The following is a 288,358-nucleotide window of genomic DNA, read 5'->3' on the forward strand; positions in this document are numbered from 1 at the left end:
GGTTGAGTTATGAATCAAGGACCTCCACCGCTGTCTGTCTGTCCACCATTCTTCTCCTTTTTTAAGTACCTCTTCTGGCTTTCCTCCCCTCTTCTCTATGCACTCCCACACTAAATATGGCCATCTCTTTCGGGGTCTTTCTTATGGACTCTTTCATGTTAACTTCTCAGAAAAAGCTTTTTTGGCACTCTCTCTTCTCTCATTCTCATCATATGCCCATACCACCTTAGCTTGTTGTTTCTATCCTGTCTAGAAGTTTCAAGATTCCTGTCCTTTTCCTTCTCTCTTCATTTCTAATTCTATCCTTTTCGGTCTTGCCCTCAATACATCTTAGGAATTTCATCTCCACTGCCTATATTCTACTCTACTCTCATTTTGTTGTAGTCCATGATCCAGCTGCATAGGTTAGTATCAAGGGCGCCCATACCCAGGGGCAAGGTGGGGCCCCGGCCCCCCTCTAGCTCTCAGGGAAAGGCAAAAATCTAGGGTAGTCATGTGTTTTTCTTTCAAGAAAATGATTTAAAAGTCAGTAATACGTAAAAGGGTAGTACCGTCCACCTCCAACATGCAGGGGATACCATTCTACCGCAGAATACTAATCGGCATTTATCTTCCAAAATATTAAAATTACTACGTACCCCCAGGTCTGGGCCCCCTCTAGAAACTGTCATATGGGCGCCCATGGTTAGTATGGGTTCAATCAATCAATCAATCAATCAATAAATCAATCAATCAATCAATCAATCAATCAATCAATCAGTCAATCAATCAATCAGTACTGATCTGCATTTAGGGCAGTCGCCCAGATGGCAGATTCCCTATCTGTTGTTTTCCTAGCCTTTTCTTAAATGACTGCAAATAAATTGGAAATTTATTGAACATCTCCCTTGGTAAGTTATTCTAATCCCTAACTCCCCTTCCTATAAACAAATATTTGCCCAAATTTGTCCTCTTCAATTCCAACTTTCATAATAGGTTGAATATAATACTTTCTTACATTTCTTCGGGACATCTTGGTTCCACAAAATACCCCTTACACTCTGGTAGAAGCCGTTTGCTTGTTGTATTCTTTTCCCAGTTTCCTCGGTTATCTTTCCATCTTCTGTGATCACACTTCCCAAGTACCGGTACTTGAAACTTTTAACCACTTCCAGAATTTTACCATTCAGTTTTATCTTTCCTCTTTCTTCCTTCCTTCCTTCCTTCCTTCCCCTTGTCATCATTATTGTTTTACTTTTCTCTGTGCTTACTTTCATCCCAAATTTTTCTACCTCTTGATTCCATACATCTACTTGTTTTTGCACTTATATTTCATCCTCACCCCATATCACTATATCATCTGCAAACAACATGGCTTTTGTTGCCTGTCTTCCCAATCTCTGTTTAATGTTCTTATGAATTTCATCAATGACTGTGATGAATAGTATGGGGGATAGTATACTTCCCTGATGGAGAACATTTTGTTTTTTCTATACTAGTCTTGACTCTACTAACACAATTTTTGTACATAGCTTTTATCGTTTGCACTTCCACTCTGTTAACTTGTTTTTTCCTTAATGTGTCCCACTCCAACTGTCTGGGCACACTGTCATATACTTTCCCAATGTCAATAAATGTCACCACTATGTCTTTTCCAAATGCCCATCTTTTCTCCATCATATGTCTTAATCTAAAGTTCAGGTCAAACGTTGAACTGTCTTTCCTAAAACCAAACTGTTCTTCTTACATTTCTCCTTCTAGCTTCCTCCTCATACTTCCAATACTCTCCCAAATATCTTAGCTACATGGGCAGTAAGGATGATCCCTCCGTAGTTATTACATTCCTTTTTATCACCTTTTTTAAATATAATAATTAAATAATTAAATCCTTTCCCCACTCTTCTAGGATCTTTTTCTTCCTCCAGATTATTCTAAATAATCTATAGCCCTACTGATCCTGCTGCTTTTATCATTTCCGTAGTTACCTCATCCACTCCTCTTCTTTACCCTGTTCATCTTTTGTATGGCTTCCTCTATTTCTAATATCAATATCTCCTTTTCTTGTCTTCTTCATTCCCCCATTGTTTCATCTTGCTCCTTTTTATCTACCCGTTCACTGTATTTAATATTTAGCAATTCTGAGAAGTATTCTTCCCATCTTTTTAGTATGTCATCTCTTTAAGTCAATATCTACCCTGTTAAAGTTTTTACAAATTTTGTATCATTCCTATTTCATAAACTATTCTTCACCAAACTGCACAAAACCTTTTTACTTCCCTTTATATCCTACTGTAAAGTTTCTATGAAACTTTCCCAGCTCTTCTGTTTCTCTTCTTGTCCTACTTTCTTACATACCGTTTTTGGATTCTTTATATTTCTGCCCATTCTCTGTACTATTGCTGCCTATTACTATTAGACATAAAACAGAGTATACAATGACAATATATGCACTTATATAGTGAGAGAATTTGTCCATCCAGTTAATAGCATCTGGAGTCAGCATTAGAAAGTCCTTCAGATCACCTGAGTATGACATAATACTACACTGCTGCACAATGTGTTGGATGGTGTGGGGAGTCGCTCCACAAACACAAGATAGATCAGAAATTTTGTTCCATTCTTAGAGGAAGTCATTACAAACTCCATGGTTTCTACAAATCCTGCTGGCACGTTTCCACGTACATTGAGGCATATCAAAACCAGCTGGTTTAACTTGGGTATGTCTGGTGGTGTACGTTGGATCCATTTTTCTTCCCAACGATCATTTATAGTGAAGCCCGTATTGAAAAGTTCAACAGCAGATTTTATTACTGGATGTCTGGATTTTAATCTGCCAGATACTGCACTTGGAATGTATTCATGAATTGGAAGTCAGAGTGATCCAATATTTTTTTTATATTCATGTAACGAAGCATCCTGTCTTCTCAGTGCAGGATGAATGTGACTTAAAGTTGGAAACCAAAATGTTGGCGTAGGTTTTAGACAACCTGTGATTGTACACATTGTAGTATTGAGCTGGATGTCGAGTTTGCTGGCAGGGGATGACTGTTGCTCACGTCCGTAGGAATTACCTCCTCAATACCCTACACATGTCCCGTGAGTGGTGCTAAGTGAGCGACAATAATTCATTGGTGGCCAAACTATCAACAGTTGTTGATCTCCTGGCCATAATGCACATGGATGTCTTAGGTGCTTTCCTAGGATTGTGTATCTGAACTCTGTGAACTGATTCCCTAGGTGAAAACTCATCCTTCATACCTGTGTGCTTAAATTATCAATACAGACTATGAAGCTGATTAGATTATAGTCCCTATCTACATATTTTATTCATTCCTGATATAGGTTATACTTTCTAAATCATTTACTGTATCACTTAAGTTTTGGCCATTAGGATTTGCAGCCTCCCTCATTTTCTTAATTAGTTTCCTGAGAACATTCTTCTAGATATTCTATTAAGAAGATTACCAAATTTAGAGAATGCTTTTTTGTTAAGGTGTAGCCCATCTTTTCCAAAATATCAACTGTTCACGAGGAAGACTTCTATAAAAATGAGGGTTTCACATTAAGAATGCTTTACTGTTAGAGCTGTAGTGGTACGTTAATTCATCACCAGATGGCTTGCTGTACGCTGGCACAGCATTAGTATTCCAAGAGGGAACTGATGACAACATTAAGCTCCAATTAAGATGTTCTATGTTTAGTTCTCTGTGAAACATAAAGAGTTTCACCTTGTTTTCTTGACATGGCATAAGCTCAAAAGCCCATATCATGTCTAAAAATGGAAAACTGCCTTTTGACCATAAGGAGACTAAGATGCAAAGAGGTTATTATTGACTGTGTAATGAAATCAACCAATCTTTTAACCCTTTCGCACTCAACGCGCCGATCTATCGGCGCGAGAGGTTATGGCGAAAACGCTCACGGCGCCGATACATCGGCTCTGTCTTATTTACGGATTTTGGTCATTTGCGTAGCTGTTAAATCATAACAGTTGATCGTGACGGTACATTAAAGCGTTGAATTTGCGTTTAACTCAACAGATATATCCACCAGCCCTACAGAATATTTTTATTTTCGACAAATGAAATCTGTTGACCGTGAATGTTAATGTTGTGGGGTTATTTGAAGTTGTTATTGCGTGGATCTGTTTTGATTGGCTTATGAATACAACAAGTTGATCTTGCTATGAGTTTTGTTTATAGTTTATTTCGTTTCTTTGTTATATCGTGTGTTCGATGTACTTCGTAAACTACAATTTTACTCCTTTTCATAACTCCGTTGTTGCACGTGCTTGCGTCATCTTTTTATAGTAATGGCTAGGCCATATTCAAGGACGAATGAGGCCGATATCCTTGAATTTTCAGATGATTTAGACAGTAATAATAACCTTCTTTTGCCGAAAGTGATTCCCGTTATGTGGGAAGTGACACGGTCGTAACTGCTCACCGTGCATCGGACCGCGAGGACCTGACGTCGATGACCGTTACATGTACACTGAATAACTTTGTGCAATGCTTCATGAATGAATTGCAGCACACACATCATATTGATATCAAATTATTCAGAATGAAATGTTCTTTCATTCACGTCTAAGAGTAAAGAAGGAAGGCGCAACAATGTCTAATTCTTCTGTCATTGAAAACAATAATTTATTTTTTTAAATTTATTTTCGAAATTTAATAATTGTTTTGGGCTTAACCAAAACAATACGTCCAAGGTATATTCATTTCTGAAATGCTCATAGTTTCCTGTATTAGTGTGATTAATTTTATTTTAATGTGTGTTAAACTCTTTACGTGTTGAATTTTTGTAATTTTCTTTGGAAAATCACAAGAATTAGTCTGAGTGTCTTCGAGCAAACACCTGCATATAGGCTGAGTGCCAAAGGGTTAAACTGTGCCCAAAATTCAGAGAAAAGTAATAGTGATGAAGAAGAAAATGACGCCCAATTCACAGAAAATATGTGAACCAGTTGAGAAGATTGCCCTTTAAAGTATTAGAATGCATCACAGTGCAAATAGAAATAAGATTTAAATATGTCTAGGATCTTCAGTTTATTGAACTTGCTAACAAAATGAAATTTGTATATTACACTCTGCCAATGACCTTCCCACACTTAATTTTTGAAAGTTCCGTGAACAAATTTCCATGCTTTATGAAAGATAAACTTCAAGGAGAACTTATGTTTATATAGACCTACAGTAGCAAGGATAAACAGTTGCCACCCAAAGACCTCTTCAGATTTTTAATCATCAATGGATTAAAGGAGTGACTGTGAAATTACTTTACATATTAAGTATTCCAGCAACAACAGCTTCATGCGAAAGGAGTATGAGCACATAGAAACATGTATAAACCTATCTCCAAAACTCTATGATGAATACGAGACTGTCAAATTGTGGAGCCTAAAAGCAAAAGGCACAATCTCCACTCTAGCAAATTTTACAGCAGAGCCAAAAGAAAATGTGAGGTTGGAAACATCTTGGTATATAGCTAATTTTTTTTCTGTTGTTCCTAAGGATAATATGAGAAAATATACAAGGAATTAGGGACATATGTTTATTTTTTAATTAGTTACAGGTTATAATTGTTTGGAGATTGCTGGATTTGCCACCAAAAGTTGGATTTTGCTGTTTTTGCTACTAAAATTGCTTTTATTTTTAAAACACCAACCCTGTTTAATTTTAAAAAATTAGAAACATTTTAGGCTAGATTGTATGTTAGCATTGCCATATAAAATAAGGAATGAATTATGGTAATAAGAAACTACACATTGAATATTTACAAGCATTAAATTTAATGTTACATCATAAAAATACACTCAAAATTTGAGGAAAATTTGTATACAAAGCTCTCTGAAACAAAGGTTATTAAAACAAATTTAAGAACACTTAAACTTTAAAACTACAAAGTTGCCCTTGTAAGCTTCTCTTTTTCAAACAGTTCTGTCCTACACTATTGTTTCTGGTGATTTTTCTGTTGGCTCACATTCGGGTTCTAGTTCCTCTCAAAGGTCTTCTTGGCCATCACACTTTGCAAAAAGATCTTTATAATACCCAATTTGAGCCAAAGTATATCCCAAGCAGCCTTTTCACATCTGAGATTTTTACTCCTTTTACCAGGCTTGGCAATCCTGATGGAATTAAAGGAGGGTGGAAGTCTGAGATTGAAAATTTATCTTTTGTGACACATTTGAACTTATTTAGGCTACTTCATGGTAGTGAAAATGTTCACCTTTGATTACCACCTGTTTTTTGTTTAACTGTGATCTTCAAAGAAAAAACTTTTTTGTTGGTGTAAATTTGTAAATTCAAAACCCTGTAGGCCTCACTCTGCCAATCTTGAACACAACAATCAACCTCCACTTTTACTACAGTTGCAAACTGTGAAATAACCTCCACATACTGTTCAGGGTTCTCAATTTGCTGTATGGATTTGAACTGCTTCTCACAGTAGCCAAAAATATGGTCGGTGGCATGAATGAATGCCCACATATCGGAAGTATTATTTTAACATCTTTCAGATTTGGTGGGGCATCCAAAAGCCATCTGGAACACATTGCAAGAATGATCTGGTTTTCATTTTGGTCCCCGCATCCATCTGCAAACAGCCTCAGTTTGGTTTTGCCGGTTAAATCTGTGTTTTTCAAAAAGTGGTGGAGACATGATGCTATTTTACTCAAGCCTTTCTTGTGAACATCTTCATTCTATAAATAGCTTGTGCAGTTACCTTTCGTTAGCTGATCCCTAGAGGTACCTTTCACAAACGTGAGGTCGTACAGTTAAAGCTCCCGTCTATAGTAAACTTCCTGGTCTGGCAATTTAGGAACTGGTAAATTTTTCTGTCAGTCAAATGAGATATTTATAACAGAAGGGTCATCTTCTTTTAAATCATCATAAAAAGCCTTAGCCCTTTTTTGTGTATTGCTCTTTGAACTAAAAAAGTCTTGTTTCTTCTCTGGGTTCTTTTCCAATTTCATTCTTTAAGTTCTATGCATGTGGAAAACATATCCAATCTTGGACTGCCCTAGCCAATGTTAAAGTTACGATTAAAAACAAATCTAAAGTAACTCTCTTTCACCATTAAATTTTCCTCAACACTGTCATTATACATTTTGTGTAATTTTGCTATACTGAACTCTCCTGTTAAGTACTTAGGGCCTCTCCTCGATCGACAGTAGTGTGCATCATTGCAGGTCAAAGAGGATATAAATTGAATTACTGACTCCTTTTTGTTGAACTTTATTGATACACAATCTTCCCTCTAGTTTCTTCTGGGAGAGATCCACTCTTCTGAAATTTCTTTGTGACGAATTCAACTCATGCTCTTGTTATTTGAAGTATACCTGAAAAGGCCTCTTGACATACAGGAACCATTTTATTTTCTTCATTTCTCCTTTTTTTAAATGCTATTTGTTCGGGATGTCGACCTAGGAAGATCTTTTGCCCCTACTTGCACCATATGTGAGGAACCTGCATGTATTTTGTAAATAGCGGAAGTGTAAAGTGTAAGGAAAGGAACATTAAGAACGACACAAACACCCAGGGATATTAATCATTTACAATTAAAAACCCCTGACCTGGCCGGGATTCGAACCCGGGGCCTTTGGTTGACAGGCGGACGTGTTATCCCCTACACCACGGGGCCGGACTCATTTTTCCTTAAAAAGAACTTTGTTTGAAAAACTTTTGGATAATTTGTACCTGTTTTGGGCCTTGTTCTTAGTAGGTACTTCCTTAGTTTTAGTGTAAGTTATTTCAAAAGAAAATGATTTTGGAATTGTCTGTCTTTGTTCTTACAAAAGAGATCATGAAACTCTAAACACTGTTTCATAGTCATCACGCTACACCTAAAACTTTCTGTGTGGTGGCCACATGGAGGGTGTGTCGGTCTGTTGTCCTTGTATCTGAAATAAAAGAATTTAAGAAACATTAGCCTGAGAAATTAAACAACAGATAGGGAATCTGCCACTTGGGCGACTGCCCTAAATGCAGATCAGTACTGATTGATTGATTGATTGATTGATTGATTGATTGATTGATTGATCGATTGATTGATTGATTGATTGATTGATTGATTGATTGATTGATTGATTGATTGATTGATTGATTGATTGATTGATTGATTGATTGATTGATTGATTGATTGAAGTATACCGTACACTACAGAGCATACAGTGTTACCAATATCTCAATTTCCCCCCAAAAAATTGAGATTGTGACTTTCGCTTTTAGGCTGCACAATTCGTCGATGTTAGCCACTGAGAAAAGCATTGTTAAAATGCTGACTAGGGAGCAGGAGTTTGTTTCCAGAGTGACTGATGCCTTCACAAACAAGTAGCCTATAGAGTGAACTTTTATAATGACAGTGTCTTGGCATTTTTGTGTGTTTTGTGTAATATATTGGCATTTTTCTTTCTGCCTCCCGACTATTTAAGCTGTTGTCTAGACTATTGTTAGCAACCATTGTTGTCGTTTGGCTTATCAATATGTCAACATGTGTTGGAAATTGTATACCTATGTACTCGTGTACCTGCATAAAGTGTAAGTGAAAACTGTAGGCTATGTATATGTACGGGCGTCTCTATATAGACGCGACCCCCGCATTTTTATAACCTAACTTCATTATATTTATGTTTCTTTGGTAATATTAAAATTTATATATACATGACTACGGTAATTTAATTTGAAGACGTCAAGAATTTAATGCAAATTATGCACATAATGCACTGGCTGTTGCAGGATTTTGAATGATCAGTACCGGTACCTGTACTCATTTTTATCCCCACCTCCCAGTTTTGACTTGCCAGGGATGCCGAATACTGTACAGTTAATTACTGTATTAAGTCCGTCGGAGGATACTTTAATATACTTTATTTATTCAGTGGTGATGATTAGAGGGGTGAGGGGGCCTACATTTTTATTCTAGTGTAACCGCCTGAAACTATGAATTAGAGGCATTATTAAAAAGCCATTTGTACAACTCCTATTGTCCTATCAGCTAATTCGTTCCTTTATTTCCGTTAATTATTTACAAACGCGGGTATTTTTTCTTGTCTGTAATTTTTTTTTGCCCCCACTTCTAATCCCCAAAGAGTGCTTGCTTCTGGCCTGACAGGGATGCAGCTGAGGACGGATGAGAATGCACATGTTTTGTTACTGAATCACCAACAAAAAAGGTAAGAAGCTCGCAACAAAGATTCATCTTACCTTCAGAAACGTGGAAAGGGGCGAGAGAGTAAACTCAGTTTTAGTTACTTTTCAGCATCAAATGTTGGTGAAGCTGCTAACAGTCAGAAGCTCAGAAGAAAGAAGCAAACAATAACAAAACGAAGAGGGACAGTTTCTGTCAGTTTGTAAACAGGCTTCAGCTGAGTGAAAATGTGCTCATTTGATGTAATGAGATCAGAGTTTTCTGTAAGTATTAAAAGAGAATTAATTGTAAATTCTGTATTTACTTTGGTCCAAGAAATACTTGAGAATTATATTTTAATAAATACCGGTATTAAAAAAAAAAAAGAACGGTGTGTTAAGCTCATAAGAACTGTAATTATTATTACGTTAATTTTGTCATTTTATCTCGGTTGTTAATTACGGCTTTAACGACCTATTTATAACCTAAACCCTGCCATCAATAATCGAAACCTGTCATTCATTGCTGTCGCAGGAGGAAAGGGATAGTCAATATTGAGGTTATGTTGAATGCTCGTATATTGTTGAATGTATCAAGAAAGGTTCGGTGTGCTTCACGAAGAGGTCTTTTGTTTTTCGTGTTATTTAGTTAGCTTATGGTAAAAATTAAGAGGAAGAAAATATACGACGAAAACAACGAATAACTTACAAAACAGAATAAAAATAAAACGAAAAACTCAATGCAGAAATGGAGGGGGATATGTAGAGTATAATACAGAGAAGAAAAAGAAATATACAACAATGGAAATGAGGAAAGATATTGTACATAAATTAATTGATGAAGAACATGAACTGAACTAGAATGTCCAGTTGTCCACTGAATAGTTGATGGTGTCAGAATGTCGTTGACTGTCCCGGAGATGGCTCTTTGTGAGTATCTGATGAAGATGATGATGATGATGGAATTTTTCTCTGCAATCGCAGCTTGGAAAAGGCTGTAGGCCCCAAGAATGCATCACAGTGTCACGTCTTCCATGCCCAGTACGCATTCTGTGCAGTGCGACTGCTGCACTCCACAGAGAATGAAATCCGGGCAGGGTTTACATAGGGTCGGAGATCGGTGTCTGTTCGTCAGGGGCCTTTGCAGTCCATTCTTCACTCCAGGTTCACAGTCCAGAGCAATTTTCTTTGGTCAGATTTTAAGCCAGCAGCAGAAGAGGACATCTGGGTTTCATTTGGATTAACGCGGTTCTATGGATATTTTGGTGAATCGAAAATGATTTGTTGGCCTGTATTTTATGTGCTTCTCTGAGAAAATTGTTCATGCAGCGTAGGCTTGATGGAAGGATGTAGCTAAAGACTGGAAGCCAGGTCAGTGGGGTTGCTTTTATAACATAGCTGATTAGGTTATCCTTATTTTCTGCATTGTCTGATTCAGGACGGTGTCACTTTTCTTGGTGTGGATGCTGTTCAGCCAGGAGTTGTATTCAGCTGTTATATACTCCAGACTTAGCTTGGAAGTGTATAAACTAGACACTGAGGATCCCTATGTGCTGCCGGCGAGACTCTTGAGTCTTTAGTTGATGAGTACCATATTGACTTTGAATAATAAAATAATTACTCCTTTAAATTGAATATTATATGTTTTCCACCATTCAGTACTTAAAAGATATAAATACATGTAAGCGTGTTGGCTGCCATTTGGTGTAAGTCTAAAACTTCCCTTTTTTAATTCTTGACTTTGTCCAGTACAAGAATCGGACCAAATCACAATATGTTTTATAGCTGGTTTTGAAGACAACACCTTCTTGAAGTGAATCAGCAAGGATGACACATTCTCCTGAGAGCCCCAAGATGCTATAATTTCATCCCAGCAATAGAAATATCCCATTTTGCTTTTCATGTCATGAATACCAAAATTATAAACATATAGGTTTCTTTTGTAGCAAGGATCACTGACTGTCAGTACCGCTATTGCGAATGGAAGGGCCTTCTGAAGATCTATAGATATCACGTACATTTCAGGAGAATTGGAAAAATCTCGCTTCATACATTCATGGGCTTTCCTTAAATGTAGCTCACCGGGCGAGTTGGTCGTGCGGTTAGAGGCGCGCGGCTGTGAGCTTGCATCAGGGAGATAGTGGGTTCAAATTCCACTGTCGGCAGCCCTGAAGATGGTTTTCCGTGGTTTCCCATTTTCACACCAGGCAAATGCTGGGGCTACCTTAATTAACGCCATGGCCGCTTCCTTCCAACTCCTAGGCCTTTGCTACCCCATCGTTGCTATAAGACCTATCTGTGCCTGTGTGACGTAAAACCACTAGCAAAAAAAAATGTAGTTCACGGTTTGTCTCCAGCGTCACTTTTTTCTTCCACTGTGAGAGTTGTATCCATTTTCTTGATTTTATAAGTGTCACAATGTTACACATCTTTTTCTCGGTTTAAGGAAGTGTAAGTTGAACTTAGCATTAAATACATCTCGTAGTAACTTTCCTTCACAAACTCCTTATTTTCCTTAAGGCATGCTTCTTGGTACAAATCACACATCTTTCTAGTATTTAAGGTGAGTCAAGTACCGCTACTTCATGTTTTCATTATCATGTCGGGTTTAGTGTGATTCAGTGACAGAAAAACTGTTCATGTAGGCCTACTGTTCAATGATAGCTATTTCGTCTGGATCCATCCTACTTGGATTAGGCTTCTGCCCTCTGAAAACCCTGCCAGGAGCTCACCTTCTCTGTAACTCTTCAAAGCTCGCGTCAATCTCCCATCACTCACTGAAAATATGTGAAGGAAATATTGTTTGCATGTTTCAGCAAGCCTTCAGCCCACATTCAGGTAAAATTTGTTGACAGTATTATTAGGCAGACTACTGCCATCATGAGTGCGGTGTCTTGCAACAGATACAGCCTGAACAAACCCACAGAGATAAGCATTTTGTTTACTAAAGTCCCCCATTTTCCAACACATTCCAAACAATGCCTTTCGTTCATCTTCTGTAAGCTTGTGAAAACACCCGTTACGGCACGTGCAGTCCATATTACAAAACATTTTGGATGGTTGAGTCAACCTGAACGATCCTTGTATGATTTGCCAGTGTTGTGGAACATTTTTTTGACCTTACGTTGAACTCCTTTAACATTTATAACCTTTCTTGTCTGTCAAACTGCTGCACTCCGATCCATATTTTTACGGACTTTAACACACACACACACACCTTGTTTATCTTAAGTCATGAACAATACTCAACTTATATGAATGTTTCGTATTGAACAGAACGCAGAGCACATAGGTAAGCAAGGTTATCAGGCGGCGACAGCAGACCTGACCGGCACGAGTACTTGGATGTACACAACTTGACTGCCGATGCACTCCTCACTTTCCTTTAGTGTAATAACATTCAGTGTTCTCTGTAAGTGTACTATTGAATTTGGACTCGCAACACTCACAACACATGATGAGATATCGGTGTGGAGAGAATGCTGCTGTGCTCCACGCGCTCAGCTGACCGGAGTTGTTAGCGACGGCGTAATCTATACCCTCTTACTAAAGTTCACGTAGAAATGAGACATTTTGGAGAAACAATGACTTCTTCCCTATTTTTAAGGAAACTAGAACCACATGTCTACTATCGTGGTAAAAAGTATAGGGACCAGAGTTTATATGTTAATAAAAAGTTTATCCTTTGTTCCACATAGACACAAGCTACACAGAAATTTAGCTTATTCTACGTTTAATGATGTGTAATTAAAAGTAATAAACTTCATTGTTAGGTTCCATATTGAGTTGAGACTATGCTTAAAGTAAATACATAATTTTAATATTCCACCTTCTCAATACTAAAAAAATCATTTAATGTTTTTACTAGTACCTTTTAACGTCATTGTAATGTTTTTGTATTTAATATTCCACCTTCTCAATACTAAAAAAATCATCTAATGTTTTTACTAGTACCTTTTAACGTCATTGTAATGTTTTTGTAAAAACATTAAATGATTTTTTTAGTATTGAGAAGGTGGAATATTAAAATTTTGTATTTACTTTAAGCATAATGATGTGTAGGAGAAATTTTTATCATACCCAGTTAAAATTTTAACGCAGGTTGAACGATAAAAATGTGCCGGTAATTTTCCATTTCCAACGGAGCGCTCACTTTGAAAATTCATAACTTTAAAATTATTGATCTAATCGTTACCAAACTTGAATAGTTCTTTAAGGAACTTATTGTTGATCTGTATACGAAGTTTTAATTCATCTGATGAGTGAAAAAAGTTATTGTAAATTTTGTGAAACAACATTTTCTCATTACTGGGTGATAATAGCGTAAACAATTTGGCTTGTTATGAAGCTCATGAGAATGTCAGGCTAAAATTAAAACTGCTTTTTTTTACTTGCATTTTATATTGATTTATATTTAACTGATCGAACCCGGGACCTTTGTGTCTGAAAACCGAAAAATTCGAGAAAACACTGTTTTCAACCTTTACAGTATTGAATTACACGTGCGCGACAAGATATCGCTGTGGAGAGTATGCTACTGTGCTCCACACGCTCAGCTGACTGGAGTTGTTAGCGACGGCATTATCTGTACCCTCTTACTAAAGTTCACGTAGAAATGAGACATTTTGCAGAAACAGTGACTTCTTCCTTATTTCTAAGGAAACTAAGTTTCCAAATAATTCTGCAAAGTACACTGATGCATTAATCACTAACGAAACTAAGAGGTCCTTCTCATAAGCTGGAACTTATGGCAAAATACGAGATATACTTTGTAATTCCATCATTGATATATCGAGCACTAGTCCAATAAAGATTTTAAACAACTGACGAAATAGCAAACATATGCTTATCGTACAGCAGGGAACGCCCAGTATGTTCAACCTGGCAACGTCGCTAGGGATTCCAGGGCCAAGTGCATTGTTCTCGCTGACCGGTAGGCTGCTTTCTTCCCACACAACCACCCAATTAAATATAAATCAATATAAAATCAACAATTGCATGCAGGCAAAAAGCAGTTTTAATTTTTTCTGCTAGTGGCGTATTGACACAGATAGATCTTATAGCGACGATGGGATAGGAAAGGCCTAGGAGTTGGAAGGAAGCGGCCTTAGCCTTAATTAAGGTACAGCCCCAGCATTTGCCTGGTGTGAAAATGGGGAAACCACGGAAAACCATCTTCAGGGCTGCCGACAGTAGGATTCGAACCCACTATTTCCCAGATGCAAGCTCACAGAGTTTTAATTTTAGCCTGATATTCTCATGAGCTTCATAACAAGCCGAATTCTTTATGGCTGTGATCACCCAGTAATGAGACAATGTTGTCTCACAAAATTTACAACTTTTTTAACAGATATACAGATCAACAATAAGTTACTGTAAGATCTATTAAAGTTTGGTAACGATCAGGTCAATACTTTTTACGTTATGAATTTTCAAAGTGAATGCTCCATTGGAAGTGGAAAAAATACTGGCACCTTTTGTTGTTCAACCTGTGTTAAAATTTTAACTGGGTACAATAAAAACTTCTACTACACATAATTAAATGTAGAATAAAATAAATTTAGGTGTAGCTTGTTTCTATGTGGGACTAAGGATAAACGTTTTATTATGTATAAACTCGACTAGACTACAGACAAAAATCAACAAACAGGGAAGAGGAAGAGTGATTCCAGAAGCAAAAAGAAAATTACGTTCAGAAAAAAAGAAACAGTATTGGGCTGACAAAAAGAAGAAAAACCTCCATAAACCTGACTAAGAAGTCTGTTGGCTAAAAAATAAAATAAACTTGAGTAACTAAACTTTTTTCCACGTCAGTAGTAATGGTAAGTAGTGCAAGTCCATTTTTTCAATTTTTTTGAAATTTCACCAGTTGGCAGTCAACCCACCCATATACTAGAACATGTTTCAGTCTATTTGACCTCCTTCACCTATAGCTGTAATAAGAGAATGTAGGCCTGTCATCTGTCTGACTCCATGGCTTAGTGGTTGGCATCCTGGCCTTTGGTTGAAAGGGTCCCAGCTTCGATTCACAGGTTGAGGATTTTAACAATCATTGGTTAATTCCTCTGTCTCGGGGGTTGGGTATGTGCTATCTTCATATTAGAATTCATCTTCCTAACAGACACGTAAATCGCCTGTAGGGCGTCAACTGAAAAGACCTGCACCAGGCCTCTGGAGGCCATACGCCGTATTGCTGTCAACTTGTATTTCCTTATCATTGCATTTTCTGTTTTCCGCTCATCATTCCACCCATACCACTGAATACAAATTTTAACCAGAAAGTGTCTTTCATCTCCGTTCATGTTAATGTACCATTAAAGGCAGAAACACACTACTGTCACCTCACGTGAGTTCACTTTCTTTTTCTTTTTTTTTCTATTTGCTTTATGTCGCACCGACACAGATATGTCTTATGGCGACGATGGGATAGGAAAGACCTAGGAAGACCTTTATTCCACGGAACATCATCATTTTGTCTCACCGGCATTTCACACCGATGTCTTCACATCACAATCGATGCTACAGAAGTCAACTAAAAGAATAAGCGGAAGTCTCAACCCGCAACATTTTTCCTAATTAGCAATTACCCACTATTAACTGTCACCATTGTTGCCGTTCAAACACACGGATTACCCATGAATCTCCAGCCACACTGACCAGTCTCCATCCCGATCTCGGCGCTGCAACAGGAAAATTTTCAGTTTGATGCCTAAAAAACCTCATACGGCTATGAAATTTTCCCTACCCCCGGTGATTTTTAACTAAAATAAACTACTCTACATATTTCTGAAATGTCAATGCTATTTCCTTCTTCCAACCTCTAAAACATCAGGACGCACTTGGTACTAAAAAAATTTTTTTTTTATCCTCTTGTGTAAATATGTATTTAATTGTAAATTCTCAACTATTCAATTAGATAATGTAATTACTAATAGTTACCAACCATTGACATTAGTTTTTATTTACAAACATTTACGCTGAATGTTAAATGTAAATATTTTTTTAAACTTTTTCTCAACTGTTCAATAGAACAATGTAAATACTGTATAGTTACCAACCTTTGACATCAATTGTAGGTTAAAAACATTGACGCCAAACACTACACCTTTTCTCCCTTAATTGTTATAATGTAAATATTTTTAACTTTTTATTATCATATGATTGCGTCAACTGTTTCTCCAGAGCACCACTGCAGAACTCTACTATGTTATTTTTAGGCATTGGTGCTGACCTTTCATCTATAAACCTACATGTTCAACCATCACTTTTGTGCAACTATTTCCCATACTTAATTTTTGTATGTTGTTAATAATATGTATTAATTGGTACATGTCTACTACTAACCAGTTACCTGATTTTTTACCTTGAGGTGATATTTTGACTGATGATGCCCTCAATGAAGGGCGAAACATGTCTCAAGTGGAATCTACAATAAATTCCTAAATTATAAAATTAATATGTATTGAATAGGTGAAAAAAACAAACCTTTTAACATCCTACAAGACCTAGGAAGTCGAAGGAAGCGGCCGTGGCCTTAATTAAGGTACAGCCCCGGCATTTGCCTGGTGTGAAAATGGGAAACCACGGATAACCGTATTCAGGGATGCTGACAGTGGGGCTCGAACCCACTATCTCCCGATTACTGGATACTGCCCGCACTTAAGCGACTACAGCTATCGAGCTCGGTATGTGAGTTCACGGGTTGTCGTTGGCCACTACTCATTTCTGAGAATACGTTTTTCTCCTGCAATTCTTCTGAAAGTCTGTTGGCTCTGTGGATATGTCACTGATGACTGATCAAGTTAATCTTCACATGAAACGTGCAGCCACACAGGTCACATCTAAAGGTAGGTGGAGGACGCGGTTGGATCTGACGTAGTTTCCGCTTTTCATGGATTTCAAGTTCTTGTTGGTGACGTGCCTGCACAAATAGTGAGATACCTTCTGCAGTAGCTTTGCGCCAAAGAACACGGTTTTGTGCAATTGTTGCCCAACATTTATGTTGGTGCTATTCATAGTCTTCTTAAGCTGGTCTTTATAACGTTTCAAAGGAGTACTTCGAGGTCTTTTGCCATGACCAATTTCACCGTAGAGAAGTTGTTTAGGCAGTCTTATCATTCATATGCTGGATGTGACCAACCCATCTAAGCCGATGAGTGATGATGAGGGCTTCTATGCTGTTCATATGCACCTTGTCAAAAACTGCCACATTGCTTATCTAGTTGCAATCTAACCTGTCCAGAAAGATGTGCTATACCTTTTTCACACTGTAGAGTGACCACACTGCACAATTTTCTGCTGTAGCACATATCTGGTGACGTGAGACGTGAATAGAAGCAGTTTCTTTTAGTGATATGGAAGAAATATTAATTAAATTGGTGTGGATACATGAGAATCTCTGTGATATAGGTTCACTTAACTATAGAAACCAGTAAATGCAGCATGAGGCATAGGATGAATTAGGAAAGGAAAGTTCACAGGTGACCACTAAAATGAAGTAATAAAATCATTTTAATTGGCAGTCAGCGTCAGAATCCAATGAAGTGGTTGTACTATTTTAACTTGCAGTCAGACGAAGCATAAGCATGAGGACAGTGTGTTTACTGTCTTCACGTCATATGCAGTGACATCGTCAAACTCCCCTCCATGCGACTTGGCTCAGCGTGAGTTCACATAAGGTGACAGTAGTGTGGTCCTGCCTGTACTAAATGTCGTCGTGCTCTTTATGTTATAAGTTCACAAATTTGCTTGATGCGCTCCTCCATTGGTTAAACTAAACAATTCTCCTCAATATGTTTGCAGACCAATAATTAATATGCACACCTTGGAGTGTTTAGTCATCAGTTGATAATCATCTTTGGAAGTAAGGTATGTGACTAGAAAGAAGAGAACATCGTCATGCGTGGCACACTCCACCAGTCTTGGTCGTGGGAGGTTGTATATCATTGCCCTTATGTCTAGCTTGCTCTGTCTGTCTGTCTGTCTGTCTGTCTGTCTGTCTGTCTGTCTGTCTGTCTGTCTGTCTGTCTGTCTGTCTGTCTGTCTGTCTGTCTGTCTGTCTGTCTGTCTGTCTGTCTGTCTGTCTGTCTGTCTGTCTGTCTGTCTGTCTGTCTGTCTGTCTGTCTGTCTGTCTGTCTGTCTGTCTGTCTGTCTGTCTGTCTGTCTGTCTGTCTGTACTTCAGGTCAAATTACTACAGATTCTTCCTCTTTATTAACTTGCAATTAATTTGTGATCCAGTCTACCTTTAATGTTTATCTTTAAAATCACATTTCAGACACTTGCTTCTTTCTTTCTTTCTTTCTTTCTTTCTTTCTTTCTTTCTTTCTTTCTTTCTGCACCAATTAGGCTATTCCCCTTGTTTCACCTCCATGTAATGCAATGCTTCACAAATATCTTTTTAGTATATCTGGGGTGAATATGGTTTTTTTTCCTTCTTCAGTGGAGTAGGCTGTTCTTCTTGAATGTGCTGAATCAGGTCCCCTTAACATTAGTTATCTGTCTGGTGTACTCGTCTCTATATTCTGTGAAATAGAATAGCTTCTGAGGGTTTCCTATACCCATCCATTCCAGTCTATGTGATCTATTTTTTATATCCTTAATCCTTACTCTTCATCTGGTGCCCCTTTCTCCAGGTATTTGAATACAGTATTGTTGCCACATCTTTCCATTTTAATAGCCTCTCCTTAAACTGCATCCTTCTCTGAGTGGGGGCCGTACAATAACTCTGACGGTATCCCCTGCCTGTCATAAGAGGCGACTGGGATCGTGGGTTGGTGACCACGGGGCTTTTAACTGAGTTGTAGCATTGCTTCCACTTGCTTGTGCCAGGCTCCTCACTTTCATCAATCCTATCCTACCTCCCGTGGTCAACTATTGTTCTTTTCTGACCCCAACGCTATTAGGTATTGAGGCCTAGGGAGTCTTTCATTATCACGCTTTTTGTGGCCTTCGTCATTCTCAGGCCGATACCTTCGTTTTTCAAAGTGTTGGACCCCTTCCATTTTTTCTCTCCGATTAGTGTTATATAGAGAATGGTTGCCTAGTTAAAATAATAATCACCACCACCTTGATCTGATCGTTTATCCAATTTTTTCCTTAGTTTTCTCTACTAAGTTACATGTTCTGTACACTTCTTCAAAGAAGGGATAAACCTTCATGGATATTGTTTCTCTTAGGCGTCTTTGAAAACTGTCAAAGTACCAATCCTGGGACATAAAACTAATTCTGGTAACTTTCTTTTTTAACAATGACCTTTTAAAAAGCCAGTATATAGATTAGAGCAGATGTAGGATGCAGCAAGTAGGCTATGTAGAAATGAAAAGGTTAGCACAGGATAGGGTGGGATGGAGGGCTGCATCAAACCAGTCTATGGACTGATGACTCAAACAACAACAACAACAACAACATGATGTTTTCCAGAGCTCTTTGGTAAAGAAGTAGCTACCTTAAATCAAGGTTTTAAAAGAAGAAATTTATAATCTTTCTTGTCTATTTACAGGAAACAGTGAGACAGTGTTATGAACGGAAGAATATAGATGGACTCCAGAAAAAATATGAATCCTTCAAAGCAAGGTATGTTGACAATAGTTGTGAAAGAATCCATTTAGCTTTCATTTTTTCTTTCATATCTACTACTCCACGTTAAAAGCCGTTTCACTCTTTTTTTTTTTTTTTGATAGTGTTTTGTGTGATATTCGGATAAGGGGAGAAAATGAGGAAGAAATAGTAGGTTATAAAGTGTTCTTAACAGGTGTTAAAGGGCGGGGGTGGGGGGCAGTGTGTGTGGTAGGGCTCTTCATCAGGAATACTGTTGCATGCTACATTAGTTTCTGTTAAGCATGTAACTGAGCAAATGATGTGGGTAATTTTGGCAGTACGAGGGTTTAGGACGAGAATTGTCTTGCTGTATTCACTACATCAGTGTGCAGATATGGATGAAGTTCACAAGTTTTATGAAGCACTGAGTGACATAGTAATCTCACTCAACATTAAGGATAGGATAATGCTAATGGACGATATCAATGCAAGAATTGGAATGAGAAGCGTGTACTGGATTTCTGTGCTAATGTGGGATTAGCAGTTATGAATACATTCTTCAAGCATAAGGCTGTACTATACATGAGAACATTGGGGCCTCCAGATCCATAATAGTGTTACAGAAATGTTGCAAACTTTGGACTGGGAAGACTTGGGAGTAAGGAGACAAGATGCTTGACTAAGTGGTATGTTCTGAGTTGTTTGTGGAAAGATGGCATGGAATGACATTAGACAAATAAGCTTGAATGGAGCTTTTAAAAGCAGGAAAGATCGTAATATGAAAATAATGTTGGAATTCCAGAGGACAGATTGGGGCAAATATTCATTATAGTAGGGGTTCAGAAATCCCAGGTGTCAGGTCGCCGCAGCGACTGTGTCTTTGCTACTGGCACCTAAGTTTTGGTCCCCAAATTTTTTCCCTCCTTTTTTTTTATTTTTTAAAAATACTTTCTTCTCCTACCCATCAATCTGCAACAAAAGCCCCATGTCATATGACGTGATGTCACTCAACAAGCTTAAAACCACTCCACAATCTTCTCAAAAATAAATAACTGCAAGACCAAGGAGAATGTACCGGTATATGCTGGGCTGAGTGGCTCAGGTGGTTGAGGTGTTGGCCTTCTGATCCCAACTTGGCATTGTCGATCCTGGCTCATCTGGTGGTATTTGAAGGTGCTCCAATACGTCAGCCTCGTGTCGGTAGATTTACTGGCACGTAAAAGAATTCCTGCAGGACTAAATTCTGGCACCTTGGCATCTCTGAAAACCGTAAAAGTAGTTAGTGGGACATAAAGCCAATAACGTTATTATCATTATTGAGAATGTATATATCACTGCACGGGGTCATTGACGTATATCCATGATCGAGAACAAACTGTAGTGGACAGTCGATGTGCGTAACTCAGTTGGCCCTTATCTGTTACAGCAACAGAGCCTATGGTGGAAACACTGAGAACTAATTACTTTATAGTCACATGTAGTCAAAAGTACAATGAATCTGTGTTACATTTTAGTGGTTCTACGTGTATCCTTTGTTATTAATATTCAAGATTTAATAAATGCAGATGAGAAAAAGTAATACTGAGGTCAACACTAAGTAGCGCACCTCTATTATTTATACGTGTCAGGTTGGTGGGATTCTTACTGGCTCCTAAACTTTTGGGCAGGCTCCTCAATTCAGAGAAAATTTCTGCACCCCTGATTTATAGGATGAGGAGAAAGGGATTGGTATAATTTATCAAGGGAAATGTTCAAATAATTTCAAAGTTCTTAGAAGATATTGAAGAAAAGACTAGGTAAACAGTTGATAGGGAATCTGCCACCTGGGCAGCAGCCCTAAATGCAGACATTGATTGATTGAAATAGAACTGAAGAATATGAGAAGGTATTTGGGGAAGATTTGGAAGCTAATTGGAATGGGAAGCGTTTACTGGATTTCTGTGCTAGTGTGGGATTAGCAGTTACGAATGCATTCTTCAAGCATGAGACTGTTCACCACATCCACTATACATGGGGGTATCAGAACACCAGATCCAATATAGACTATATCATAACTAGCTTGAAATTCAGGAAATATGTTCGGAATGTGCATGTATTCTGGGGCTTTTAGAGGATACAGACCACTATCTGATCTGCATTGAATTAGGTGACAGTAAGCCTAGAATAGAGAAAGTGAAATTTTTCTGCAGACAAATAAGGGTGGAGAATTGCCAGGACACGGAAATTAGACAGAGGTACATGAATATGATTAGTGAAAAGTTGCACACGATAGACAGTAAGCAGGTTCAGGATATAGAAAGAAAATGGGTGGCATACGGGGATGCTGTAGTAAAACCAGCAAGAGAATGCCCAGGAACAGCTGTGTGTGTGTCAAAATGGTGAAAAAAATCTTGATGGGATAATGAAATGAAATGTCGTATGGCTTTTAGTGCCGGGATATCCCAGGACGGGTTCAGCTCGCCAGGTGCAGGTCTTTCTATTTGACGCCTGTAGGCGACCTGCGCGTCGTGATGAGGATGAAATGATGATGAAGACAACACATACATCCAGCCCCCGTGCCATTGGAATTAACCAGTTAAGGTTAAAATCCCCGACCCGGCCGGGAATCGAACCCAGGACCCTCTGAACCGAAGGCCAGTACGCTGACCGTTCAGCCAACGAGTCGGACGATGGGATAATGAAATGAGGGTAGCTTTAAAACATAAAATGAAGGCGTATAAAAAATGCCTCCAAACAAGATCTGTTGCAGATAAGAAATTGTACGTAAGTAAAAGAAACAGAGTGAAACAATAATTGTAGAATCAGAAAAGAGAAGGCATGGGAAAATTTCGGTTCTAATCTGGAAAGGCTTGGTCAAGTGGTAGGGAAATCTTTCTGGACAGTAATAAAGAATCTTAAAAAGGGAGGGAAAAATTAAATGAATAATGTTTATGGTAAATCAGGTGAACTTGTAGTAGATCCCAGGGAATCACTAGACAGATGAAAGGAATATTCTGAAACTCTTAACATGAAATCTTTATGTGGAAATCATGAACAACAGAGTTCATGGGGAGGTGAACAATGATAGGAGTGAAATTACATTTGAGAAAAAAAAAATATATAGATTAACCACCTAATCAATGTTTCAGCTTTTGGAGCCATCATGTCCACTTTTGTTTGAAATAATCTTTTTAGATTATAATATTGTGTATTAATTAGGTGGTGATACAGATGTTGATTCCCTAAATGCAGACATTGATTAATTGAAATAGAACTGAAGAATATGAGAAGGTATTTGGGGAAGATTTGGAAGCTAATTGGAATGGGAAGCGTTTACTGGATTTCTGTGCTAGTGTGGGATTAGCAGTTACGAATGCATTCTTCAAGCATGAGACTGTTCACCACATCCACTATACATGGGGGTATCGGAGCACCAGATCCAATATAGACTGTATCATAACTAGCCCCCGTGTGGGCCGATGGCTCCAAGTGGCTTACACAGTGGCCTCCACGGTATGAACTAGCCATGCGTCTTGATGGGTATGCCAAGTACCAACTGATGAGCCCAACTTAGCACATGGGGGTGAAATGCTGGCAGGCAGGAATGAGTTGGCTGGAAAATTTGTAATGTCCAATAATGGACCATTTATATTTGTATTGATTAGGTGGTTAATCTACTTATATTTTTTCTCAAGTTATATAGTCAATATGGACCGATATGAGCATGATTACTTGTAGTGAAATTACACTAAAGGAAATGGAAAGGGTGGTAAATAAACTGTATTGTCATAAAACAACAGAAATAGATTGTACCTGAAATGGTAAAGTAGATAGGTAAGCCAGGGATGAAATGGCTTCATTGAGTAATAAAAGGAGCATGTTATGTTAGTAAGGTACCTTCTGATTCATTTGGAGGGAAATGCAGTAAACAGTTTGGCCTATGCTGACAACTTGGTTTTAATGGCAGACTGTGCAGTGATTATTATATGAAAATAAACATTTCCAAGACTTAAGTGATGCCAGGCTTGGAGGGTAACAAAAATAGAAGGAGAGCAAAGCAGCGATGGTTAGACTCAGTTTCTAATTATTTAAAGAAAAGAGGTACAGAGCTAGATACAAATAGAGAATTGTGGAAAGGCATAACAGTGTATAATGATCTATGCGTGTATACTTCACTGTCAAACTCTTATTAGCTTGTTTTGGAGCCTTTGTGTTGCTGAAAATGTGTACGCTCAAAGTGAGAACTGAAACTAAACTGACTATAGTTGCCCGAGGTGTAACCTTGTGGTGATTTTTTTTTTTACTTTCATGAATAATCGGTGATATTCAGTAGGCTGGTCTCAACTGTAGCCAGTAAGACTCCTGCTCACTCAACTGATGAGAATGAGAATACACCACATTGTGATTGCCAGTTGTAACCTCACACAAGGTCACTTCTTGGATGCTTTATACTTTTTCTTTGTAAGAGATACAATACTTTATAATATTCTAGCAGGCACATACAATTTTAGCTGAGATTATTATTTTTTAAATGGGAAGACCATCAGACAATCCAATGGTCTGTAATTTGTTAAGAAGGAAGCGTACTTTCCAGTGTCAACTCAGTTAAATGTAACTTAAAAGCTTTTTAGTCTGTTGAACACACACATTTCACTTTTCAAACACCTCGCATTGTATGCTGGAGTGGAGACAAAGCAAGACTTCATTGAGATAAGTTCCAAATTTCAAATTCCTAGGTGGTTGGACAGAAGTAAACATTGATTAGTGAAGATGTTCTTTTAAGAACAAAACATGTCATGAAGAATACACCCACGGCATCCGCTGCCTGTCGTAAGAGGTGACTAAAAGGGGCCCAAGGAGCTCTCAACTTGGGAGCGTGGGTTGGCGACCACAGGGCCCTTAGCTGGGATCTGGCATTGCTTCCACTTACTTGTGCCAGGCTCCTCACTTTCATCTATCCTGTCCGACCTCCCTTGGTCAACTCTTGTTCTTTTCCCACCCCGATAGTATTAGAGCATTCGAGCCCTGGGGAGTCTTTCATTTTCACGCCCTTCATGGCCCTTGCCTTTCTTCGTCCGTTACTTCATTTTTTGAAGTGACGGATCCCTTCTTATTTCTTCCTTTTTCTCAGTCTACCCCCCTGGGGGTGGGGGATGCAGACGAAGGATACACCTACGGTATCCCCTGCCTGTCGTGAGAGGCGACTAAAAGGGGCGACCAAGGGATGATTGTATTAGAACGATGGAACTACTTTTGATTAGTACCATCACGCGGGGAACACCATGGGTTGCCTGTAGAGATCGGGCCAAGTAGGAAGACATCTGGGAGCGCATGCGCACTTTGGACTATCTCGCGTAGCGTATCCCCTCCTAACAGAGCTCCTGCTACAAGGACAGTTCAGTGCATAAGTTAACACTCAGCTGCCGCGCTCTCCTTTCTAATTTCCCGTTGAGTAGTAACTGTGGTTAGCGGTAGTGTACGTTAGGCCTATCTGTAACAGTATGGAAGGCGTTAAAAGTAGCCTGCATCGTATGGTGCTAAAGAGTCAGACTCGTGCAGCAATCTTGAACATTATAGAGTATAGATTTTATGGAAAGGGAAGCAATGGAAGAAAAGTTCGTGATAGATTGTAAAAAAAAGTGCAGGAAAGAGTAGCAGCAGCTATTGGAGTGTCAGAAAGTTCTTTGGTACGGATTAAGAGCGAAAAACGAAAGAATTAGGAAAACCTATGGATAGTAGTGTTTGAAACACCAAACAAAAACCGAATGCGCACAAAGAATATTACTGGATTGGACGACTTTGACGAAGGTGCCGTACGTTTTATTGTTAGCAATTTTTATTTAGATGAAAAATGTTTACCTACAGTTTCAAAAATTCGTGCAAAGTTAGGTAAAGACTTAAAGTTCAAAGGATCCAATACTAGTGTCAAGCGAATTCTTCGATCATTAGGATATCATCAGAAAAAACTAACACTAACAAGCGCATCCTAATGGAAAAACATGACGTTAAATACAAAAGATTTGTTTATTTAAAAAATACCCAGTATCGGGTGGAGGGTAGTTGTACATGCTGGCGGTGAAATGGGTTTCATCGAGAACTGTCTGCTAATCTGGAAGTCTGGCAGCAAGAGTGGCGACTACCACGATGACATGAATAGAGACTTTTTTTTAAAAGTGAATGAAAGATAACTTCCACCTCGCAGTGTTCTCGTAATTGACTACTCGTCATATCACAACAAGGAAGTAGATCGTACTCCAACCTCCAGCTCACGTAAAGTGACGATGATCTCCTGCCTAGTGAATAGGAACATTCCACACCGTGAGACGATATACCAACACGAGCTTTATGGGCTTATCAAATTGCACAAGCCGGCACACAAAACCTACGTCCTAGATGAACAGTACGGACACTCGGTAATTCGACTGCCCCCATATCACCCTGAATTAAACAGTACTGAAATAATGTGGGCAAAAGTGAAGAACTGGGTAGCTTCTCACAACGTCACCTTCACTATTGACGACGTAGAGAAACTCACTAGACAGAAATTTGCGTCAATATCCGCCGAAGACTGGAACATAAGCGATGGGGAACATTTTGAAGACATTATGGAGTCCTTTGCGATCCAGCTGGGAGCCGACGACACGTCATCCGGTGAGGACGACAGAAGTGATGACGGAGGACTCAGCGAAATTGAAGAGATGTAGTGGACATAATAAAACAAGAATGTGCTCATTTTGTGAATAATTATAGTGTCATTATTTTATTACTTATTATTTATAGTGCCATTTAAGTTATCTTCGTGTACATACGTTGTTACTCAGCATATGTAGACCCTTTATGGTGTTTCCTTTTATGAATTATATTTTGTTTCTGTACCTGAGAACAATTATATAATTATGTCATATCGTTAAGTCACATTCATAGTCTAACACTGCTTTCTCGCCTTAAAGCAAAAGTACTTTTATTATTATTATTATTATTATTATGATTATTATTATTATTATTATTATTATTATTATTATTTATTAATCTTCTTACCCTCCAGGGTCGATTTTTCCCTCGGACTCAGCGAGGGATCCCACCTCTACCGCCTCAAGGGTAGTGTCCTGAAGCGTGAGACATTAGGTCGGGGGATACAATTGGGGAGAATGACCAGTACCTCGCCCAGGCGGCCTCACCTGCTATGCTTAACAGGGGCCTTGGTGGGGGATTGGAAGATTGGAAGGGATAGACAATGAAAAGGGAAGGAAGCAGCCGTGGCCTTAAGTTAGGTACCATCCCGGCATTTGCCTGGAGGAGAAGTGGGAAACCATGAAAAACCACTTCCAGGATGGCTGAGGTGGGAATCGAACTCACCTCTACTCAGTTGACCTCCCGAGGCTGAGTGGACCCCGTTCCAGCCCTCGTACCACTTTTCAAATTTCGTGGCCGAGCCGAGAATCGAACCCGAGCCTCCGGGGGTGGCAGCTAATCACGCTAACCACTACACCACAGAGGCGGACATTCTTCTTCTTATTATCATTATTATTATTATTATTATTTCGTTTCACCCTCTTTGGACTATGTTGAATCAATTCCTTCTCTGTGTGTTGTTCTTTTCTTAGTTTAGTTTAGTTTAGTTTATTGCCTTTCTTATATGGCGGGGCTCAGGCTATGAAGCCTGCTATTATGCCAAACCATATTATACAACAGCTTTATAGAATCATTTTTACATGTATTTCTAAAAATCACTAAAAGTAATTTACTTAACCTCTAAAATTTCTATCCTTATTGATAATTAAGAGCTAATTATTAAATTTTACGTTGGTGAAATCTACTTTTTACATATTTGAATACCACATTAAACATTTCCTTTTAAATAGCCCAGTATTTCTTCATTCTTTCTGATCTTCGTTTCTTCTCGTCTTCCAAGACAAATAGATTTGGCTTTTAATGTAGATTTGTTTTGAAGCGTTATGTTTTCTTCTTTAGTTATTACTTTAGCTGTTCGACCGAATAGTGAATTTTCTGTAGTTTTTAATTCTACCATGTCTTTTTCAGTTTCAGTTTTGGGTTACGGAAGAAGTCAAGATCTGTTCGGTTAATTATAGAGTTCATTCTGAGGAGAAGATGACCGTAAAAGTTTATCCTCCTTCTTCTCATAGTTTCTGAGGGTTTTTCAATTTTCTTGTAGCTTATTATTATTATTATTATTATTATTATTATTATTATTATTATTATTATTATTATTATTATTATTATTATTATTATCGAGTTATTTTACATGACGTGGCTCAGGTTATGAAGCCTGGTGTTATAGCAAACCATATTCTACACTGTACATCTACAGCGTCGTAAAGTTAATTTTACATCAAATTATAATTTAAAAATAAGGACTACGCAAATTGATACATGGAAACGATTTTGACAGCTACTGTAATAAGAGGTTAAATTATGTTCTAACTCCTTCAATGTATCTGTCATCTGTAACACTTCTAAATGCATTAATTTCGGCTAGGTATGTCTGTAATTTACAGCCGGAAGGGAATTCCACTAACTGAAAATCTGCGGAGTGTTACATGTCAGTTATAACAAATATTTCGGGTCAACTGTACGTCGCCACAACACTCAGCGAGAAGGGGAAGTCAGCGTTCTCGCTCCCACGGCTCTGCTTTCTCACTCGCACACTTCCCCTCACCGGATGTCTTCCTAGCTGGCCCGATCTCTACTTGCGAGTAGTACCATTATTTTAGGTACGAAATAGGTTTGTGCTTAGTAGCAGCAGAGAGTGGGTCAGTGTGGGTTTCCAGCACCCGTGAGTTGTACCCTTGTGAGCAACACCACGGGTCTGGGCGTTGCCTCTGATTAATACTACTATATGAGCGGCACTGTGGCTCTGCGTTGCCTGTGCTTAGTACCCACTATGTGAGGAACACCACAGGAATACCTGCGCCTGTGATTAGTACACCTAGGTGAGGAACAACCATCGGTTTGCGTTGCCTATGTGTGGCGTCATTATGTGAGAAACACCATAGGTCTGCATTACCTGTATGACGTCCAATACTTGTGAGTAGTACGATCAAATGTGGAACATCGTGAGTCTACGCTACTTTTGATTAGTACCCCAACAAGACAAATACCATGGTTCTCCTTTACTAGCGATAAGTGCCATTATGCGGGGCCATTGACCTGTATTTTGGACCCCTTTAGACAACAAGCATCCTCGATTCAGGATTGTGCTTTAGAAGTGGTCTCTTGGTCAGTAATACTATTTTTATGGTAGTTTTTGGGTAGGATCCACTGATTGTTACATGAAATAAATTTCATCGTAAAGTCCGTATTGTCGTACATATACTTTAAGGTTAAGTCAATATTCCACCTTTACAATACCATAAGTTTATTGTTTATTTATTTAAACAACATTATTAAATAATACGGGATATGTTTCGTCTAACTTGTAGACATCATCAGCCGTTTTGCCGACGCACCTGATTGCTGCATATCAACGGCACACTCAAGAAGAATTTTAACAAGAAGCTTTACGATATAAAAGGTAATAGATTATAATAAGCTTTACGATATCGTTCTCATGTGTGTGAATTTAAGTTTTTTCGTCAACAGGTTTTGAATGTTTGTACTTGGAACAATCTGGAACATCCTCGCTGTTTTGATTGGCGTGTTCGACAACTGATTTATTTTATTGTGTTTGTTCTGTCCTTGTCCTTTTTTAAGCTTTTTCTTGAATATCTTACGGCTGATGATGTCTACAAGTTAGACGAAACATGTCCCGTATTATTTAATAATGTTTAAATAAATAAACAATAAACTTATGGTATTGTAAAGGTGGAATATGGACTTAACCTTAAAGTCCACTGATTGTTTTAAATTCATATCCATCCATTCATTCATGCCATTTTTTATTTTGGTCAGTGGATGATTTAAAACATTTCATTTCGTACCATCAGGGGCCGATGACCTAGATGTTAGGCCCCTTAAAACAACAAGCATCATTATCATCATCTTTGTTTAATAGTGTGTATTTTTATTCCTTTGGTGTTTACAGCTTTACAGCTATGTTATAGTGTAATATTTATATTGACTTGTGTGTTCGACAGACTGAAAAGCTTTTAAGTTACAATGGTTGATAAATCGAGAAATGGATAATTGTGGTTCTACTGCAGTTTTGTAAAGGCATAAGGCAGTACATAAGAGTTACAGTGATGTTTTTAAATAATGTTAATTTTTATATGCACATGAAGTAGACATAACTTTTTTGACAAATAATATTGAAGGACATTTTAAATTAGGGGTAGTAAAACATGAAAATAAGCAAAATTGCCACCACATTACAAAATTGTAATCTTATTTTATTAATTAACTTAATAATTTTAATGTTTACCAGTAATTGTATAACTAGCTAGCTTCCAGTAAATTGGTAACAGTGGAATAAGATTCCCCCAATGTAAATTACATTCTAGCAAAATAAAATTAACAGAAATCTTACCTCATATTGCTTGTAGAGGAGAGATATATTCATAATTAATGCCAGGGACCCACCAACCCACCCAGAGTAGTATACAATAAACTTTTATAACCTAATGTCATTACCGAACTCGATAGCTGCAGTCGCTTAAGTGCGGCCAGTATCCAGTAATCGGGATATAGTGGGTTCGAACCCCACTGTCGGCAGCCCTGAAGATGGTTTTCTGTGGTTCCCCATTTTCACATCAGGCAAATGCTGGGGCTGTACCTTAATTAAGGCCATGGCCGCTTCCTTCCCATTTCTAGGCCTTTCCTATCCCATCATCGCCATAAGACATATCTGTGTCAGTGCGACGTAAAGCAAATAGCAAAACAAAAATACAAACCTAATGTCATTAATCACGCACAATCGTTCATACTTCCTGCAGTTTGATCAAATTTCATGCAAGTCCTCCACGACTACCAGAGGGAAACAGGACTAGATTTCATTGCCAGTTACTGCTCTGTATGTGTGGTTGGGGGAAATTACTAGTCAGGACATGTGCGGATCAGTAAAGAAAAGCTCCCCCCTCCTTTGCAACCATTTGTGGCAAGTAAGAAAGCTGATGTGTATGCTGCAGGTGGAACATCTAAGAATTAGCAACAAAAGACAATAATTTTCTGGCAATATACATGCGGTGAAGGTGGTTCATCTAACAACCAGTGTGAGGAACCGTTATTCGACCTGTACCAATACATTTTCAGTCTGTTTTTTCAATACAGAATTCTGATATCTTTTGAATTCATTATACCACTTTACTCAGCAGTAATGTGCAAATGTGATGAAATAAAATATTTGTGCCTTAAGCAAATACGGAATTAGTATTTTCAATTAATTCATATTACCTGTTGACTAATTATTTTTAATTTGTGTTCTAGTGACATTGACAAGCGATCAGCTCTTGACCAGGTTATGCGAGATTATCTTCTTCAGCTTTTGTCTGAACCAACCAATAATGTCTTGTGCTGGGAAGTATTTGTCACATTCTGTATCCAGGCTTGCCGCAAAGATATGTGCACACCTACCATGCCAGTTGTTCTTCTTGGTGATGTGTTTGATGCACTCACACTTGACCAGTGTGAAAAATTATTTGCATTTGTGGAGAAAGGAGTCAACGTATGGAAAGAAGATCTGTTTTTCAGTGCTTGCAAGAATAACTTACTCCGGATGTGCAATGGTTAGTTCATCTAATTTTAAATTCACGTGGACTATTGTATAATAATTATATTAGGACTGTTGTATTAATTTTATGCTTAAAGTCATGTAAACTTTCATGTTAAAACCTATGATAATAGCTGATTCTGATTATGGAAATAAATGAAAAATGAAAATGTTAGTGAAGGTGATCATATTAGGTTATTGTATGATGAATTTTATTTATGACTGCTTCAAAATATATTAGATTTGGTCAGTTGCAGGTTGAGACCTGTTGTGTTTTCACAGATTTTAGATATACTGCTATGTTTGTACAGGGAGTTTGTGAGATCGCTAGCTTACTTTGTTTACATGCTGTTACAAGAATTTTGATATATCTGATTGGGTGAAAAGAGAGGGGCAATTTTATGAATTTATATGGCTAACATTGGTTTGAATATTAATACTGAGAAGTTTAAAAGAATGCACATGCGCTTCAGGAGGACAGTGATAAAAGTATTTTTGAAAATGTGTGGATTTTTTTTAAATAGAATATAGCCACAAAGTTCTGTGTGAAATATTGCAATGGCATGATCACCACCACCATCAAATGATTACTGCTTAGAGACTCTTTAAATATTTCTGTGTAGTAGCCAACCAATTGATGATTTGACAACTTTAACACATCTAGTCATTTGATAATGGCTAGTATACAAAGTACTCACAGTTTCCTAGTGATGTAATGTGTTGTTGTTGTTGTTGTTTACATACATGATTGAGTTCATTTTTATTTGCATTTTTTTCATTCTGAGGAAGATGCCATCATCAACTGCATAGTTCTTTATTGCAAACAAGTTCAACTGTTCGAATCTTCAAGTTTATTTTGATCATTATATTAAAACTAGGGCAGATATTCATTTATAGGAAGAGGAATTAGGAATTGGAATAATTTATCAATGGAAATATTCAATAAATTTCCAGTTCTTTGAAATCATTTAAGAAAAGGTGAAGAGGTAAACAATTGACCAGGAATCTGCCGTCTGGGTGACAGCCCTAATTGCAGATTGATTGATTGATTGATTGATTGATTGATTGATTGATTGATTGATTGATTGATTGATTGATTTCTGGGGATTTTCTTCCTTCCTGGTAACATTCACATATTTTCAATCACTCTGTGGTATGAAAGCTGTAACTTTTGTTGGAAGAAAAACAATAAAGAAATTGTCTTGTTTCAGTTCAAGTGCATTGCAGTGTGCCTTGCAGTTATCAATTAACAACCAACATTTGCTATTTTTAGGCATAAGTACATAATTTGTAGAAAGTGTGGGGAAAAACGGTGTTCTGAAATATTCTTGTCCCACCGGGAATTTGACTGTTAAGCGTAGCTACTGTACTGATAAATGTCATATAAAGTAGGATCCAAAAGTTTGGGGACTGTGCACCCAGTAAACTACAAGCAACTGAGCAAGTGGCTGCATAGTTCGAGTCGTATAGCTATCCGCTTGTATTTTTGGAAAATAGTGTGTTTGAACACCATTGTCGCTAGTCCTGAATATGGTTTTTCCATGCTTTTCCATTTTCATACCAGGGCTATACCTTAATTAAGGCTACTGTTATTTCCTCCCCCCCAATCATAGCCCTTTCCTATCCCATCATCGCCATAAGACTTACCTGTGTTGGTGCGATGTAAAGCGGGTTGTAAAAAAACTACAAGTTAAATTTTTGTCTGAAATGCATTCTCCCAATCCCTTCTCTCCTTAATGGGAACGGTTTCCCCCATGGATAATGAAATAGGAATGCTCACAGGTTTTCATCATCATCATCATCATCATCATCATCATCTTGCACAGCTTGCAGTCACTGGCCGGGTCTGTTTAGAACATTAGCCTCACTATCATCTTTTGTCTTCTCACCATCTCTCTATCATCACTTTGATCCAGTCCTCCCCTTTTCTTCATCTGCTCCTCCACTCCTTTCAGTCATCAGCCTCTTGGTCTTCTACCTTCCATACCAATGTTGTGCATCTTCCTGGGAATCCTCTTCTCCATTCTCATCACGTGCCCATAACATCCTAGCCTTGATTCTTCTATCTTATCCTGCAATGGTTTCACTTGCACTTCTCATTTCTTAACCAGGTCAAGTGTGTTGTGTATGAATGGCTCAGGGGTAGTAGGGAGAGTAAGCTGTTAATGGTAATAGGTTTATCTTTTCTGTACCTGCAGTGTGTACACAGCAGAGCTTCATGCTATCTTGGAAGGTCTGCTGTACACGCTGTCCAATGGACGTCAGCATTACTTTGTGTTCGCTGACTCCTTGACCCATTGCAGTCTGTCGACACGTGCATCCTGCATTACTCCCCTGGTGCAATATATCCACGATCTGCTGGCTGGACTGTGGGAAATAAACACCAGAATGACATTTGTATGACTTCCAAGCCACATAGGTATGGTGGGAAATGAGTTAGCTGACCAGGCTGCCAAGGAGGCGGTCACATGCCCCATTGCCTTATAAGGTTTGTGCCTGGGATATACGTCCTTAGCTGAGACGTGTTAATGTCCCACTGGGAGGAAGAGTGGCAGGCCGCCCCTCTTTCCAATAAGCTGAGAACGTTTAAAGGAACAATCTGCGTCATAGTTAAAACATCCAAGTACCCTTTCTTTCTTTCTTTCTTTCTTTCTTTCTTTCTTTCTTTCTTTCTTTTATTCATTCATTCTAGGAGGTGACGAGCAGTCGGTAGACCTCTTCATCTGTTTCATGAGGGATAGTGGCCTATTTTATCGTTTTATTGTAATTATTTGTTTATAACTTTTCTTTTATTGTGAAATGCACTTTTATTCTTTTGACTGTTTTATCTCATTTTTGTTTTTTTCAGTATGTTTTTAGCTTTTAAGTTTGTTTGTTTCAGTATGTTTTTAGCTTTTAAGTTGAGTAATATGCATGATTTTACTTTTAAGGCAGTGCTTATTTATTTATTTATTTATTTATTTATTTATTTATTCTCAGATCTTACCTTTCTTTCTTCATCTGAAATCACCTGTCCCATTCTCCATCTGTTTATCTTGGTTTGTAGTTTGGTTTGTTTTTCTGTGAGTTTCTTTATTTTGTTAGTTTTGTTTTCTAAATCTTCTTCTGATGATGATGATGTTATTGGCTTTACGTCCCATTAACTACTTTTACGGTTTTTAGAGATGCCGAGGTGCCAGAATTTAGTCCCACAGGAGTTCTTTTATGTACCAGTAAATCTACCGACACTACGCTGACGTATTTGAGCACCTTCAAATTCCACCAGACTGAGCCAGGATCGAACCTGCCAAGTTGGGGTCAGAAGGCCAGTGCCTCAACCGTCTGAGTCACTCAGCCCGGCTTAAATCTTGTATTTTAATTTCTAGTTTCCTCATATCTTCCTTGATTTCTGTAATCCATCTAATGTTGCTCTTATTGTTCCATAATTTTTCTATAATTTTTCTGATGATACTGTTTTCTGATGTCCTAAAGAATGAGATTTGTTTCTTCCTAATTATGCTAATTACTGGTTCTATTTCCTTGTAGACTGTTTCATTAGAAGCTAGTCTCCGTTGTTCATTTTCTTGGTAGTTTTTTGTTTATGCATGTTCTGATTATTCTACTTTCAATCTTGAGTATACTGTCTATTTCTGCAGTGTTTAGTTGACTGGGTGAGTTGGCCATGTGGTTAGGGGCACGCAGCTGTGAACTTGCATCCGGGAGATAGTGGGTTCGAATCCCACTGGCAGCCCTGAAGATGGTTTTCTGTGGAATACCATTTTCACACCAGGCAAATGCTGGGGCTGTACCTTAATTGAGGCCATGGCCGCTTCCTTCCCACTCTTAGCCCTTTCCTATCCCATCAGTGCCATAAGACCTGTCTGTGTCGGTGCAACGTAAAGCCACAAGCAAAAAAAAATAATAAAAAAATGTTTAGTTGTTTTGAAAATAGTTTCACTTACATACAGTATCTTATTTCGGGTTGTGTAAGTGTGTTATAATGTTTTAATTTTGGGGTTATTGAGAGGCCTTTTTTATTGTATGGGCTCTTATTGATATATTGTGCTCCGGTCAGTTTATGCCATGTCTGCTTTTTGTTGAAGTTCATTGTTGTTATTTCTCATAAATATTTAAATTTGTCAACGATTTTCACTTCGTGTTCTTCTATTGTGATTTTATTTATGAGTGGTGGGTCATTTAACATTATTTCTGTCTTTTCAAAGGATATTTTGAGGCTGATTTTCTGCCCTATTTGCCATGGTGATTTAACTTGTTGTCGAGCTTCCTGAACGTTGTTGGACAGGGGTGCAAGGTCATCAGCGAATCCCAGACAGTTTAAACTTATGTTGTCTTTGGATCTTCCTATTTTTATGTTCTTTGGGTTATCCTTGTACTATTCTGTACAGTTGAACAGTGGTGATCACAGGTAATCTCCGTGTCGTAAACCTGTTTTTATGAGGAATGACTCGGAAAATTCCCTTTGGAACTTGACATAAGATTTTGTGTTGACTAAGGTGAGTTATATTTGATTAATTTTGTGTGGTGTCTGAAATTTGTTAATATTTTCAATATTGAAGATCTATGGACACGGTTTTATGCCTTCTTGAAGTCTACAAAGGTTATTGCAAGAGGCTTGTTTTGTTTCGTATAATATGTCATGGCTAATTTTAAAGTGATGATCTGTTCTGTGCTGCCAAGGTCTGAAGCCTCCCTGGTATTCACCTAATTCTCACTCTAGCCATGTGTATGGAGGTCTGAACTGTGTCACTGACATATTTCCACATTTGTGCAAAAACTATCTTCTCCACAGGCCTTGTACTTCATAACTCCTTTGGTGCTTCTTCCACCTCTTGGGCTGTTGGGGGGGTTTGTGTGTTCAGGTATGGTCTTTATTGGGGTACTAATAATAATATGTTTATTTAGCCAATGCCCATAGATAAACTCACATACATTAAAAGATAAAAATGTAAAATTTTCAATTAGGCAGTTGTCAGTTGGTAATCACTATTCTCGTTCAAGCAGAATTTCTTAAGCGCCATACGGCACTTCTTAGAAGAGCATGTGGTAACGATTGCATGACCTTCCACACTAAGAGCATATACAGTCTTCACATGGTTCATGAAATAGGTCAGTATGACAGACTTTGAAGTGAAAGCCATGAATCACGAACCTTGTTATGAGGTGCTTCCTTCCAGTCATTTGTCAGCATTGCATCTGTACTGTAGAATTCAATCCATATGTCTTTCTTTTTCCTCTGGTGTTCGGTAACTATTTCTTCATAGACTGGGGTGGATGGCAGTCCGAACTGTAGACGAAGATCTTCCATGGGCATTGTTTCACTGCACAACTTGTAGCTCAATGTGGATGGGGAGAATTTAAAGACACCAAGGACTCGCTTCATGGGTGTGGCCTTTATTTTCTCGATGTCCTTCAAGTTTGATTTTGTGAGGCATTCCCAAATTAACTGTAACCCCATATGTTGCAACGGGTATGACCTTGGACTGAAATAATTTATCACTGTTCGAAGCAAAATCTTTCTGATATGTCTGATATAATTTATTGCAATCAGAGCTGCAGCCGCTCTTTCTCTGATGTGTAGCAAGTGTTCTTCCTTGTGTTTGGAGAGTGATTCCCAGATATTTAAATGTGCTCACATTATGTAGTGATTGTTGACCTAAATATACAGGGTTATTTACCTAACGTGTTACACGGAAATAACTTCTAAACCGTTATAAGATATCGGCATTCTGTTTTCATATTCTTAAATGGTATCCAGGATCTCGTAAAATAACGTGCTACTTAGTCTCATGAGGTGATTAATACCCGAGATATTGATACTAACTCCATATTTTATAATAGAATGGCACAAATTCATACACCTGGCCTAAAAGCTTAACTGCATATAAGTTCAAGTATTTTCAAAATCGGACAGTTACGTTTTGAGATATAAGAACAGCATGCGCGGTTTTGCATGCCGCATCTGACGGCGTGAAGCCGGGCAGGGACATATTGACGCGCAAGTAGTTTCCTGGGAGTGAGTTCAGCCACAGAACGGATACCAGGCATGTACTGTAAACATAATGTGATGTACCGTAACATACCCTGGGTGTGCAACGTTATTGTATAACTGGCAAACACACAACGGGGAAGGGAGATTAAAGTTGTTCTGCTTTATTTTGTTTTGACATCCATGTGTAATAGGTTGAGCTCAGTTTAGCGTCTTTCCCCACGGATGGGAATGGGAAGGATTTGGAAACGACGTCGGCCGTGGCCTATCCCAGAGGTGTTGAAAATGGGACACCATGAAAATCACTTTCAGGTTGGGCGAGGCAGGACTTGAACCTGCGCTCTCCCGAATGCACACTACTACAGTCGCGCTTGAGCTTCGCGGAGATTAATGCGTGTAAAATAAATAAATAAATAATAGTGTTGCTGTCATCTCACCATGATCAGCTCTGAACATCCCACATAATAAGTCGAGCTGTTTGTCTCCTAATGTCTAACCTATTCCAACTCAAATAATCCAGCATTGGTAATACTGCTCCTTCGCCTGAAATAACCCAGCACAAAACGATGTGCGCTTTGTACTACACACACACACACACACACACACACACAAGCAAATGGGGCTACATGACCACGCTGTCAAAGCCCGGAAATGAAATAACAACAAACAGCCACTCTTCTCCACAGCCTGTCGAGTTTCTTAATCACGTGTAGCGGCTAGCATTCATAGCTGTCGCCGCGGTGGTCCGGGTTCAATTCCCGGCTCTGGTAAGCAATTTAATTCTGGTTGGAGGGCTGGAACGGGGTACACTCAGCCTCGTAAGGCAAAACGGGTTCGATACCCATCTCAGCTATCCTGGAAATGTTTCCGCGGTTTCCCACCGCCTCCGTCCCAATTCCTCACCGGAATTACAAACAAAGTACAGTACTACAGACACCACAATAACACAGGTTATCAGACACATTCTAACAGACATACAGCGCGCGCACACACACACACACACACACACCTAAGCACATGGGGCTACAGGACCACGATGTCCAAGGCCCGGAAATGAAATGACAACAACTAATCTCTGTACCCCTTCGAGTGTCTTAATCACGTACGTCTGGAGAGGAACCTGAATAATAAGATGCATTACTGGAAGTACAACCGTATAAGCATTACTGTTCTGGAGCAAACTTAGTGTTTTAAAATGTGGATGTTGTCATGCAATCGCTACTTTTTTTTTTTTTTTGCTAGACATAGATAGATCTTATGGCGACGATGGGATAGGAAAGGCCTAGGAGTTGGAAGGAAGCTGCTGTGGCCTTAATTAAGGTACAGCCCCAGCATTTATCTGGTGTGAAAATGGGAAACCACGGAAAACCATCTTCAGGGCTGCCGACAGTGAGATAGCTTTCGTTATGTTCCTTTCAAGGCAAAGTACTTACTTTATTCCTTTTCAACACATCAACCCTACCTGTCCTGCCATGAGTTCGCCTGTCATACACACTTTGCAAACCCATCACATGTGTACGAGGTGCTTACATGCCTGGTATCCATTCTGAGGCTGAACTCACTCCCAGGAAACTGCTTGCGTGTCAATGTGTCCTTGCCCGACTTCACGCCGTCAGATGCTGCATGCAAAATCGTGCATGCTGTTTTTATTTATATCTCAAAAAGTAATGGTCTGATTTTGAAAATACTTGCATATTTGAACTTGTACGTAGTTGAACTTTTAGACCAGCTGTATGAATTTGTGCCATTCCATTTAAAAATATGGAGTTAATGTCAATATCTCAGTTAGTAATCACCCCATGAGACTAAATAGCACGTTATTTTACAAGCCCCTGGGTACCATTTACAAATATGAAAACAGAATGCCGATATCTTTAATCGTTTAGAAGTTATTTCTGTGTAACATGTTAGGTGAATAACCCTGTATAACATCCTCTGGTGCTTGTCTTCCTCCTTTCTTGAAGGTCATTTTCACCGTCTTCAGACTGTTGAGTTGAAGATCATTGCCATGGGCCCAGTCTACCAGGTGATCGAATGCTTTTTGTAAAGAAGTGTCCGATGTGGAAGCTAAGGCCATATCATCCACGTACAGGTATACCTTTATGTGTTCTGTCTTTGTTGCCTGTATCATGTCGTATGTAACAATATTAAATAGAAGGGTGCTTAGCAGGTCCCCTTGTAGGATGCGTCATCTGGTCGATCATGTTGAAAACAGTGAGTGCATCGTCAACCTCAGTGTAGTTTCTTGATAGGATATTTTTCACTAGTTATGTAAAGGATTTCTCCACTTGTACGATTTGTTCAAGTTTTATTACTTTCGTTCTGTTGATTGTGCCGATTGCTTTGGTGTAGTCAACAAAGGTAATGTGTAGCTTCCTTCTTGGATGTCGAAGAGCTTCATGTATGTAATTTTGTACATTCTACTGCTTAGATTGCCAATCGACATTTCGTAAAATCGAACTGTTCTTCTGGAAGGCTATCAGTTTCCTGATCATGATTTTTATCAGGGTTTTAAGCAATGCACATTCCAAAGCTATGCCTCTAGGAGTCAGAATTACTCAGATCCCCTCTTCCCTTCTACAGTGTTTTAACTCTTGAAATCCTCCACTTGTTTGGAATTTTCTCCTGCTGGAGACATTCATCGAACAGTTCAGTCCATAGATATTCGTTGAGGATCAAATCATGCCTACAGGCTTTATTGGGTTTCAGTGTTGCATTTACTTCCAGTATCTCTTCTTGAGGGAATGACTCGATGATTCTCACATTTTCTTGGCTGACTTGCAGGGTCTTGTGTCTTTAGATTGTAACACTTTACTGAAGTGATTATGCCATATCTCCATAGGAATGTCTCTCGGGAAGGTTGGATTTCTCGGCTTTAAGACTTTGAAGGGGCTGGTCTTAGCTTCTTCCACTAGCTTGGCTGCTGTTTCCTCAAAGTACTTCTTCTTTGTTTCTCTGATCAGCGCTTTTTAACTTTGTCTTTTCCAGAAATATTCATACAGGAAGGCCTCACAAAGTGACGATAACATGATGTGCAATGATTGAATCATTATTTGCCTCGACTGATAGTGGCCTGCGTTAAACCAAGACTTGGCTTTTCTGCTGAATGTCTGTATTATTGTCGTAGCGCTGATTATAATGTCTTCTAGTTCATGTGAAGCAGTGTCAGTGTATCCACCATGTATGTGCTGTATTGCTTTTGTTATCTGGAGGGTAGCTTCCTCAATCATACATACATCCAGTGCTTTGGTCCGCTTTGTGGTATGAGATGGGGTAATACTACTTTGCTGTATAGTAAACTTTGTCACTACAGGCAGATGCTTCCTGGCAATATTCTTCAACATTCTGTGTGATAATATTTGAGAATACTAAATCAATTATACCACTTCCATTGTGACGGATGTATATCTTGGCTGTGCAAGAGTTAATCAGGCTTAAACCTTCCCTTTCCAGGAATCCAAGGACTGCCTCTGTCTTACTGTTGTCAGTATAGATTCTACAATATTAATGTCTCCATCGAGTATAACCAGTTCCTATTGTCCTACCTTATTGAGTTCTATAATAGTAATGTCTCCATCGAGTATAATCAGTTCCTATTGTCCTACCTTGTTGAGTTCAGGCGCTAATGGTATCGATAATGTCTTCCTCTCTATACAACGGCTGAAAATACATACATATGATCGAACACAGAATTGTTTCAGCCACTATTATCTCTGTTGTCTTGTATTCCACAGTGAACAGAAGAAATCTTGGATTCAGCTGGCAGGTGATTCCACCTGATGGTCTGCCTTTTAGTCCCTGTAAAGCAAGAATGTGGATGTTGTAGAAACCTTCAAAATTCCATTCCTTTGTGAGGAAGGTTTCTGTTAGGAATACAATGTCATTGTCTCTGAGTTCGTCGATTGGAGACACGCGTAGAGCATTAACTGCACCTTCCATATTCCCTGTCATTGTTTTGGTATTCACTGTTATAGATTCCTCCAGCAAGTTGTATCTTTGCATCCTAGTATCTCCGAAAAAGATATTGTCGGGCGATGATTCGTCTCTGCCAAAATTGCTATGATTTTTCCCTGTCTGGCTTCGAAGGGGACACACGCTTTGAAAGCTTTGTTCTCACCTGCTGTGGTCAGCTCCTCACATTCTATCTTCCCTTCGACTCCATTTTCCTTCAAATGTTCAACCAGAGTATCTGTATCTACTGATCGATGTACGCAGCCTACATACAGCCACGCCTTTTTATCTCCATCTCTGAACTTGCTATTCTCAAGTATTTTGGACCCATGATGGTGTATGTTCCTTTGGGATGCCTCCTTTTCTTTTCATAGACTTCCCACTCTCCTTGTTCCTCGGAGCTATTCACCTTGTGGTGTTTTATCCACAGTCCTTTTTTCTGTATTTGTACTTGTCTTCTCAGGTTTTGATTCCACAGACACGTTTCCCTTTTGAACTGATACCAAATCATTCTCCTTGGTCATTTTCTTTTGAGCTTGTTGGGGTACTGCAGCGGAGCCAGTCCTTGTTTGAAAATTGATATCTGCCCCTTGAGTTCTCTGTTCTTCACAGTTTAAAAGTTTATTGAACAGTTTCGTCATGATTTTGGTGTGTTCTTGTTACTGTGTGTCAATTTTACATCCTCACTTTTCAGCATTAATGTAGGGGGATCACATTTTTATAGTTGTCTTCCAAAAATTCTGTAATGTTCTCTAGAATTGGTTTTGTGGTAATTATATTCTGTTGAGTTGATGAGATCTTTCTGAGATTCTCTGTTTGCTGATAATTTGGATGATTTTTTCCTGATGTTTTTTAGGTTGATGGCATTTTTTGTTTCTTGTTTTTGTTCTGTGGGTTTGAAATTTCAACCATGCCTGGTGTCTTTTTTCACGAATTGTATCACATTCGGACGTCCACGGAAAGATTGAAAGACAGTTAGAAGAGGAGCAGTGTGACTTTATAAATGGCAGTTCAGTGGTGATCCCATCTTTAATATGAGGCAGTTGATGGAAAAAAAACCTATCTAGATATGACATTTCTCAATATATTTAAGGCATATGGTAATTTACCCAGGAAAAAGGCATGGAAAACAGTGCTAAGAAAGGATTGCAAACAAACTATAAAAATTCTACATGCCATGTATGGTAAATGTTTTGGCTGTTTCTAAACCCAAGTTGGGAGGATGGAATGATTTAGGCCTAGGGATGTTACTGGGCTAAGGCAGAAAAGAATGCTGTAAACACTATTATTTATAATGGTAATAGACACTACCAACAATCACAGAAACACGCAATAGTAATTACGTTCCTTTGCATAGGGTGATGCTATTTACAGATTCTCTTGATGTGCCGGTTTTCTTAAAACTTTTCATCATATTTCTACCAAAGTCATGCATTACACTCTGAAACACTAAACCTTTTTTGCAGTCTGTGCATTATTAGTATGTTTTTCCTAGCATAAAACCTGCAATTTGAAGTTTAGATCATAACCACTCTCTGTTTTGTTTAAGCCTTTAGGGTCCAGTTAATTTCCTGTCTCCATCTTAGACATTCCAATTTTACATTAGGCAAGTAAAGGGAAGTAAATACTCCCATAAGTAGAATGCTGAATTTACATTAAAAATATGAACTGCACATTTCTTTATTCTCCATCATGTTAACAAAATTAATGGCAAGATTTTGTGAACGTGTTGTACTTCCGGATGCATTTGTTTTAGTGCAGTCCTGGGTTCCCTAGACAGATCTCACAATAAAATGATGTCTCAGTTCTGCCTCCTTTCACTCTCCTGTCGGGACATAGGGCACAGTCCTTAGATTTTTGGCTTCATGAGCATCTGTGATACATAGCTACCTATTCAGACGAAATTCTGGGCCACAGCTGCTCCATTGGCTGCATTTATGGGTATTTTGTTTTGTAACGTCCCCCATAAGCCCCATGATAACCAGATCCCTGAAAGACTTGTGACTCACTTCAGGCTTATTTTCTGCCTTTTTCCTGCATATTATATAGTTGAAATCTGTTCACTAAAGCTATCGGCTTCTTTCCTGTATTAGGACACATGTATTCCAGAGCATTGTTGTGACAGTACTTTGAAAAACCGTAGTCGCCTTCTTCATTCATCGCCCGCTACATCACTGTTTGTGTCTCAATTTCCTCCTCTTCACTCAAAAATTTCTTCTCAGATTTGGAGACACTAATTTCACTTTCAGAATAGTCAACAAATCAACATCAGTATCGCCACTGTCACACAACCTTCCGTAAATAACATCAGGTTCCATGCTGCCATGTTGGTAACACATATAAACACAACAGCGAGGAACTATCTCCAAAGAAAAAGCAACTCATTTAAAACAAATTAACACTATGCGCCCGCCGGTAGTAATATTACTACCTCGTGGCATGCGCCTGAGTGCCGCTGTTAGTAATACTACTACCACGATTTTGAAATTCAGCCACTCGAAAGCTATTCACGTTATCGAATTAGTTGTTGCTTTGACGTGTTGTCAATTTCCTTTACTATCGTTAGGTGGTGTTGTCGATCAATAGTGATTGGTGGTGCAACTTAGGGACGATGTTTCGTAGCCACGTGCGCTCAGTTAGATCTTACGTAATTGCTGACATACGTATTCCACGCTCGCTCCGGTTAGATAAGCTCAAATTTATGTGCGTGTATTCTAATGATAGGTTATATGACTCCACAGATTTAGAATGAAAGTGTAGTGAGGCAACAGCCTGCAATCATCTCTCAAGTAGTCGATTTATTCTGTATAATTATGACCATATGTGGGACTGTTAGACTAAAGCAGCTGGCACCGTGATGCCAAATCGGAAAGGAATGCCAAAATCAGAGTTCGCAAAAAAAAATGAAAAAGGGTGAAAAAATGTCATTGCAGAAAGAACACCTTCTAGCAATAAAGTGGCGAGATGTTCGAGACGTGTATATGCTGAGCACTGCACATGATGACATGATTGAAGTACCTGCAGCAAGAGTGAGCCATGAGAAATCCAAACCATCAGAAGTAGTAGGCTATAACAAATTCAATATTGGTGTTGATAAGTCCGACCAATTGTTGGCATATTATGCATTCACAAGGAAATCGATCAAGGTGTGGAAAAAATTATTCTTCCATCTGTTTGATCTTGCCATAGGGAATGCCTATATACTGTACCGTAAGGCTTCTTCACAAAAACTTCCCCTTTCAAAATTTTGTGAACGTTTAGCGGATGATTTGGTGAGTAGTGTTGGGGCCGAAATTACTGAAAAATCACAAGCATCGACTGCGCAAAGGCTGGTAGGTAGAGATCATTTTACAGACAGAATGCCTGCAGTAGGGGCGAAGAAGGAAGGACACGCGCAAGGTTTGCTACGACAAGTCCAAACATAACACCGGTCGTGCTGTGAAGAAAATGACAACCATATATTGTCGTAAATGTGACGTAGGTCTTTGCAAAGGAGAATGTTTTGAGTGTTACCATACCAAAGCTAGGTATAGCGAATAACAATGTGTAATTCTGTTATTCAGTGACTAAAAGCTATCAAACTTTTCTAGTGAATTAGAAGTTCAAGCCCGTGAACAAGGATATCAAAGTGGACCAATATTGTAGCCTAAGTTTCTTTCCAATCCTGCAGGTAAGCATTTTTTATTTGATTTCATGGGATAGCCCACTCATTGTACAATACGTATATAAATTTGTTAATTTATAATGCGAAAACTGACAGAACTGTGATTTTGTTCTGAGAATCTAAATTACGCCGGCACTGGGTAGGGACGCCATCTGGAAACGTCCGGGCTCATAGTGTTAACAGTAGATGGCAGCACAGAACAGAGAATTGCCGAGGTTAAATATTGCTTAAAGCTCAGTGCCATTTTTGCTTCAACATATGAAATATATAACCTTAAAGCTGTGTCAGGGTCCGACATAGGACAGAAACGAAAAATTACCGAAGTCCGACATTGGACCCCAAACGGTTAATTGAAGAAAAAAAATACACTTTTTTTTTCCCCACGCAAGATATGCCACAACTGGAATAGTGACCAAAACTGAATGCATTAACCCTCCAAGTGCTGATGGTTTCACTCTTAAGTGCTGAGCATTCTTAAGGCAGCATGCAGATACATTTTAAAAACATTTTAATAAATACAAATTTGTAACTACAAATGGCATATTATATATCAACTTGTTCAGGAAGAATTAGAGAATAAGATAATAGTAGGGTGTTTTACTTACAAGTATCCAATAAAAGTATAATGGATGATTAGTCATACTATTTTTTTAAAATTTAAAATTCCATATTTCATGTTGGTAACAAGCACTACATTATCTGAAATTAAATTCCAAGATATACAAAATGTGCCAAATTTCATTACACGCGTGATGATGTATAATAATAGAAACTTCAATGAATAATTAAAAAGTCACAGGTAAAAAGACTAAGAGAGAGTCTGTTGTGGTGGGCCATTAGGTCTAGATGTGCCTGGTAGGGTTCGCACGTTTGGATTCTCTGCATCACTACTTGACGCATCACTATAGTCACGGGTATCTAAATTAGGGTCATATTCTTCCCCACTTCCAGAAGAAAAGTCGTCTAATGATAAATCATCAGGAAAATCTTCTACATTACCAATGTCGTCTTCACTTTCATCACTCCCAAGCTCCTCCAATGCTTCCCTAATTGCACTAGAACCACTTAGTTCACTCATGTTTATATTATAATAATCACTAAATAGAATAAACCAATTAAAATTGAGTAAATTAGCCACACAATAATCACAAATCGGCTAGCAAACAATAACCTTCAAACGCGCGAAGCAACAGCGCAGTTTGAGCAGACGTAAACCAGGACCAGTTCACAGCTTACTGCTTTATTTCCCCAACCAAAGACCAACTTGCACTTCCTACCAGATAGAGAATTTCATTTTGCAGTGAGAATATTCCTAAAATCGATTGTTATACCGATTTTAGGAGTTGTTATATCAATTTTATGAATCATTTCACTGCGAGACGATAGCAGTTCAGCTGGGATCCGAATCATCTCGTAGTGAGACGATAGCACTCGAGGGTTAACATAATAACGCCAACCTAAGCAACAATAGACCGCAAGCTACAAATTTAAAAATTTGTCTAAGCTTGAGGAATTTCAGTTTCTTTTGGTCTTAAACTCAGCTGCGATTTGTGTGGAAACTTCTGCCGCACAGGCCAGTAAAGCTGGTGGTGAATTGAGATGAAATTATATGCCATGTTTTTATGGCCAGATGCCCTTCTTGTTGCCAACCTCAGTTTAGAAGCTACTGAAGATAAAATGAATGATGCTAAATTAAATAGGGTAAGGAGGTGAAAGGAATCGTCTGTGGCTTATGAATAGGAACTCTCCCAGTATTTTTCTGGAAGTGAAAATGGGAAACCACAGAAAACCATTCTCAGGGCAGCCAATAGTGGGTTCCAACCCATTCATCTCCCAAACGCAGAGCTTGGCTCCATAGCCATAGCGCGTTAACACACATGGCCACTTCACTGTTATTTTTTAGTAAATACGGGATATGATTTGAATTCTTATCAAGTTCTTTTTAATTATATGGTATGAAAATCTAAAATTTTATGTATAAGATATTTGGATAAATAGGTGTGGCACTTCTTTTTGTAGTAACAAATAGTTTCATTATTTCACTATATATGTTAAAAATTTTCTATGTTAAAAATTTTAATCATGTATTTGTGCAAATGTTTTTCTGTCACCATAAACTCGCATGGTTTTATTTTTTCAGACCTGTTGAGAAGGCTATCTCGGTCCCAGAACACGGTCTTTTGTGGAAGGATTTTACTTTTCTTGGCTAAATTTTTTCCATTTTCAGAACGATCTGGTAAGAATTAAATTTACATAATTATCTCAATTGTAAATTTGTTTAGCTGTAGCTATTAAGTAAGAAGTAATCAGGAAAATTTGGTAGAATATCTATGTTGTCATTATGTAGGTGTAAGATGGGTGTTGCCTGACATGCACATTATACTGTAATGGGAATATGAGGTGTCTTGAGGGTGAATGTAATGCCAATGTAAAATGTAAGGTAGGCTATGTTGATTCGTTTCATGTAATACTGTTGGATCTTCCATTTCACAGTTCATTCCTGGATATTATCCTGGACCCCTTACATGATATTCCAACTGTAAATATTGGAATAGGTGTTGATAACTCTGGAGAAGTGTAGTTTGGCACAGTGATTAAAAAGTGAAAACTCTCCCTCTCCACCATAGGCATCCTAGTTTAACCACTTGAGTGCCATGCACTGATCATTTCAGCTTTCACTCCTCATGCAAAAGGTACCAGATTTCCTAGTGTTTAAAGGCTTCTGCTATTCTGGGTGTTTCATTCTGCTAGAAAGCTGATGTTTCTAGCTTGTGTAAGATACGTATAGTTTTCTCCTTGTAAATCTTTGATGTGGAGGGAGAGAGTTTATAATCATGACATTGACAAGCTCTGAGGCTCTTATTCAACCAACATCAGTTACTTTTATCTTAGATTTCCAAAACTCGAATAATGTCATTATCTCGAATAACGTTCACTTCTGTATTCACCACAGAATTTATTATACTGGTTTACCAAAACGAAGTTTTTGTTTCAATCTGAATTTGAACCTTTCATTTTTCATACTGACACACGGAAAACAAGTGACTACGTGCTGCCACCACTATCGAAATATAAACAAGTTTTTAATCACATTTGGGGTTTGCAAATAATTTGTAATAAATTATGTCTGCCATTGAGCAGAAATGAAGAAAGAAGCCTAAATGAGAAGTTCCTAATTCCTTTACTAACTTTAAAAATATATTAAACTGCATTTAAATGAAAAAATATGAAAATTAATATTCATTAAATAAAATACACAATCGTCGGACCTTGTACTCACACTTACTTCTTACCTGCTTACTTACACATACGTTATTTGATGGGCGCCAGCTACCACTCAGTGCAGCAATAATAGAATGAGAATCTTGACTATCTCTAGGGTGTGGGGTAATAAGCTTACTTTTGACAACATGCCATATAAGTTCTGGGAAAAGGAGATTGGCGTTCGGTTTCCCCATTTTATTTGAGGTTATCTAATTCTGTCATTGAATAATACTGTGAATTCATTTGATCGAACAAAATATATTCTTTAAATTGTATAGAAAAATAGTAAGTCTTGCTGTGATAAAACAGAAGAGAATATGAAATTATGACACTGCAACTGAAAGAAACTAGGCATGAATTTGAATTCTTCTTGACCGGACATTTAACAGTTTTACACAAAATATATCCCTCACTGGTTCACTTGACTGTACCTTCAACACTTTGAGTGTAATTACGACGTATTCCTTTAATCTGGTGTTTACTGTAGATGTGTCATGCCTAATTTGGTGATGTATCCATATGACTGCTTCTTCTCCATATCATGTGACTTCTTGGTAAGTTAGCACAGTGTGACTTCATTGCAAGTGTCTCCTTCTATGACTCCATCACTGTTCACCATCCACTTTACTTCTTCTCATTTCACATTCCGTTTAACTAATGACTCCCGTTGACTGACTGAGGCCACTCCATCTCGTTCAGTAAATGACCAACTATGGCCTCTCCTTCCAATAGAATAATGACTGACGCTACAAGATACAGCCACCTTTTATAGACGTTGGTTGACGCACCTACGTAATCTCCAGAAATAACTATGATCTACTCCCCACCTTGCGACAAATATTACCTACAATGGTGAAATAGCCCGGGGTGGCCTGGGTTACTCAAAGAAACTGAGCTCAGTGCTAAATAAGCATGATGACATAGCCATGACTTAGCAATGACTCTGCATTTACTCCAGCAGTATTGCACAATGTAGCAATGTCATATCCACATCTGATATACAGCAGCTCTTTACTGTACATGTTTTTAGTGTTAAATTACACACACGTATATATGCATACATTTAACTACAATCACACAAGCAACAAGCATTGCAAAATCAAATTGAATAATGATTATAATACAATAATTGTAATCTCACAGATATAATAATAATGATACAATAATAATAATAATAATAATAATAATAATAATAATAATAATAATAATAATAATAATAATAATAATATCACAGATGAAATAATTAATAATAATAAAAATACAGATATAATCTTGTAACGGGATTTGAACCGTTACATAATATGACTCCAAGAAAATGAACTGTTATTGAATTTGGTGGCAGAAAGCATTAACATCATAGAGAATAAGAAAACAAATTATAACCTACACATAGTATATTTCACTCAAAAAATAAGGCGATGTTCCTTAATTCTTCATTAAAAGGTCATTCAGTCATGTACCATACAAGATACAGTAGAAGTCTGTTATAGCGAGAATTCATAACGGCGGGACATTTACTCGCTACAGCGGATTGTCGTTATATCATTTTTTTGTAAAAGTTGAGGAAAAAACCCACACACAGCAATCTGTTGTTCAAAACTTGCATTTTCGTAGATTTCCATGCTACGACTTACTCATAAGCTATTTTTCTAATTCCAAGACGTGAACACATGTGTTCAATTTCATTCTGAAAAATTTAAGTAGTATCACTTCAGTGGCTTCTGTGGCACACGTATCAGTTTTCTTATTGAAACAGTCACCTGACCTAACCTAACCTCATATGTATCGCTATAAATTACTCAGGAATAGCCTTCCTGAAATTTAACCAGATGCGAGAAAATACGGTGAAATCTCATAGTACATTCCTCATTAAGACTATTTCTTGCTTAGCACTTTGTAAATTCGAAGTCCCGATTCACGTCATATGTTTCAATAGATTTAATGCGATGTGAATAATTTTCATTATTATTGCCAAGTACAATCACATTTTTCCCAGCCTTGAAATTGTTCTTTGTCATCCCTTGTGAAAGGAATGTGATTTCCAACACAGATTAGAGCCCTCGCCACAGGAGCCACTTCAGGGAAAGTTATGCAAAATGGCCTTGAATTCCGGAAATCTAGAGAGTAAATTATAGCTTCGGGAAGCAAGCCGTTAGCCTAAGGAAAGTTCAGTTTTGCTTTCCGGTTTTCATTGATATTGCTGACGGTTTGTGTTTGTGTTTCACATTCCATTCTGAAGTTAGAAATTTATTCTGTTTTGAGTGACACATTGAAGGGTAGCAAATATTTGTTGCGTAATAGACTATGTAAGGATTAGGAACATAATTCTGTGAATTTGACTAGCGTGGTGCATATTTGTCTTGTGATAGCCCCTTTATAGATACTGAAAAAGTCGTGAAATAGCTTACTAATGAAGACAAAATCCAGGAAGTGGACAGGCATCTGCATCTTTCAACTGTGACGCGTATGTTGAAACTTGCACCTTCGAGTTTCGACTTGCGTCGATCGAAGTGTTGTTGCATTCAAGATGACGGTCAAAGTCATTTCCCTTGCACATGGCCGAGTTTAACCTCCAAATTCATGGTCAATGTCAAGCTGACATTTGTTTTAGAAAGTGTGTGATCTGTAATAACGTGGTGATACTTTTATGGGGGGCCACTGCAAACATTTTTGTGTGTGTTGTCAGATGTTTTGCACACCTTTTAATACACTATTTTCATTTTTTCAAGCCCCAGTGGAAAGGGTTTTCATATCTGTTCTCTCATCTTTTTCACGCCTTTTAATACTCTCATCGCATCTTTAGAATTGGTACATAGCCTATATCTTTCACTGTACCCGTGCATACACGACATAAAATGCACGCATGTCAGAAAAAAACATAGCAAGTGTTTACATATTTGTGTTGGACAGTTTTTATTTGTGTATTCAGTAGTACATTTTCTCGCTTAACACATTATCTTTCCTTGTCCCCTGCAGAAATGCCTAACAAGATTTTACTGAATAAACTAACCTCCGAAATCAGTCATCCACTCTGCGCCGTATTTTAAGGTGTATCACATTCTTGCTTTAATTTCAGTACATAGTTTTAAAATTAAGCGATCCTTTACTTCAGCCTTTATTTCTAACGAGTTAACTACTGCTATCGGCCATGTTATTTAACATTTATTACAGAAATATGTTCTGTTTCATTTCGAATTGTGCTTATAGAACACCAGTCGATAAGTATTACTCCGATATAGCCTTTGAGCTGCAATGTCGACGAGACTGTTCGCTAGTGCACATAGCGAAAAATTTATACCGAAGACGATCAATCACGTTTAATATAATTGCTAGAATGCATAAATATTGAGAATGGAAAAAATTATGTACGCTTAATCGCTCGTAATAACGGATGCATCAGTGATAGGGTTTTCACTGTAACAGAAGGATAATACAGTTTGATATAGGAATTTTCGAGAGACAGAAATAAGCTGTCGTTATAGCGGAGTTCTCGCTGTATGCCATACTCGCTATAGTGGTTTTCTACTGTATAAGCTGTAATTCATCTTAGGCCTACCTATGTGTTGGGAATTCCAGGTTATGTTTGTTCATGGATAACGCTGACAGTGTCGAAGCTTTAGATAACCTAAAGTGTGTTTCAAAATCAGTGTCATCGTAGTCCTCAAAGTATGTAGCTCATTCTTTTTATCCACCTAGGCTGTTTTATTGCATAATCTTGCTTCTATTCCTTGTTGCAGTAATTTTCTCTTTCAGTTAAACATTCCAGCTATCTGTAAGATGCCATCTAAAAGGGCTATTATCGTAGATTTCCTGTGTTACCAACCAACCTTTTACCATTAAAATTTTAAACCGAGATAATACCCGTTATCCGAGATAAAGTTTTTGGTGAATACACATGTAACTGTTCTCAGTTTTCTAAGCTTTAAACCACAATAAAAGCTTTTACTCATGTTGGTGAATACGGGCTTGAGTTGTTGACAACATGGCAGGTTGTATTAGAGAGGATCTTATCCCCATTGTGGATGATGATGAACCGATCACCTATTTAGCGAAAAATGATGCAGTAGAGAATGATGATCTAGATCCCAGAAGTGATTGTGACAGTGATGTGATACCAAATACCCTGTAGGTGAGGGAGTACCATTCTGGTCCTAGTACATCTGATGTTCACTTAACTGCCAAATATCTCTCAAAATATGACTACAGTCTAAAATGTGTAAATAACAATAATTATAGAAAGTCTTATTTCCAGGTATTTATATCTGATGCATTTTAACCATAGAAGGGCTAGTAATGAAGATATTCATGCATTTATATTTTTATTACTGTGTCCATCGCCAGTGTGAAATGTGGACAAAATCAGCTTGTTCCAGTGATTATTTTTTCACATGAGCAGTGCAAGGAAACTTAATCTCTTCTGTTGCACACCCAATTAATTAATGGGCGATATGCTTGCCCATAACATGACCACCTTAGAAATTCTCATTTCGCGTGTATAGTAATCTTTTTGAAAAATACTTTCCAGGGTTCTTACCAGATGGCAGGAAGGTTTCCAGCTGCATTCATGAATTGTTTGGCCTAATATACACTTTATCTCTCTCCTTTACATACATTCTCTGACTAGCTGCTGAGTTAAACAGAATAGACAAGCGCGAAATGGAAGGTATGTTTGTCTGAAGGCAAAATAAGGGGCTACATTGAAGATAATTCTCTAAGTTATAATATTGTTTCTAACAATAGTGATAAGATAAAGATTCGAATGATTCTTCAGATGACCTCCTTCGTACTTTGAGTGAAAGCGAAGAAGATACTATGTTGGAAACAATGGTGATGGTAGGAGATACAGAACTTACATTTGTGTAGAAAAAATGTAAGCCTGGAAATACTGCACAATCTACGAAGCGTGTTTTATAAGTAAGGGCCACTTGAAAATAACTACGCAACCTAAGACGTTTTTCAAACACCGCATTTATTTGCAGATTCTACATACTTTACTCTATTTTTCAACATAGCTGTCAAGTTTGTTTGAACACTTATCATGCCTTACAACTAAGTTTTGAGTACCCCCTTCATAGAAACACTCTGCCTGCTCCAATAACCAAGAGTTGATCTTGCGCTGGGACAGAGTCTGTTGGCCTTCACCTTTACAGCGAGTGTGTGTGCCTCCATTAAGTGCTCTGTTGCTTCGATTCGGGCGTGATATGCGAAACCCGTTTCGTCTTCCGTTACAATCTGACTCAACATGTCATCACCTTCTTTGGCATAATGAGTCAAAAACGTCATTGAACACTCAAATCTTATGTTTTTATGGTCCTCCATTAGGAGTTTAGGGACCCAACGGGAGCACAGTCTCCTAAAGTTTAGGTTTTCAGAAACAATTTTGTAAAACACTGACACAGACACATCAGGAAAGGCATTTGAGAGAGCTGTTATTGTGAAGCATCTGTCCTCATTAATCTTCACTTCAACTGAAGCCACCAAATCGTCTGTGATAAGAGATGGGCGACTGGAGCGGGCCTCATTACAGACGTTGTCACAGCCATCTTTGAAGTCTCGTACCCACTTGCGCACTTTCCCTTCACTCATGGCATTAGTACCATACACTTCGCATATCTGTTGGATTTCTTCCTGTGCATTTCCTGAGTCTCTTCTTAATACTCTAATAATTTTCTCCTCGGTAGCACGCTACATCTTGATTTAATACCAATATAAATGGTCCGTTATTGGACATTATAAATTTTCCAGCTAACTCATTCCTGGTTGCCAGCGTTTCACCCCCGTTTGCTAGGTTGTGCTCATCAGTTGGTACCTAGCACACCTACCAAGACGCATGGCTAGTGCATACTGTGGAAGCCACTGTGTAGGCTACTTGGAGCCACCGGCAATGCCAGTGCACTTGAGACTTTGTCTCATTACCAAAAATTGATGCCTACTTGGCCATCAGATGATATAGATGTTGATTTGGCGAATGATACCAGCGATATGCTCGGCGGCCACTTCTTCTCAGTGTGTATCATTTGTTCATACCTGCCAACCCTTTCGATTTACCCAGAAACTTTCTGTTTTTTAACTTGTCATCCGATTTTCTGATTTATTTTTAATTCTTCCTATTTTTGAGCAATATAACCTCCAGTATGGTAAATACTCTCTTCCCCTAGGATAAAGGATAAATTCTTATGTGATTGTGTAATTTACACAACCACATTTTCGAGCATATGTATTTGACGCTTTATTTCGCGAGTGTATCATCCATCGCCTTTGGATGTCGTGTTTCCTGCTCGCTACAGCAGCACGTGTGCTTTACGGTTGGGGATTCGGGACGGCAATCGTCCTATACAAGCGAGAGAGGCTAGCCCGCGCTAACGACTCAGTTAATCGGGATGAAAGAATGAGTTTCTTATTGTGTGGTTCGCGCACTATTAACAGCGTTTCTGTGCGTAATTTTATTGGAGTTGTAGGCCATATGTTGTTTCTAGCGGTTCTGTGCTTTTCCCCGTGTTAAAGTTGTATGTTAATTATGTATGAGACATACTGATCTGTTTTGTATGTGGTAGTTTTGCGTATTTCAGTGCATTTTTGTTCATTCTTACTTCATAATTTTTATGAGTTGAATGTATTTCAAGGGAGTTGTGTCGGTGACAGTTTCTGGTATTTTTTCTTCACGTTATGGTCAAAAAACATAACAAACCTTACCTCAAAGTTTTCAGAGATACCTATAAAATTTAATTTCCGTTTCATTTTACACTCTAATAAAGGAAACCATTGTGTGTTTTGTTTGCGTATGTTGGTGTGATATAAATACAGTGGAACCTCGATATCTTGAATCACCTCGGGAGATAAATTTTATTTCGAGTTATCGAAATTTTGAGATATAGAGAATACCATTTTTGAACGTGTATAGCACTTAATTGAATCATATGTATCTATGGTCTTTTACTGAATACATTATTTTTAAATACCAAACCCTATGGCGCAACAGCCTTGGAAGGCCTTGACCTACCAAGCGACCGCTGCTCAGCTCGAAGGCTTACAGATTACGAGGTGTCGTGTGGTCAGCACGACGGATCCTCTTGGCCGTTATTCTTGGCTTTCTAGACCGGGGCCGCCATCTCACTGTCAGATGGCTCCTCAATTGTAATCACTTAGGCTGAGTGGACCTCGACCCAGCCCTCAGATCCAGGTAAAAATCCCTGGCCTGGCTGGGAATCGAACCCGGGGCCTCCGGGTAAGAAGCAGGCGCACCCCTACACCACGGGGCCGGCACACATTATTTTTAACAGCACTTAAAAGTATACAAAGAAACTCTATTTTACAGCATCATTTTAATTATAACACTTATTATAGTAAATTTTTAGGAGACAGGATACAGTACATCCATTAGTGATACAAGAATCATAGCTCCGTTAACACCTTTGGAAAAAATCCATTAGTCTCTTCTGTTTGTGGCTAACCTTTCCTCCCTTCACGTTGAAACTTCTCGTCGATACCACGCAGCCAAGTTTCGTAAATGGAGCTTGTCATCCGTGACCGGTAATTGACACCCAAGAAACAGTGAGGCTTTGCCGATTTTCCAATCACTAGAAGTTTGAGTTTTTCGGTTCCCGTCATATTAGTTCTCAGCTTCACTGTAACCCTTTCTTTACTTGTTAACTGTTCCTCACAAACCACAAATGTAGATTCATGATGGGTCTTCTTACTGTGTAACTTGTGTTGTAAGATATTTAGTTGGGTTCCATGTTCAAATGTGTGGTTTTTAGTGTGTTGCAGTTTGTTTAACATAACCTCGCTGTTGCATTGCGGGGATAGGTGGTGAATTAGCTCTGTTATATTGACATATAACTTCCACTAAATATTGTCAATATCACCAGTATTCTCTTTCGTCCATTTTGACACTATTTGATCGACGGAGACTTAGTTACGACCGCTTAAGACTTCAAATTCCAGGCACCGACCTAGCGTTTCGAAACTACTCACCTCAACTTTTTGTTTATAAGAATCAAGGGGAGAGGGAGAAATATATATAGGTAATTTTCACCAGCAATAACAGAAGCACTTTCAAATCACTACATTAATCTTCGAAATCAGCAACACTAAATCTAATAACAAGGAAGTTACATTCTAATCGTCACTAATGCATATCACATATCGAAAAAAACACGTTATCAGTCTACAAAAGGTTCATACACCGTACAGAATAAGTAATTCCCTCACATGGGGCTCACTCTTTTCGCTCATCGGGCGAGTCAGACAAGTTTTGTACGTGTATACACGTTAAAATAGCTCTATTTCTTGTCCCGTTGGCGCGAATAAAATGTAGTTTTCTGTCAAACTGTTCGATGGGCTGAGATCCTTGTCCAACTTCCGTAATTGAATTTCTGCTCATCTTGGTTGCATATAGGTTGAGTAGTTATTCGTTATGGAACAACGATTCTCATCTCACCTTCACTTCTGTAAAAAGGAAAAGTATCATTTTATGGCATCTTGATGACACTGTTTACGTCTGAAACGCTGATTTTATCTATAAATATCACTTATTTATCAGAGCAACACTCTCGCAGTATCCGTAGGGGCCGCCATTGAAAACATTATAACATTATTTATAATTACGTGTTTTAAGTGTATCTATAATTATGTGCTTTATTTTTAAGTATTATGTTGCAATTGCTTTATAACTTTATAACTCCATCCATAGTTTTCTAGGCATGCGGATAATCTGGCTTGTCTAAATTACTACAGAATCATTGAAAATGGCTTGGTATTTTTTAGTCAGAATTTCAGAAAATGGCTTGGTACTAAGAGGGCTAAGAACTCATCAATGTTTTGGGTACACATAGGTTGAGTAGCTATTCGCTATGGATTGATGGAAGGAAGAATAAAATGAAGAGAAGCCAATTTGTCACCCAACCCATATGCATCCAGATGAGGGGAAATTATATTGATGATATAAATATCTGGCCCCTTGCCTGAATGGTCATTGTAGTGGCCTTCAGTTCAGATGGTTCTGGGTCTAATTCCTAGCTTTTTTGTAATAGACAATCCACAATTATGGAAAGTATAAATAAATAAATATGGTTTGGCTATGTGAAAAGTATGAGTGCCAAAAGGACTGCAAGCAGGGAATATGAAAGAGAAGTGGAAAAAAAAAAAAAAAAGACTGTGAACAGACCCAGAGAAAATTGGATCAATCTAGTAATGCAAGATGTTGAGGAGAGGGAGAACAAGATTGGGAGGTGGTTACGAGAGAAGATTAGTTCATGGAGGGGCTCATATACTACACCTGGGCAACTAGAGTTGATCAACTATGATGAGTGTTAATTCCTGTAGCTTGGGGATTTGTTTTTGTGTTCATTGTAATACACATCTCTTCATCTACTGTACACCCAAAACACCACACTACCCACCACTACAGAAACACGCATTAGTAAATACATCCCTCTACATAGGGTTGGTGTCGGAAATGGCATGGTATTCGGCCATAGAACTTGGCTAAATGCACACAAAGTGCAGACTCCAAGAAATAGTTGATGATAAATAAATCAGAGATCTGTTAAGGATACAATGCAAACATATATTGAAGAATAGGAGATTACAAAGATATTGCTTCATTTCTTAAAATTTGTCCGTTTTATGCTTTTCCTTTGTGGCCTAATAAGGTTTTGTTACTGCTGTAACATGATATGAGAGCGCAATGTTCATAGCCTGGTTCTGGCACTGACTGGAACCAGTTCCTCAGTTTTTGTAGGCAAACCATTAGAAATTAGAGTTGCATTTGCCCACACTTACAAGCCTTGATTATAGTATGAAAACGAATGAATCATTCCATTACAAAATTGTTCCCATAGGGGATAATTATATAGGGAAGTTGAATCCTGCTACCCTGACTGATTACTGATGGCCTCTCGTGAGAGATTCAATTGATAGGAATAAATGACCAGCCAAGCAAAACACTTAGTGTAAGTCTCCCTTTGAAAGAACTTGAAAAGATTTTTGTTCAAGCACTGACTGTAGAAATGTTAATGTCAGAATTTATTATATGTATGCATCTCCACCCTGTAGCTCTGTTTCCTGATATAGGGTCAGAGATGATGTGAGAAATTATGCTCTTTTTATTTTTTATATTTTATTTTTTATGCCTCTGTGCCCTTCTTGATGCAAACCTCAGTTGAGGAGCTGATGAAGATGAGATGAATGGTGGTGAATGAAATTGGGTAATGAAGTGGAAAGAATCAGCTGCAGCCTGTCCCTGCATTTGCCTTAAAGTAAACATGGGAAACCATTGAAACCCATTCTCAGGACAGCTGACAGTGGGGTTTGAACCCACCTGTTTCTCGAATGCAGAGCTTAGGTCAGTAGCCATGGGGCATTAACATGCTCGGCCGCTCTGTTTGGTATTTTAATCATTTTTTTACATTTTATGTTATTTTACTGAGCACACATCTCTGAAACTGAAACTGTTCTCATTAAGGTTAATAGTATGTTTTGGCTTCACCAATTCTTCTGGGCATGTAGTAATTTTCTTATCCACTGCAGTTGTTGTTTGGTGATTTAAATTTTCATTTTATTAATGGCAAATTATATTTCTTTTAGGTCTAAATATTGTTAGTGAATTCAACTTGGACAACCTGACTGAGTTTGGTGGTGATGGTGCTGCAGATTTAAAAGATATCATCACTGAGCATGATGAAAGTAATGAAGAGGAGTTAAAACCAGACTCAAAGTAAGCACTTACGTAAAATATGAAACATGATAGTTCTATACCTATTCTTGTGGTAGGATGGATTTGTTTATACTTTCTTGGAGTTAATATTGATTTCATACTGCTTATCCTGTATCTTAGACTTGAAGGTTAAATTTATTGAGAGGATTTCAAATTTCTACCACTGATGTGTAAATTAGGTGTTAATTAACTCTTAACCCCTGCTGAGTGGATTTAAATTTTGCTTGTAAGTGAAATAGATTTTTTGTTAAAAAATTTGCAGTACTATAACATCTGTGAACATTTCAAAATGTATGTAGTAAATTGTAAATAAGTCATTTGCATCTCTAGCACAACACACCATATCTAGCTCAAATTAATAAATACAAGGTTTTTTTTTTCTTTAATGCTGGCTTTGGTTCGATTATTGGTTCTCCATCAATGATTATGATTTAAAGCTGTAGTTGTATAAAATAATTCTTTTGCCTACAAATATGCTCAGTTATATAAAAACATCCTTTTCATTTGCATGTGTTTTATTATTGGCATTTACTCCCCACATAAACACTATAGGCCAAAATTCTGAGGAAAGTGTTATTATTATTCTCTGGCACTCTTCAGTAATTCTCAACTAGGCAACAAATCCATATATATATAGTCTAGTCATAAATACTGTCACAATCTTTTGGCTTGGAATGTAGAACTGGTTTTCCAGGTAGCAAACAACCCTTAGTTCTGACCAGTGGCTTTCTAGTTTCTACAGCATGGCTTTATTCGGAAGAATTGGCTTCTGCTACACATACATCAACTGGGAATATCAGAGACCATGTCCAGAAACTATATGGGAATAGATTATCACTGTTTGGACTCTACAGTTGGGAAAGAAACTAATTTTAAAAATTTTTTAAAAAATAGACGAGACCTCGAATGTCCTCGATGCATGGCTGATGAGATGGCAGTGAAAATGATGTTATCTAGAATGGCGACATGCCGGTAGCAGGGAAGATGGCGGCACAAGATGATAATTGAAATGAAAGCAGTGATTAGGTTTACTCAAGTTTACTGTGTGGTAGGCCTACTGCTCAACTGACAGACAAATGACTAGCCATTAAGTTCTTTTGTATCAATATTGCATAATATGATAATACGAGAAGCTTATCCCTTTATTCTATGAAGTTGAATATACAGAGAGACGAATCTTTGTAGCGACTTTTTATGACCGTATGCCCTTCCTGGTATCAGCCTAATCAGAGGAATTAATGAGATGAAATGAATGACGTGATCTGAATAACTAAAACTAATTATAAGTTTATTTACTTTATATGTACGCCTAAAAGTCATGTTCGCCATTTATTGTCTTTTTTTACATTTAGAAATACTGCCTTCCAATGAAAATAGCCAGTATAACTCAAATACATTCATAAGTTTTTTAAAGAATTGTGTAGAATGTTTGCATGTATACTTTATAGCCTAGAAGCCGTGTGACCGAGCGAGTTGGCCATGCAGTTAGGAGTGTGCAGCTGTGAGCTCGCATCCGGGAGATAGTGGGTTCGAACCCCACTGTCGGCAGCCCTGAAACTGGTTTTCCGTGGCTTCCCATTTTCACACCAGGTAAATGCTGGGGCTGTACCTTAATTAAGGCCACAGCCGCTTCCTTCCCATTCCTAGGCCTTTCCTGTCCCATCGTCGCCATAAGACCTATCTGTGTCGGTGCGACGTAAAGCAACTAGCAAAGAAAACAAAGAAGCCATGTGTTCACTGCACAGAATTTGACGTATTGCATATTGACCCCCCACCCTTACTTTTTCGGCTATAAAATTGGAAAGAAAAGGGGGGTCTAATACGCGAGTAAATATGGTAACTGTGAACACCTACTATAACAAGAATACCTTGATCAGTGCAAAACTTAGACAGTAATCTGACTGGAAGCCTTATATGGAGCTAAATGTTTGACCCTGACAAAAATAGGATTGGTCAAAAAGTTGGAAATGGTAGAGAGAAAAATTCTGAGGATGAGACTGGGACCCCTAAGAACAGATGGTGGATCATACAGAAAAAAAGGAAACCAAAAATTGTACCTCAGGACCTCAAGACACTATCTGGAAGAGGAGAGCCATGTTCTTTGGACACATCCTTTCTTGCAATTTGCTTTACGTCACACGGACACAGATAGGTCTTATGGCGACAGTTGGACACATCTATAGAATGGGCCTGGCAAAACTAACCAACTATGTAGTAAAAGTTTTGAGACCAGGAAAACTACAGTGCCCTGGCATTAGGAAGGAGGTCATGAAAGGAATGGGAATACAAGAAACGGAAGTCAGCAACAGGGAAGCTTAAAAGTTGTGAATCACGAACACCAAGAGTTTCTAGAAGAAAGATGCTGGAGCCAAGCACCGTGGACAGAATTGAGGAGGAGATTGCAGTGAAAGAATGAAGGAGTACTTGATGAAGATCAAAGCCCAGAGATAGCTGAAATCAAGTTAAAATGGTCCATGGCCGAAATAAAAAAGAAGAAATTGCTAACTGACAAGCCCACTGCCACACTGCAGCAGAACGCTGGTAATTTTACGATTGAAAAGGGCCAAAGAACTTAAATATATTATTTGCAATAGAAAATGGAAAAGGGAAATTATTCCATTATTTCTCTGTGCTCCGATTGGTCAGTTCCATTTGCTACCGGAACTGGGGAGTTATTTTACAAAAATTATTTACGAACAATCCACATTTAAATCTGCATAACCGGGCGAGTTGGCCGTGCGCGTAGAGGCGCGTGGTTGTGAGCTTGCATCCGGGAGATAGTAGGTTCGAATCCCACTATCGGCAGCCCTGAAGATGGTTTTCCGTGGTTTCCCATTTTCACACCAGGCAAATGCTGGGGCTGTACCTTAATTAAGGCCACGGCCGCTTCCTTCCAACTCCTAGGCCTTTCCTATCCCATCGTCGCCATAAGACCTATCTGTGTCGGTGCGACGTAAAGCCCCTAACAAAAAAAAAAATCTGCATACATCTGTGTTCATTAATGTTTTAAACCTGTTTCAGGCATTCATTTGAAAATTGATTGACTAATGGTGGACTGTGAGCAGTTCAGTTTAGTTTATTGTTATGTTTGACTGCTGTGTTTACAATTAGATGATGATTCAGGAAAGGTTGAAAGTGGTGCAGGCCAATTTGTGACTGGATTACTGATAACTAGACAGCGGAACTTTAGATTCTAAAGAGTGGCATTTTATGTGCCTAAAATGAGTTATTATACAGCTCTAAATAGTTCTGTTAAATGTAAAATAGGCACTAATAATTTGCTAAAAAAATGACATGATATATAAAGGTACCACATTTATTTAACCCTTTACTGTTTCTAACATTCCAGAGCGCTAGAGTTTTATGATTCACCTGCTGCGCTGACCACTCCAAAACGGTTGTCATACACGTGGTCATTAGAAGTGTGTTGACAGAAATGTTGAAGGGTCTCGTGAAATCACACTGCACTCCCATGACTCGGCAAGCTCTCAGTACTTAGTTGACAGTCTTTCTTGTATGTATTTCTCAAGCAGACCTAGTTTATAAACATTGTATTTCGGTTAGAGATTATTTATGTTGGAGTTCACACTATATCGTCTACTTACCACAGAAGTGTGGAAAGGTTTGAAAGAATGCAAAATTGGAGATACTTTAGAAATGAGTGGATATAGTGAACCTTGTAGTACAGGTTCAGAATAATATTCTGATAACTGCAGTAGTGATAATGATTCAGAGAATCAAAATCGTGAACAAATATTGTGTAAAGCCCGAGGGACAGGGCTACAGAGAAATATGACAGTCCCAATTACAGAGAAACTCTATATGTGGTTCGAGCTTTGTATAACATTTCATATATGACAAGACTTTTTATTTATTTGGGAATCTTACGGTTCTAAGTCGAACTCAATACTTTCAAAGTTCTAAATTGAGTGAAAAGAATTATGTTGTGTTAAGTGTCGTTCTAATCGTGACTTCAAGATTTTGAAATTGTGATTATTTGAAGTTTTCTCCAGATACTTTTAGGGACATCATAAGTCCCATATTAAGAGTGTTTTTATGTGCATTGATATAATGATGATATATTTATTTATGATTGCCTGTTCTCAATATTTGTCTGAAGATGATGCTCACTACCGTCAAAACTAGTTCCAAGTAAATGTTTAGTTTAATATTAGAATTGAAAAGGTGGATTTTTAATTTTACTTACCTATTATCCTCAATACAGACTTAAAAATGAAATTATTAAATTTAAATAAAGACAGATTGTCGCATGATTCTCTTCCTGTGGGTTATGTCTTCATGCCATATGTACAGTCCATCACAGAGAGGATTAGCAATATTCTCCGAAGGCACACTATCAAGATAAATTTTAATCCTACATATTTTCATAGGCACTTGTTTATAATTTGTCAAAAATTCTATTGGTCTAAACTGTGCTAGAATATTCAAAATTTATTCTTCCTTTGGATTTGTTCATGTTAGTCAAAGATGAAGGCAGGTAACAGCAAGGGTAAGGAACATTGCAGATACTTAAATCTTTGCCATCCAGAGAAGTCTGCTCTGGCAGGGCATGCCATACGTAATGATCATCAAATCATTTTTAACCCGCAAGTGGTTGCTATATGAGATTTTCTCTCACATTATTTTGTATTGTGAGTTTACTTCTCAGCGATGCAAGGGAGGGGACTGTTCCCTCTTCTAGCTGAGTTTATAACTCTTGAGTAAGACGATTCGCATTTGAAGGGTAAGCATCCTCTCCTCTAGTCAGAACAAAGATTCATACAAGTTCGTGCGCCCTGTGTGAGAGGTTCTCTCATCGCGCGACCAATGGCGTTGGTGTTATGTTGAAGTCGAGAGGGGAAACTTTCTCCTGTCGTAGGCGTTAGTATTTGACTTAAGTCGTGCGTGTAACGTATCTATTTGCAATTACTGATAAACGAGTCTTCAAAAATTTTTGAGTCAAGGAAGAATGCTGGGAAATAAACACTGTTACAACTCCAGCCAACTCAAATGTTAGAGAGGAGACTATTGTACTTTATTCTTGCTTTTGTATTGCGACTGTCAGAAAGTTATATATTAATAACAATGTTATTGGTTTTACGTCCCAATAACTACTTTTTATGGTTTTTGCAGATGCCGCGGTGCCAAAATTTTGTCTCACAAGAGTTCTTTTATATGGAGAAAATCTACGGCTGACGTATCTGAGCACCTTCGAATGCCACCGGACTGGGCGAGGATCGAACATGCCAACTAGGGCTCAGAGAGCCAGCGCCTTAACCGTCTGAGTCATTCAACCCGGCACTCTTGTGAATATTACGTACTTACATGTGACTGAACTAATGATTAATTTCCATTAAGGAGTAATTTGTTTCTGTAATATATGGATAATAATTTTTTAAATCTAAACTATATAATGCAGTCTTTATGTCTCATTTCCGTAATTCGTTTCACTCTTACACCCTGCAAAGTTATAGAAGATATATATATTTTAAATGAAGTTTAATGTGAGAGAGAGTCTCACGTGCGACCACTCGCGTCCTAATGAAACATCTGTCATTTGTTAGGAGAAATGTCTTACACAAAGAAACATCCCGGTAATTTTAACAAAGAGGACGGTTCTATATTGAGTAAATCTTAGCAGCTCTCCACAGTTAAATATTTAGCATTATTTCTCCGTGATTCTGGAGGCCCTGGAATAAACTACAGTTCTGACAAGGTCTTTTTATCTTGAGTCTGTGTACTATGTACCAGTGGTAGATTTCATTGCCATTGCTATGAAGATGATCTTGGTTGCAAGATTGAAAGGCGTCGATACAATATCCCCAACACACCATTACGTCATTTAGAGGTCGTAAAGTTATATTTTTTTAAGGAAACATCTTTCTGATTGTTTATGAGTGGCAGTAAATGACATAATTTATTATTTTGAAACACTGTAAGATGTGAGGACGGTTAAATTTAGGCTTATTTATTCTATGTTTGTGCATTTCTTTCCTGAATGATGAATATGCTCTTTGTACTTCTCTTCCCTTTCAGGTTTTTCTCCCCTAGATAGGTACTATACATGTTGCATTACCTAGGTACACAGTGACTCAACCCACAATCACATTTTCACCAGGGCTGCAATATAGCATTGCCATTCTTTATGTATTAGCATGTTAACAAAAAACTGTATCCTGTGAGAAAATTTCATAACAAGCAATGAATCGTCATGTGTTCAACCAATTAGAACACTTCTTCCGTATTTAATCATGATTCTGATCAGTAAAAATTAGATTATGATATGATGTACATAAGTATGTTTTTGCTTTATAATTGAATAATCATGGGAATATGCTGACAAATACATTTTCATTCCTTGTTCCAGGTTTAAAATTGACTACAACTTGTATTGCAAATTTTGGGCTCTACAGGACTTCTTCCGTAATCCTAATCAGTGCTACAATAAAGTTCACTGGAAAACATTCTCTGCCGTAAGTTTTTAGTGTATAATTTCCATTTGTTTGTTATGTTATGTGTTCAGTACTGCACCGCGCATTCAATTGAATTCGCCGACATCTAACGTGTCACGTTGAACGATCAATTAAATGCGCCGGTTGCTACTCATATTGAAGTCGAATAAATGAGCGTTCACAAATTTGCAACGACACATTATTTCTTAATATGTATCTGCAGCTTGATCTATCTTCCCTAACCATGAAATAAAATAAATGTTCTTTCAGTGGCATATCTTTTGATTACGACGATATTCTCGACCTCACATTTCGTTATTGAAGTCAAATAAGTTACTAATCCGCTGCACGATACCTCCCAGGGGATAGTATTATATAAAAGATTTTTTTTTTTTACGTGGGGTCCACTGAATTACCATATATCCTCCTATCTAGCTCGTCAGCCTAATCATTTCCGCATAAATGTAATTAAGAATGTTGATAACTCAATCCTTAAGTTCATCCACTCATCATCTTGCAGTAACTCTCCTTAAAATAATCCCCTAATCTAATGAAATGAAATAGCAACTGAATTAATTTAAATTCCTAACTACCAGTTTATTCATAATTATGATAATTACTGGAATGAATTATAATTCAATAACATACTCATTTATGTACGTCGCATTCTCATTTTTTAAAGAACAAAAAATATAAAAACATAACGTACTTAATATTATCCATGAATAAAATCAAGTCTTTGCCTCGAGAAAAGAAAATGTTATAATCAAAAAATAGAAGTATTAATGTAATGAAAAATCGTAGAATGTTCTCATCTGTCGTATTACATAGCAATGATGTCGAATATCTTGGGTATTCATAATGAAAATCAATGTCAATATGATTATCATTGACAATGTCCAAAATAAAATCAATAATAAAAATATCAGGAATGATAATATAAATAAATGTTAATATCAGAAATGCCTATTTTCATCCTTCTCAAGTCATTAATTTTGTCTTATTTCCACAGATTATTATTTGTAACGAGTGCAAGATAAGTAAGTTCCTCTCATTATAGCTTTCAATGACTATTCTACAACGTATAAACAAAAAAAAATTTATTAATCAGTTCTTTCTGTCATTTAACAAAATACATCCATGATATATTTTGGAAAAATATATGTGAGTTGGCTATTATACCATAATTATATCCATAAGCAGGCCTAACATCCATCAGTGTCATATTCTCTTTCAAATATAGTCAACTAATCGCAAGATTTTCAAGGAATATCGTCGATGATAATTATTTACCCGATACTGGTATTAATTCAAATTATGAAGATGCTCCTTCCAATAAATTGTGACTTCGACATAAATCAGGTAGGACTATACATAATATGAGAAATTCTCTTAGGAAATACTCAGTTTTAACTTTAATATCACTATTTAGGAATAATCTCTGGATGACCGTACACCAATAATAACCTGCAAATCAAATAATTATGTGTTACCACACGTACGACACATTTAACCCAACATCAAACGCTACTATTTAATTCATGTCGCAATTACCACGACTGTAACCTATCATCAGCATATTGTCGCGTAAATACGATCAATCATTCGTATGTGTATATATATATATCTTCCATCGCATTTGCATCATAAATAACATAACTCCACACTAAATTCATCATTAAACATATTCAACATAACATACACGACCTTAGTCTCATTATTCCGTCGTATAGCTATTCCCACATTCATATAAGAACATCAATCATTCCTAACAAAGTAGCGTAATAACAACAAATTCCACTACCATTTTATAATAATGCTTTATGGATTAAATTATCAATTAACACAAGCAATTATTCTATACCTGTAAAAAAAAAGTATATTAATGCATCAGGCTCATATTTACTCGCATTTGGTGACGTTTCAACGTTGAAACACGTTATACTGTTCTAGAGAATGCTTTTTTTTTTTTCCGCATAATAGTTGGATTGTATCACATTACGAGGAGCACATTCCTTCAATATTAAGTCGAAGTATCGTTGCAAAGCTCTGCATAAATGAAAATAAACATCCCTACATATGAATGTGAACTCAAATAACCGATAACTACCTAAATCCTTGCCTTTAAGACAATTATATGAGTTCTTTTGCGAAGATCCTGCATATTGAACGTATATCTCGAAGACTTAAACGTTAACCTTATTATGATTACATTTTAAGATATCAATACACTGAATTTTAATCAAAATATGGGTAATTTAAATAGATAAACTGCAGGGAACTTAACTTATCACTGCCCTCATCACTGGACTGGGTTGGCTCCCATCTGGTTCTTCCTTGGTCTACGGCATCTCGTTCACGGCTGCGTCATCAGTGGGCGATGGTTACCGGGCTCGGCCGTGTAGAATCAGCTGGATGGTGTCCGCCAGTCGCTAATCCCATTCTTTCGGCTTAGTTGGTCATGTTAATGCCGTAGCCTACATGCGATAAAAAATACATATTGGAGCATAATATTAGTTCCACAGTCTAGTTGTGAAATGTTTTAGCTTGTTTCTACTTTCTGGCAATTTGTTCTTCAGAAAAAAATGATATTATTTTCAATTATATTGTCTTTGCAATGCTTTAAATGGTCTCTAATTTGACGTAGATCTGATTTGAGTTGGTGAAGTCTGATTTCTTTCTGAGAAGAGTAGTACTTCATACTACGCTTGTGAATCTTGTTGTTTATTCGAGTCTAGGCATAATATCTTGATATTCTTAATTCTTCATACAAATAATCACCAAATATTCCCTTGAAAACAATCTTTCTCTTCTTCTCGTCTTGATCCTTGCGTATATGTTCGTTCTGAATGCTCGTCGTTTTTGTTTTTTTTTTTTTTTTTTTTTTTTTTTTTTTTTTTTTTTTTTTTTTTTTTTTTTTTTTTTTTTAGTGATTGTTCACTAGCTGGTCTAACAATAATAAAAATCTACCTTTTCTTCTTAGTCACGGCCACGTTGATCCGTTAGGTCTGATTGTCTTGTTTCCAAATCGTGGCTTACTTAAATCGTTATGTCTGAATTTCTCTCTACATATTCACGGCTTATTTGATTCCGTATGCCTGTATTATTTTAATACATTCTTTTACTACGTAATCTTTGATATTTTATCATGATGCATGGCAAAATGTTGGTTTTATTGCGATGCATGGAAAATGATAGTGTTGTAACATCTCGTTTTGACGTAATCAGGCAATGAAACGGTACAGTACTTATTTACTTGCATTTTCCCACTAGATTTGAAAATATGTGAATTTTACAACATCTTGAATTGGTGTTCTGCTCATTGATGCTCATTGTGCTGGGTTATAAATAATCATTGTCAATATTGCAATATACGCAATCAGTATCTCAAAACACAACCTCTATATAGTCGCATGTTATTTTGTTTACCTGATCTGATATTATATAGCCTCTTGTTCTGATCATTAAACTATTTTGTGGAAATCAAATTCTTTGTGCCACTCACAATTTGGAAACTGATACATCGTTTATCATCTAGAGTTCTTTTGAATGCATACGATGCCATTTTAAAAATCTCTGTACACCTTCTTCTTTCTGACCTTTTCCTAATTACCAGGGGTTGTTATTTTGCATTATTTTTATTAATTATTTCAGTTAATTTTGATACACGCTAACTTGGTCATTTTTAAGCCCCACCCACCTTTTAGTAGCAGCCATGTTTGTTTTCACACGGCCAGGCTGAGTGATTTGGACGGTTGAAGCGTTGGCCTTCTCACCCCAACTTGGCAGGTTTGATCCTGGCTCAGTCTGGTGGTATTTGAAGGTGCTCAAATACGTCGACCTCGTGTCGGTAGATTTACTGGCACGTAAAAGAACTCCTGCGGGATTAAATTCTGGCACCTTGGCATCTCCAAAAACTGTAAAAGTAGTTAGTGGGATATAAAGCAAATAATATTATGATTGTTTTCGCACTCATGTGCAGCTATAAATTAAAGAGATTTTGCTGCTTCTTTTACCCCTCCTCCTTTTTAGACTGTAAATAGATCATGCTCAAGCGCGCGCGCGCACACACAGGCGAAATATACAGTGTTCAGTAATATATGTGGGTGTGTGCGTATTCTTACCTGTTCGGAGAGCTATCACTGCCGTCTGTAGTCTCCTTAGGTAAGCCATCCGCATTTGGACTCTTTAGGGCATAGACTAACAACACTAAGTCGGGAATGAGAGCACATTCAATTTGATTTAAACCACCATTACCGTCTTGCTGTAGACAGAGGCATGCTATAGCATACTGTTCCTATGTAACCACTTGTTTAGAGAGATGAGTCATTTAATATCCGTACCGGTATAGCAATTGTCTGGGAAGTGTAATCAGAAAGGTGATATAATTGCTCCCAGTCAGAACAACCATAGTCTGCTAGGTTAATACATGGTGTGCAGAATGAGATAGAATAGACAAGTTTTGTTGTATCTTGTCTCTAATCGATTGGAAACAAAAACGATGCGATTATCATCCATATCCTTCTGGCAGGTAGCCAATACTTCTCTAGTTTTTCTCTTGAAGATTTCCCACTTCTCTTCAGAAGTACAGAAAGGAGCATTCTCCTCATAAAAACCAAGTGCAAATTGTCCAGCACTGCTTTCATGGATATTAATACAGAGAGTTGTTTGAGGACACAAAACCATGTCTTATCTCGAGCACAGTCAGATGTAAACTGAGAAGATTTTCCATCTAGGGCAATATAACCGCCTCGCTAGTTAGATTATTATTTGTATTATTTCTAACAGTATGATAGTGAATAAAAAACTCTGTAGAGTGATGCATTTGGGAGAATAGTCTGACTTGTTTCCAATTCTGCTCGAAAATCAATTGCTGATGTTTGAATTGCTGTTATCGATCACGGTAATAGGTTCTTTAGTATAAAAATCACCGTGATTCAGATAGGGAAGACCGGCATTGAAAGCACTCTCTAGCTGATGAAAAATAAAAATCCACAGCCTGTTTCCAGTCATATGACCAGGTCAGGAATGGAATGAATTAAGCCCCCATCTAGCGGCAAGGATAGGAATTGTGCCGGCTGCCAAAGCCTATCGCACTCCTCTGGGGCAATGATTAATGACTGACAGATGAAATGAAATTATATTGGAGACTGTTGCTGGAATTAAATATGACAGAGAAAACTGGAGTACACGGAGAAAAACCTGTCCCGCCTCCGCTTTGTCCAGCACAAATCTCACATGGAGTGACTGAGATTTGAACGAACCCAGCGGTGAGAGGCTGGTACACTGCCATCTGAGCCACGGAGGCTGCTTCTTTAGCTGGTAATCAAACTTTATAAAGTTATCACATGGCTCTGATAATGACTTTTGGCATAGTTGCTCTTAACATCGTTGTAGGAGAAATAGTCGTCATTTAAATAGGGACTTTTTTTTTTTAAACAGTGGTCAATTTCATACTTCTTGCTGGTGATTATTTTCCCATCAGTTTGAAATTTAGAAAGACCAACATGCAGTTTCTCCATTTGCAGTGATGTGTTTCACTTTCAAAGATTTTGGTTTGAGGGAATTAATGGGTATTCATATATTTCCCTTGAACGAAACAATATAGAGAGCACATTATTTCTTTTAATTGTTTTCAGTATTTGAACCCATTCTTCATCCGAAGAGAAATAGTTGGCATCTGCCAATAAATTACATCAACCAAATTTTAGGTGTATCATGGCACGCCCCCTCACACAAGTGATATCAAAATGGTGTCCGGCTAGTGACACCATTGGGTAAGCGTATCACAACAAGGAAGCAACAAAATCAAAATGCTACCAAAAAAACAGAATAAAATTTAAAATAAATGTGGAAGATGAATATTTAACACAAGGGACCCATTTCCCAAGGAACAAAATGGTGGGATCAACAAGGAGCCAGAACAAGCATCTACAAGAAAATCTTGTACACCCTTTTCAAAAAAATATACTATAATTAATTCAAAAGTTACTACAAACTATTACATCTTTAGCAGCAAATAACTGGATGAAATAAATTAATTTTGTCTAATTAGAAAAAAATGTTAAGTTTCAAGTGAATGAAAATAAATACATAGGGCTAAGTAATATACCAGGTATACAATTTTTTTTTAAGAGGAAGATAATTTTGGTTAAATTTAGTGCTTTGTAAATAAGAATAAATAATTTATAAATTCTAAGGTGAGGTTTTTAACAATAAATATACTATCTCTTAATATAAATAAATAAATAAATAAATAAATAAATAAGTAAATAAATAAATAAATAACTGATTTAGGTAAATAGTACAAAGTTTAAGAAAATATATTTTTTTTAGAACGAAATACAAGCCCTAGCGACCTAACTAATAAAGGAGCTCTTTGAATAAACCTAATGTCATTTTACATGATATCTACACTTAAAATAAATAAATTGTCTAAGGACCATTCTTAATGGAGGGTTCACTACACCGAACGCGTAGGAGAAAATGCAAAACATGTCGCACGAATCAATCACTAAGACATCTCTGACGAAAAATATCAGTCACATAGCATATCCCAGAAATAGAACCAAATAGCATAGTAAAATTAAGCACCACCAATACAAAACCACGAACAGAAAGAAACGAGAAGTCATCGTTCATATGGCGTACACTTCAAGAGAGAACCGGTCAGGTAATACAAAATGTTAGTAATCACATACTCAAATACACACTCGTAAGAGAGCAACAACAACAAAGAGATCCGTACACCACGGCAACCAGAGGCAGACTCTACATGCGATAAGATAATAATAATAATAATAATAATAACAACAATACAACAGTAACATAACGACCAGGAAGAGATAAGAACAGATAATCAACAATGGCAGACAGGCACAGATCGAGGAGATAAGCCGACACAACAAAGCAAGAATGATGACGCAAACGAATTAAAGCCCTCCATTAACAATGTCCTTACGTTCTACAGAAACACTACTCGTAAAATGAATAATACAGAAATTTACTGTCGCCAAATAGCCCAAAATATAACCATCAACTTTAAATTATTATTATTATTGTTACCGTGTTTTGGTGGTAGTTATGCATGAAAGAAGGTGCTGGGTGGTGAAGGGGTCTCAAGCTACTAAAGTGAAATTAATTTTAAAATTTAACAAGGTTATATTTTCTTTTCAAAATTAGGTAACAACAAATAGAACAGGTACTTAGTAGCCGAAACACGATTGACAAATACATTTACATAGGTACCCCATTTGGGGCTTCAAAAAGTCAGAAACATAATTCTTGAGCCATGAGCCCAACCTTACAATGAACACCATACAACAAAGGGGCCGAAAACCCCCAAACATGCCAGAAACACCGGCTTCCAATTACATCCAAAAGCCTCCTTGAGGCAGAAACACAATTTTCAAAAGGGCAACTTCCCCTCAAAATACAAGCCTATCATAGGCCACTCCGAACTCCACCTTTAAGCCGTCCTCAAAGGACATATACACAGGAGCAAAATACCCAATCTACTGAGGTCTGTTAAATGACAAGAAAGTTAATACATGACCTCTAAAATCACAATTTGAGAGGAGGCGAACTTGCACTCCTAATACACTTTGTCTTTAAGACCTATTTTGGCTCTAAGGCCACTGATGCAAGGGCTAATCCCATACTACAGAGGTGACTTAAGAAACTACTAACTTACATTACTGAAGAATAGGTTGCGAAAAATAAGTTCACCTCAAACAATGTGAGTGGGAGCTCGAGAGGGTTAACACTCTCTATCCCAGTATGTCGCTTTACAAGAGAATAGAAGAAAAGAGAAGTTACATTTTAGGAAAAGGTTACATAGGGGAACGCTTAGAACCTGCCCCGAAAGTTAAACTGCTGAGCTGGCAAAGAAAAAATTTATTAATCGGCCATTACCTTATTGTTGACCGCTGCCGAGGAAAGAGGCGCTTCCAGCCTCCTGCTATGTACTTAATACACTGAAAGATGGAACAGAAGTGGCCCGGAGACCCTAAAATCAGCAGTTTAAATACTCTCGCAGAAAGTTCTAGGCGTTAGGGGAAAAAAAACACCCTCCCACAAAGATTTTATTGGGTAGGACCCCGCAACAGATTCAAGTTGGGGAAAGATACACCAGATTGGTCAGAAATTAATTGAAAAAATTCGTGATTGGATACATTCAAAACAAGGGGAAGAAAGGGGTAAATATTGCCAACTTAAACAATGACAGAAAGAAATTTAACAAAGAACAAACTCCTGAAATTAAATTTTCTCCAACAAAATAGTTCTTTGACTCCGCACTAGGGTGCACTATTGTTGATCTTCCGTAGTGTCCTCTAGAAGAGAAAGTTCACACTTCTTAATACAAGCAAGACAAAAGTACGTCGAAAATGACACAGTTCACAAACTCAAAAATTTCCAGGTAGTGACATCTTCTGAGAAATTTGGAAATTAAGACCGTAGATAAAGTTCAGACTTCCTCCAGAAGAGGAGTTTCAACTGGCGCAACTTTTAAATAAACGGTGTGGAGGTGTACCGCCCGGTACAATTATTATTATTATTTGGGAAAATAAGTGTCAACAGAGATTGCTCGGTGCACAATTCAAAATGTTCCCTTACAGAGGAGAAACAAACCCGTAAAAAAAATAATGAAAATAAATAGAACAAGATGTCACAATAAAATATAACGTCACACACTGGCAGAATTTACAAGTACAGGCAGCAATAATTCATATTAAAACACTAGCATGAAGAGAACGTCACTAGAAACACACACACAAAGTTAGCAGAAATGAAATAAATAATATGAAAAATAAAACGGGAAAAGACCAAAACACACCGCGGGTTTAACGGACGTCACAAAGCACACGCGACGGCTCCAAAATACAAGAGCACATGACAAACATGAACGGACCAAAATTACGTCTCATAAACAATTATGAATGCAAACAAAATTTAGAAAAAAACATATTCACAATAAAGAGAGGCGGTACTTATGGAAATGAAGAAAATTACATACCAAATAATCCATAATGAATTGAGCAACCGAAGAATCACTATCAGCCAGCAGACAACACTACACTTTAAAACAAATACCTCACCATATTCATCTTATACACTAATTCTATATACATTATTTACAATTCCCAATCCCTGAAAGGGATACAGAATGTTTTGCACCCAATGCCTAAACTAGGCATGTTCAGTACGCCAGCTGGCATGAGAGAGCCAGTTATCCGCGTCATGCTGCAGCGAGTTCAAATAACAGACAACCAGCCAGTCGTTTGCAGAATGCAGAGCGTTTGGCGCACAGCCTACAGTTCAGAGAGCCAGGCACTATCTGTCTAACAGCGTTCAAACTCACCACAAGTTCCACAGCACAAGCATAGATGGCGTTAACGTACACATTTTAGGCAGTAGAATATACTATGATACCAATATAGGAGTGTAAAATCATCATCATCATCATCATCATCATCATCAAATAAACCCTTGCTTCACGTCAGCATTATTTCCATTATCTGTTTGCACATGCTTGGTGTAGTGTCTGCTTTTAGCATAAATTCTACTTAAAGCATCTTTCACTTCACACCCTCGTTTGTACTCTTCATTGGAACCGCCCATGCAGGCTGGGTCATCAGTAATTAGGCCATCCAAACCTTTTGTAATTACATCCCTTCACAGGTAGTTTCTTTCTAGCCTAAGCATGAAGTTTGCATGCTATTGCTTTTCATACCTTCATCTTGACTGCAATACTTTATACTTTGTTAAAAACCTCTTAGTATGTATATTCCTTGTATTATTAACTATTACCATAATAACATCTCATTTCACTTGTTATTCTTTAAAATAACATTTTCTTAGGATTTCGCCAAAAGTGATCTTTGCTCCAATACGGTGATGATGACCCCTAGATGGGTCGAAACTAGTACCGTGTAATTTATAATTTTGTGAATATATTTTAGTATTGAAAAGGTGGAAACGTTTACGTTGTTATTATTATTACTTATATATTATTGCAATTCCAGTGCAGCATTGCCCTGTTTTAGGCAATTATGCCATCTTCTCGCAACTCTTCCTCGATAGAAATGATTTTGTTTTTAAGCATGTTGTGTCCTGCTGTTGTTGAAGACTTTAACGGTTTTAATCTCTTCACTAATTCATTAGGGTCATCCCAAAATGTGTACTCAACAGGCAGATTGCTGTTGAGTTTTGTAACTATCCTAGAACCAAGTGGTTTTTCCATGTCATGCCACATGTTTTCACCCTTTTAATGGTCAAAAACATCGGTCCTATGATCGACATATTTATGTCCATGATGTGACTTTTCTATGCTGTTGTCTGTGAGCATTTGTTGATTGTAAAATATTTTTGTGGACTTGTAAGGAAAGGCTTTAAATATTAGTTTGTAGAGGCCATGAGTTCCCTTAAACATCTGTCCTTGCCGCAAAACTTCACCTTAGTGACTCCATCATTTCCACTGCATCGAACACCATAAGACAATTCTAACAGTCTGCTAGCAGCATGTGGAGAACTATAAATATACAAATATTCATCAACATTATAGTATTTAAATGTGTACTGTTGATTATTATTATCATTACTTTACTCCCCCTACAATTCTTCTTCTCGTTCTCATTTACTCACCTCAGCAGACTCTTTCAATAGGTGTGGCCTATTGCAATCTCTACTACTATGAACTATTGCCTCTATGTCTCCAGCCATTTCTTCAGCACTCCTTTCTTCTACTTTGTCTTCCTCTACCCCTTCCACCTCCTACTTCTTACCTGGATGCATGGCAATAGTAGGTTTCCCTTCTTTTTTCCTATTTCTCACCATAGTAGTGGTAGTGGTGGTAATAGAAATGTGTTCTTCAGCTGTAGCAAAAATAGCCTTCAAAGGTGAAGTTATAGGTTTAAATGTACACTGAAAACAATCTCTTCCACTCATTTGTCCTTTTTCAGTGAATTGTACTTCTCTCACATTCTTAATTGCCTGTAAAAGCATTTATTTCCCATCTGTTTCATTTTGAATGTGTGCCCCAGGTAGAATGCATAATGCATCTTCGCACTCTAGAAGCAGATCACACAGATCTTCTTCTGCTTTCAGCTGCTTGTTAAATGCCTGCTCTTTAAGTGGGTTGTTTTAGAATGGCTTGCTTCTCTTTACGCTATTCATTAAACGCACCGTTCCGTAGCACTCTATCAGCTGACTTATTGTCTTCCATGATCATTCGTTTTATTTCTATCATCTCTCTTAGGTTTTCACATTCGCTTCCTTAGCTCTAAGGGTTAAGAAGTTGCGGTCAAAGGCATGCTGCAAGAGGTTTGAATCCTGTGAACCATGGAAGCGAATATTATTTTCTTTATTAAAATAATGATGGACAGCTCGACCATCTAGCTACCATCCATTGTTTTAATACCCCTTCCCCGGCCAGCCCAGCCCAGGCCCGCAGGCACGCCCATTCCATGTAGCGAGAACTAGAGCATGCTGCTGCCACCATCTTACGAAGAACTACCCCCTCCCCCACTCCTCCTACTGCTGTCTTGCAGACAAACATAGATCTCTGGGCACGTGCAATACTAGCAGCATGCGACACTAGCGATAGCCGGCACCTTCTTCCAGAACTACCACCAAGTTTCCAGCTCTCAAGTTTAACAGTGACTGGATTTTGTGTCCCAGTTCCCACAATTTTCATGTTGACTAGAATTTGTGTCCATTTCCCACAAGTTTCTTGTTCACTAGATTTTGTGTCCCATTTCCCACAAGTTTCATATTGACTAGATTTTGTATTCCATTTCCCACAAGTTTTACAGTGATTCAATTTTTTAACCCATTTTTATTGTTGCCTTGTATAGATACAGCTTCAGTTACTAGTTATTTGTACTGACATATATCTATGGTTATAGTCATGTGGAAGACTTTCTTGACCCTTTGAGATATTTTACCTTGTTCTATATTTCTTATAATCCAGTTCAGTAAAATAATGCTTCTTCCAATCAAAAAATAATTTTAATTTATTAATAATTATTTTCTCTTGTTAATTTCTAGCATGCTTGTAATGTCCTCTTGGCATTTAAGAGTTTCAAACTGGAAGACCTTCAAGGCAAAGAAAGCCGGAGCAGGAAGCTCACGCCACATCAGCAAGCGCAGCATCATTATTTTGCCAAGTTCCTGACTAACCAGAAGTTACTTGAATTGCAACTCAGTGATTCTAATTTCAGACGATACGTATTACTACAGTTCCTAATTGTATTCCAGTACTTGAATTATCCAGTCAAATTTAAGGCGTAAGTTTTATTTACTGAAACAGTACTATATTTACATAAATATTGCCCAAACACATTTTGCTAATTTTTAAGGTCAGTATTTCTGTTTTACAAGGCAAATATCTAGAGAGAGAGAGAGAGTGAGTGAGTGTGTGTGTTTTTTAAAAGGGGGATTATGTCTGTTAATTCTTCAACCTGGAAGCTGGTTTGATCCTCATAAAGCAGCCCTAAAGGTGTGATAATAGGGAAACATTAAAAAAAAAAAAAAAAAATACCATAATGAGGCGTACAAGGAGAGATGAGGAATGAGGTAGTTTACCATTGCTTTCCTTTCTCAGCCAGAAAATGCTATTACAACATGACCAGCTCTATGAGTAGAACCTTTCATAACATCCAGATACACTCAGCACCACCCGTACCTCAGCAGTTACTGTATTACACAGCCCTAAGTGAAACTTGAGACCTCAGTGGAAGCTACAATTTGCTCTAGCAAATCTGTATACATATTTTTGACACTTATAGATCTTAAAACAAAGCCTCCATGGCTCAGGCAGCAGCACATCGGCCTCTCACCTCTGGGTTCTGTGGTTCAAATCCCGGTCACTCCATGTGAGATTTGTGCTGGACAAAGCGGAGGCGGGGCAGGTTTTTCTCTGGGTACTCCAGTTTTACCTGTCATCTTTCATTCCAGCAACACTCTCCAATATCATTTCATTTCATCCGTCAGTCATTAATCATTGCCCCAAAGGAGTGCGACAGGCTTCGGCAGCCAGCACAATTCCTGTCCTCGGCGCTAGATGGGGGCTTCATTCATTCCATTCCTGACCCGGTCAAATGACTGGAAACAGGCTGTGGATTTTCATTTCATAGATCTTAAAACACTTTATTATAATATCTGAGATTCAGAACATTACCATACTAGAGCAAGTTCAGAGAACCAACGATAATCTACAGTGTACTCTATTTATCTGTGAAATCCCTGCCCCCATATAAGAACTTCATCCTGTTTATGTTGGGGTAACTTTTATTAATTGCCATTTCTGTATTTGCAGTATCATATGTGGCTGTTTATTCAGCAAGTATACATTAGTGTTTCAGCATTAAACCCCGGAAAGATCTTCATTGGGTAATCATATAAATGGGATTGTAAATAAAGGGTACAGATCTCTGCACATGGTTATGAGGGTGTTTAGGGGTTGTAGTAAGGATGTAAAGAAGAGGGCATATAAGTCTCTGGTAAGACCCCAACTAGAGTATGGTTCCAGTGTATGGGACCCTCACCAGGATTACCTGATTCAAGAACTGGAAAAAATCCTAAGAAAAGCAGCTCGATTTGTTCTGGGTGATTTCCGACAAAAGAGTAGCGTTAAAAAAATGTTGCAAAGTTTGGGCTGGGTAGAATTGAGAGAAAGAAGGAGAGCTGCTCGACTAAGTGGTATGTTACATGTTATAATTCTCATATTTTGGTCCGTATTGAATTGTACAATAAAGTCAAAGAAATATTAATGTTTATTTTAAGTGGTATGTTCCGAACTGTCAGCGGAGAGATGGTGTGGAATGACATTAGTAGACGAATAAGTTTGAGTGGCGTTTATAAAAGTAGGAAAGATCACAATATGAAGATAAAGTTTGAATTCAAGAGGACAAACTGGGGCAAATATTCATTTATAGGAAGGGGAGTTAGGGATTGGAATAACTTACCAAGGGAGATGTTCAATAAATTTCCAATTTCTTTGAAATCATTTAGGAAAAGGCTAGAAAAACAACAGATAGGGAATCTGCCACCTGGGCAACTGCCCTAAATGCAGATCAGTATTGATTGATTGATTGATTGATTGATTGATTGATTGATTGATTATATGTAAAAACATCAATGATTGTTCAGTATTTGTATAATAGGCAAAATTAAAGTTTAAAAGGTGACTGGCAAGTTGGGTATGTGAAAACAAAATTTGCCGTTGCATAGGTTATACATAGAGGCAAAATATTTTGGTTTTGCAGTATATTTTGAAAAATGTTAGTTTTAAAAGGTGAAAAATTTTATGTTATCGGTGTTGTTAATTAATTAATTGAATGACAAGCATTTGTACGTATTAAGTGTAATCTGTGATGGTAACATACATATTATGTGGATGTTTCAAGCTTACTCTAATAATTTAATGACAAACTTGGCAAGTAGCAGATGAATTGTGGAATATGGAGAGTGAGCCTTCTACCTCCATAATTTTTATACACCATTTGGAGATGAAGATGTTTTGCACTTCAATAATCTTTGCTTCCTCCTCAGCCATATCTTTCAGGAACTTCACTTGTGAGTTTTCTTCTCCCAGTTTTTCAAAGAACTTTTATCCTGAAGATATTCATTGATATACAAAGCAGATTGAAACCATGTATTCCATCCTGTTACACTTGGAATTGCGAACAACTTCACCTTATCTGAATTATCCCCATTCTTCTTTCTGAGAAATTATGAATACATGCGTCATAATTTTCTTGTATTTTGGAAGCTCACTTTCACTTCAAATACAAGAATGTTCAGTTCATGTAATTCACTTGGAGAAAAAAATGCAATATTATTTCACTTTATGGACCCAACATTGAATGTGTCAGAAAGCTTCATTAACTAACCCCTGTAGAATGTTTGCAGATTTGGTATCTTGCACTGTCTGTTACCTATCCACTCACCGTGTCAAAATCAACACCGTACCTATGTAATGTGTCAACAATGGTTCTTGAACACAAAGCAGCATTGTAGGCTCAGGTGATTTTAGGATTAGGATTATTATTATTATTATTATTATTATTATTATTATTATTATTATTATTATTATTACTATTATTATTATTATTATTATTATTATTATTAACATTTGTAAATTGCACATAATTTTTGGTACATGTTTCATTCTTAATGTAGGACTTCTTCAGCCACAATAATTGATACATGTTGAAGAAAAATGTTTAAAACATCAGACATTACAGATAAAAAATTTCATACTACTTATTCATTACACTAAAAATCGTCTACATAAAATAATCTTCCGAGACTAAATTGTCCCAATAAAACATTGATTAGATGAATGAAACATCAACAGTCCATTAATTGAAGTGTCTACTATAAGCTGTTGCGAATCATTGGATGTTCTTCTGTTGAGGCTCACTAGAAACTTCTAAAACCTTTCATCCAAATTTAAAATGTAGAAATAACTGCCAGCACAGAACAACGTAAATATTACATAGATAAAAATAGTATTAATCATAAGAGAAATGCCATGTTGTCCTACAGATCTGTCTACTATTAACACTGTGGTGTGACAGCAGTCTGACTCAATCCATTCAGGAACTACTGAAGGGGGCTCAATAGATCTGAGAGTTGCATAAGTTGCATAACCACGTAACAGTACGTACTTTGCTGATGTGATTCAGGTGTCTTGGTAAATGGGACATATTGTCTCAGAATCTACTGTACTTTATGGCATTATTCCAAACTTTTGTTGAAGTGTATATTTGTGAAATATTTTGCAAGTAAGAAATATCTAAAAACTGTTTACTCAATTACAGTTGATATCACAAATGCAGATGATGATAATTTTTGTTGTCTCCTTTTGTAAATTTGTTCTATAAATTGTCAATATTCTATGGGATGATGTGCTTGCGTCTTACTCAGAGAATTGCCCTCACCTACCCAGTTCAATTTCAGACCAGTCTGAGGATTTTTATTCTGCACTGAGGATGGAATAGGATTTATTCAGCTTAGTGAGATCAACTGAGAAGCTCTCTGTTACAAGAGGCAGCAGACCCGATCACAAAACTTTAACATTGCAAGACTAAACGTTTGAAAAAAATCATCACCATGTGTGCGAATTACAGAAACCAATACAGATAATCTTAAAGTTCTTTCACATACAGAAAATGTTTAAAAAATCATACTAAAATGTTATCACTAGAGCCCGGATTTCCATACACTGTTTGTTTGTTCAGTCTTCAGCCCTAAGGCTGGTTGGATCCTCAACAGCTCTGCCATTAGCTGTCATAGATGGCCTAGGCATCACTGAAGAGGCGTACTAGGGAAATGAGGAGTGAGGTAGTTTCCCGTTGCTTTCCTCACCAAGCCAGAAGTTGCTATTACATATCAGTCTGCCAAGCCCACTGAAATGCATGCACCAACCGACCCTACGAGCAACATTTTCACACCATTCATAGCAGGGACTGGCTGCAGAAGGAATGGCATTACTAGCATCGCTCATACCTCAGTCACTTTCATACAGTCAAAGCCAAGGATAAGACAGAGACAGATCAATGAAAGTAACAAAATTGCTCTAGCCTATACCAGAAGACATAGTGCACTGTAAACACTAGGTCCTGCCAGCAAAGGCACTTCCATACACTATCAAATCTTAAAATATGTATGCATTCCTGCACTATCATGTGGCAAAATATGCACCATCAAAATTCAGTTCCTTTTGAAACTTTGTACAACTACCATAATTTCTCCAAACTGTCTTAATTGAAGCTCATCTGTTTATCTGTCAGCACATTCTTAAGCGCAGAAAATGATCTTTCTACGTCACAAGAAGTGACAGGTGCATTCTTAAATGAACACATTTGGGACAAAGTGAGTCAAATGGTATGTCTCTTGTGTTTTCACCAGAATGCATCTTTTATATGCTTGATGAATTCAGAATAAGGATTTCAACGGATCACTTTGTTCAACCTATCTCTAGCTCCTGTAGCTACTTCTCTGTGCAATGATTGCAGACATGTTTGAATGTTCTCAATAACTGGTAACGATTGCCTGCTGCGATAATAAAGACTTGTGATGAGTGAGAGTTCCAGGTAGGAAATTCCAGGACAACAACGGAAGAAGGTTCTGTGCAAAACCAGGGTTTATAAGTCACTATCTCATTAATGGGGTGTCACAGAAGTATGATACAAGTTTTGTTTTGTTCATCTAACGTAGGCAAAAAAATGAGCTGTCAACGAGTAATGCACAATTTATGGTTCAATTTATAGCAGTGTATAACTGGGTCACCTTATTCCTAAGAATTACAGAGATCGACGTGGAGCCTTCCGGCTTACGTCAATGTTTACTCAAGCGACAGATAAGAAAGTGCTTGGTTAATTGGATTATAGAACCTCTATCATATGTACTAACTTTGGTTGTCTCACAGGATGCTAGGAATACATTATCTCCGTCTCTCAGTAATAGACATACTGTATAATGTGGAAAAATGGTCCCTAATTCTGCAAACCAACATTCATAAAAGGCACTATCATCATGTTAACATTGTATATGCGTCAAAGTCAGAAGAAAAGTCACATTATGCAATATAAACATCCAAATATTTGCTATTAAATCCAAAATCTGCATTATGCATGAATTCTCTCCTAAAAAGACGTGCAGAGAAAAAGAACGGTTATTTGTGTGAATCGTTAAGCCATAAAACAAATATTTGCAAAGTTTGAGAACTGTAACCAGCTTATTTAAAAACATGCATTTGCGTGGAAATCCAGGCTCTAGTTATCACATTAACCATATGGCACTCCAATATCTGCAGATCATTTGGCTATGCAGCTGTCATTTTGGGGAGCCTAAGTCCATAATGAACTGTGTATGCCACGTTTTTTCATTGTCATAGACTAGAACGGATCATTTTGTTATCCTACAGGGAAAATCATGAACTAAAACCAGAACAGGCTGAATGGGTGAGAGAAACTACAGAGATGGTGTATCAGCTACTAGCTGAGACTCCACCAGATGGGCCAGCATTTGTACAGGCTGTTAAGCATATATTGAAGGTAAGTCAAATTTGTTTTGAACTTGATTTAGTCAAAACCGAATCTGGTGATTGGGGTAATTGTATGCCACCACTTCTTCAATTCCTCTAGCCAACATTGTGATGACAAACATTTTTTTTCCACCACCGAGACTCAAATTGGCAACCACAATATCAGACCATAAAACCCAGATGTTCCAACGGTCATGGTCACAATGCGGGCTTTTATTGAATGTCTCTTCAAATAATCTGTTAGAATAGTGTAGTTAAGCTATTCAGGTGAAAGGTCATGTTAACCAACCTTTTAGAACTGAATATTTACTGAGTGGGGTTAGGGTTCTGGAATGAGTAGCTGAAGTTTGCCTTTCCAATATAAAGTGACCCTTCAGGACCAAGCAGTAGTTATAGCAACTTCATTTGTAAATGATGGTGTTGAAGTGAATCCAGGATTTGCAGCAGATAGTGAAATCCTGGTAGTCAAACCAACAATGATAGTAAAGTAGTTAACTTACCATAAAAACTTGAAAATGACACTGCATGATATACTGGAAATGGTTCCATGATGGTTGTACAGAACTGTGCAGTATGAGAGCACTCTCCACTTCTGTCAGTCTAGGTATAATTGCTCCCTTTGGACTTCAGCACCATTCCCTTCCTGTTCCTTCCAGGTCCTATTTTGTTTGAATGATCCTTCTCTTTCTTGGTTAGCCTCAAGGTCTTTTTGCTTCCAGATCTTTCTCAAGCCATTCTTGTGCTACTCTCTTTACGTGTCCTAATCATTTTGTCCTTGATATAGGATGTACTGGTAATTGAAGAGGTCCCTCGAATAATGTTGTAAGCATACTTTGATGGAATAATGTTGTACATGCAAATGAGTTCTAACATGGAAATAAAGCATTTTCAGACCCATGTCCGTATAACATACTTTCTTCTTCTAAATGCGAGGAATATGTCCAAAAAGTTTGACCCTTTATGTTACTCCCTGTATTTTGAAGATTATGACATGACAGGTTGTTTCATAATTTTACAATTTATTTTACTCTAGTGTTTATAGTTTTCAGTATAAATATTTAACAAAGCTATACAAATACACATTTTTTTCCAAAATTTCCCTTCCTAAACTTCAGGTACAGGGTTTGCAGTATTCACTGACTGGGATTATTTGTGTAACTTATGTACAGTATTTTCTCACATAATTAACACATTTTTTAGCAAAAAAATACAGGAATTCAGGTGTACAAAATTTTTATTTACAGTTTATTTACATTTAAAAGATTCATCAAATATACACAAAATTGGTTCAGTTCATTGGCATTTATCATCATTTGGCATAAAATTATAGCATGAGTTTTGTTCTGAGCAGTTAAATAGCGTACATCAGGTGAGCTGGACACACGGTTTTGAAATACAGACACTGGAAAATATTCTTCCCATCACGAGCTAATAATATGACCTGAAGCTAAATACATATGAATGAAAACTACAATCATATTAGTAAAATTTATACCGGCAGAAAGGAAAAAAAAGTCTTACTTCTCGTAGGCTTCCATCTTCAATGTTGTTGCCAGCACTGCAGGAAGAATTATTGCTGCTGCTATCACTGCTCATATCTCTCCGCAAGAAGTCATCTCTTTTTCTTGAAACTCTTTTCAATCACCTTCGAGGAAATCTTGTCCTAAATGCACAATATCCACTTTCCAAATGAGTTCCACAGGTGGTTTCCGAATTTTGCCTGATGGAGTAAGTTTGTACACACTTTCTGCCATTCAGCACTGATGGAGTTTTTGCACATTGTCCTTGAATGGATTATTTATCAAGACATCCAGCGGTTGAAGTCCAAATGTCAATTCGCCAGGAATCAGTGCCAAATGGGTTTTTATAGTTTTCAGTATTTTCTTAGTGTCTTCCATCAGGTGGCCACAAAAAGTGTCTCAATAGGAAGAGGACTGGAAATCAAAGGACAGATCATCTCTATTTCCCCAAACTGTTCATATCCGGTCTTGTATGAGTGACATGTCCGTCCATTCTTTTCTTGGATACGAATAAGGATCCTTCACCGAAATTTTACTTTCGGCATTGTTTTGTTTCAGAACAATGTAGGATGTAAGCTTTCTGCCATAACTGTTACTGCAAGCATTGCTGTACATCATTGTTTATCATTTCCTGTAATGTAGAATAACACTTGATGTCCCTTTCTTGTCAATTTTTTTTTTACTTTATGGCATATTGAAACTGAGTGATGTCTGATCTGTGTTTCTTATTTGGGGAAAGCCAATATTCCTTCATTTTCCACTTCCCAATCACAAAGTGATGAAAATCAATGACTTTTTGTGCAGAAAAGGCCCTTTTCTCACAAATAATTTGGTGGCCCAAAAAGTGGCAAATTTCTGGAAGTGAAGGATAATCTGCAAAAATATGTGATTTTATCACGTAATGATGGATATGCCATTTCTTGCGAATTGTACATTTTAAAGGCTAAGAAATAGCTGCAGCACGTGGGATCACTGTCTTAGATTTTAAGGTTACCGAGGCTGAATGATTAACTTTATAGTTTACAAGACTTGTTGGCTGCTTGAATTGCAGTTTTCTGTTTCCAGCAGTAGCACACGTTGCACTCGGACACTGAATACTTGCGGCCCACTGCTTTATTCTTGTGTTTCGGTATAACTGATTACTGTGAGTTTGTGTGTTGTAGTATTACTAGAATACTTTCTCATGGAGGATTAACAAACAGTTTTGAGATTACAGAACATGCGTGTAGGTACCCTAAAATGCTCTCATATTATATGTTCGTACCAGACAGAAATAGAGCATTGCTAATCAGGTCTGCTCTGATTCATTCACCGAACTAGTCCAGTGGTACTCCCTAACAGATGATAACAGAAGCTTGGTATTTGTTAAGCCAAATTTTGCTATAGGAAGGCTGCTGCTCAACATCTTCATTTTGAAACTCATCCAGAACTCTCAGTGTATCATTGAAAATGTGGATGACCAGGCAAGTTGGCCATGCGGCTGTGAGCTTGCATCCGGGAAATAGTGGGTTCGAGTCCCACTGTCGGCAGCCCTGAAGATGGTTTTCCGTAGTTTCCCATTTTCACATCAGGCAAATGCTGGGGCTGTACCTTAATTAAGGCCATGGCCACTTCCTTCCAACTCCTAGGCCTTTCCTATCCCATCATCGCCATAAGACCTATCTGTGTTGGCGCGACGTAAAACCACTAGCAAAAAAAAAAAAGAAGAAGAAGAAAAGAAAGAAAATGTGGATGCATCAAATACACTACATTTTATTTTCCCCACTTCGTCAAAAAAATATTGGAATGTGTAAATTATGCAAGAAAATACGGTATTTTGTAGCAACTGATACACAGAGATTTGCTTTCCCGTAAATCACTGTACTAGACTTCTAATTCAACTCCATTTGTGCTTAACTTGCCCCAAGTCATTTAACGCTTCTTTAAGAAAAGTACAATATTTCATTCTTTGCTTACATTCATAGTGTTGATGTTCACATGAATCTACTGGAATTTCATAATAGTGAAGTTTCACTGTTTAATAGGTATAAAATAGTAAAGAAACCTATGTGGTAGTTGGAAATGCCTGAAGGAGAACCATAATTAGTTGATGTTGGTTCCATTTAAATTAGATATTTTGAAAGAATTATTGTTTACTATCAAATTAGGTAGTGGTTATGCCAATAATATTCAATAATATTTGAAAAATCCTGTTAAATTGTACAATATTTATTTATACTATTACTAGAGAGAAGAGCATTGGAATGCATGGAAGAATGATGGATGCCCAGAGTTTCAAAAGCCTGCCCATATACAGGAAGAAAATACAGAAGAAACTGGGGAGAAGAGGAAAGCTCCACCTCGACCCCGCCGTGCCAAAAAGAGACTTGGAGATTTGATGAAAGATGCTGCTGCCCACAACAGATTTAATATGGGAAAGTAAGTTCATGTGAATAAATTGTTGCAGAGATGTTTAGCCCTTTATAATCTGAGCAGTTTTACTTCCAGTTTATGTTTCGTTGATGCCAGATTGTATCTTTTGTCTGTAGCAACTATGCTGTTTAACTATCTTGCTCCTTGTACTGTACACAGCTTTGCTCTTATTTTTATTGTGTTATTTCAAGATTTTTTCACTAATCCAATAATTCAAAAAATTGCTTTCATATTGAATGCGTGGATCTACATGGTTGAGCTGAACAATTTTGCTAGAAAGGAAACAGTTCTATTCATAGCATTCTTGATTTTACAGATAACTTGTAGTGCCTTCATGTTATTTTATAAATTGAGATCTCACATTATTAGATACACCACTGTTATAGAAATGAGTATTCCAATTTCATTCCAAGTTTTGCATCACTGTTTTTTGTATAAATACGCCAGAACGTACAGTCTTATCAGCAAAGAATGTCCGACTCGTTGGCTGAATGGTCAGCGTACTGGCCTTCGGTTCAGAGGGTCCCGGATTCGATTCCCGGCCGGGTGAGGGATTTTAACCTTCATTGGTTTATTATTATTATTATTATTATTATTATTATTATTATTATTATTATTATTATTATTATTAGTCAAATCCCATTCACACCCCCAACCATGAAGTAGATGTAGTGGCAATTAGTAGTAAATAAGTTGTAGTAAATAAGAGCTTTGCAGGAGTAGTGAAGATTAAAAAGGAGGACAATCCTATTTACGGGGTATGAACCCATTAGCTTATATTTAGCTTACCTTTTTGTTAGGATAGACAATATATCTAGGTGTATGAAGCACGAAAGTTTTTGATACTTTAGGGAATAGTTTAAATCTATTAAATATAATAGAGGTAAATAATTACATGATTTACTCTATCACAGTAATCCTTTTTATCAAGCACTTCATTTTTATGTACGAATGATAAGGATTGGTGCAAAAATAGTTAAGTGTTGTTGTTGTTGTTGTTTTTATTATTATTATTATTATTATTATTATTATTATTATTATTATTATTATTATTATTATTATTATTATTATTATTATACATGGTTTTGCAACATTTTCTTTAGGGGAATAAGAGAATTTTTTCATGTGTTACTATACAGGATTTAGTTTAAGTGGTGCTGTATATCATTACAAAGCTGAGGAAAACAGGAAGGGAGAATAAAATTTTACAAATATACATGGATGGAATCATATGTAAGTGGTAGAAATAAAGGTGAACAGTGTAGGCCTGACAATGATATTGAGTGCTCAAAACTCAAAGGAACTTAGTCTGCAACTGAAAAGGAGATTCAGGAGGACTTTGTAATGCTTTTTTTGAAGTTCAGCAGCAACAACAAGTTATTCATGTATCGTAACACTAAATTTAATTTCAAAACAGTAGAAACAATGCAGAAGCTGAAAATCTGAGAGTACTGGCAGGATGTGTGAGATCTATGCTATCAATTTCCAGTAATGATCCATTTTATTGGGAAAACTCTTGACTATACTCAGGACTATTTGGTATAGAAACAGTATACGTCAAAACAAAGATGCTGATTTCTCCCAGTCCTTGAAGCAACATTCATGATTGTGCACTAGAGAAACTATTTCAGAGGGTTTTAATGAGTGGGAAATCATTAATCATGAATAACTGGTATATTCTCCCAGCCAAGGACATTATTCCCCCTTGCAAATTATTTGGTTATGCATCCGTTTAGTGTTTCAATGATTTGAGTCATGCCGGCTAACAAATAGCTGAACGTGAAAATTCTGTCTCTCATCAAGATTGCTTGTTAAAATTGAACTGACTGGAGAGTGAGGAGGCATTCACTACCCTGGTACATTATAATAAGAACATCTACCAGGCACTCATTTCAAGGATGTGGTGGGATTAATTGATCTGCTCTGTTTACATTTGGACAAGAACCTCATAGAACGAGTTTCTTCTATAAGCTATGTATCGTGGGGCAACTCATTCTAAAAATGTCTTAAGAGGTAGAAAGCCCTTAACTTTCTGGAGAATAAGATCTTCTTAGCAGGATTTTTAATAGCAAGAACATAGATGTTAATCGTTTTGATTTTGACTTGATCCAAGAGATCAGCGTTGGTTTTTAATATGCACTTTTAAAGTGTTTCCTCAACATTAAGGACAAACATAACAGCTATTAATGCAATTTAGACACATTTTTTTTTACATTTTTAACTATTTGTGTTTTTAGAACCGTTAGTACAGAACAGAAAGCAAGACTTAGATGGTTTGGACATGTAAAAAGAATGGGAAAGGAACGGGTAGCAAGAAGGGAATTAGAAAGAGAATGGAAAGAGACCAGTTGGAAGACCAAGAAGAAGGTGAATGGATCAGATTTGGAAGGACATTAGAAAAGCTGGATTGGATGTGGCGGAAGTAAGGAAAAGTGGAAGGACAGAAAGGAGTGGAGGAGGCCTTTTAACCACACCCGGGCGACTGGAGTGGGACATTGATGGTGGTGGTGGTGGTGGTGGTGGTGGTGGTGGTGGTGATGATGATGATGATGATGATGATGATGATGATGATGATGCTTTTTAGTGTAAGTTAGGTTAATGCATCGTAGAATATGAGGAATTTTGGTTTATGATGTCAAATTTGCAGATGAAGAGACTGGCCATCTCTCGAAACATGTACAAATAATAATTGTGTAAACTAACAAGTTTATAATGAATATTGACAGGGCAGACCTAACATCTGCCCATGGCATTTTTGCATGGATACGTCCTGGCGTGCTGCTCCTAAAAGCAGGCCTTACTAGTGCTGGACAGCTTTAGAGGTCACCTTGGTGATGCTGTGAAACAAGAGCTCAGAGTTATTAATACTGATTTTGTTGTGATTCTGGGTGGTCTAACATCAATCTTGCAACCTTTGGATGTGTCAGTGAGCAAGCCATTTAAAGATCCTTTGCAGCGAAAGTATTCTGACTGAATTACTGCTGGAAACCATGAAAACTGGTATTTGCCCGATGGTAAGCTGAAGCATCCATTGCTCTAGCTCATCTGTCAGTGGATCTTTCAGACTTGGGGTAACATATCAGAAGTGATTGTATCCAAGAACTTCATGAAAACTGGGATTTCCAGTTCACTTGACGGCACTGAAGATGATGCTATAGGAACTGATGGAAGTGGGTATGATTGAGAGAGTGACATGGTTGTGTTTTTTATACTGAACAATATTGGTACTGTACGATTATATTAGCGTTTGCTCCCAACGTTTTAGAACTTGGACAATCCGGTCCTCTGCAAGTGATACAGGTCGGTATATTATGAATGGAATACAAACTAACTAACAGCCTCATTGTACAGTTTGTCTTTCTTTGCATTTTGTAAGTTTGTAAATAAAATCTTTTGAGTTTATCCAATGAAAATATTTTGTGAGATGAGTTCCACAATACATGCAACATTACTCATTTCAAACAGTATTGATTGCTTTTTTGTGTTTTGACAATGCCATATTAGTAGCATGTGACTGCCGTGTAAATGTGTTGCGTACTACCAGCTCTGCCAAGGGATACGTTCATGCTCGCAGTGGTGTGGTGACATCAGACAATGCACTTCCCCTCCCTGCCAGTCTTGCTGACATTGTGATGCTTGACGTAATGAATTAAATATTTATTGCAACCAGTGGCCATATAGAAACATAAGAATTAGAGTGCTTTATTATTGTTTTAAAAGGCACATGGTAACTTGCTTCAAGGAATAGAACAAATACAGGCTGGATGTTATAAAATTGCAGTTAATATTTCCACAGCACATAATGTATAAAGCAACAGCAGTACCGTCTGCTCCCAGACTGGCATCATCGTATGTAATTAAACCCCATTAAATTCCATCACAGCCTTCAGTGAAGTTGTATTGAAATCACTTTATATAACTATGTTTTTGCACAATATTTGCCATATTTGACGGTGGATGTACTGGCCTCAGCCCCTGTTACTGGCAATAGTGTGTCATCTCTTTGTTAGTATAATAATAGTTTAAGGGCTACAGCATGTTCCCAAGTCTTTTAAAAATGTTGTCACCAGGCGAGTTAGCCGTGCGGTTAGGGGCGCGTGGCTGTGAGCTTGCATCCGGGAGATAGTGGGTTTAAATCCCACTGTCGGTAGCCCTGAAGATGGTTTTCCGTGGTTTCTCATTTTCACACCAGGCAAATGCTGTGGCTGTACCTTAATTAAGGCCACGGCTGCTTCCTTTCAACTCTTAGGCCTTTCCTATCCCATCATCACCATAAGACCTATCTGTGTCGGTGCGACGTAAAGCCACTAGCAAAAAAAAAAAAACTGAAAATTTTTGACTCAGTAGCCACAGCCCCAATTTTTGGGACCTTGACATTGTCATAAAAAGTGCAGCTGATATGCAAGTAAATACGATAGAAACTAATGCCATTGTACTTTCGTTCTAGTAATAATAGAGCAAAAACTAATATTTTGTATCCCTTATCACTGCATTGTTCTTAGGTTTCCTTTTTAGACCTCAAGATTACTGAATAAGAATACTGAATTTGTTCCACACATGAGTAGTTAGAATTTGCCTATCTCTTGAGGATCTTTCAGGTATTAATTATTCTATTTTCCATCTGTCTTATCTTGCTCTTTAATTTTTTTATTCACTCTTTGTTCCTCTAGTAAACCAAAGTTCACAGATCTTCATAAAATGGTAGTCATTTGTATTTTCCATTTTTTTGTCACATATATGTGGGTATTTTGGAATATATTCTAATAAATATGATAAGTTATATATGTCATTACTTGCTTCTCTCTTTTTAGTGTTGAGCTAACAAAATTGTGGAATCTCTGTCCTGACAATCTTGAAGCATGCAAATCTAAGGAGCGAGACTTCCTTCCCTCACTGGAAGCATACTTTGAGGAGGCTATTGAGCAGACTGATCCAAATGCTATGGTTGAAGAAGAATATAAGTATGCATTGACTTCATTGATAGTTATGTGTACAATGTGAGTAGTTTGGAAATTTTCATGTCTCTTTTAATTCTCAGGCGTGTTAATGATGGCAACTTTGGGTGGCGAGCTCTTAGGTTATTAGCAAGGAGAAGTCCACACTTCTTTACTCACAGCAATAATCCCATCAATAAGCTACCAGAGTACTTAGAGACAATGATTAAGAAGATTGCTAAAGACAGACCTGTAAGTATTGTATTGTTATTCTCTATTATCAAGGGTCCCAAAACAAGAAATCACATTTATTATGAATGTAGTTCAGTAGTTCATAACTTCGGTTTAATGGCAATTATGGTTTCTTTTCTTGACTATACATTAGAACCTCATTAATCCAGACCCCATTAAGTCCGGGCTTTGCTTAATCCGAACAACCGTTTAATAATAATTCATAAATACAATTCCAGTATAAAGCTGCTCTGAAACGGACGAACATGAGCAGGATGAAGCAGGTGATATTATTAACCCTAAACCAAAACTTAGTGGAAAATAAAAACCCTCTAATCATTGCCATTAAATGTGTTGAAGATAACAACAATGAAAACATATCTGCTTATTATGAACTTTTGAGGCATCTGCTAAGTTAATTATTAGAGAAATAATTAATGTCAAAGGAAGTCAACAAAAGATCAGAAGTTTCTTCAAACCAATAAGTGTGGTCAATGAAGGTGTGCCTTGATTGCCATGTTCTAATTCTGTACTGCACTAGTTATTCTGTATTTTGTAGGGCCAGATACTGTATTGCATTATTATTGATTTAAGCCCACTAAGGAGCGCTGATGACTAGTTCTTCCTCGATGCTCTTCTTTGTTCCCAATATCTATTGAACCCTGCTGATAATTTCTCCTTTCTCTCCTGTGAAAGGGGCTTCCGACTTCTAGGGACTCTTAGGTGGTGGGGTCCAAGACTGTACTATAGCACAAAATTTGGAACGATCTTGTATATCAGTGTCTGAAATCCCAGCCGAATCCTAGTCTTCTGTACTTCATTAAGCCACAAGTTTCCAATCTTGTAGCTTTTAACCAAAGAGAAGATCTTCTTGGTGAGCCTGTAGCTGTCCATTCGTTGTAGGTGTCCGTAGAACTTAAGCCTCCTACGTCGCAATCTGGTATTGGCTGATTCTAACTGTTGATACAGCTCAGAGTTCGATTTAAGTCTGTAGGTTCCATCTGGGAGCAATCTCGGTCCATGAATTTTCCTGAGGATACGTCTTTCAGCTTTCTCTAGATCATCCATGGTGCCTTTTTTGTTCATCAGGAGGGTCTCTGAGGCATACAAAAACTGTGGTCTGACAACAGTTTTGTAATGGCAGATTTTAGCATTTTCCGAAATGCACCTGTTATTATAATGGTTGTGGGATAGTTGGTATGCTGCATTGAGTTCGTTACATCTTTCTAAGATGGATGTACCTTCTCTACCATTGGGGTGGACCCATTCACCAAGATAGCGGAAGTGATTGACTCTCCCAATCGTTCCATATATGATCGTCAAGGGCAGATTTCCGGGATGCCAAGTCTCAAACTGCTTGGTTTTGTCGTATGATATCTGTAATCCTGCCTTCACCGGTGTCTAGTGCAGGGCTTCGATAGCAATGACAGCATCCTTAGAGTTGTTGGTTAGGATTGCAATGTCATCTGTGAATGCTAGGCACCAGATCTCAATCTTTCGGGTCCCGGTTCCAATGGCTACTGGTTTGATTTCTAGACTCCTCAGTGTACATTCCCAGTTCTTGATGACTTTATCAAGCACTAAATTAAACAGAATGGGTGAGAGGCCATCACCCTGTCGTACTCCAGTTTTTATCTTGAAACTCTGAGATAGTTCTCCTCTGAACTTCACCTTAGATGTTGTATCCATAAGAGTCTGTTGGATGAGGGTGCGTGTGTTGTAATCGACACCTCGTTCTTGCTGTACGGAGAAGAGTATCTGGCGGTCGATGGAATCATAAGCTTTTTTTAGTCGATGAAAACCACAGCGATGTTCATACTCCTTACTTGTTTTAGTCGGAGAATGGTTTTTAGGTTGAAGATCTGCTCGGTACAGGACCGTCCACGCCAAAAACCTCCTTGATATTCACCCATCATTCCATCACATTGGCTTTCCACATTGTCCAGTAAAATCCTTGATAGCACTTTGTATACTACTGACAGCAGAGTTATCTCTCGGTAGTTGTTGACATTACTACGGTCACCTTTCTTACGTAAAGGGTGTATTATAGCTGATTTCCAGTCATCAGGGATCCTGCCAGTCTCCCAGCAATTGACCAAGATGTGGTGTATAGCCTCTGCGATCTTATTTCCACCTGCTTTTAGAGCTTCCGCAATGAAGCCATCTTCTCCGGGTGCCTTGCAGTTCTTAAGATGTCCGATGGCATTAGCAACTTGCTGCATTGTTGGTGGGTTAGATGGGAGGTGTATCTCTTGAGGATCTTCAACAGGTAATCTTTCTGTGGGCTCTTCGCAATTGAGCAACTGCAAGTTCCATGTTCCGGCAGTTACAGGTAACCAACTCCCCGGCTGTATTCTTAAAGTGGAGGCATTGTGGTTTATACCCCGAGAGTTCCTCTTTGAAGGCCCGATAAAAGTTTCTGGTGTTGTACATTTTGAATTCTTCATCCAACTTCTCCATTCTTGACCGATCGTAAGATCTTTTCACACGTCTGATGGTCTTACTCGACAGTTTCCGCATCATTCTGAAATTCTCCCAGTCTTCCTTTCATTTAATCGAGTACCATTTCGTCCAGGCTGCGGCGCGCTCATCAGCTGCAAGATCGCATTCAGTATCTGACTGGCTAAGATCTACTTTTGTCACCATACCTAAAAAGGCTAGTGCATCACAATGTGATGATTATCGTATGATCAGCCTAATGTCCCATGTGCTAAAGGTATTTCTGCATATCATCCACACTCAAATCTACCTCAAATGCGAACGCCAAGTTGGACATACTCACTTTGGCTTTAGGAATGGACTGGGTACTCATGAGGCTCTTTCCTCCTTGAATGTTTTGACCCAGAGATGCCTAGATATGAATGTAGATGTGCACGCTTGTTCCATCGACTACCGAAAAGCTTTTGATTGCGTATCTCATGCAAAACATGTTGAGATTTTAAAATCTACTGGTGTAGATGTTGGTGATCTTCATATCATTACCCATCTGTACTGGAATCAAACGGCAGAGGTCAAAATAAAAGGAACTACTATTGAGGACATAACTATACGAAGAGGTGTCGGCCAGGGATGTGGCCTGTCCCCACTCCTTTTCAACATCTACTCTGAAGCTGTGTTCAGAGAGGCTATAGAAGATGTTAATCTAGGTATCAAGATCAATGACTATGTCATTAATAACATCTGATTTGCTGATGACACGATTGTGTTAGCCAGCAACCCTAGTGATCTTCAAATCATTATAAACAACATTGTGAGGACCAGTGAAACCTACGGTTTATCCTTGAATAACAAGACCAAGCTGATTGTATTCTCGAAAACACCAAAACAGGCTTCCCTTTACATCAACAACAACATCATCCAACAAGTATCTTCCATCAAATATCTTGGAACTCTAGTGAACCAGCATTGTGATTCAAAATGTGAAATCTTATCCAAGATTGGACAAGCAAAAAATATGTTCAATACTATGAGGACCTTATTCACCAGCCGAGAACTCAACCTCCAGCTCAGAGTTCGAATGCTACGTTGTTATGTCTTTCCTGTCCTTCTGTATGGTTTCGAAGGGTGGACGCTTAGCCCTTTATTGGAGAAGCAGATTGAATCTTTTGAAATGTACTTATACAGAAGAATACTGCAAATATCTTGAACAAGAAGAAAGAGCTTCTCATAACCATCAAGGGCACCTCGCTACCTCGGGCACATCATGAGAGGTGAACGATACGAACTTCTCCGACTGATCATTCAAGGGAAGATTGATGGGAAAAGATCTGTGGGAAGACGGAGAATTTCCTGGCTGAAAGACTTGCGGCGGTGGTATGGACATACGTCGATAGAAATCTTCCGTCTGTCGTTTCGCGTGTAATCATAATCAAAAGATTCACAATTAAGTATTTAATTTATTTTCCACCTAGTCGATACAATGATTGCTTAAGGCAATTTTTAATGGTCAAAAGTGGTACATGTTTCGTATATCATCAACATCTTCAGCCACATAACACTGTTTAGATGAAAAATATATAACATTGACAAAGTAATGCTTTAGAGGAAGTGTCCTTAAAATTAACATAAGATTGACAAGATTAAAACAATCTTATGTTAATTTTAAGGACACTTCCTCTAAAGCATTACTTTGTCAATGTTATATATTTTTCATCTAAACAGTGTTATGTGGCTGAAGATGTTGATAATATACGAAACATGTACCACTTTTGACCATTAAAAATTGCCTTAAGCAATCATTGTATCGACTAGGTGGAAAATAAATTAAATACTTAATTGTGAATCTATTGAAGTGCGATACGGACCATGAAGCTGATTTTATGTAATAATAATAATCATAATCAGTTGGATCGCCAACCTTCGGAGAGAGACGGCGTCATAAGAAGAAGAAGAAGCCAGCAATTATTTAGGGTGCCTCTTACATGGGGAACAGACGCCCTTACAGCCGCCCCTGATATGGGAAATAGACGCTGCTGATGGCAAGCATACTCATATTATTCCCTGAGTACTAGGCTGCCTCTTCCGCAATCTCCACCATTCAGAAGTCCATCTTCTCTGCTGTAGATTCCGTTGAAGGCTTCACTCACAACCCTGAGCTGGGACCTTTACCAGATGCTACACACTGGGTCAGTGCAGGGCTACCTCTGAATAGGGTCCCTACCTGCATTATATCTTGTATACTAAATAACCTCCGTATTTCTTAAATTTAATATTCTGTACTGTACACGTTCTTTTTATTGAACACTGTGTTTAAAAATGTACCTTGGCTCATTTCATAAGTTATTTTGTTTAATCCAGACTTTCATAAATTCGGACAACCAAGAGCCTCAGTCCGGATTAATGAGGTTCTATTGTACATTCAGAAAATGTTCTATATAATTCTGCTTCCACTGCTTTTGTGTAGCAGTACGGCGAATGATAAAGGTGACCGAGGAGTATAAGTTCAAATTTATAGTTCACATATTGGACTGCTTTTCAGACCATTAGAAACTGCCTCAACAAAGTAGTATTGAGATGTTGGTCATAATCTTCTCAATTGTTCTACTGAAATAAGACCATTCTCTATCCTTTACAGGATCTACATTACTCCAACATGAATTTACAGATAAAAAAAGCTTAGTATTTATTAGATGAGAGGAAAATTAGGGTATACAGTATTTATTACATGAGAGGAAAATTAGGGTATACACACAAAATGGTACAATCATAGGATAGGAACCCCAGAGAATAGAGTTGGAGGCTCGCCTCAGCGTGATGTTCAATCAGCTTGCATTTAGGGCTGCTGCCCAGGTGGCAGATTCCCTATCAACTGTTTACCTAGTCTTTTCTTCAATATCTTCTAAGAACTTTGAAATTATTTGAACATTCCCCTTGATAAATTATACCAATCCTTTTCTCCTCGTCCTATAAATCAGGGGTGCAGAAATTTTCTCTGAATTGAGGAGCCTGCCCAAAAGTTTAGGAGCCAGTAAGAATCCCACCAACCTCACAAATATAAATAATAGAGTTGGGCTACTTAGTGTTGAGCTCGGTATTACTTTTTCTCATCTGCATTTATTAAATCCTGAATATTAATAACAAAGGATACACGTAGAACCACTAAAATGTTACACAGATTCATTGTACTTTTGACTACATGTGACTATAAAGTAATTAGTTCTCAGTGTTTCCACCATAGGCTCTGTTGCTGTAATAGATAAGGGCCAACTGAGTTATGCACGTCGACTATCCACTGCAGTTTTTTCTTGTATATACGTCAATGACCCCATGCAGATATATATATATTCTCAATAATGATAATAATGTTATTGACTTTACGTCCCACTAACTACTTTTACGGTTCTCGGAGATGCCAAGGTGCTGGAATTTAGTCCCGCGGAAATTCTTTTACGTTCCAGTAAATCTACCGACACGAGGCTGACTTATTTGAGCACCTTCGAATACCACCAGATGAGCCAGGATCAAGCATGCCATGTTGGGATCAGAAGGCCAACAATGTTCTTTTGTTGTTACTTCATGAAAGTGCTGATGCAGGCTGCTGCTCTTTGTTGTTAGTTCACAAGAGTACTGATAGGAACATCATTATTTGCCACTAGCTGTTGAAGGAAATGCATGTTTTTAGTGGGAGGGGGCTGACACGTGTGAATTTGTGCATGTCCTGCCTAGTGAAAAAACCGAGCGAATAGCTGTGTCATTAGGGTCACGTAGCTATTGGCTTAAGGACCCTATTGTTTGACTTTTTCTCTGTCCAACTAATTTTCAGCATCATCCTCTATATCCACATTTCCATTGCTTCCAGGCGTTTTATATCCTGTTTTGCTAAGACCCATGTTTCGTAACCATACAACAAAATACTCCACACAAACATTTTGGCAAATTCTTTCCTAATTTGAATGTTAATGTTCCTGCTTGTCAGAAGCTTTTTCTTGTTGCTGAAGGCTTGTTTAGCTAGAGCAATCCTCCTCCTGATTTCTGTGGTGCACCTGTTGTTCTGAGTGATAATGCTTCCCAAGTAGCAAAATTGACTTACTTTTCATACAGTTTCATCACCAATCTTAATGTTTATTGGTACTTCCTCAGTTAATTTCTTGACAACTAATACTTTTGTTTTCGAGGTGTTCAGTTTCAATTTTGATTCTTGTAGGTTTGATGTTAAAATCTTGTAGCATTTTACTTATTTCCCTGTCTGAATCTGCAATTAATGCAATGTCATCGGCAAACCTTATACAGTGGATTTCTTGTCCGTTAATTTTAATTCCTTTGGCTTTTGCTTAAATTTTGATATGGCCTCCTCAATGAACATGTTGAACAAAAATGGATATAGCGCACAATCTTATCTCACCTCCCTTCTAATGGATGCTGTCTTAATATTACCATTGATTTCTATTGTTGTGCTTTGATTTTTGTACAGGAATAAAATGAGTCTTCTGTCCCTCCAGTCCTGTCCTATATTCTTCATGTTCCTAAAGAGTTGTTTCCAGTTTACTTTGTCGAAGGCTTTCTCTGTATCCACAAACGCAGTGTATGTTTTCCTGTTAACACTCAGTCTTCTTTCTAGAATAGTTCATAATGCTAGAAGAGCTTCTCTTGTTCCCTTCCCTGTTGTAAAACCAAACTGATCCTGTGGTGTATCTTGTTCAATTTTCTTTTTAATTCTGTTCTTAATTACATTAAGCAGTATTCTGGATGCATGCGATAGCAGTGTTAGTGTTCTATAGTTGGAACAGTCAGTAGCATTTCCTTTCTTTGATAAGGTAACTGTCCTACTTTTAGTAAAGTCACCAATGTTGTTTCATTCTTTCTACTATTCCCTTGAGAAGTTCTGCTGGTATGTCTCCCGGTCCAGTTGCTTTCTTGTCCTTTAATTGTTTTAGTACTAAGTCAAATTCTTCCCATGTGATTATTGGGCTTATATTGTCTTCTTTCACCATCTGTTCAGGTTCAGAATAGTCTGGAATTCCCATTACTTCTTCATCTCCGCACAGGTCTTCAAGATATTCCTTCCAGCGTTCTGCAATATCTTCACTATCAATATGTAGTTCCCAGTTCTTATCCTTTATAACTGAACTTCTTGTTTTGGGTTTATATTGGAGTGATTTGATCATGCCATATGCTCTATCTGTTCTTCCTCCTATTATATCATTCTCTAGAGTCTGCATAATTTCCTTCATCCATACTTCTTTTGCCTCCCTACATTTTGTCACCATGAGATTGTTTTTCTGTACTGATCTTGGCATAATGCTGTGTTTATCTTCTTATACTTGTTTCGTTTCTGAATGAGGTCTAATATCTCTTCAGTAATCTATGGTTTTCTTGACTCTAATCGTCTATTCCCTAAAGTTCTATGTGCTATCTTAAGAGGTTCCTTGTTTCATCATTTTCCAGTCCATCTCCCAATTATTAGATTCCAAGAGTACAGTTGTATCCTCTGCATATTTCTGTTTAATTTGTTCGTTTTGCTGTCTGTTTAAATCCCATCTGACTTTCTTCCTTCTGATTATCTTTTTCAAATCTGAAATTGCACTTTGCCATCAAATGTGTGTGATCACTGTCCACTTAAGCGCCAGAGTAGCTGTGGCTTGATTTGATCTGATTTGAGCTCTATACCTAGCTTTAACTAATACCAAATCAATTTGGTATCTTTGCATGTCTCCGGGACTTTGCCAGGTATATCGTCTTCTCAGATGCACTTCAAACATGGCATTAGTTATTACCATATCACACTGTTCACAAAAATCTAGTAGCCTTCCACCTTGACTGTTTCTCTTTCCCAGCCCAAATTTCCCTATTTCCATTGTGTCTGGTTTTGAGCCAACCACAGCAATGAAATCTCCCATAATCATCAGATTTTCCTTGTCATAGTTTTAGTAGCTCATCAAGACACTCATACAGCTCTTCAACCTCATGTTCATAACTGTTTGATGTTGGAAAGTACACTTGTATAATGGTCATATCCCTAGGTTTTGCTTTGATTTTCACCATCAGTATTCTGTCATTTACATGATAGGTGTTCTCAATATTTTTTGCCCAGTTCTTCGCAAGGATTAGTCCCACACCGTATTGACCAGGTATTGTTCCTCCGCTATAGATGATCCTAAATGCATCACTAATGAAATCACCGTTTCCTTGCCATCGTGTTACACAAACTCCTAAAATATCAATATCATTAACTTCTATCACTCTCCTTTACCTCTTCTAACTTCCCGCGTGTCATTAGTGTTCTGACATTCCAAGTTGTGATTCTCGTTTGTTTTTCCTGTCCTCTGCAAGGATTTCGCTGAGTGACGACCTGAAAAGCCTTGCAAGTCTGTTTTCCCCTGCTGGATCGTGAGTTCCGATGTTCATGATCAGTAATCATTTGCTCAAGTAGAGACGATTGCATGGTTGCAATGTATATGTCACAACATATTATAATACACTGTGTCTTTAACTATTGTAACGCCCATATTGTCAAGAAATAATAAATAAACATGTTCTTCTTAGGAAGCTATTTCGCTACAGAGGTTGGCGATCCAGTAGATTATGATAACATGCAAAGCAGTGGCTCAAAAAATTTCAATAGAACTTCATCCATACCAGCGACACAAGTCTTTAATTTATTAAATGTTTAACAATTAATTTATTGATTTATTTATTCTTGATTTATTTTTTTCTCAATAAATTAATTGTTAAACATTTAATTTTTTTTTTTTTTTCAATACAGTCAAAATGAAAATAGTCACTTGTAACAAGTCTTTAAGCCAGAAATTTCTCTGTCTCCCTACAGATCATTGTCCTTCAGTTTTGCCCTCAATGATAAGTTGGAGAAATTCATATTGATCACCTCTCATGATGTGCCTGATGTACCTGAGCTTTCGCTCCTTGAATCGTTATTAGAAGCTCATTTTTCTTATTTAACAAGTTGAGGACTTCCTCATTGGTCTTCCTTTCTAACCAGAATATTTGAAGCATTCTTCTGTACAAGTACAGTAGAAGTCCGTTATAGCGAGAATTCACAACGGCGAAAAATTTACTCGCTATAACGGATTGTCGTTATATCCGATTTTTGTATAAAATTAAACGTAAGGAACTTCATCTTATTTCTCCGTATTGAACTGAGATCACAATTAATTAAAGTCTATCAGGTTCCACCTTTTCAATACTAATACAATGTTGTTGGATGATATTTACAACATTATTTATTACAGTACATGTTTCGGTGCTCTATTATGTCACCATCATCAGCTGATTTAGAAAATGTGAAAAAAACTTGGCGATCTAAATATTAAACAAAATATTGTCATACTTAACTCATACATATACATATTTACATACAACAGAATATTTATTGGTTAAATCCTAAACATCTATTATGCTATATTAAATATCCCTAATATGTAACAAGAGAATTCTTGTAAGTCATAAATATAAAATTTTTCTCATCTGGTTGATGAGTTGTCTTCACATTCCTTAATGTCTGTAATTCTATGCTCTCGTACTGTCTAATTAGAATGCGCACTTAAAATTGAGGAATTAAAATTGCATGCAGTCTATTTGATGTTAAAATGTTCATTTCATTTGTATATTAGCTGCTTTTGTTGGATAAAATTCATTATATATAATATAATTGTTGAAAATTGAGCCGTCTTCTTATATTTATTAAGTACTAAAACTTCGTATTTTTATTGCTTTTTGCGTGGTTGGAACTGTAATTAATTTGTCCTACAGTTGTTAGGCGGACTTATCTTCTCAGTTCAATGGGAACCCTCTACAGCTGTGTACTTCGCGTGACGGCTACAGTTGTATTAGTATTGAAAAGGTGGAACCTGATAGACTTTAATTAATTGTGATTTTGTATAAAAATCGGAAAACCCTTCATGCACTTTAAAATCGGTATGAAACGGCAATCCGTTTGTTGAAAACTTGCATTTTCGCAGATGATATCCACATTACGGCTTACTTGTTTGTTATTTTTCGTCATCCGATACTATGTGAAAATGTATGTTTAATTTCATTCTGAAAAAAATATAGTTCCGTATTTCTCCGAATCCAAGATGAACCCCACTTTTTCCTTCAAAAAATTTTAATCAGGCTCAAAAAGAAGTTTGTAAAATCATACAGGCCTACGCATTTTTAGACTATTTTTAGACGCCGAACATTGACTTGCGTCACGCCGTTTTTTTTTTTTTTTTTTTTTTGCGGCTGCACAATTATTTTTTATTTCCGCGGGTTAAAGGACCATTAACTTAACATTGGCATCATAATATCGAAGAGAACTCGTTGATAATTTTCCGGCAATACCTATTCCATGCGTCTCTACAATACAATGATCCATCGGGAAATTATTCTTGCTGTCTATAAAACTGTTACTTTTATGCAGCGTCAGATATAACCGGCTACCGCTACACGCACGTCTCGCTTGTCGGGTGCGGCCACATTCAACGGCTAGCGATGTATAGGCCTAATCGTGAACGTTGAAAGTCAACGAACAAGTTTATTGCGCCACGGTATGGCCAACCGCCCTTGCGTTTTTCATGCTCATACCTCACAATTTCATCATCGACTTCTTTAAAGCATCCTTGTTGCGGACCACTAAATGCATTTTTGTACAGTACGCATTTTTTTGGCTGTTTGTCTTCACGCTAACTCCAAATATTGGCTTTAGTTAGGCCTATTCCGTATTTTCTTGCCGCTGCACAATTTTTCAACATTTCCGGGTGTTTAATAAACATTAACTTAAAATTGGCACCATAATATCGACTAGAACCCGTTGAAAATTTGCCGGCAATACCTTTTCCACGTATCTTTACAATACGACTATCCATCACGAAAATATTCCTGCTCTCTATAAACCTTAATTTTACTAAGCGTCAAGTATAATAGACGTGTTATGACTCTGCCACTGAGTAGACATGGTTTTTTCTAAGAATTCGAAGGGTCGCATATTTTGATGCCATTCTGCAGATTTGAGAAACACACAGGCACTGTACACTGTACAACCGGTAGCGATGTGTAGTAAAGAGGCGGTCGTTTATTGTCAATGAGTTCTGTGCGCGTGTGAAAAGAAGCAGCGTGGTTACCGCGGTAGTTGTCAGTGGTATCCATTAACTTACTGTTAGGCCGCGAATGCAACAACCCTTGAGTTTTCGTATGAGATTCTGAGGGGAAAAAGTCTTGGATTCGGAGAAATACGGTATCACTCCAGAGATTTCTGTGGCAAACACCTCAGCTTTCTTCTTCAAACAGCGTCACCTAACCTAACCGTGTATGTAGTCTATCATGAAAACATATTTGAAACGCATGTAGAGAAATAACCTCCTTGCGAAAAATTTATATGTAAATAGCCGTAACTAGACGCGAGTTAAGAACTGCTATTGGCCACGTTATTTATGCATTTATTACGAAAACGTGTTATACTCTTTCATTTCGAATTTTCTTTAGAGAACAGCAGTCGATGGGTATTACTAATCAACTCCATCGTCTTTGAATGTTAACAAGAGAGCTCGCAAATGCACAAAGGGAGAAAACTATACCGTACCGAAGATGATCGATCGCATTTTGTTGCAAACGTTTGTTTTCTTATTCAAACAGCGTCGCGTATCCTCACTTTACCGTACTATACGTATGATGAAAACACACTTCAAGCGCCGGTAGAGAAATTATACCTTTCTCATTATACCTTTTCATAATAGCCTTTCCGTAAAATAACCAGACGCGACAAAATACAAACTAACCTATGAAATCAATTAAGCACTCTGCCATATCTTGAGGTGTATCCCATTCTTACTTAATTGCAGTATTTAGACTCAAAATTAAACGGTCATTTAGTCAGCCTTCATTTTTAACGACTTAACAACCGTTATTGGACACGTCATTTACTCATTTATTACGAAAATATGTTCTCTTTCATTTCGAATTTTCTTTACGGAGCAGCTGTCGACGGATATTACTAATCGACTCCAACATCGCCCTCGAATGTCGACGAGAGAAATCGCTAGTGCACATAGCGAGGAAACGATGCCGAAAGTAATCGATCGCATGCAATATCATCGCTGGGGTGAATAAATATCAGTAACGGAAAAAATCGCGCGCGCTTAATCGCTCGTAATAACGGATGCGCCACTGATAGGGTTCTCGCTGTAACCGAAGGACGCTACACAGTTTAATATAGGAATTTTGAAGGGACAGAAAAGAGTCGTCGCTATAACGGAGTTCTCGTTATATGCCGTACTCGCTATAGCAGACTTCTACTGTACATTTCAAAGGCTTCATTCCGCCTCTCCAGCAAAGGGCTGAGCATCCAGCCTTCAAATCCATACAGAAGGGCAGGGAAAACATAGCATCACAGCATCTGAACTCAGAGCTGAAGGTTGCAATCTTTACTGGTGAATAGGACCCTCATACTGTTGAACAAATTTTTGGTTGCCTAATCCTGGATAAGATTTCATTCTTGGGATTGCAGTGCTCAGTCACTGTAGTCCCAAGATATTTGAAGGATGACACTTGCTGAAAAATTGTGTTGTTGATGTGCAGGGAGGCCTGCTTAGGTGTTTTTGAAAATACGATCAACTTGGTCTTGCTAGCATTCATGAATAGACTAAATGCTGCACTGGTCCTTACAATGTTATTAATGATAATTTGAAGATCAGCAATGTTATTGGCTAATACAACTATATCATCAGCAAAGCAGATGTTATTAATGACTTTGCCATTTATTCTGTTGCCTAGGTTAGCATCCTCGACTACTTCTCTGAACACGTCCTCAGAGTAGATATTAAAAAGGGAGGGTGAGGGGGGTGTGGGCAGGACATAGCCCTGCCACGCGCCTTTACGTATAGCTATGTCCACAGTTGTGTCTCCCTCTATTTTGACCTCTGCTGTTTGGTTCCACTAGATCTGAGTGATGATATATAGATCACCAGCATCAACCCTGGTAGTTTTTAAAATCTCAGCAAGTTTTGCATGGGATATGCAATCAAAAGCTTTTTGGTAGTCAAAGAAGCATGCGTACACATCGACATTCATATCATCTCTGAGTCAAAGCAGTATGTTCTTTAGGACACTCCATTGTGATTCTATATGGATTGCTCCTGAGTTGTTTACTGCACTCATCCATTCTTCAAGCTTCAAGGTTGGAAGTTTAGAAATGGAAATGGAATTGACAAGTCTCTGGCTACAGTTAAAAATGGAAATGGAATTGACAAGTCTCTGGCTAAAGTATGATGGTAATGCTGATGTCTGTGCAAGTGTTAGATCAGAGAACAAAACCCAATTTGGAACAATAACTATTTTAACAATGAATGGGAAGGAAAATGAATTAATTGATCTAATGGAGAGACAAAAACTTGACATCCTGTGATTAAGTGAAGTAGAATGAAATGAAGAAACTACGAAAGGAGTACACTTTGTACTGGATGGGTAACAGTAAAGAGAAAAGAAATAGAGTGGGATTTATAGTGAATCAGAATGTTGAACCAATAGCTGAAGTTGTGTATGTACAGTAAATGCTAGTTGCTTTACTTTACGTCGCACCAACACAGATAGGTCTTATGGCGACGATGGGACAGGAAAGGGCTAGGAGTGGGAAGGAAGCGACCGTGGCCTTAAGTAAGGTACAGCCCCAGCATTTGCCTGGTGTGAAAATGGGAAATCACGGAAAACCATTTTCAGGGCTGCCGACAGTGGAGTTCGAACCTACTATCTCCCGAATACTGGATACTGGCCGCACTTAAGCGACTGCAGCTATCAAGCTCGTAGTATGTAAATGAAAGAATTATAATTATAATAATCCACATACATATGAACAAGGAACTACTGAAGATAGTACAGGTGTATGCATTAGACAGGATGTAGTGTGGAAGAAAAAGAAGATTTCCTCAATAAACTGGAAACACATATTGTTGGAGATGGGATCATGATAATGGGAGATCTGAATGCCCATGTGGGAACTGATAGAATAGGATATGAGAATGTTTTGGGCCTACATTGGTATGGTGATAGAAATGAAGATGGAGAGAAACTGTTGGACTTTCATATCAGAAATAACCTGATAATAAAGAACACAGGGTTTATAAAGACAAATAGCCATAAGATCAGCCGATATAGTTGGGATGAGACAGTAAGGAACACTCCTCGATTTTATAATAACAGACCGAGAATGGGGAAGATACATCATGAATTCGAAGATAATCCCCAGTGAAAGTATGGAAAGTGATCATAGATTATTAATTGTGGAATTAAAACAAGTAAACATCCCTAAAATTGTACTGAAGAAGAAACCAAAGATCAGGATTTGGGAATTGGAAGAGGAGGATAAAAGAATGGCATTCCAAGATTGTATAAAAAGGGAGTTGCATAACATGGAAATACGAAGTGAAGAAGAAGAGTGGGACAGTTTAAGACAGGCATTTGTGAAAGCAGCAATTGGGGTATGTGGGAAAACAAAAGCAAAGGTTATGGAAAGGAACAAGGAAATCATCATCTTATTTTAGGATTTGGAAAAAGCTTATTATGGCAGTTAAGAGAAAATGTGTATGGGAATGCCTACAGAAAAGTAATGTACCAAAATCATTAATTAAAAATGTTGTCATTAATGCTTTCACGGCCCATACTTATAGACATGATAGTGTATAGGTTTTTGGGCTTATGCCATGTCAAGAAAATAAGGTGAAATTCTTAACGTTTCGCAGAGAACTGTGCTCTGTGTCCTGAGAAGAAATCTTGACTGTCCACGAGAAAGGCTTCTTAAACAATGACAACTTTGAATTTGGACGTACCAGGCGAGTTGGCCGTGCGCGTAGAGGCGCGCGGCTGTTAGCTTTTATCCGGGAGATAGTAGGTTCGAATCCCACTATCGGCAGCCCTGAAGATGGTTTTCTGTAGTTTCCCATTTTCACACCTGGCAAATGCTGGGGCTGTACCTTAATTAAGGCCACGGCCGCTTCCTTCTGACTCCTAGGCCTTTCCTATCCAATCGTCGCCATAAGACCTATCTGTGTCGGTGCGACGTAAAGCCCCTAGCAAAAAAAAAAAAAAAAGAATTTGGACGTTATAATAGAAGTGGAAATGGTACGTTCATTCGCCACCAGATGGCCCCCAGGACGTGGCACAATGCTAGCGTTCGAAGCGGAAGCTGCCCAAACCATCACAGTCTGACTAAGTGGTTCACATAATGTGTTTACGTAACATATGACAGGTGTAAGACATAGACATAAGCCTGGAATGAAACATCTGGCGACGAGGAACGTATGAATTTGGAAAACACCGAGATGAAATAACAATAGTAAAGGGACAGGGAAGGGAACGGGAACTACCTATGAAAATTCTTAATGGCTGGCAACCTGGTATTACTTAATTGATAGCCGGTGTCCCTGTTGAAATTGTTAGGATTTCTACGTATTTCAACAGCTTCCCGTATAATCCTGGACCTTTAGTGTCTAGTGTGGGTAAGAGCTCAAGCATCTGGTAGGATGACATCATGACCCGACGATAGAGCTTGCTCAGCTATTGCCGATTTGTCAGGTTGGTTGAGACGAATATTACGTTCACATTCTTTGATACGGGTACCAATGGACCGGCATGTTTGGTTGATGTATACTTTACCGCACGTGCAGGGAATTTCGTATACCCCAGGATGTGAAAGTGGGGACAATTTTTCCTTGGTTTTACTCAGACTGTGAGCAATTTTAGTGGCGGTGCCAAACATGGTTTTTATATTGTGTTTGCGGAGGACCTTGGCAATTCAATCTGTGGTGTTGTGAATGTAAGGCAAGTAGGCAGTTCTCTTCACTTCTTCCTTGTGTGAGCTTTGGTTGGTCATTTCTCTGGGATGTAGGGCTCTATGAATCTGCACATCGCTGTAACCATTACCCTTGAACGCGACTTTGAGCATGTCCATCTCCATCTGGATATGTGATGGCTCACAAATGCGTCTCGCCCTCTTGGCGAGTGTTGTGAGAATGCCTTGTTTTTGTGCTGGATGGTAGTGAGAATCTGCATGAAGATAGCCTACCCACACAAATCATTGTCTATTCTTGCTAGGCATTTGACATGGTTTTCACAAATGAAGAAATGGTTGACATGTTATTACTTTACAGAGAATGTCACCAAAATGGCACACAAGCAGCACAACTGTGTGCACAGTTGTACCCTAATAGACGTCACCCAATCCATCCTACCTTCACTAATATTGTTAGAAAACTTTTGCACGACAGGAGGCCATTGCAGTAAATCCTCATGCTAGTTCTCATGAAATGGAAAGACAGATTGGAATCCCTCGAACAAGCATGCTGCGCATTCTTCACAGGCATTTGGAATACTGCCAGTGGGTTCTGCAGCAAGGCCATGACATTATGCGTAGGGTACTGTTTACCAATGAAGCCACGTTGACAAACCATGGGAACGTCAACTTACACAATATGCATTACTGGGCAACAGAAAACCCACCTTGGCTTCTTCAGGTAGGACATCGTCAGTGGAGCATCAATACATGGTGTGGTATTGTAGGACAAGACATCATTGGCCCATATTTCATTGATGACACTCTTACCGGGCAAAAGTACAGGCAGTTTTGAGACGTACCTTACCTGTACTAACGGAAGAACTACCTCTGAATTTGCATGAAATATTGTGGTTGAATGATAAGAATTTCATTTGGTCCATATTGAACTGAGATTACAATTAAAATAAAAAATATATTGTGGTTCCACCTATTCAATACAAGAAAACTTATTAATGCAATGTTACATTATAAGTCAATCACAATTGGGACCGGTTTCGACCTCTAGTCAGGGTCATCTTCAACCTGTCGTTCAAAATGTACAAGGTAAGAATTCACTGTCAAATAAGAAGAGTGCGTAGAAAACAAAATTTTCTCAACTGACGACAGTTCAAAATCGTATAAAAAAGATGCACTAGGTATTCAAAGGTCTTTTAAATTTTTCAAAAGGTGCAAGGTAAAAATTCACTAGCAAATAAAAGACGTAGAAAATATAAACTTTTTCACAAGACGAAATTCAATATCACATAAAAAGTGCACGGGTATTCAAAGGTCTTATAAATTTGGATGTGGAGATACATAATTATCTCGATGTTGGATCTTGTAGTTTAAGAAACAAATAGCTGGTTGTTATTGTTTTTTATTTTAATTGTAAATAATGTGGTATCAGCATGATGGATGTCCTATGCATAATGACTAAACCAGCAATTCCAAAATCTATGGATAGGACGAGGCAGTCCTGTTCAGAGATTTCCAGTGCAATCACCGGACCTCACCCCATTAGATTTTTTTTCTTTCGGGACATGTGAAAAATGTGGTGTATCAGCAGGTTCCAACAACAATGGACAACATCAAAGACTGTATTACTGCTGCATGTGCTGCAATAACATCAGAAACACTGACAGCAGTGAGTCGATCAGTGTTGGAGCGTGCACAGGAGTGTTGCCATGTAAATGGTGATTTCTTCTAACATGCTTTGTAGGGTTTCTGCTGTGAGAAGTCTGGTTGCATACCGGCGTACGTGTTTGTGTGTTTCTGGGAAGTTTGTTGGTTTTGTATGTACTACTGTACAAACATACGTTTATGTCGTGTGCAAAATTTCAATTGTAATGTACTAATGATACTCCCAGGTGGCGGATTGGGGGTCCTAACTGGCTTGCCGGTGGACTTGAGGGAAATAAAATACCTCTCGCGGACCAAACACACTACCTCCTGTGGGTGGGGGAGGCAGACGAATAATACACCCATGGTATCCCCTGCCTGTCGTGAGAGGCGATTAAAAGGGGCGACCAAGGTATGATTGTATTAGAACTGTGAAACTACTTGTGATTAGTACCACCATGCGGAGAACACCAAGGGTCGCTTTTACTTGCGCGTAGTACCACTATATTAGGTACCAAACAGGTTTGCGATTAGTAGCACACAGGAGCACCATGCGGTCGGCTTTTGCAGTACCTGTGATTATTACCACCATATGAGCCGGACCATGGGATGACAGCTACTATGGTTCTGCCTTGCCTATGATTAGTACCCACTGTATGAGGAACACCACGGGATAGGGGAAGGTCCCTGTGGTTAGTACTCTTATGTGATGAACACCATAGGGTTGCGTTGCCTGTAAATGGCGTCGCAGTGTGAGAATATGTCGAATTTCATAACCTGTGAGTAGTACCATAATGTGTGGAATACCGCGAGTCTCTGCTACTTTTGATTAGTACCGCAACATGACAAATACCATGGTTCTACTTTCCTAGGGATAAGTACCGTTATGAGGGGCCGATAACTTGGGTTTTGGACCCCCTTTAGACTACAAGTATCCTCGATTTAGTATTATGCTCTAGCGGCAGTCCCTTGGTCAGTAATCCTATTGTTCTTCCGTCAGTTTCTATGAATGTAAGGTATTGCGAGTGGCATCCACTGATTGTTTTAAATTCATATCCATCCATTCATTCTTCGTCCTCATGTTTTGAATTCTGGTCAGTGAAGAATTTTGGGCTTTTAATTTGTCATTCCATTTCGTCTCATTTCGTACCATTAGGGGCCGATGACCTCGATGTTAGGCCCCTTTAAACAACAAGCATCATCATCAATTAAAAATGTTCAGTAACATGCCCTGTACTTGTCATGTAACATTAGGTAATTGACATACAACTATGTACAGTACCGGGCGAGTTGGCCGTGCGCGTAGAGGCGCGCGGCTGTGAGCTTGCATCCGGGAGATAGTAGGTTCGAATCCCACTATCGGCAGCTCTGAAGATGGTTTTCCGTGGTTTCCCATTTTCACACCAGGCAAATGCTGGGGCTATACCTTAATTAAGGCCACGGCCGCTTCCTTCCAACTCCTAGGCCTTTCCTATCCCATCATCACCATAAGACCTATCTGTGTCGGTGCGACGTAAAGCCCCTAGCAAAAAAAAAAAAAAAAAAACTATGTACAGTAAACCATCATTTTTCCCCTCTGCTAGATCCTTGGTCAACCATTGGTTATGTAATACCCCGACCGGTGATATTCAATTTAATTACCGTTATGTCCATTCTAGTACTGTACAATAGTAGATATCAACAGAACATGAACAAGTAAACCATTTCTTTATTTTCCATCTTGTGGGACTGGAAATCAGTATTATTTCAAGCCTTCTTCATAACAGTGCAAATAACATTAAATACAGTGCTTGTCCATTGTAGTATGTCAATCAGATCGCAATTAAGAGGAGCATGAGGTTTGCGCTTGAGTCTCGGGATGTAATTGACCTATTGCGATGAAACAAACGTCATTCCTTATGTGATTTTTCATGTTAACAATTGCACAAGAAATAATACAGGGTGTCCATTAAGAAAACTTACGTTTATGTTGAAAGTCGTATTTTCTTACATTTTTGACTGGCTCATAGTATTTACTTTAATTAGCCCCTTCCCAGCCTTCATACCCGTGAAGTCATTTTTCAATATCTCTTATTGTTCCAGATATATTTGAGGTGAAAATTTTAAGAGGGCCACTCTGTATATCATAATATCTGAAGAGTTTGTTTCCATGGCTAAATGGTTAGCATGCTGGCCTTTGGTCACAGGGGTCCTGGATCCGATTCCCGACAGGGTCAGGAATTTTAGCCGTAATTTGTTCATTTTGCTAGCACGGGGGACTGGGTGTATGTATAGTCTTCATCATCATTTCATCCTCATCACGACGCACAGGTCGCCTATGGGTGTCTAATCAAAATATCTGGCAAGCCGAACTTGTCCTTGGACAGTCCCGGCACTAAAAGCCGCACGCCATTTCATTTCATATCTGAGGGATCAGAATACCATTTTCTTTAAGAATCCATGTCTATTTGACATACATGTTTATGTTTGTGTATTTTTATTAGTCATTACAGAACAGTGAAGAAATGAAAATAGAAGTATTGGAGGCAGAGATGCAGACAACAAAAGATGAGGAGGAGGAAGATGAACTTCTGAAAGGAGAGGAGAGGGATGAACGAAGTGTTCAAGAATATGAAGAGGAAACTGGTCATGCTCCAGAAAAAACTACTTCACTTACAAATGACCAGTTAGTAGCTGTTTCAGTCCTGGTAGCTGAGAACTGGAAGAAATTGGCTGCTAAGTTGGGTTTCCAGCCTGATGAGGTATGTAGTTCAAAATTAAAGTATATCTAGTTACACATAAAGAGTATCTGGCTGGGACTGGACATTTTATATCTAAAATTGAGGATAACCCAAACTGTTGACAACACTTTTGTAACATACTCCTGAAAAAATTCATATCTGATGACTGTATTCAATTTCTATATACTTCTTTCTGACAGGCCAGTCTCAACTGTAACATATCATAACAAGTGTAGTTAAATGACTTGTACATAATTTCTTTAGCCTTCATAGGTACACCTTTGTTCCATAGTACAGGGTCTTTTCTTTGTCTTGCTCCGTGTGTCAGGGGAACACGCACGGAAGGTGATAGTGCGTCCGAGTGACTCATTTGCCGAGAGATATATTTCTTCATGACCGGCTAAGATGATCTAATACAGTACGGTAGCGATAATCATTGCTTCACAACAAAAGTTAAGTTCAACATCTGTCGATCTGTGGTATTGGTAGCGTGTTCAATGTGTTCGTTTTAAAATAGTGTTGTTTCTGTAGGAATACTAATCGTGTGTTTAACGAGTGATGTATACAGTAGAACAGCGTGTATTCATTGTGTTGTGCTATGCGAAGCATTCTTCTTATACAGAATGCCGCTTACGATTCATTCGCAAATTTTCTGGCTCCCTCCCTCCCCATAGGAGTATGGTAAGTAAATTAGTAAAGAAGTTCCGCACCACCAGGTCCATTCTTAACAAATCACGCAGGAGATGTGAACGTTTTAACAGAGGAAAAGCTTGACAAAAGAGGAGCTCTCTTGGAAAGAACTTCAACAAAATCCCTGTCGCATATCGCCGTACAAGCTAATGTGCCATTATCTTCTGCCCATAAAGCAACAAAACTGCTAAAAGCAAAACCATACAAACCCACCCCTGCCCAATATTTAAGAGGACCTGACAGTTTCGCTAGAATTCGTGGTTGCTTCAGTCAGTTCATGACGGGTATGTTGACCCAGAACTTTTATTTTATAGCGATGAAGCATGGCTACACTTAAGTGGCTATGTAAATAGTCAAAACAATCGCTACTTATGTGCAGAAAATCCCCACCAGCTGCATGTCCGTCCATTTCATGATGTAAGGATAGGAGTTTGGGGCGCAATAAGTGCTCGCAGAACTATGGGGCCTATATTTTTCCATGAAACAATAAATGCTGATCAATATATAGACCTCATTCTCAGACCATTCTTTCAAGAGCTGACTGAAGAAGAAAGGAGTAATGGTTACTTTATGCAAGATAATGCGAGAGCACACACTGCTAATCGATCTATGGAGGTAATACAGAAAGTTTTTGAAGATCGTGTGGTTAATTATCCCCTAGATCTCCTGATTTAAATCCCTGTGATTATTACCTGTTGGGATACTGAAGGGAAAAGTGTATGTGAACAACCTTCACACAAAAGAAGGACTACAAGAGAACATTACACGGGCTGAGATTCGCCAAGTGTCTGCAAACCTATTTACGAGATGTGAGGCATGTTTGACAGCTGAGGGACAACATTTTGAACATCAAATGTAATGCCAGGTAGGTTTTAGACTAATAGTTTCACTAGAAATGGATTTCTATAAGTGTGAATTGCCGTGAGTAGTGAGGAGGAAAAGCGTGCATTATACCAGCTAGCGACGGAGTGTCATTGTGCCAGCCGTGCCTTGCTCTGAGTGTTGCTGCGGAGCGAGCCAAAAAAGAAACCCTGTACTTTTCCGTGCTATTTTCTCTGGATCATTTTCATGTTCATTCTCAAATTACTGTATTAACTCCTTGTATAGGCATTTAAGTGACTGACTCTTGAGCTTTTGATGGGTATTTAAATCTTAACTGCTTAGTGTCATATACAGAACTTACTGAAAATACAAAGGCTTTTCAAAAAATAAGCTAAGAAGAGCTCACATGAAAAACTTTATTTTACAGGCAGTTTTAAAGACGCACAGCAGTATGGCACTGATACACATTACTATTCAACATAATTGCTCTTCTTATCTAAGCACTTTTCCAGCGGTATACAAACTCATCGACGCAAGCATGGAAAAAATCTGTGCCCATTCCCTGAAGCCACATCATGATGGCATGCTGAATGGCCATATTGTTGTTTAATCGCTTACCACCCATGTTTTTCTTCAATGGTGTGAAGTGGGAGAAATCGCTGGGTGTCAGGTCACTGTAGGGAGTGAGACAACAGTGAGACTCCTTATTAACGAGATTACTGTTGCGGTCTTTCAAGTTTACAATGATCATTCAACCGCAGGATGTCCCTTCTTAACAGCGTTAAAAATTGAATTTTATGTTACATGAAGAAACACCACAAGTCACTCATTTTAAGGATTTATTCAAGAGATTCTCAATAACACAGTGCAGCAAGAAAATATATGTATAACACTTTGATCTGTAGTACCGTATTTCCCAGCATAATCGTTGCCACCGCGTAATCGTCGCATCCTTTATTTTCAGTACAAAAATCGGACTTTAAACATTTAATCGCATAATCGTCGCACTTCCAAATTTTGTTCACCAATCTGGTTAAAAGATAAATGGAACTGCAGTGTAAGTTGCACATGAATGCACAATTTAAATACGTGTATGGTTTATGAGCAATTTGGCAACACAGTCACGTTTGCAAGATGTTGCACAACGTATAAATAAATAATACCGTTATATGTACGACGCATGGCTTACCGGTAGGCTATCGGCAGTTTGACATCGTGGTCGCGAGACAGTGTACAATTTATTCACCACCTACATATTATGAGTTCTCATTTGAAATATGTAAGGCTTAAGTTATCGCTTATCGGCAGCGTCGCCAGGAAATACAGGTACCAACACACACTTGTCTTCTAGTAGACAAGAGGTCTGATAGAATTCTGCGTTATTACAACCACCCGCCTCCCGGCGCAACAGTCGCGAAGGACCTTGGCCTAGCAAGCGAACGCTGCTCAGCCCGAAGGCTTGCACATTACGAGGTGTCGTGTGGTCAGCACGACGAATCCTCACGGCCGTTATTCTTGGCTCTCTAGACCGGAGCCGCCATCTCACTGACAGATAGCTCCTCAATTGTAATTACATAGGTTGAGTGGACCTCGAACCAGCCCTCAGATACAGGTAAAATTCCCTGACCCGGCCGTGAATTGAACTCGGGGCCTCCGTGTAAGAAGCAGGCACGCTACCCCTACACCATGGGGCCGGCTCCTGCGTTATTGCACACGAAGTGAAATTCAAGACGATAAAGCAGATATCCATGGAATTATTCAGCTCAATGTTAGCCGAATTATTTGCGATGTCTCAGTTGTCGTCGCTAGACTCTTATCTTACTACTAGGACATAAGTGTCTGGGCTTGGGATGAAAACTTTTATCCAAGCGGTCAAGATAATTATTATCCAATGGTATTAAAGTTTTATTTTGTAAACTCGTCAGTAATGTAATGTAAAATCATCAATAACTGGGAAGAAATATTAACCTAATTACCGTATGTTTAAAAGAAATTGAAAAAATGAATGTTTGTTACTGACGTCTCGGAACACGATCAACTACAGTAGATCTACACTACGCTAGCTAGAGCGATGGATGAAGACATCCGTGCTCTGATTTGCGAGCTTTGCACAAGTGCACTAGTGTGTCGCAACCAACGAGCTCAACTGATAACAAATTGCTGCATGCTTCCTTGCTGCCTAACAGTATTGGCTGCTCTGGAATGGACAGATCACAGATGCATTTATTTGTTTGTGACTGACGTGATTATGTAGACATGTGTGCAGGAGAATTTAAGTTTTTAATTTGTGTTTGTAGAAATAATTTGTCTTAATCGTGAACAATTACGGAAAGTCATTTATATTGCAAAACATTAACGTGTGAAGCATTTATAAGCGATTATGGGTAAATATAGAAACTATTCTACAGGCTTCAAGCTAAGCGTAATTGCCTTCGCTGAACAGCATGGGAACAGAGCTGCAGAAAGAAAATTTTCAGTGAGCGAAAAGTTGGTGCGTGACTGGCAGAAATTAAAAAACAAGCTAAAAAGCACAAACCCTTCTAGACGCGCGTTTAGAGGTCCTAAAACAGGGAAGTTTCCTATAATTGACGAACAAGTGTTTATGTACGTCAATGAAATACGTAGCAGTGGCTGGAGTGTATCATATGAAACGTTACAAATTAAGGGTCGGGAGGTAGCGTGCAAACACAACATAACTCAGTTTAAGGCGAGTCGTGGGTGGATTAAGGGGTTCAAGCAACGACATAATCTGTCAGTGCGAAGGAGAACAACACTAAGCCAAAAGTTGCCTGCTGATTACACGGACAAGATTGTAAATTTTCACCAATTTGTCATACGTTTGCACAAGGAAACATCGTACTTGCTTTCTCAAATCGGTAATGCAGATCAGACTCCAATCTTTTTTGATATGCCTCGCACCAGCACTGTTGTGCTAAAAGGATCACGGAGTGTATTAATGAAAACCAGCGGTAGTGAGAAGTTGCGATGCACGGCAATGCTAGTCAGTACAGCTGAAGGAAGAAAGTTGCCACCTTACATCATTTTCAGGAGGAAAACGATGCCTATGAATATACAGTTTCCCCGTGGAATTCATGTACGAATGTAACCAAAGGGTTGGATGGACGTAGAACTCATGCTGGACTGGGTTAAAACTGTGTGGGATAGAAGACCCGGTGCACTACTGAAACAACCAGCTTTGCTTGTTTTAGATAGTTTCCGAGGTCACCTCGTTAACGAAGTGAAGCAACTTCTCAGTAAAAATAAGACACAACAGATAGTCATTCCTGGTGGCCTAACATCTGCTTTGCAGCCATTAGACATAGGTATTAATAAACCCTTTAAAGACTACTTACGTCGATTTTACAACGAGCGGCGATCAGCAATTGATATTACTGTGATATAGAAATGTTATAGACACCTTATATAATAAAAGTATTAATTAGGTGGAATGTTCCCATCTTTATATTCGTGTACACCTTTACCCTTCGGTTAGCAGTACATGTTTCGTTTGTATACAAACATCATCAGCTACAAGAGTCCTTGCTTAGGTGAAAACAATAAAAATGTACTAAGACATAACTTTTCTGGAATCGAATCCGTAACCTCAATCTTATATTCAATAAGGTCAGTAACACCAAGAGTATCAGAGAACACCTCTGGAAACGACTGACACAACTTACGAATACTATCAGCCTGCTCCTCAGGTAGATGTCTAAGATCTAACAACATCTCATCCTGGGTAGGCGAAATAGATGAACATGACACAGAACTACATTTTAGCAACGGGATTTTAGAATTACTATCAGATTTGAAAGTGCACGACTTGCTCTGAAGGTCGAGCACTAGACCGGTGTGAGACATGAAATCAGCTCCCAATATAATGGGGCAAGACAAGTGCTTGGCCACAAACAGTTTAAATTTCCAAGTATACGAAGTTTGGCATACAGAAAACCTAAAATTTCTAATGGAGAGGAATTTGCCAAAACATATTGAACCGAAGTCGAACAAAAATCAGGACATTTACAAATAGATTTTAATTTGAAATACCATTCAGACGAAATAATGGAACAAACACTGCCTGAATCTAAAAGAGCAGTTACAGGCTCATTATTTAATTCAATTTTGAGGAAGGGAACAGGTGCGAGTGAATCCGCCGCAATCCTAAGACATTCTCTGGGGCCTTCGAATGCGGGGTCAGTTCCGTGGTTTCCCATTTTCACACCAGGCAAATGCTGGGGCTGTACCTTAATTAAGGCCACGGCCGCTTCCTTCCAACTCCTAGGTCTTTCCTATCCCATCGTCGCCATAAGACCTATCTGTGTCGGTGCGACGTAAAGCCCCTAGCAAAAAAAAAAAAAAAAAAAAAAAAATGCGGGGTCAGAAGAATTTCTACCTTGTTCCGAGCTGTCGCTAATTTTGTTCAGGGCTGAGCTTTGGAAAGATGAATTTGCCGACTCAGCTGAAGCCACTAGAGTAGAACGCAGCCCGGAAGGCGGTTTGAAGAGGGTTGCGCAGTAACATTCGCGCGCTTTGTAGTATGACGTGTTTTCCGCTGAGCCAATAGAATCATTTCAGTAAGAGGTGCCTGTTTGTGCGGGTCACGAGTGAATGTTTCGAGTTTTATTTGTAAATATCATAATCAACGAATTTAGGGAACTATTTGCGTGTGTACGATAGATCCAGGAAGAGCAAAAAGACAAGTATTCCGTCGACAGGCGAGGGAAATAGTATTTAAAGTGTATTTGTATTTGGTAAGCATGCAGCAGCAGGCGTTCATAGGCGGAGAAGGTGAGGAACGCCATGTTGCCATGCTTCAAAAGAAGACAGCACTCGCGTGTGGTATCGGTCTGCAAACAGCACAGAGGATAAAACAAGCTTCGGAAATAAAAATAATGCGGTGTTCAGGTCGCCAGAGAAGAACCCTTAGAGGAAGAAGTCAGTAACGGTCCTCGATGATTTAATTTAAAATGTTCTGCGTACAACAATATTTGATATGTGTAAAAACAGCGAATATCCTACGGCATTGAAACTGGACCGTCCATTTACCTTCCTTAATATCTCGAAAATTTTCCTCAACACTTTCGCGGTGTTTGATGTTAAAAATTAATTTGGACTTTTAGAAAACGTTTAAGCCCACAAAAAATATAGGTCATCGCTTTGGAATTCAAGATATAACTGGATGAAAAAATGTTTACACATACATGCTGTTATGAGTAGCCACATTGGCATCACCGCACCTCATACTCCTGTCTCTCTCTGCGCAATGAAACAGCCTTCCGGGCTGCGTTCTACTTTAGTCACTTTTGATTCTTGGTGGGAGTAGCACCAGAAGTTGAGCAGGAGGGAGTGCTATTAGCGTTAGGGCAATTCTTGGCGATATGAGAAAATGCGCCACATTTAAAACAGCCTTGGGATGACCCTGCTCCATTGTTTGTCCTACTAGATTTAATCAAAGGACACTTGTTTCGGAGATGATCTGCCGACCCACAGGCATAACATTTTCGGGTAGTGACGGTTCGGCGAGGTGGAGGCCGAAAGTTACTCGATAATGGAGGGGGCTCCCTCGCGGCACGTAGTGTGTCCGCATACCTAACCCCTTCGGCTGACACGGCCAATGCTTCTAGCTCGGAAAAGGTTTGCGGGCGCGCCGCAAAACACAAATATGACCTGTAGGATGGTGATATTCCTTCAACAATAGCATGAACAATTTGATCTTCTGGAAAATGAAGAGCAAACACCCTGGTATAGAATTTGATGTCTTGTATGAAATCAGCAAGATTTTCATCCAGTCTCTGTACTCGATAATAGTACTTCTGAATTAGAGATGACCTCGCATGAGCAGGAATGAAATTTGCGAGAAGGTGTGCATGAAAATCTTCAATCGATAACTGTTCGGCTATTGCCCTAACAATCTTGTCCGAGAGGACACCTATGGCATACGGTTATATAATTTGAAGAATTTGCGAAGCAGAGAGGGAAAACACTAGAGCATGATCCTGGAACTCGACCAAAAATCTCAAAAATGAAATTACATCACTGGTAGACTTGACCGAAAACTTAGAAATACCCCTAAGTAACATTGCTAATGGATGAGGCAAACTACTGAACCCAGGTGACATAGTAAGTAACTGCCTAGGGGGTGACGGAGGCTCAGACGGAGCATTATTCAAAAAGAAGGGCAGGATTGAGGGCCGATGATCAGGCTCGGTGTCTAGCGGGGCAGTGGTTTTTTGAGTAACCACTGATGTTCCATTTTCTTCCTCTTTGGAAGAAGTTTCCTCGCTAACAATGTTTACCCCTAGGGGTGGATGGGAGCCGTTACCCCAGTTAGCAACTGGCTAACTTTACTGGACAATTTAGAAATGTTTTCAATAAGAGCACTAGCCTCCTTTCCCTGAATGTCACTCAACTTAAGAGACAATAGATCATTGAGTCTATTATAAAAATGGAATAGTCTAGCTTGCACACGTTTAAGTTGGTTAGGGGATGGATTCCCTTCCTCAAAAGAACTAACTACAGATGCTAGCTCAGTTATATTTTCAGTGATCGTGGAGAGAGCGTCATCGATCTCTGTCTCTCCCAAAGTTGGGGTGGTAATAGGTAACTCCAGGGAATCTTTAAGTTTATTGGAATACACCGCAACCGTGCCTCCAGATTAAATGTTTCTAATAGATAATTCATAAATTAATTCCTCCTTACGCAAATAGAAGGGATGGAGGACATCGCGAGGGCCGGACATGATGACGAACGATTTACAAATTTAGAAAAGAAAAATTTCCAGCAACAGAGAAAATTGTTAGAGTTCAAAACAAAGCAAGTCAAAAGGGGTAATTGAGATCCTTTCAACCACGCTCTGCTACCACTTGTTACGGAGATATCCGTGGTAGAGGTGAAAGAAGGTGCGGGCTGGAATAGGTCTCAACTACAGAATTAAAGTTAATTTAAAACTTCAACAAAGGTTATATTTTCTTTTCAAAATCAACAATTAACAGAGTATAACAGGTACCAAGTAGCAGATCAACAAATTAACAAATTACAGTTTGTTACAAGATTTGGGCTTCGAGCCCCAAGTCTAATTCCTGAGCTCTCAGCTCACAACCACAATTGCTGAAGAGCAGAAGACCCCTAAGTACGAGGAGCACTTGCTCCTAATTACAATGTTAAGAAAAAGAGCAGACCCGCTCTCAATTTTACAAGCCTATCAAAGGCTACAACAAACTTCATTTCTATCTGCCCTTAAGGCACACAAGGAAACAGGGGTAACTAATACCCAATCTACTGGGCCTTCGCAGGAAGGAAAACAAACGGGTTAAGTAAATGGCCCAAAATACAAAATGAATGGAGGCGATAACTTGCACTCCTACACCAAGTTTTTGTCTAAAACCTATGTGGCGCTAGGCCGATCATACAGGGGCTAATCCCAAGCTAGGGAGGTGACATGTATGAAAAAACTTTACTACATTAAAGAAGAGAAGAACGGTTATGAAAACGTAATCACCTCCTTTTCAAAAATGAAGGGGAGTTCGAGAGGGAGAAGCACTCTCTATCCCCGCTTTACAGTAATTTATAGATTTTACGTAGACAGAAAAGAATGTACATTTTGAAAAGGTAGGTTACATACTAAAGGTTTCGAACCCTCCCCGAGAGTTAAACTGCTGAGCTAGCAAGAAATGAAGATGTTAACAGGCCATTACCTTGTAGAAGAACTGCTGCTTGAAGAAAGAGGCGTTTCCCGCCCCCTGCTACATATTCACACACCAAGAGAGATGTTACTGAAGTGGCACCGAGACAAAAATCAGCAGTTTATATACCCTCGTGGAACATTCGAGACCTTTCAGGAATGAGTAGACACATCCTTTCGCTTTTATTGGATAACAGCAAAAACTAATACACAAGACGAAGAAGAAGCACCTTATTGGTGGAAAATTAATTACATAAATTCCCGATTGGTTGCATTCAAAACGGGCGGAAAGAAAGTATTTATATTGCCAACCCACAACCCACAGAACAAAATTTACTAAAAATAAAACTTAGGAATACAATATTTCTTCAAGAAAGTTCATTCCATTGCACCAGAGTGTGTTACCATAGTTTTGGGAAGAGACATCTGTTAGAGATTGTCCACACCTCTTAATCGTTGAAAAACAAAAGGCAAATTAAAAAAAAAACCACTCAGTGACATCTTCTGAATAACCATGGAATTAGTTCAGTAGTTAAAGTTCCAAGTTTCTCCAGTAGAGAAGTTTCAATTAGCGCAATATTTGAATTAGCGGCGTGGAGGTGTACCGCCCGGTACATTGATAAAACATTTCCATTAATTGCTCATGGTAAGTTCTAAGGTGCATTGGTGAGTTGTAGTTGTGAGGAATAATCTAGTATGTTCGCTGCTATATAGAGATTCTGTTCTTGATGAGTGCACACACTCATTTACTCAGTCTGTTATTGTGCAATTAACCTACTTAATTTTATACTAAAATATCATAATGTTGATTCATAAGTTGCTGTGGTTTACAGTGTCCGCTTCATTAGAAGATTTGGTAGGTACGAATGCTCCCCTCTTCATACTTGTGTTCAATTGGACTATGTCAAACAATGTGTGTAGGAAAGAAAAGGAAGATGTGAAAATTATTTTACTGGTCGAGAATGTCTATTAAACGTGTTAGAAGTAGAGTGTGTGTATTACTTACGTGCCGTTCTTAGCTTGTCGTCGTGTGTTTGTCGGGAGCGCGCCGTACACTACTTCGTGTACGCCAGGGACTAGCTATTGTAGCATTGGAGGGGAGAGGGAAGCAGCTTTTTGGAGGGGGCGGGATAGAGCGGGGCGTCTTTTAGAGATTCCTTTGTGTGTATTAGATTTTGTTTATTAACTCTTTTTAAATAAGTGTTTTTTTTTTTTCAAAAAAAAAGATATAGCTGTATTAAAGAGGATGTTTGCTTTATCTGTGATCTCGTTCAGGTTGTAATTAGGATTGGCATACTGGTCCATACTGATGTAAAATTCTTCCAACATATTGAGCAATGGCCCTTGGGATTCATGCTTAAAATTTCCATATCATTTTCAATACTGGTAAATTTATGTTTATAATCTTCTATCTACATGTTGTCCTATGAATGAAAAATAGTTGTGTTTTATGGCATTGATATATTCATTATACTGGATAAAAAATGCTTCTGCCGGAACACCCGACATAACTGGCCTCACAATTATTTCATTTTTTTAATATACTCCTGATTGACTATATTTATTATTTTCATTGATGTCTTTAGTGTTATGCAAAATATTGGCATTATTGTGTGTGGTTTTGTATGCTATTTTTAAGTTGCGTCTTTTGAAGATGTTACTTATGTGGTGGATGTAGGTGTTGTTGAAAGTGAAGAGTGCATAATTTTTCTTAGATTCGTTGTCTGGTTAGTTTTTGTTTCAGCTGATGTTTTATTTTTTGAATGATTTTATTAATCATGTCTTTGTTGTATCCGTTTTGCTTAGCTATTTCATGGATCAGATTTACAAGGTGTACAACTTTGCTTTCGCCGTTTGCCGATGGATGGCGACAACGGTACGTAGCGGTCGAACAAAACAGATCTCAGACGTCAGGCAGTTAGCGTGGACCTCGGTCAACATAACCCCATTCAAACTTAGTCGATGTGTGTCTGCATCATAAAGTTGTTCTCGATTGAGCATGGCAGTGTACGAGCCAAATTCTCGCCATTTGCGGGAGATGTTACTGTTTTGTTTCAGTATGAAGAAAACAGCGGCTGAGTCTCATCGAATGCTCTCATGTTTGTATGGTGAGGATGCTATTAGTGGAAGAACGTGTCGTGAGTGGTTTCAACGCTTCAAGAACGGTGATTTTAACGTCGAAGAAGATACAGAATTGGAGACATTGCCGAGTGAACACTCACGTCAAACTCAAGAAGAATTGGCACAATCAGTGGGAGTGACACAGCAAGCCATTTCAAAATGTCTCAAGACCATGGGCATGATTCAGAAAGAAGGAACTTGGGTCCCGTATGAGTTGTAACCAAGAGACGTTGAACGGGGACGAAAAATGGGTTCATTATAACCCTAAATGCAAAAAATCATGGGGAAATTCCGGCCATGCTTCAACGTCAACGGCAAAACCGAATATTCACAGTTCCAAGATCATACTCTGCATTTGGTGGGACCAGCTCGGTGTCGTGTACTATGAGGTGTTAAAACCCGGTGAAACAATCACAGGTGCTCGTTATCGAACGCAATTAATGCGTTTGAGCAGAGCATTGAAAGACAAATGGCCACAATACAGCGAGAGGCACGATAAAGTGATTTTGCAACATGACAACGCTCGACCCCACATTGCAAAAGAGGTCAAAACATACCTGGGAATATTAAAATGGGACGTCCTACCCCACACGCTGTATTCTCCAGACATTGCTCCCTCTGATTATCACCTGTTTCGATCAACGGCGCATGACCTGGCTGACCGACACTTGCAATCTCATGAAGAAGTTACAAATTGGATCAATTCGTGGATCGCTTCAAAAGATGAACAATTTTTTCGACACGGGATTCAAACGCTGCCCGAAAGATGGGAGAAAGTCGTGATCAGCGATGGACACTACTTTGAATGATACATGTGTAAGTAATCTGTTTCATTAAAGCCTCCAATGTTGGGGACAAAACGGTGGAAGCAAAGTTGTACACCTTGTAAAATTTTTTTTTAAGGTCTTCATGAAATAAAGGTATGTTAAAAGCTCTATTTATCATGCTATGGTAGGCTGCCTTTTTGTGGGCATTGGGATGAGTAGAGTCTGTTTTTATTATGTTAGATGTTTGTGTAGGTTTCCTGTATATTTTATATGTTAAGTGATCTTCATGCTTGGTAACAGATATATCTAGGTAATTCAAAGTGTGACCATCTTCAGTTTCCTTTGTAAATTTTATGTATGGGTCTATTCTGTTTAATTGTTCTAATATGCTATTTTCGTTTGCAAATCTGCAGTCTAATAACGAAAATGCCATCCACGAATCTGCACCAGAAGAAAATGCTGTCAGTGTTACTAATTTCTAGATACTCTAGGGGGTCTATATAAATCTCAGCTAATATTCCCGATGCTGGTGATCCCATGGGAAGGCCTTGTTGTTTATAGATGATGTCATGGAATCTGAAGTAATTGTTGTTAATAGCAAATTCAAGTAGATTTTATGAATTCTTTTATTTCGAGAAAACTTAGGTTACTGTGATTTTTTAAAAGTAGTTTCTATTAATTTTATTGTTTTCTGTCTAAGTATGTTAGGGTACATGTTAATGTTGTCATATGATACTAGGTTGTGGTATTGCTCAATTTTCAGTTCTTTTGTGATATTACAAAATTCTATTGAGTTTTGTATTGTTTTATTAGCTAAGAATACGTAATGTTTCTTAAGAAATGTTTGAATAAAACATGATAATTTATATGTTGGACTTGATATGAAATTTATAATAGGCCTCATGGGCACATTTTCCTTGTGGATTTTAGGGTAGGCTTTCGCAGTCGGTAGTCTAGGATTCATTATGGTCAGCTTTGTAATTTCTTGCTAGTTTAAAAGGAAATGGGTGTTTTTTTGTAATGTTTTGAGATTTTTCTGATGTTGGTGGTGGGATCTTTTTGTTTAATTTGAAAAGTATTATCAAGAAAGCATTGTTTAGTTTTAGATATGTATTCATTTTTGTCAATAAAGACAGTGGTATTACCATTATATTGGGATATTATGTCTGATCAGTACTGTACTATGGAGTTGAGTCCTGAACTCTGGCACAAACTTTGGGTCAAAACCTGGAAACCTATGAAATGTGGTTGTATTGTTGGATTCTAAGGATTTCTTGGACAGACCACATCAGCAATGACACTGTTCTGGAAATAATGGGAAAGCAGAACGATATTATTTTGACAGTCAAATCCCATAAACTTGAGTATTAGGGCATATCATGGGGAACGGGTAAAGATATGCTTTACTACTACTGATTCTCCAGGAAAAGATGGAAGGAAATAGAGGACCTGGATGAAGAAAAATTTCTTAAATGAAGAACTTGCAAGCTTGGTTCGGATGGAGTTTCCAGATCAGTTATTGATGAAGGATGTGTTGCTATGCTGATTGCCAGCTTCCGAAATGGATAGACACCCCAAGAGGAAAAAGAATAGGAGGAACCTCTTTTATGGTCCCTTACTATCTTTGAAGCATTATTCCATGAGGGGACATTCTTCTCTTAATTCCAGTAGATGTTTTCTTTTTTAAACATAGATCGTACATCCTCCATACTTAATATTCTGTTTGGAGTTTTTCTTTAAGTCTATTTTGAGAACTGTACACCACAAACAAAAGACCGATCAGTAGAAATGTACTTGCTTTCTTTCTTTCTTTCTTTCTGATCTCTTTTGCTCTTTTCAGCCTTAAACAGTACACAGCAAAACACCATCATGAACAGTGATTCAATATCCTTCGTTTAACTGAAAACCTTGCTTCAACGTGCTTCCAGTAGTGACGGTGGTGCTCAAATTCAGAAGTTGGAAGCTCACACTTCCACTGGAAGCAGTACTGGATGCAGCCAGTGGTGTTTCGACTACAACTTGATGTATTCCTTCAGCTTTCTTCACTGTTTTAATTACCAGTCCTGCCTCTCGTATAGCCAGTCTGTTCATCTTCATCTCCTGTTGCTGGGATATCCTTCTTTCCTTGATTACTGCATGCTGTTACCTTTAACAAGTTATGAAAATATTCAGCCCCTCATCATCATGATTTTCCCCTGTCCAGTTCTTTCCAGGTTGGGGCTGATATGGTTCCCCTCCACTTTTCTTGTTTGTTCTGCCGCTCGTCATTTACTACTGTGGTCCAGTCCAGTTTGCGCTTTCTAAGGCTGTTCTTTGGTAAATCCATCTATCTTGTTCTTGATCCTTCTCAGCCTCTCTTCCCATGCAGCTGCAGTTCCAAACTCTGTTTTGTCATCTTTCATTACCCATCTGTTTGGTGTGACCAGAATATCTCAACCTGTTTCCCTGTTATCATTCAACTTTTCCACTTTAATTGCTTTCCTTATACAGTAAAGCTTCGTATGTACAGTTCATTTTTCAGGGGGTCTGAAGAAGATAAAACAGAACATATAACTGTGGAAAACATGTTTCTGAAAGGGTGCCTACAGTATATGTGGGGAAAAAATTCAGGAGTATATTACAAAGGTAATTATATGTACCATATTTACGAGAATAATCCCCACATTTTTTTCATTGAGGCACGAAATTGGGGTGCGGGTTTTATCTGCGTCAAGGTTGGAAACACACTCCTTGCTCACCTAGTTTTTTTTGCTTTGGATGTACAGTTATGCTTGTAACCACAGATGGAATAAAACTGTCCCCCATATGTCATATTTAAACGGGGAAACTATTCAGACTTTTAATTCTAAACATCCTTCCCATTTTAAAAAAATAGTATTTTACAGAGTAATTTAAATTCAAAATTTCTCTGCGTCATGATAGTACGTGTTTTTCCGGAACATGCAGGTTCTGCACTTTTACTCACTTCGGTGTGTCTATTAGTGTGTTTCATAGTTGCTAAATTTGAGTGAAATCATAATTCTTTTGTATTTGGCGTTTGAAGGAACGCCACATTATCACGTAGCAGGTAGTGTGCGGAGAAGCAGAATCCGCGAACACTGGTGATGCCGACAGTTGGCGAAAAAGCATGGCTCATAATTATATTCAATTCGTACGCACCAAACAATATTGTCATTGCCAATGGAACTGCTTTGTTTTGCTTTTTTAACTTCCGAGCCCAGGCAGACTTACGGCTTTAAAACAGATGGGGTCACTGTACTGTGTTACAACGCAGACAGAAGTGAAAGACTTCCTCCCTTCGTCATAAGAAGGTTTGTTGATGTTTTAAGGGTGTTGGGCATTTTCCATGCAAGTACAAGGCATCTAAAAATGCAAACAGTACAGTAAACCAAAAAATAAAGCACTTGCAGACAGGAGCCAGCATAATTTGTCCTCGTCTTTGAATCATGGTTTTTTTTTTTTTTTCTTCGTTGCGTGAGGTTATGTTGTCAGTGATTTATCCAAGAGCATTATTTGTATAATGTAAATGCATCTTGTTGAATACATTCGGAAATAGCTTTTTTCCATGGCATTTGAAAGGTTTAATCTGTGAATCAAGGCGATTACATGCATTAATGGGTCTTAGAATACTTTGTGATGAGGCAAGGGTTTGCATTTCTGAATTACGAGAGAAATGCCACGGCAGGAAATCATAGAAGTATAGAGTCGCTGTCTGTTGCAATGCGGATGGGAGCGAGAGACTTCCTCCCCTCGTCATAGGAAAGTTTGGTAAACCACGATGATTTAAGAGCATCGGGTACTTTCGATGCTAGTACAAGGCATCCAAAATGCATACAGTACAGTAATCCAATTAATAAACCACTTGCACAGGGGAGCCAGTATAGATTTCTCCTCGTCTTTGGATAATTTTTTCTTTTGTAACGTGAATTTATGTTTGCCAGTAAGTTATCCAAGTTCATTATTTGAATACTGTAAATACAGCTTGTTGGATACATTTTGAAAGTTTTTTCCCATGACATTTGTAAGGTTTAAATTGTGAATCAATGTTAATTGCATGCAGTAGTGGGTATTATAATATTTTGTGACGTGGCAAGGGTTGGCGGTAAATTTGAAATCATGTAATAACGTGATTTTACTGTATCGCAAAACTAACATCCAACTTCGCTGGTGTGTCTTTTTCAAGTGTTTACATTTCACGAAAAGAATTATCCACCATAGGTTGTGTTACTATCAGAGTAAAAAGAGACTGTGTGTGAGAAGTGTTTTAGACGTGGAGTGTGACGAATTTGTAATTTAGGAGAGGCAAGACACAACGAATCTCCTTATCTACAGGGAATCAAAGCCTATTGCAAGTTAAGATTAATGAAATACCTGTCAGGCCTACTTGCTAATTTTCATGGCATTTTATAACAGTGACATACCTGCCAACCCTTCTGATTTGGGCCGATGACCTTCGATGTTAGGCCCCTTAAAACAACAAGCATCATCATCATCATCATCATCATCCCTTCCGATTTACCCGGAAACTTTCCGATTTTTAACTCGTCTTCCGGTTTTCCGATTTATTTTTATTTCTTCCTATTTTTTTACCAATATAACCTCCAGTGCGGTCAGTACTCTTCCCCTAGGACAAATTCTTATGTTCTTGTGTAATTTACGCAACCTCATTTTTAAGCATATTTATCGGTATTTGATGCTTTATTTAGCGGGCGGATCATCCGTCGTCTTTGTGTATCGTATTTCCCGCTCACTACAGCAGCGTGCGTGCTGTTTAGGTGGGAATTCGGGATGGCAATCGTCCTACGAGTCAGAGAAGGTCATGCGTACTAGCGACCGCTAGGGACTCCGTTGATCGGGACGAAAGAGTGAGTTTGTTATTGTGTGGTTCGCGCGCTAGTTTCTGTGCGTAGTTTCGTTGGGTGTTTTAGACCACGTGTTTTTTCTTGCGGTTCTGTGCTTTTCCCCCTATCGAAGTCATGTGTTAATAATCTACGAGACATATTGATCTGTTTTGTATGTGGTAGTTTCATGTATTTCAGTGCTTTTGTGTTGATCAGAGTTCATAATTTTAATGACCTCAATGTATTTCAGAGAGTTGTGTCGGTGACAGTTTGTGGTATTTTCTCTTCACATGATGACTACAAAACATAACAAACGTTATCTCCAAGTGTTCAGGGATACCTATAAAACTGAATTTCCGTTCATTTTACAGTCTAATAAAGGAAACTATTATGCATTTTGTTCGGTGTGTCGGTGTGATATTAATATCTCGCATAGAAGGAAAACAGATATTGTAGCTCACAGTGTCACACAGAAACACAAAGATAGTGCTAGCTGTCTCGAGAGGAACAAAAAATTAAGTAATTTTTTTTTGTATGTGGGAAGGAAGATGATCCAGTCACTCGAGCAGAATGTTTGTTCACGGCGTTCATTGTCGAACATAACCTTGCATAGTCTTGTTCTGATCACGCAGGGCCATTGTTCAGAAAGATGTTCCCAGATTCAGACATTGCGAAGAAATATGCGTGTGCTAGAACAAAAACATCTGCCATAATTAATGAAATGGCCCGTGATGCAGATAGTAAGGTGATTCAAACTTTAAAGACTGAACCTTTTGCGATTTCAACTGATAGTAGCAATGATAAAGATAGTAAGCTCTATCCTATCGTCGTCTCGTTTTTCAACAAAGAATTGAAAATGAAAATCGTTTGCTATCCATGGAAAATTTGGAGGGCAATTCTGCTGGTATTAATATTGCTAATTTGCTCCTGGATGTTCTGAAAAGATACAACGTTCCGATGGCAAACTGTATGGCTTTTAGCGCAGATAATGCTCCTGTTATGATGGGAAGAAAAAACGGTGTTGCTGCTAAACTAAGAGAGCAGTGCGAAAACATTATTATTATGGAATGCCCATGTCATTTGATTAATTTGGCTGCCATGAAGGGTGCAGACTCCCTTCCTCTCAAAATTGATGAGATGCTAATTGATATTTATTATTATTTAGACAAAAGCTCGAAGAGAAAAGATCATCTCAAAATGTATCAAGCTTTGCACCAAACTGATGTTAGAAAAATATTAAAGCATGTGTGTACACGCTGGTTATCCTTGGGGAAATGTTTGGAAAGATTGATTTCAGAGTGGGAGCCACTTCACAGTTTTTTTAAGGATGAGGAAAAGCAGTCCAATGGCACAGACACATCTCTGAAGTATTTCCAAATTCCCAAGCTAAAGGCACATGAAGATACAGAAATGGAACGTGGTCCTTGTGTCAGTAGAGTACAAGACCAAGCTTCTGTTATTTCTGGAGAAAGAAAGGCAGAGAGTAGTTCATTTCACGAGAGGGGAGACTATTTCTTTTTCTGTCTTCAAACTTTAACAAAGCATTTTGCTCATTTCTGGCATTTATCATCCCTACATTTGAGAAAACTAATGAAGTTCTTCAGTCGCAAGCACCCCACATCCATGTCATAAGTCAATGTGACGGATATGTTGAAGGACATTCTGTGTAGGTTTGTTAAGCCAATGGTTATAAAAAAATATCCTACAGTTTTAGAAGTAGTCTATCACACGAGAGAGAATCAGAAAGCTGATGATGATTTAGTAATAGGCTGTTCAACATCTTGTCTTGTAGAAAATCTGGCACCTAAGAAGAAAAACTTTTATTTGCACGCCACGAACTATTTTATTGCAGTTTGTGATTATATTATTCATAAATTTAATTTGAATAGTGATGTTTTTGTTAATGCTCAAGTAGCTCAGATAAATTCTTTGCAGACTTCTTCCTTCATTGCCATAAAGTATTTTGTTTCAAAGTTTCCTGTTATATTGCCAGTGAAAGATGGTGAAAATGACCAAGAAGCAATGGATGCATTACAGTGCCAGTTTTGTGCTCTCCAAGTGGAGGATTTACCATTGTCTGTTGTGCAAGAAGAAAGAGTAGATTGTTCTTGGTCTCCTATAGGGGATATACGAGATGCAGATGGGTGTTTCAAATATGATATAATCGCAAAAGTAATACTCTCAATATTGACAATTCCACACAGCAATGCCGAGTGTGAAAGATTGTTTAGGCAGGTAAAAAAAAGACGAGGACACAATTCCGATCATCTATGAATGACGAAAATCTCAGTAAACTATTGGTGTTATGAGCAGTATGACAGTGCATTGTTGAAGAGGGCAAAGTTAGCTGCCAGTTCAATGCTAAACAAGTAAACACAGCAGTCTCTATCACCTACATGTATATATTCTTCACCATTTGGTAACTTGTAGTCCGCTCTTGACTTATCTGTCTAAATGTTACTATTCGTACGTATGTGTCATAAATGAGAATGATTATTAGGTACGTTTTCTTGCAGTCGTTTTTGTTTTGTTAGTTCAAGATTTTAAATGTAATGGTTAATTCGCATTGTAACTGTAGATATGTATGCCTTTTATCTTGTCCTCTTTTTACCAAGACCATGGTGCAATACACTTGATGGAATCCAAGAATTTAAAAAATCTTCCTATTTTTTTATTTATAAAAGTTGGCAGGTATGCAGTGATAATGTATTTTATTACCTCGGGCAAAACAGCTATATCCGTAAATTTAAATCTTCATATTTGCGTAGAGACCACGTGGACCTCACGGAGTGATACCAAGTGTTTGTGTATGCCTACGTTACTCTTTCGATGGAAGGAATTTTAGTTCATTTCATTTTTTCAAAATGAATCTTCCTAAAATTAGTGTGCGGGGATTATTCAGCGGTGGGGATTTTTTTGCATAAATGCGGTATATTAGAGTTAATATAAACTCAGGCCAATGACCTAGATGTTAGGCCCCTTTAAACAAGCGTCATCAGTATTATCATATAAACTCATAGTATGCATTGTATAAAATTTTGTATTAAACTACTCAGGAAAAAATCAACCTCATGTTTACAAATACATGCTGTGTGTCATAGACACATGCACCAGTACTATGATTGTTTTGACTGTCATCCATGTGCAGTGAGTACATGTGTTTTTACAAACACTCACCACACATGCAGTGTAAAGCAAACTGGAAATCATTGACTTTTGTCCTCTTGGACAATATCAGAATGTTGACAGATGTATCATGTTGTAGCAAATACACTTCTTATACACCCCTCATGTTTTCAGTGTAACTTTCCCTTACATCCTAAATTTGATATTCAGTCCAGATCAAATTTATTTTTCCCTAGCACCCAGTCATATTTATAACATTATAAAACTATCTTAGCACTCTCAGTTGTAATAAATGTGTTTTAATGGAGGAAACCTGCATCAGTAGACTTAAACAGCATGTTAAAGAACCACATTTTAGGCCAACATTCCAGTACTCGGGCATATTTTCAAACGCATACCAATTGAAGGTCCATTAAAGATCTTGCAATATTCCATTGTCAAACTGTGCACAGTTACTATTTATTATTCTGTATTACTTTTATTTTGAATTCTATGATTATGGAAGAATATTAGTACCATATTTGAAGGTAAATTATTTGTTATAGGTGGATTATTTTGAGACCGAACGTACAACTGATACAGAACGAGCCCAGATGATGCTGAAAATCTGGGCTGATGATGATGAAGATGCTAATCCTGCAAATCTTGCTTATATTCTTGAAGGACTCAGCTTTTTTGAAGCTGCAGAACTTCTCAAGGAATCATCTGGATAAGAACTTTAGAGACATCTCAATCTAGGTATTCTTTGTAATTCTTTTTGTGAATAAATATTTTATAAAGATGTTATCTGTTTTACTGTTATCCCTAACGATCATAATTTTTATGAGAGATGAAGAATGTTCCACCTGATGGACACACATTTTTGTACCACCATGGATGGAGAGAAGAGAAAATGAGAACATGCATCATAGAAGATAAGGACCAAGACACTAAATGATGTTGGAATCCGCCAGAGTAAGATGAGGGGATGTACAATGAGTCGAAAATGAAACTTACACTACTGTAACTAGTAAGCGTTTTTGAATAGAAATGTGGACAATAATTTATGTTTGCATTTGCTGTATGGAACAGTAACAGTATTTCTTGAATTATCAAGTTAGCACAGGCTAGTTAGTGTTTCCCTAAACTTAGCATGATATAACATATTTTTTTGTCTGTATGTTGCTGGAGCATGTCGAAATGAAACTTGAACATTTGTACATGGAAAGGTAAGAGAGCAGTATAAATCATGTGGCGAGTTGTGAAGTACAGGCAAGTTCCGGTGCTATCCATGGGGTATCAAAGATAACAGTCTTTGAAAGAGGGAAAACAACTGATGGTTTTTCATTATAAGAGAGGAAAATCACTCCAAGAAATTGGTAAACTTGTAAACAGGAGTTTTGCAACTTGCAGTGTGTTATAAATAGATATAAAAGTACACGCAATATTAAAAATAAAGACAAAGTTAGTGAGATGAAAATTTTCAACTTTCAGGAGGAATATTGGAGAGTAAGACAAGTGAAGAAAAATCCAGCCATGCTCTTAATCTTGCTGCGATGGCTGAGGAACATACCAGCAAGACAGCACATTCAAAAACTATTCGACTTATCCTAAGGAAAAGTAACACGCATGGAAGAATAGCTAGGAAGTAAACATTTGTTGACAAGATTAATAGGAAGAAAAGGTTGAATTCCTTTAAGGAGTATACAGAAAAAAATTTGACTTCTAGAACACCGTTATTTTTGCAGATGAAAGCAAATACAATCTCTTTGTATCAGATGGAAAGGTTACTGTCTGGAGGAAACCAAATGAGGAGTTGAAACCTAGCAATTTATGTCCAAGTGCTAAACATGGTGGGGGTAGTGTAAATGTCTGGGGATGCACATCAGCTAGTGGACCAGAGAGTTGACTTTTATTGATGGGACAATGGATCAAATTGTGCATCTAAATATACTGACAGAACATTTACGACCTAGTGCTTATAAGCTTGGAATACTTGGTCGCTTTGAGTATTACCATGATAATGACCTGAAGTACAACGCTCATAAAGTAAGGATGTAGCTGCTGTATACCGTATTTACTCGTGTATGAGGCCCCCTTGCATATTAGACCCCCTTTGGCTTTTTGAGATGAAGTAAATGAAAAAAATAAATCTCACTTACAAGACACCCCCCCAGTGTAATTTGTCAGAGAAGAAGCTTTGAAGCAAGTAAAAGTCTTATTGGAGCTCTGATGACATTGGACACATTTGTGAATAGTTTCGTCTGCACAACCCACGCAATGAAAACACTCATGGAAGTCATGCGGTACATCTGTGTTTCGTAGTTAAGTAACGTGCGCCTCCGTAGCGTAGGTCTACTGCCGCTTTGATGACATCGCATAAATAGGTGAATAGTTTCCTGTCTGACCCGCGCATTGCAAGTATGCATCAGTCATGCTACATGTCTGTGTTTTGTTTTTGTAGTTAAGAATTTCCGCCAGCGTAATGGTTAGCACAATTAGCTCCCGTTCGCGGGAGTTTGAGTTTGATTTCCAGTACCGTACTGCCAGAGATTTACGAATGGCAGGAAGGTTGATCATCATCATCATTATTTCCCTTTATCCAGCTGTAGCCGGGTAGGGGCATTCTTCGGTCTTTCCACCACTCCTCCTCCAACTCTGTGTCCCATTCCAGGTTTCTTTCTATAATACTGCGTTGGATTGTATCCTTCCTTCTCAATCGTGGTCGTCCACGGCTTCTCCTTCCTTGCATTTGCATTTCCATTTCCATCACCTTTTTTGGCATTCTTTCGTCACTCATTTGTTTTATGTGCCCAGACCATCTTAGTTGGCTCTTCTCTATTCTATCATTCATTTTTTCCACTCCAATTTCTTCCTAGATTTCCTCATTCCTTATTTTTTCTCTTCTGTATCATACTCCTCAAGAACCTCATTTCGGCTGCCTGTATTCGACTCTCATCCTTGTGTGTCATTGTCCAAGTTTCTGCTCCGTAAGTTGTTATGCGTACGTAATACATCTTGTACATAGTTTCCATTGCTTCTATTGGCACATCTTTGTCCCATAACATGTTTCGTACACTATGATAGAAGCAACTTCCAGCTTAAATCCTCTTACTAATCTCAGCATCCAGTCGAGCATTCTCCATTAATTCACTCCCCAGGTATTTGGACATTTCCACTACTTCCAGGGGCTTGTCTGCAAGTCTAATCTGACCTTTCCCTTCTTTCTCCCCTCTAGTCATAACAAGAGTTTTACTCTTTTCTACACTTATTTTCAATCCACATTCTTCGATCCTCCCATTCACCACATTCAACTGTTTTTTAACCTTCCTGTCGTCTTCTCCCCAAATCACAATATCATCTGCAAATAACAACATGTTAATTTCTCTTCCTGCATATGCTGCTTTTGGTGTTCTCACGATGTCATCCATTACTATTGTAAACAGGATTGGTGATAGAACACTTCCCTGTCTCAGCCCACTAGTTATTTTGAACCAACTTGTCCTGCCAACTTGTGTGTGCACGCAACTACAACATTCCTTGTACATTGCGATGATCATTTAAAACCCCTGTCCAATTCCTTTTTGCACCAGACTGTCCCAAACTGTAGTCCTGGGGACACTGTCTTATGCCTTTTCAATGTCAATGAATGTCATCACCATAGCATTCCTGTACTTCCATTGCTTTTCCATTAGTTTTCTCATAATGAAAATGGGATCTATTGTTGACCTTCCACTTCTGAAACCAAACTGATTTTCCTGTATCTGATTCTCAACTCTCAACCTTATTCTACTTTCCAGTATCCTCTCCATTATCTTAGCAACGTGGGATATTAAAGTAATTCCGCTGTAGTTCTATAAAAACTTTCTTATCGCCTTTTTTGAAAATTGAGATGATTATTCCTTTTTGCCAATCCTCCGGGACCTCCTTATTCTCCCAGACAATCCTGAGAACCCGATATGTCCACTGCAGGCCTACAGCACCAGCTACCTTTATCATCTCCACTGAAATTTCATCTATTCCAGCAGTTTTTCTGTTCTTCATCTTTCTTACTGCCATTTCAATTTCATTCATTGTAATTTCTTTATCCATATCTTCATCAACTAATTGCCTTTCCTGGTTGTCCATTGAATGACTGCCATCAGTTCATATGTTCAACAACTTCTGAAAATACTCTCTCCCTATTTCTTATTTCTTCTGGCTTTGTTAATATTATGCCGCCTTCATCCTTCACAAATCTGGTGTTCACTTGATCTCTCTTTCTTGCTGCCCTGCATATCATCTCTCAGTTTCTGTGTGAATAAGGCCCAATTTTTCTTCCTTTTCTTCCTCCACTACTTTCTTGGCTGAATCCTTTGCCTCCACATATTTTCTACTTTCTTCAGTCTTAGATTCTTTCCATGCCATTTTCTTTTCCGTCACTTTAATCTTTACCCTATCGTTCTACCAGTGTGCCTCTCTGTCTTTCACATTTCCTGATGTTCTACCACATACCTTTTCTGCAATCAGTACTTCCTTAAATCTTTAACATTCATCTACAACATTCCCCACCTCCGTCCTGGGTACCAAGGGTATTATTTCCCTTTGAAATTATTCTTGTATGCTTTTCTCCTTCAACTTCCATACTTTAATTCTTTTCTCTCTTCTTAATGGGGTTTTTTCAATCTTTCCTACTTTCAATTTTCCTATCACAACTTTATGATCTCCACCAAAGGCTTCTTCAGGCATGGCTGTAACATCTAAAAGGTTCTTCTGGTGTTCTTTCTCAATGATTATATAATCAATCATTGTCTGTCTGTCTCCCCAACCTTACCTTGTAATTTTCTGACTGTTCTTCTTCCTAAACCAGGTGTTTCCAACAATCATTTGATTCCTCATGCAAAAATCTGCTAACAACTCGCCTTCTGGATTTACATTTCCATATCCAAAGGGTCCTACAACATCTTCCTTTCCTTGTCTTTCCATTCCAACTTGTGCATTTAGATCTCCCATCAGTAGCACTTCCTTATCTTCTATCTGTCTCTCCACTTCCTCCAAGAAGTTCTCTAGATGTTCATCTATGCAACGCATTTCTGGGGCATACAACTGAAATAGATCTTTCATGCAATTTTCAAACTGGAGTCTCATCACCATCATCCTATCGCTGACGCAGTTTGTATATTCCACTTGCAGTGGAACCTTGAATTCGAGCATAATTCGTTCCGGCAACATGCTTCTAATCCAAAGCACTCGTATATCAAAGCTTGTTTTCCCATAAGAAACTATTGAAATGGGGATGATTCATCCACAACACAAAAATATTTATTTGCATACCATTTCTAAAACAAAATAAAATGTAAAACAAATTAAAATGCACTTTTCCTTACAATAGAATCATTGTTGGTGTGAGGGAGACGAGAGATGACATGAGAAGTGTTACTGTGTAGCATGAATTTCACTAACGGAATCACTGCTATATGTTGGCTCGCTGGAATTTTGATCTTTTCATGCAACTTTAATGAGGAACATGTCCAATGACTGTTGCATTTGCCTCTTTTTGTGGATTTCACGAAAATGTGACATTGTATTGTCATTGAACTGATTCATCGCTCGCACTGCTACAGCCTTATTCAGGTGGTGCTTTTCTAAAAAGTTTTGCACCATTTCCCAAATTTTGCACTTTTCCCGAATATCAGTTGAAGTAAGAGATTCAATTGACTCTTCCCCGGACGAGATCTCCATAACCTCCTCCTGTTGTTCGCGATGCAGGTCCATCAGTTGGTCAGTTCCTGGCTATGTTGTTCCACCAGCTCTTGAATGTCCACGTCATTCACCTCCAGCCCCATAGTCTTCCCTAAGGACACAATTTCATAGACAATCAGTGGCTCATTTTCACCAACAATCTCCTCAAAGTCACGTCCAAGAGTACAGTCAGGCCACAACTTCCCCCAAGCGCACGTGAGAGTTCTCTTGGTGACTCCATCCCAGGCTTTATCGATGATCTTCAGGCATTTCACATTGGGGAAATGATTCCTCCCAAACTCTCGGAGGGTAAGGTTTGTTCCTTCGGTCACTTCGAAGCATCGCTGAAATCATGCTTTGGTGTATAGCTTCTTGAAGTTCGAAATGACTTGCTGATCCATTGGCTGGAGTAGGGGAGTAGTGTTCAGAGGAAGCAAGTTAACCTTAACGAACTTGAATTCCTCCAGTAAGTCGGCCTCAAGGCCTCAAGGCCTGGAGGATGAGCAGGAGCATTGTCCATGACCAGAAAGACTTTGAGCGGCAGATTATTTTCTGTAAGGTATTTCTTTACTACAGGACCAAAGACCTCGTTCATCCATTCAACAAACGAAGAGGGGAGGGGAAACATAGGCGCACGCGATGCTCGTATTGCGGAACTTCACTCGCTTATCAAGTTACAATTTATTTAAAATGTTTGTTCGTCTTGCGAAACACTTGTAGACCAAGTTACTTGCATTCCGAGGTTTCACTGTATTCTTGGATTTCTTTTCTAAATATGGTGGCCACTCCATTTTTTGCTTCAGGTTCTCCGCTGTAATACAGCCTGTATCCTTCTCTCAGAGGAATCTCCCCTGTACCCCTCTTCTTGGTCTCACACAGTCCAAGTTTGGCTACATCTTTTTCTATCATGAAGTCAACCAGTTCTTCTGTCTTTCCCGGCAGTGTCAGGACATTTACAATCGCAATCTTGATGTAGGAAGGTTGATATGCGGTAAAAATTGTACATGTAATTCCCCTCCACTGCGGGCATGTCTGAAAAGAGCTGCACCTCCTTGGGATGAAGAAACAAGTTTACTTTAGTTAAGAAATTTTCACGGTTGTTGCTATTAATACAGCAGGCGAGATCATTAACAAAATGATTAATATCTTGTAACTTGGACCAATATAGGTATTTTTTGGAGAGAAGCAAGTTTAAAACGTGATAAAAACTATCTAGTCATAACGATTGTTTTATTCACCAACATACCTAACAAATAATAATAATAATGATTTTATGTCCCACTTTTAACGATTTTCGGAGACACCAGAAAAACCATCTAGGTATACGTTAATAAAAGGTAGAGACAACAAACAGACGTATGAAATTAAACATTATTATGATGATAAAATGTATTACCGCCACACCTGTAGATATCTATAAATGTGACAAACTTTCCTGTTATTTATTTTTATTATTTCCATTGTGGAACTTTTGGCACTATCCTGGTGACAGCATACCTAACGTAAATAATGCGGTCTCTCTTATCTCATTTACAGCTGTTCAGGTAATCCTGATGAGATAAATGTAAAGAACAAGCGTGAAATATACTTAAAAATAAGGGCCTGGCTTTCAACAGCCGCAGTTATCGAAAGAATGCTTCCAGTCACTATGTATTACATTCGGAAGTACAACTCATAACATACGCTACTTATCAGCTGGTGGTTTGGCCCGCTTTCTATAGCACGGCTTTATTCGGAAGGAGTGGCTTCTGCTACATATACACCAACTGGGAATATCAGAGACCATTTGGGAATACATTCACACTGTTTGGACTCTATACTCGGGAACAAAACTGTTTTTAAATGGTTCAAAAAGATGGAACCTTGAATGCTCTTGATTAAAGTGCTTGGCTGGCGAGATGGCAGCGAAGATGACATCATTTGGAATAACGACGTGCCGGTAACAGCGAAGTTGGCAGCGCAAGACGATAATTCAAATTAAAGCAGGGATCAGGTTTACTCAGTTTTACTGTGTGGTAGACCTACTGCTCAAATGACAGAGACAAATGACCGGCCATTATGTTATTTTGTATCAATATTGCATAATATGATAGCCTTATGCCTTTTCTGTACGGGGAAGAGTATGAAGTGAGCCGAATCTTCATCGAGAGTTCTTACGACCGCATGACCTTCTTGACGTCAACCTCATCAGAGGAATTAATGAAATGAATGACGTGATATGAGCAACTAAAACTGACTATATTTACTCTATATGTAGGCCTAAAAGTCTTTATTTTTTGCTAGTTGCTTTACGTCGCACTGACACAGATAGGTCTTATGGCAACGATGGGACAGGAGAGGGTAGGAGTGGGAAGGAAGTGTCCATGGCCTTAATTAAGGTACAGCCCCAGCATTTGCCTGGTGTGAAAGTGGGAAACCATGGAAAACCATCTTCAGGGGTGCCGACAGTGGGGTTCGAACCCACTATCTCCCGAATACTGGATACTGGCCGCACTTAAGCGACTGCAGACATTAATTTCTATTTAATATTAAAGTTCAAAGAAGCTAAACAAATTAGATCTACATGGAACATAATGTTGCACTTCTCATTTTAATATATTTGAAGAACACACGATCTTTTATTCTCTGTTACCAAAACAATGGATTACAAAATGTTATTTTAAGTGCTGGAAAGTGAATCTTCTCCTATTATATCTAAGGACAGATTTATATCAACTGAAACTGCGTTCAACGTCGGAAGAGGTAATGGAGGCATAATTCAACTTCACAATATCTGCTGGGGTTAAATCCAATGTTAATTTTACACTTAAATCTCCACACAACATTGCAGCAACCTTTGTCATTTCTTCATATCCAGGGTTCTTTGAAAGTACAGTGGCCGTCTTCATGTTTGCTACATCTGCAACTTTACCTGTACCACGATTTAGTTGTTCCACAGTTTTATTCACAATTTCACAACTTTCAGAAAGTGAGAGATGCAAGTTTTGGAGCCTTTTCAGTATTTTTGTGATGCATGAAAAATTATGCTGAATGTAACATAAGTCATTTCTCACACTTGTATCGCAGACAGCTGTTTTTGCGGCTTCGATTGAGGCTGCATCTGCAGAGTCCATGGCATGCAGAACATTCTTAATACAGTCTATATATTCAACATAATATTCATCCCCTTGCAGCCACGTACCCCACCTAGTTAGAATCGGCTTAGGCAGCAATGGAATCTCTGGATACATTTCTTTCAAAAGATAAACTCTTCTGTGGCCTTTGAGAAAAACTTTTTTCACTGAGGAAATCAATAAATCTACTTTGGGGTAACTGCCTCTTACCACTTCTGCCACACGATGAAAGGCATGTGCTACACATGTTTAATGAGTCAGCTTAGGACATACAACACATAATGCTTCAACGGCTTTTATGATATAAGATGCGGCATCTCTAATAAAAAGTAACACTTTATTATAGTTAATGCCCTGAGGCCAGAGGATACCCATAACCTCATTGAAGAGTTTTGCTATCACACTTATCTAGAACATCACAGTGTAAGAGAATCCGTTTACAATAATCTTCGCTTCACAAACCAATGATTACGTTGCCAATTAGCGTGCCTTCTTTGTCTGTTGTCTCATCAATGGAAACCCAAATTGGACCGTCTTTAATCTTTTGCCTTATCTTCCGAACAGTTTCATCGTATATGGCTGAACAGTACATTCTTCTGAACGTTGACTCATCCGGGTTGGATCGTTTAGTATATTTCTCGAGGAATTCCCTGAAGCACTGATTATTCAGTTTGAAGAGGGGTATGTCAGCAGAGATGAGAGCACGGCAGAGATCGGTGTTGAACTCTGACGTTACACTGGAGGTTGCTGGTTGTGTCAGAAACAACTGTCTCTGCTTGGAATCCCATTGTTTGTTAGCCTGGTGTTTACTGGTTGAAATGTGCTGTTGCACAAGGAACCTTTGAGTAGATGTCACTGTATAATGACACAAATTACAAAATATCAACTTACCGTCAGTTGATAAACCATCTTCTTTAAATTCTGATATGTAACTTTTCAATTTTAAACTGGTTGACTGAGCTACTTTAGGCATATTGTAACAATGTTAATGTCTTCAATGAATATCAAAATACAACTGCACACACTGAACGTACAAGAACACTATGATCCGTCTCACTGCGAATTCAAACTGTGAATGACTGGTAGTGAACTAGATGGAGTTATGAAGCAATCAAAGGGAATGCCCGAATTACGAACTAAGCCGGAAACCACTAGCACATCGATGATGAATGAGATTTCCCTAGTTACGAAATTATGGCACAGACACAGTCTATGTTATGTAAAGCAGCTTATCAGTGCTATAAGTGTGATTCAGATAGTTACGGTACTGACCGGCTGATCTCCACCACTTCCGGTCTCAACCTCTCTCTCTCTTCGCATCGCTTATCGGCTTATTTTATCAGCCCAGACGTGGACAGGCGTGATAATGACCTGGACAACAGTTAAAATATTGATTTTTTGAATATAGATTTTTAATTTATTTCTCCATTGTTGAGAGGACTGCTAATTTAACATAATTTAATACTTTTTAGCCAAAATATGGAATATATGTGCTAAACTCCAAAATATGGAAAAATATGGAAAATGAATACTCCATTTTTCAACTCTACACGTCGTGATTCGTAAAGATAATGCAAAATATAATTATTTTAGCTTCCTAAAGAGATATGTATTTACATATAAATCCGTTCCCTGCTAATGATTATTTCCTTGAATGGTTGAATGAAAGAAAACTATGGTTAATTAGATAACATTCCTTTACGATGAGATCAACACCAGATTACTGGTCGCTCATGATTCTTACTCCATTGTACCTTTCCAAAACTAATTTTTCATGTTCTACCAGGTCAGTTCCTCGGATAATGCAGTCGAGTTAGAATTTTCTAGATTTAAAATGTCCAAAAACGTTCAGTAAGTAGACCATTTGAGACAACCTAACAAAACACTATGATGATTTGAAAGAGTGCATAAATGTCTGTAGTTTCATCAGGTATCACAGAAATGAAGTCCACTGAGTTCAGTTCAGGTGAAAAATTAATCAGTCCATGAAAAATGCCAGGGTTCACCGGACTGTTCATCTTGTCATGTCCTCATAAAGTGCACTCAAAGGGCCTACAAAACTTTACTCGGTTTATAATTTGTGACAGAATGAATCTATTCTTGGCTTCTTGTGTATTTTGATTTCAAAAGTTTTGTTGAAATGCACTGTCCACTGTTGAATTCTATCATTCTGTTAATATGATTCTTAGAAATCTTGTACTTTGTTGTCTTTTTTGCTTGTGATGGCCAAGGTCTCCACAACCGTTACTTTTCTACACATCCTTTTCTGGAGCAAAATCAGACTAGGAGGACAGTAGAACGATTTGTACTTTTGCATCCACAAATCCATTCATATAGGTCGGACACATCCCTTATTGAAGTTCTTATTAATTTTCTTCCTGTTACACTTACTGGTGTGAATGAGATTTATTGCTGGAAGTGGTCTTCCTTTTTGTTTAATTCTCAACTTTTCTTCTATTCAATCAATCAATCAATCAATCAATCAATCAATCAATACTGATCTGCATTTAGGGCAAAAAAATATTTGCACTCTTAAGTTTTGTATAGTATTCATCTTGAAAACCCAGCTATATTACCAATCAAGAAAGTAAAAAATTGTACCCAGTACTAAACAACAACACGGACTGTTCAAAAGTAAATAATAAATCAATCCAATCAATCAATCTAACAGAATGTAAAGTGTTCTCAGTGCAAAAATCCTAATTTCAGGTTTAGATATTACAACAGGAGATCTCACTCAATCCCAACACACTTTACAAAAATAACAATTCTGATTATAGAAGCATGTAAAAGAACTTCAAGTCTTCTCACTCTCAGACAAAACATGTGATTTTACTTTTTTTTTAAGTAACGAGGGCTGGTACCATACCTCACCTTAATAATTGCAGTTCAACAGCCTTAAAACCATCTGAAAAACCAATAGTATTAAATTTATTTACATTGATTGTAGTACTGATCAATGCAGTTTAAAAAAAAAAAAAAAGCTATTTTTTCGGGGCATCGACCTGTAGAGATCTTTTGTCCCTACTTGCACCATGTGATATGAACCTGCGTGTAATTAGAATGGAGGATGACACTAACATCCAGTCCCCAGGCCAGGGATATTAATCATTTACAATCAAAAACCCCTGTCCCAGCCGCGAATCGAACCCAGGGCCGCCGGATGATAGGTGGACGTCTTGTCCCCTACACTGCGGGGCCGGATGATCAATGCAGTTACTTCACCGACATTAATTTTTTTTTCCGTCAACTTCATTGGAAACTACAATTTCAGTTCTTTTAAGTTAGCAACTTTACAAATGAAGCTACATAAGTAAATAATTTACAGTGAATTTCAAAGATAGCATGACATGACAGAAGCATGCCATGAGCACAGAACAAGAAGAAAGTCTTAGGCAGTACTTATGAACAGTACAGATTTCCATACATCTATGCACTTGCACAAGATGTGATGTGCAACCTCCCTTTGCAATAGCAAGGTACCCTCCTGGCATACACCCACACTGCCCCCGCCCTCATGCTGTTCATATATGCAAGCCTAATGAGATAGGAATCTGGGAGCATGTAACACTGTTGAGCTTGGACTATCACTTGTTTAAAGAGTTTTTTTTTTTTTTTAATGAAGCCATGTTTTCCAGTGTTGACTTAGTTAAATGTAACAAAGGCTTTTCAGTCTGTCAAACACACAGCAAATACTATGTAAATTAAAACACTATAAACATATCTGTAAAACACACACTAACATACAATGACATGTTTCGTTCTACAAGAACATCCTCAGATTCTATCAAATCACTTAAAACAAGCTTATATATGTACAGTATTGTTTACGTAGTAAACAGTAATGATAACTGTAATGATAACTGTTTCATGTTATCTCTATCATTGACAAGTTTACGCTACGTAAATACTGTACATATATAAGCTTGTTTTAAGTGATTTGATAGAATCTGAGGATGTTCTTGTAGAACGAAACATGTCATTGTATGTTAGTGTGTGTTTTACAGATATGTTTATAGTGTTTTAATTTACATAGTATTTGCTGTGTGTTTGACAGACTGAAAAGCCTTTGTTACATTTAACTAAGTCAACACTGGAAAACATGGCTTCATTAAAAAAAAAAAAGAACTCTTTAAACAAGTGATAGTCCAAGCTCAACAGTGTTACATGCTCCCAGATTCCTATCTCATTAGGCTTGCATATATGAACAGCATGAGGGCGAGGGGCAGTGTGGGTGTATGCCAGGAGGGTACCTTGCTATTGCAAAGGGAGGTTGCACATCACATCTTGTGCAAGTGCATAGATGTATGGAAATCTGTACTGTTCATAAGTACTGCCTAAGACTTTCTTCTTGTTCTGTGCTCATGGCATGCTTCTGTCATGTCATGCTATGCTATCTTTGAAATTCACTGTAAATTATTTACTTATGTAGCTTCATTTGTAAAGTTGCTAACTTAAAAGAACTGAAATTGTAGTTTCCAATGAAGTTGACGGGAAAAAAAATTAATGTCAGTGAAGTAACTGCATTGATCATCCGGCCCCGCAGTGTAGGGGACAAGACGTCCACCTATCATCCGGAGGCCCCGGGTTCGATTCGCGGCTGGGACAGGAGTGTTTGATTGTAAATGATTAATATCCCTGGCCTGGGGACTGGATGTTAGTGTCATCCTCCATTCTAATTACACGCAGGTTCATATCACATGGTGCAAGTAGGGACAAAAGATCTCTACAGGTCGATGCCCCGAAAAAATATATTTTTTTTTTTAAACTGCGTTGATCAGTACTACAATCAATGTAAATAAATTTAATAATATTGGTTTTTCAGATGGTTTTAAGGCTGTTGAACTGCAATTATTAAGGTGAGGTATGGTACCATCCCTCGTTACTTAAAAAAAAAGTAAAATCACATGTTTTGTCTGAGAGTGAGAAGACTTGAAGTTCTTTTACATGCTTCTATAATCAGAATTGTTATTTTTGTAAAGTGTGTTGGGATTGAGTGAGATCTCCTGTTGTAATATCTAAACCTGAAATTAGGATTTTTGCACTGAGAACACTTTACATTCTGTTAGATTGATTGATTGGATTGATTTATTATTTACTTTTGAACAGTCCGTGTTGTTGTTTAGTACTGGGTACAATTTTTTACTTTCTTGATTGGTAATATAGCTGGGTTTTCAAGATGAATACTATACAAAACTTAAGAGTGCAAATATTTTTTGCCCTAAATGCAGATCAGTATTGATTGATTGATTGATTGATTGATTGATTGATTGATTGATTGATTGATTGATTGATTTGTACCGGGCGGTACACCTCCACTCCGCTAATTTAAAATGTGCGCCAGTTGAAACTCCTCTGCTGGAGGAAGTCTGAACTTTATTGACGGTATTAATTTTCTACCTTCTCAGAAGATGTCACTACCTGTAAATTTTGGAGTTTTAGAACTGTGTCACTTTTGATGTGTTTTGTTTCGCTTGAAGTAAGAAGTGTGAACTTTCTCTTCTAGAGGACACTACTGAAGATCTACAATAGTGCAACCTAGTGCGGAGTCAAAGAACTATTTTTTTGGAGAAAATTTAAGTTCAAGAGTTTGTTCTTTGTTAAATTTCTTTCTGTCATTGTTTAAGTTGGCAATATTTACCCCTTTCTTCCCCTTGTTATGAATGTATCCAATCCCGAATTTCTTCTATTAATTTCTGACCAATCTGGTGTATCTTCCCCCAACTTGAATCTGTTGCGGGGTCCTACCCAATAAAGAGTTTGTGGGAGGGTGTTTTCTTTCCCCTAACGCCTAGAACCTTCCGCGAGAGGATATAAACTGCTGATTTTCGGGTCTCCGGGCCACTTCTGTTCCATCTTTCAGTGTGTTAAGTACATAGCAGGGGGCGGGAAGCGCCTCTTTCTTCGGCAGCGGTCAACAACAAGGTAATGGCCGATTAATAACTTCTTTCTTTGCTAGCTCAGCAGTTTAACTTTCGGGGCGGGTTCTAAGCGTTCAACCATGTAACCTTTTCCTAAAATGTAACTACTCTTTTCATATATTCTCTTTTAAAACGACATATCGGGATAGAGAGTGCTTAACCCTCTCGAGCTCCCACTCACATCGTCTTGAGGTGAACTTATTTTTCTCAACCAATTCTTCCGTAATGTAATGTAAATTGCTATTAAGTCACCTCTGTAGTATGGGATTAGCCCTTGTATTAACGGCCTAGTGCCAAGTAGGTCTTAAGCAAAGTGTATTAGGAGTGCAAATTCGCCTCCTCGCAAATTGTATTTTAGAGGTCATGTATTAACTTTCTTGTCATTTAACAGACCTCAGTAGGATGGGTATTTTACCCCTGTGTATACGTCCTTGGAGGACAGCTTAAAAGTGGAGTTCGGAGTGGCCTATGATAGGCTTGTATTTTAAGGGGAAGTAGCCCTTTATTGAAAATTGTGTCTCTGCCTCAAGGAGGCTTTTGGGTGTAATTGGAAGCAAATGTTTCTGGCATGTTTGGGGGTTTTCGGCCCCTTTGTTGTATGGTGTTCATTGTAAGGTTGGGCTCATTGCTCAAGAATTATGTTTCTGACTTTTGAAGCCCCAAATGGGGTACCTATGTAAATGTATTTTTCAATCGTGTTTCGGCTACTAAGTACCTGTTCTATTTGTTGTTACCTAATTTTGAAAAGAAAATATAACCTTGTTAAATTTTAAAATTAATTTCACTTTAGTAGCTTGAGACCTATTCACCACCCAGCACCTTCTTTCATGCATAACTACCACCAAAACAAGGTAACATGATTGATTGATTGAATAGAAGAAAAGTTGAGAATTAAACAAAAAGGAAGACCACTTCCAGCAATAAATCTCATTCACACCAGTAAGTGTAACAGGAAGAAAATTAATAAGAACTTCAATAAGGGATGTGTCCGACCTATATGAATGGATTTGTGGATGCAAAAGTACAAATCGTTCTACTGTCCTCCTAGTCTGATTTTGCTCCAGAAAAGGATGTGTAGAAAAGTAACGGTTGTGGAGACCTTGGCCATCACAAGCAAAAAAGACAACAAAGTACAAGATTTCTAAGAATCATATTAACAGAATGATAGAATTCAACAGTGGACAGTGCATTTCAACAAAACTTTTGAAATCAAAATACACAAGAAGCCAAGAATAGATTCATTCTGTCACAAATTATAAACCGAGTAAAGTTTTGTAGGCCCTTTGAGTGCACTTTATGAGGACATGACAAGATGAACAGTCCGGTGAACCCTGGCATTTTTCATGGACTGATTAATTTTTCACCTGAACTGAACTCAGTGGACTTCATTTCTGTGATACCTGATGAAACTACAGACATTTATGCACTCTTTCAAATCATCATAGTGTTTTGTTAGGTTGTCTCAAATGGTCTACTTACTGAACGTTTTTGGACATTTTAAATCTAGAAAATTCTAACTCGACTGCATTATCCGAGGAACTGACCTGGTAGAACATGAAAAATTAGTTTTGGAAAGGTACAATGGAGTAAGAATCATGAGCGACCAGTAATCTGGTGTTGATCTCATCGTAAAGGAATATTATCTAATTAACCATAGTTTTCTTTCATTCAACCATTCAATGAAATAATCATTAGCAGGGAACGGATTTATATGTAAATACATATCTCTTTAGGAAGCTAAAATAATTATATTTTGCATTATCTTTACGAATCACGACATGTAGAGTTGAAAAATGGAGTATTCATTTTCCATATTTTTCCATATTTTGGAGTTTAGCACATATATTCCATATTTTGGCTAAAAAGTATTAAATTATGTTAAATTAGCAGTCCTCTCAACAATGGAGAAATAAATTAAAAATCTATATTCAAAAAATCAATATTTTAACTGTTGTCCAGGTCATTATCACGCCTGTCCACGTCTGGGCTGATAAAATAAGCCGATAAGCGATGCGAAGAGAGAGAGAGGTTGAGACCGGAAGTGGTGGAGATCAGCCGGTCAGTACCGTAACTATCTGAATCACACTTATAGCACTGATAAGCTGCTTTACATAACATAGACTGTGTCTGTGCCATAATTTCGTAACTAGGGAAATCTCATTCATCATCGATGTGCTAGTGGTTTCCGGCTTAGTTCGTAATTCGGGCATTCCCTTTGATTGCTTCATAACTCCATCTAGTTCACTACCAGTCATTCACAGTTTGAATTCGCAGTGAGACGGATCATAGTGTTCTTGTACGTTCAGTGTGTGCAGTTGTATTTTGATATTCATTGAAGACATTAACGTTGTTACAATATGCCTAAAGTAGCTCAGTCAACCAGTTTAAAATTGAAAAGTTACATATCAGAATTTAAAGAAGATGGTTTATCAACTGACGGTAAGTTGATATTTTGTAATTTGTGTCATTATACAGTGACATCTACTCAAAGGTTCCTTGTGCAACAGCACATTTCAACCAGTAAACACCAGGCTAACAAACAATGGGATTCCAAGCAGAGACAGTTGTTTCTGACACAACCAGCAACCTCCAGTGTAACGTCAGAGTTCAACACCGATCTCTGCCGTGCTCTCATCTCTGCTGACATACCCCTCTTCGAACTGAATAATCAGTGCTTCAGGGAATTCCTCGAGAAATATACTAAACGATCCAACCCGGATGAGTCAACGTTCAGAAGAATGTACTGTTCAGCCATATACGATGAAACTGTTCAGAAGATAAGGCAAAAGATTAAAGACGGTCCAATTTGGGTTTCCATTGATGAGACAACAGACAAAGAAGGCACGCTAATTGGCAACGTAATCATTGGTTTGTGAAGCGAAGATTATTGTAAACGGATTCTCTTACACTGTGATGTTCTAGATAAGTGTGATAGCAAAACTCTTCAATGAGGTTATGGGTATCCTCTGGCCTCAGGGCATTAACTATAATAAAGTGTTACTTTTTATTAGAGATGCCGCATCTTATATCATAAAAGCCGTTGAAGCATTATGTGTTGTATGTCCTAAGCTGACTCATTAAACATGTGTAGCACATGCCTTTCATCGTGTGGCAGAAGTGGTAAGAGGCAGTTACCCCAAAGTAGATTTATTGATTTCCTCAGTGAAAAAAGTTTTTCTCAAAGGCCACAGAAGAGTTTATCTTTTGAAAGAAATGTATCCAGAGATTCCATTGCTGCCTAAGCCGATTCTAACTAGGTGGGGTACGTGGCTGCAAGGGGATGAATATTATGTTGAATATATAGACTGTATTAAGAATGTTCTGCATGCCATGGACTCTGCAGATGCAGCCTCAATCGAAGCCGCAAAAACAGCTGTCTGCGATACAAGTGTGAGAAATGACTTATGTTACATTCAGCATAATTTTTCATGCATCACAAAAATACTGAAAAGGCTCCAAAACTTGCATCTCTCACTTTCTGAAAGTTGTGAAATTGTGAATAAAACTGTGGAACAACTAAATCGTGGTACAGGTAAAGTTGCAGATGTAGCAAACATGAAGACGGCCACTGTACTTTCAAAGAACCCTGGATATGAAGAAATGACAAAGGTTGCTGCAATGTTGTGTGGAGATTTAAGTGTAAAATTAACATTGGATTTAACCCCAGCAGATATTGTGAAGTTGAATTATGCCTCCATTACCTCTTCCGACGTTGAACGCAGTTTCAGTCGATATAAATCTGTCCTTAGATATAATAGGAGAAGATTCACTTTCCAGCACTTAAAATAACATTTTGTAATCCATTGTTTTGGTAACAGAGAATAAAAGAGCGTGTGTTCTTCAAATATATTAAAATGAGAAGTGCAACATTATGTTCCATGTAGATCTAATTTGTTTAGCTTCTTTGAACTTTAATATTAAATAGAAATTAATGTCTGCAGTCGCTTAAGTGCGGCCAGTATCCAGTATTCGGGAGATAGTGGGTTCGAACCCCACTGTCGGCAGCCCTGAAGATGGTTTTCCATGGTTTCCCACTTTCACACCAGGCAAATGCTGGGGCTGTACCTTAATTAAGGCCACGGACGCTTCCTTCCCGCTCCTAGCTCTCTCCTGTCCCTTAGTTGCCATAAGACCTATCTGTGTCAGTGCGACGTAAAGCAACTAGCAAAAAATAAAGAAATTAATGTTATATGTGTAATTTTTAAGTCCATATATAATTCCATATTTCAATAAAAATAACTAAATATATATGTACATATTTCAATAATTATTAGTAGGTAGAAATCCATTCCCTGATAATTAGCCTTATCCTTATATTTTTATTAATGCCATCTCATGGATACAGCAAAAATATAATTCTATTAGAAAATGATTTACATATTTTCACTTTGAGTTTGCTAGTGGCTTTACGTCGCACCGACACAGATAGGTCTTATGGCGATGATGGGACAGGAAAGGGCTAGGAGTTGGAAGGAAGCGGCTGTGGCCTTAATTAAGGTACAACCCCAGCATTTGCCTGGTGTGAAAATGTGAAACCACGGAACACCATCTTCAGGGCTGCTGACAGTGGGATTTGAACCCACCATCTCTCGGATGCAAACTCACGGGTGTCCACCCCTAACCGCACGGCCAACTCTCCCAGTATTTTCACTTTGATTAGTGTACAAACAATATATTCAAATTCTACTCAATGTAATAATCATCTTGACAAAATGCATTTACTTTGAAAACAGATCAAAACAATTTGAACATGATATTGAAAATATATATACAAGAATAGGTTTATTGTCTCACAAATTATAAACTGGGTAAAGTTTTGTAGACCCTTTGAACTGTCTTTTTTTCTTGACTACAAAGATGCAATGCTGTCAATTGTGTACAGTTTTATTTACAAATTATATACACACACTAACTAATAACTGCTCTCTTGAACAAAATACTACTAAGAAGAAGAAGGAGACTGCAACATTTGCATGTCAACCAACTACCAACCCAACAAAGTTCACATACTTCAAACATTCGCTTAACAACTTCGCTATTAGTCTCGTTAAACAACTCCACTCAACTCCCAAGACTTCCTCTTTATATACATTGCCTAACCAGGCTTCTAGAAGGATATGACACAACATATTTTCTTGTAATTTCGAGTGTCTCCAATAGCTTACACAATTCCAGTTGCAAGATGCGTTGTACTGGACTATTACCGTGTGTTGCACAACATTACGCTGGATTTATACATCATATTTACAGGTAATGATAAACTATATACTATTAATTACACTTTAAATAAACTCATATTAATATACATACAGCAGATGTTTCATGACATAATACGATCATGATTTATACCAAATAAATTCCTTACATAACTAAGTAAATAATAATAATAATAATAATAATAATAAGATGTCAACAACTTCATAGCCGCAACTCACAAGTCATAATAATAATAATAATAATAATAATTGAGCACACTATTTTCAGTATTTACCCTTGGGTTTGAGAATTGTTTCCAAGTTATACTAGTCCATTACACTTGCATCAATGTGACTTAAAAACAGTATTTGTCATTTATATTCGCAAGAAAATATTCTTTACAACTATGTTTCCGGAAACATTCGGTATCTGTCATGATATTCATGATCCGCCTTTGTTACACCCATAAAATATATTTACTCATGTCTCAAGTCACAAGACAGAACTCTGCAAGTTTGGATACTTTTCACAGACTTAAGTGAAATTTGAGCTCCCTTTTGTTTTTTTGGAATTCTCCTCAGCATGTCCAAATTCTAGGGAAGGTTGTTGGAAAAAAAGATTTCCCAATATGTCCAATGTGAGGTAGTTTAAATCTCTAGTTAAGACTGTATGCGAACACAGGGATTCGTTGAATGAGTGTCTGGAGGAGATAGAGGAAAATACAGGAGTAGGCTAAACTCTGCCATAGCCAAGACTAGAGAACTGCACCTTTGAATAAATCTGCTGGTCTTCATCTTTTTGCTGTAAATGTTTATGCCATTATGTCTGGATGTTTTATACAGCTAAATGCAAAGGAGAGATCTTGTTTCAGTATCATCTGATTCATCCATCACCACTTCTGTAGCAGCAATTGAACAAGTATCTTACAAGATTGATGACATTTCAGACAGTTTAAGAAATTTGACTTCGCTGAAGAAAATGGAAAAAGGAGAAAGGCTTTTCAAGAAAAGTTGCTGCAAAGAGATCTGTGATGTAGTAAATGAAGGTAGAGATCACTGTCATTCCTCTGATCACCTCATGGCATCTCTTTTTAATCTGGAGAACTTTTCCAACTACAGCAATAAACTCCATGAACAGAACACTCAAGAGGCTTACCCTTTCTTTGATACAGCGTGTCTACCAGCACCACAGGAACTGGAGCTCATTTATATAGGTAGCTATTTCCAAAAAAAGTTCTGGAGCCACTGCTCATTGCAATTTATAAAAAAAATTCAGAGTATGTTGTTGGAGACAGTTAAATTGCTGAAAATTTTTGTGACCATCACAATGACTGCATGTGAAGCTCAAAATGTTTCTCGATTGTAAAGCGACTGATAACCTTCCTTCATATCAGTGGTGGTGGTGATTATTATTTTAAGTGGAAGTACAACTAGACAACCATCCTCTATATAACACTAATCAGAAAGAAGAAATGAAAGGGATCCGACACTTCAAAAAATGAAGGTATCAGCCAAAGAAAGACAAGGGCCACGAAGGGAATGAAAATGAAAGACTCCCTAGGTTTCCATATGTAATACCATCAGAACTGGACAAGAACAGGAGTTGACCAAGGGAGGTCGAATAGGATAGATGAAAGTGAGGAGCCTGGCACAAGTAAGTGGAAGTAAGGCCAGGACTCAGGTAAGGGCCCCATGATCACCAACCCATGCTCCCAAGTTGAGAGACCCTGGGGCTCCTTTTAATCGCCTCTTACAACAGGCAGGGGATACCATGGGTGTTGTTCTACTGCCCTTACCCATAGGGGGTAGGGGAGGGAAAAGATTAAATACTTTGGCCACGCTTTCCATTAAAAAGAAATTAGTGGACAGTATCCAGGATCAACAAAAAGGTCATCAACTGGTTCATCCAGAATACAGAGAAGAGAACGGACTTCATTTATCAACATTCACTGTGCAAGCAACAGTTAACAGTGGAGATAAGTCGTTAACGTACTGGCAATATCATAACGCCAGATTATCCATGAGGGGATTACCCATACGTCTTCTTTAACGTGGACATATGCAAGTAAATACCCAGACCCAGGCTTGAAAATTTTGTAACCAATAAAAATTGTAAACAATTTTTGCAGTAAAACGATAACTGATAACTTATGGTTGTGATGAAAACATGGTCACAAAAATATTGTTTCGAGACATACACATTGCTCAATTATCCATGCAGTTTCCTCTTCTTCAATCAAATTTGGGCCAGGTTGTGGATCAATGACTTCCATCTGCTTCAATTCTTCCACTACTGTACAAGCACTTCTTCCACATCTTCTTCCCACATCTGCCTTACCTGCTCCAACCATCATCTTCTATGTCTTGCCCTGGGCATTATGCATTTTACTTTTATTTCAAATGCCTTGACATCCTCTTTTCCTCCATTCTCTGCAAGTGTCCAAACCAGGTCAGACATGACCTATGCAGACCGTCACTTCCAAAAATATGGTTAATTAAGAGTTTACTATGCCCTATTTCAAGTATGCAATCATCACAACCACCACTGTCCAAAATACATCTCTTGCAATGCCCATTTAGCTACATCCAAATTTCATTCTTGTGCCAGCCAGCATCTTAGGTACTTGAATTTGACACCCTGCCTCCATCCAGAGTGATAAGAGCATTGTTGATTTTCAGATGAATTTTGTTTTCTGATTCGGCCATGGAGGGTAAGAGAAGTAGGGGGAGACCAAGAAGATGGTGATTAGATTCAGTTTTTAATGATTCAAAGATAAGAGGTATATACTGTAACTAAATTAAGTATCAGAACTAGTTACAAATAAAGGATTGTGGCAACGCATAGTAAATTCATAGAGGTTTGCAGACTGAACGCTGAAAGGCATAAAGGTCTATAATGAATATGTATGTAATGTTTATTTTGAGACTGAAGTCCGTCCTTACTTAGTTGATCCTGTTCAACAGGAATTGAAAGTCTTTTAAATTGTTGGCTATTCAGACTCTAATACCAATATAAATGGTCCGTTATTGGACATTATAAATTTTCCAGCTAGCTCATTCTTGGTTGCCAGCGTTTCGCCCTCATGTGCTAGGGTGGGCTCATCAGTTGGTACCTAGCACACTTACCAATACGCTGGCTAGTGCATACCGTGGAGGCCACTGCGTAGGCTAATTGGAGCCACCGGCAGTGCCAATGCACTAAGAGACTTTGTCTCATCACTAAAAATTGATGCCTGCTTGGCCATCAGATGATATAGATGTTGATTCCCATAGGGAATCTGAAATATTTGTCCTGAATGAGCAAATTTATAATACCAATATAAATGGTCCGTTATTGGACATTATAAATTTTCCAGCTAGCTCATTCTTGGTTGCCAGCGTTTCGCCCTCATGTGCTAGGGTGGGCTCATCAGTTGGTACCTAGCACACTTACCAATACGCTGGCTAGTGCATACCGTGGAGGCCACTGCGTAGGCTAATTGGAGCCACCGGCAGTGCCAATGCACTAAGAGACTTTGTCTCATCACTAAAAATTGATGCCTGCTTGGCCATCAGATGATATAGATGTTGATTCCCATAGGGAATCTGAAATATTTGTCCTGAATGAGCAAATTTATAATACCAATATAAATGGTCCGTTATTGGACATTATAAATTTTCCAGCTAGCTCATTCTTGGTTGCCAGCGTTTCGCCCTCATGTGCTAGGGTGGGCTCATCAGTTGGTACCTAGCACACTTACCAATACGCTGGCTAGTGCATACCGTGGAGGCCACTGCGTAGGCTAATTGGAGCCACCGGCAGTGCCAATGCACTAAGAGACTTTGTCTCATCACTAAAAATTGATGCCTGCTTGGCCATCAGATGATATAGATGTTGATTCCCATAGGGAATCTGAAATATTTGTCCTGAATGAGCAAATTTATAATACCAATATAAATGGTCCGTTATTGGACATTATAAATTTTCCAGCTAGCTCATTCTTGGTTGCCAGCGTTTCGCCCTCATGTGCTAGGGTGGGCTCATCAGTTGGTACCTAGCACACTTACCAATACGCTGGCTAGTGCATACCGTGGAGGCCACTGCGTAGGCTAATTGGAGCCACCGGCAGTGCCAATGCACATGAGGGCGAAACGCTGGCAACCAAGAATGAGCTAGCTGGAAAATTTATAATGTCCAATAACGGACCATTTATATTGGTATTATAAATTTGCTCATTCAGGACAAATATTTCAGATTCCCTATGGGAATCAACATCTATATCATCTGATGGCCAAGCAGGCATCAATTTTTAGTGATGAGACAAAGTCTCTTAGTGCATTGGCACTGCCGGTGGCTCCAATTAGCCTACGCAGTGGCCTCCACGGTATGCACTAGCCAGCGTATTGGTAAGTGTGCTAGGTACCAACTGATGAGCCCACCCTAGCACATGAGGGCGAAACGCTGGCAACCAAGAATGAGCTAGCTGGAAAATTTATAATGTCCAATAACGGACCATTTATATTGGTATTATAAATTTGCTCATTCAGGACAAATATTTCAGATTCCCTATGGGAATCAACATCTATATCATCTGATGGCCAAGCAGGCATCAATTTTTAGTGATGAGACAAAGTCTCTTAGTGCATTGGCACTGCCGGTGGCTCCAATTAGCCTACGCAGTGGCCTCCACGGTATGCACTAGCCAGCGTATTGGTAAGTGTGCTAGGTACCAACTGATGAGCCCACCCTAGCACATGAGGGCGAAACGCTGGCAACCAAGAATGAGCTAGCTGGAAAATTTATAATGTCCAATAACGGACCATTTATATTGGTATTATAAATTTGCTCATTCAGGACAAATATTTCAGATTCCCTATGGGAATCAACATCTATATCATCTGATGGCCAAGCAGGCATCAATTTTTAGTGATGAGACAAAGTCTCTTAGTGCATTGGCACTGCCGGTGGCTCCAATTAGCCTACGCAGTGGCCTCCACGGTATGCACTAGCCAGCGTATTGGTAAGTGTGCTAGGTACCAACTGATGAGCCCACCCTAGCACATGAGGGCGAAACGCTGGCAACCAAGAATGAGCTAGCTGGAAAATTTATAATGTCCAATAACGGACCATTTATATTGGTATTATAAATTTGCTCATTCAGGACAAATATTTCAGATTCCCTATGGGAATCAACATCTATATCATATTCAGACTCTGGCAAGAATCTCGAGACTGATTCTCCTGTGCTGCGATTTGTGCGACGTTCCGGTAACTACGGGTGTAAGCTTGATATTATATTATACGCAGTTATTGCGTGAAGTAACATTCTCACATGGAAAAGTGTGTGCCGATAAATTTTGTCAAAAGCCTGGAACAGTACTGCATGTTTAACTGTGAACCCCTTATTACCATTAACGAAATTGAAAACAGAATGTCAGTATCTTAAACTGTTCATGACATACTTGATAGGGGCATCTTAGATGAATAAGTCTGTACTTTGTGAATAATAGTATAGATAGGATGTACAACTTCTTGGATACTAGAGGCATGCATTATTCGAACTTAAGATGGGGCAAGATGTGTCTTGCTGCACAAGCAACCACCATTATGCATGAGTAGAACATATAATCTAAAATGCCCGAGTATGCTCCAATTCTTTCAAAAGGGTAGTAATGGGCAATGCTCTCGAGATCGATTCTCCTGTGCCCCGATCAGTGCAATGCCCCAGTAACTATGAGCATAAGCTTAATAGTATATCAGCAGCAGTTCTCATATGGAAATGTGTGTACCGATAAATTTGGTCAAAAGCCTAGAAAAGTATTGCATGTTCAACTATAAGCCCCTTAATAGCATTAACGAAAGTGAAAACAGAATGTCAGGATCTTATATGGTTCACGAGTTTATTGAGGTGGACATCTTAGCTGAATAATCTTGCATCATTTTTTAATAACTGTAGAGAGGATGTACACCTACCTGGATACCTCGCATTCGTTGATAGGGTAGTTTCTTGTGATGGAGGCCAGGCCGGAGGTGTTCTCTGTGATGATTCCTCTTCAGTGATATTACTGTGTTTTTAAGTGCCAGATCATCCCAGAAGTATTTCTGCTGACATATTTTACTTCTTTTGACTGAACAACACAGCGGGCTGTGCTATGTTGGATCTCTTCAAAATAACCTACATGCATGATTTACGTTTCGTTTCCGACATAGTCTTACAATTAAAATATTAAAATTGAACCTGAACTGTTACACATACGGTATTAAAATCGGAGTTGAGCTGTTACACTGGTGTTGAAAATTTACTAATAAACACACAAGATGGTTATTTTAAAGTCTGCCTTGCTGAGTAACATGTAATGGTGGGAGTTGTCTCAAATGCAACACAGCTGTGTTTGGTATACACAGTGATTACTTGAGATGGTACGATTGAATTAGTTCAGTTGTTGTTTGTTCCCGGGTGCGTGTGCATAGTTTGACATTGTGAAGGGACCTATTTGCTCAACATGAACCTTCTTGACAAACAGCTCGTTAATTACGATTTTGACTTGAGTCCTTTTGGTTTTGCAAGGTCCCTTCTATCAAATAATTCAATGTAAGTAGTAACGTGGGATTATTTTGAAGAGATGCCACACAACACAGTCTGCTGTGTTGTTTGTTTAAAAAAAGTAAAATACATCAGCAGATATACTTCTGGGATGATCCAGCATATTGAACCATGTAATATCACTGAAGGAGAATCGTCACAGAATACACCTCCGCCCCAGTCCGAATGAGAAGTTACTCTCTCGACAACAACTGCGAGGTATCCAGGTAGGTGTACATCCTATCTACAGCTATTAATAAATTATCCAGGGTTATTCAGCTAAGATGCCCACCTCAAATAACTCGTGAACCATTGTGTTTCACTTTTGTTAATGGTATTAAGTGGTTCATAGTTGAACATGCAGTACTTTTCCAGGCTTTTGACAAAATTTATTGGCGCACACACACACACACACACACACACACACACACACACACACACAGACACACACACACACGTTTCCCTGTGAGAACGTTATTTCACGCAATAACTGCGTACAAGATTACGCTCGTAGTTACTGGGATGTTCCACAGAATGCAGCACAGGAGAATTGGTCTCAAGATTCTCCGAGATCTGTGACGCAAGTCTTAAGTGCATCACTAGGTATGTTGCTTGTACTCACCTGGATTTGAAGCATAGACGAGAAAAAGAAGTATTTTAACTTATTTATATTCTCAGTCATGTTACCTGAGACAGTACATGCAATTCCAATCCCTGGTCTTAAAGTTGTACCTTCACAGTGTTGTACAAGAAATTACCTTACATGCTGACATATAATCGTGACGTGCTGTTGGGTACGAAACCCACTGATCACAATTGTCATGTGGTTTGCTTACTTTCTCCTGAAATTTGTAATTGGTTTGTTTAGCTTATGTATTGTCATATGAGTGTGCTGATTGGTTGTGTTATGCAAAATGCCTGGCAATTACTATTTTTTTATGAAGTCGTGTTTTGTTTTTCCAGTCGCTAGTGCAACTTTGTCTGACATCGTACTTTCTTCCTGCTGCACAGTTTCCGATGTTCTCCGGATCTTCAGTAACTTTAAGCTTATTGTTAGCCACGAACAAGCGATTACAGGAACTTGTAGCTGTACTTAATACAGTACAGTATATAGTTCACACTTCACTTCCAAAGTGCTATCAGATGGCACAGAGACCAAGGGCCAGACTACGCTATAATACAATGGAATCCACTGTTTGAGACAAAGCAGTACCAATCTTATTTCAAAAAGTGTCCGCACCCAAGTTTTTCTTTGGTAAATTCCAGAAAAAGTATGTGCAGAGATTCGCGTATATACTTTTCTCAATCATGCTACCCGTACCGACTGAACCCAGATACAGTCCTTGGTCTTAAAGTTGTGCTGACATGTTTTACATGTAGTTTCCTGTTATGCATCATCATCATCATCATCATCGTCATCTTTTCTATCACTATCCATTTTAAAAGGATGCCAAACATTGAGAATTTGAAGAGAAGGATCTGGTCATTCTACCAGTATCAACACTACAAAAACCATGAATTAAAAAGATTGTCAAAGAAAAATTACAGGGAAAAGAAACATCCAGCTGGAATGGGTAAAAAGTGGAGAGGAGGAGCTGGAGTTTACCAGAACAAAGAAGCGAAAAAGCATACATGCAGCACACTAGTTAGAATGACCCAATATAAGCACATACCTTAACGAACAACGCATTAGTCTCGCCTACATAAACAACTGCAGTGTATTAGAAATGAGTTTCTCAAGTGGCCTTCATGTTTGTTGGCAACAATCCAGTGGAGCTGAGCAGGATGCTATGCAATGAAGATCAGGGGAGGTCAGTAGCATACGAGAAGATGCTTAGTGCAGAGGAGTGAACGTTTTAATGGAGTGAGTTTTCCACCAAAGTGTGAAATACACTTGCGGAAAAAAATATCCAACCACCATGAAATAAGGAATGTAGAATACGGAAATTTTGGCAACATATTTGTTGGCGTAACATACTTAATTGATTAAAGGTACAAGACTACAGGTTAATATTCGCACGAGAAAAGCCATCGCAAATATGCCATGCTAGCCTAATAATAACCGGTGTAATTGCCTGACTGTTGAATGCAAGTATGCAAATGTGCACACATTGTGTCGTACAGGTACCAGATGTTAGCTTGTGGGATGGAGTTCCATGCCTGTTGCACTTGGTCAGTCAGTGCTGTTATGAGCTCAACTTCGCTTACCTTATGCATACTTCTCCGCTCCGATTTAGTGCACATTATATTGCGCTGCTTCACGAACTTTCGCTTACAAGTCTGTCTCACCACTGCTTGGACTGTTGCCCCTCCACGCGCAATCACCGTGACGTCACCCGGTTCCAGTGTTTTCTCGAGCTCGCTTCGCTTCCGTATATATACTCGCCGCTTTCTCTTGTCCGGCGGTCAGGTGTGATTGATATGTTGTAATCGGCAGTGAGAGTTTGAGCAGTGTACACGGCTGGACCGTGTGCATTTCAATTTTACTTCATTCTTCTTTACGTACTGGGTGAGCAGACTTTTACTATTATTATTGTCATCCATTCAATTTTTGCCCTCTCTTTCTCCATATGGGCTTGGCTAATGCTTGGATTTCGAGCTCTAGTCCCTTCAGGACTCTACGAAATTACGCTGTGCCAAACTATTGGCTTTAGACTTGTGGTGGAAATGTGAAGGAAGATATTATGGTGACCTTCAACTTCTAAAGTGTTGTGCATGAACTTTGCCTTCCCTCGTTTTGAAGTGGGACTTGACAGCCTGATCATTTCCCTTTCCCTGCTGTTTGTTTCTTGGTCTTCTTTTCCTGTTCCTCTTTCCATTCTCCTTTTCGTCTCCCATTCGTATTTTCTCATAATTTGCTAATGAAATTTGGTAACATTGTGCTCTGCCAATTTCGCACACCGTCTGCTGTTTACATTTCGAATGTTCTAGTATCTTCCTGTCTTAAACAAGTGTGTGTTAGATTTTTGGGGGATATGATGTCGTTTTATTGCGTACCATTTTAGGTACTGGAAAGTTCCCTTTAACTTGTATAATTTTTACTTGTTCCTTTTCAAAATTTCTTGCTGTTTTTTGCGCGGCATTCATGTGAACGTTGTCATATTGGAACTTGAATGTAATGAGAACATTAATTTATTCCTATAGCCCTTATCTCGTACCTGAGTATACCAAAGATTTATTGTGATTTGTGTGGTTACCCTTTTTAGTGCCTGTATGAACCAAAATAAGACCTGTCAATAACTTGTATGATTCCCTTTTTCTATGCTGTATCAAATGGTCCAATTTTACTCTCTGTTGTGAAAACATTTGTTATCTCTTTTGAAGTTGTTTCAATATATATGTTCATCTTTTCTAAACCTGTGCTTTTGGGAGTTCTCATTTCTGTGTTCTCTTTCGTTTTGCTTAGTATGTACCTACCGCGGAAATTCCCCTTGGGAAAAGGCCCATAATTGTAATCGGCACATGACTTGGGATGTGATCTGCACTGATTGTGGTTATTTGAAGCAAGACATTTGAATAGTGCCATTACTCCATTCTACACGTTTCCCTGCGCTCTGCTTTGCTAAGTTCTCTGTGCGGCATACCAGCACATATTACTGGGAGTCTTTCGCTTCCTTCATATCAAACTTTCGTTGATATTTGCCAAGCGATTGCTGCAAGTACTTGGAAATACATACTCATATTTAATTATACCAATGTACCGCATCACATGGTAGCAGATTACTTCCTATTTTGACTGCCCTTATTCTCTTGTGTGCTTTCATTCATGGCTTGCTTTTCCGATAACTTCCCTTTAGGGGAAGACTCTTCATTATTATCTTCTCCGCTACCACCAAATTTATCATTGCCCAACCCTCCTGTACCGAATTTCCTTTTCTTCTGCTTCGTCTTCTCCCTCCCTATACCCGTCTTCATCCAACCACACACCTGATTTTTAATCTGATGATACTAAACCTTCCGTTTTACTACATCACATGGCCCCACCCCCTCCTCCTTATTCTCAACCCCCAGTACCTACTACCCCCTCTGTTGATAGTGCATTTAATGTACAAATCATTAAGCAGTCGTTATTACAAGTTCCCCAACTATTAGCAACAGATCCCCGAAATCTTACCATTTGGCTGTTTTCGGTTCGCAAGTTCTTAAACATAAAAGTTGCCTCTTTTCCCCAATTAATTGGCCTCCTGTCCACCAAAACTACGGGTCTTTTTTCCACCTTTTGGTTGGATAATATGTCAAATTTTACAAATTGGTATGAATTGAGACATGCGATACACAATTATTTCTTACCCCTAGAAGTCCGTCACAAATTAAGTACCGAGTTCATCAGACGCCACCAGCTACCCAACGAACCTGCGCACGACTATTTGGACTCTATTATCACTTATAGTGATGTTTTAAATATTTCATATAATACTTCCGAACTGATATCTATTATTCAGTTTTATGCCGCCCCATCATTCCGCATGCTTTTTAATGTTCTTGCCCCCCCCTGTTTCCCTCTTTCAACTCTACAATCTTGCTCAACAACATACCATACATTCTTTAGGGGATCGTTCCTACTATGCTTCCGTCTCTCCTCCACCTATTACTGCTCCTCCCTTACGTTCTTTTTTGTCTACAGTACCCCCCCCCCCTTAGTGTTCGTCCTCCCATAACCTGCTATCGCTGTAAATTACCGGGCCATATTGCCCGTCAATGTACTAATTTGCCTTCGGGAAACGCCCTTCACCCGCGTCCTTAGGTAGTAGGCGTTCACATAGGGAAAATCTGCCTCATTCCTCGCAGCTTACCTCCGTATCCGCATCTTCCCAATCCATTCATAATTCTATTACTCTTTTACCCCCGAGTTGTCATGTTTTGCTTACTGTTAATAACCTTCCTTCTGTTGCGCTCCTCGATTCTGGGGCGGCAGTGTCACTTATTAGTTCCCGATTTTATAAAGATTTACTTCACAATAATCCTCATTTGAAATATCTTCCATCTCCCCTTCGATGTCTTTCAGTTTCTAATCAACCCTTGCAAATTTTGGGTAGTATCTTGTTACATATTAAACTACAACACCTTTCTTGGCCTTTCACTTTTCAGATTGTTGAGGACTTGTCATTCCCGGTTATCTTAGGATATGATTTTTTTTCGCATACTGGTCTTCTTCTCGATTCCGCCCAGTCTAAAGTTTTTTTTTCCTTTTCGGACAAGTTTGTTCCGTTGATTAACATCTCTGATTTTCCTTTTCGTTCACATTCCCTACTTCCTGCTATTAACTCTATTCATTCCGACCAGGTTCAAGCTTTGCTCACTGAGTTTTCTGACATTATTACCCCTAATTTGGGTACGGTTAAGAATTTTTTTGCACATATTGATCTAGTGGATTCTACTCCTGTCCGCTCTTCTCCTTATTTCCCTAGCCCTCCTCGGATGAACGCTTTAAATCAGTTGATTCAGATAATGCTTAAAGACAATACTATTATTCCATCATCTTCCGATTATGCCTCACCCGCCTTTGTGGTGGATAAGCCTGATGGTTCTGCGAGGTTTATTGTTGATTACAGGAAGCTCAATGAGAAAATCGTCTACGACGCCTATCCGATGCCTAAATTAAATTCGGCATTCCAACATTTTTCCGGTTCCAAATTTTTCTCAATTTTCGACCTCAATTCTGCCTACAATCAGCTTCCCTTAGATGACCTCAGTTCTCGGTATACGGCGTTCATTACTCCTAATGGGCTCTATCAATTTAAAAAAGTTCCTTTTGGCCTTAATCTAGGCTCCCAAATAATGCAGCGTTTTGTGGACTCCCTTTTTGCGGACATTAAGTATAAGTATCTTTTTCCTTTCGTTGATGATATCTTAGTTTTTTCTCCTGATTTTGAATCGCATTTGTCTCATGTACGCGAAGTCCTTACTCGTCTTCGCAATGTCGGTCTCACCGTTAATCCCTCTAAAGTTTTGATCGCCCAAACCTCAATTAAATTTCTCGGCCACATATTGAGCTCTGATGGTATTGCTGTTGATCCTGACCGTGTCTCCGCCATTAATAAGATACTCCCTCCTACTAACTTTAAACATTTACGATCCTTTTTGGGAATGGTCGGCTTCTACGCCAAGTACATCCCTAATTTTTCATCCATTGCTGATCCATTGAATAAACTCAAAAGGAAAGGGGTGAAATTTCACTGGTCCCCTCAGCAACAAATGGCCTTTGATCTTCTTAAATCAAAATTATCCCATGCTCCCCTCTTACAAATTCCGGACTTTAATCTTACCTTTGAACTATCCACTGATGCCTCGGACATTGCCATTGGCGCTATCCTTCAACAAACTGTTAATGACCGTACGCTTCCTGTTGCCTATTTTAGCCACCTGTTATCCCCTGTTGAACAAAAGTATTCTACTTACGAAAAAGAAGCCCTGGCTCTTATTCTCTCAATAGAACACTTTTCTGAATACCTCGACCATCGTGAATTCATTGTCAGTACTGATAACCAGGCTCTTTCTTGGCTACTACATAATGCCCCAAAAATTGGTCGTACTGGTCGTTGGTTACTCCGCCTGTCTCGTTTCAAATTCTCCTTAAAATTTGTTTCCGGTTATAATAATTCTGTCGCCGATGCTCTTTCCCGTCTCTTTGATGACCACCAGCTTCAACCCTCCGAACTTGATTCCCTTCCCATTAACTCTGTTATTTCCGTCTCTTCTTTAACTAACTTTCCCCTCTCTTTTCAATCTTGCTTGCACCATCAACAGCTTGACCCGTACTGTCTACAAATTTCTTAAGAAATTACTTCTCCTAATTATTCTGGCCCATTTCGGGTCCATCACCAACTCCTTCTTTTTAAACCTACCCCTAAAGCTACTCCTCGCCTGGTTCTTCCTTCCACTCTCCGATCTATGGTATTTCAATATTTTCATGATTCGCCTATGGGCGGCCACTTTGGGAGAGCTAAGACCTACGCTCGCCTTGCCTCCCAATTTTTTTGGCCGCAAATGCGTAAAGACATTTTTTCGTGGGTTCGATCTTGCCCTTCTTGTCAGAAACATAAACCGTTAAATCACCTTCCTTACGGCTCCTATGCCGCCTCTCCTGCTACTTACTCGTCTGAAAAGTATTACATTGACATTGTTGGGCCTATTGTCAAATCCTCTAAATCCAATTCATATATTTTCACTCTGTTAGATGGTTTTTCTAAATTTTTTATTGTTCGTCCTTTGAGAAATATCTCCTCACAAATTGTTATCAATCTTTTGTTCAATTAAGTCTTTCCTATCACTGGTCTCCCTAAAGTTCTCCTTTCTGATAATGCTTCGATTTTCACCTCTAGACAGTTCTATAATTTTTGTTTTTCTCTCGGCACAAAAAAAGTTTGCACTTCCCCGTATCACCCTCAGGCAAATACCATTGAACGCTACCACCGTAACCTGAAAACGTTTCTATCTATTTTCCACTCCCACAACCAGAAATCATGGGACACCGAACTTCTTTCTTTTGTTCTGGCCCTCAACTCCACCATTAATTCCTCTACTGGTTGTACTCCGGCTAAACTCTTTCTTGGCCGTGAGTTGAATACCCCTCTTGCTCTAACGTGGGATCTACCCTCGCTTTTGGACGCCCCCTCCGATCGTCTTAATCATTCCCAATTGTATTCCGCTTATCAAAAGCTCATTCAGGCCAGCAAAGTTCATAAGAAACTATGTAATTCTCGTGTCTTACCTTCTAAATTTAAATTGTTTGATTTAGTTCTTCTTAAAAATCACCCCCTCAGCTCTACACCTCAGAATATTTCTGCTAAAGTCTCCCCTCATTGGATGGGTCCCTTCCGTATTCTTTCTTTTCCCTCGCCTAATACCGCTCAGCTCCAGTCTGTGGAATCCCCTACTGACCTCCGAAAGGCTCATTTCTCTCGACTAAAGCCGTTCCATACCTAATCCCTATTTTCCTTCTTTTTTTTTTTTGGTAGGGCGGGAGATGGGTATTGATCAGCTCTGTTATCACTTTTTTTATCTCCTTGGTTCTACGGTATTATTTTGCTGTCTATCACTCTCCTTCCTTCATATTTCTTGTTTGTTTTTTTCTTTTTGCCTCTGCTCACCCAGCTCACCTCCCACTGCCTAAATTTTCATGCCTGATCCTCCCCCTCTTATAACTAAGTTTTTTTGTTTGTTTGTTATCCCTTCGGGATATATTATTGATAAATATTGTAATTTTCTATTGTCAAATTGTCATGCAGAGCACTAGATAATCATGTTTTATTACTAAAATTATCCGGTTCGTTCCCTTGCCCTCTCCTTCCCCCCCGTCCTTTTCCCCCTTTTCTTCCCTTATTCTCTCTTGTTACTTATTCTCTTTATTTTTTCTTTCCTATTATGCTGCATCATCCTGCCTGTCCCTGAGATGGCGTCTCCTTGGGACTTCGTGGGACCTGCCGCTTCTCCTGTCTTCATCTTTACGTTTCGTCGGTTCTGCTTCTTCGGCTGTCGTCGTTTCTACCGTCGTCGGATCTCCGCCACTCTTCATCTTCGTCCGCATCGCTTTGGATCACCTGTACTGCTTTCACCACCCTCAGCTCTCATCGTGCCGTCTCGTCAACTTTGGACACCAATCCTTCGGATTTCTTCTGGTGGTGGGAATATGTTACGAGCTCAACTTCGCTTACCTTATGCATACTTCTCCGCTCCGATTTAGTGCACATTATATTGCGCTGCTTCATGAACTTTCGCTTACAAGTCTGTCTCACCACTGCTTGGACTGTTGCCCCTCCACACGCAATCACCGTGACGTCACCCGGTTCCAGTGTTTTCTCGAGCTTGCTTCGCTTCCGTATATATACTTGCCGCTTTCTCTTGTCCGGCGATCAGGTGTGATTGATATGTTGTAATCGGCAGTGAGAGTTTGAGCAGTGTACACGGCTGGACCGTGTGCATTTCAATTTTACTTCATTCTTCTTTACGTACTGGGTGAGCAGACTTTTACTATTATTATTGTCATCCATTCAATTTTTGCCCTCTCTTTCTCCATATGGGCTTGGCTAATGCTTGGATTTCGAACTCTAGTCCCTTCAGGACTCTACGAAATTACGCTGTGCCAAACTATTGGCTTTAGACTTGTGGTGGAAATGTGAAGGAAGAAGTGTACTGGACTAGCGATATTATGGTGACCTTCAACTTCTAAAGTGTTGTGCATGAACTTTGCCTTCCCTCGTTTTGAAGTGGGACTTGACAGCCTGATCATTTCCCTTTCCCTGCTGTTTGTTTCTTGGTTTTCTTTTCCTGTTCCTCTTTCCATTCTCCTTTTCGTCTCCCATTCATATTTTCTCATAATTTGCTAATGAAATTTGGTAACATTGTGCTCTGCCAATTTCGCACACCGTCTGCTGTTTACATTTCGAATGTTCTAGTATCTTCCTGTCTTAAACAAGTGTGTGTTAGATTTTTGGGGGATATGATGTCGTTTTATTGCGTACCATTTTAGGTACTGGGAAGTTCCCTTTAACTTGTATAATTTTTACTTGTTCCTTTTCAAAATTTCTTGCTGTTTTTTGCGCGGCATTCATGTGAACGTTGTCATATTGGAACTTGAATGTAATGAGAACATTAATTTATTCCTATAGCCCTTATCTCGTACCTGAGTATACCAAAGATTTATTGTGATTTGTGTGGTTACCCTTTTTAGTGCCTGTATGAACCAAAATAAGACCTGTCAATAACTTGTATGATTCCCTTTTTCTATGCTGTATCAAATGGTCCAATTTTACTCTCTGTTGTGAAAACATTTGTTATCTCTTTTGAAGTTGTTTCAATATATATGTTCATCTTTTCTAAACTTGTGCTTTTGGGAGTTCTCATTTCTGTGTTCTCTTTCGTTTTGCTTAGTATGTACCTACCGCGGAAATTCCCCTTGGGAAAAGGCCCATAATTGTAATCGGCACATGACTTGGGATGTGATCTGCACTGATTGTGGTTATTTGAAGCATGACATTTGAATAGTGCCATTACTCCATTCTACACGTTTCCCTGCGCTCTGCTTTGCTAAGTTCTCTGTGCGGCATACCAGCACATATTACTGGGAGTCTTTCGCTTCCTTCATATCAAACTTTCGTTGATATTTGCCAAGCGATTGCTGCAAGTACTTGGAAATACATACTCATATTTAATTATACCAATGTACCGCAACAGTGCTGGTTGTGGATGGCGCTGGAGTTGTCGTCCAATTTTGTTCCATACATGCTTGATTGGGGATAGATCGGGAGATCGAGCAGGCCAAGGCAACATGTCTACACACTGTAGAGCACGTTGGGCTACAACAGCAGCATGGGGGCGGAGCATGTATTATCGTGTTGGAAAACACCCCCGAGAATGCTGTTCATGAATGGCAGCATGACAGGTCGAATCACCAGGCAGACGTATACATCTGCAGTCAGGGTGTGTGGGATAACCACGAGAGTGCTCCTGCTATCATAGGAAATTGCTCCCCAGACCAGGACTCCCGGTGTAGGTCCAGTGTATTGACGCCGCAGACAGGTGGAATGCAGGCGCTCACCTGGCCCCTTCTAACCAACACACGGTCATCACTGGCATCAAGGCAGAACCGGCTTTTATCAGAAAACACAACAGACCTCCACTCCATCCTCCAATGAGCTCTCGCTTGACACCCCTGAAGTTGCAGACAATTTGGGGTAAGCGGAATGCACGCTTCAGGGCGTCTGACTTGGAACTGTCCTTCAAGTAACAGATTTTGAACAGTTTGTTGCATCACTGTGGTGCCAACTGCCGCTTAAATTGCTGCTCCTGACACAGTCCTCTGCGCCACAGCCATATGCCAAATACAGTGGTCCTCCCTCTCGGTGGTGCCACGGAGACGTCCGGAGCCCGGTCTTCCTGCGAGCGTACCTGTTCATGATCACTGCTGACAGCACGCATGCATAGTGGAGACATTCCTCCCAAGTCGTTCTGCAATAGCACAGAAGGAAAATCCACCTTCATGTAGCCCTATTTTCAGCCTCGTTCAACTACAGTGAGTTGTTGACACTGGCCTCATAGTCGTTGTAAAGGCATTCTTGACCCACTCGCAATCACTCCGTCCAATCTCACAGGTAACTAACACTCTCGCACAGTACAGCCCTTATTTAAGCAAACCTGATGTGCAATATCATGGGACCTCTACTACTGCCACGCTAATTAGATTTGCAGGAATTTTGAATCAGCGGTATCTTTCCGATGTATAAACACGCCTACCAACGTTCATTAATCTAGCACAACCCCTTCTTGGTGTTTGGATATTTTTTTCTACCAGTGTATATGGACACAGTGAAAATAAGATTTTGCAAATGGTTTCTACCACAACGTGACTGACAATCTTGCTGTTGCTACCACTGCTGGGAAGGAAGTGACCTTGACCATTATATTAGGTATGCTGCTTGTTCTCACCTGGAACTGAAGCATGGATGAGTAAAAAGGAAGGTAATATTTTAACTCATTCCTCATCTCAGTCATATTATCTGAGACTTAATGAACCCAGTTCCAGTCCCTGGTTTTAAATTTGTACCTTCACAGTGCTGTATAACACCATACTTGCAAAATCAGCGCTGGAAAATGATGATGACTGTGCTGTACAAAAGAATTATCTCATGTGTCAACATGTTTTATTTGTAGTTTCTCTTTATGCAGCAGTAGCATTGTAATCTTTTCTATCACTAACCATTGTACAAGGATGCCAATCATTCAGAAGTTGCAGCGAAGTATCTGGTCAACCTACAGTAGACTAAGTTTTTCTTTTCTTTTTACAATTCGCTTGACGTCGCACAGATACAGATGGGTCTTATGGTGACGATGAGATAAGAATGTGAAGGAAGCGGATATGGCCTTAATTAAGGTACAGCCCCAGCATTTGACTGGTGTATAAATGGGAAACCACGCAAAACCATCTTCAGTACTGCCGACAGTGGGATTTGAACGCATTATCTCCCAAATGCAAATTCACAGCTGCGCCACCCCAACCGCATGGACAACTTGCTCGGTAGTAGACTAGTTAGAATGACCCAAAATAAGCACACAGCATTCTACACTGAGGTTTCAACATAGGTCATTCAGACCTAGAAGTGAACATTACCTTCTGTTGTTCCACAATTGCCATCCATTTCTACTTTTTCTTCCATCACTAACTTCTCTCCACCCTGCCTTAAGTTTTCCCGTAATAAACAACACATCACTTTCACCTATGTAAAAAAATAATAATAATAATAATAATAATAATAATAATAATAAACCTGCAATAGGGAACTGAAAAGTCAAACAAGAGATTGGATAAGTAATTCATCTTTCTCCTACTCTCTTACTGAGGAAGATGCAACACTGAAATATTTAATTTTGTCAGTTCTAATCTACTGTCATTTGCTTCCTTTATGTACTATAACCTTCATAATGTTCTCATATTGTTACTGTAAAGTTTATAAAGGAGTTCACAGAAATCCCATTTTACAATACATACATCAATTTAATTAAAATCAATTAGTGCATATTTCATCCTTATATCATGGACATCATCAGCTGTAGCTTAAATAACATTTAAAACTAAAATATAAAGGCATCACATAACAAGAAATTGATAAAATTATATACAGTAAAAGTCTTTTGCTGATTGTAAAATAAGGCACCAACTTGAGCTCTTCATAAAATGGATCATGTTGATGTAGACATTGTATTATTATATTATTACTTTAGAGAATCTTGACTTGTGCTGTGTGGGATGTTGTGTGAAATCATGCTCAAGCCAGGTTGTTTTTTAAAAACGTTGGCACACCCTCCCTTATGCCCACACCTCAGGCCACTCCCACTCTCTCAGTCAACACACACCTCGCTTCTGCTGTCAGCCCCTCCGTCATGCCTGCAACACACTCAGACACAGCAGACCCCCCAACAGTAAGACGTGGATAAACCAACTTCAGCCAGCGAGGATGTAAGCTGCGTTTCTATCGCTTTTCATCTAATTTTTTCTTACCCCCCACTTTTTTGATTCTTAACTCTTACATCTTTTTCCTGTTTGTTACCGATATGTTCTTTCAATACCTTAACTTTTAACAACCTGACTTGAGCATGATTTCACACAACGTCCCACACAGCACAAGTCAAGATTCTCCAAAGTCGTAATATAATATTATAACGTCTAAATCAACATGATCCATTTTATAAAGAAATCAAGTTGTGCCTTATTTTACAATCAACGAAAGACTTTTAGGCAACGAGGACTTGATATTTTAGCCTTTATATAATTTTATCCATTTTTTGTTATGTGATACCTTTATCTTTTAGTTTTAAATGTTACATACGTTATAGTTGATGATGTCCACAGTATAAAGATGAAATATGTAGTAATTGATTTTAATTAAACTGATGTATTGTACGGTGGTCCGTGGCTCAGGCGGCAGTGCACCGGCCTCTCACCGCTGGGTTGCGTGGTTCAAATCCCAGTCACTCCATGTGAGAATTGTACTGGACAAAGCAGAGGCGGGACAGGTTTTTCTCTGGGTACTCCAGTTTTCCCTGTCATCTTTCATTCCAGCAACACTCTGCAATATCATTTCATTTCATCCCTCATTCATTAATCATTGCCCCAGAGGAGTGTGACAGGCTTCGGCAGCTGGCACATTTCCTATCCTTGTCGCTAGATTGGGGCTTCATTCATTCCATTCCTGACCCAGTCGGATGACTGGAAACAGGCAGTGGATTTTCATTTTTTCATTGTAAGGAGGGACTTCTCCGAACACTCTTATAAGCTTTGCTTCCTTTCCAAGGCGTGCTTATCTTCTCCTGTACCTTTTCCTTAGTGAGCTTGATTTGAAATCTTGAATTACTTGAAGTATATTTCACTAGAATATTTGCAACCAACCACCACCACGTGTCATCCAGACAAACTTACTAATAAAATTCTAGATCTGTTTTAATGTTTATTTTATTTCTATACCTTCTCTTTTGGCTTTTGCTAATTCAATTCTTGTTCGTACAATAGCAGTCTTTGACTCCATTCTTTCAGCTGCAGCTAATATTTGTACAGTATTAGTCATTAATCTAATTGCAGATGCAAGTTCTTTGCCGGAGGTGATAATGTCTTGCAGGGTGGCAGAGTCTTGTGTAAGAAGGGTATCTGCCTGTGCAAGTAGCGTACCTTGGCACTCAGTATTTGTCTTATAACATGTTTTTGACATATTTTCAAAGACACAGGCAATGTCATCTCCAATTCCTACTGAGCCTGAAAACAGAAAATACATAATATAAAACAGATATTGCTTGTAAAAGAACATGACAAGAACAACGCCACACACTAAGGAAATATTTCACAAATACAATAGGGAACTGACAAGTCAAACAAGAGACTTTATTTATTTATTTATTTATTTGTTTATTTATTTGTTTATTTATTTATTTATTTATTTATTTATATTGTGACAGCTTCTTTGCAATTTGTGAGTGCCTTCCCATCTTGGGAAGACAACACTTCTACTACTGCGCTGTTTGATGATACCTATTTGCAACCTAATGTTAAATGTTCAATATCACCAAGTTAGTCCAATATATAAGTACATATGGTTTCTCGTCATTGCCGTTGTGTTTGTTTTTTGTTCTTATTTCTTGTAACCTGTTGGGACAGTCTCACTGACCTTGCCAAGCAACAAAAAGAAACCTCAGTACATTGTTGACCTTCAGAATATCTGACATCCAGTATGTGACCATGAAACTATTAGAACATTGTGCCTATGACCATCAGCACCACTACGGAGTAATTACTTTTAAGTGTGATTACAAATATTTACAAGTGTTGTGATAATTACACAAAATCAGCTTCATGGTCAGTATCCCACTTTAACACATTCACAACTAAGTATTTTTTTTATTTCCACCTTGTCGATACATTAGTTGCTGAAGGCAACTTATTGGTTAAAAGTGGTACATGTTTCATATATTATTAACATCTTCAGCCACATAACACTGTTTAGATGAAAAATTCACATATTGACAAAGTATCAATGCTTGCCTTAAGCAACTAATGTATTGACAAGGTGGAAATAAAAAAAATAGTTGTCAATCTGTTGTGATAATTACATAAAATTTAATTAACATTCACTCACCCACTCACTCACTCACTCACTCACTCACACTCACTCACTCCGTAGGCTTTTGAGGGACGTGAAGTTCCCGTGCTGATCTCACAATCCCCTTCTATCCCTTTTGATCTTGAGCCTGCTCTTCCCAGTTATAAATTTGGAGGGTCCAGCATACCTTGTTGATCTCCTTCTTCCAGATGCTTTGGGGTCTTCCTGAAGGTCTTTTCCCATTAATAGATCCCTTTTATAGATCTACCAGGGCTCTGTTATCCTGCATCCTCAGTACATGTCCAGCCCAGCGCAGTCTGTTGGATTCTATCACACCCATTATAGTGTGTTGTTAAGAGAGGGTGTAAATCTCATAATTAGATTATATCTGCCAGCTTTGAGAGATAGGATCAATCCATGGGCCAAATATTTTTCTAATTCTCAAAGACTTGCAACTGTTGCTGCTCTTTCTTGGTTTACTCCATGTCTCGAAACCATATAGAAGTACTGGTCGAAGAGTAAAATGCCTTATTTGCATTCCTAATTCTAGCTTGGTGTTCCTGTTGCCTTCAGTTTTGCTCATCGATTAATGCACCAAGAAATTTAAACTCCTCTACTCTTTTAAATATATATTTTCCAATCTTCAAAGGCAATCTGTCAACCTCCTCATGATTTGGTGTTTGTACAACCATGTAATGTGTCTTTTTATCATTTACCCGTAAGCCAATTTTTGCTGCCATTTCCTCTAGTTCCACAAATAACTGCCTCATTTCTAATTCATTGCGGCCAATAAGAACAATATCATCCGCATATGCAAGGACTTTATGTTGTCTCCCCAATGTGATGCCAGCAGGTACAAGAGCTAATTTCCTGATAATCTTCTCCAATACAATGTCGAATAGAAGAGGAGATAGTGCATCCCCTTGTCTCAGACCAGTTTTATTTTGGAAGGAACTTAATTTTCTTCCCTTGAGCAAAACACAGCTAACATTACCATCCATACACAGTTTGCATATGTTAATTAATTTTATGGGAAAGCCAAACTCCATCATGATGTTCCATAGCCCTTCTGTATGGATTGAAACATATGCCTTGAAGAAATCTATAGAGAGATAATGAACTGACTCCTTGTATTCCCACACCTTATCATTAATAGTCTTAATTGCACATATGTTGTCTGTAGTGAATCTGTTACTACGAAAACTGTTCTGATAGTCCCCAATAACATTTTCAGCAAATGGTTTTAAACGTGTAAAAGAATAAAAGACAGAATTTTGTAGGCCGTGTTTATAAGAGATATACCACAATAATATTGAAATTCTTCCTTATCCCCTCCCTTATGAATTGGGACAATAAGCGATTCCTGCCATTCTTTTGGAATAAATTCATCATGCCATATCCGTAGAATGATCTTATACGTGTATTTATGTAATCTTTCTCCACCATATTCAATAAGCTCAGCAGGAATGTTGTCACATCCTGAAGCTTTATTTTTTTAAACATATAATACTTTGTAATACCTCTTGATAGGATGGCTCTGGTATTTGTTCTTCTGCTGGGGAATTAGATGGTTTACCAATACAGGTTTCTGGATTGTCACAATTCAGCAAGGAATCAAAGTAATGCTTACAGTAATATAATAATTTGTCCTGATCAGCAATTACATTTCCAGACTTATCTCTCATAATACTTGATATTGGTTGAAATCCTTTTTTAATTGTGTTTGACAGTTCCATACATCTTGCAGATGTTCCTGTTTCTATAGTCATCTAGGATTGATTCTAGTTGTTGTCTCAGGTAGACTTTTTCTTTTTATGAATTAATTTACTACATCCTTTCTGTTTTTCCCTGTATAGTTCCTCAACATCTGCATTCTTATTATACTACAGCTATTTATTATGCCATATTGCCACTTTATTAACTACATCTTGACATGCCTCATAGAACCATTTCTTTTTCTTACTAACACCTTTTGGTATCACTTTCATTGCTACCATTGTCATGATTTGTTTTGCATTATTCCACATTCATTCACAAACTTCGTCATTTGTTTCAATGTCTTCTGTAGGATCTTCTCCAGAATATCAAATCTGTTTGCAATTTCCACACTATACTTTAATCTTTCATCCTCCTGCTTCAGTTTCTCAGTGTCAACTTTGCATCTTTCCTCAGTCTGTGACTTACAAGAGGTTTTCAATTTAATCTTAACCAAAGCAATTATCATATTGTGATCAGATCCTATCTCAGCTCCTCTGTAAGCTCTGATATCAGTTATGGAGCTTCTATGCCTGTTATCAATTAGTACATGATTTATCTGATTGTCAGTCTTACCATCACATGAATACCATGTTTCCTTATGTATTTGTTTATGTGGGAAAGTGTTACTCCGCACATTCATGTTTGTGGATGAAGCAAAATTGATTAGTCTAATGGCATTATCATTGCTTTCGTCATGCAGACTTTCTCTTCCTATTGTTGGCACAATAATTTCATCCTATCCAACTTTTGCATTGAAATCACCCAAAATCATTTTGACATCATGTTTGGGTAATTTATTCCACAGTTCTAAAAATCCTCATAAAAGTAGTCTCTAACGCGATCATCCTTAAACGAAATAAAATAATAAGTGAGTTATTCCACCTTTTCAATACAAATTAAATAGTGTTTATTAAATAAACATTTAATGGGGCTAGTTTTGACCTATTTAAAGGTCATCTGCAGCCATATCGCGTGTAGAACAAAGTATTTGAAACACAGTTGTTTTAAAGATGGTCTTAAAAAGTATAAGTTTGACACTATGGAAAATTGTTTATAGAATTTCCTGAAAACACATTTGTTGTAAGAAATTCCTTCACTTGGCTGTAGGAATATATGAGAAGAAAAGTCTTAAAATATACTTCGTAGTATTCAAGAACATACAATTCAAAATTCACAGTCTTGATGAGATGTGGAAATAGGCTTACGAATAAGATACCCTGAGTCCACCCAGCTTTTGCTCCCGTAACGCAAAGTTGGTATGAAAAGAGACTAATGTAAAGATAGTTTCGTCCAGGAGCTGACTTCCTTCTTACAGAATACTGTTTGCAACTGCGAGCTCACTGCATTAGCTTTACTGCACCTTGATTCAATCTCACTTACTATATCACCATCCTGAGAGAATACACATCCTAAATACTTGAAATCATCTACCTGCTCCTGCTTTGTATCCAATCTAACATTCAATTCTCTTGGATTTCTTACCTACTGACATCAATTTAGTCTTTGAAAGGCTAATATTCATACCATACTCATAGAATGTACGATCAAGTTCCAAGATATTAGACCGCAGGCTTTCGGCACAATCTGCCATTAAGACCAAATCATCAGCATAGGCCAGACTTCTAACTACATTTTCACCTACCTGAATCCCTCCCTGCTACTTTATACCTTGCAGCAGATGATCCATGTAAACTACGAACAACACGAGTGAAAGATTACAGCCTTGTCTAACCCCTGCAAGTACCCTGAACCAAGAACTCATTCCACCATCAATTTTCACTGCAGCCCAACTGTCAAGATAAATACCTTTGATTGAATTTAATAATCTACCCTTAATCCCATAGTTCCCTGGTATGGCGAGCATCTTTTCCCTCTGTACCCTGTCATATGCTTTCTCTAGATCTACGAAACATAAACATAACTGTCTGTTCCTCTCACAACATTTTTCAATTACCTGGCGCATACTGAAAATCCGATCCTGACAGCCCCTCTATGGTCTGAAACCACACTGGTTTTCATCCAGCTTCCTCTCAACCACTGATCGCACGCTCTCTTCCAAGATGCCAGTGAATACTTTCCCTGGTATACAAATCAATGAGATACCTTGATGGTTGTTGCAATCCTCCCTGTTCCCTTGATTATAGATAGGTGCAATTACTGCTTTGCCCAATCTGAAAGTACCTTACCAATACTCCATGCTAATCTTATTACTTTATGAGGCCATTTTATACCTGCCTTCCCACTATACTTCTCAATTTCAGGTCTAATTTCATCTATTCCTGCTGCTTTATGAAAATGGAGTTTATTTACCACCTTTTCCACTTCCTCAAGCATAATTTCACCAACATAATTTTCCTCCTCCCCATGAGCTTGGTTGTTCGCGACACCAACAGGAAGATTTCCTTTTACGCTGAGAAGATTTTCAAATTATTCCCTCCACCTGTCCAGTGATTCCCTGGAATCTATTATGAATTCACCTGAATTACCCAAAACACTGTTCATTTCCTTTTTCCCTCCCTTCCTTTCTTTATTACTCTCCAGAAAGGTTACCCCGCTGCTTCAACTAGCCTTTCCAGGTTGCTACCAAAATCTTCCTATGACTTCTTTTTGGATTCAACAACTATTTGTTTCGCTTTGTTTCTTTTATCTTCATACAATTCCCTGTCTGCATCAGCCCATGTTTGGAGCCATTTCTGATAAGCCTTCTTTTTATGTTTACAAGGTGCTCTCACTTCATCATTCCACCAAGATGTTCACTTTTTCCCATCTTTACACACAGTTGTTCCTAGACATTCCCTTACTGTTTCTACTACAGCATCCCTCCATTTTCTTTCTATATCCTGAACCTGCTTACTGTCTACTGTTTGGTACTTCTCACTAATCATATTCATGTACTTCTATCTAATTTCCTCATCCTGGAGATTTTCTACCCTTATTCGTTCAGACAGACTTCACTTTCTCTATCCTAGGCCTAGAGATACTTAGTTCACTACAGATCAGATAGTGGTCTGTCTGTTATGTTTCTGATTCCCCTACCCTCCCATGTGTAGCAGTGAATAGCCTTATGCTTGAAGAATGTATTCATAACTTCTCAACCCATACCAGCACAGAAGTCCAGCAAACGCTTCCCATTCCTACTAGCTTCCATATCTTCCCCACATTTACCAATCACCATTTCGTATCCTTCAGTTCTATTTCCAACTTTTGCATTGAAATAGCCCATTAGCAATATCCTATCCTTGCTGTTGACCCTGACTACGATGTCACCCAATGCTTCATAAAACTCATCAACTTCATCCTCATCTGCACTCTTGCATGGTGAATACACTGAGACAATTCTCGTCGTATTTCCTCCAACTGCCAAATCTACCTACATCATTCGCTCATTTATGTGCCTAACAGAAATTATGTTGCATGCAATAAATAGTAGTCCTGATGAACAGTCCTACCCCACACTCTGCCCTTCCCTTTTTTAACACCCATCAAGTACACTTTATAATCTCCTATCTCTTCTTCGTTATCTCCCTTTACCCAAATGTTGCCAACTCGTAGCACATATGGATGCATCCTCTTTGCTGACTCAGCCAATTCTACTTTCTTTCTTCCGTAAGTCCCATTAATATTGATAGCTCCCCATCAAATTTCATTTTGTTCGCCAGGTTGTTTCCAAGGAGTCCCTCGCCTGTCAAATAGGAGTGGGGCTCCATTACTCCCATAGGTCCAAGGCTTGCTTAAAATGTTCTGAACTCGTTAAATTCATGAAGCAGGATGCTACTCTACTTATACATAGTCCAAGTGAAGATCTCTCCTCTAACGGTTTAAGGACCACGGTGGATTGTATAGTCCTAGCCATCTGAGCACAAGGAGGGCTATGACTCAGAATATGTCCAAGATACCCACTCCCATTCCGTAGCAACTGGTATCCCGACTCTCAGGACCACTTACTAGGCCACTCAGCCGTTGCCCATGGTTCATGAAGTAGGAAGTGACTGCAGTAACCCACACCATGAACCATGTTATACTGTTTTCACAAATTTTATATTCAACAGAGTGAAGAATCTTAAAGGTTATATTAAATACATCAACATGGAAAATTATAGCTTCCACCTTAACAAAATATTTTTCTTCGTGTTTTCTCCTAATACTGTAATTCACATTAGTACTGCACTCATTTAAAGTGCCATCTTTCAATTTTAATATCAAACATCTCTAATTTTTTTACATTTAACTTTTTTGGCTATTTTCTTTCTTTTCCAATAATCTACTTTCACTATCACAGATCAATTTTATGATATCTTCTAGGGATACCATAACATACTTCTCACATTCTTAGACATCTCTACCATCACAGCACATCACAACAAATGAACTGTTACGACCAGCATAGTGAATGGATTGTTGTTGTCAAGACTCTCACCAAGCCAATGTCAACCTGTCATGCTGACATAATCTTCACATGCTGTTGGGTACAGAACTTACTGATCAGAATTGTAATGCGGTTTGCTTTCTTTCTGAAATTTGTAATTGGCTTGGTGTCCTCTTTCCCTTCATTCTCTGCAGGTACCCAAACCACGTCAAACTGACCTGTACAGATTGTACCTTCCAAAAATGTGGTTAATGACGCCTCAGTCATGAGGCAAAACGAAGAAGAAGATACCTTATTTCAAGTATGCAATCATTACAACCACTACTGTCCAAAACACATCTCTTGCAATGCCCATTCAGCTACATCCAATTTCCATTTTTGCGTTAGCCATCATCCTAGGTACTTGAAATATGATACACTGCATCCATCCAGAGTGATAAGAACATTGTTGGTTTTCAGTTGAATTTTGTTTTCTGACTTAATCATGGAGGGTAAGAGAAGTAGAGGGAGACCAAGAAGATGATGGTTAGATTCAGTTTATAATGTTTAAAGATTATAGAATGAAACTGAGTCACAGAGAACTAGTTACAAATAAAGGATTGTGACAACATTTAGTAAATTCATAGAGGTTTGTAGACTGACTGCTGAAAGGCGTAACAGTCTATAATGAATATGTATGTATCAGTCGCGAATACTGAGGGTTACCAAAGCTATCGGTGAAGCCCAAGCTCAAATGAGAAAGATGGAAATCTAAATCATATTATAATGTAAGCATCTGACACATCGTTCCATTTAAAAAACTTGAAAGCAATGAGAAAAAATGTCTCTCGTATTTTTGAGTGCAGGCCTCAGAGACTATCACACTCCAGGCACTGCGTCCCTCTCCGCTCGCCTCACCTCATGCGCCGCGCTGCTTAATGCTCCATAGGTGCTGGGACTGAGGGGCTAGGTGGGCAAGGCTTCGGTCCTTCAGATCGGCACTTGCCCTGCCACTGCTAAGGAGGGAGAATGCTTATTGACTCTAAGTTCTCTGGAAGACACTGAACAGACAAGATTGACCAATGTACTGCGGTGTCACGTGTTTGCTGTTGCATGAACAAGACATCTCAATGATTGTTCATAGTTGAGAAAATTATTTGAGTATTTTGATAGTATTAATGCTCTCAGAACAATTTTAGTTAAATTTTAAGTCACAGTGTATATAACCTGCATGACCACATGGGGTTACTTTTGTAAAAAAGCTGAATCATATAAAACAGGTACTGGATAAACCATTCTCGCAACTCAAGTATGCAGACAAATTGCTGATAGTTTAAAATGGTAAGCCTACCCCACATCTTCCCCGGAATCAATCTCCTCGTGCTCTTAATTTCCTTGGCTTTGGGATTGGATGTTTATGATGTTTTCTCAATTCATTTCATCCTTATTATGTCACCACCAAGCCTTTCGAGAAGACAAGCAGCAACATTATTATTATTATTATTATTATTATTATTATTATTATTATTATTATTATTATTATTATTATTATTATTATTATTAGCATGCTAAGGAGCTAGTTTATAGGTAACAAATGGAACATTGGCAGCAAAGATGGGAGAAAGATCCTCAAGGAAAATCAACTAAGTGGCTGATACCATGTTTAACTGATTGGGTTGCACGAGCTCATGGTGAGGTTAACTTTTATCTTACGCAGCTCTTGACGGGTCACGGATACTTCCAGAAATTTCTACACAGAGTAGGTAGAGCGAGTGATTCGGCGTGTATTTATTGCAATGATGTTGACGATATACTTCACAAATTTTTTGTATGTTGTCATTGGTCAACACAGGGAAGATATTTAGAAGCTGAGCAAGGAGAATTGACGCCAGAAAACTATTGTGCAGGTGATGCTACGAAACCAGGAATCTTGGGATCAGGTAACAGTATATGTAGAAGGCATCCTGCACCAGAAAAAGAGGAATTTAAATGCTCATGAATGGCAGTAAAGGAGAAATAAAGGAAGAAGAAACCTGAGAAATTAGAACGACACTGCCCTGAAGTAATGTGAGAGCGGTTCCAGGGCGGAGATATACATCACTGGAAAAGGGTGTGTGGGTTTTAGTGAGCAGGAATCTCACACACTTGTGGAGCGCGGACTCTCACATGAAAGATTTCCCACATTCCCACAAGAAAAACATTATTATTATTATTATTATTATTATTATTATTATTATTATTATTATTGTTATTATGTAAATCTGTACAGCATTACCAACGGTCGTACCTGTCGTTCACTGATAGATAGATCAGTGGTGGTGTCCAACCCATGATCACGGGTTCAATTCTGAACAACCATGCCTTCCTCATCATATATACTTCCTGACCTCACACTTCTGACTTAATTATATTGATAACAGAGCACCCACGTCTACTTCTACATCCTTGTAGGAAGACACCAGGGCTGCTGTTATTAGAGTAATGTATTCCTTATATAGGTAGATCTACTAAAATGAAAAGCAATCTTTTAGGGTTAGTGTCATCTTTTGTTTCTTGGAATCAAACCCATGATCGTGGGTCGAACACCATAACCGATCTACCAAGGAAGCTAAGAAACCAGTGAACGACGTGTACGACCACTTGTAATGCTGTAAATTTCTACATTTTAATATGATGATAATAACAACAACAATAATAATAATAATAATAATAATAATAATAATAATAATAATAATAATAATAATAATAATGCCTCTGGAAAGGCTTGGTGGTGACCCAATGAGGTTGAAATGAATGGCAAAGACGTCATAAACACCCAATCCGATTAAGAGTACGAGGGATTTGATCCCAAGAACTGAACCAGGAATTGGACCAAAGGCAAGCATTCTATCCATTTAGCCACAAAACCGGGCTTTAATTTGCTAAACACTATGCTACCATTTTCACTGATCAGGCATTGAGTATTGGTAGTGGCAGAGGCCTAGGCAGTACCTTGTGAAACAGCCTTGACAACACAGCAGGCTACTCCAGTGGCTTAAAATGCTTAAGACTTGTTCACTAAACCAACTGTCGAAAAGGTGGGGAGGTGTAAACTAAGTCTTAGTGGTAGCTCATGTCTTGATCCCAGCATACGCCACTGGTATGTATGTATTATCTGCGCACTTTTTAGTGATAGATTTACACCCTAGTGCTGAAGTGGTCGACTTCGGTTATCTTCGAGATTCGTATTGGCAACCTTTGAAACACAAACTAAGAATCACTTATCATCGCTGTGCGACATCTGGCGTACACTTTAAGTACCCGTACTGTTGTTGTTTACACAGTAAAGCCAAACTATAGAATTCATGCTAGGAACATGTTTCGCAATGGGAAATGTTATATAGTATTATATATTGTGTGTGTGACGCAGTTGTTTGCTTAAAATAATAAAGGTTTATAAAATTCATATCGATCGATCATATTATCGATTCAATTCAGATTTCATTTCCATTCAGTTGGCAGTATTAACGGAACCCTTCTTACTTCTCCAACAAGTACAAAAATCTATCACTAAAAAGTGCGCAGATAATATGTATGTATGTATGTATGTATGTATGTATGTATGGATGGATGGATGGATGGATGGATGGATGGATGGATGTAATGTTTATTTTGAAACCAAACTTAGTCGATTCTGTTCAACAGGAACTGGAATTCTTTAAACTTGTCGGCTATTCATACGTAGAAGCACAATAGGATACAGATGGCAGGACAATGTAGGAAAAAGGACCAACAGAAAGAAGAGACAAGAACAACCATTAAAACACAGAGTGATAATCTCGCTGCTGCTACTGGGAAGGAAGTGACCATGACCACCATTTAGGTACGCCAAGCATGGATGACTAAAAGTAGTATTCCTCTTCTCAAATCATGTTACCTGAGACAGTGCACCCAGTTGTAGTCCCTGGTCTTAAACTTTTACCTTCACAGGATTGTACAAAAGAATACAATCTTCACATACTGTTTTGAACAGAACTTGCTGATCAGAATTGTTATGCAGTTTGCTTACCTTGTCCTGAAAAATGTAATTGGTTTGTTTCGCTTATGTGTTATCGTAAGTGTGCTGATTGGTTTTAGCCATATAGGAATGTGTTGTGCACAGTGCCTGGCGATTACTACTTTTTACGAAGTTATGTTTTGTTTTTCCAGTCACTAGTACAACTTTATCTGACATCGTACTTTCTTCCAGCTGCACAGTTTCCAATATTCTGTGGATCTTCAACAACTCTAAGCTTATCTTTAGCCGTGAACAAGCGATTATGGGAACTTGTAGCTGTACTTGGTGCAGTGCTGTATATAGTTCACACTTCACTTCCAAACTGCTACTGATGGCATAGAGACCACTATGCTACAGTATAATAGGATCCACTGGTTGAGACGAAGCAGTACCAACCTTATTTCAAACAATGTGCATACAAGCTTTTCTTTGATATATTCTGGAAAAAATATGTGCTGAGAATTTGTGTATATATGGTATTTTAACTCATTCCTTTTCTCAAACATGCTACCTGAACCTGAATGTATTCAGTTCCAGTCCCTGGTCTTAAATTTGTACCTTCACAGTCTTGTACAAAAGAATGAATTATCTTATCTTTATATGTAGTTTCTCTTTACATAGCATCATCATCATCATCATCATCATTACCTTTTTTTATCACTAGCCATTGTACAAGGATGCCAAACATTCAAAACTTGCAGCGAAGGATCTGGTATCCTACTAGTATCGACATCAACACTACAGAAACCAAGCTAGTAAAAAGTGGACAAAAGAGCTGGAATTAACCAGGGCAAAATGCAAAAAATCATACATTCAATAGACTAGGGGTCGTTTTGGTTTGTTTTTTTTTTTTTTTACAATTTGCTTTAGGTCGAATAGACACAGATGGTATAGATGTTGTTTCCCATAGGGAATCTGAAATATTTGTTCCGAATGAGCAAATTTATAATACCAATATAAATGGTCCGTTATTGGACATTATAAATTTTCCAGCTAACTCATTCCTGTTTGCCAGCGTTTCGCCCCCGTGTGCTAGGCTGGGCTCATCAGTTGGTACCTAGCACACCTACCAAGACACTGGCTAGTGCATACCGTGGAGGCCACTGCGTAGGCTAATTGTAGCCACCGGCAGTGCCAATGCGCTATGAGAGACTTTGTCTCCTTATCAAAAATTGATGCCTGCTTGGCCATCAGAAGATATAGATGTTGTTTCCCATAGGGAATCTGAAATATTTGTTCCAAATGAGTAAATTTATAATACCAATATAAATGGTCCGTTATTGGACATTATAAATTTTCCAGCTAACTCATTCCTGTTTGCCAGCGTTTCGCCCCCGTGTGCTAGGCTGGGCTCATCAGTTGGTACCTAGCACACCTACCAAGACGCTGGCTAGTGCATACCGTGGAGGCCACTGTGTAAGCTAATTGTAGCCACCGGCAGTGCCAATGCACTATGAGAGACTTTGTCTCCTTATCAAAAATTGATGCCTGCTTGGCCATCAGAAGACAGTTAGAGAGTGAGAGAGTTAGCTGGAAAATGTATAATGTCCAATAACAGACCATTTATATTGGTATTATAAATTTACTCATTCGGAACAAATATTTCAGATTCCCTATGGGAAACAACATCTATATCTTCTGATGGCCAAGCAGGCATCAATTTTTGATAAGGAGACAAAGTCTCTCATAGCGCATTGGCACTGCCGGTGGCTACAATTAGCCTACGCAGTGGCCTCCACGGTATGCACTAGCCAGCGTCTTGGTAGGTGTGCTAGGTACCAACTGATGAGCCCAGCCTAGCACACGGGGGCGAAACGCTGGCAAACAGGAATGAGTTAGCTGGAAAATTTATAATGTCCAATAACCGACCATTTATATTGGTATTAGACACAGATGGGTCTTATGGTGATGATGGGATAGGAAAGGGCTAGGAGGAGGAAGGGCCATGGCCTTAATTATGGTACAGCCTCAGCACTTGTCTGGTGTGAAAATGGAAAACCAAGGAAAAAACATGGAAAACCATCTTCAGGGCTGCCGACAGTGGGGTCTGAACCTAATACCTCATGAATGCAAGCTCACAGCTGCGCCACTCTGATGGCATGGCCACCTCACTTGATAGTAGGCTAGTTAGAATTACCCAAAATAGGCACACACTACATTGAAGTTGCAAGCTAGGTCATTCAGACCTAGAACTGAACATTACCTTCTGTTATTCCACAATGGCTTTTATACCTTTTTTTTTTTTTTTTTTTTTTTTTTTTCCATCACAAACTTCTCCCCACCCTGCCTTAAGTTTTCCCTTGATAAACAACACATCACTATGTAGGGAACTGACCAAGTCAAACAAAAAATTGGATTTATAACTCGTCTTTCTCCTACTCTCTTACTAAGGAACATGCAACACCGAAATATTTATATTCGTCAGTTTTCATCTACTGTCAATTGCTTCCTTTCCAAGGTGTGCTGATCTTCTCCATATCTTTTCCTTTGTGAGCTTGATTTGAAATCTTGAATTGATGCTTGTTGTTTAAATGGGCCTAACATCGAAGGTCATCAGCCCCTAATCTTGAATTACTTGAAGTATAACTCACTAGACTGTATGCAACCGACCACCACCAGCAGTCATAAACACAGACTTAGTAAAAAAGCTCTAGATCTGTTTTAATGTTTACTTTATTTCTATACCTTCTCTTTTGGCTTTTGCCAATTCAATTCTTGTTCGTATAATGGCAGCCTTCGACTTCATTCTTTCAGCTACCGCTAATATTTGTACAGTATTAGCCATTAATCTAATTGCATATGCAAGTTCTTTGCCGGAGGTGATAATGCCTTGCAGGATGGCAGTATCTTTGGGATGATAGGTATATGCTAGTGCAAATAGCATATTTTGGCACTTAATATTTGTCTTACAATATTTTTTCAACATCTTTCCAAGGATGCAGGTAATGTCATCTTCTGAGCCTGCAAAGAGAAAACACAAAATTCAAAACATACTGCTAGTATAAGAACATGAAAAGGACAATGCCACACACTAAGGAAATAATTCACAACTACAGGTACAACAGGGAATTGACAAGTCAAACAAGAGACTAAATTTATAACTTGTCAACTTACAGAGCTATTTTATGAAATGTGTATGCATGTTGAGTATTCAACAAGAAGGCCAGTTTGATCAATCAATCAATCAATCAATCAATCAACGATCTGAATTTAGGGCTGTCGCACAGGTGGCAGATTCTCTATCAACTGTTTACCTAGCTTTTTCTTAAACATTTTTAAAGAACTTTGAAATTTATCAAGCATTTCCCTTGATAATTTATACCAATCACTTACTCTTTGTCCTATAAATGAATATTTGCACCAATTTTTTCTCTTGAATTCAACCTTATCTTCATATTATCATCTTTCCTACTTTTAAAACAACTGCTCAAGATTATTCATCTACTAATGGCATTCCACGCCATCTCTCCCCTGACAGCTCAAAATATACCACATAGTCGAGCATCTCATCTCCTTACTCCCAAATCTTCCCAGTCCAAAGTTTGCAACATTTCCGTTACCCTACTATTTTATCGGAAATCACACAGAACAACTTGTGCTGCTTTCCTTTTTCATCTTTTCTGGTTCTTGTATCAAGGGTGTAGGTCCCATACACTAAAACCATACTCTAATTGGTGTCTTACCGTCATCCCATTAACACAGTAATTAAAACTGAGAGGACCCCCCTCTTGGTGAAGCTTACAACCTGACTTTTCATCTCATTTACTGTCATACCATTGTCCGCAGTCGATGTCACAATATTGTCTAGGTTCCCCTGCAGTCGCTCATAATCCTTCAACTCATTTACTATTCTATACAATATAACGTAAGTTAAGCGTGTATTCTCACCGAAGGCAGGTCCGAACCTCTGCAGAGGTGTGCCTGAGCCGAAGTTTACATACGGTAGGGTGAGCAGTTCCTTTCCGCTCCTCCATTCCCTTAGGCCCCAACAAAGCACGTGGCAACCCATCCAAATCTTGACCACGCCAAATGTTGCTTAACATCGGAGATCTCACGGGATCCGGTGTTTCAAAACGGCTACAACCGTTGGTCTATACAATATAGCATAATCCATAAATAGCCTTATCTGTGATTCCAGTCCTTTAATCATACCATTTATATATATAATTCGCTGGGGCCATCAAGGACCACCTTAAGTCTTGTTGCATTTGACACTGAACTTGGCCTTCTTTAGAGTCCAAATTTCCCTCATTCTTTGTGAATGGGCCTGCTTACGCTCCTCTGTCCAGGGGGCACCGTGTCTTCTCTTCGGTTGCTCGTCTTGGTTTAGCCCGTTCGTCAATATTTTCTTGTGGAAGAGATCTCTGTTAAGGGCGTCTTCAGCTGAGATATGTAGCATTTGCAGGTCTTCTTTGGTATTTCTAAACCAGGGAATTGTGGTTTTGGGGTTTGAATCAAAAAAGTGAAAGATTTCTTTAGTTAACTTTCTTCCGTCCATTCTATTCAGATGGCCGTAAAATTGTGCCCGTCTTTTTCTGATTGTGTCAGTAATTTTCTCTATTTTGCTGTAGACTTCCTTGTTGGATCTCTTTTGATGGATTCCATTTCTGTACTTTGATCCCAAGATTCCTCTCACAATTTTGCGTTCTCTTTTCTCCAGTTCTTCAAGGAGTCCTCTGTTGGCATTTAGAGACAGGGTTGCGGCTGCATATAGAACTACTGGCTTCAGAACTGTTTCATAGTGACGTATCTTGGTGTTTTGGGAAAGGCATTTTTTGTTGTAGATTGTGCGGGATGTTTGGTAGGCTATTTCCAGTTTGCGTACTCGCTCCTGAAGTGCTTCTTTGTCCAGTCCATTTTTCATGATGATCTCACCCAGGTATTTGAATTTGTCTACTCGGGTGATGTCCCCGTATTTTGTATGGAGTTTTGGTGGAGCCTCTTTGATGTTAGTCATTACTTCTGTTTTCTCAAACGATATCTGCAAACCAGTTTGTTCGGCAATTCCCTTTAAAATTTCAACTTGAGCTCTAGCGGTTTTTATGTCGTTTGAGAGAACAGCAATATCATCGGCAAATGCTAAGCAGTCTGTTGCGATCCCCTTAGATTTGGTTCCTATTCTCAATGGACTGTAGTTGGTTTCCTGTAATCTCACCCGCCAGGTTCTGATGATCTTTTCAAGAACACAGTTGAAGAGTATCGGGGATAGCCCATCACCTTGTCGGACTCCTGTTCTGATGTCAAAGGAATGCGAGAGACATCCGTGGACCTTCACCTTGGATTTTGTATCGGTCAGGGTGGCTCTAATTAATGCCAGCAGTTTCAAATCAACTCCAAATTCATTTAAGATATTTAGCAGGACTTCCCGGTCAATGGAGTCGTATGCTTTCTTAAAGTCCACAAAGACAGACACATACTGCTTGGATCTTAGTGTACAATATCTGATGATCGTTTTGAGATTTTGGATCTGTTCAGCTGTTGAGAGACCTTTTCTGAACCCTTCTTGGTATTCACCTATTTGATGTTCGACTTGTGCTTCCAAACGCTCCAGTATGGCAAGTGATAGAATTTTGTAAGTCACGGGTAGCAAAGATATTCCTCTGTAGTTGTTGATGTTCTTCATGCTGCCTTTTTTGTGTAATGGATGGATCAAAGTTATTTTCCAATTTCGGGTAGGGTCTCCTTGTTCCAAATTTCTTCTATTTGCTTTTGCAAGATATCAAGTGATTCCTCTGGGGTATATTTCCATAGTTCTGCTACTACTGAGTCTTCCCCCAGCGCTTTGTTATTTTTGAGACAGGTAATGTGGCGCTTGATTTCATCTCTGTCAGGTGGTCTGGAATCTGGGTACCTGAGTAAGGGTTCCTTGGTCTCAATGGTGCTTTGCGGTTTAGAGCAATTAAGTAAATTCTTGAAGTAATCTACCAGAATGCTGCAATTTTCTTCATTTGATGTCGCCAGTGTGCCGTCCTTTCACTCAAAGCATAGAGATGGTGGTTTATAGCCAGTGAGTTTGGTTTGAAGGCTCTGTAGTACTCTCTGCTTTCATTCTTCCTAAAGTTTTGTTCCATCTTTTCAATGAGAGATTGTTCGTATTTACGTTTCTCAGTTCTGAACACCCTAGCTGCTTGGGCATGTTGGCTTTTGTAGGTTTCCCAATCATTTTCTGATTTCATAGAGTAGTACTGTTTCCACGCATTGAGTCTTTCTTGGAGGACTGATTCGCAGGTACTATTCCACCAGGCATGCTTTTTGCTTCTCTTGATTTCTGCAACGTCTTCAGCGGCCTCAACAAGGAGACTTTTGGCGTTGTTAAAGTCACAGTCATTTGGTCTAGCCTTCTCCTGGAATTCCTCGACCCTTTGCCGAAGTTTATCATTGTCGAAGCGTGTGATTTGTTTGGTTGTCTTCCTTGTGTTTGCGAGAATTGGTTTGAATTTGATAAGAGACATATAATGATCTGAGGCCACATTGATGCCTTTCTTTACCTTGACATTCATAATCTCAGGGCTGTTTCTCCTGGAGATTGCAACATGATCAATTTGGAACTCTCCGAGAGCTTGGACAGGAGAACGCCAAGTCATTTGCTTTCAGGGTAGATGGCGAAAGTGGGTCGACATGACCTGCAGGTTGTGATTTTCGCAAATGGACACCAGTCTTTTGCCATTGGGATTGGTTCTTTTGTGAGCAGGGTAATTTCCTATAACTTTCTTGTACTTCTGTTCATGACCTAGTTGGGCACTGAAGTCACCCAAAAGAAGCTTGACATGGTGTTTGGGGATTTTGTTTAATTTTTCATCCAGTAGGTCCCAGAAATTATCAACTTCGTCTGGATCAGACTTGTTCTTATCGTTTGTAGGAGCATGTGCGTTAACTAGGGCGTAGGTTTTGTTCGCGCATTTAATTGTGAGTATAGACAATCTGTCATTCACAGGTTCGAGATTTGCAACCGATTTAAGGATCTTGGTTCTAACAGCAAACGCGGTTCCAAGCATCACAGCTCCATTGAGGATTCCTCTTTGCGCTTTGCTCTTGAAAAATCAGTAGCCTTCGGATTCAAAAATCTCTTCATCTGTGTACCTTGTTTCCTGTAGGGCCATTATGGATATCTGATTTTCGTGAAGAGCTTTGGTGAGGGTTTTCAGCTTGCCAGTTTGTGTAAGTGAATTTATGTTGAAAGTTGCTAGAAAGGTTTTAGATTTTGGCCCGAGTTTTTGACTCTTCGGGGTACACCGAAACGCTCCGACTCGTCTCTTGCATGATGTCGGGTCTCCCCCAGAATCCAAACGAGACTCGTGCGCCGTGGCGTTCACGACGAGGGATTTATCCGAAGATTTACCCCCTGGGGTATGTTTCTTGAAATGTTGTGCCATCATGCTTTTTGACTTGACTTTGCTTTGGACGGGTACCCATCCTTTTACAACTAAGGTTGTTAGCCCTAAAGGTTGCCTCAAGATGTTTTCTGGCTTCTGGTCATTTACCAGTCTTCGCCGTAACCCTGGCAAGAGACCAGTTGTTTTTTTTTTCCACGGTGGTATTTTATTTCCCTACTACCCTCTGACTCTGCTGGCGGCAGAGCCAGCGAGCTTCCCCAATTCCAATGGGACGCGCCCGATGGAGGTAACCGGTAAATCCCCACACGGGCATACCATTTATATATATGTATACAGTAAAACATGCTCAAGGAGGAATCACAAGGGACCAAAAAATATTTCTGAATTAGACAAGTTTCCACATTATACAAAACATTGGGTTTTTGCCTTATAACAGTAAACAGCAATTTTAAATATTATTTAGAGCTTACCTAGATCTGCCTTAGCTATTCAGGTTGATGTACATAGTACTGCAGTACACTGATTTGTTAATTATTACATAGAACTGCCCTAGCCGTGTTGAAACACCGGATCCCGTGAGATCTCCGAAGTTAAGCAACACTGGGCGTGGTCAGGATATGGATGGGTTGCCACGTGCTGTTGGTGGGGGGGGGGGGGTAAGGGAATGGAGGAACGGAAAGGAACTGGCCACCCTACCGCACGTAAACTCCGGCTCAGGAACACCTCTGCAGAGGTTCGGACCTGCCTTCGGGCAGTATAACCCTTACCTTACCTTACCTATTATTACATACAAAATGATACACAATATACCATTTTGGCACTATCACAACACTTGTTTGAGTCATCAGTCCATAGACTGGTTTGATTCAGCTCTCAATGCCACTCTATCCTGTGCTAAACTTTTCCTTTCTACGTAACTATTGCATCCTACATCTGATCTAATCTGCCTGTCATATTCATACCTTGGTCTACCCCTACTGTTTTTACCACCTACACTTCCTTCAAAAACCAACTGAACAAGTCCTGGGTGTCTTAAGACGAGTCCTATCATTCTATCTCTTCTTCTCGTCAAATTTAGCCAAATCAATCTCCTCTCGCCAATTCGATTCAGTATCTCTTCATTCGTGACCCGATCTATCCACCTCACCTTCAGCATTCTTCTGTAAAACCACATTTCAAAAGTTTCTATTCTCTTTTTTTCTAAGCTAGTTATCGTCCATGTTTCACTTCCATACAATGCCACGCTTCAGATGAAAGTCTTCAAAAATATCTTTCCAATTCACATATCAATGTTTGAAGTGAGCAAATTTCTTTTCTTAAGAAAGATCTTCCATGCTTGTGCTAATCTGCATTTTATGTCCTCTTTACTTCTGCCATTGTTAGTTATTTTACTACCCAAGTAATAATATTCATTTACTTCCTTTAAGACTTCATTTCCTAATTTAATATTTCCTGCATCACCTGCCTTCGTTCAACTGCACTCCATTACTTTTGTTTTGGACTTATTTATTTTCATCTTGTACTCTTTACCCAAGACTTCGTCCATACCATTCAGCAACTTCTCAAGATCTTCTGCAGTCTCAGATAAAATAACACTATCATCGGCAAATCTCAAGGTTTTGATTTCCTCTCCTTGGATTGTGATTCCCTTTCCAAATTCCTCTTTGATTTTCTTTACTGCCTGATCTAGATAAATATTGAAAAGGAGGGGGGAACAAACTGCAGCCTTGCCTCACTCCTTTCTGGATTGCTGCTTCTTTTTCAAAGCTCTCGATTCTTATTACTGCAGACTGATTTTTATACAGATTGTAGATAATTCTTCGTTCTCGGTATCTGATCCCAATCACCTTCAGAATCTCAAATAGCTTGGTCCAATCAACATTATCGAATGCCTTTTCTAGATCTACGAATGCCATGTACGTGGGCTTGTCCTTCTTGATTTGATCCTCTTAAGATAAGATGTAAAGTCAGGATTGTTTCATGTGTTCCTACATTTCTTCTGAAGACAAACTGATCGTCTCCCAACTCAGCTTCAACTTGTTTTTCCATTCTTCTGTAAATAATACGTGTTAAAATTTTGCAGGAATGAGATACTAAACTAATGGTGCGGTAGTTTTCACACCTGTCAGCATCAGCTTTCTTGGGGATAGGTATAACAACATTCTGCCGAAAATCGGATGGGACTTTTTTTTTTTTTTTTGCTAGGGGCTTTACGTCGCACCGACACAGATGGGTCTTATGGCGACGATGGGGTAGGGAAGGCCTAGGAGTTGGAAGGAAGCGGCCGTGGCCTTAATTAAGGTACAGCCCCAGCATTTGCCTGGTGTGAAAATGGGAAACCACGGAAAACCATTTTCAGGGCTGCCGATAGTGGGATTCGAACCTACTATCTCCCGGATGCAAGCTCACAGCCGCACGCCTCTACACGCACGGCCAACTCGCCCGGTCGGATGGGACTTCTCCTGTCTCATACATCTTACACACTAAATGGAACAACCTTGTCATGCTGGTTTCTCCTAAGGCAGTCAGTAATTCAGAGGGAATGTCATCAATTCCAGGTGCCTTGTTCCTATTCAGGTTGCTCACAGCTCTGTCAAACTCTGACCTCAAGATTGGGTCCCCCATTTCGTCAGCATCAACAGCCTCTTCTTGTTCCAGAACCAAATTATCTACATCTTTACCTTGGTTATGTTCGTGCCATCTTTTTGCTTTGTCTTCTTTCCCTAGAAGTGGCTTTCCATCTGAGTTCTTAATATTCATTCACCCAGATTTCCTTTCTCCGAAGGTTTCCTTGATTTTCCTCTATGCAGCATCTACCTTTCCTAGAACCATACAACCTTTGGCATCCTTGCACTCTTCCTTCAGCCATTCTTCCTTAGCTACCTTGCACTTTCTATCCACTTTGTTCTTTAATCGCCTGTATTCTTTTCTGCCCTCTTCATTTCTAGCATTCTTGTATTTTCGTCGTTCATCAATCAGGTCTAGTATCTCCTGAGTTATCCACTGATTCTTAGTTGATCTTTTCTTCCTTCCTAACATTCTTCAGCAGCTCTACTGACTTCATTTTTCATGACTATCCACTCTTCCTCTATTGTGTTTCCTTCAGCCTTTTCATTTAGTCCTTGTGCAACATGTTCCTTGAAACAATTCCTCACACTCTTTTCTTTCAACTTGTCTAGCTCCCATCTTATTGCATTCTTTCCTTTCTTTAATTTCTTCAGCTTCAGATGGCATTTCATGACCAACAGGTTGTGGTCAGAGTCCACGTCCGCTCCTGGGAAAGTTTTGCAATCAAACATCTGGTTTCTGAATCTCAGCCTAATCATAATGAAGTCTATTTGATACCTTCCTGTGTTCCCGTGTCTCGTCCACGTATACAGCCGTCGTTTGTGGTGTTTGAACCAAGTATTGGCAAGGACACAACACTATATTATATTATTTCAGAACACTAGATATACGCTCCATAAAACTTATTTACATCATAAAACTCTATATAGTACTACACAACACTAAGATTTCTTCCGCAGATCAAACAAATAAACTTGTTTCATCTTCTTTCTAATCGTGTCTTTCTGAATGCAGTCCTGAGGTGAGTACATTAGTTCAACAAGAGTGCAAAAGTTAGATGAAATGGCAAATTGCTTTATGTTACAAAAGCACTGTGAGCCTGTTCGTGAGTTGGGATCTTGTTTTGACCTTCATCTTCTTGCTTGTCTCCTTCTTCTGTTGCCTCTTCTTTCTTGGCCTTTCCTGCTGCTAGAAGGGTTGTTGCAGATGTAACCAAGAATTGGCAAGGACTAAATTATGATCAGTGCAGAATTCAACCAGCCGACTTCCTCTTTCATTCCTTTGTCCCAACCCAAATTCTCCTACTGTATTACCTTACTGCACTATTGTGTTAGGCATTGGTTTGGTGTCTATCTTGACCACAATAATTCTTTCACTATGCTGGTCATAGTAGCTTACCCGCTGCCCTATTTTCTTATTCATTATTAAACCAACTCCTGCATTTACCCCATTTGATTTTGTGTTGATAATTTTTTAGTCCCCTGACCAAAAATGCTGTTCTTCCTGCCAACATACTTCACTTATAGCGACTACATCTAACTTTAGTCTATTCATCTCCCTTTTCACATTCTCTAAACTACCACAACGATTCAAACTTCTAACATTCCCCGCTTCAACTCACACAATGTCAGTATCCATCTTCCTGATGATCACCCCCTCTCATGTAGTCCTCACCCGGAGATCCGAATGGGAGACTAGTCTACCGCAGTAATATTTTACCTGGGAGGAAGCAATCATCAGTACATCATTCATACAGAGAGAGCTGCATGTCCTCGGGAGTTAATTATGGCTGTAGTTTCCCGTTGCTTTTAGCTGTGTAGCAGTATCAACACGGCTAAGCCAAGCTGAGTATTATTACAGAGCCATATCAGTCAATCACCTAGACTGCCACCCTTGCAACTTCCAAAATGCTGCTACCCCTCTTTCGATGAACCATTCATTAGTCTGGTCTCTCAACAGATACCCATCCGATATGGTTGGCCCTGCGGCTCAGCTATCTGCTTTATTGGGACACGCAAGCCTCCGCACCGCGGCAAGGTCTCATGGTTCGCAGGGAGGAGATATATAAATACACACAAATGATAAGAGTAAAGAACATGAATCACAGATAAAGCTTTTTGCAGATGATGTTATACTGTTTTGAGTAATAAATAAGATATAATGTTGTGAGTGACTGCAAAAGAGACCTCAAAAATGCTGTAAGATTGACAGCAGACAATGGTATGATGGTAAATGGGATGAAAAGTCAGGTTATAAGTTTCAGCATGAGTGTAATCTTTTGGCGATATTGAAAATACGAAATGGATAAATTGTAACTAGAATAAAATATAAATAATGAATCAGGATGACGAGGCTCCAAACTTGTTTTATTACCTTACCTGTTGCTGTTTACCCTGAAATTAAATTTGGGTAGCATGCCAGGTTTTACCTTACTCCACCAATAAAAGATTTACCACAATTTCACTACATGAATTTACTCTCAAAACAAAATAAAAGATGATAAACACCAACAACAATCATCACGTGATGAGACCAATATAAACATACACAAACAACATCTACAAGCTATACACCACAACTATACATAGTTCTGAAGGCCATGCTTCAAATTGGTTATATCCTATGGATAAGAAGACTGTTCCTTCCTAACCTTATATACATTAGCACAATAATAACAATGATGTTATTGTTTTTCCTCCCCACTAAATACTTCTGATGGTTTTCAGAGAGTTCTTTTACATGCCAGTAAATCTACCGACAGAAGGCTGATGTATTCAAGCACCTTCAAATATCGCCGAACTGAGCCAGGATCGACCCTGCCACGTTAGGATCAGAATGCTAGCACCTCAACCATCTCAGCCACTCGACCCAGCTTTCTTTTTACTGTTTAGGTTTACAAAGTAACCCCCATATACAGTATCATAAAACTCTGGACAAATATACAGCATGAAAACATGTATGTCCAATGTTTTTTTTTTTTTTTTTTGTTTTTTGTTTTTTTTTTTTTGCTAGTTGTTTTACGTCGCACCGACACAGATAGGTCTTATGGCGACGATGGGACAGGGAAGGGCTAGGAGTGGGAAGGAAGTGACTGTGGCCTTAATTAAGGTACAGCCCCAGCATTTGCCTGGTGTGAAAATGGGAAACCACGGAAAACCATTTTCAGGGCTGCCGACAGTGGGGTTCGAACCTACTATCTCCCAAATACTGGATACTGGTCGCACTTAAGCAACTGCAGCTATCGAGCTCGGTATGTCCAATGTTACCTGAAATGCAGGTTTACTTCGGACACTCAATTTTTCAAATAAAAATCTTACTTTTAGTGTATTGTTTGAAATTACAAATTAAGACGTTCCTTATACATATACCCTACAATAAGGACTCCAACATGAATGATGATGTCGTCTGTTCAGTCAAATCCAACTATCAGCGATTCTAAGAATTAGCGCTCCCCAAGTTGTCCTGTTCCACACTGCCTCCTTTAGTTGTTCCAGGGTGAGGGTTGTGTCTATTTTAATGGTGTCTAACCAACGAGTCCTCTGGTGACCTTCTCTTCTTGTACTGCTGATCATTCCTAGCACGACTGTTTTTTCCAATGCATCTGATCGCATAACATGGCCAAAGTAAGCTAGTCTCTGCTTCATAATCTTACCAACCAATGACATACGGGGCTTGATGCGATCTAAAACTGCCTTATTGGTGATTTTTGCAGTCCATGGTATTCATAAGATTCTTCGCCAACACCAGAGCTCAAAAGCGTCGATCTTCCTCTTGTCTGTCTGTTTCAGCGTACAGCTCTCACATCCATACATGTACAGTGGGAATATAATCACACTGACTAATCTGTACTTGGTAGCCAAACTGATATCTCTGCTCTTCCAGATTAGAGACATACTCATCATAGCGATACGTCCAAGTGAAAGCAGTCTTTTGATATCAGGATAGCAATCTCCACTTTGACTGATTTTGGCTCCTACGAAGATGAAATCCCGCACACACTCTATCTCTTCCCCCTTTAGCTTTAGAGGAACTCTACACTGTACCACGCTCATCCGTAGTCATTACTTTGGTCTTTTTAATATTAAGATGATAGAGACCCGTTTTTTCACTTTCATTATGGACGCGGGAAATTAAAAGCTTTAGATTTTCTTGTTTCAGCCAGCAAGGTTGTATCATCAGCATATCTCAAATTGTTTATAGTTCTTCCTCCAATCTTCACACCAGTGTAGAGTTCCTCTAAATTTAACTTGAAGCAATTGCTTGTTCATGGTGAAAGAAAAACTGCGATGAAAATCTGGATAAAAAAACACTTTATGCCATTCACACAAGCCTCACAAAACGTGACCAAAGAGCCCTTGGTCCAGTATCTACATAATTTACTTCAATAAAACTTCTATAAAACTTTAATTGCTGCATATCTTCCACATCAATTTCTGCAGTACCAAATGCTCTTTTACAGGGTGCACAAAATGTTATGTCTATTAGTATATATACCAAGTGCATGTATTTTGACTTCATCATCATGATCATCATCACCATTGGTTTGCCCTTCCAGCAAGCCGGGTAGGGTGTTTGAAAACGAGTGTCTTCCAAAGTTGCCTATTCAAAAAGATTTTGTTATCCATGACAGATTCCCAATCCCATCCTCTTCTCTCCATGTCTTCCCTCAGTTGGTCCATCCATCTTCTTCTTGATCATCCAGCTGGTCTTCTACCTGTCATTCTCTTTTCCAAATAAGCACATGATAACCTTGTGCTATTCATTTCTTTGACATGCCCAAACCTGACCTAAGGTTTTCTTTTTTTTTCCTTTTTTTTTTTTTCTTTTTCTTTTTTGCTATTTGTTTAACGTCGCATTAACACATCGAATGTTTTCCGCGAAGGAAAGGAGGGAGATTGGGAAGGTAGCGGCCGTCGCCTTCATTAAGGTACAGCCCCAGCATTTGCCTGGTGTGAAAAAGGGGAAACCATGGAAAACCATCTTCAGGGCTGCCGACAGTGGGGTTCGAACCCACATAGACCCGAATGCAAGCTCACAGCTGCGACCCTAACCGCACGGCCACTTGCTCGGTGACCTAAGTCTTTCCTCCATCGATTCATTTAGACCTAGGTTAGATCGGATCTCGTCATTTTTCACGTGATCAAGTCGTTTCTTTTGCAGGGCAGTTCTAAGAAATTTCATTTCACAGGCTTGAATCCTACTACAATCCTTTGATGTTAGTGTGCATTTTGTATTTTGTGTGTATTTTGACTTGATGCCATTTAACCCTAGGACTGTCCCATTGCAAATTCTGAGCAGCCAAGGAGAAATTCGGTAAAAAGCATCATAAACCTTAAATGGTTATAACATCAGTAATTATTAAGTTAGAGGATAATATTTTACATTATTACAAACTGCACAATCAGACTATAAATTACAATTATTGTTAAATTAGATCATTTAAAATGCTAAGTATGGTAGAGGTGGAATGAAGTTCCCTCAGCATGAATGCATTAGAGTGAAAGTTAAATAAGTTAACGAAAATCTTACCTCATATTACCTGAAGAGGAGAAATGTGTTCATTATGAATGCCAGGGACCAACAAACCCATCCAAAGAAGTATGTTTACTTTTATAACGTAAGATCAATAATCGTGCATCATCTTCCATATTTCCTGTGGCTACCACCACTTCCACTGCGTGGAATTTCATGCAAATTGACATCACTCAGAGAAATATAGAGCTAGATTTTGGTACTAACTACAGCAGAAGAAAATTTTCTAAACAATGTAGGCCAATGGCCAACACGACAGGGCTCACTCCCTTTGTGAGGCGCTCTGCTAAACGCTCCTCACGTTTTAGACCAATGGGTTTTCATCACTAGCAAATGAGCGTGAAACCAATAATGAAAAGGTGTACCATAATCATGGTTCTGGGAATGTGTAGCTGACAACAGCTTGTTTCAAGGAAGAAAGACGATGCAAGCACTGCAGGTTGATCGTCTAAATCGACAACAACAAAACATAGTGAAGCATCTTAGAATTATCAACAAAAGACAATCATACTCTGGCAAGCCACAATGATATGCATACGCCAAAGGAGGAGCAACTAGTATGAGAGACCCTTATTCAACCTATGCCCTAACTACCAAAAAACATAGATATATAAAGTTCAAAAAATATTTGTAGATTTTACAATTAAGTGTTGAAAACAATATACTGAAAATTAGAGAAATGGTAAGTGTTCCTCTTGATCATGCAAAAAAATTGATCTTCCACTACCAATTTGCTCAGCTTCCACATACTTCTGTGAGACTGCTCCCTTTCTCTTCCTAGTTCCTCCCTTTGGATTGTACACTATTTCATGTATCTGAAATTTTTATACCGGTATCAATTTGTGTTTGTAATGCAATATCAAAATCTGAAATTTAGTCACTGTTTACACCCCAGGCTGCCCACTGTCACGTTTCATTGTCAAATTTTGTACATTACAGTCACTTACTGTAACAAGCTCAATATCAGATTCACTGTATAAGCTACTATCATCAGTATCACAATCTTCAACAGAAAATAAATCACCTCCTTCTTCAAAAATATTCAAGATAGTAATACTTCATCCAACACATTTACTTTTTTTTTTTTGTGCTAGTGGCTTTACGTCGCACTGACACAGATAGGTCTTATGGCGACTATGGGATATGAAAGGCCTAGGAGTTGGAAGGAAGCGGCCATGGCCTGAATTAAGGTACAGCCCCAGCATTTGCCTGGTGTGAAAATGGGAAGCCACGTAAAACCATCTTCAGGGCTGCCGAAAGTGGGATTTGAACCCACTATCTCCTGGATGCAAGCTCACAGCTGCGTGCCCCTACCCGCACGGCCAACTCTCCCGGTCACATATATTCTACCAGCCGCCATGTTGGTTTACAAAATATTACATTGTCCTGCCTTTGTCATTTTATGGATGAAATAATCCCACAGAAGTACATTTTTTCAACGCTGGCAATACAGAAAGGAAAGGTACATCAAAAATGTTGACCCTTGTCAGTATTAGGATTAAGCTACTTGCAGGTCAATTTGGATGGCCTTCACTTAAACCGCAGTAGTACGCATAAGTTAGGAAATTTGTTTAGAAAGGTTATAGGGAGGTATATTCAGGGAAAAGGGGTGGTCTATGCAGTGGTATACGGGTACAGGGAGGTGGAAGTCAAGTTGGGATGACATAAAAATGTTAGTGTTGAATTGTAGAAATATTGTAAAGAAAGGAATAGAATTAAGTAATTTCAAATATAGATACTAACCAGATATTGTATTGGGAGTTGAATCATGGCTGAGAAATATATAGGCTACTATCATCAGAATCACAATCTTCAACAGAAAATAAATCACCTCCTTCTTCAAAAATATTCAAGATAGTAATACTGGGATGCAGTAAAAATAGGATGCAAAAATATTCTCACAGAACTGGAGTGTTTATCATAGAGACAGGATAGGAATGGTAGGAGGGGGAGTATTCATTCTCATGAAAGAAGAATTCGTAAGCTATGAAAAACTTAAAGATGACAAACATCAAATTCCAGGTGTAAAGCTCATCTCTAAAGATAATAGGCAACTTGATGTCTTTGGAGTGTACAGACCGGGAAAGGGTAGCGCAGATGCTGATTCGGAATTATTTGATAAAATAATCAGCTATGTGGGAAATGATCTAGAAAGGAACGCGATTATAGCGGGTGATCTCAATTTACCACATGTCATTTGGGAAGGTAATGCAAATGATAGAAAGCATGACCAACAAATGACAAATAAGTTAATCTGGGAAGGATAGCTGAATCATAAAGGAATGGAACCAACTAGAGGGAAGAATATTCTGGATGTTGTGCTGGTAAAACCAGATGATCTCTACAGAGAAACCAAAGTAATAGATGTTATTAGTGATCACAAAGCTACTTTTGTCATAGTTAAAAATAAATTTGATAGAAAGGAAGGTCGTAAAAGTAGGCTTATTAGGCAGTACCACAAATGAAATGAAATGAAATGGCGCATGGCTTTTTAGTGCCGGGAGTGTCCGACGACATGTTTGACAGGTCTTTTTGATTTGACGCCCGTAGGCGTCGTGATGAGGATGAAATGATGACGAAGATAACACATATACCCAGCCCCCATTTCAGCGAAATTAACCAATGATGGTTAAAATTCCCAACCTTGCTGGGAATCAAACCCGGGAACCCTCTGACCAAAGGCCAGCATCCTAATCATTTAGCCATGGAGCCGGACTGACAGTACCACACGGCTGATTAAACAAGCATGAGGGAGTTTTTAAAAAAAAACTATGATCGGTGGAAAACAGTAAATAAAAATGTAAACAGACTATGGGATGGGTTTGAAATTGTTGAGGAATATGAAAAGAAGTATGTGGATTTAAAGGTGGTAAGGAATGGTAAAGACCCACTATATTGCAACAGAGAAGTAAAGAGACTAAGAAGAAGGTGCAAGTTGGAAAGAAATGATTGTGGAAGTAAGGAGAAATTGAAGGCACTCACTAGGAAATTGAATCTAGCAAAGAAGTCAGCTAAGGATAACATGATGACAAGCATAATTGGCAGTCATACAAATTTTAGTGAAAAATGGAAGGGTATGTATAGGTACTTTAAGGCAGAAACAGGTTCCAAGAAGGACATTCCAGGAATGGTAAATGAACAAGGGGAGCGCGTATGCAAGGATCTTCATAAGGCAGAAGTATTCAGTCAGCAGTACGTAAAAATTGTTGGTTACAAGGATAATGTCCAGATAGAGGAGGTGACTAATACTAAAGAACTACTAACATTTACCTATGATAACGACATTTACAATAAGATACAAAAGTTAAAAACTAGAAAATCAACTGGAATTGATAAGATTTCTTGGGGATTTACTAAAGACAATGGGTTGGGATATAGTACCATATCAGAAGTACTCATCTGACTATTATTTGCATGAAGGAGCTATACCAAAGGAAAGGAGAGTTGATATATTAGCCCCTGTGTATAAACAAAAGGGTGTTAGACATAAAGTTGAAAATTACAGGCCAGAAAGTTTGACATGCATGTAAGCTTTATTAAAGCATTTTTTCTGATTAGACATGTTTGCAAAATTAATAACTGGTTTGATAGAAGGCGGCTTTGAGTTTGGGAAAGGTTATTCTTTTGAAGCTCAACTTGTAGGATTCCAGCATGATATAGCAGATATTTTGTATTCAGGAGGTCAAGCGGACTGTAGAAAATAGAACTCAAGAGAATTAGAGTAGTTGAAGCTTTATCTGATCCTGTAATCTTTAAAAGGGGAATTCCTCAAGGCAGTATTATTGGACCTTTATGTTTTCTTATATATATATAAATGATATAAGTAAGGAAGTGGAATTGGACATAAGGCTTTTTGGGGGATGATATTCTGTATAGAATAATAAATATGTTACAATTTGTGGGCAACTGAAAAAAATACCTCGACAATGTTGTGAGTTGGACAGCAGGGTATGATGATAAATTGGGTAAAACGTCAGGTTGTGAGTTTCACTAATAGGAAAAGTCCTCTCAGTTTTAATTACTGTGTTGATGTGATGAAAGTTCCTTATGGGGATCACTGTAAGTACCTAGGTGTTAATATAAGGAAAGATCGTCATTGGGATAATCATATAAATGGGATTGTAAATAAAGGGTGCAGATCTCTGCACATGATTATGAGGGTATTTTTTGGGTTGTACTATGGATATAATGGAGAGGGCATCTAAGTTTCTGGTAAGACCCCATCTAGAGTATTGTTCCAGTGTATTGGACCCTCACCACAATTACTTGCTTCAAGAAATGGAAAAAATCCAAAGAAAAGCAGCTCGATTTGTCCTGGGTGATTTCCGACAAAAGATTAGCGTTACGAGAATGTTACAAAGTTTGGGATGGGAAGACTTGAGATAAGGGAGACGAGCTGCTCGACTAAGCCGTATGTTCCAAGCTGTGAGTGGAGAGATGACGTGGAATGACGTTTGTGGACTAATAAGTTTCAGTGGTGTGTTTATAAGTAGGAAAGATCAAAATATGAAGATATAGCTGGAATGCAAGAGGACAAATTGGGACAAATATTCATTTATAGGTAGGGGAGTTAGGGACTGGAAAAATTTAACATTTCCAAATTCTTTGCAGTCATTTAAGAAAAGGCTAGGAAAACAACAGATAGGGAATATGCCACCTGGGCGGCTGCCCTAAATGTAGATCAAAGTCGAGTGATTTATTCATTCATTCATTCATTTATTCATTCATTCATTTATTCATTTATTCATTTATTTATTTATTTATGGTTTTCTTGATGGGAAAGAGACCAGAACTCTACTGGGAAATCCACTGTCAAACTTGAGAACATTTTGTCAAGTACCGTAAATGCCAAACAGGTCTTTAAGAGATATTTTTAGATGTCAACATTAAACGATGTGGAATGTTGAATATATTTTCTCTGCTTTCAAATAATCCACTACTTCTGTTGGGTTTGAACCTATGTTCTTGTGGTTTGGAGACTGACACTCAACCAATGATTATCGACAAATCTATAAATGAGCTGAGCAAACAAAAATATCATAGACAAGATCAAGGACACACAAATCATACACATCATATAATAATGTAACTGCCCTGATAAGGATAAGAAAAGCTCATATACAATATGATGTACGTAATTTTTATCTTCTTATGAAATCTTCAGTAATGTTGCTCAATCAATCAATCAATCAATCAATCAATCAATCAATCAATCAATCAATCAATCAATCAATCATTGTCTCTGTTTTTTTCTTCCTCAGCTTAACTATGCTGCATTTATTTCGCCTCTGGTTAACTCATAGACTTACCTTCCTCAGAAGCTTGAGTATTTTCATCTTCTTCAAAAATAGGATCAACAGTATAAGAACCAGATGAACCATCCTAGGTTAAAAGAAGAAAAAATATATATATATATCATAACAAATATAACATGGAAACACATTTGAGGGGTGAATTATTTCATCTAAAAAAAATAATGTTATCTTATCATATCCGTTATCGTCAAAACCATAAGAGGAAGGTATGATTCACTTTTAAGAAGAATATTCTGAATAACACAAGTAAACATTCTCTAAGTCAAGGTATTAGAAAACTTAATGTTGCTTTAATATTTCAAACATACTTTTATGGGAGAAGCAGGGAAAATAGTACACAGAGTAATATGCTAAAAGTGAAGGAATTAGCTCTTCAAAATATTGTAACAATGAAGGCTGAGATTGCAGAGTGTCCAGCAAGATGCAACAATGTGTGTGAGGCCAGGAGTGAGCCACACAACACCCCCAGCAAATTGTTGAGGCTAGCGATAAGGAAGCTCCTTAGAAGAAACTGGAAGCTAGCCAATAATGGAGCAGGAGCCCATAATGATCTGGAAGTGAAAACTGTGAGAATGTTCTGCTGGTCTATACAGGTTGGTCGGAAATGAAGTGAACCGGGCATATGAGCATAAGAGGGTTGGACATAGTGATAAATAATTTGAAAAAATAATTTGATATCTCGCACCATTATAGTTTTATCAGCTATTGAAGTTAGTCAATATCAGATCGCTTTGCAGATGAATTCTGGACTTTGTGAGCCATGCCGAGAAATTAGCATTAAACACACCGTGGCTTTCAGCTGGTATCACCATAGTGTACTTGCTATGGTGCAATCCTGTCAACTCGGAGGTCCGTGTTCAAATCTCTTCCGCTGGCAGAGCTGTTTTTCTTGGATTGGTGCTCTCAAGTTGGTCTTAAGCTACGTGCAGATTTAGCAACACTGCCTCGCCAAGTCCATTTGAATTCAACTGCAAAGCGATCTGATTGGCTAAATTCAGCAACTGATCAAATAACACGGCATGCAATACTGAATTATTTCCTTTGAATTATTTATCAGTATGACTAACCCTCTAAATCTCATATACCTGGTTCCCACTGTTTCTGAATACCCTATATAAAGAGCGAAGCTAGCGAGAAGCGAGTCAGTCTTGAGTGAGTTATAAGACGGTTATGAGTCAGTGAAAAGTCATTCAAGAGTGCGTCAATGAGTTGTAATAATTCTGTGTGGCTATTTCTAGGCTGGTGCAACCCTTGTAAGGCAGAGGGTGGGTGGCATCTGCCATGTGTAGGAATCTGCGTGTTATTGTATTGTGGGATAGTGTTGTGTGTTTGTTGGAGGAATATTGGGGAAAGTACAAGCACCCAGACCCCAAGCCAAGGGAATTAATCGTTTAAGGTTAAAATGACCCAGCCGGGAATCAAACCCAGGGCCCTCTGAACTGAAGAGCACTACGCTGACCATTCAGCCAAGAAGCCGGACAATGAGTAGCAAGATGATCTTGATTATACGAAGTGTGGGAATGTTTTGAAGTTAACTGCTCTGGAGACAACACTATGCTGTGAGAGGCTGCACTGGAGAGCAGGAGTTTGATGTGCCAGAGGGCTGTGTTCAACCACATTCATGAATACAAAATAAGTGAAGTGAAAAATTCGAGCATAAGTAAACTTGTAAATAACTGTAAATACGAAGGGCATACTATATTGTTTTACACTTTTTTTTTTTTCTACCCAAATGAAGTACGGTACATTACACATCAGTTGGGTTAAAATTTTCCAACAAGTCAATGTCCAAGTTAACAAGTCAGTTGACGACACGGCATAAGGGAGGACGCTAAACACAACACGACCGACTATGAGACTTCTTTCAACTTTAAATTCAATTTCAACTATGATTGTTTTCAAAAGTTCCCCCGACAATCATATTTTAAGAAAATCTTTTATATTTGTCACCGGTTGGTGGGACGGAGAACTGAAACTACAGTGTGTTTGGAAATGTAAATTTTAATTTTTTTATTTGTCTGAAGGATTTAATTTTTTTTGCAACTCTGGACTCTACTGGAATTTCATGTAACCGCAAGAAATATTGAACTGTATGAACATTGCAACACGCAAAAGTGTTTTGAAGTGATTTTTTTTTTAATGTAGTTTTTATGTAATCTGATGTAAAATTTGTAAGGTGATTTATTTTGGAGCATCCTGTACCTGTACCACACGTGTGGTTTCCTATGATGAAATGTTGGTGTTGTAATCGTAATGTTCCAGAACTTGTGCAATTGCTAACGATGTTAAAATGACCATATATGGTCACGAGATTTTCTATTGGCAAAAGGTCCAGGAATCTAGGGTAAGTTTGATCTTATTGGTTGATTGTAATCGGGCCATTTCCGGCCTAGTGGCCGGCTTCGAATTATGATGCGTGAGCTCGGCGTCATTTCCATCCGACCGCCGAAGCGAGCGTTCGCGCTCGAGGGCTTCTGCCCTCGGGAACTCCTGCCTTTCCGAAGTAAGTGTTATTTCAGTGTTTTTGCTATGTTATTCTCTATGTTTTCAGGTTTCGTTTCATTTAGTTTAATTCCTTTTGTGTTTCATTATTTCTTCGCTTAATGTCATCTTAAAAGTTTAATTTGATGAGTCCGAGTTTACCCTAGGTTCCAATTGCCGTACTTTCTATTCTTTCATCCATTAAATACTTTCGCTTTAAACTATACCTTTAATGTAGCATCACCTTCATTGTTAAATCAAGTTTTATGTTAAGTTACTTAAGTATGTCTTGTTTCCGTGTCGCGGAACTGTATTTTGTAAAACTTTCTTGTCATTTTTAATATAGTTGAGCTACAGGGCGTTTCTTGTAAGTCTTTTCTCCCCCATAACGTCATACGTTCCATGTACCTCGATAAGGGCTTCCCGCAGCTTCCACATCCTGTCTTAGTTGTCATTTTAAGGCCTGTAAGTGTTCCCTGTTTTGGTTTATATGAATTCTCCGCCACTGCGTTATATTTCTACCTACTTATTCATATTATTAAGTATTATATTATTTACTACTGCTATTATTTTCCTATCTCATTATTATTTATTACTGGTTATTTCTATATTAATGTTATTATTATTATAATGGTAATCGTACTTTCCGAAATTAACATTTACTTTTGATTTATGTACGCGCTCGAAAGAGCGGTTACATTTGTTGGCTTGCAACCACCTTCGCGGTTACATTTGAGCTAAATCACAGCGTTTACAATATTCTTAATTCTACCTTCAAGTTTCAACAAGTACATACTTCCGCAGCCTAAAAAGAAGTCCCGTACGTCGATTTTATTCGTTAACTTGGACACTGACTTGTTGAAAAATTTTAACCCAATGAATGAACATTTTATCTCATCATTATCAGAATCATCACAAGTGTTTTATTTGTCTTGTCAATTTTTGTTAAATCTTTTAGCTGAAGATGTTCCATAATTGGAACAAAACATGTTCTATTTAGTATTATACTCAGAGATTAAGCTGGATTATGTTATGTAAATAATAAACTAGCTATAAGAAATTGACAAGTATTGGAATGTGGGAATCTCCTTGCAAAGTAACCTTAGTAACTGTTTTCCGTGACAGCGAATGTTCTTCACAGACTGCCATCAAGCGCCTATGAATTTCTTCAGTGATCACGCCTTCTTTCCATAGGAACCAAGTCGTATAGCGCTGTCCCTGACGGTTGCTTTCCATGTTGTCTGCTCCTACACTGACAGTGTTGTTATGAAATGGCTATGACGAGTGCATTCGCTGTGTGTGTGTGTGTGTGCGTGCGTGCGTGTGTGCGTGCGTGCGTGTGCGTGTGCGTGTGCGTGTGCGTGCAAAATTTAAATAAATAAACTTACAACTGAAACAACTTGCAACTACTAAACAATACAATAAGCAAAAATAAAAAACAGGAAAATGATGATGATGATTTACACAATTATGGCATGATTACCTAATTTCAATTAACCTTGATAATAACAGTGAGATTATATAAAGTCTATAGTTGGAGGAAGGCTAAATATACAATATTTCCATAACATAGGAATAACAATTTGGGACTTCATCTATTACTTAGTAGGTATCGGTGACTAAGTTGCCTACAACTAGCAGCTGAGGTTCCTCTGACAGAGACAGTAGTGTATTCCACTGTCGTGCCGAAGAAATAACAAATGAGTTTGTGTATCGTGTGGTGCAGTGAGGTAAAATAGATAAGAGTGTATCAGATTTTGACCGTGTTCCGAAACTGTGATTGGATGAGAGATGGTGAAATTGACTGTACAAGTAGGGAAGTGAGCATAAGGAGAGTATTCGATGAAGAAGACATAAAGCATGAAGATTACGGCGCTGTATGAGTTTTAGCCAACCGAGTTCATCGTAGGCAGGTGTAACATGGTCAAAGTAATGTAGGTCACATATGTAGCGAACACAGGCGTTTTGCACGCGCTGCATGCAAATAAAGAAAAAGCCATTTATATCAAGGTATACCGAATTATTTTCCTATAGTGTAATATCACAGATTACTTAACTTTGTTTACTAGCCCCCCTGGTGGCCATGATCATTAAAGCGTTGAAGTCTAAATGGTCTGACACCTTGGTTAGCTGGTTCGAGTCCCGTTGGTCGAAAAAAAAATTCACCATCAGATTGTTGGTTGGCAGGGTAGGGGAGGTGGTGGTATACAATTTCTAATCACTAGATTGTGTGCCAAAAGCCTGGATTAAAGCCCAAACCTCTCTGCAATAGTCATATGGAGTGAAGGCATACGACGCTACTGATGGCGATTCGTCTGTCGGATGAGGAGACCCCTTGGTGCTATTCGACAAGAGTAGGCTATGTGCTGGCACCAGGTTTCACCCTCTCCCTTCTCACTATCATATATTATGCGATTCATTTCAACTCATTAACTCCTCTGATTATGTCAGGAAGGGCATCTGGTCATAAAAACCTGCCACGACAAATTCATCTCGTCGCCTCATACCTGACCCGGTAGTGAAATGGGACGAGGGTTGAACAAACAAACTTAACTTTGTTTACTAAACATACACATACTTAGTGTTACGAATAAAACAGCGCCTGTTTTATTACTTTAATTTATTTCAAGATGTACGCATGCACGCGCGCGCGCACGCACGCACACACGCACACACACAACATTGTATTCAGCCATGAATGACCACACTCACTAATTGCTGCCTATTTATACATTTCTCTTCTGTTTACACAGCACGCGGTCCAGCCCGTTGGTATTATCTGGGGACGGCTATAATCCTTACTTTAACTTCTCCAAAACCAGGCACGCTACCCCTACACCACAGGGCTGACATATTACAGGCAAACACCAACACCTAATACAACATTATTAGCATGTCTTGAAACATTGATAAAATACGTTGTGGTTACACATGAGTTCATTAAAACTGATATCTCTTGCACGTACGTCCAACACTTGTGTGTCACTTTTTCTTTTAAGAAGATAGCAGTCTTAATATAAAACAGTACATTATTAAGATTTCCTTTTAGTGTACTTTTTGGAGGGAACTTAATTTTAAAGTAATTGAGGCAAAAAGGACATCATAATATATCAAGACTACAATTTTCTTAAAAGAAAAAGTGACACACAAGTGTTGGACGTATATTCAAGAGACATCAATTTTAATGGACTCATGTGTAATCACAACATATATTATCAATGTTTGAAGACATGCCAACAGTATTATATCAGGTGTTGGTGTTTGCTAGTTACATGTAATGTTCTTTTCCATTTATAATTTAAGGCTGAAGATGACCCAATACAAGGGTTGAAACTAGTCCCGATGTAATAAATAATATTAACATATTATATACAGTATTGAATAGGTGGACCTTCTCATCCTTGTTGAAAGTAATAAGATGATATTATGTTAAGTGCAGCGATTCTTTTAAGTTAACTGCTCTGGAAACAACACTCTGCTGGAGAGCAGAGACTTGACACTTGTTTGGTCCTTTCCAATATTGATTTCAACCACTCAGAAAGCTTATATGGTTCTTCATATCACCAGTTTTTCCTTCTGTTAATTGGTATCACTTGTTCATATACTCTACAGAAGATGGTTTTTCTTTTGCCAAGTACAGGTGTACATGACATTTTCCACCATGGTGTGCATGTTATTATTCATTATAGGATAAAGAATTATTTATTAGTATGACCAATGCTCTTAATCTCATATACCCAATTCAGGTTGTTTCCAATCACCCTGTATAAAGAGCAAAGCTGGAAAGAAATGAGCCAGTCTCACGTGGGTTATGAGATGGTCATGAATCAGTGACAAGTAATTCAAGAGTGAGTCAATGAGTAGCAATACTGTAATAATTTTGTGTGGCTATTTCTAGCTATTTGCTTTACATCGCACCGACACAGATATGTCTTATGGTGACGATGGGATAGGAAAGGCCTAGGAATTGGAAGGAAGCAGCTGTGGCCTTAATTAAGGTACAGCCCCCCGGCATTTGCCTGGTGTGAAAATGGGAAACCACGGAAAACCATATTTCTAGCCTGGAGCAGCCCTTGTAAGGCAGATTCTCCTCAGAGGGTGGGTGGCATCTGCCATGTGTACGGGTCAGTGGGCTTGGCAGACTGATATGTAATAGAAACTTCTAGCTTGGTGAGGAAAGCAACGGGAATCTATCTCACTTCTCATTTCCCTAGTACACCTCTTCAATGATGCCTAGGCCATCTATGACAGCTAATGATGGAGTTGTTGAAGATCCAACCAGTTTTCGGACTGAGGATGGAATATACATACATGATTGTTTGACATCTGAACAATGTCTGTATTTCCCAGGTTTGTAGGTCTGGGAGCATATGATGGTCACGACGTTTCACCTAAAACTGCGTTCAGCATCTTTAAAGATTCCGAATGACTTTGATGGCTACGAAACTCTCAGTGGAATGGAGTGGTGTTGCAATTCCACCTCAATATACAGTGGAGACTGTGGTCCGCCATGATTGGCTGTTCTTTGACCAATGATAGTTCAGGCTTTGGTGCACTGCTCGCCTATTGGTCCGTCATGGTGCGAAGGCGGTCGCTGATTGGTTGTTCTTTGGCCAACGACTGAAGCAGTGTGGATCCTGGATGACACGGTGGTCGCGGCAGGCCAGAAAAAGCAATGGGTGATCAGTTGTCTGTCTCCATCAAGGTAGGTCGACCAACACCAGGTCCCACACAGCTTCAATCATTAGCCAAAGAACAGAATCAACGATTGTCCTCCCACCATGGCGGACCAACAGGCGAGCAGCACACCGTAGCCTGCACTATCATTGGCCAAAGAACAGCCAAACAGCGACTTCCCCCCACCGTGACAAACCACAGCCTTCACTATATATTGAGGTGGAATTGTGACACCACTCCATTCCACTGAGAGCTTCGTGGCCATCAAAGTCATTCAGAACTCTTGAAGATGTCGAATGCAGTTTTCAGTGAAATGTTGGGACCATCATATAGTCGCCGCACTTCGAAATACCATTATATGACAATGTTAAGAGGAGAAATATTGACCTGCAGCACATGTATCACTTAGAAGAAAAATTTGTTGATATACTATAGTTCATCCAATACTGAACCTTAGATGACAGAACATTTCTGGTCAGAGTTCTAAGCTGAAATATTATCGCATAGTGCTTTTTATAGGCATAACAATGATATGCTCCTAGATTAATGCGTACAAGCCTGGAAAATACAGACTTTTTCATAATGCTGGCTGTGAAAGCCTCAACTACTACATGTTTGATATCTGTAGGTAGTTTGCATTCTCCCCTCTTTCTAGTGGTTTATATCTTTTTTGCAGTGTCTGCAAGCATTCTATTGGAGTCTCCCTTTTATATGTTTCATCTGGATTTCTAACTATGCCATCTGTACCTTTTTGGATCTTCAATAGTGATTAATACTTTACTTATGGTTTCAGAGTTATGTGTTTTAATAAATATCGCTTTACATAAATTAATTCAAGTACCTATTCCTTGACTGCAAAGTAGCTTGTAAATGCAAATATTTTTCTAATTTCCTTCCACAGTAATGTTTTATATGATTTCTGAGCTACTGAACCATGTACAAAAAAAACTTATAGAATCATTCATCCCAAGTCTTTATCAGCAAGTATTTTCCCTTCCCGTCAATCTCACATCAAGTATTTGAAGAATCATAACAAACTTTACCCCTTATCTCAGTAAAGTGCAAATACTCTTCTTTCCTAGGCATCCAGCAATGTATTAAAAGAATCAAAACAATGTGAAGTGTCTGGCCAGTTGAATCATATGATGGAAAATTTATATTTTCTTAACAAACATAAAAGGATAAAAGTTCTAGGCATGAAATAGGCTTTTGGGCTTATGCCGTGTCAAGAAAATAAGGTGAAATTCTTTACATTTCGCAGAGAACTTTACTCTGCGTCATCAGAAGATAATCTTGACTGTCCACGAGAAAGGCTTTTAAAACAATGAGGTTTGAATTTAGACGTTACCCAATAGAAGTTGAAATGGTAAGTTCATTAGTCACCAGATGGCTCCCCGGATGTGGTACAGCGCTAGCATTCGAAGCGGAAGCTGACGGAACCATCAGAATCGGTATGAGAGGGTCACATAACATAACAGGCGTATGCACATATGAAGGAATGACATTGATACAAGCCTGGAATGGATCATCTGGCGATGAGGAAGGTACGAATTTGGAAAACACCGAAACGAAATAACAATTAGTGAAGGAACAGGGAAGGGAACTACCTACATAAATCGCTAATGGCTGGCAACGAGGTATTACTTAATTGATAGCCAGTGTCCCTGTTGAAATTGTTAGGATTTCTACATATTTCCACAACTTCCCATATAATCCTGGACCTGTAGTGTCTAGTGTGAGTGAGAACTCGAGCATCCTGGAACATGACATCATGACCCGACAATAGACCATGCTCAGCTATTGCTGATTTGTCTGGCTGTTTGAAGTTCATGTTCCTAGATTCGAGTACCAATGGACCGGCATGTTGGCCAATGTATACCTTACCGCAAGTACAGGGAATTTTGTATACCCCAGGATGTAAAAGTGGGGATAATTTGTCTTTGGTTTTATCCAGACTGTTAGCAATTTTAGTTTTGGTGGCAAACACGGTTTTTATATTGTGTTTGCGCAAGCAACCTCAGGAGCACAACAAATATGGTACTGTGGATTGGAACCATACACAATAAAATCACATAAAAGGCAAATATGCACATTCAAAGAAACAAAAACATGATGCCATATTTTCCAGGGCTCACCAAGAAAAGCAATCCTCACTCACTCAAAAACTTGATGGAAAATATAAAGAGATAAATTTACACTTTAAGCAACACTTCCTATTCAGCGTAGGTTCCTGAAATAAATTACATAACACAAAATCAATCAACTGGTTGACTTTATAACGACACGCACAAAACAAGTGGATTCCGGATATAAATTACATGGCAATTATTCATAAAAATAACAGAGTAGGCTTTAACTTTCAACACATATTTCAACGTTGGTTCCTGAAATAGGTTACATGACACAAAAATATTCCTCAGCACAGTTATATCATTAAAGAAAATCCAAACTAAACATTGTGTTATAAAAATCTCGTCTACTGCAACAACCGTAGTAACATGGACAAAATATCAAATAAAATCACGAAATATAGGCCGCTAAAATAAAACTCTCCTCGGTAGACATAGTTCCCACCCTCAGCAGCACACAGCGGAGTGACACAAAAGTGGAGATTCAGTCTCCCAAAATAAAGCAACAAAATTTTAAAAAATACAGGGTCCAACCCTTTGCACATGCTGCTCAACAGTCTACCCGAGGCAAGTCACACAATCATAAAATGCAGGCATTTCCAAATGAGTATGCCTCCTCTTACTCAAAATCACACTAAGCCATAGCACTTGTCCTAAAGTTGCTAAAACTGAATAAGTAGGCCTATATGAAATGACGTCGTCTAACATTCGCTCACATGAAAAGAAACAAGACCGCGCTGGTCACAAATCAAAGCACTCATGCTCGTAAAGTCAAACATGAATAATAAAGTGGCCAACTCTGTAATAAATATCACAATCTGAAACTAGAAAATTGTCACATAGACAATCGTTCATGTCTGAACATCAGAAAGTTATTGAAATATCTCATCCTTACAACTCGAGAATTCGCATTAAAAATAATAATAAATTTACAGAAAATTGATTCTAATTATTGTGAACTTGAAATACGAAACTGAGGTTTGAGGAACTCGTGAATCAATTACTAATTTACACTCATCTTGATATTCAAAGTAGTAAGAAGATGACACTATCAAAATTTGTGGATCCAAACTCCACCGTCCCACACATTCTCATTCACACATCATGCAATAAATCCCAGGAAATGTGATGGCATGTTTCCGTAGACTTTGAGCTCCCATTAATAATAATTTCATCTAGTCCTTCCTGACTTTGATTTGAAATTCTTATTTACATTTACATTTAAGCCCCGAGATGCACACTGCATCTCGAACATCATAGGAAACAAATCAAAATTCATGAGGCTAAAATAAGAAACTGACTCTTAAACGAAATGACACTAACCACTCCACTAAGAATCTGCATAAAAATGAAAAGAAAGCAAACTGTGACCTTATGCAAAGGTTCCACATTTATGTTACAATTATATTTACATAAACAAGCTTCCTAACATTTACTTTATATAGGACATAGGCTTTCCAAACCAAAGCTAAATCTGCTGAAATTGAATATCAAAACTAACCTATCCCCTTTTGCAACATTAAAACACGTTCACACTCACATTGTGCTTGAAAATTCTGTACTGAGCTATTTCGTTGACTTATCGCCGCCTGCCTTTGGGATAGCCGGCACCCATCGTTTTAGCCAGCCATATCGAAAGTGGTGCCTTCAGTAAAGAACTGGGCCAGCCCTTGGGTCTCCATTCTCCTGGCATCGAAGTTGTGATCTTGTAGTCTCCATCGCTGCTCCTGGATGTTATTTAAAACATCCCCTCATTCATGGTATAGGAAACTGGGTCAAGATTAACCCACCAGTTACTAGAATACTACAGCCGGGGTAATTTCCACTGACTGTGAAACCAGTTCCCATTCTGTCGCGGAACAACTTCTTATCTAATCCCGTAACTAGGTCAACTACTGAACATTTAAATGCAGGACTGGAAATTACTGAATTTGATGTCCTCGTAAAATCTGTTTACACTGGCAAGCGACTAAACATTGAATGACTATCTGGAAACTGTTCTTCCCTTCGGAAATCGAAATATAGAAGCCATTCTCAAAAGTTTTACATCTTGAATAATTGAAATGCGGACTGAATGTCTTAAACCAAAGTTCATGTCCCCACACGATCAAGAAACATATGTTCTGACCCGCACTCACGTAAATAATACTTCTCTCAATGTTACCTGCACAGAATCTTGCCGAATAATAGAATAGCTAGTCCATCCACTTATCGCTTTTATCAATTCATCTTCTAAGACGCCGTTGTATCCCTGATCGGGGCCATCACTTGCACAGACCAATGCTTAGCCAAAATGACAGTGATGCTATAATATCATTGGTCCAGCACATCGCGCTTGTGATGCTTACTTCAAACGTATATTTCCAGCTCCTGTAGCCTCTCGCCGGGCCTCCGAAATGTTTCCCGTTAGTCTGGGCATTGGAGTTCTATTATTTCCTTGTTCTACTTTGGGTACGTCATGTTGAAATTCCTCCTTCTAAACTTAGATGGCGAGGAAACAAACCTGAGCTCCAAGCTCCCTGCAGAAATTGCGACATGTGCTGCTGAATGCAGATGTTCCCTGCCAGTTACTAGTACTTAATAAAATAAAATCTTCTTTATACGTTCGAATAGATGACTGATTAATTATATGAGCGCTTCAACTGGGGCTCAGTATACAGGTAAGTAACTGAAGAATTGAAGATCTATATACAGGTAAGTGAGTTGCCTTCAGGTTAAAGTCCAAACTGTGTCTAATTTAGGACAGTAAGTCCCATGTGGTATTACAAATCATGAGAAACTGAGTGACATGGCTGTCGAGTTCACTCACATCACTGTGAGCTTGCATTCGGAAGATGGTAGATTCGACCCCCACAGTCGGCAGATCTGAAAATGGTGGTTTTTCCATTTTCACTCCAAGCAAATGCTGTGGCTGTACCTCAATTAAGGCAATGATCGCTTTCTTCCATTCCAGTCCTAGGCATCTCCTATCTCAATGTCATCATAAGACCTGTCTTCAATTGGTGTGACTTAAAGCCAATAAAAACCAAACCCCATGGTGCAACAGCCCCGAAGAGCCATAGCCTACCAAACAACTGCTGCTCAACCCAAGACCTGCAGAGTACGAGGTGTCATATGGTCAGCACTACGAATCCTCTCGGCCATTATACTTGGCTTCCTAGACAGCAGCCGCCATCTCACCGTCAGATAGCTACTCAATTGTAATCACATAGGCTGAGTGGACTTTGGACCAGCCCCCAGATCCAGGTATATGTAACCTGTTTGGCACATTCTTGTCACAGAATTGCAGAGGAAGTAAGGCACCACTTTCCAGATGTAGGTAGACTAATTGGAAATGTGAAGAAATTATTTCTGAAATTGCTGGCATGTGGCTTAAAGCCAATAGAAGAAAAAAAAAAAAATTGATGTAGTTTGACTCATTAGTGCCCGTGTTCATTTCCTGTGTTTCCCTAATGCAGTAAGCTTGAGATACAACCAGCCTGCAAGTGAAAATATGTTTAAAAACTGTCCCTCTCTTACTGCTTATTGAAGAAAGAAGAAAACAACATTCAAACATAAGGAATAGGTTCAACATGGTAAGTTCTTGAACTTTTAGAAATCTCAAAAAATCATACAATCCAGATCTCTCTCTCTCTCTCTCTCTCTCTCCTTTCAACCCATGAGAGGGCGTGCAGAATGTTCGAACACCAGAGGTCGCTCACGCAGTTCTCCTCCGTGATCATTATAAAGACAAATAGAGCTTCACTTATAATATATATGTGTCACAACTGATATTTCTTTATAGCTAGAATATTTCAGTAACATAAATAAATACTCATAGGCATCATATGACTGTGTTAATTCAATTTTTCATACCTTTTTCAAAATTAAACCTAGAACTGTTAAAATTTGCCAGCCCTGCAGTGTAGGAATAGCGCACCTGCCTCGTACCCTGAGGTCCCGGGTTTGATTACTGGCCAGGTCAGGGAATTTTACCTGCATCTGAGGATTGGTTCGAGGTCCACTCAGCCTATGTGATTACAATTGAGGAGCTATCCGATGGTAAGATGGCGGCCCTGGTCTAGAAAGCCAAAAAGAACAGCCGAGAGGATCTGTCATGCTGACCACACGACACCCGGTAATCTGCAGGCCTTCGGGCTGAGCAGCAGTTGCTTGGTAGACCATGGCCCTTTGGGGCTGTTGCACCATGGGGTTTGGTTTGCTTTGATTGTTAAAATTTATTCTAACGGCAACAGAATTTTTATAAAGCTATGCATATTATACAGAAGTAGTATAGAAAACACAATAATATCCTACTGTAACAATGCGTGAGACAACTAATTACAATATGGCTCTGGCAGTTGTCCACAAATTTCTTAAGCACTTCTCGGATTGGTGCAAGTTTATCAAGTGATTTTCATTGATCTCTACTACTTATAACACCAAATCTAAGAGGAGCTCACAGTAAGAACTTGAAACACTAGAGAGCCACACAATTTTGAAAGAATTCCACACCAGTGCCATCTGATGCCGAAAGATCTTTCAAAGACAGGTGGGAAGCCCTCAGAATTCCTGAACACAAAAGACCAAAGACGGCTTGAATTTCTGCAGTCGTGTTCACAGTGTCTCTTTCCCGTGAGTAATTACTTCGATTTTTCTCTATCCATACGTTGTAAATTTGGTTATGTCACTTGCCATATCATCAGCGAAAAACAGTTTCCACACATCTAGTGGAGTGTATACTTGAAAGGCTTGTCTCCGCACGTGAGGTAAATGAGTTCATATTTTATTGTGAGCAACATTCCTAACATTTTTAGGTGGTGTATGAACGTTCAAGTGTGTTGTCCCATTTCTTCCAGTACGGGTTCGTTTTTTACATTTACTTCCTGGTTTTGCCTATTTCCTGTAATTCATCAACAGAAATTTCAGAATGGGAGTCGTCTTCCATCACATTGGCATCATCATAATCATCATCATCATTTACTCCATCATATGGCATCTCTTCTGCCTCTTCAGCGAACCTTCCCTATTTGCATTTGGCAGTTCAGTATCAATCAATATCAGTCAATCAGTCAATACTGATCTGCATTTAGGGCAGTTGCCCAGGTGGCAGATTCCCTATCTGTTGTTTTCCTAGCCTTTTCTTAAATGATTTCAATGACATTGGAAATTTATTGATCATCTCCCTTGGTAAGTTATTCCAATCCCTAACTCCCCTTCCTACATGTGAATATTTGCCCCAATTTGTCCTCTTGTATTCCAACTTTATCTTCATATTGTGATCTTTCCTACTTTTAAAGACACCACTCCAACTTATTAGTCTACTAATGTCATTCCACGCCATTTCTCCGATGACAGCTCAGAACATACCACTCAGTCGAGCAGCTCATCTTCTTTCTCCCAGTTCTTCCCAGCCCAAACTTTGCAACATTTTTGTAACGCTACTCTTTTGTTGGAAATCACCCAGAACAAATCGAGCTGCTCTCTTTGGCATACCTGCCAACTCTTAGAAATCAAATATAGGAAGATTTTAAAATCTTTGATTTCACCGCATATATTACGTCATGGTCTCAAAAAAGGACAACATAAAAGACATCCATATCTACAGTCACAAGGCGAATTGACCATTAAATTTAAAATATTATAGTGAGAAAACGTACAAATGCTTAAAAGAAAAAGTAACAAACACGAAACAAAATGCATCATAGTTCCTTTATTTGTAACATGAAAATTAAATATTCAATTTTATAGGTATCTCTGAACACATGTGTGTTATGTTTTGTGGCCATAATATGAAGAGACAATACCAGAAACTGTCGCCGACACAACTCTCTGAAATACATTCAACTCATTAAAATTATGAACTAAGAATGTACACAAATGCTCTGAAGTACGCAAAACTAGCACATACAAAACAGATCAATATGTCTCATACATTATTAATACGCGACTTTGACAGGCGAAAAAGCACAGAACCGCAAAAAATAAAAAGGAAAAACACATGTGGCGTACAGCTGCAAGGAAACTAGGCACAGAAACGATGTTAACAGTGCGCGATCCACACAATAAGAAACTTAATCTTTCGTCCCGATTAACAGAGTCGCTAGCGCGCGCTAGCCTCTCTCGCTTCTAAGACGAATGCCGTCGCGAATTCCCAGTTGTCAAACACATATGGTGCTGTAATGAGTGGGAAATACGATACACAAAGGCGACGAACGATACACTCGCCAAATAAGGCATCAAATAAGTAAGTTTGAAAATAAGGTTGCGTAAATTACACAAGCGCACATTTTATCCTAGGGGAAGAGTATTTACCATACTGGAGGTTATATTGCTCAAAAATAGGAAGAAGTAAAAACTAAATCGGAAAATCGGAAGACGAGTTTAAAAAAGGAAACTTTCCGAGTAAATCGGAAGGGTTGGCAGGTATGCTTTGGATTTTTTCCAGTTCTTGAATCAAGTAATCCTGGTGAGAGTCCCATTCACTGAAACCATACTCTAGTTGGGGCCTTACCAGAGACTTATAAGCCCTCTCCTTTACATCTTTACTACAACCCCTAAACACCTGGTCATTTTGCAGTTGCTCACAATCTTGTAACTTATTTATTACACTATTAAGAATAACATCATCCGCCGATCTTGCCAATCCTCACATTCTACACTGTCCAACAATCTCTGAATTCCTTCATTTGCCATGTCAATGCAGAATGTTAGAAAGCACACATTGAGCATAAATGTTTGCATAATTTCCGTAACATATGAGGTCGCACATGGATGAAAACTCCGGCTTGCAGAGAAACGCATTGGGTCACACATGGATGAATCCTCTACGCCTTCATGAAAAGCATGCTCACACTAAAAACGTGATTGTTGCCAGGCTAAAATGCCCCCCCACCACTAGCCAACAGTTTGAGGAAAAGTTACCAAGATGGACAGCCCATAATCACTACCACACGACATTACACATTCGTAATTATTTAGAGCCCGAAGAAATACTCCGTTTGCGACCTCTCATGGGTTGAGAATGCGGTTGTAGTAAGGAGTACATCAAAATACAAGCAGGAAATGTTTAAAATTCAATTAAGGGGTGAAAAACACGATGAAAACACAATGGCAGATAATACTCAAACGTGGTTCACTGGATTGAATTTGTTCTTTTATGGGATTTGAGTATTTAAGTGATTGATAAATGGCTGGCTCGTTATTTAAGTACAAAGTTTTAAAGTTTTATTCGAGAGATGGAAAGTGTGTAGGTCTAACTCAGGTTTCCAGTGGCATTTGAAAGTGCTCAAATACACCAACTTTGTGTCTGTAGATTTACCGGAACATAAAAGAACTCCTGCAGGACGAAATTCCAGCAACTCAGCATCTATGAAATCTGCAAAGGTATTTAGTGGAACGTTAAACCAATAACATTATTGTTCTCAATTCTTCAGTGAGCTTGAGAGTTTGAAAGCCAACCTAATTTCTGTTCATGTAGTTCTCCTATATGTTTCCTGCGTCAGCTTGAAAACATAACCAGCCTGCAAGCTGAAAATAATATTTAAAATCTCCCTCCTTTATTGCTAATTGAAGAAAGAAGGAAATCATATTCATGCAAAAGAAAGTGAAGATACATATATTAAGTTCTGGAACTTTTGAAAACCACACTACAAAGATCAGTAGAGGCGATTGGGTGTTAGAAGTGGGGGGGGGGGACAAAAATGTGTAGACAGCAAAAAGTACCCAGATTTAAGGACTATAGCAGAGCAGGATGGGGAGGGTGAGGGAGGAGGTCTTAAAAATTGGAAAAAATGTATATACAAAATGGTCAGTTCTTTTAATGCTCTCTGAGCAAATACAGATAGAGACGTAAAGGTTGAGTCTACCAACTTTAGTGTGGTAATGATAGTACTATATAATAAAACTTTCACCAAAGGGACAATAATTACACATGGATTACAATTAAATAGAAGTTCGGCGTGATGATTAAAATCATTTAGTATTTGACTGTACACTACCGAAGTAACGGACACAAGACAGAACTAAATACATGCATTTACTGAGCGAGACCACCAGACTGATGAATGCGGTTGAATCATACCTGTGTCCATGACCTTGGCAAAAATTATACGCCCGCTACCCTTCATCGCAGCACATGCTGCACGCTGCCGCACTCTACGAATTGGTTAGCCAAAATGAACAACATTTTTGGAGTATTTCCCTAAGTCACTGCCCTGCAATGGTTTCATTGCCGCCATCCTGTATTGCTTTTTAGGATGACTTCTGCATCCTGAATCAGGATCCGATGTTAATTTTTCCCCATCACATCACATTTTCTCAAAAATCCTATATTATGTTTATTTCATCACACGCACTAATGCACTTCTTACGTTGTTAGGAAGAGTGTTGCTTTAATTTAGATTTCCATATTATTTTATTAATTCGACGTCCTCCAGCCATCTTGTAGTCCTGTATTATCATGCTCGGAGTGTAGAGCCGGCAACTATTCTCTAGTTGTGCTTCGTCCGTGACAGTCTGAGTTGTGTTTCGCTTGGTAGTGAAAAGAGATTTTTGTCTTCATAAGCGTTCTATATATGAGTGACGTACAGTGTTAATATTTTTATTGAAGTTACATCTATCAACATGCCACGACGTGGCTGCAAGAACAGTCCAGATCCATTCTGCTATGTATGTGGAAGTTTCGTGCCAATGAGACAGCGGGGCAATATAACCGAGTTCGTGAGAAAGGCCTACTATGCGTACTTTGGCTTGAAACTTGGAGAACCTGTACAGAGCAGTTACGACAATGGGTGAATGGTAAGCAAACTGCGTTGCCATTCGGTATTCCATTTGTGTGGTGAGAACCCCCAAGACCACAGTATTAACTGCTACTTCTGTTCTGTGAATGTGAAGGGATTTAACAGCAGCAACAAAGGTAACATTGTGTATCCAAGCAATATTCGATCTACAAATTTACCCATTCCCCATGGCCCTGATACACCAGTACCACAGCGTCCAGAACATTTACAGGATTGGCCCTCTTCTGAATCTGATGCAGAAATAGCGGGCACTAACTCTGACTGTGATTTCTCCCCTGAATGTGTTGAAAAAGAACTGAGACTGTACGAGCAAAGTGCATTAAATGACTTTGTTTGAGATGTTGGACTTACAAAGGAATCTGCCAAGTTACTCAGGTCTAGATTTCGTGAAAGGAACATGTTGGCACCAGAGACAACGTACTATTGGTACAGACATCGTGAACAAGAATTTACACCCTTCTTTTCTGAAGCCTTAGTTTACTGCAACACCATTCCGGAGGTTATCTTAAAACTAGGAGCACCACAGTATGACCCTATTGACTGGAGACTTTTCATCAATGCTTCCAAGTGTAGTTTGAAGTGAGTCCTTCTTCACAATGAAAGCAAACTTGCATCCATTGCCGTTGCTCATTCAGTTATTATGCGAGAAGCATATGGAAATCTAGGAATGCTGTTGTGCAAACTGAAGTACCAGGAACGCAAGTGGCAAGTGTGTGGTGATTTCAAAGTGATAGGTATTCTGTTAGGTTTACAAGGAGGTTACACAAAGCACCCCTGCTTTCTGTGTGAGTGGGACAGTCGAGCAAGGTTACAGCACTGGACTCAAAAAGAATGGCCATGTAGACAATGGATTGTAGGGTCGAAAAACATAAAACAAGAAACTCTTGTTCACAAGAGCAAAATACTGTTACCTCCGCTTCATAACAAACTAGGGCTTATGAAGCAATTCGTTAAGGCCCTAAACAATGAAGGTGAATGCTTTCAGTATCTGTGTCATCGATTCCCAGGCATCAGAAATTCCAAAATGAAGGAGAGTATTTTCACAGGTCCAGATATCAGAAAACTTCTACCTGGTGCTAATTTTGAAGGCGTTATGTGCACTGCAGAGCGATCGGCATGGACAGCACTCAAGAATGTGGTCAATAATTTTCTTGGAAACACAAAGGATTCAGGCTACAAACAAATGGTGGATAGATTGCTTGTTTCTTTCCAAGATTTAGGCTGCAAAATGAGTTTGATAGTGCACATGTTACATTCACATCTCGACTATTTCCCTGAGAACCTAGGAATGCTGAGCGAAAAGCAAGGAGAAATATTCCATCAGGATTTACAGGAAATGGAACGCAGATATCAAGGAAAATGGAACAAAAACATGCTGGTAGATTACTGCTGGTTACTAAAGAGACAGAATGTCCAACTACTCCTCACACACGAAAAGCAAGGCAAAGATGTTTCTTATACTAAGGTAGGACATTATAAAATTGAAATCGCAGACCTACCATTCTCGGTTTGTTATGAGGCTTAATGCGTGGTAAATTTTGGTCCATTTGGCTGTGTCTTTCTACAGATCTGTTAACACAATACACTTCATATCTTTATATTATGTTCATAAGTATACCAGTGTAAGATAGGAGTGTTCAGATGGGTGAAAATAACAAGAAAGAAGCGTTCTTTACATGTGATAACAGTAATCTTGCATGTGCGCGTGCTGCATATTTATCAAATTTTCATTTTGAATTTGCACAAAAACCTGTTGTGATAGGGGGAAAACTGACTTCAGTTCCAGAATCAGCATGCCCGAAATATAAAAGATCACTATGTAAACTTCATGCAATGATCGGAAAGTTTGAACTCGCAGGTCAGTAGTATTTGTCTTAGTATTTAAAGAAATTAAAGGAAGGAATTAGCTGAAAAAACAATAGGGATTGTACAAATTGCTTTTTCTATAATTTCTAGTTTCAGGCAATTTTTAAAACAACTCTTAGGTTTTTCAGTCTGTCAAAATTTTAAAAAAGTCAGGCAGCTAAAATGGAATAAAATTATTTTTTCTCCACAAAGTGGGGGGGGGGGGGCCCTAATCGCCGCTACTGACAAAGACTGATTAAATAAATTGCACCATTCACGACGTATCTCTCATTTTATGAGTACTGCTATAGTAATTAATGCGTGTATCGAAATAAGGGTAGAAATTTATAACACTGACGGACGGACTTGTTTATGAATATCGTGATTTATTTAACATAGCAATATAAAGGACAATGCTACACCTTAACTTTTATAACTTATTTATTTGGGTAAGGGAATACTGAAGGGGCTGCCTGGCCGAGGCGGTAAAGGCGTGCTCGGTTCGCCCGGAAGGACGTGGGTTTGAATCCCCGTTAGGAAGTCGTAAAATTTAAGAAACGAGATTTCCACTTCCGGAGGTGCATATGGCCCTGATGTTCACTCAACCTACACCAAAAATGAGTACCAGGTTAATTCCTGGGGGCAAAGGCGGCCGGGCGTAGAGCTAACCACTCTACACCATCACGTGCCGCGGTTAACAATGGTGGAAGCCTTTACCTTCCACTCCTCCAAGGGCCTTAATGGCTTGTACGGAGGTGTCTTTGTCTTTTTTAAGGGAATATTGATGCTTACATTGAGGTTTGTTATAGTTATGTTTGGTGATTTTAATATGTAACCAGTTAGGTTGGCAGTAATGTATGAGCTATAAAAAAAGCAGGGCAGCTATATTAGCTTTTTAGTGACTACCCTTATGTGATTCGTGATTCGTGATTCGTAATACATAATTAAGTACAGCATCAAAACTTCTCTCTGTAATCCTTCTGATGAAATCATATCATAAACTGGTCAAGAAATGGCAATAGCAGTCTGAAGTCGTGCTTTAGGCAGAAGTCTATTTTTTTATGCCACAGTAGAGAAACAGAAGCTACATGAAAATCTTTGACCACTGGGCGAGTTGGCCATGCGGTTAGGGGCGCGCAGCTGTGAGCTCGCATCCGGAAGATAGTGGGTTTGAATCCCACTGTCAGCAGCCCTGAAGATGGTTTTCCGTGGTTTCCCATTTTCACCCCAGGCAAATGCTGGGGTTGTACCTTAATTAAGGCCATGGCCGCTTCCTTCCTATTCCTAGGCCTTTCCTGTGCCATCGTCGTCATAAGACCTATCTGTGTCGGTGCGATGTGAAGCAAATAGAAAATAATCTTTGACCCTTGGCTGTCCTAGGAATAAGTAAACTCATTTGATTCTAGTGTTTATAACTACTCAAATAAATAGCAAATCAGTTCAACAAACAGAACTAAAAGACTCATACAATGAGGAGCTCTCATTACAAAACTAACCGGGGAATTTTTAGAACTCTCCTTTAAAGTTTTTCATCAGTTTAATTTTTCACACTTAATAAATATCAATAAAGACATGACAAAATATTTGGATAAAAGAGAAGTTGTACAAAATACAACTTACCTCTTTATGTGAATAATTCCTTATTTGTGTGCTATTTTCTTCCATGCTCTTCTCCCTAAAAACGGAAAAGACCGCATATCAAATAAATATTTTGATGACATCCAATGGTGCACATTCAAATAAATGGCTTAAGCTCTTTGATAAATCTGCTTAAATTAGAAGACTGAAGAAGATATTATATTCCTCAGGCCTGCCAACTTAACCAGCACAATCGATTAGTCTTCAACCTTCACAGTAAGTTCGAACCTGGCTAAGATTGGTGACATTTAAGGATACTTAACCTGGGAAAGGTTGCATTGTGGTCTTTTAGAATAGGTTCGTATTGTTCACATCACCATTATTGTTCACTACATACCCTCCCCACCATACCGGTACTTCATCTAATCCTACAAGAGAATCTCAGCAATACTCTCCTGTAGTCTGCCAGATATCACACTCCCACTGACACACATACACACAAAAACATACAGTGTCAACAGTGTCAACCAGCAAATAGCAAACAATGCCCTGTTCTACATCACAGTTGCATGGGGAAAAGTTTCCAGGTTTATGCCGATAATTTTAAATCAACAGTTGTATATACTGAGTATACTTATACTAAGTGATTCTGTACCTGTGACTCGAATAGCATATGGAGGTGGACTCTACTATTTTCATAAGTAATATCTATTCATTGTTTGTCATGGGGGTGGTAGTGTATAAGGCAGTGATATATATAATTTTTTTTTTGCTAGTCATCGCACCGACACAGCTAAGTCTTATGGCGACGATGGGATAGGAAAGTCCTAGGAGTTGGAAGGAATCGACCGTGGCCTTAATTAAGGTACAGCCCCAGCATTTGCCTGGTGTGAAAATGGGAAACCACGGAAAACCATCTTCAGGGCTGCCAACAGTGGGATTCAAACCCACTATCTCCCAGATGCAAGCTCACAGCCACACGCCTCTAACAACATGGCCAACTCGCCCGTTAGTGATATATAGGTGATTGACACTGTGTGTGTGATATTTTATTTTATTGTGAATTCCGTGTTACTCTATGTTGATTTCTACAATTATGGTTTTCACAGTCAAGGAGAAGATGGTTATCATGGAACGTTTGAAATAAATCATTTTTAACTTACCATTCAGCAGTGATCTGGCGGACTACAGGAAAGTATTGCTGAAACTCTCTGCTGGGATTAGATGAAGTATGGTGGGGAAGGTGTGTAGTGAACAACTGCTGGTCTTACACAGGAACTAGTTTATGTTAAGTCTAAACCAGCCAACAGTCAGCAGAATAACAAGAAGGGTATCTGAACTGATTGCCAGGAAAGGACCCAAGTTTGTCAAGTTTTCACAAGCTGAAAATAGTTTTATTTTCTTGGATGGTTGAGGTAAAAAAATACAACATGAAAAGATATGCTAGTCCTGATCAGAAATAACTAAAAATGCTTGACAGAAGCTGCTCTTTTCTTGTTTTCTATTATTATTACAGACTTTACCATTGCCAACCTCAAATACAGTTCATAAAATCTCAACTTTGCAGTCTACTTCAGTCCAAGTCGACTAGGGAGAAAGTAGCATCTATGAAACAGATTTAGAGCTAAGTTCCACTTTCCTATCAAAGCAGACTTTGTAAAGTATCCGTTCAAAGTCGTGTTCATGAATATGACCCCTAATGTCTATTAAAAATAAAGGTCTGTTAAGTAAATGATATTATTTTAATGGGACAAATGGTGGGGGGATAAGAAATAAACAAAACACCACGTAGTGTTTAAATTCTATGGCTGACATTTATTACTTGAGAATTCTTTTTTTTTTTTTTTTTTTCACTCAAGTTATATAGTAACTATGGACCAAAATGAGCATGATTACTTGTAATAAGATTTGTTAGTTACTAATTCTTACACACCACAGAGACACAACAGTACACCAGTTTGTACTGTCACTAATTTGTAATATCTGAAGCCATCTCTTTTCAGTTTCAACTCAGTTGATTTATAACTGTTAGGTTCTTCACTCTGCCAAAAATAATTTTGAGAATTTTTATTTTACAGATATATGGGAGTAACAGGTGTACTGACATGATAGCCTCTCAACCAGCTAGCAAGCAAGGTCTGATCTTAGGTCCCACAATATGCTTCGAGTCACACATTGGCCAGGCTGAAGAGGTGGACGCTGAGGAGTTGATTTACCAGCCAACTGTAAACTACTACCAAGACAAATATCACCTAGACAACACCTCCATCCATGGACTCATGATCGGATCTTGAGGCACAATTCCTAAACTTCTTGTACAGCTATGGGATTCTATCAGTCTCAACTGGACACGACTTCATGGCGATGCTATTTCCGTGATACGAGGTTCAATAACGACACTCCACAATCATCTATATAACATTTGAAGAACTATACATCATGTCACATTCCAAATTTATTCCTGAGCCTTGTGATTGTTATTTTTATCTGGCACACTAGCATACTCACCAATAATTTACAGTAGAATTACAAGATATTAAAATCATTCCATATTGACGGTTTTCACAAATGAGGACAAAATCACAAAAGTAAAACTTGAGAAATAGTCTATCTTCAATGAGTCACATACTCAAATGGTCTAGAGGGCAACAAAAGTTAAGAACAGAGTTCGAGAGGAAACAACTGCCAAGTATAGTGTGTGTGACTTGTGGTGGAAACCGTCAATAAAATCCAAATTTATTAAATAATTGCCCTCTCGAACGGCCTAACCTTCTCAGTTTAGAGGTCCTGCTTGCACCGGTGATGTTTGTAGCTGGCTCAGAAGCTGGCTTGAAAACCTGGTGTACAGTCGGGAAGTATAGGTCGAAGATTGTTATTCATCAATGTGGATGAATGCAAGAGTTTGCAAATTTTCGTATCGGTCGCTTCATAACCAATCCGAAGGCTCCGATTCTGAACGAGGTTGTGTTGATTGAGAGATGCTGGGAGATGTGTTAAGGAAAGCATTGCTGCCGGTGAACATTTAGAGACGCTATAGCCACATGGAGCAAGACTATAATTGTGCACGCATGCGACAGTGTTCATTATGAAAGTATTACAAGGTCATTACAAGTTCTTTCTCCGTGGAAGACGCTACACGGTGTTCATTTACTCGTTCATTCCCTGGGAGAATGTACAGTGCATGGTGATTTATATCTGTAATCTGGAGCTAATGTGTTATTTCACACAGAACTGATTATTCCTAGATGAAACAGTAGGCTAAGTGTTCATAGCTTGGTCATTTTTTCACTGATTTGACATGGCATTCGCCGTTCATTATTTCTACATTGTGAAGCTGTTTGGATAGATTCACACAGTACAGGGAAGTGACTGGGATTCTGTTTTGTACCTCATGTAGTATTAACACGTGGTAACTTTATTCTATGGTGCAGTAGCGGCGATTGGGAATAAGAAGTGGAGGTGCACAAAAAAGTACCCGGGTGTGGGGATATAGCGGGAGGGGTTACACATCAAAATTGAAAATGGTAAGATTTTCTGTTCTCTGATCGAATTTCAACAGAGACATTAAAAGTTGACAGCCTACCAACTTATGCACGGAAAAAATCGTACTACTCAATAAAACTTTCACCACAGGAACAATAATTACACATGTATTACAATTAAACAGAAGTATGGTGTGATTAAAGATTTTGAAAATAATTTAGTGTTTGACTACACAGCAACAAAGTGAGAGACACTAGACTGAACGTGCACATTGAGTGAGACTGCCAGACTACGAATGCGCGCGGCAAGCGGGTGACCTTGGCAAAAATATCCTCCTGCTATCCTTTGTCGCAGAACATGCTACACATTGCTCCGCAGGTCTCCACTACTTGCTGTAGAATTCGGTTAGCCCGATGAACGACATTTTGTGCGTTATTCCACTAAGTATTTTTCTTAATAATTATAGAAATTAAAGAAAAGAATTAGCTGAAAAGACAACAGAGTTTGCACATCATTTTTATAATTCCTAGTTTCATCATCTTTATTTCCCGTTTCCAGTTTCTGGGTCGCGTTGTGAATCAAGGACTTCCATCACTGCCTGCCTCTCCACCACTCTTCTCTTGTTTTAGGTACATCTACTGGTTTTCCTTCCCTCTTCTCTATGCACTACCACACTGAATCTGTCCACCTCTTTCGGGGTCTTCCTTGTGGTCTCTTTCCTGTTAACTTCTCTGAAAAAGCTTCTTTTTTTTTTTTTTTTTTGCACTCTCTCTTCTCCCATTCTTATCATATGCCCATACCACTTTAGTTTTGTTGTTTCTATGCTGTCTTGAAGTTTCAAGATTGATGTCCTTTTCCTTATCCCTTCATTTCTAATTCTATCCTTTCTAGTCTTGCCCTCAAAACCTCTTAGGAATTTCATCTCCGCTGCCTGTATTCTACTCTCCTCTCGTTTTGTTGTAGTTCACGATCCAGCTGCATAGGTTAGTATGGGTTCATAATAGGTTGAATATAATACCTTCTTACATTTCTTCAGGACATCTTGGTTCCACAAAATACCCCATACACTCTGGTAGAAGCTGTTTGCTTGTTGTATACTTTTTCCAATTTCCTCAGTTATCTTTCCATCTTCTTTGATCACACGTCCCAAGTACTTGAAACTTTTAACCACTTCCAGAATTTTACCATTCAATTTTATCTTTCCTCTTCCTTCTTTCAAGCAGCTAAAATGGAGTAAAAATGTATTTTTCTTTTCTCCACAATGTGGAGGGCGACTGCCCCCCCCCACACACACACACACACACACACACACACACTAATCGCTGCTACTGCCATGGTGATGGTGTTATTTTGTTCATGTAAAGGGGGTTAGGAAAGGGACAGCAATTTCATCCATACAAAATCATCACTTTGAAGCTTGGTCTTCAAAACTGTGTACATACATCTGGAAACCAAGGAGGTAATTCCTATATATTAATGTGTTGGAGTGACATTAGGGGGCCAGACCAACCTGTGTAAATAAATGTTGGAAGCTGGGAGGATTCAAGGCATCAGTCAGAAGAGGAAGTGTCTGTGAAATTAAGGTTAGGAATGACCTCAGCAAATAAGGGGCATCCAAGTGTAAGCAGGGTTGTTGTACTTGTCCTTACTAGATACAACGGAAGTTGAGTAGCATCAGGCAGTTTCTATCAGACAATTACCTTGAGGTATGCTATAAGTGTAAATATGTACCTCAAAACTAAGTGTAGCTAAATTGTAGATATATTGTACATTTGTAGTTTGTGGATTTTGGATTTATGAGTGTGTTTAAGCGGCAAGACAAGTTGGTATCATCAGATGATGATTGTAGTAGTCATTTTGTTTTGGGAGTAAATTCACATAGTTTAACTTATGGTAAATATTATTATTGGTGGAGTGAAAACCTTGCATGCTACTCAGATTCATTTTCAGGGTAAACAGTAGCAGGTAAGGTAATGAAGTAAGTTTGGAGCCTTGTCAGCCTATGACCATCGCCTTGGGAGAACGAGTTCTTTCATGCTCAACCAAATTATTTACTTCTGCAAATATTTTGCAGATGGCACCTATTTCCATTATTCATTTTGTTACTCATATTTTATTCAATTTACAAGCTTAGTGAAACTTCTTTCATTCCTTTTGACTGGCATCTAGCACAACATATGTCTTATCAAATAGTGGCAACTTCATAACAATTTTTACCAAAAGTCAATTCAAGAACATTTCAAGCAAACAAACAGTTTAGGTAATGCTACATAAAAATATGTCACATTTATTTTAAACTGTACTAGTGATACATTCGTAATGTATATACTTCATCTGTAATGCATCACTGTTTAATGGTAAAATAATGTTTTATTCTAGCTGAAGATGGTCACAGAAAGGCTGATACATATACTAGATTTTTAAGAATTTTTTTTTTAATATGAAAAATATATTCGATAACTTTGGAATAAATTCATTTTTAAGAATTATGTTCATTAATAATTGGTAGTTGGCACAGATAGTAATATCACCCTTGCCTTTCCAGATTGGCATGGTATTGAACAGTATCTCATTGTCTTATAACATTTGTTGAAGAATTTCACCAGAAATTCAGTCCCACATTGTCCCATCTCCTTCCAAACTTCAACAGAGATGTCATCAGATCCAGGTGCCTTACAGTTTTTCATTGTGTGGATGGCAGCTGCAACCTCAGCAGACATGCTGGGTAAAACTGCACTCTGTACTGGATTGGATGTGGGAACTCCTCATTACAAATCACATTAAAGTGTTCACACCAGCATCTATGTAGGTCTGCTGGGTTTCATATTGCCCTTGATGTGGATGACGTGACCGATATCTTCAGTGGCATTACGAGATGTGGCAAGCCTATAGATAGCATTAGTTCTTCCGGGTTCATCTAACTGGCTCATACGGGTCACGAAAGTAATTATCCTTGGCGGTTGCTACTGTTCAATTGGTGGAAGATTTGAGCTCCCTATAGCAGATGAGATCAGTGTCAGTTCTTGATCAGAGTCATTCCTTGTAGGCAATCTTCTTGGACTTCAATGCGCTCTGGACCTCGTGATCCCATCACCAAACCTGTTTGTCCACTAAAAGCTTTCCTGATTTTGTCACTCGCACTATTTCCTTCAAACTCAATCAAATTTGTGCAGCAATCTCATTCCGTGTATTCTTCACAAAGTGGTCAGCATTCAGGAGGGGACAGATGGTGTCCATTAGCATTGTTGCTTTGTCATTAAGCTTGGTGCATTCCGTGATGATGATGATAAGTCGGACAGATGGGCGAAGTTGAATATGAAAGCCAAGAACACGAGTCCATGCTGAGGTCCGATGCTGTCTCATGGTATGACTTTACAATCCATCACTAGCCACACATCCTACCATCCAGTAATCGATTTACGACCACCAACAATCACTGCTATATTTGATAATGTGAGACAGGCATTTCATGAAGAACATATTTGGCGCATTCCAAAGCACAATCAACAGTTTTGTTATGCATGCCAAATCCAAATCCATCATGCTTTCATTGGAAACCATCCCTTAAGTAGCCAACATGGCTGTTGAGGTCTCCACCAATTAACAGATGTTCACTGGTGTCAATAGAGTGGATGTATGACTCCAGTCTTGTCCAAAATCGATCTTGTTCCTCTACTGGGCATCCTAGTTGTGGTATATAACAAGAAACAATGTAATGTTGCTGACATGGTGAAACTTGGATGACAATCAAGCAATCAAATATATGGTTTACATGGGTGATATTATCTCACAATCTCTCCGAGACAGCAATTGCCACACTATTCCTGCAGGATATTGTGCCATAGTACAAAAGCTTGTATCCTTTACCGATGTCATGAACTTCCGCACCATTGCACTTTGTCTACTAGATACAGGCCAGGTCTACCCATTGCATCTTGAATGATTCGGCCAACTCGTGCCTATGTCCAGTCATTGTCCCAATGTCAAGCGTCGCAAATTGGGTAATTTGGCCTCTAACCTGCTCTGGCCTTGGGGGGAGGAGGGTAGCCCGCGCACACTTCTCACACCAATAGTGTGGCATAGGATTTCTAAAGGCTACAGAAATAATCCTCAGCACTCCAAATCATTTGATGTCAGCACGTTAAAGATCTCTGGTGGTACATTTGGTGTCTACCCGTCAAAATTCATTAAAAACTCAGCCATTGGCCACCCAATAGAGTTTTGGTTCACTACTGTGATCTGGCCGAGTAAAGCAGAATGCTGAAATTAACATGCAGGCATCCTACATGACATCATCTTAATACGCTAGCAGCTGGTGGCTAATGCAACGCGAATATTATTTTCTTTACTATTTTAACTTAAATTTGCCACTACTTGCAAATAAAGCATATTGACTGATTTACTTTCTGTTGTCTAGAAGCATTTTCAAATTATCAGGTTATTATATTTTGGGATTGCCCAAAAAGCCCTCCTCCTGCCAAATTTTCAAATCCACTAGGACTGACTGTCAAAGGCGACTCCTGCCCCATAAACTTCTTCCTGGATATGCCCCCAAGAAGCTATTTGAAACTACAGAAAGCATAAGAACAACAGATAAAACTCTCATACGTTTATATATACAAGGGCTGAATATAAAGTAGTGGCAACGTAGTCCAGACACTCGCAGGAGATCGGACATGAGCAAATAGGATATGGGAGGGGTCAGGTGGCGCTGTCGTCAATGTGTAGTGTGCACGTGACGGGCATCCAGTTGGGAGTGTTGTTGTTGTTACATGCATTGAAGTGAAGAGTGTCGATTTCACTGTTCTAAAGAAAATTTTCAAAAGGTGATCAGCATTTGTGGATTAAAATTGAGGTTGCCTGTGGCAAAAATGCATCAGAATGCTATTGAGGATTATGTGAAGCCTGTGGCAAGAATGCAATACCGTACAGGATGGTTGCACAATGGGTCAAGGAGTATCATGCGGATCAGAATGAGACTATGAATTTGCACCGCACAGATCGGCCGTCCATTCCTCAGGATCAGACTGACATCGTGAGTGGTCACAATACGAAAAAGAAAGTATAGAGTTTCCACCTTTTCAATACACTGTTATTAAGTTTTACCAATATTAAGTTTAAACATGTTAACTTTGGGACCGGTTTCAACACATTTAAAGTGTCATCATCAGCCGATTAAGAGAACAGGGCAAAGGGACTAAATCATAAACAATTATAAACACACATAACAAATGTAAGACGATATTCACAGTCAAAAGGTGTATATAGAAATATCAACACTTTTTATGAAGAAGTAAATGCAGTTGAAGTTCATTTGTAATGTGACAGTCTTGTATATTCCTGCTGTGCTGTAATCATGTAAAAGACGTTGAATTGATGGTAAATAATGAGTTAAAAAGCTTGATCCAACATAAAATCTTGAGGGATGACTCGTTAATGATCTTGAGAGATGCAGCTTGTGTACAGTTGTTGCTAAGTAAGGTCTTATAAGCATTTGTTTTATCGGCACGTTGAAGAGTGGAAAACGACATACATGAAGTCCTAGGGTACAGTATAGGATTTAAGTTCCTCAGTTCGATGTGGATATATGAAGCCTAAAGAAAAGGAGATTTAAATAGAATTGAAACAAGGGGTAAGAAATTTAGAACAAGTTAAATTATGAGGCTCAACTTTATCATCACGGCACGCTGATAAAATCTAACTTGTTCTAAATTTCTTACCCCTTGTTTCAATTCTATTTAAGTCTCCTTTTCTTGAGGCTTCATATATCCACATCGAACTGAAGAACTTAAGTCCTACACTGTACCCTAGGACTTCATGTATGTCGTTTTCCACTCTTCAACATGCCGATAAAACAAATGCCTGTAAGACCTCGCTTAGCAACAACTGTACACAAGCTGCATCTCTCACGATCAATCTTTTAACGAGTCATCCCTCAAGATTTTATGTTGGATCAAGCTTTTTAACTCATTATTTACCATCAATTCAACGTCTTTTACGTGATTACAGCACAGCAGGAATATACAAGACTGTCATGTTACAAATGAACTTTAACTGAATTTACTTCTTCATACAAAGTGTTGATATTTCTATGTACACCTTTTGACTGTGAATATCATCTTATATTTGTTGTGTGTTTATAATTGTTTATGATTTAGTCCTTTTTCCCTGTTCTCTTAATCGGCTGATGATGACACTTTAAATGTGTTCAAACCGGTCCCAAAGTTAACATGTTGTAACTTAATACTGGTACAACTTAATAACAATGTATTGAAAAGGTGGAACCTCTATACTTTTTTTTTTAGTATTGTGATTCTCAGTTCAATACGGAACAATTATGAAGTTTTTAACTTTAAATCGTGAGTGGTCTCGTTTCCGTAGACCATCAATGGACTGTCTGGGAATTATCTGTAGAGGATGGTCTCAGTCATCAAATAATGTGGCACGTACTGACGAAATGTCTTAACATGAGGAAAACTGTGTCCCATTAGGTTCCATATCAACTCATCAATGTACAGAAATGACACCGATATGCACTGGCTGGCATCCATCTGAACAGATACTGCAACAAAGGACACGCATTTCTGCAGCGTATTGTCGCCATTGATGAGATGTGGGCATGAACCTACAAGCCTGAATTAAGGCGTCATTCGAATGAATTGAGTCGCCCAGGTTCGCCATGTCCACAGAAATGTCGACAGGAACCCAGTTGGGTGAACAACTACGAGGGTGTCCTTCTTATGTAAGCTGTGCCTGAGGGACAAACCGTCAACAGTGACCATTGCCGATTACTGGAATGACACCTGTGTCTGGCTATGCGGCGCAAACGTCCACGTTTATTGAGAGGCGATCACCCTATTGTGTTGCATGACAACACACGTTGTTATGTCACAAACAATGTCAAGCTCTTACTGCAATGGTGGCATTGGGAGGTCTTGGAACACCATCCGTACTCACCAAACATGAGTCCTTGTGACTTTGACCTGTATCTGAAGTTGAAGGAACCACTCCAAGGCTGCCAATTCCCTGATGTGGCATCTTTACTCCGCACAGTAGGGCGCTCCATTGCTGTCAACAACAGAGAATGCCTTTCCACTGATCCCCAATGGCTTCGCGACATTTGGCAAAAGTTAATCGACTTTTCGGGTGACTACACTGAAGGAACATAATGAAACTGTACTTGTTAGTCCATTATATATGGCATTCTATCAATACTGCCACCACTTTATTTAGATGACTGATTGATGCTTATTGTTCAAAGGGGCCTAACATCTAGGTCATCGGCCCCTAATGGTACGAAATGAAATGATAAGTTAAAAACCCAAAATCCTCCACTGGCCACAATTCAAAACGCAAGGACGAAGAATGAATGGATGGATGGATATGAATTTAAAACAATCAGTGGAACTGACCCACAGTGCCTCACATGCAGAGAAGCTGGCGTAAAACAATAGTACTACTGACCAAGGGACTGCTTCTATAGCGCAATACTGAATTGATGATATTTGTAGTCGAAAGGGGTCCAAAATCCAAGTCAGCGGCCCCTCACAATGGTACTTATCGCTAGAAAAGTAGAACGATGGTATTTGTCATGTTGCGGTACTAATCAAGAGTAGCGTAGACTCGTGGTATTCCGCACATTATGGTACTACTCACAGGTAATAAAATTCGCACAGGTATTACAGACCTACTGTGTTTTGCACATTGTGGCGCTATTGAGAGGCGATGCAAACCTATGGTTTTCATCACCTAAGTGTACTAACCACAGGGACTCGTACTATCCCAGGGTGTTCCTCTTATAGTGGGTACTAATCATAGGAAAGCGAGAACCATGGGTTCCGTCATCCCATGGTGTCGCTCATATAGTGCTACTAATCACAGGTACTGTAAAAGCCGTCGCGCTCTAGTTTGCTACTAATCACAAACCTATTTGGTACCTAACATAGTGGTACTACGTGCAAGGGAAAGCAACCCATGGTGTTCCCCGCGTGGTGGTACTAATCACAAGGAGTTTCATGGTTCTAATATAATCATCCCTTGGTCGCCCCTTTTAGTCGCCTCTTACGACAGGCAGGGGGTACCGTGGGTGTATTCTTCGTCTGCGTCCCCCACCCACAGGGGGTCCACTTTATTTATAGCCCTCATATTATTAACTTAAATGTTACTTACAAGGTGGTGAGTATTGTTTTAAGTTTTGAGTTTTCTTCTTGAACTGTATGTTCACCAGTGCTTGTGTCGTGATCTTCAAGTTTTATTTCAGTCTTCACTGCAACTGTATTCTGCAATTAAAGAAAACAAGTGATAAATTGAACCAAGTTTTCAAAAACTTACAGAAAACATTGGTGGTGATGGTGATGATTACTGTTTTGAGGAGAAGTACCATATGCACCTAAACAAACAACACAGAAATGTTATTTAATTGTGTTTGTACAGAATGTGTTCTAAAAGTATACATCACGTGCCATACATTATTCATAATGTTTCTGAAGGTTATTGAATGTGTTGATGTACAAAAGTCACTGTAAAGGCATAAAATGATGTGATCTTCTTGTGTAATTTGGGAGTAATTTAAGGTATTTCTTGAATAGGGGTCTTTCAGCATCTGGGGCTGTGAGATGCAGGGAGCAGGAGGCATACAACAATGGAGTTCCATGATAAATTAAGTGACCTCCAAAGTGTCAATGCCGAAGGGTAAGTGACTCCCCAATGGTGTGGGAAATGGCTCCATCTTGCTTCATCCATTGTCCTTGGAAGGATACGTTTCTGACATAACAGAAACAGCACAAATCCTGCATGAATGAAGTGACAATGAGCTCTCTGTAGACTACCTGGTCCACTCTTTCTGGATTCTATGCAGCATCCTCAACGAAATAAGAGCCCAATATTTCATGACCGGACACGGAGCACCAAATCATAACCCACACACTGTGTGGTGGTTTCTGTACAATGACATCAGGCCGCTCAAACCCTAAACAGTGAATTGTCAGTTGATGTAGTCATCAAGGTGAATGTGGCTTTCAACTGATATGTTGTAGAAAAAATCAGGATTCTCATATATCATGGACAACACTCGGCTACAACAATGAAATCAAGCCGATCATCCTTTTCTGTTACATGCTGAGCAACTTGAACACAGTATGCAAACCATCTGGCTGTTTAAACATCTACCAAACAGACCTATCGCTCAAACTGAATTTCAGGAATGTTCGTTATAGACTACTCTTTGGGGACTGTAACACCTGTTGCAGTAGTCGTCCATGAATTTTTTTTGTGGTGACGGTTCTTGGGCACACAGTTATCCCCTTTTGTTAACATAAGACTGATCCTGTATGACCGAACTTGTCAACATGATTTAAGACAAATCGTGGTGTTGGTAAGAAAGGAGCACCGATTAGATCTTTCTCGAAATTAGCACTGACCAATAGCAGAGAGGTCAAGAAAGGCCACACAGACATATTGTGGGTAAAGGTGATATCATCCAGTGACATATCCAGGGTAGAGGGCAATTTCTGCTTGTCAGTTCATAATTGGGAACCTTATGATGAAGATTGCCAGGCAGAAATGTCTTCACAACAGTGCAACAAGACTGATTTCCAGAAATCAACATACCACTAAATTCATAATATGTCAAAATAAACAAATACTTAGTTTGAAAAATTTCAATTTTTGATATAAAGGCCAAAGGCAGGCATTTATAAAGGTGGAGGCACATGCTTCCCCTAGTGCACCGTCACTGCACTGTTCTACACAGAAGGCTTGTAGAGGGCGGACTGATGGCCTTGTCCAACAAATCACGGAGGAAGAAATTCATGTTCAGATCGGCATTAGCCATGGCTCTGTGCATGTCGTTATCAAAGATCACTTGCATTTCCATAAAGTTTGCGTGCAGTGGGTTCCACATCAACCGACAGAGGGACAAAAGATTGACAGAATGGTATCACGTCTGAGTCATCTGCAATGGTACCACAAGGAAGAGTATGCATTTCTGTCCCATATCGTCACATGGGATGAAATGTGGTGCCACTATTTAGAGCCTGAGAGCAAACGGCAAAGCCAACAATGGAAACATCGCAATTCTCCCCCACCAAAGAAATCCAAAGCTGTTCGCTAAAGTCCCGGTAAAGTCATGATGACCTCCTCCTTTGACTGCAAGGGCCCTCTGCTTGTCGACTTCCTCGAGTGTGGAATCACAATCAATACGCAGCACTATGAAGATACTTTTCAGAAACTGCGACATGCCATAGAGTCAAAATGCCCTAGAATGCTGTCAGACGGAGTCATCCTGTTGCATGATAATGCTTGCCCCCATACTTCAAATCTGGTGAAGACTGCACTTCAGTGATTTGGTTGGGAAACCCTTCAACATCCTCCGTATAACCCGAATCTTTCACCCCGTGATTTTCACATTTTTGGAAATCTGAAGAAAGACATTTGTGGACGTCGCTTTCATTTGGACGAGGAAGTGCAAGAGTGGGTGCAGTTGTGGATCCGTCAGCGACCTACCTCTTTCTACAAAACTGGAATTGATCGTATCATCTCCCAGTGGAATAATGTATTAACCCCTTCCCAGCGTCAACCGCTTATAAGCGTCAAGGTAATTATTCGCAAGTTGCGTGAACCGCTTACAAGGGTCATCCAAGTTCATGTGTTTATTACAGATTGCATCAACCACTTATAAGTGTCAGAAGTTTAGAGATACTTCTGACATCTATTGGCTTATTTTGCAACAAAGTACTATATTTTATTTCCATGAAATATCATATTCCGTGTAGAATTCATGTGGCTGTGCACACGCTTTCTGTGTGGTCAGCAATCGAAGCAATATGGCTTCTATGTGATAAGCCCCAAGTGTAAATAAACAAAGTAATTTAGCAGTGATATTGAGATGAAACAACCATCACAGAGAGAAACCAAGCAAAACAGATGCTAGATGAAGAAAAATAAAAAAAGGATCCAATTAATCCAAGAAGTTAACAGACTACAGGAACTTTATAGAACAAAGAGCTCAGAAACTCAGAGCTAAGACGGTAGTCAGAGAAAGAAAACATTGAATGAGTTTGTGGATAAATTGGAAGTAGACAGCAAAGGAAATAGAAAATTATTATACAAGTGAAGTACAGGAATAGTGAGCAAGATAATATAAAGGCAATAGGATAGAACAATGGAACCTCAGTGCGAGAAGAGGCTGAAATCAGGAGTGAATTTAAGACCTTTTTCAATAAGCTCTTCAATGGAGTGCAAGTGCTAACTTACATCAGATAGTGAGGAGCCATATAGGAGTAACAAGTCAAATTGAAGCATATAATCACCAATTACATGGCTAGAGATAGAAAAGTCCCTGAAAAGTACAAGGAAAGGGAAGGCAGTTGGACCGGAAGAACTGAATGTGAATCTGTTGCAAACAGCAGGAACTCCAGCAGTCCATTGGTTATGTAGACTCCTCAGCACAGTATTGCAAGGAAACATCCCAGAAGACTGGAAGAAGGGGAGCAGACGGAAATACGCCAACTACAGTGGCATAATACTGCGGTCCCATGGCCTAAAACTGCTGGAAAAAATCATAGAAAGCAAATCAAGAGGAACCGTAGAACCTTTACTGGAAGAATAATAATACGTATTTAGGCCCAGAAGAACAACTGTAGACTTTATCTTTGCTGCCAGAATGTTAATGGAGAAGAACTATGAAAGAGGGGAAACTACTATTTCTAGACAATGTAAATAAGCCATTCTAGACAATGAAGATATACCAAGGGAGCATATCTGGAAATGCCTGAAAGAGCTGAATGTTCATGACAGGCTTATTGCAAAAGTGAAGATGCTATATGTATAAAACAGTGGTTGGGTGCAAGAAGGTTGCGAACTGTTCAAATGATTTTAAACAAAGAGAGGAGTACAGCAAGGCAGTGCTTTGTCAGCCCCCCCCCCCCCCATTTATCATCATGACAGATGCCATAATAAAGGTACTAAAAAGGAAGGGGGAGCAGGATTCACAAACCTTTGTCTTTGCAGATGATTTAGTGATTTGGGGTGAAACCAAAATGGATCTGGGAAGGATGGAGTAGAGATTGAGACACATGATTTAAATGTTAACAAGACTAAATTGGGGGTGATGAAGATACAGAAGGGAGATGACAAACCACAAATCATACTAAACGACATCAAACTGGACTATGTTCCAAAGTTTAAGTACTTGGGTGGTACGGTATCAAAAGAAAACTTGGCAAAATATGAGGAAGAAAATCGAATTAGCAAGGCAACACAATTTTACCACAAAGTAAGACAACTGTTGTGAGATTAAAAAGTACCGCTAAATGCTAAGATGATGCTATACACCCCCTCCCTCACATACAGCCTGGAAACTACCATGTTAATGAAGCAAGACAACTCAAAACTCCAACCTGTGGAAATTATATTCCTACATACTATGATACAGGAGATCAGGAAGGAAAAAATCCAAGAGGAAGTGGGAAAAGGTGACTCTTTACTACAAAAGATTTGGAAGGCACGACTGAAGTGGTTTGGCCATGTAAAAAGGATGGGTGCCAGCATAACTGCAAGAAAAGAATATGAAAGAGAAGAAGTCCACCATGATCCTCAAGAACCATGCTTGCGGACCTCAAATAAATGTTTGACATGCCTCACTCAATTGCCTACACTTAACATCATACGATCACATTATCTACTGTATCCATACCCATTATTGTTGAAGCACAAGCTGGTTATTTCATATTTTGGTACAATAAGACAATGCAGGAACTTCATTAACAAAACCATACCTTAAATCGCCAATGTTAAATTCCCATTGCGATTAAAGGTATGGTTTTGTTTAGACCGCATAGCCTGTTTCCATTCTGCTTTAATCGTATAGTTCAAGGATAAGGCTAACAGATGGTGTTCAAATCTCAAAATCAATATTTTCACCCTCCTCGCCTTTATCCTTCTTAACGTTAACTTCTGTCATGCGACTTAAGGTATGATTTCTGGACAGCGTCACACATAAATAACATGAATACAGTCAAAAAGTAAAAGCAGAAAAAGAAAAACCAATATGTGACACACAAACATATTAAACGTAAATAATGTACAAATGGCCTGCTTGAAATAACAGAATGGCCAGTTAAACTGACAACATTAAAACAGAAGTATCCAGTAATTGATACCAAATGGAGAGGATGTACAAGATCAACTGGACATAGTGAGAGAGTATATTGGTAATTAGGGAATAAACTAAGCGTGGAGGAAAGCAAGAAAATGGTGTTTACTAAAGAATAAAGAGAAGGGAATCTCTCTCTTTTAGTCCAACCCTTCGTAAGGGTGTAGTGGCATCACGCGACAACCCTTTTGGTAATCTTCCTCCAGGAGTCTCTGCTTTGGGTATGGTGACTTGCTTGCTGTAACCTCATCCTGGTCAAGTTCTTGATCTGGTCCATCTATCGTAACGGTGCATGTCCTCTAGGTCTTCGGCCTTCGACTTTTCCCTCTATGATAAGTATTTCCATTGCCTCCTGAGTTGTTTTTGGTTGATAAGGGTCGACAGTCTTGTTCTGATGCCGAGCTGTTGCAGGATTGATTCATTAGTACGGTGTGCTGTCCATGGTTGTTGTTGTTGAGTCATCAGTCCATAGACTGGTTTGATGCAGCTCTCCATGCCACCCTATCCTGTGCTAACCTTTTCATTTCTACGTAACTATTGCATCCTACATCTGCTCTAATCTGTTTGTCATATTCATACCTTGATCTACCCCTACCGTTCTTGCCACCTACACTTCCTTCAAAAACCAACTGAACAAGTCCTGGGTGTCTTAAGATGTGTCCTATCATTCTATCTCTTCTTCTCGTCAAATGTAGCCAAATCGATCTCCTCTCACCAATTCGATTCAGTATCTCTTCATTCGTAATTCGATCTATCCATCTCACCTTCAGCATTCTTCTGTAACACCACATTTCAAAAGCTTCTATTCTCTTTCTTTCTGAGCTAGTTATCGTCCATGTTTCACTTCCATACAATGCCACGCTCCACACAAAAGTCTTCAAAAATATCTTTCTAATTCCGATATCAATGTTTGAAGTGAGCAAATTTCTTTTCTTAAGAAAGCTCTTCCTTGCTTGTGCTAGTCTGCATTTTATGTCCTCCTTACTTCTGCCATCGTTGGTTATTTTACTACCCAAGTAACAATATTCATCTACTTACTTTAAGACTTCGTTTCCTAATCTAATATTTCCTACATCACCTGCCTTCGTTCGACTGCACTCCATTACTTTTGTTTTGGACTTATTTATTTTCATCTTGTACTCCTTACCTAAGACTTCATCCATACCATTCAGCAACTTCTCGAGATCTTCTGCAGTCTCAGATAAAATAACAATATCATCGGCAAATCTCAAGGTTTTGATTTCCTCTCCTTGGACTGTGATTCCCTTTCCAAATTTCTCTTTGATTTCCTTTACTGCCTGTTCTATGTAAACATTGAAAAGGAGAGGGGGCAAACTGCAGCCTTGCCTCACTCCTTTCTGGATTGCTGTTTCTTTTTCAAAGCCCTCGATTCTTATCACTGCAGACTGATTTTTATACAGGTTGTAGATAATTCTTCGTTCTCGGTATCTGATCCCTATCATCTTCAGAATCATAAATAGCCTGGTCCAATCAACATTATCGAATGCCTTTTCTAGATCTACGAATGCCATGTACGTGGGCTTGTCCTTCTTGATTCGATCCTCTAAGATCAGACGTAAAGTCAGGATTGCTTCACGTGTTCCTACATTTCTTCTGAAGCCAAATTGATCTTCCCCCAACTCAGCTTCAACTTGTTTTTCCATTCTTCTGTAAATAATACGTGTTAAAATTTTGCAGGCATGAGATACTAAACTAATAGTGCGGTAGTTTTCACACCTGTCAGCACCGGCTTTCTTGGGAATAGGTATAACAACATTCTGCCGAAAATCGGATGGGACTTCTCCTGTCTCATACATCTTGCACACTAAATGAAATAACCTTACCATGCTGGTTTCTCCTAAGGCAGTCAGTAATTCAGAGGGAATATCATCAATTCCAGGTGCCTTGTTCCTATTTAGGTCACTCACAGCTCTGTCAAACTCTGACCTCAAAATTGGGTCTCCCATTTCATCAGCATCAACAGCCTCTTCATGTTCTAGAACGAAATTATCTACATCGTTACCTTGATACAACTGTTGGATATGCTCCTGCCATCTTTCTGCTTTGTCTTCTTTCCCTAGAAGTGGCTTTCCATCTGAGCTCTTAATATTCATGCACCTAGATTTCCTTTCTCCAAAGGTTTCCTTGATTTTCCTGTATGCAGCATCTACCTTTCCCAGGACCATACAGCCTTCGACATCCTTGCACTTCTCCTTCAGCCATTCTTCCTTAGCTACCTTGCACTTTCTATCCACTTCATTCTTTAATCGCCTGTATTCTTTTCTGCCCTCTTCATTTCTAGCATTCTTGTATTTTCGTCGTTCATCAATCAGGTCTAGTATCTCCTGAGTTATCCACTGATTCTTAGTTGATCTTTTCTTCCTTCCTAACATTTCTTCAGCAGCCCTACTGACTTCATTTTTCATGACTCTCCACTCTTCCTCTACTGTGTTTCCTTCGGCCTTTTCATTTAGTCCTTTTGCAACATGTTCCTTGAAACAATCCATCACACTCTTTTCTTTCAACTTGTCTAGATCCCATCTTTTTGCAGTCTTTCCTTTCTTCAATTTCTTCAACTTCAAATGGCATTTCATGACCAACAAGTTGTGGTCAGAGTCCACGTCTGCTCCTGGGAAAGATTTGCAATCCAACACCTGGTTTCTGAATCTCTGCCTAATCATAATGAAGTCTATTTGATACCTTCCAGTGTCTCCGGGTCTCGTCCACGTATACAGCCGTCGTTTGTGATGTTTGAACCAAGTATTGGCGAGGACTAAATTATGGTCAGTGCAGAATTCAACCAGCCGACTTCCTCTTTCGTTCCTTTGTCCCAATCCAAATTCTCCTACTGTGCTACCTTTTCTTCCTTGGCCTTCCACTGTGTTCCAGTCTCCCATCACAATTAGATTCTCGTCACCTTTGACATATTGTATTAAATCTTCTATCTCCTCATATATTCTTTCAATTTCTTCATCATCCGCTGAACTAGTAGGCATATAGACCTGCACTATTGTGGTGGGCATTGGTTTGGTGTCTATCTTGGCGACAATAATTCTTTCACTATGCTGGTCGTAGTAGCTTATCCGCTGCCCTATTTTCTTATTCATTATTAAACCAACTCCTGCATTACCCCTGTTTGATTTCGTGTTGATAATTCGGTAGTCGCCTGACCAAAAATCTTGTTCTTCCTGCCAACGTACTTCACTTATACCAACTACATCTAACTTTAGCCTATCCATCTCCCTTTTCAGATTCTCTAACCTACCACAACGATTCAAACTTCTAACATTCCACGCTCCGACTCGCAGAATGTCAGTATCCATCTTCCTGATGATCGCCCCCTCTCGTGTAGTCCCCACCCGGAGATCCGAATGGGGGACTAGTTTACCTCCGGAATATTTTACCCGGGAGGAAGCCATCATCAGTACATCATTCATACAGAGAGAGCTGCATGTCCTCGGGAGGTGGTTACGGCTGTAGTTTCCCGTTGCTTTCAGCCGTGTAGCAGTATCAACACAGCTAAGCCATGTTGAGTATTATTACAAGGCCGTATCAGTCAATCATCTAGACTGCCGCCCTTGCAACTACCGAAAGGCTGCTACCCCCCTTTCGATGAACCATTCGTTAGTCTGGTCTCTCAACAGATACCCATCCGATATGGTTGCACCTGCGGCTCGGCTATCTGCATCATTGGGACACGCAAGCCTCCCCACCGCGGCAAGGTCACATGGTTCGCAGAGGAGGCTGTCCATGGTATTTGCAGTAATCTCCTATAGCACCACATTTCTAGAGCATCAATCCTGCGGCGATCTGCCGTCTTCATCGTCCAAGTTTCTGCTGCATAGGTCACGATAGGGAAGATCAGAGTTCGAATGAGGGTGAGCTTTGTCTTGGAAGTGATAAAGGTGTCCTTCCAGATGCGAGTAAATTTTGCTGTTGAATTTCTCGCAATTGCAATCCGCTTGCCGATCTCAGGTTCACAGTCTCCAGTATTTGTGACAATAGATCCTAGATACTCGAAGCGACTGACAACCTCATAATCTGCAATTCTTGTTATGGCAGATCTGTTGTTATTAAAACGGTCTACAATCATCACTTTGGTCTTTTTATTGTTGCTTTCAAGACCATATTTTCTGCTTTGGTCATCTAACCTCTGCATGATGGCTTCTAGTTCATGATCATCTGTTGCAATTATCACAGTGTCATCCGCATATCTGAGATTGTTAATTTTCTTGCCACCAACTGTGATGCTGTCACTCCAGTCCTCAAGAATCTCCCTCATAACGTACTCGCTGTAAAAATTAAATAAGAGGGGGAAAATAATGCAACCTTGTCACACTCTAGCACTAGTAGAAAAGATGTCTGAGAAGTCACCATTAACTCTCACTATCGCAGTGTTCGAAGAGTACAATTGTTGAATCAGGTACACTAAATGTCTTGGCGTTCCTATCTCAATGAGTATAGCCCAGAGCTTTGATCATTTTACCTTGTCAAAGACTTTCTTGTAGTCCACGAAGCACAGGAACATCTTGATATTGTATTCCCTTGTCTTCTCTATGAGCTGCCGGATGTTTAGGATCTGCTCATGAGTTCCTTTGCCTGGGGGTTTGTTCCTCTGAGATTTGTGGAAGTAAGAAGGTCTTCAGCCTCTTGTTCAGCACCGTGAGCATGATTTTACTGGCATGGGAGATGAGGGCTATCGTTCAATAGTTTGCACAGTCAAGTGGAGAACCTTTCTTGAACAGTGGTATGAAGATGGAGTGGCAGCACTGGTCCGGCCAATTTCCAGATGTCCACATCTTCTGACATAACTTGTGGAGGATGTTGACACCTAGGTCACCCATGTTCTTTAGGATTTCAGCAGTGATTCCATCTTGGCCTGGTGCTTTCCAGTTCCGGAGCTTTTTTATTGCATGTTCCACTTCTTCTCTAAGGATCATTGGTTCAAAGTCTGTTGGGTTCTGATGACATGGCATTGTTTGTGGGTCATCAGTGAACAGCTTGATGCAGTATTCTCTCCATATTTTGGTGATGCCTGCTGCATTTGTAATGATATTCCCTTGGTCATCTTTAATAATCTGAGTCTTAGGCATCAATTCTCGTGCTAAGTATTTCACCTTGTCGTACAGTTCTGCGCTGTGATTTTTGGTAGCATGTCCCTCTAGTTCTGCACACAGTTTCTTAATGTGTTCATTCTTGTCTCTTCTACAAGCGTGTTTGATATCACTGTTCTTTTTTTTCAATAGTCGTCCTTGTTGTTCTGGATCTGTAACTGTGAGCCGGATGTTAAGTCTCATTTCAACCAGTGCCGAAGTTTTATCAGTCATCCAGTGTTGTCGCTTCACTATGGTGTTCATCTTTGGGACCTTGCTCACTGCATGTGTGATCCATTCTTCAATTCTCTTCCTAGCCACGTCACAATTTCCCTCTAGGTCAGGTGGCCCAGTGCTTCGTTGTGTTTCTTGAAAAGCAATTGGCTCAGGGGCCCCTAACTTTTTCAAGTTTCTTTTGATGACTGGTTTGCTCAGTTTCATTCTATGGTAGGCCCAGAGTAAACGATGATCCGATCCGCATTCAGCACTAGGTTTTGTTTTCACATAACGGAAGGAGGTTCTCCATCTTTTATCGACAAGGATGTAATCAATTTGGTTCTTAAAATGCCCATTTGGGGAGATCCACGTAAAGAGACGACGTTTGTGGTGTTTAAACATGGTATTCATAATGGAAAGATTATTGTCGGTTGCAAACTGTATCAACCAATTGTCTCGCTCATTATGTGCACCCAGGCCATACTGTCCTACAGTTTCATGCAAGTGGTTGTCCATCAAGGTAGTTCCTACTTTTGCATTGAAGTCTCCCAATATGATGATACCTCTTGGTTTAAGTGATGCTATTGTATTTTCCATGTCTGCATAGAAGTCTTTGATCTCTTGGTCGTCTGCAGCGATGGTGGGTAGATATACCTGGATCAGGTGTAGTTTATATGGTTTGGTGTTGAGAGTGAGGGTCAGTATTCTTCTACTGATAGGTCTGTATTCCTCAACATATTGGGATATCCGCTAATCAACAAATAGAATAGAACGGAATATATTTATCACCTACAGGATGTCCCAATTACAGATGATGTAATAGAAAAATTAATAAAAAATTAAATTAAATAATTAAATTTAAAAATAAATTAAATAATATACATACAAATATACATATATATGCAAGCAGATATAAATCTTCACATGTTTTATACAGATTATTCACATAATTTACAAAATTATCATGTTCCTTCCTTGAGAAGAACTTTACGAATTGCAGTGGAAGGGTGGTGAAAAATGTCGAGTGACCCTTCCAGCTGATTTATTGTCCTAAGGGCTTGCATGAGCCAAGAATTTTTATGTGCAACCGTCTTACATTTGGGCAGGTGGAATGTACATTTCTGCCTTGTTCGTCTGCTTGGAACATGAAGTGGGATCAACCCCAGTATAGCCGGACTGTCCACTTTACTCTTCAAGCATTTAATCGCTAACATTGCGTTCGCACACTTTCGGCGCGTTGCCAGCGTATTCATTCCAAGAATGTTTACAAACTTTTCATACCTGCTTGAAGAGAGTGGCACGCCCAGGAATACGAAACTAATCCACTTCATGAACCTTATCTGCGCTATTTCGAGATGGTGTATGTGGCCTTTCTGATACGGGGGCCACACCTCACAACCATACTCGAGACAGGGTCTCACCAGAGAACAAAACAGTGTTTTGACACATGAAATATTACTGAAATCTTTACAATTCCTCTTGACAAACCCCAGGAGTCTGAAAGATTTCTTTATAATACCATCGATGTGTTTCTCGAAGGATAAGCCATTCCTGTTACTAAGAATTACACCTAGATCATTAAACTCTTCCACACGATTTAAACTTTCTCCACTGATTTTATACCTGTAAAATACAGGTGTTAATTTCCGAGTAAATTACATGACACCACACTTGAATTTATTCACTTTAAGGGACCACTTATCACACCACTCGCATATTTTCTTCAGATCCTCTTGTAAATAATCACCATCACTGTCTTCTTCTATGACTTTATATAGTTTCAAGTCATCAGCGTACAAGAAACATTCACTGCTCTGAACGACTGTAGTAATATCATTTAAAAACAAAACAAATAGAAGAGGCCCTAACAGTCATCCCTGTGGGACGCCAGATGAAGGTTGATAGGGGTTAGAGATCAAACCCTCGGACTTGACAAAACATATTCTTTTTGTCAAGTAGCTCTTTAGCCACTCGAAAATACTCCCGGACACTCCATACGCAGACAACTTTCTCAATAAGGCTTCGTGTTGTAAAGAGTCGAAGGCTTTGGAGAAATCAGCATATATCACATCAACCTGTTTACCTTTGTCCAATGCATCGGAAACTGAAGATAAATAAACTGCCAGATTGGTAACAGTTGACCTGCCTTTAACAAATCCATGCTGAGATGGGTCTATGTACTGACCAAAAGAGTCATACAGGCGATTATATATGACTTTCTCCGCCACCTTCGATAAAAGTGAGAGCAGCACTACTGGTCTATAATTGATGATAGGAAAAACTTAAAACGGTCCACCTTTTCAATACAAAAAGTTATATTTTATTTATAACATGTATTTGTACTTGGAACTAGTTTCGACGCTGTGTTTGCGTCATCATCAGCCAAAATGGGAAACAGGCAAGCATGTAGGCATTTATGTTACACAAGGCGTTACATTAAACAATACACATCTTACAAGGAGATAAAAACAGGGACGAATATAGGAAACAAATGAATCGTTGAGAAAACAAAAGTTATGCAAATTAAAAATAACCTTAACCACACATCTTGCAGTGCGAAAGTGTTCTTCTTGAATGATTCCTGAATGTAAAACACACGCGCACACATTTCTGAGGAGCCAGCAGGCAGGACAAAGTAAAGTGAAACCTTAAGAGTTCTTCTGAGAAGAGTTCATCATTTTTCTATGTTCCGACTAACTAATGAAGTCTCCCTTGAGTTCCTGATAAACATATACAACAGGAAATTCTCCTTCACTCTCCACACTAGCTATAAAGAACAACGGTAAAATTTTAAATATTGCGCAGAGACGTGAAAGCATGATTTTGAACATGATATAACTCCTTCAGATAACCCAGTTTTTACACAAGGTGTTACATTAATTAATACACATCTTACGAGGAGATAAAAACAGGGACGAATGTGGAAACACATGCATCGTTGAGAAAGCAAAGTTATACATATTAAAAATAAGCTTAACCACACAACTTGCAGTGCGAAAATATTTGCCTTGAATGATTCCTGAATACAAAACGCACGCGCACACACTTCTAAAGAGCCAGCAGGCAGGAAAAAGTAAGGTGAAACCTTGAGAGTTCTTCTGAGAAGAGTTCATCATTCTTTCTATGATCTGACTAACTAATGAAGTCTCCCTTGAGTTCCTGATAAACATACACAACAGGAAAATTAAACAATACACATCTTACAAGGAGATAAAAAAACAGGGAAAGTTATACATATTAAAAATAACCTTAACCACATATCTTGTAGTGCGAAAATATTCGTCTTGAATGATTCCTGAATACAAAACACACGCACATACATTTCTGAAGAGCCAGGAGGCAGGAAAAAGTAAAGTGAAACCTTAAGAGTTCTTCTGAGAAGAGTTCATCATTTTTTCTATGTTCCGACTAACTAATGAAGTCTCCCTTGAGTTCCTGATAAACATACACAACAGGAAATTCTTCTTCACTCTCAACAATAGCTATAAAGATCAACGGTAAATTTCATTTTAAATATTGTGTAGAGACGTGAAAGCATGATCTTGAATATAATATAACTCCTTCATTTAACCCAATTTTTTACACAAGGTGTTATATTAAACAATACACATCTTACGAGGAGATAAAAACAGGGACGAATGTAGAAACAAATGCATTTTTGAGAAAGCAAAAATTATACATATTAAAAATAAGCTTAACCACACAACTTGCAGTGCGAAAATATTTGCCTTGAATGAATCCTGAATACAAGATGCACGCACACACTTTCTAAAGAGCCAGCAGGCAGGAAACCTTAAGAGTTCTTCTGAGAAGAGTTCATCATTCTTTCTATGTTCCAACTAACTAAAGAAGTCTCCCTTGAGTTCCTGATAAACATACACAACAGGAAATTCTCTTTAACTCTCAACAATAGCTATAAAAGAGCAACGGTAAATTGCATTTTAAATACTGTGCAGAGATGTGGAAGCATGATCTTGAACATGATATAACTTCTTCATTTAACCACCTTTGAAAGTTTCTCTCTATATTACATAGCTTCATTAACAACCATTCTGTAGATGCACAAATTAATCTTGTAATCTTCATAGGTCCGGTATTCAGCTTGACAAGAATATAAAATAGGTATTAAGGAATACATTGTTGAGAGTTTGGAGGTTGACTGTGCCAGTATTGGTGGTGTATTGTTGCAGCGTTACGTGTAGGGTGGGGGCAGGTTTCTATGATGTTTATTGCGGGACATAAGGCGGTAAAGCTATGGCGCGAGATGAAGAGGAACAGAGCGTGTTGGATAGTTTAGGTCTGGGCAGCGGCCGTTGTTGGATTAGGAGGGGAGAGGGGAGGAGCGGTAGGGGAGGAGGGGTGGAAGGGGAGGAAGTATGGAGGGTGATGTGGTGAAAGTGTGTGGCGTGACAAAGTATTATGCATGATTTGAAAGACAGATCTGTTTTTCGGGATATTCATGTTTTTGAAAAATTCAATGAGAAAGTCGAATAGGATCTTTGGTTTCTCTGAGATATCATTTAAGTTTAGGTTGGGATTGAAATATTGGTCTAAATGAATATAGAGGTTTTCAGTGACGTCTAGGAAAGAACCTTTGTTTAGAATATCTAATACTTCAAGATCTTGATTTATTTCAGTAAAGTTGTGCTTAAATTCTTTTATATGTAGGCCGACCGCGGAAAAACGGTTGTGTTTTATGGCATTGACATGTTCTGCATATCTGATTTTAAAGCTGCGTCCTGTTTGCCCTAGGTAAGAACTTTTGCAGTCTTGGCAAGAAAACCTATATACACCTGATTTGGAAAAAGGACTACTTTTATTTATTGATGAAGAGTTGTGTAGGATCTCTGTGCTTCTATTGTTAGTACGAAAGGCTATTTTAACGTTGTGTTTTTTAAAAACGTTAGTGACGTTGTAAATTTCTTTATTGAAGGTAAATGTGGAAAGCGTGGCAGTGCTAGTATTGTCTTTTATTAGGGTGGTTTTTGGGCGGTGTCTGAATTTATTGATTATTCTTTCAATAAAGGATTCATTATATCCATTGAATTTTGCTATAGAGCGAATGGTGTTCAATTCTTTATTTAAGTTTTTTCTTGACATTGGAATTTTGAATGCTCGGTCTACTAAGCTATTATATGTAGCCGCTTTGTGTGTTTGGGGGTGTAGTGAGTCATTTCTTATAGTAGTGGCCGTTTGAGTGGGCTTTCTATAGATACTATATGTGAACGAAGAGGGGTGCCTGTTGATTGTTAGGTCTAGGAAGTTGATGGAGTTGTTTGTCTCTGATTCTAAGGTAAATTTAATGTCATGATCAATATTATTAAGGTTTTTGAGGGTGGAAGGCGCGTTTATGGAGCGTTCATCTAGGATTATAAATGTGTCATCGACGTACCTAGCCCAAAATTGGATATTAGCAAATTTGATGTTATTGTCGATGGCGGTGTGCTCTAGGAAATCAAGGTAGATCTCTGCTAAAATTCCAGCAGAATTCACCAGCCTCAGGAATTTTAGCAGAGATCTACCTTGATTTCCTAGAGCACACCGCCATCGACAATAACATCAAATTTGCTAATATCCAATTTTGGGCTAGGTACGTCGATGACACATTTATAATCCTAGATGAACGCTCCATAAACGCGCCTTCCACCCTCAAAAACCTTAATAATATTGATCATGACATTAAATTTACCTTAGAATCAGAGACAAACAACTCCATCAACTTCCTAGACCTAACAATCAACAGGCACCCCTCTTCGTTCACATATAGTATCTATAGAAAGCCCACTCAAACGGCCACTACTATAAGAAATGACTCACTACACCCCCAAACACACAAAGCGGCTACATATAATAGCTTAGTAGACCGAGCATTCAAAATTCCAATGTCAAGAAAAAACTTAAATAAAGAATTGAACACCATTCGCTCTATAGCAAAATTCAATGGATATAATGAATCCTTTATTGAAAGAATAATCAATAAATTCAGACACCGCCCAAAAACCACCCTAATAAAAGACAATACTAGCACTGCCACGCTTTCCACATTTACCTTCAATAAAGAAATTTACAACGTCACTAACGTTTTTAAAAAACACAACGTTAAAATAGCCTTTCGTACTAACAATAGAAGCACAGAGATCCTACACAACTCTTCATCAATAAATAAAAGTAGTCCTTTTTCTAAATCAGGTGTATATAGGTTTTCTTGCCAAGACTGCAAAAGTTCTTACCTAGGGCAAACAGGACGCAGCTTTAAAATCAGATATGCAGAACATGTCAATGCCATAAAACACAACCGTTTTTCTGCGGTCGGCCTACATATAAAAGAATTTAAGCACAACTTTACTGAAATAAATCAAGATCTTGAAGTATTAGATATTCTAAACAAAGGTTCTTTCCTAGACGTCACTGAAAACCTCTATATTCATTTAGACCAATATTTCAATCCCAACCTAAACTTAAATGATATCTCAGAGAAACCAAAGATCCTATTCGACTTTCTCATTGAATTTTTCAAAAACATGAATATCCCGAAAAACAGATCTGTCTTTCAAATCATGCATAATACTTTGTCACGCCACACACTTTCACCACATCACCCTCCATACTTCCCCCCCTTCCACCCCTCCTCCCCTACCGCTCCTACCCTCCTCCCCTACCGCTCCTCCCCTCTCCCCTCCTAATCCAACAACGGCCGCTGCCCAGACCTAAACTATCCAACACGCTCTGTTCCTCTTCATCTCGCGCCATAGCTTTACCGCCTTATGTCCCGCAATAAACATCATAGAAACCTGCCCCCACCCTACACGTAACGCTGCAACAATACACCACCAATACTGGCACAGTCAACCTCCAAACTCTCAACAATGTATTCCTTAATACCTATTTTATATTCTTGTCAAGCTGAATACCGGACCTATGAAGATTACAAGATTAATTTGTGCATCTACAGAATGGTTGTTAATGAAGCTATGTAATATAGAGAGAAACTTTCAAAGGTGGTTAAATGAAGAAGTTATATCATGTTCAAGATCATGCTTCCACATCTCTGCACAGTATTTAAAATGCAATTTACCGTTGCTCTTTTATAGCTATTGTTGAGAGTTAAAGAGAATTTCCTGTTGTGTATGTTTATCAGGAACTCAAGGGAGACTTCTTTAGTTAGTTGGAACATAGAAAGAATGATGAACTCTTCTCAGAAGAACTCTTAAGGTTTCCTGCCTGCTGGCTCTTTAGAAAGTGTGTGCGTGCATCTTGTATTCAGGATTCATTCAAGGCAAATATTTTCGCACTGCAAGTTGTGTGGTTAAGCTTATTTTTAATATGTATAATTTTTGCTTTCTCAAAAATGCATTTGTTTCTACATTCGTCCCTGTTTTTATCTCCTCGTAAGATGTGTGTATTGTTTAATATAACACCTTGTGTAAAAAATTGGGTTAAATGAAGGAGTTATATTATATTCAAGATCATGCTTTCACGTCTCTACACAATATTTAAAATGAAATTTACCGTTGATCTTTATAGCTATTGTTGAGAGTGAAGAAGAATTTCCTGTTGTGTATGTTTATCAGGAACTCAAGGGAGACTTCATTAGTTAGTCGGAACATAGAAAAAATGATGAACTCTTCTCAGAAGAACTCTTAAGGTTTCACTTTACTTTTTCCTGCCTCCTGGCTCTTCAGAAATGTATGTGCGTGTGTTTTGTATTCAGGAATCATTCAAGACGAATATTTTCGCACTACAAGATATGTGGTTAAGGTTATTTTTAATATGTATAACTTTCCCTGTTTTTTTATCTCCTTGTAAGATGTGTATTGTTTAATTTTCCTGTTGTGTATGTTTATCAGGAACTCAAGGGAGACTTCATTAGTTAGTCAGATCATAGAAAGAATGATGAACTCTTCTCAGAAGAACTCTCAAGGTTTCACCTTACTTTTTCCTGCCTGCTGGCTCTTTAGAAGTGTGTGCGCGTGCGTTTTGTATTCAGGAATCATTCAAGGCAAATATTTTCGCACTGCAAGTTGTGTGGTTAAGCTTATTTTTAATATGTATAACTTTGCTTTCTCAACGATGCATGTGTTTCCACATTCGTCCCTGTTTTTATCTCCTCGTAAGATGTGTATTAATTAATGTAACACCTTGTGTAAAAACTGGGTTATCTGAAGGAGTTATATCATGTTCAAAATCATGCTTTCACGTCTCTGCGCAATATTTAAAATTTTACCGTTGTTCTTTATAGCTAGTGTGGAGAGTGAAGGAGAATTTCCTGTTGTATATGTTTATCAGGAACTCAAGGGAGACTTCATTAGTTAGTCGGAACATAGAAAAATGATGAACTCTTCTCAGAAGAACTCTTAAGGTTTCACTTTACTTTGTCCTGCCTGCTGGCTCCTCAGAAATGTGTGCGTGTGTGTTTTACATTCAGGAATCATTCAAGAAGAACACTTTCGCACTGCAAGATGTGTGGTTAAGGTTATTTTTAATTTGTATAACTTTTGTTTTCTCAACGATTCATTTGTTTCCTATATTCGTCCCTGTTTTTATCTCCTTGTAAGATGTGTATTGTTTAATGTAACGCCTTGTGTAACATAAATGCCTACATGCTTGCCTGTTTCCCATTTTGGCTGATGATGACGCAAACACAGCGTCGAAACTAGTTCCAAGTACAAATACATGTTATAAATAAAATATAACTTTTTGTATTGAAAAGGTGGACCGTTTTAAGTTTTTCCTATCATCCTTCTCAGTTCAATACGGACAAAAAATGAAATTCTTAGGTTTAAATGGTCTATAATTATCGAACAACACTTTATCACCTTTCTTAAAGATAGGGACTACGTAACACTTTTTCCACTCAGCTGGAAAACACCCACACTTAAATGATTTATTTATAATTTCACATAGTGGAATTGCCAGTTTGGATGCACATTCACGGAGGACGATGCCAGGTATCTCATCAGGCCCACATGATTTGTTGATATCCACCGATGACAGGATCGGTCTCACTTCTACCACAGAAGTTTGAATAGACACTGGATCTATTGAAAATGGGGAGAAAAAGTTGAATTGCAGGACTCTGAAGGAGAATGGTACTTCGCGAAAGTTTGCGCAAATATGTTTAGAATTTTATCTTTATCGTGGATTTCAGTTCCGTTTATGAGCATAGTGGGAAGCAAACGGGAAGATTTTATTTTATTATTAATGAAATTCCAAAAGCGCTTAGGGCGTGTGATGACGTCATCTTCTACCGACCTAACGTAGTCCCCGTATTTAGCAAGCTGCAGTTTTTTACATTCACTTCATAATGTGAAAAACTGCACATAGTCGCACTCTTGGCCTGATCATTTGTATTTCCTTCTCGCCCTTTCTTTTTCCTTCAGTTTCTGGATTAGTTCTGAGTCGTACCAAGAAGGATATTTTCTGATGTTAATTTTTCGAAATGGTACACTGTCTTTTATGACCGCATATAGTAAGTCATAAAAAGTGCTCACAGCTTCATCCATGGAGTGAGACTCTTTAATCATATCCCAGGGGCACAGGGATAAAAGGTCCCTCATTAAAGAAAATCAGCATTCTTCCATGCAAATATGACTTTGTTTTGCGCTTTGAAGCGAACTGTCCTTGGCATAAGCAGGAAGATTTCGATGGCTTGGTGATCTAAGTGAATTACATTTTCAGTTTTGACGCACTGTCCACTCCGAAGTAATTCGTTTGAGACTAAAATTAAGTCTAGAAAATTATCATTCCTTGTAGGGAAATCACAAATCTGACTGAGATCGAATTCATTAATAATTTCAAGAAATAAGAATACCTCCTCGCTTCTCTGTTTGATAATGTGTTCTACTTTCAACGACTCATTAGTTTTCCAAGCTAATTGGCTCAAGTTAAAATCACCGCACACAATAACAGTGTCCCGTGAGTTGAGAACAGATGTAATGTTTCCCAATGTTTGACGTAGGTCGCTAAGCCGGTCGTTCACTTCATCTGGAGGCAGGCAGCAGCACACAATGAAGACAGCACAACCGGGTTGAGGGTTGACTTTCACTACTTGACACTCCCAATTCCCAGCAAGCTCAGGCTTCGACACTGGTCCAAGGTCAGGCTTCACAGCTAGTAAAAAACCTCCACCATCCAGTTTTGCAGTGTTCACGGAATGTCTGTCCTTACGAAATACAACAAGAAACGCCATTCTGACCTGTATCATTTGCCCCGGCGATGTATATTACATGGTCATCTGTTTCAAAATGACCAAATCCTTTCCAGTGAGTTTCTGGCAGTCCACAAATGTTGATTTGATGTTTCTTTAGTTTTCTTTCTAAAATGCAAAGTTTTCCCATCTGAAGTAACCCTCTCACATTCCATGTAGCTATTGCTCTACCTTTGCGAAGTTTGTCTGCATTTGGTCGATCAGTAGCAGATTTACCGTGCGAAGCCTGATTGTTTACCTCTGCACGTCCAGTCACACATTTCACATCGTTCGGCCCGGACCCAAACTGACGCCGATCGCTACTCGGGTCGCGCAGCATACCAATATTCATTTCTTGACTCTGCATGATGCACTCATCGGATGATAATCAGGTGGTTTCCCCTTGCCTAAAGAGAAGGGAATGATACTGCAAAAATTGAGGGAAATTTTTGAAATTGCATCCTGAACTTTGAGATCAGTGAAAGGATACAACAGAGAAATTTATTTTACTCGAGAGTGAGGAACTTAATATGGAAGAAGGAACCAGGAAGTGGAAAAAGATTATGTATGAAGGAATACCAGGAAGTGTAAAAAGGTGATGTATAAGATTTATTATTGCCCCATACTGGCATATGCATATATGATTAGAAGAGTTTCTAGAAGAACTGGAAAGTTGTATTGAAGACAAAGAGATTATAATAATGGGAGACATGAATCCACATGTTGGAACAGACAGACAAGGAAGAGATAATTGGTCCCTATAGTTATGGAAACCAAGATGAAGAAGGAGATTTGGTAATAGATTTTTGTAGAAGGAATGGATTAATATTGCTGGCAATACGTGGTTTAGAAAAAAACTCAAAAAATAACTAGATATGGTTGGGGAGATAGAAAGACAAAGACAATGATTGATCTTATTCTGGTGGAGAAGGAGAAACATAGACAACTGAAAGATGTGACAGCAATGCCAAGAGCAGGTTTTGAAGGAGACCATCAGGTGGTGGTAGCCAAATTAAGACTTGGTAAAATAATGAAGTTAATAGAAAAAAGGGAAAGAAAAATAAAGGGATGGAAGTTAAAAGAGAAAGAAATACGGGAAAAGTTTCAAGAGGATCTGAAAAAAGAAATCCCCAAAGATGACGTGAACTGTGTGGAAGAGGAATGGACATGGTACATAAATTGTTTTGTAAAGTGTGCAGAAAACACCTATTGAAGACTATCAGGGAGGAAAAAGGAAAAGGAAACTCCTTAGTGGAACAGCAGGGTAAAAGAAGCAGTTAAAGAGAAACAAATGGCTTGAAGGAAGTGGATAGGCAGCAATAGTACAGAAAATTGGCAGAAACATAAAGCCAGAAAGGTATGTAAGAAAATAGTACAAGAAGAGAAACGGAAGAGCTCTTCATCTTGAGTGGATGAGGTAACTACGGAAATGATAAAAGCTACAGGACCAATAGGGCTACAGTGGCTGTATAGATTATCTAGAATAATATGGAAGAAGAAAGAGATCCTAGAAGAGTGTGGAAAGGGTTTAATTATCCCAATAATTAAAAAAGGTGATAAAAAGGAATCTAATAACTACAAAGGGATCACCCTTATTGCCCATGTAGCTAAGATATTTGAGAGATTATTGGAAGGAAGACTGAGGAGGAAGCTAGAAGGAGAAATGGAAGAAGAAGAGTATGGTTTCAGGAAAGACAGATTAACGTTTGACCTGATCTTTACATTAAGACATAGGATGGAGAAAAAATGAGAGTTTGGAAAGGACATAGTTATGACATTTATTGACATTGAGAAAGCTTATGACAGTGTGCCCAGAGAGTTGGTATGGGACACATTAAGGAAAAAACAAGTTAAGAGAGTGGAAGTGCAAGTGATAGAAGCTATGTACACAATTGTGTTAGTAGTGTGAAGACTAGTATATCAAAAACAAAATGGTTTAACACGTTGAGTGCCATGCGACCCCATTTGGGTACGAGAGTAGTCAAGTTTTTGAACTTCACGTCCCCATATGGGGTCGTACGTTCATTCCAAATCGAGAACTGTGCGAACCCATTTGGGTGCGCAGTAAGTATGCGTTTCGAAGCTCTATAAAGTCTCTTCCTGCCATCTGCTGGTCGTCTATTTATGTAGGTGGTTTGAAAAGTTCTCGGAATGTACTAGAATTAAGTATCTTACCTCGGTGGAACTGCTTTTATTTTTCAACGTAGTCTCCCTGTAGACTAATGCATTTGGTCCTGCGATGTTCCAATGCCTTGATCCCATCTCGAAAATGAGATTCCTCCAGGCCTGCAAAATACCTCTCCAATTCGGCTGTCAGTTCTTCCCTTGTAGAAAATCTCCGTCCACCGAGAAAAAGTTTCAGCTTGGGGAATATATGAAAGTCTGATGGTGCCAAATCAGGTGAATAAGGTGGATGTGGCAATAATTCGTACCTTAGTTCATGAAGTTTTGCCATGGCAACAACACTTGTGTGCAGCAGAGCGTTGTCCTGATGAAAGATGACCTTTTTCCTTGCCAAACCAGGCCTTGTTTTGCGTATCTTTTCCTGTAGTTGGTCTAGGAGATTTACACACTGTAGTATTGCCCCGTAATTGTTTGGCCAGTAGGAAGATAATCTATTAGCAGAATGCCTTTTGCATCCCAGAAAATTGAGGCCATGACCTTTCTGGCCGAACGCACTGCCTTTGCTTTCTTTGGTGGTGGTGAATCAGCATGTTTCCACTGCTTTGACTGCTGTTTTGTCTCTGGGGTATGGTAGTGGACCCAAGTTTCATCTGTAGTCACAAACCGGCACAAAAAATCTTGTTGGTTGCACTGAAAACGGGCCAGACGGCCCATCTTGCGGATAATTTTCTCATACCCAATTCTTTGGTTAAAATATAATATACCCATTCAGAAGACATCCCTACAGCTTCAGCAATCTCCCGCACTTTCAGTCGACGATCCTCCATGACCATTTTATGCACTTTTGTGATAAATTCTGGGGTCGTAACACTTTTTGGCCGTCCACTACGCGGATCATCATCCAAGCTCTCCCGACCAAATTTCAACTCTCTGGTCCACTTGGCAACAGTTGAAAATGAAGGAGCAGAGTCCCCCAGTGTGTTCTGAAAGTCGGCATGAATTTCCTTTGCTTTCATACCTTTCTTTACAAAGTATTTAATCACTGCTCGAATCTCAGTTTTTTCCATTGTCACAAATCACTACGCGGGAACAACAACAAAGAGTCGTCACTACCACACTCCTGCAGCTAGAGCACTGTCGCGCCACGTGTTCACTCACAAAGGATGTGTGATTATTGCACGGGAACCTCATTGCTCTAGCACTGACATCTAGTGGTGATTTCGAGAACTTTTTCAAACTGTCCTCGTAAGTACGTGCCTAGTCCACCTTCCATTCCTCAATTCCTCTTTTGGCGCGACCCCATTTAGGTACGTCAAAGTGCTTTGTAGGGTGACAAAGTTATTGTCTATCTCGCGCATGGATTGTTTATGTAAGTGTGCAAAGCTGTGAGTTTCCTTTTCTTTTTTAAGTCGTTACGAGTAAATCGAACAGTAAAAGATTTAGTGCAGATAGTCTGGACGATATATCGAACAAGTCAGACAATGATGATGTAGACGAAGTATATAGTTACAGTGATTTTAAACCCAGTACAGAGCAAAAAGCGATCTCGCACGTTCATCCACTGTTACTGTTACTGTCTTCAGCATACGTATCCCCACTGTAATCCGGGTTTCTAAGCCAGATGTTGCAAAAATTATGACCGTCTTCAACGATATAGTCACTGGTTTCCCATATTGCACAATCATCGCTGCTAGGTTCTCTTACTCAAATTAAAATTTATACAAACAAAATTATAGACTTGTTCAGTTTTACTTAACTACTAATTCTTCTTATATTATTATTCTGTTACATCCTAATTTACCAAATTCACATGATTTTCATTACTTTATATAACTATATCCTATACGAAAATTTCCTAACCTAAAATCAGAAGATCGTCATTTACAAATATTTCCTGACCTAAAATCAGGGATCGTACATTTTTACGGCTCCAGTATGAACAAGCTAACACATCTCTCATAATCAACAGCATTTAACGCGTCCCTGCAAAGGAAAAGGTAAATATTAATAATGCTATTTGCTTTACGTCCCACTAACTACTTTTTAAGGTCTTCGGAGACGCCAAAGTGCCAGAATTTAGTCCCGCAGGAGTTCTTTTACGTGCCAGTAAATCTACCGACACGGGGCTGTCGTATTTGAGCACCTTCAAATACCACCGGACTGAGCCAGGATCGAACCTGCCAAGTTGGGGTTAGAAGGCCAGCTCCTTAACCGTCTGAGCCACTCAGCCCGGTGAAAAGGTAAATATTACCGAGGTTCGTGTCAGTAACTACTGTATAAGTACGACCCCATATGGGGGCGCGTGTACTTGTACAGTTCGTAATGACCAATACGACCCCATACGGGGTCGCAATATTTTACCTATTATACATAATAATTTAACCTAATATATCATAAATACATCCTCATTTCAGCGATCAATTGCTTGGTTAAGCCTGTGAACATTTTGGCACCAGGGAGTAACTCAATGTTATTAGCTCACGGCACTAGACGGCAATCCTATGAAAATCTGTCTGGCACTCAACATGTTAAAGTTGAGACTGGTCTCCAACAGGGAAGTGTACTATCCCCCATACTATTCATCATAGTCATGGATGAAATTCATAAGAACATTAAACAGAGATTGGGAAGACAGGCAACAAAAGCCATGCTGTTTGCAGATGATATAGTGATATGGGATGAGGATGAAACGGAAGTACAAAAACAAGTAGATGTATGGAATCAAGAGAAAGAAAAATTTGAGATGAAAGCACAGAGAAAAGTAAAACAATAATGATGACAAAAGGAAGGAAGGAAGGAAGGAAGGAAGGAAGGAAGGAAGGAAGGAAGGAAGGAAGGAAGGAAGGAAGGAAGGAAGGAAGGATAAAACTGAATGGTAAACTTCTGGAAGTGGTTAAAAGTTTCAGATGGAAAGATAACTGAGGAAATTGGAAAAAGTATACAACAAGCAAACAGCTTCCACCAGAGTGTAAGGGGTATTTTGTGGAACCAAGATGTCCCAAAGAAATGTAAGAAAGTATTATATTCAACCTATTATGAACCCATACTAACCTATGCAGCTGGATCGTGGACTACAACAAAACGAGAGGAGAGTAGAATACAGGCAGCTGAGATGAAATTCCCCATGGTGCAACAGCCCAGAAGTGTGATGGCCTATCAAGCAACCGCTGCTCAGCCCGAAGGTCTGCAGATTACGAGGTGTCGTGTGGTCAGCACGACAAATCCTCTCGACCGTTATTCTTGGCTTTCTAGACAGGGGAGATTAAATTTCTAAGAGGTATATAGGGCAAAACCAAAAAGGATAGAATTAGAAATGAAGAGATAAGGAAAAGGACAGGAATCTTGAAACTTCAAGACAGGATAGAAACAACAAAGCTAAAGTGGTATGGGCATATGATGAGAATGGGAGAAGAGAGTATGCCCAAAAAAAAAAGACTTTTCAGAGAAGTTAACAGGAAAGAGACCACGAGGAAGACCCTGAAAGCGGTGGACAGATTCAGGGTGGGAGTGCATAGAGAAGAGTGGAGGAAAATCAGAAGATGTACTTGAAAAAGGAGAAGAGTGGTGGAGAGACAAGCAGTGATGGAGGTCCTTGATTCACAACCCGACCCGGGAAGCTGGAAACGGGAAATGAAGATGATGATGATTGATATATGCAGCACAGACGTGGACACTGTTGAAAAGTCAGACAAGTAAAATCCAGGCCAGCGAGATGAAATTTTTAAGAAGTATGATTGGAAAGACAAGAAAGGAAAGGGAAATAAATTGTAGTAAAAAAGCTTCCAGAAAGAATGGAGCAAAATCAACTGAGATGGTTTGGACATTTTAAGAGGATGGAAGAGGGAAGGAAACTTGGATTGGAAAACAGATGAGGGAAAACAATGGTGATTGGATAGAGGAAGATGGAAAGATTACATTAACATCCTGACAGCTGGAAAAGTAAAACTGATAATGATGACTTTAACTTGTTTTAAATCATATCAGGCTTATAAAGTGGCTAAAAATGGCATTCACTAATTGTAAGCGATAAGCAACAAGAAACGATTTGCAACTTCTCTGCTAGGGGGGTGGGGTGGCAGATAGCGTGGACACTTGCGACTGTGGAAAACTGGAAGTGATATTATTCACTGGTCAGTCAGTTGTGTTAAGAAGGCATCCACCATATTATTTGTTTCAAATTTTTAAATTCTCTGAAAAAATTCCTTATGTCTCAATGCTATGTCATCTAAAGGCACACAAGCATTGGAAATGGGACTCTGATCAATGATAAAGGTATCTGGTCTGATGAATTCTGGCCAAGTTTACTCACAGAAGAAATGGTAACAGACTGATTGAGGGGGAACGATGCTTTCTTTCTCAAGATCTGGTTAGCCATATGGACAGCAATTAAACGACTTTAAAAAGAAGCATTTTATGAATTATAACCGTGACCATTCTGTAAAATGCAACTCCTATCTCCACAGTCAGAGTTCATAAAATGTTCAGTCTTTTAACTTGCATTATGAGCAGCTAATGAAGAATCCTATGCTGATCATCAAAGGTCACCTCATCTAAATCAAAAGCTAGCTTCTTTGGTGTTGTAAACCATTTAGGACTATGAGATGTGTAACCATACATGCAGAATACATATCGAATCACTGTGATATATGAATAACTGAAATTGACAAAAAATTGCTTTTTTTCAAGCATAATTTTTAAATTTGTTTTGCTCATTCTGAAGATGCCATCCAACATACTGTATACTGGCCTAATATTATACTATATTGTTGCATTTTCAAGCATGACTGGAAGTGAAAATGAACAGAAGTATTTCCCAACAGGCGAGTTGGCCGTGCAGTTAGTGTCGCACAGCTGTGAGCTTGCATCCGGGAGATAGTGGGTTCAAACCACACTGTCGGCAGCCCTGAAGATGGTTTTCCATGGTTTATCATTTTCACACCAGGCAAATACTGGGGCTGTACCTTAATTATGGCCACGTTCGCTTCCTTTCCACTCCTAGGCCTTTCCTGTCCCATCGTCGCCATAAGACCTATCTGTGCCGTGCAACGCAAAAGCAAATACCAAAAAAAAAAAAAAAAAAAAAAAAAAAAGTATTTCTTTCTGCAGGCGTAACAGGTTTTAATTTCTTCTTCCCCATTCTGCTTGCTCTTCACCTTTCAAGAATAATACAAGGTCCTACTATTTACAGAGAATTAAACTTGAGGAAGTGTTGTCTATCAAGCTATTCAGACAAGTTTACAAAATGCAAGAAATGGAAACTGTTAAAGCCAATACATATATAGAAAAAAAATCATTAAATTATGTAAAAGAGGTATTATCAGCAAAAGAAATGATGTACATAAATGAATATTGAATTTTCACAACCGCATTGTAATAGAAACCGACTTTCAACTTATTAGGTCGTGTTACGTACATTTAGTACGTGTTGAAGAGATGTTAAGTTCAGAACAAAAATGGCCAACCAGACACCAGTGGGATCCGAACCCACAACCTCCCGATTTCGCGTCTCAATTGAGCTATGGTGGCCTAGGCCATCTTTGTTCTGTTGGAATGGATCTAAGCTACAGGTCTGGTACTACTACCATCACACTGTAGAGTGTGTTTAAGTTGCCCGTTGAGGGCCAAGTCAATGAATATTGAATTTTCACGACCGCATTGTAATCGAAACTGACTTTCAACTTATTAGGTCGTGTTACGTACATTTAGTACGTGTTGAAGAGATGTTAAGTACAGAACAAAAAAGGCCAACCAGACACCAGTGGGATCCGAACCCACAACCTCCCGATTTCGCGTTGGTTGCTCTACCAATTGACCTAATAAGTTGAAAGTTGGTTTTGATTACAATGCAGTCGTGAAAATTCAATATTCATTGACTTGGCCCTCAACGGGCAACTTAAACGCACTCTACAGTGTGATGGTAGTAGTACCAGACCTGTAGCTTAGATCCATTCCAACAGAACAAAGATGGCCTAGGCCACCATAGTTCACTTGGTAGAGCAACCGACGCGAAATCGGGGGGTTGTGGGTTCGGATCCCACTGGTGTCTGGTTGGCCATTTTTGTTCTGTACTTAACATCTCCTCAACACATACTAAATGTACGTAACACGACCTAATAAGTTGAAAGTCGGTTTTGATTACAATGCGGTCGTGAAAATTCAATATTCATTGACTTGGCCCTCAACGGGCAACTTAAACGCACTCTACAGTGTGATGGTAGTAGTATCAGACCGGTAGCTTAGATCCATTCCAACAGAACAAAGATGGCCTAGGCCACCATAGCTCAATTGGTAGAGCAACCGACACGAAATCGGGAAGTTGTGGGTTCGGATCCCACTGGTGTCTGGTTGGCCTTTTTTGTTCTGTACTTAAAATCTCTTCAACACGTACTAAATGTACGTAACATGACCTAATAAGTTGAAAGTCGGTTTCGATTACAATGCGGTTGTGAAAATTCAATATTCATTGACTTGGCCCTCAACGGGCAACTTAAACGCACTCTACAGTGTGATGGTAGTAGTACCAGACCTGTAGCTTAGATCCATTCCAACAGAACAAAGATGGCCTAGGCCACCATAGCTCAATTGGTAGAGCAACCGACGCGAAATCGGGAGGTTGTGGGTTCGGATCCCACTGGTGTCTGGTTGGCCATTTTTGTTCTGTACTTAACATCTCTTCAACACATATTAAATGTACGTAACACGACCTAATAAGTTGAAAGTCGGTTTCGATTACAATGCGGTCGTGAAAATTCAATATTCATTGACTTGGCCCTCAACGGGCAACTTAAACGCACTCTACAGTGTGATGGTAGTAGTACCAGACCTGTAGCTTAGATCCATTCCAACAGAACAAAGATGGCCTAGGCCACCATAGCTCAATTGGTAGAGCAACCGACGCAAAATCGGGAGGTTGTGGGTTCGGATCCCACTGGTGTCTGGTTGGCCATTTTTGTTCTGTACTTAACATCTCTTCAACACATACTAAATATATGTAACATGACCTAATAAGTTGAAAGTCGGTTTCAATGTACATAAATCTTTAAAAGAACATTTAGAAATGCACAATAAAGTTCCAAATTGCTCTTCATCTAGAATCTGAATAAAATACAGTACAGGTAAAACATAGGGGCTGATGACCTAGTTGTTAGGCCCCTTTAAACTACAAACATCATTATCATCATCATCAGCAGCAGCAGCAGCAGCATCATCATCATCATCATCATCATCATCGCAGGTAAAACATCATGCAAAATTTTACATCCCATTAGGTCAAGGACTGTAAGTTTTCTCAAGACGATGAAAGACCAAACAGGCTATATCATTTATGATGTAAGAGCATACAGAATTTTTTTTACAAGCAATGAGAATTATGCATCAGGTACGGTAAATTAAAAACTGCTTCAACAGAAGCATATATCTGCTATTTGTTAGAACATCAATTCCATTTGGTTCAATGAAGAACTTCCCTACAGTGGTCTGATACTACCAGGTGGTAAAGGGCCGATGACTCAGATGTTAGGCCCCTTTAAACAACAAGCACCAGGTGGTAAAGACATGTTAAGATAGCCAAACATGTATTTTCAGTATAAATAAAATACTGGGAACTAGGTTTTTGTTTTTCCCTTCCTATCCAACTAGCAAGTTTGAAGAAAAAGCATTACTGTTAAGAAGATTATCCTTAGGAAGACCAGATTACCTTCTGACAATGAAAGTTCACATATAACAAGGGAGGAAGTGGTCAACACTGGTCAGAATAACTAACTAAATCATACAGAAGGAAGAACATTAGGGCTTATCAGCTCAAGACATTTCATAGGTAGCCTACATGATGGTACTATGCATTGTACAAACAAAAACTGGGGTGGAAGACCAAGAACATTACATCTAGAAGATGCCAAAAGAAGGAAGATCTTATCCTGAAGTTAAGTAACATTCTACAATAGCATTTATACAAAGGAAGAGAATGTTATCTGTAGGATTAAAACTTTTCATGAACATTATATACCTATTATATCCTCTGTCATTTTTTTCAATAGTTAATGATGTTATATATTTTAAAATATAGATTTTGTTAACTTGTGTAAAAAAATTGACGCACGCAATCTGGCTGAATCCAGGTACTGTACACAGAAGTCATCTCTTTTATATAACTCATTCATTTGCTTTTATTGCAGTAGAGTATGATAATTTCTTACCTGAACATCTTCATCAGAACTCGTCTAGAATCTGAGAAAGAGAAACTAGTGAGTCTGATAATAAAAGCTAATTGCATTTAAATTTCCCAGAGCGGTGTTGTATGGCAAATGAACGCAGATCACTTCAACTTTATCAAACACAATTAGTCTCTTATCTTGTAGCATAATTTAAACTTAATTAACAGACCTCACACAGCTTTTCATACATAGGCTTACAATAATGTTAATAAGGGTAATTAAATTAATAAAAAATTAAGCCATAGCTTTCTGATTCTGTTCAGAAAAGCAACAATAATACCATATAACAATCACACCTTGCTTATTCCAACTAGATAACATGACTAAATAAGTCAATAGATGGATAGACCGCCGCCGTCTCGGTCCTCCTATATTGCCCACTCTATGCAAGGTTTTTTGCGACTAGGTTGCGACAAAATTTCTCCGCTAGATGGCAGGTATAGACGCACAATGTTCCAGACTTATTCTAATGATGACAGCCTACAAAACACTATGCAGTATGGTCATATGTTCAATGAAGCTCCTAAGTTACATCAGTAATATTAAATATTGGCAATATTACCTGTATGAAGTCACAGTTGGCCTCTTAATGCACAATTTAAAGATTTTTCCTGGACGAAGGCTTGGAGTGGTACCGTACTTTTTGTGTTCTTGCCAACGCAATATCAGTTAATAGAGGTCTTATGAACTTGGTTAGGATAATATCACTAACAGTTTGCTGATATTCTTTGACCTCACACTGTAACAAAACACATTCCGAAAGGGAATACAGGGAAGTCCTCGTATTACGCTCGTATGCTTGAAGGACTTTGACAGTAGGGCACAGCAGCTTAAACGAACTCCTGCAGATACTTCACCAGAGCAACAAAACAAAGTTTGGCTTATCGAACTCTTCCTCTGTCCTGATGCATAATCAGTTCCATTTAGTGGTGTCAAAGCTCTAGGCAGTGAGATGTTGCTGACGCAAATGTCACACTCCATCCTCTCCGCAAAAACACGAACCAAGTACCGGTACCTGAAAATTAGGATTTGATTTCCTGTTTCTAGTTTGATTGGGATATTATCATCTGGATATTTGAGGTTGTCCAAAATGTCTAAACATGAAGACATTTGTTTTATGATTGTCCAACACAATTCTTAGCACAAGGAATCCACTATCCCCCACGGCTTTAATCACCTTCTGAAAAAATCTGCAGCCTGTTTCCAATTATTCAACCGGGTCAGGAATGGAATGAATGAATGAACCCCCATCTAGCGGAGAGGATAGGAATCGTGCCGGCTGCCAAAGCCTGTCACGCTCCTCTGGGGCAATGATTAATGAATGACAGATGAAATGAATTGATATTCAAGAGTATTGCTGGAATGAAATATGAAAACCGGAGTACCCGGAGAAAAAACCTGTCCTGCCTCCGCTTTGTCCAGCACAAATCTGACATGGAGTGACCGAGATATGAACCATGGAACCCAGTGGTGAGAGGCCGGCGCTCTACTGCCTGAGCCACGGAGGCTCCATCACCTTCTGAAATAAGGTGTAAAGGCACAGATGTGAGAGTAATCTGAGGATATCCAATTACTTCCTTTATTAGGTCCTTGCCTAGAAAATGCCAACAGCCACTTTTCTCTTAATTCCCTTCTAGATGGTATTTCATGGAGTTGTATCTTTTCTAGCTGCAAACAACCTTGCCGAGATTGGCAAAATGGTACACAACAGTTGAATATTTTGGGGAAAGAATCTGAAGTTTGTTCTACAAAAAAATATACCTTGTACAAATGGTAAGAAACAAGTACACCTTAAAATCACTTTTGAAATATCTATAAGCATAACATGATTAATTCATTTCACAGTTCTATACAAAATATCTCTTGTACGAACAGAAGTGACCAGACACGTTTACTCAATGTACGGAAAACTCAGCTTTTCACACACATTCATACACCAATAACACAGAGCTACACCCACACTGACAGTGAAGAATGTGCATCTACTACTGCACTCTTACAGTGAAGAAATATTGGTAGTCGCGCCTTCCTGTGTTAAACTAGTGGCATAGAGCAGGCAGTATAAGATGATCGAGACGGCGGTGGGATAGACAAACAACAAATACTCAAATTAACAAGCAAAGAGATGGAAGAAATTATAACTCATTCATTTGTTAGTTGTATTGCAGTACAGTAATATGATTTCTTACCTGAATACCTTCAACAGAAGTCAAATTGTCTTCAATGTTTTCATGCAGCATATTTTCATCAACTTCCATTTTGAGAGGTTGGATCTCATCTAGAACCTGAGACAGAGAAGCCAGTGAGTCTGCAAATACTCAATTGTGTTGAAATATTTCTCACTTCATAACAGTCATGTGGTGGCAGAAAATGAGAAAGTTCAAATTTCCTATAGAAAAGTTGTATGACAGATGATGTTTCATAAATATCAACTAACAATTCATAGTTCAATTCAGTGAAATGAAATGGCATATGGCTTTTAGTGCTGGGATGTGTCCGAGGACTTCAGCTCGCCAGGTACAGGTCTTTTGATTTGAAACCCGTAGGCGACCTGCTCACCGTGATGAGGATGAAATGATGATAAAGACAACACATACACCCAGTCCCCGTGCCAAAGTAATTAACCAATTATGGTTAAAATTCCCGACCCTGCCAGGAATCGAACCCGGGACCCCTGTGACCAAAGGCCAGCACGCTAACCATTTAGCCATGGAGCCGGACTTCACAGCCTATGTCAATCAACAAGTTTAGGTATCAGGTAGTGTAAACATTTTAAAATATCTGAAGGCTAGATGATGGTTGGAAATTTTTCTCTCTTGTATCGCTGTTACTAAAGCCTGCACAGCGTGTTCAAACTTCTGTCGTCAGGCAGCGATTAACTCTTCGCGGGTGGAAACATACATATATGGTCGACTTCTCTTACACTCCAGGCGTTTATTAGCCGAGGAAGTACCCAAATATGCTCAGAGATGGCAGGAGCTATTCTCTCAACTCTTCTGGTGAGGGAAATCCCCACAGTATCTTGCTGAGTTTGTGGTGGTTACGTAATACATACGTTGCGTGACACGACACAGTTTTCTCGTGTGCGTACTTCTTACGTATTTTCGCGGTTTTCCGATAAAATGGCATCGCGAAAATGGATCAGTGACACAGACATAGTGTCAATATTGGATGATATGGTCGAAGAACAGTCTGATTTTAGTGAATGTGAGTCTGAGGATGAAAATTCTTTCTTCAGCTCGTCTGAGTGCATCAGTGCAACAACGAAACAAGCAAACAACTAGTGATGAGCGATACCGTGATTTGTGAATCACAGCATAATTTAATATCGTGATTTTCTGATATCAGTGATTTTTAGTCATGACGTGACCACAATCAGTAGCTTGTGATCAAGAGAATGCCTTGTTATTGTGACTAGGCTTATTTCTGTGTAAACATTTATAAGAAAATCAGCCACCTAAGGTTTTGTATTTAATAAACAGCCTACATTTTGGTTGCATTACAGATGTGACCATTGCCAATTTACTTCTAGGGGTACAAACATAATCATTTTATTATTTACATTTGTTTTTTGTGGACATGCTGAAATTCAACCAATATATCAAGAAAAAATAGGATCAATATTGGCAACAGTCGTGTTTTTTACCGTAACTGATCATTTGGTATGTGCTAGGAAATGAATTCTACACATTTATCTGGCACAAGTGAAAAATAAAATGATGAATAAGTATTCTCAGCCACCTAAATATAAGGTTAAGGATATCACTGCACCTTTCCCTAGATACCAGTACTGGCAGTATTTTAGAAAGATGTAAGGTCTGGAAAGGCATTGACCCAGCTACATGAGGCAAATGGGAAGCTACAGTGAGCAGCGGTCGCAGAGGCAAGGCAATACAATTGAGGGATGTGGCATGCTGACCACACAGCTATCCCATATCTGCAAGCCAAGAGCTGGGCAGCAGCTGTTATTGAAAGCCAGGGCCTTTTGAGGCCTGGAGTGTTCTTCTTCTTAATTAACTTTAGAGTAATAGAGGTTTAAATGAAAGAATTCAAAATTACATTTTATTCATTAGCTATTCCTTATCTTAGTCTGTAATTTTCATCACATTATTGTCTTTTAGATTTCACAAGAGAAAAAATGCCACCTTCTGCAGCATGCTAATAGTACCAGTCACAAAGCAAAATCAGCCATGAAAAGTAACATTGGACAGACTCTGCTCACACAAAGTACCCCTATACCTCCTACAATCTATAGTAGTTTCTATGCTGATATATGCAGAGCCCTAGATGCTGAAGATATCTGCTGGATTGCTTGCATAGTCCTGTTTTCAGAGATTTGTTTACAGAAATACACCAGCAGCATATACCTTCAACATTATACATTAAAGAAAAACTACTTACATATTTATTACAAAGAGGTATTTTGTTAGTCAGGGAGGATAACAGTCTTGCATATGGTGGTGTGTGGACAAAACCACCAACTCTGTGGCCAGGTATATTGCTAATCTTATAGTAGGAAAACTGGAACCCAATTGGCATCTACTGCTCTCCTTCTTTGCTCTAAGCAGCTTCAGAAAATAGAGCAAAGCATTGTGTTCATCATCAAAAAGGGGGTTCCAATTGTTGTATCCTGGGAGTGTTGATGATTATAAAGTCCTTCCCCTTGTCTCCGATGCTGCTTCCTACATGATTGCTACTCCACCTGTAGGAATGTTCCTCACAAATAAATACTCATACCGATACTCTGCATTTACACAGTTATGGGATGCCTACAGTGTTGTAATTGTGTTCAGTAATTTTAGTACAGTACTGATGAAGATTTTTTGTATACCTAATCCAAATCCATAGCTGTTTGTGATAAACATGTGTTTAATTATGCCTTAATTTTGCAGCTATTTCTGTTAAGAATGGGTAGCCTATACAACATTACTTAAAGTAGAAAAAGATCCTGTTACAATGTAGGTCTATATTGTCATATTTTAAAGGCTTTCAAAGAATATTTGAAGCGCCTATATTCTCTTTTAAAAACCTATTTAATTGTTTAAAAAGCCTATTTTAGGTGCCTAAAACAATTTTTTAGAGCCTAAAATCCCAGGTCTGTGTCATCAGATACATACTGATTGTTGACTACTGCTTTCTGGCAAAGCAACTGAGGAGTGCTTTAATTTCAAATGTTTATTCAGATTTGAAGACAATTTCTGTTTGCACATATTACATAATGCGAAGTTTTCATCCACTTCTTTAAGGAACTGCCACAGGTCACTATTCTTCCTCTTTCTAGAAAACGTCATTTCGGTCAACTTGCCTCCTAATACTGAGCTCAGGTGATTATATGAGAGGTAAAAAAGGGAAATATCCCCGGGCAGTCCAAAATACAGGAGAAATACATGTTTGTTACTATTCTAGGCGAGTCCCGTGTACCACGATGCAATTTGAATGCGCGCAAAAAAATAATTCCACACTGCAATGTCAACTAGATAATTTCCTAAAACTGATATTGCAAGCGATGTTGATGATTACAAGGGTTTCAGTTGTTATTATATTCGAGAAGAATGTGCTCAATTTCTATAAATATCTTATATACTGATGATATGTTGACGTCCTTAAAAAAAAAAGAAATCTACAAATGTTCATACAGTCGGTGACCATGGCGATACTCCTTCCTTGGACACATCGCTTCACGTTGATATCATTGCGGCAGCACATGTCGTGATATCATGACTGATCTCAACATCGATCACAGTCACAGTTTAGGTAGCAACATTCAATAGTTCAGTATATGGAGTTAAGAGGGTGCACGGTGATCACCTGAAGTGAAATCTCGAAATCATGGTTAATCACAGTGATAGTGTAGGAAGTAACAGTTGTTACTTGTGATTTGTTGATATCAGTGAAAAAATCACAGTTCGTGAAATATCGCCCAGCACTAACACTGACACAGATAGCGACAGAGCGGACGACTGGACAGACATGAGTAATAGCGACCCTGGGCCAACAAATATTATTCCCGTTCATAATATTGGTCAAGGGCCAATATTACCATCACATCTATTTTTTGATAATGAAATATTTGATGATATTCTCAGTGAAACTAAATTACATGGGGACAAAAGGAAAATACAGGCAACACTGGCCACAAGAAAAAAAAAAGCAGAATGAAAAATTGGCATCACCCAACATTGCATGACGTAAAGGCATTTATTGGTGTCATCATCAACATGGGGCTTCACCCTTGCCAGATGTCAAAGACTATTTTTCAATGGCCTGGGTTAACAAAAGGCAATTTTTTAGTGATGTTTTCTCCTGGGATGAGTGTTAACTTATTTTCTGGAATCTGCACTTTGCCTCTGAAAATGGGTGAACACATACAGGGTGTTCTAGAGAGATAAGCTCAAATCTGGCAATGTAAAGAATATGAAAGGGGGGATATAATCAGCTGCCAGAAAAATGAAATGCTGGCCCTTGCGTGGAAAGATAAGCGCATAGTGACCATGCTGAGTACCTGTCACAAGGGTGACAAAATTGCAGTCATGGAAGTTGCCTCTAAATATTCCAAGCAGCCACCTGTCGCCAAGCCCAATGTAGTACTAGACTATGGTACACTAAAAGCATGGGTGGGGTTGACAGAACTGACCACTATATTGCAGCATACCATTTCATGAGACGGTCACTAAGTGGTACAAAAATATGTTCTTTTGGCTACTTGAAGTATATATAGTCAATTCATTCTTGCTACACACTATGGTGCAAAATCAAGGTGGTAAAAACCCCATGAGTCATAAGAAGTTCAGGATATGTTCGGTGGAGTCCCTAGTAGAGGAGGACCGGGCGAGTTGGCCGTGTGCGTAGAGGCGCGCGGCTGTGAGCTTGCATCCGGGAGATAGTAGGTTCGAATCCCACTATCGGCAGCCCTGAAAATGGTTTTCTGTGGTTTCCCATTTTCACACCAGGCAAATGCTGAGACTGTACCTTAATTAAGGCCACGGCCGCTTCCTTCCAACTCCTAGGCCCTTCCTATCCCATCGTCGCCACAAGACCTATCTGTGTCGGTGCGACGTAAAACCCCTAGCAAAAAAAACAAGTAGAGGAGGGCCGATGACCTTCGATGTTAGGCCCCTTAAAACAACAAGCATCATCATCATCAGCCTAGTAGAGGAAAGAGCAAGTTTCCGCAAGTCACTTCCTGCAAGCAGAAAGCAAACTTCAGGTGGTCCCTCTAATGAGAGACTAAACGGAATACCACATTTCATAGACCGAAGCAGTGTCAAGTCCCTCACTTGTACTGCGTGTAGGGCTCAAGGTCAATGCAAGTGCACTATATATTTTTGCGAAACTTGCACTTCAAAGCCTTATCTGTATCCAGATAAGTGCTTCAAGGTATACCACACTCAACATGAGTTTTGAGGATCCATCACCTTGCCACTTAACAAATTTAGGGTATTATTTGTGTACAGCATAGGTTCAACTGCTATGACTATTTTCTGATGGATTTTTAAAAACTTTTTGTTGGACAAAGACAAAAAATTAAACCAAAATATCATTGAAAGTAGTTTTTTGTACACATATTTCATAATAGCAGACTACAGTGTACTTCAAGTTAACCACTGTCACATCATAAAGTAGAGTGTTTTTAGCCCTTCCACATTCCAAAGGAGTAAATTGAGTGTTATATTTTTCTTCTTTTGCCTGTTGTTGAAAAAGACGATATATCCTCACTATGACATATTCTGGCCAGAGTTCCGGATCAGTGACCTTTTCAAGATCGTTGAGAGGGATAACCAATTTGTATGATTTAAATATTCCTTTTGTTTGGAGTGGTTCACATTCTATGACCTCCTCTACTTTCAAGTTCTTCACGCAAGGGCTCTTTGGGGAGCCGCACAAGTTCCATGTTCTTTTTATCTTTCTTCTTTTCTAAATCGTTCCGCTTTGTTCCAATGAAAGTTGGAGTTTTTATTGATGCTATATAAGATCTCCATCTATTTTTGACGGCTTCGACCCATTCTGCGTTATCAGAAGACTGTTGTTCAGATCTTATTAATGGTGTAGTATCTTTACTGCAATGATGAAGTTCTTCCCTACCACCTACATTTCCCTGGACCCTTTGGGAAGAAACATTTGTGAATTCCAAGACCCCCTTGGGGTTAAGGTTATGATCGGTCGTGCGCGTTGCTTTATGTCACTTCACTTCTTCAGATTCTTTACTTGACCTCATCTCTCTTGAGTTTGTGTCAGGTAGCATATCGATATCTACCGAGTTAACCTTATTGGGCACATTCAGGGCTGATCCTTTATATTTTATAACTGAGGACCTGGTAATGTTTCAAATTCTTTTCCGGTCGCATTTTGAATTTCCTTCCCTATTTCATTTGTAATATTAACCTTCAAATCATTTAGCAAGTTCTGCAGATGTTCTGATATCTTATTCAACACACTCCTTTCAATGTCAAAAAAATTGATCTTTGATTTACATTCTATGCAATGCAAAATGGAAGAATTGCAAGTTTGCAATTCTTCCATTTTGCGATATCATATTCTCCTTTAGTTAGTTCTGAACAATGAAAGTGCTGCCACTGATGCAACTCTCACATTCAATTGCTTCGTCCTTACTAGTTACTATTTTGTAGGACATGTAAATGACGAATTCCCTAGTTCCTACTTTAAAGTTTTGTACTTCTGGAAACGTCATCTCTAATAGTTTTCTTTTTTTATGAAACAAATGCATGATATATTCTAAGCATTACTGCCAATTAGCCCAACTGTAGAAATTTAAGATATATGAAGATTGCAATTTAAGTCAATTTTATTATTTTTCAGATCTAATGTGAAAAAAAAACATAGATCAACATAGAAATACTGCGATGAGACAAGTGGAGATAGTTGTATCAATGGAGCCTTTCTACTAGTCCACCGTGAACAGTGACCAACAACAATTTTTCTTCAGACCTATGCACTGCAATGGTGGGAGCTAATATCCCCTAGATAAACTGGAGCATCCAACATTCAAATAATTTTTAAGAAAATACACGAGCAAAGTAATACCATGTCCCTCAAGGCTATAGAAGAATTGCCTGCAGTCATTGTACTTATCGGTAAGTTTTAAAAGTCATTTTATAGCAGTAAACACCAAGTTAGATTCAACCTACATTTCAATCTTCTCTGGGAATGAGAAGTGCGTACACTATTGTTCAAATGTTGAGGATTTTATTTCACTGCCCTGACAGCTGCCCAGTGCTTGAAGGTCATTCAGGCCATGGATGAAGAGGATGTTGTCTGCATAAGAGAAACTAAGAAAGCCTTGTCCTGCCCATCGGTTCCATCCGATTTGGCATTCCTGAAGACAGACTTCAACAAGCTGCCGGGAGCAATCACAGAGTTAGAGAAGAGTGGCATGCCCCTGATGGAGTCATTTAGGATTGTGGAATAAGTCAGGGGAAGTTTTGACTGAACCTCTGGGAAGGTATCCGCTGTCAGCGAAAAGATCGATAGGGTCCTGCAGCGGAATTCAGGATGGAAAGCCATGGTAAAAGTATCCAGGGTCCTACGAGGTGAGGTAGATGAAACAATGGAACTAAGACCAGATGAAGTGGCTTCATTGAAGTTTTGTCCGATCACTTCATGTGATGTTGAGATACCTTTCTCTCAGTACAAAAACATTCTGCACGACAGGAGAATACGATTGTTACTGGAAAACATTGAAAAGCTGCTTGTTGTAAATTTCTTTTATAGTAATTGAGTGTGTTATTACATTATAAGTATTTTTCCATGACTATTTTGATGCCTACTTTACACATTGGTGCCTAGTAACATGCTTATTTTGGCTATTTTAAGAGCCTATATGCCTGCCTATTTTAATTGTTTAGAGTGCCTGTAATTCTCATTTCTACTTATCACCGCTCCCTAGACCACCCTGTTTCTCTGAATGTACCTCCCTATAACCCTTCCAAACAAATTTTCTAACTTATACGTACCACTGCAGTTTAAATTAAGGTCATCTGAGCACAGATCCCTATCTCCTACCCACACCATTAGGATCTAGAAATCATACTTCCAATTTCACACATACCTATTCCATAGTCTCATTTAAATCTCCAACCACCTTCCAGTCAGTATCACTCCTACACAGTATTCCACTGATAACAATCTCCACTTCTTTAAACTTTACCCGTCCTGCATTTACCAGATCCCACATATCCCCAACTATATTGGTACTTATACCTGCTTGCTTTACATTGTTGGAATTCAAGAGGACAAACTGGGGCAAATATTCATTTATAGGAAGGGGAGTTAGGGATTGGAATAACTTACCAAGGGAGACGTTCAATAAATTCCCAATTTCTTTGAAATCATTTAGGAAAAGGCTAGGAAAGCAAAAGATAGGGAATCTGCCACCTGGGCGACTGCCCTAAATGCAGATCAGTATTGATTGATTGAACGTGAAACACTACCACCTTCTCCTTTCCCTCCTCCTTCTCTTCTACTTTCCTCAACATCTGCCTTAACCAAATTCCTTGATGACACTCTACTCTGGTTCCCTTTCCTCCACACACTTTCCCCACATATCTAACAGTAGAACCCCCATGACTAGAGCCTCAACCCTACACACCTCATTTGATCCCCTCCCCTCCTGGTCAGCCCATCTTACTTGGTGGCTGCAGAAGCTATTTCCTCCTCCCATGCACCTGTTCCACCTTTTTATTTCCTATCTTCTACTCTACATTTCCCTTTCCTATCTTTTCTTTTCCTAGTAAATGAGTTGCTATGTTTGGCTGTATGTACACATGATTGCAAGCACGTTCTACCACGAAGAGTAAAACAAGGTAATATTTGTCTGATATTGCACTGGAAGCAGTGCTACACATTCGTTCTGCTACATGTAATAAACTTCACTGTGGTTGCGTATTGACGTTTACAATTATATAATCCTTATTATTTATTTTTCCACCAGCACAATACTAAAATATATTACAATTAAAGATTGTAACAGTTATTAAAAATTGTTCATGTAGGACATGTTTTGGTCTATTGGACCATCATCAGGTATGATCATAGATATACTGAAGAAAGGTTAACCGGGCTGAGTGGCTCACATGGTTAAGGTGCTGGCCTTCTGACCCCAACTTGGCAGGTTCGATTCTTGCTCAGTCCAGTGGTATTTGAAGGTGCTCAAATACGTCAGCCTCATGTCGGTAGATTTACTGGCACGTAAAAGAAGTCCTGTGGGACAAAATCCTGGCACCTAGGCGTCTCCAAAAACTGTAATAGTAGTTAGTGGGACGTAAAGCAAATAACACTTTCTTTTTTTTTTACAATTTGTTTTACGTCGCACTGACACGGACAGGTCTTATAGCAACGATGGGATAGGAAATTCCTAGGAGTGGGAAGTAAGCAACCATGGCCTTAATTAAGGTACAGCCCCAGCATTTGCCTGGTGTAAAAATGGGAAACTACAGAAAACCATCTTAAGGGCTGCCGACAGTGGAGCTTGAACCCACTATCTCCCGGATGCAAGCTCACAGCTGCACGCCCTTAACCGCACGACCAACTTGCCCGATAATAACACTATCATTATTACTATTATTATTGTACTGGAGGTACGCCCACTCCGTGCATTTAAAATAAGCACCTTTTAAAAGGACATCTGTGATATGAACAGTGGAACCTCTAGTGGAAGAAGTTTGAACGTTTATCGTCAGATGTCTCTACTGTCCATTTAGGTGTTCCCTCTGGTGAAAGGTTGGACAATTAATTTTCAAGAAAAATTTTGTAGTCATTAGTTGGTAAAACTGAATTATCTGTAGATTGTTTTTGGTGATCTCAGGTTATCAGCACATCTATGTCTTCCTGCCAGCTTAAAATGTTAACCAATAAGGAATTTTTGAAATTAATTCAATCAACCAATAGAATTTGTGGCTGTGTACAGTGCTTCAGCCCAGACAATTCTGGAACCTTCCTCTTTGCCATAAAAGCTGCGACCTTCTGGGCCATGTTGTCTTTCGATCACTCCAGTCAAGAGGTTTAGAGTGTTCATAGAGGAGGGAAGGGGCTTGCCTCGTCCATCTCTGGAAGGCTCACCTTCTAAAGGTAATGGCAGACATCTTTTAATCATGTAATAGTCTCAGAAAGCTGACTTGAGGGGAAGGTTTCAAAATCCTTTTTAATGTTACTCTGTCCATGTAAACCTTTAAATAAGTCTAAAGATCTTAGTCTAACTTATGGAATAAAGAGTGTAAACCCTTTTATTCCCCTTCAACTTGATATTGAGGCAACTATGATTTTGTAAACTTTAAAATTTATCTCTTCTTTTTGTAATTTAAATTTTCTCTCCATCTAGTCACCTCCGTTGTATAGGCTTAGCCTTGGTAACTTCGGGCCATAAGCCCACATAGGGTGTTAATGATGTTCAGGTGAACCTCAAAGGAGTGCAAATCTTCGCTTCCTAACATTTTGATTTTTGGCCAATAATTTTAAACTTTTCTTTTTCACTAAGGCCATGTAGAATGGGTACATATTATCCCTGTTAAGGTTAACTACTATTATTCATTTCCTAATTAAATGTAAATTAGACTGTTGAGCAGATAAAACAGTGTCTACTGTTTGTTTTTGTAAAAGTTAGATTGTGCCTTGGAGAGGCTTGAAACTTATAAATTTTGGAGAATAGTCTCTTACTTTAGTATGTGAAGCAAAGATGCTCCTTGTTAATGTAATAAATTTTGGAACATTATTGAAGGAAGCAGAGGTACCCTTATAAAATTTGTAACTTGGGAGCTTCAAGCTCATTCTGTTAAATTGTTGTTGTCTGATTGTTTTTCTAAAATTGTTCCTCGAGCTCACGAGCTAACCTTATCTAGTCCATTGTTATTTGTTATTGTTTAAAGTTTAAAATCTGAAAATAAACTCCCCCAAAAAAAGGAAAGAAATAAAATTTTGAATTTTAGAGTTTAAAATTAAAATTTTTTCTCTATCCACCCAATCAATCAATCACTACTGATCTGCATTTAGGGCAGTCGCCCAGGTGGCAGATTCCCTATCTGTTTGTTATTTTCCTAGCCTTTTCTTAAATTCATGTCTGCATCTTCCTACACCTCTGTAAACCACGGAAAGTCCGTAACAATTATTAGGCCTATTATTTCCTAGCATTTAGTCCTGCACTGGTGCAAGTTCTGCTTTAATCATGCCATCCTCCACTTCCTGCACTCAAGGGCATCAGCTTCAGTGATGCCTACAAGATGCATGTCTTCCTTGATGCAGTCAAACCGTACCTTTTTGGGAGGACCTTGGGATCGAGAACCTCCAGGATCAAATTGAAGGTCTGTATGAATTGCTGAGTCTGCAAGGCTTCGGGTGACACAACCATACCATCTCAGTCGTGCTTCTCGCATCTTCTCTGGGATAGGTACCACTCCCAATCGCCTTCGGGCATCTTAATTTCTGACATGGTCCAGTCTTGTAAGACCCAGTGATCACCATAACATTTTCATCTCCATACCATGTAGAACCTGCTTATGCTTTTTAGTTGTAGGCCAGTATTCCGACCCATACAGTGCAACTGGTCAGATCATGGATTTGTAGACTTTTCCTTTCAGGCGGGTGGGAATTTTCTTGTCACGTAGCACACCAGTGACCTGACGCCATTTCAGCCATGTAGTATTTATTCATACCCAGGTGTCTGGTAATGTCTTTCCATCTAAGATGATGAGTGATCCAAGGTATTTAAACTGGTTGGCTTTAACTAGGTCTTGCCCGTCAATGCGAATAGTATCCGCAGTCTGCAAGCCACATTACACATACTCTGTTTTAGTGATGTTAAGGCGCAAGCCATATTCCCCTAAATGGTCTTTCCAAATTTGCATAAGATTCCTTCGGGACTGATCCGCAGCATATAAGATGGTCCATGGGTATGGTGTCTGGATGTCAGCTGTGACTGTATCCATGATAAATAAGATAGGTGACAGTGCTGAACCCTGATGAACCCCAACACTGATAGGAAATGAGGGTGAGATCCCTACCAGACAGCAAACCACACTGATAACTTTGTCACAGAAAAGTTGGGTCCATCAGACATAGGCTTCTGGAACATCATGGGATCAGAGGGCTTTCCAAATAACCCTATGTGGTATCTGGTCAAAAGCCTTTTCTAAGTCCAAAAGGGCTAGGTGTAGAGGTTTGTTTTTCTCTCTATGTTTATCCACCAGGAGACGGGCTGTATGAATAGTGTCAGTCGTACTGACCACTTTGACAAACCTGCATTGGTTTGGAGAAATTTGTACGTTGTTTTGTAAGCAACAATCAAGAATACTTACTTGTACATCAAGAATATGCCTTTGCTGGTGGGACCTAGTGTTTACAGTGCACTAAGTCTTCTGGTATGGGCTAGAGCAATTTTGTTACTTTCATTGATCTGTCTCTGTCTTATCCTTGGCTTTGACAAAATGAAAGTGACTGAGGTATGAGCGATGCTAGTAATGCCATTCCTTACGCAGCCAGTCCCTGCTATGAATGGTGTGAAAATATTGCTCATAGGGTCGGTTGATGCATGCATTTCAGTGGGCTTGAGAGACTGATATGTAATAGCAACTTCTGGCTTGGTGAGGAAAGCAACGGGAAACTACCTCACTCCTCATTTCCCTAGTATGCCTCTTCAGTGATGCCTAGGCCATCTATGACAGCTCATGGTGAAACTGTTGAGGATCGAACCAGCCTTCGGGCTGATGACTAAACATACATACACACATCAAGAATATGTTAAAAAATCTTCATAGTCTGACATAATAAACGTATTGGTCAGTAATGATTATTAAAAAAGTTACACAGTTATGTGCTTGAATCCAATATAGGGGCATGATAAAATTCATGACCCATTTTTTGACACATTAAAAAATATGTTCAATGTAAATAAAGACATATTAACATGTTTTTCCTGTATAAAACTTCTTGGAACTCATATGGGAACATTATAACAAATATGTATCACAAAACATGTTATCCATACATCTCACTCTCCCCTACAAAGCAAGCCTCATGATATTTGATCTCTTTCCAGCTCACCCATATGTCTCCTTCTGGTCCCTCTCTCAGCCCTAAGAGCTCGGTGTTGCCACAGGGCAAACACGGTGGTCACCCACATGGAATGGCCTGGCATACGGGATCAGTTCAGTTCATTCATGTTTGGCAAGTTGAGAGTTGAGTTGGCTATACTGGAATTTTTATTATTACTTACAGAAAGATCATGTACTCGTGATTTCATTGCATAATTTTCTCCCTTCCTCAATTCATAGTTCTATTTCTAGAACTTCACTTACACCGACCAGGATTCGAACCAAGGTCTCCTTGGCAAGAAGCCAGCTAATGACAGAACATTTGTTAATGTGGTAGTCAGATCCAACAGGCGTGATTAAAAAAAAATGTGTATGAGCGAACTTGAGCAGTTGAGTAAATTAATGAGAGGAAATAATAGTTAAACCATGTATTCTGTATCTTAGTATGAAGACAAGGGTGCATTACAGGAATGATATAAACAAATACAGTAGAGAAAATAAGGACAGTCTGAGATATCAGTGACTGCGATTTGAACTCTGTCTAGCGGTATGACCTGAAATTACTTAATACCAATGTAGTTGGCCCGTTATTGGACATTATAAATTTCCCAACATTTATATCATCTGATAGCCAGGCAGGCATCAATTTTTGGAAATGAGACAATAGTGCATTGGCACTGCCGGTGGCTCCACATACCCTACGCAGTGGTCTTCACGGTATGCGCTAACCATGCGTCTTGGTGGGTGTGCTATTTACCAACGGATGAGCCCAAATTAGCACACTGGGGCGAAACGCTGGAACCAGGAATGAGTTAGCTGGAAAATTTATAATGTCCAATAACAGACCAACTATATTGGTATTATAAATTTACTCATTCGGGACAAATATTTCAGGTTCCCTATGGGAATCAACATTTATATCATCTGAAGTTACTTACCCTATCATAAAAGCATGTGCATTAGTGGTTGAGGTTTTTGATGTTAGTTATGCATTTAGAGTAAGTCAAAATTGGTAAATAACTGCATGTGTCATTCATTTGTATCTCCTCTCAACATGAGTGGAAAGTAATGTGCTGTGTTTGGCTGCATATGAAGTGTAGAAGAATTTGAGGTCTTTCTTCCATTTCCCTCGTGACAAGAAACTCTAAGTACAGTAGATATTGTGTTTCCAGATATATTCTTTCAGTCAAAAATAGATTTTTATAGTACTTCCTAAACTTCTAAGCTGCATGACCCATATTTTAACTGGCTTAAAATATAATAAGCTTATTTTATTATAGTACAGCAGTTAAACTTCAATACCAATGTGTTATTGCAGCTGTAATCTGTTGGTTTTGCAATGTCAGAGAAGTGACTTGGATAAGCTATAAAACAAAGAAGGGCCATTACACTTGAATAAACATTAAAGGATCTGTTCAGATCATTTCCAATTCAGGAACTTCAGATATCCCCGACCATACAGGTTGTTGTATTCTTACTCTAACTGTATGTAAATATTCCTCAAATCATAACTATCAATAATATTTTCATGCTTTGCTTTCTTTTACCCCTCTTCTCAGATTAAAGCCGGGATTTGTACCAATGTAGAATCTCCCAAATAACAAAACATCAAATGCTAACGCCCATTCCAAAAGGGGTAGTCCTTCCAAAAGAAAAAGACAGGACGATGAAACATCAATATCAGATGAACATATTCACCAGATATGCTTCTTGATGAAAGACTCCAAAACATACTAGTGTCCAAAAAAAAAAAAAACTCCTTAAAGAAAACATGCATAAAGGCCAAAAAAAATTCTGTAAAAGTAATGCTTTTGTTATTAGATTCAGTGAATTATGTATGTAAGGAATCTGATGATCTGATTATTGACAAGTATCTTAATGTGATGATACATTTTTTAAATGAGGAAAATGAGCAATCTGACCATAAATATTCAGGCAGGAATGCTAAAGCAAAAAAAATAATGCATGAATGAAAGAGCAAGCTTTTTCACAGCAGTGCATTTCATATCTTGAATATATGTTCAATTTCAGTCTTTAAATAATACTTTACTAAATAATTCTTTAATTTATCCAGAATTGCTTTGGCAACTTTAAAGCCGATCTTTTGATTCCTTAATTGGGGCAGCTATCAGGTGGAGTACCTCTTTTAATAAAACAATATCTGATAGATAACTTATATACAAAGGTAATCCCAAAAATAAGGTCTCCTATTTTTTATAAATACCTACACCAGTTTATTTCTACAATGGTTTACATCATTTTACAGCTTGAACATTTAGCTATTTTTCTATATAATCACAATTTCAGTCGATGCATTTTTGTAGACGCTGTGACGGTTTTTGTATGCCCATGTCATACCGGCTTGCCGCCATGCTATTCAGGAAGTTGTCAACCTCATCTTTCACCTCGTCATCGGTGCTGAATCATTTTCCAGCCAAATGTTCTTTCAACTTAGGGAACAAGTGATAGTCACTGGGCGCCAAGTCAGAACGACAGGGTGGATGTGTGATGATGTTCCACTGAAACTGTTGCAAGAGAGCAATGGCTTGCCGGGCGACGTGCGGGCAAGCGTTGTCATGGAGAATGTTTACGCCCTTGCTCGACATATCTCTCCTCCGGTTCTGAATTTCCCGTCTGAATTTTTTCAGGGTCTCACAGTACCTGCCAGCGTTAACTGTGGCCCCAGCAGGCATAAAGTCGACCAACAATACCCCTTTTCGATCCCAAAACACATTTGTCATGACTTTACCGGCAGACTGTGTTTACTTGAATTTCTGCGGCTTTGGCGAAGAGGGATGCCGCCACTGGCGTGAATGTTGCTTGGTCTCAGGTGTAAAGTGGAATGCCCAGGTTTCGTCACCCGTGACAATTGAGTCCAAAACGTTGCCCTGTTTGGCTGCAAAGCATTGAAGGAATGCACGGGAAAAATCAACTCGTTACCGCATGTGGTCTTCAGTCAGCATGCGTGGCATCCACCTTGCGGTATTTCAACTTTTCCGTTAAAAAACTGTGAGTGGGGCTTCGGAAAACCTCAGGAACCAAAGTGCAGAGATCGTTCAGGGTGATCCGCCAATCTTCATGCATGATTTGCTCAACCTTCACGACTGTCTCGACGGAAATTGATGGTTTCCCGCTCCTTTCTTCGTTGTGCAAACTCTCTACACCACTTACGAACATTTTTGACATCCATGCATGACTCACCATACACTTCCGTCAATTGGCGATGGATTTCAATCAGTTCAGTACCTTTTGCGTTCAAAAACCAAATCAATGCGCACACTTCGCACTTGGCGGTAACATCCAATGGGAGCTCCATTCTCAACGGCTGCCAAGCCAAGACTGAGTGCCTCAGCGCAGCGTGCGCATATTTATATGCGAGCGTGGGAGATGCTCTTCACAATATTATGACCAACAGCCACACGAACAGAGTTCTGTATTCATAAACAATGGGAGACATTTTTGGGATTACTCTCGTATTTACCATACATTGTAATAGGAAATGAATCATGGCTGAGAACTGATATTATGGATGCAGAAATTTTCACACGGAACTGGAGCATTTATGAGACAGGAATGGTAGGAGGGGGAGTATTCATACTGGCGAAGGAAGAATTTGTAAGCTACAAAATAGTTAAGGATGAGGAACATGAAATTCTAGGTGTAAGACTTATCTGTAAAGATAATAGGTACCAGTAACTTGTTGTTTTTGGAGTGTTCAGACCTGGTAAGGCTGGCGCAGACACTGATGCAGAATTATTTTGATAACATAATTAGATATGTGGGGAGCGACACAGAAAGGA

At 38.8% G+C, this 288,358-nt stretch overlaps 2 protein-coding genes and 1 non-coding gene across 5 annotated transcripts in view; 2 read left to right on the plus strand and 1 right to left on the minus strand.

Moving 5' to 3' along the window:
• Positions 1-9,267: 9,267 nt before the first annotated feature.
• On the plus strand, positions 9,268-133,881 carry Hpr1 (THO complex 1-like protein Hpr1). Of its 2 annotated transcripts, XM_067144137.2 has the most exons (13): positions 9,268-9,395; positions 19,610-19,683; positions 31,006-31,304; positions 47,030-47,125; positions 58,741-58,870; positions 65,238-65,343; positions 77,371-77,609; positions 83,258-83,387; positions 87,125-87,315; positions 92,121-92,270; positions 92,348-92,495; positions 112,815-113,072; positions 133,645-133,881. In XM_067144137.2, exons 1-13 carry the CDS (start codon positions 9,360-9,362, stop codon positions 133,810-133,812), a joined length of 2,025 nt encoding a protein of 674 aa, XP_067000238.1. In that variant the 5' UTR covers positions 9,268-9,359; the 3' UTR covers positions 133,813-133,881. The 2 variants fall into 2 exon arrangements, with proteins under 2 accessions (XP_067000238.1, XP_067000239.1); XM_067144138.2 differs by lacking the exons at positions 9,268-9,395; positions 19,610-19,683; positions 31,006-31,304 and adding an exon at positions 39,253-39,366.
• Positions 133,882-172,900: 39,019 nt separating this feature from the next.
• Positions 172,901-288,358, minus strand: part of LOC136867039 (uncharacterized) — a 121,480-nt gene continuing 6,022 nt past the window's right edge. The window contains exons 2-7 of one of the 2 annotated variants that reach the window (XM_068227002.1): positions 271,710-271,805; positions 238,705-238,814; positions 227,095-227,149; positions 205,557-205,629; positions 187,499-187,774; positions 172,901-173,833 (exon numbers count right to left, since the gene is read on the minus strand). In XM_068227002.1, the coding sequence (XP_068083103.1) occupies positions 173,532-173,833; positions 187,499-187,774; positions 205,557-205,629; positions 227,095-227,149; positions 238,705-238,814; positions 271,710-271,805 (912 nt within the window). In that variant the 3' untranslated portion in view covers positions 172,901-173,531. The remainder of the gene's footprint in view (positions 173,834-187,498; positions 187,775-205,556; positions 205,630-227,094; positions 227,150-238,704; positions 238,815-271,709; positions 271,806-288,358) is intronic. The other variant, XM_067144139.2, reaches the window with a different exon arrangement.
• Positions 268,171-268,244, plus strand: TRNAL-CAA (transfer RNA leucine (anticodon CAA)). The gene has a single exon. It is a non-coding gene; the product is annotated as a tRNA-Leu (tRNA).

This window comes from Anabrus simplex, chromosome 3 (assembly GCF_040414725.1).
Source record: "Anabrus simplex isolate iqAnaSimp1 chromosome 3, ASM4041472v1, whole genome shotgun sequence".
Taxonomy (NCBI): Eukaryota; Metazoa; Arthropoda; class Insecta; order Orthoptera; family Tettigoniidae; genus Anabrus; species Anabrus simplex.

Excerpts from the sequence above, each read along its gene's own strand:
- Hpr1 (XM_067144137.2), top strand. The coding sequence starts at position 9,360 with ATGTGCTCATTTGATGTAATGAGATCAGAGTTTTCT. Across the intron at positions 31,305-47,029 it reads CTTACTCCGGATGTGCAATG|ACCTGTTGAGAAGGCTATCT; the intron begins GTTAGTTCATCT and ends TTATTTTTTCAG. Across the intron at positions 47,126-58,740 it reads TCCATTTTCAGAACGATCTG|GTCTAAATATTGTTAGTGAA; the intron begins GTAAGAATTAAA and ends TATTTCTTTTAG.